The 288,358-nt window shown below is 46.0% G+C and overlaps 8 protein-coding genes and 3 long non-coding RNA genes across 18 annotated transcripts; 7 read left to right on the top strand and 4 right to left on the bottom strand.

Moving 5' to 3' along the window:
- The first annotated feature begins 13,912 nt into the window (after nucleotides 1–13,912).
- Nucleotides 13,913–20,677, top strand: si:ch73-390b10.2 (Golgi pH regulator). 2 transcript variants are annotated; one of them, XM_049001284.1, is made up of 14 exons: nucleotides 13,913–14,110; nucleotides 14,319–14,378; nucleotides 14,597–14,700; nucleotides 14,901–15,007; nucleotides 15,205–15,306; nucleotides 15,556–15,676; nucleotides 15,903–15,983; nucleotides 17,370–17,479; nucleotides 17,671–17,759; nucleotides 18,472–18,564; nucleotides 18,770–18,865; nucleotides 18,995–19,084; nucleotides 19,231–19,296; nucleotides 20,286–20,677. In XM_049001284.1, the coding sequence occupies exons 1-14, from the start codon at nucleotides 14,069–14,071 to the stop codon at nucleotides 20,490–20,492; spliced, it is 1,368 nt and encodes a 455-aa protein (XP_048857241.1). In that variant the 5' UTR covers nucleotides 13,913–14,068; the 3' UTR covers nucleotides 20,493–20,677. The 2 variants fall into 2 exon arrangements, with proteins under 2 accessions (XP_048857241.1, XP_048857250.1); XM_049001293.1 differs by lacking the exons at nucleotides 13,913–14,110; nucleotides 14,319–14,378; nucleotides 14,597–14,700 and having other exon boundaries at nucleotides 15,210–15,306.
- Nucleotides 20,678–21,252: 575 nt separating this feature from the next.
- Nucleotides 21,253–27,411, bottom strand: pdzk1 (PDZ domain containing 1). Its single transcript, XM_048971341.1, has 9 exons — nucleotides 27,280–27,411; nucleotides 25,373–25,589; nucleotides 24,973–25,213; nucleotides 24,479–24,615; nucleotides 24,011–24,206; nucleotides 23,369–23,565; nucleotides 22,784–22,996; nucleotides 22,038–22,427; nucleotides 21,253–21,915 (listed from the first exon to the last, which is right to left on the bottom strand). The coding sequence occupies exons 2-9, from the start codon at nucleotides 25,577–25,579 to the stop codon at nucleotides 21,862–21,864; spliced, it is 1,635 nt and encodes a 544-aa protein (XP_048827298.1). The 5' UTR covers nucleotides 25,580–25,589; nucleotides 27,280–27,411; the 3' UTR covers nucleotides 21,253–21,861.
- Nucleotides 27,412–29,631: 2,220 nt separating this feature from the next.
- On the top strand, nucleotides 29,632–40,972 carry LOC125749580 (uncharacterized). 2 transcript variants are annotated; one of them, XM_049027000.1, is made up of 9 exons: nucleotides 29,632–29,889; nucleotides 30,237–30,572; nucleotides 31,013–31,348; nucleotides 37,202–37,537; nucleotides 37,617–37,715; nucleotides 38,622–38,951; nucleotides 39,186–39,236; nucleotides 39,372–39,461; nucleotides 40,755–40,972. In XM_049027000.1, exons 1-9 carry the CDS (start codon nucleotides 29,703–29,705, stop codon nucleotides 40,877–40,879), a joined length of 1,890 nt encoding a protein of 629 aa, XP_048882957.1. In that variant the 5' UTR covers nucleotides 29,632–29,702; the 3' UTR covers nucleotides 40,880–40,972. The 2 variants fall into 2 exon arrangements, with proteins under 2 accessions (XP_048882957.1, XP_048882965.1); XM_049027008.1 differs by lacking the exon at nucleotides 40,755–40,972 and having other exon boundaries at nucleotides 39,186–39,232; nucleotides 39,372–39,491.
- Nucleotides 32,273–36,304, top strand: LOC125749602 (uncharacterized). Of its 2 annotated transcripts, XR_007399964.1 has the most exons (5): nucleotides 32,273–32,444; nucleotides 32,679–32,729; nucleotides 32,865–32,954; nucleotides 34,241–35,828; nucleotides 36,085–36,304. It is a non-coding gene; the product is annotated as an uncharacterized LOC125749602 (long non-coding RNA). The 2 variants fall into 2 exon arrangements; XR_007399958.1 differs by lacking the exon at nucleotides 36,085–36,304 and having other exon boundaries at nucleotides 34,241–36,035.
- A 1,374-nt stretch (nucleotides 40,973–42,346) lies between the features above and the next one.
- LOC125749592 (uncharacterized) lies at nucleotides 42,347–48,159 on the top strand. Its single transcript, XM_049027020.1, has 7 exons — nucleotides 42,347–42,937; nucleotides 43,418–43,750; nucleotides 44,307–44,642; nucleotides 44,722–44,820; nucleotides 45,738–46,067; nucleotides 46,509–46,598; nucleotides 46,859–48,159. Exons 1-7 carry the CDS (start codon nucleotides 42,877–42,879, stop codon nucleotides 46,969–46,971), a joined length of 1,362 nt encoding a protein of 453 aa, XP_048882977.1. The 5' UTR covers nucleotides 42,347–42,876; the 3' UTR covers nucleotides 46,972–48,159.
- A 3,589-nt stretch (nucleotides 48,160–51,748) lies between these two features.
- On the top strand, nucleotides 51,749–65,418 carry LOC125706013 (cholecystokinin receptor-like). Its single transcript, XM_048972435.1, has 5 exons — nucleotides 51,749–52,188; nucleotides 56,470–56,718; nucleotides 60,372–60,633; nucleotides 62,380–62,507; nucleotides 63,542–65,418. The coding sequence occupies exons 1-5, from the start codon at nucleotides 52,020–52,022 to the stop codon at nucleotides 64,072–64,074; spliced, it is 1,341 nt and encodes a 446-aa protein (XP_048828392.1). The 5' UTR covers nucleotides 51,749–52,019; the 3' UTR covers nucleotides 64,075–65,418.
- Nucleotides 65,419–109,275: 43,857 nt separating this feature from the next.
- On the bottom strand, nucleotides 109,276–161,002 carry LOC125704416 (NALCN channel auxiliary factor 1-like). The gene is made up of 3 exons (XM_048969940.1): nucleotides 159,546–161,002; nucleotides 113,645–113,816; nucleotides 109,276–110,014 (listed from the first exon to the last, which is right to left on the bottom strand). Exons 1-3 carry the CDS (start codon nucleotides 160,215–160,217, stop codon nucleotides 109,713–109,715), a joined length of 1,146 nt encoding a protein of 381 aa, XP_048825897.1. The 5' UTR covers nucleotides 160,218–161,002; the 3' UTR covers nucleotides 109,276–109,712.
- Nucleotides 135,403–136,238, bottom strand: LOC125704418 (uncharacterized). Its single transcript, XR_007381122.1, has 3 exons — nucleotides 136,199–136,238; nucleotides 136,023–136,066; nucleotides 135,403–135,670 (listed from the first exon to the last, which is right to left on the bottom strand). It is a non-coding gene; the product is annotated as an uncharacterized LOC125704418 (long non-coding RNA).
- A 19,695-nt stretch (nucleotides 161,003–180,697) lies between the features above and the next one.
- On the top strand, nucleotides 180,698–187,887 carry tnfsf13b (TNF superfamily member 13b). The gene is made up of 7 exons (XM_049019864.1): nucleotides 180,698–180,720; nucleotides 182,752–182,841; nucleotides 183,208–183,295; nucleotides 184,177–184,233; nucleotides 185,688–185,803; nucleotides 186,859–187,009; nucleotides 187,361–187,887. The coding sequence occupies exons 2-7, from the start codon at nucleotides 182,824–182,826 to the stop codon at nucleotides 187,471–187,473; spliced, it is 543 nt and encodes a 180-aa protein (XP_048875821.1). The 5' UTR covers nucleotides 180,698–180,720; nucleotides 182,752–182,823; the 3' UTR covers nucleotides 187,474–187,887.
- A 3,520-nt stretch (nucleotides 187,888–191,407) lies between these two features.
- Nucleotides 191,408–194,356, bottom strand: LOC125746179 (uncharacterized). Its single transcript, XR_007398873.1, has 2 exons — nucleotides 193,911–194,356; nucleotides 191,408–192,634 (listed from the first exon to the last, which is right to left on the bottom strand). It is a non-coding gene; the product is annotated as an uncharacterized LOC125746179 (long non-coding RNA).
- Nucleotides 194,357–199,041: 4,685 nt separating this feature from the next.
- On the top strand, nucleotides 199,042–282,969 carry myo16 (myosin XVI). Of its 5 annotated transcripts, XR_007398871.1 has the most exons (36): nucleotides 210,944–211,187; nucleotides 215,879–216,142; nucleotides 226,777–226,847; nucleotides 227,746–227,889; nucleotides 233,554–233,662; nucleotides 234,719–234,843; nucleotides 235,370–235,495; nucleotides 239,277–239,352; nucleotides 241,443–241,593; nucleotides 241,791–241,941; nucleotides 243,927–244,037; nucleotides 244,815–244,880; nucleotides 245,373–245,500; nucleotides 246,206–246,311; nucleotides 246,576–246,693; nucleotides 247,430–247,577; nucleotides 248,317–248,431; nucleotides 249,301–249,418; nucleotides 249,956–250,027; nucleotides 250,217–250,358; nucleotides 251,629–251,701; nucleotides 256,128–256,280; nucleotides 256,376–256,576; nucleotides 257,286–257,361; nucleotides 258,575–258,750; nucleotides 259,708–259,797; nucleotides 260,844–261,049; nucleotides 265,041–265,140; nucleotides 267,159–267,255; nucleotides 267,690–267,948; nucleotides 269,235–269,545; nucleotides 269,699–270,844; nucleotides 272,989–273,123; nucleotides 273,533–273,597; nucleotides 274,813–274,910; nucleotides 280,777–280,907. XR_007398871.1 is itself a non-coding variant. In XM_049019833.1 (35 exons), the coding sequence occupies exons 1-35, from the start codon at nucleotides 211,130–211,132 to the stop codon at nucleotides 280,966–280,968; spliced, it is 5,679 nt and encodes a 1,892-aa protein (XP_048875790.1). In that variant the 5' UTR covers nucleotides 210,944–211,129; the 3' UTR covers nucleotides 280,969–282,969. The 5 variants fall into 5 exon arrangements, 4 of the variants coding, with proteins under 4 accessions (XP_048875805.1, XP_048875800.1, XP_048875790.1 ...); XM_049019833.1 differs by lacking the exon at nucleotides 274,813–274,910 and having other exon boundaries at nucleotides 280,777–282,969; XM_049019848.1 differs by lacking the exons at nucleotides 210,944–211,187; nucleotides 274,813–274,910; nucleotides 280,777–280,907 and adding an exon at nucleotides 199,042–199,284 and having other exon boundaries at nucleotides 273,533–274,786.
- Nucleotides 282,970–288,358: the final 5,389 nt, after the last annotated feature.

Here is a 288,358-nt window from a genome sequence, read left to right as displayed (position 1 = left end):
GGATACATTCTGAGAAACGCATCGTTAGGTGATTTTGCCGTTTCGAGTAGCTTACACATTACAATGTACTTATACAAACCTAGATGTTATAGCCCACTACACACCTAGGCTACATGTTATATCCTGAATAACGATAAAAAGTACAGTAAAGTAACTACAATAAATATGCTACTTGTGTATATCATTATCAAGTATTAAGTACATTTGTTGTAAGTGTTATACTTTTACACAACTGGCAGCTCAGTGCGTTTGTTTTTAGCAGCATCACCACAAACGTGATGCACTGTGCTATGATATAATGACAGCTACATCGTCACAAGGCAATAGGATTTTTTCAGCTCCATTATAACCTTACGGGACCACCAGTTAACGACAGATCACATTATGCGGCACATGACTATATTTCCATATCCTTTCCAAAAAGTTTTTTGCAGCCCCATTTCTGATTTGCATGAAATTTGGAATTTGAATTAGACACACTTCCTAGACCTCAGAAATGTGTGTGTGTGTGTGTATATATATATATATATATATATATATATATATATATATATATATATATATATATATATATATATATATATATATATATATATAGTCAGGTCTTGCGGGTGCGGACGAGCAGGCTGGCAGGTTGAGTTTTTTTTTTTTCTAATTTCCTTTTGAGCTACAAGGCCTTTTTTACAACACGGGTAGCAAAAAATGATAATGCAGAGAGTTTTCCTGTGAGCTGTGTTTTTGTTTTATGCTTTTTTTCTTACCATTGCAGCCAATGACTCATTTATAATTTGATGGAAAGCTTCAGAAGATTACTTTTTCACTATATGGCCAAATCCAACATTTGCACAAATTTATTTTCATTTTTTCAAGGTCAAATTTTATCATGCCATTAACAATTTTTCCAGCAGTAAAGAGTTTGCAGTAAGGAGTCAATTTTTTATAACACAATACATATGTATGTACCATTTGCATATAAAACACTAACCTGTTACTTGGTCCAACTCATAAGATAAGCATATCAAAAGTGTATATAAGTCTTTTAGAAAAATATGCTGTTTTGAGTCTTAAAAAGGCATGTGGGGGAGAGGTACATTTTTTAACTTAAACGGGAAGTTTTTAACCTGCCTTCAAACTGGAAAAACAAAATGTTATTCAAGAGGGTGCAGGAGTTAAAGTGTTTTAGGGGGCTGTTCAGAGATTTTCTCATTTGTCTTGCAAGAAGTCGTCCAGGAGTACCATTGCTGTAAGTAGCTTAACAACAGAAAAGACAATAAAAAAGTGACGAATATATCAAAATCCAAAGCTTTTGTCTTACACACATGCAGGCGATAACTAGGGAAGCACAAAATATGGCATGAAAGTTAAAAAGGGAGGAAGAGGCAGCTTTACGTTCCTCAGCTGTCTCAGACTTTATCTGCTTTCAAACAAAACAATGTTTTTGTTATTCAAAGGTGTGTAGGATTTAGGCTCTGAATTTAAAAATAAACAAATAAATCCCTGAGACTACACACCTTTAATTTGCTTTGTTCATTAAAATAGCCTGAAGTGTACCTGAGGTGTTCCTAACGTGTAGTGTAAAGTGTTTAATGTACTTTGGCAGGCTATTCAGAGAATTTATCCTTTGTACTGAAAGGTGAAGTCTATCCAAACCATTCCTGCAAGTTCAGAGTCACATAACTCCTACACCCCTTTGAATAACAGATCTTTTATTTTTCGTTCGTTTGAAAGTGTCACGTGTGAATCTGAACGGACCAAACTATGTCAAGAGTCACCTGAACTGTCACACCTATGGAGATCGTCCTCCCCAGAGCATTGAACCATGTGCTTTGCTATTTCCCCTTTGGACTGATTTGCTTCATTGCCTTTCTGGCTTTGAACCTGCCTGTTTGTGATTACGATTGGAGCCTGCACCTTAAAAGTCAATTCACCCTGCTACTGGATCCTTACAGTGTGTTCATTACCGAAAAGCAAATAAAGATTATTTATTTCCCAGTTAAATTAAAATAAATACCCCCTCACATGAGTTTTTGAGGCTTAAAAATATCTTTTACTCCAAACCCTTCACTGTTTTTGTAACAAAACAAATTTGGTAAAAAAAAAAAATAAAAAAAAAGTACTGTTTTTGAACTTTCCAAAGAGTTATGGTTTATGTAAGGAATAATTGACGACGGGCCGTTGAATTATTAGAAAATAATGCACACCCGAGGTGGTAATGCACCTCGGGTGTGCATTATTTTCTAATAATTCAACGGTCTGGAGTCAATTATTCCGCTTATACTACGGTTGCCACACCTCAAGACATCGATCAGATGATATATTTCAAGGGATTCGTCCGGTTTTTCTACTTAAATCGCTATTGTGAGAAGGATTATTTCTTCCGCATCTCATCCAACGACTCTTTTGCTAGTTCCAAAACGTCATTTTAAAGCTGGCAATGGAGGCTTGAGCCGTTGATAGCAGACTAATGCAGTTAATGATGAAGTTATTAGAAAGAGAGCGAGAGAGACAGAAACACAGAGAAAGAGAAACAGAGAGAGAGAGAGCTTGTATGAATTAGGCTACCTCTGTGTGTCCCTCAACAGTGTTCTGAAGCACCGTCTCTAAACTGTAAGTCTGCTTTAAGATGCAGCGCTGTTATTACCTCGCTAGTGAGAAATGTCATGTGTAGCCTTTAAGATGGTACACTAGGCTAACTAATACTGCTGCAGCCCAGTTGTTGAAAGTTTCATATTCAACGTAAATATTAAAATTTACTTTCGGAAAATCGTCTGTCATGTTGTTGTTTTTGTTAGTCCTGTGTGCTGTATAGGTACTGTATGCTAATTTCCGTTATTACAGTTAACTATGCGAAGTGATATGGACCTGTAATGCGGTCAAGAGAGCTACCTGGAACTACGTTCGCCATGCGTTTATCTGAAAATAATTGCACACCTCAGAACGTTCATCAGCCAATCAGATTCAAGCATTCAACGGTCCCGTAGTATAAATATAGCATAATGCCATGTAGATGTGATACTAAAAAAGTAACATTTCTTAATAAAACACTTTTTATTACTACTCGCTGTGCAGAAAAGGCGTTCCCTCTCAGAGGGCAATTGGAATTTGTTTTTCTTCTGAACTCTGAAATGTATGCGGAATTCACGTGCCAAAATTCAATAATATCAATCAATAATAGAATGAGGCGAATTTAAATGGGGTCACCTTGGTGTGATGACACCTATCAGATACAAAGCACCCTATTCCATTTTCATGACAGGACAACACTAGACAGAAGAAGGACATTGTCGCAATAGTCGGAACAGAGAGACCGGGATCCAGGCATGCAAGCAGTCAAGCGCTTTATTTGGATAAACCAAACAGGCACCGAAAGGGACAGGCAAGAGGCAAGGTCGAAAGACAAGCAAGGAGGTTGTAAGCCGGGGAGTCAGTCCTACAGGGAAACACGAGACAAGATCACACGGGAGTTCGGGAACGAGATAAGCCGGAGCAGGCAGGGTTGATGGGTCAGGAGTGGGGACGGGTCTGGAACGGAAGAGAGACAGAGGTAAGGAGAGGACATGAGGCAAACAGGCAGGGTTAGGTTTCAGGGAGAGACGATCGACAAGAAAGTGCTCGGTAAGGCTTCTAAACATCAGCGCAATGGGTAAGTGTCTTCTGGCTGGTTTTATCCCTAGACTCATTACGCGTAACGAGCCGCAGCTGGTGGTGTCCGCCTGTGTGGACGTGACAGTACCCCCCCTCTGACGGCCGCCTCCTGGAGGCCGAGGGCGCTTGCGGCATCGACCCCGAGGGCGCGAAGCAGGACGGGAGGGGTTGGCCAGATGGAAAGACGCCTTGAGCTCCGGGTCGGTCACCGCGCTGGCGGGCATCCAGCTGCTGTCCTCCGCGGAGTCCCCCTCCCAGTGGACCAAATACTGAAGCTGACCATTCCGACGGCGGGAGTCCAGGAGGGAATGGGCTCTGGGGGCCGGACTGTCCTCTGGCATGTCCTCCGGGGAAGTCTGAGGGACGTCGGGCCGCAGGGGACTGAGCTTTACCGGTTTAAGCAGAGACATATGAACCGAGCGGTCAGCTTTTTGCATCCTGGTATACGCAGATTTCATGTTGATAACCATACCAACTGACCCACCCGATAAGTGGGTCCCGCCCGACGTCATCGATCTGCCTGGACTTTTCCCCTCTGTACTTGGGTTGTCGGTGCCCGCTGGACCTGCTGCCATGCTCGTCGGCCGTCCTGGAACCATCTTTCCACTCTAGGTACGGGTCCCTCCGGGGAGTCCCACAGAGTTTGGGCTGGTAGCCTAACACACACTGGAATGGTGAGATATGCATGACGGGACTCACCCGGGAGTTGATGGCGTATTCTGCCCATACCAAGTGGGTGGTCCACTTGGAAGGATTGGTTCTGCACGCGAGACGTAGAGCCTTAGCTACCTCCTGGTTTGTCCGCTCGGTGAGACCGTTAGACTGGGGATGGTACGCGGATGACAGACTGAGAGAGATGCCGAGCTTACAGCACATCTCCTTGAAGACCCGGGAGTTGAACTGGGGTCCCCGGTCACTGACGATGTCCTCGGGGATTCCGTAGTATTGGAAGCGCTGTTGGACGAGGATGTCAGCGACTTTGGAGGCTGAAGGCAATTTAGGGAGAGCAACGAGTCGGCACATCTTTGAGAATCTATCTACAATCATGAGTATAGTCGTTCGTCCGGCTGAACGTGGGAGGTCTGTAATGAAGTCCATGGCCAAGTGGGACCATGGACGGGCGGGGACTAGTAAGGGGTGCAGCAGGCCGGTGGGCGCCTGAGGTGGAGTCTTCATACAGGCGCATTCGGGGCAGGACTCCACGTACTCAGTTACCTGCTTCCTCCAGTTCAGCCACCAGTACCTACGTGACACTAGACGTAGTGTGGTGGTGATACCTGGATGTCCGGTTCCCCGTTGTGCGTGGACCCAATTCTGCAGGGCCCCACGATACTTCCTTGCAACAAACTGGAGCCCCGTCGGGCAACCTGGAGGAGGAGTCCTCACCTCATTCTCGTGTCGGATATCCTCCTCCAGGTCCCAGGAAATGGTAGATGCGAAGCAGGTAGGGCTGAGGATGGGTTCCGTTCGTTCAGCACTGACGGGGGAGTCAAACTGTCGGGAGAGCGCATCAGCTTTCATGTTCCGGTTACCCGGGAGGTAACAGACCTGGAATTCGAATCTGGAGAACCACTGGGCCCAGCGAACTTGCCGGGCGGAGAGGCGTTTGGCTGACTGAAGGTACTCTAGATTGCGGTGATCTGTGAACACCACGAACGGGTGACGGGCCCCCTCCAACCAGTGCCTCCATTCTTCTAACGCCAGACGGATGGCGAGCAGCTCCCTCTCACCTACAGGGTAATTATGTTCGGCGGCGGTCAGCTTCTTAGAATAATATGCACATGGGTGACGTCTTCCGGTTTGGGGATCTTTTTGAAGAAGCACCGCTCCTATCCTGGACTCGGAGGGATCCACCTATACCTCGAAGGGGAGGTCGGGTTGCGGCTGAGTGAGGACGGGAGCGGAGCAGAAGGCTTTCTTGAGCCTTCTGAAGATGGCTTCGGCCTCTGAGGTCCAGACCCAACGTGAGGCTGTACTTCGAGTCAAGGAGGTGAGAGGTGCCGCCACCTGGCTGAAATTACGGATAAACCGTCTATAAAAGTTAGCGAATCCAAGGAAGCGTTGCAGTTCCTTCAGGTTGCGAGGAGGGAGCCAGTTGCGAATCGCGGCTACCTTCTTCTCCTCCATGGCAACGGTTCCTTGTCCGATTAGGTAACCTAGGAATTGAATCTGGGTTTGGTGGAACTCACACTTCTCGAGCTTCGCATATAGGCGGTGCTCCCTTAATCTCTGCAGGACCTGTCGGACGTGCTGGCGGTGTGACTGCTCATCTGGTGAGTAGATCAGTATGTCGTCGATGTACACTACCACACTGCGATGAATGAGGTCCTTGAATACCTGATTCATGAAGGCCTGAAATATGGAGGGACTATTAGCCAGACCGTAAGGCATCACGAGATACTCGTACTGCCCTTTACTGGTGACGAACGATGTCTTCCATTCATCCCCCTCCTGGATACGGATAAGGTTGTAAGCACTGCGAAGGTCGAGTTTGGAGAAGAAGCGTGCCTCTCGCAGCTGCTCTAGGGAGGAGGGAATTAGTGGAAGGGGCTCTCTCCGTTTTACCGTGATGGCATTCAAGGCCCGGTAGTCGATGCAGGGACGCAGCCCTCCGTCCTTCTTCTTAATGAAGAAGAAACCCGCGGAGTAAGGAGATGTAGATGGTCAGATGATCCCCTGCTTCAGGCTTTCCTGGATATAGGTGTCCAGAGATTCCTGCTCCTGGAGCGAGATCGGGTACAGCCTCCCTTTAGGGGGCTTAGCCTCCTCCACGGTCTCGATCGCGCAGTCACACTCAAGGTGGGGCGGTAAGGCGAATGCTCTTGCCTTGCTAAAGACATCCCTGTAATCCTGGTATGCCTCCGGGAGCTGGCTGAGGTCCTCTGGTCTGGGGCTCTCGACATCGGAGGTCCTGCACGGAACAGACATACAAGTGGACAGGCATGCGTCGGACCACTTGGTGAGCTCGCCCGTTCTCCAATCGAGCCTTGGATTATGCTGGAGGAGCCAGGGGTACCCCAATATCATCGGGTCCTTCGCTTGGGGTAGGACATACATGGTTGTCTCCTCCACATGGAGGACGCCGACGTGCAGGGTGAAGGGGTGAGTGCAGTACCTGACGGTCCCCTCCCTCATCTGCTCTCCGGTTACTCCTAACACGGAGAGAGGTCATGTGAGCTTCTGCAAGGGCAACCCTAATTGGCAGCTCCGCTATCAACCAATGCTAGAACCGAGGTTCCTCGATCCTCGGTTTCAATGCTCACCGGAACGGTAAGTTGTCGGCGGGTGGAGAATACAGCCGGTGGATCACCTACCGAAAGCGTCTCCTCCATTAGGCGAGGGCGCACAGGACAGGTTCGGATCAGGTGTCCTGCCTCTCCACAGTAGAGGCATAGACCCCTCTGGGTCCGCCTCCGATGCTCTGCAGCAGTGAGGGGCATTCGTCCCAGCTGCATTGGTTCAGGTGTCTCTGGAGCGGAAGCCGGCGGGACGCGACGAGCCTCACTCTGGAGCCGGCGGTGATGGCGATCCCTCACCGTGTTGTCCAGCCGCACCGCCAGGTGGACGAACTCGTCGAAGGTCATAGCATCCCCTCGTGAAGCGAGCTCATCCTGTAGGTCTTGTTTAAGATCGCGGCGGAAGATCGTGAGGTAGGTGTCGTCCGTCCACTGGAGTCCCGCAACGATGGTGCGAAAGATTTCAGGGAGAAATCCGCCACGAAGCGGTTCCCATGCCGACAGTCCAGGAGGCGGTCTCCAGGACAGCGCCCGACAGCCGGATGGTCGAACACCTCGACCAGAGCGCGGTGGAAGTCCTGGGTTGACTCAATGACCGGGCTGTTGTTGGACCATAACGCCGTCGCCCACTCTCGAGTGCGGCCGGTGAGGACCGAGACGACGAACCGCACCTCCGCCGCCTGGGTGGTGAACATCTCTGGGTGTTCTTCGACATAGATGCCGCATTGCATTAAGAAGCCGCGGCATTGGTCGGGATTCCCATCGTAGCGTTTGGGAACCAGGATCGGAGCGGACGTCATCAGGCGAGATGGGGATGCCGGAAGCGGGGTTCGGGCCGCCTGTGCTGCCAGGAGTTGCTCGACAGCTGACAGGCAATCCTCTAAACCCTGATGGCTTGCTGGATCCATATTATGAAGGCGAAGTATTCTGTCACGATAGTTGGAACAGAGAGACCGGGATCCAGGCGTGCAAGCTGTCAAGCACTTTATTTGGATAAACCAAACAGAGGCACCGAAAGGGACAGGCAAGAAGCAAGGTCGAACTACAAGCAAGGAGGTCGTAAGCCAGGGAGTCAGTCCTACAGGGAAACACGAGACGAGATCACACGGGGGTTCGGGAACGAGACGAGCCGGAGCAGGCAGGGTTGACGGGTCAGGAGCGGGGACAGGTCTGGAACGGGAGAGAGAGGTAAGGAGAGGACACGAGGCAAACAGGCAGGGTTAGGTTTCAGGGAGAGACGATCGACAAGAAAGTGCTCGGTAAGGCTTCTAAACATAAGCGCAATACTTCACAATGGGTAAGTGTCTTCTGGCTGGTTTTATCCCTAGACTCATCACGCGTTACGAGCCGCAGACGGTGGTATCGGCCTGCGTGGGAGTAACAGACATACCCTCTATCCCGTTAACAGTATCTGTTGGCTTTACCTTTTTCCTGTGGCAGTGAAAAACATTTTCCTCCTAGCTTGATCTGAGTTCCGACACAAAACAACTAGTGGTGAGTCTCAACGTATATTCTGAAGGGGTAATTCGACCATTAGGATTAAAGCCGGCCCCCTCGGCCGATCGAATAATCATCATGAGGCAGAGAGTTGCAGCCTGTTGTCCATCACAATCCTAGTGGGGGCTCTTCTCCTCTCAGCGGTCTCCTAACCACATCCCTGCATGAACAGTGGGAGGGAATTTCCTCAGCAATTCAAGATCTCAATGACACACTGCTGAGCTGTAATTCTGATTCACGTTTTTTTCACAGTGCTGTCTACCAAACACTTGAAAGTTTCCATTTTCTCAGACTGGGGCAGCTCATCAAATTTTTTGTCTCGATTTCTGGAAGTTGTCTATAAGATTTAGGGGGTGGTGGGGCAAAACTTGGCACTCTGACCTCCTAAATTTCCTTCTTCAATCCCAAATCAAGAAATACAGTTGTAGATACAGCTTTGCCTGAGCTGGGACCACAGTGAGCAGAATTGAATCAGGCCCAAAAACTGCACAGATATACTGAAAGATCAAACAGAAAGAAAACAATAATGTCCAATGCACTATGTGCTGTGGACCCTAAAAATACCTTTTAAGTCGTTCACAGGTTTCTCAGCCAAGATTGTACCTTGGCGCAACACAGGATCCCACAAAATGACAGCAAGCTCTCTGCTGTCCCAAAAAATATATCGCAAGTACAGATTAAATTTACCACTTGAGAAAAGCACCACTTTAGCAGCGTGTCTATATGACGATTTATGAAAGCTCATGAAGCGTCATGAACAGTCCGAAAATTAAATTCCTGCAAATTAAAAATAACCTAAAAGGCAGCCACCAAGCATCTTTGGAAACCTGCACAGTCAGGCCAACACAGCGAACTTGTCCAGCTCGTTAGATTAACAAGATGGCTGTGCATTATTCTTTTAGCCATCCTGGTCACGGCATGTTCCCTCGATACCGTTGCTATCAACACTACAAACAGTGCAAACAGAACTGCAGGAACTTTGAGGTTTTCTGTGCACACAGCAGGATTGTTACATTTCATTTCCATTGTTTGGTTACTTGGAATAATCCCATGGTATAAGGATGTGGAAATTCGCGAGTTCAGAAGAATTCAAAATTTAAATGGAAATTCAAGCATCATTGCACATAGATTTTTTTTTTCACATGTGCACAATTTTATGATGTTATGACCAGAGATTGAGAGAATTGGTACAGAAACATGTATTCATGATATCAAAGTTAAAATCCACATTCATTTCATGTAATAGCAACACAAATGGGGACTTTTTTCACATTCAACCCGACCCCGGATTAAGCGGGAGATGATGGATGGATGGATGAACTGTTATTACAAGACATTACTACATATTTTAATCTTTAAGGCTCATTTTTGCTCCCTGTATGTCAATAAATATGTCCATTTCAAACAATGTAACCACCACTGACCACATACTGTACAAACATGCATCCATGCAATTATAGTTATTTAATATTTTGTACCAAATCGCACTCGATACTCAAAAGGTTCCGGAATTTAAAAAATTTCTTCTGTCTTGCATATTGTCTCACTTGAACGATTGCCTACACTGCCTGCACGACTGCCAGTGGTACTGCTCCAGTTTGTCCAAATGCATACTGACGAAGCAGTTATGTCAATCCGTGGTTAAAACCGTGCTGCTCCAAACCCCCTCCCTGATGCCATTAAATTCTGTGGAGGCAAATGTGAAATAAGATGAAGACCTTCAGCTGTTCTAGAGCAGGGGTGTCAAACTTCAGTCCTGGGGGGCCAGAGCCCTGCACATTTGTACAAACATTTCAGACATTTGTACAAACTATTATATGAAGATATGAGGATTTATAAAGAAAAAATTATCAAGAAAAAGCATGCAGGTACAGTTTGTCTCACGCAACATCATCTGGGCATATTTAGTTTTGAAAGAGGACATTGCATGTGGCGACATGTGAAGGGAGCGAGTATTTCGAGATCAAAATTATTATTTTTCCAGTGATAATTTGTGGCTTATCAGTCATTTTAGGCTGCAAAGGGCAATCCTGATGTAGTTAGGTACTGAATTGGCCTCGACTCTTAAACTACCTACATTACACCATCATGCTGGTCCTGTCCATCTCCAAGTACTGACAACACCTAGATTTTTGATGACATGATCATACCAACGTCAACTGGCTATCAGATGAGGGATATACCAGTCCACACTGAGTTCCAGCATTCCTCAAGTAGTGACTGGTATTCACAAACCGTCAAGGTGTGGTTGTACAGGCAAACATTAAAATGCAATGTGTAGCAATATCCATCTTTCCTAATGTGAGGCACTTTGCCATCACAGAAACCAGATTCTTCATCAGAAAGCAGAACCTTCTGTTGCATTCCCGCAGCAGGAATTCGGACTGATCTGCAGGTCCTCAGATGTACTTCCTGAACCTTTTTTTAGTCTCTGCTACTAGAGTAGGTTCCTTTCATGCGAACATGAACTAGTGCATGGAACTTATGGTGATAATCTTTGCTGATAAGTTTAACATAAACACCAATGCACACGTGCTATTTCGGACCTCCTCTGCTGGTCCCAGGAGGATGGGCTCCCCCTTTAAGTCTGGTTCCTCCCAAGATTTTTTCCTAATGGGGAATTTTTCTTTGCCACTGCCACCTCTGGCTTGCTGTCTGGGGGGCACTTCGAGATAGATGGCTTTTTGTTGAATAGATACACAGACAGAGACATGTGTATGCCAGGGTTTTTGTGTATATATACGTTTTCCTTTGACTAATACGTACATTCACTACTCACAGGAGACACCGCAGGGAGATCCAGCAGAAATTTTCAACGTGGTAACCAATATAATTTTCAACGGTAATAATACTAGCTATGTTTGTTTCATTCTAAGGCAAGAAGAATAATTATGATAAACCACATTTTAAAATCAAAAAACTGAAGATTTACAAACCTCTCCACTCAAGGGCACTGCGGTGCAGACGAGTGAACCATGCTAACTAAGGGCAGGTCCTACACCGTGGTTGGGTGACTGGCGGCCCGATCGTTGTGCATAATATAAAAAGTTTTACAAAGAAACGAAATAACATTTTGGAATAAATGCTAGCCGGTTACGCTGCCTGACCACTAGGAGGAGCTGGAAACAGTTACGGGAGAAATGTAAGACACCGGGATTTTGCCGAATATCCGGTTTTAACGATTTCAGAGTGGATAATAGATTCTTTCTGAAACCGACTGCTATTGCATAATTACTGATAGTCATGGGCGAAATTCCTCTTTTTGGGACACAGTTCATTTGATCCAAGTCACCTAAAGATTCGCTGATTTACAAAACATACGTTTAATAATTTTGCTGAATTGCTACCATGATACCACCCAAGGCTATGCCTAACCAAGAGATTTTAAAACGCGTATAATACAATGCACAACAGAAAACGGAAAGGAACGCTGAGACATGGAAATAATCAGCACTTAATGGTGTGACGTTCACGTACGAATCATTCGGGGGGGGAGGGGAGGAGTCCCCTACAAAAACCGCAAACTCTTGTTCACCTGCCTGCAAAGATTCGTTCTTTTTGTTCTTCTGCTTGTCTTGAGAAATACGGCGTGAATGTTGCGTCCCCCTTCAACTATGGCCAATGAGAGTCATGAGACATGTAAGGAAGTGCTGTAAGCGAGCAAATGATTGGCTGGAAACTAAACCTGAAACTAAACGTATACGCCTACTATGACCGATAGTCTGTAATTTAGTTATGGAAATTCCTAATGCCGTTAGTGAGCCGGATCATTTGGCTCTGCTCAGAAATAAGAACCGGTTTTGTTTGCACGTATATCATTTAAATTTAACGTTTATTTATACATTTATAATTTATTTTGAATTGGTTCAACTATGTAAGTTGCTAGCGGCGGCTTTTGAGAGATGCACCGAGAACGAGAGTGGAGGAGTGAACGAGTCAGTGAACTAGACTCAGATAAGCTACTGAAGTAGAGATAGCCGTACCTCGGTCGTGACTGAAGTACGCCATCTACTGGTGTGACATATAGACAACATGTGCAGTGACTTCCCGAATGCTGCAACAAAATTTTATAGATGGAACATTTTCACGATTTAAAATTATTATAACCAAGGTTTGTTAGCGTTTGGACTAGTTAGCTATGTGATGAGGTTTGCATTTTTAACAAACACGACTAACTAAGGTACAATGTTGAAAGACGAGAAGTTATTTTTCTTAGACGTCATACGACTTATTTTTCTTACATGATTTATTCGTGGTATTCTGGTACGTTGGTAAAGATATTGCCCCCCCCCCCCCCCCAGTCCAGACAAATCCAGTTTTTAGGGCCCTTGTTACTCCGGGGCCCTTGGAATCGTCCTAACTTACATCCCCCTCTACTACGGTGCCCCTTGTGGTTTTTAACTTACTCCTTAGCACTCTTTAGCCTAAATAATAGGCATTTTTTGACATATCGAAACACGAGTGTTTCAGATATATTTCATACAGGCAAAGTGCCAAAAAGAGTAATTTCACACATCCTTAATCGGCTCTGATGCATCAATTAATCAAGCACTAAAATAGTCGCACATACTTTAATAAAGATGGATTGAGTGGACAGAGCTCTGTTTACATATGTGATGTAATCCTGTTTACAGTGAACATACCTGTTTCGAGCAGGTATGAGTTTACGGACTGGTTGCTGTGACAACCAATTCAACAAGGGTTCAGAAGATTCAGGATGTTCTCAGATATTCAACAATTAAATCCGGATAACTTGCTAGTCCCCCCCTGCAGATAATTCATGTCAGGGAAGACACTTTGAACTAGGACAGGATTTATAAACTACCATATGGATTAAAGGGATCTGGATTTCACTTAAGCATTGAGTTCTTGCTGTATGCAGATTGGGGTTAATGTGAAACAGCCAGGGTTGCCAACATTCACACATCCGGTGTGGCACTCACGCTTTCAGATTGTCACGATCACGCTAGAAATCTTACGGAAAATCGATATTAATCCATTATAAACCTAAAATTAAGTATATCAAAAGCGTTCCAGTAGACTGCAAACCCTACAGACTATTTACGATGTAATAAAACTGTTACATAAGTATTTATGTGTGCCATGTAGTCAGATGACTAAAGTTGGCAACCTTGGAAACAGTTAGAAGATTCTTTCAATCAACGAAACAAACCAGTCAAAGCACAAGAACTGATCTGTTTTTGCCAGGCACGGGAGCTTTTCAGTTTTAAAGCAGTTTGTTAAACATGAAGTAGGTCAAAGTGTCTTCCTTGACATGGATTATCTGGTTACTCTAAAATAACTATGTAGACTACATTTTTAAATACCACGTCCGTGGTAAAAGAAAAAAAAACATTTTGATCATAATGTTCGCCACAGTTTGCAAGTGCTGATTAATACGGCACAGCCCCGCGTTCAGGCAGCAACCCTATAATCGCCATTTAAAATTTGTTAGAGGAGGATACGCAGACGGAAACGTCACAACGTGCGACGGAAGTTGTCTTTGTTTACAGAAGGGATTCGGAATGATGACGCAGTAGCGCTTCCGGTTTGCGGTGGAGTAAGCGTTGGTTCCGTGTAGCCCCGTGTGTCACCCGGTTGGTCAGCTTCATGTCAGAAACTTAGTTACCACGTTTATCAAGAACGGTGAACTCACCCCAACGTCGCCCTCAGTTTTTTTTTGGTTCAGTATGTCATTTCTCGTAGACTCTGTGATCATGGTCACCTCTCAGGTATCTGTCAGTGCGTGTTCATGGACATTACTATTTTTACTACTATTATTATTATTACTATTATTATCATTTACATTACCATTAGTTGTAGTAGTAGCAGCGGCAGTGACGACTCATGTTAATGTTCCCCTTTGAGCTTCGTTGTGGGTGTCTGGTCTGAAATGTGAGGGATGTCATGAGTCCAACATGCAGCATTTATACTCTGCAGGTGCTGTTCTTTGGCTTCGGGTGGCTTTTCTTCATGCGACAATTGTTCAAAGATTATGAGGTAAAGGAATTTTGTCCAGGAGTTTACAGTAATGTTTGAAAGTCTTCAGTATGTTCAACTGTAAATCTTTTTTTATATAAAAAAAGTTCAAATTATTTTAATTGATTTCATTCATTGATAAAATATCGATCGCTAAGTCATGGGATTGGGGAATGTTATTTCAGTCTTGGGAGATCCTGAACCTATGAGTACATCTTGACGGTGCTTTCATCCTGTAGGTACGACACTATATTGTGCAGGTCGTCTTCTCTGTGACCTTTGCGTTCTCCTGCACAATGTTTGAGCTTCTCATCTTTGAGATACTCGGCGCCTTAAGCAGCACGTGAGTGACTCCGTATGTGCTCCTTTTCATTTGACTTTCTCACAAATTGTTAATGTAGCGTTCCATCGAAGACTCAGACTTTGCTCCAAATTGAACTTCCTGCAGACCCAATACTTCTCATGTGTACCAAAAAGATTTAATGAATGAATCAAAATGCTATTTCATTTAATGCTGTGTAACTAATGATATTTGTTCTTCAGCTCTAGGTATTTTCACTGGAAGCTAAACTTGTACGTCATTTTGTTGGTATTAATCTTCGTGGTCCCATTTTACATTGGATACTTTGTGGTTAGCAACATACGGCTTCGTAAGTCTCTCTTTCTGCGCTACATATCCTGTTCGTTCACTTTTGAATAAATTGCTATAAATGTATAATGAATCGCTGTACTGTAAATGTAAACAGTGATTGTTTTGGGGATACTTCTTCTAACGATATGGGCAGTGCAGAAATGGAAATGGATACTGCTGCTTTCTGAACTGTTTTTTGGTGCCTCTTATCTCTAGTACAGAGGCAGAAGCTACTTTTCGCCTGCGTGGTCTGGTTCACTTTCATGTATTTCTTCTGGAAGCTGGGTGACCCCTTTCCCATCCTCAGTCCCAAACACGGTAACATTCCTGTCACATCGTGCCTCAAAATTATGCTTTTTTTTCCTGTTGTGGAATGTAGACGTTAACCTTTTAAAACCTCATAGGCTTAACCTACAGATAGTCACCTTCTTTTGTCAATGAGATTTCCTCTGTATGAATTACGTATTGGAATTCAAATTGAGAGTTTTGTAGCTCTTGTTGTTTTAGGGGGTTTAAACATTTTCTTATGCTTGTGAGGTTGAATGCAGGGCTTTTGTTCTCCTTCAGGGATTCTGTCCATTGAGCAGCTGATCAGCCGTGTGGGTGTAATCGGTGTGACCCTGATGGCATTACTGTCCGGCTTTGGCGCAGTGAACTGCCCTTACACCTACATGTCCTACTTCCTCCGGTGTGTTTTCATTGCTCATTCTGTCCCATTCACTATCCATTTGAGACCAGTATTAATGTTCTTGCAATTTTGCCATCATTCTTTTAGGGTTGTGTTGTCATACTCAACACCATGGTAACGGTGATACTGCTGCTTGAAGATGTTGATGAATTTTATTTGCTCATAGTTTATGCATGCATGGTGAATGCTCTCACTCACGGTGGAGAGACGTGTTCCTCTTGCATAGGAATGTGACCGACAGTGACATCCTGGCCCTGGAGAGGAGGCTACTGCAGACAATGGACATGATCGTCAGTAAGAAGAAGAGGTGAGCTCGTCTTCCTGCAGCCTTGCTTGAGTCAAAGTATACGTCAAAAGAGTCATGTTCGCACATGCATGCGGCATCAGCCAAATGAGCGGGGAAGTGACATCACGTGAACACAAGCTTCAGCCATTCTCTCCTGAGGATCACATAGCAAACATTTGCGAGGAGAATGGTTCATTTTGTGCTGCGGAGAGGTCAGCCTTGAGGAGCAAGCCAAGAAATTTATTTCTCAAAAGAGTGAAAATGGGAACATGGCCCCTTTAAGGAAAATAAGTGATGATCAGTGCTGAGCAGCAAATTGAAGACACACTTGTAACCCACAGAGATGCGGTAAAGTTTCCGTACACTCCCCTAACCCCTCCCCCTCACATGTGAGGCTAGTTGGTCTGTGCCGAAGTAGCTAATCCAGTTAACTAAGGCCTGAAACGTTTGGGGAACATTCAGAACTTCTCATTATGTCTGCAGTTATTCTGTTAATATGGCTGCCTGCTTTCTGCTTTTAATTGATCTGTCCGAATTCATAATCAGATCAGATCAAAGTTAAACTGTATGTTGTGCATCTGTGAAATGTTTGCGTACTGCTGTCAGCCAACACATGTAATACTTAAATGGAACAGCAGGTGGCATTGTATTCAAACTCCTGAAATTTTAATCAAATGATTAAAGGCCTTTTAAGTAAACCGTTTAAGTTTAACTCACCCCAGACATTCATAAGTATCCAGATTTCTTGGAAGCAGACCAGAATGCTAATATTACTAATTATAAAGGCTGGTTCATACTTCTCTACACGCATTCTAGCGGACGTGTCTGTTGGAACATAAATGACGCATTTGACGTCATTGTGCGCCTCAGCGGACAAAAGTCTGCTGGACTCCAAATGTGTCCGTGCAGTGCTGTGCGTGCAGTTCTGGCCACTGCACATGATCAATTCGGTTGCGTCCAATTTAAATAGCAGCTTTTGACAAGCATCGGGGTGGTTTGCAAACCCTTTAGACTATTTACAAGGCAGTAAAACTGTCAGATGCGTGTGTACGTGTGTTGAGACTTGAGACTTGTATCAAGTTGAAAATCTCATGCCAGCCAGCTGAGCAAATTTGGCAACCCTCCTGAGCTGGCTCATTGAATCTGTAAAACATTGAGAAAGGGACAGAAACCCCACTGATGTGCTGCGTGTGCAGGGAATGTCAGAATAATAATTTATATTATCATTAGGAAAATTCAACACGTTAAATTCAACATGTTGTGCACATGTGCAAAGTGCGCGGCTTGAACGGAGAAGTATGAACGTTACGCAGGGTGGATACGTGGGTGTTGTGCTTCTGTGGGGAAGTTAATATTGGTATTTCTAATAGATATGATAAGTGATGTGCAATGATTGTTGTGCTGTAGAATCGCTATGACCAGGAGGCAGATGTACCAGCGGGGAGAGGACCAGAGCAAGCAGACTGGCATCTGGGGAATGATCCGAAGTGTCACATCCCCTCCGCCCAACAGTGAGAGTATCCTTCCCATATATCAGGCTGTCCGCTCAGACCGTTTATGTCAGGAACCAGCATTCAAGGCCTGCAGCTGGTGGGTCCGTCTGTAAAGGGCTGCATAAATGGTCACGGAGACAGAGGAGACTGTGTACACCCCACAGAACTTTCTCTCCTCTGCTCGTGGTTATGGTGCCTCGACGGCTCTGCTTCAGATCTGTCGCTGATCCAGCAGGAAGTGGACGCCTTGGAGGAGCTCAGTCGGCAGCTTTTCCTGGAGACTGTGGATCTGCAGGCCACAAAGGTAGCCATGGATGGGGTGTGACAGACCGAACTAAAGAGGCTTGCCAAGTAAAATAAAAACAAGAATTTTAAACAGGTGATCAAACATGTGAGCTGGCATAACCTATGAGCTCTTAGACCTCAACAGGAACCTCATCTACACAGTTCTTAAGAGGAAACCCAACATGCCACTTTGCTGAACATCTACACGGTTATGTTATAGCAGTTATTATCATTTAATCCCTTGCTGTACTCTCTCGCCCAGAGAAATTACAGTTTAACTGCTCTCTCCCTTTATATTTAGCTAGATGGCCTTTCAGTCACCCTTGGTCCAAGAGCAGTATCTCAGTAGTACACTCACAAGTCCAGCTCCCACTTAGCATTTTCTGGATCATTTTATCAGCTGAGCCTCGAGATAAGAGCTTCTGTTAATTGTTAACAGATGTGATGTGTGGTGTCAGAACTGTACTTCTTGCATGTGGAATGATCCATGCAGGTTATTGAATTACTAACTATTTTTTAGTCTGGGAAAGATAAGTCGGGCGAGTTGTTATAAGCAGCCTTTACTCTGCCACGCCATTTTCAGGGATTAGCTATACATTGAGGATGAGTAAAGATTTATACACAGAATATTCCCTTCGAGTTGTACACTTATCTCCTTGATCTTTTGTGATCTTTGAACTTCGATTTCCTACCACTCAAGTAAAGGTGATGTCTGTCTCCTCTTAACCCAGGAAAGGATCGAATATTCCAAAACATTTCAAGGAAAGTACTTCAATGTCTTGGGATACTTTTTCTCCATTTACTGCGTATGGAAAATCTTTATGGTAAGAATTTCCCGTAGCACCCAACTCTGAAAGGATTAGTGTCCTACTCAGGGTGTCACCTGCTGGACTGTAAGATTTCGTGATCAGTGATGTATCTGTCATCTCCTCTTATTGTTATTTACTTTGCACTCCACAATTAGGGCACAAATGAATGGGCCCGCTGTCAGCGGAGATCCGTAATCTGCAGCACTGTTTGTCCCTCCAGGCCACCATCAACATCGTCTTTGATCGTGTAGGCAAGACTGATCCTGTGACACGGGGAATTGAGATCACGGTCAACTACCTGGGTATTCAGTTTGATGTGAGTTCACTGCTGGGGAGGGACAACACTTTCTTCTCTCAAATTGATATTTTATCAGGAGCGGGGATTTTAGTTTTCATTCTGACAAGGTCGTTATTAATTATTTGTTCCTACTGCTCCCTCTGTCAGGTCAAATTTTGGTCTCAGCACATATCCTTCATTCTTGTGGGCATCATCATCGTGACGTCGATCAGGGGCCTACTGATAACGCTTACCAAGGTGGGTGGAGCAAGCATTACAGACATTCATCTCTATCAAAATCTATCTTACTTGTGAGAAACAGCCTTCGTGTTGTGGCATGTTGTGCATAAACCCCTCTTTCCATTCATGGCCTGTGTTTTACGAAAATCCTCTTGCGTCCACAGTTTTTCTATGCCATTTCCAGCAGCAAGTCTTCCAATGTCATAGTCCTGGTTCTGGCTCAGATCATGGTGAGTTCTTGGGGAATGTGATCCGGATGTGAGCACGGTGACCCCAAAATCTCAAACAACACATTAAAAAAACAAACAAACAAAAAATTACGGAAACATATTTCGTCAATATTTTCTTGAGATCTTGTGTCTCTTTCTCTCTCTCTGCCCTACTTATGCAGTGCTGTCCCATCTATCTGTCTGTCTCTCTGCTCTGCTTATGCAGTGCTGTCCCGTCTATCTGTCTGTCTCTCTGCTCTGCTTATGCAGTGCTGTCCCGTCTATCTGTCTGTCTCTCTCTGCTCTGCTTATGCAGTGCTGTCCCGTCTATCTGTCTGTCTCTCTGCTCTGCTTATGCAGTGCTGTCCCGTCTATCTGTCTGTCTCTCTGCTCTGCTTATGCAGTGCTGTCCCGTCTATCTGTCTGTCTCTCTCTGCTCTGCTTATGCAGTGCTGTCCCGTCTATCTGTCTGTCTCTCTGCTCTGCTTATGCAGTGCTGTCCCGTCTATCTGTCTGTCTCTCTACTCTGCTTATGCAGTGCTGTCCCGTCTATCTGTCTGTCTCTCTCTGCTCTGCTTATGCAGTGCTGTCCCGTCTATCCGTCTGTCTCTCTCTGCTCTGCTTATGCAGTGCTGTCCCGTCTATCCGTCTGTCTCTCTCTGCTCTGCTTATGCAGTGCTGTCCCGTCTATCCGTCTGTCTCTCTCTGCTCTGCTTATGCAGTGCTATTCCCTGTCTCTCTCTGCCCAGCTCATGCAGTGCTGCCCCCTCTCTCTGCCTGCTTATGCAATGCTGTCCTCTGTCTATCTCTGCTTGCTCATGCAGTGGTCTCCCCTGTCTATCTTTGCCTACTTATGCAGTGCTGTCCCCTGTCTATCTCTGCCTGCTCATGCAGTGCTGTCCCCTGTCTTTCTCTCTCTGGCCCACTCATGCAGTGCTGTCACCTCTCTGTCTCTGTTTTTCTCTCTGCCCTGCTCACACCGTACTCTCCCTTGTCTCTCTCTCTGGCAGGGCATGTACTTTGTCTCCTCAGTCCTGCTGATGCGTATGAGCATGCCCCTGGAGTACCGCACCATAGTGACCGAGGTTCTGGGCGAGCTGCAGTTTAACTTCTACCACCGCTGGTTTGACGTCATCTTCCTCGTCAGCGCTCTTTCCAGCATCCTCTTCCTCTACCTGGCGCACAAACAGGCCCCAGAGAAGCACATGACCCTATGATCACATAGGAGAGACTCAAACCTTTTGTTCATTCACTGTCAGAGAGTGTGTGTGTGAGTGTGTGTGTGAATGTGAATGTGAGGGTGAGAGAGAGTGAAGCCTTTGTGAGGCATTTCTGATGCCGACATGTGAAAAGTTGCATGATGATGTAATTTTTTAAGTTAATAAAAAGTCAGTTGGACGAATTTCAATCTGTATGTATTGCAGTTCAGAAAGAAACGGGTGGAAGTAAAATCTCAATCTTGGCCAGCAATGTCACTATGAAGCACCTTTCCCCACATTTCCCACTGTGTTCTCCCATGCATAGCACAGAACTCTTTATTAATTTATATCTAACTGCCACTGCTAATAGTCCCTGCTCAGTCAGGGCTTTCTGCCTGGGAGGTCGCTCATTGCTCTAAGATGTAATTTGTGAAGTGTTACTATTTCACAAAAAGAACGAGCCCATAACCAGAAATATTTTGGGGGGGGGGGGGCAGCATCCCTGCTAAGACGATGAGGGGGATGGAACAAACGTCTTTGGGGGGGAGGTTCCGCTCTGTAATTCTACAACACGCCTGATGACAATGATTATTCTTCATCATCCTTAAAATCTTTAGTTCTGCCCTTTAGGTGTGAGTGCCATTGGACCAGGAGGCGGCTCTGAAAATTTGTATTGGGTCACAGACATGCTTTTCCAGAAAGACACTGTGAGTCAAGCTCACACCACTGGCCATGATGCTAACTTGTATTCCAAGGTCATGAAGAGCAGGTTTGCTGGTTTTTCCTGAGAAGGTTTTTAATTTCCTCGTGACATGATGAATGACAGATTATTCTCCAATATTTTTCAGCAATAAACAGGAAATGCAAAATGTGCAGAAACGCACATTATACACACGGTGACAAGCTGAATACTTAATTTATATTTAATTTCAAGTCATTTACTCATGAGAAAATTTATAACCAAACAATAGCAAGAAAGTACATAATTATTAACCCTTAAGATAAATGTAAATATATTTAGGACTGAAGCTAGCCTGCATCATACAGGGTAATAAGTTAGCTTGATTAAATCAAGACAAACCCCAACAGAAGAACAGTGTTTACAAGCAGAGGTGGAAATCTTGTCCTATAGTACAGTTTCCCCCAATACGGTCCTCACGGACCTGCAGACAGTCCATGTTTTTGCTCCCACCCAACTCCCAGTAAGCAGCAAAAATAGGACAGTCTGGAGGGAGCAAAAACTTGGACCGTCTGTGGGTCCCAGAGGCCCGGGTAGGGAGACACTGCTTTAGTACATTAAGCCCTCAGATACACAAAATGCTCATCAATCAGGGTGAGAGCAGGAGTGACACTAATAGACTGCAAGCGGCCAGTAGGACTAATCTTCTCAGAGTCTTTCATCTTCATCTGATGATGAAGAAGAAGAGGATGATGATGGTGTCTATAAAAAGAAATAAAAGCAAAAGGGAAGTAAACTTGATGATTTTCGCACACATGCCCAGGACGGAAGCCTATCTACTTGGGTTTCTCCTGGAGGAACGTCACCAGCCCCGAGGCTCTTACCCTGTCGCGGGTTTTCGGCTCGCCCGGTGGGGTAGCTTCTGCTGTAGCCTCCTCCTCCTTCTCCTCTGCCTTCTCCTTCTCATTCTTCTCTTCATCCCTCCTCTGTGGGTCCTGGGACTTGCTGGTATGAATCTGTGTGGCTGTGTCTGCAGGTTCAGGCTGAGGTGTGGGTGTCTGGCCCAGAAGCTGGGGGGTGATGGGAATCTTCTCCGCCTTGAAGTAGTCGTAGGCCTTCTTTTCGGCCACCAGCAGGGTAAGGCGGTCACCGCTGGCTCTAATCAAGGCCACAGCCTCCTCATGGGTGCTGTCTTCTACATTCACGCCATTGACCTCTACGACAATGTCATCGTTCTTCAGACCCGCCCGGTCGGCGACCCCACCCGTCACCACCTGGGAGACGTACAATCTGTCAAACTCACACGTGGTGACAGAAATGCAGGTCTTCGCTACTGATTTGATGACCAGACTGAGGTGGGTAGATTGTGAGAAATATGGTGATGTACATATTAGTGAGGTGAAGACCAAGCTTAGCTTGAGTAGCTTTACTGTACCTGGATATTAAATCAATGAAAATCCATCCATCCATCCATTCACCCATCCAACTGTTTTTCTTGATCAAAGTTCTAGCATTGAATTAAATGCCATTCTATGACTTCCCACAGCTGATTTGACTCTGACCAGAGATATTTCGAGTCCCAGGTGAGTTTGATTGTGTCTGATCACTAAAGTGTGACTCCTTGCTCTACCTCTTGAATGTATTGGCCTGGTACTCCTTGTATGCCATTAAGGTGGAAACCAAAGCCGCTGGAAGTCTTCTCCATTCGACAGAGCTTCGGCTTGAGCTGCTGTGCAGGAGGCGTGTCCTTGCCCAGAACTGGAGCCGGCTCCTCCGCACCGAGTGCAGTGATTGGCTCCACCCCCTTCATTTCTTTCCAATAAAGAAAAGGAGACACACCTCCCTGTGGAATGACTTAGTGTCAGTGACTAATCAAGGTCTGGTTGATCGTGATAACCCCCACCTCCCGAGACTGGAAAAGAAATCAACCAGTGGGCAAACCCCCCACCCCAGGTTGTGAGTGTAGGTCTAGAGTCCCTGGTAATGTTATTTTGGGGGTCATGGTCTGAAACGTTTGGGAACCGATATTCTGCACAACAGACAAATGGTTGGTTTTTTTTTTTTTTTGGGGGGGGGGGGGGGGGGTTAAATATTGCCAGAGCAGAAATGTGATTCGTTTCTGTTACAGAATGAGATTTAATGTTTGACTTGCTTGTTTCGCAAAAAATAGCTTCATTGGAGAAAACACCACTTCATTCTTGAAGGAGTTTCTCACCATTTTGTACATTTTATCTGTTTCCTCATCAACCACCAGCAGGGAGCATTTCAGTCCACACCCCTGGATTCGATCCACGACCTCGTCATGGTCCAAGTGGTTGACCTCCTCCCCACTGACCGCCACTAGACGGTCCATGTTTTTCAGCCCTGCCTTCTCAGCTGGACTCCCTTGTTCAATGTCATTAATGAAATGGCCTAGAAGACAGACGTTGAAATGTTTTACACAGGGGAGCAGACAGGGGCGTTTACAGGGGCGGAACCACAAGGCCACTGGCCCAAGCTAAAAGTTGATTGGCCCTAGAGGGCCCCCTTCCCTCCCACTCACCGATTGATCATTGGCTGGTGATAAGATTGACCCCTCTGTGTGAATTATGTTCCCTCTTAAGGCCCGCTTAAAAAACACCCCAGAATCTCCCCTGGCACCAGATGACTGGGGGTAAAATAGTCGATGTAATGATATTTGGGTAGGGTCTCAACTGTGGCAAAATTCAGCGGTTAAATTGAATTCTTTTGGCCTTCCTGTGTTCAAAAGCCACTTTTGTTATTTTTATGTTAAAGGTGAGGAATGGTGCCGGCATTCATGCTGCTCTGTATCCATGTTCTCCCTCTGTGTGGATGTTCTCCGTCTTTCCAAGCACACCTTTCGTTTTGGGGTCTTCCCTCAGGTAGAAACCATATCCGTCAGGACCCTTGGTCATGTCAGCGATGCGTGGCGCATGTGGGAGGTGCCTCGTGGTGGCGTCCTCAGCCCGCGGCTTGAGCTTTCTGTTCCTGTAGTATTTGTCTGACTGCTCGTCCACAAGCAAGAACATGATCCGATCACCTGCGGCCTTGATCTGGAGGAGAAGGGGTTGGGCAGAGAGAGTGGCTTGACCACAATCAACCGGCCTTAGCACTCATTGGGATCAGGTTTCATTATGGCTTAACGCTCAGTAAGACTCATATCATGAATGTATATGAAACAGCACCACTATCCAACCACCTTCCATATCCAGAATTTAACCCAAGATGAGTGCAAACACTACAACTAAATCCTTACATTCATCTCTATTTGTGTGTCATTTGTATTTATGCGTGATATTGACTTATAGATTAGTACTGCTTTAACCTTCTCCGCGATCTCCTCATGGGTGCAACCATCCACGTTTTCCCCGTTGACCTCTTGAAGGTGGTCGCTGACCTTGACCCCAGCCCTGTCCGCGACCCCAGAGGCAGTCACAGCCGTCATGTACACACCCTCCATGCCTGGAAGGGGACAGATAGTATAAATTGCAGGAGAAGTATAAGGAGGCAATTCAATAGCCAATAGAGAAGCTGTCGGTATTCTGTCAAAAAAAATACTCAGAGGTATCTTATTTAATCCATCTATCTGTTTTCAAGAGACAATACATGGACAGTTTGATTAATTTCATCCTTCAGTTTTAATGTTCTTGAAATGTGCAGTTAATTTAAGCTCATTTGGATGAATATGAATACAGAATAGATTTGCTTCTCCACTACAGTATAATTAATGTGCTTATCTTAGGTAAATAGCTATCTGAGATTAAACAGGCCATATTGGTTTGATGAATGTCACCAGTCAGAAGATAACTGCCATCTCACCTTTTGTGGACTTGATAGAAAATCCATATCCATTCTTGTCTTTAACCAGGAAACAGAGTTTGGGTTTTGGTGCTGAACCGGTCACGCCATTCATAACGGGCTCTGCCTGGGCCGTACTGGACTGAGAGCTGGGTTGAGGATCGGACAGGTCAACACCAGTCTCCTTGGCCTGCTTGTAGGAGGCTTCATCCAGAACATGAAAGGTGACGGACATCCTGCTGTTCTTCACCAGATCGACCACCTGGGCCACAAGATTCCGCAGCCGGTTCAGGTAGGGCATGTACTCAGGGCGACTCCTTTGGTTTCATTTGACTAATGTGACCAGAGTCTGTGCCACATTTCTGTTAGTTATTAGTTATTGTAACAGCTATTATCATTGTTGGGTAATCAAAGCAGCTACCTGGTGGTGTTCCAGCGTGTCCACGAAGGTCCCATTGACCCTCAGCAAGCGGTCCCCATCCTTCAGGCCCGAGAGCTCAGCCGGGCTGCCCATCTCCAGGTTGCGGATCAGGTGACCGTCCTCGCCCTGCTCCACCCGCAGGTAGAAGCCGAAACTCTGGCCCTCCCGCTTGTTCAGGCTGATGACCCTCACTTTCAAAGCTTCCATCTCTCTGCCGCTATAACGTCATGCAGCATTAATGCTTAGAGACTCACCCATTGCCGTCAGCCAAAGCACCCTCAATATGGCCACCACGGTAGTTTTGTTTTTGCTACAAAAAATCTGAGGCATGTAAAAATGTGGAGCTTTCTAAGTATGTTGTTTAAAGGGTTTTTGAAATGTAGAGTCTAACATCTCAGTCAACAAAAATTTAATTTCGTTTTTTGAATGTTGTCTTTCTCCGTCCCTAACATAGATGCCAATATCTATATCGCTGGGAGGGTGAACGAAAGCAGGTTAAATTCTTAACCATTTTCATAGCTGAACATGTCACTTAAGGGAACTACAACAGACTGTGAACTAACAACCCTGATCCTTCTCCATTATCCATCACCTGCGGCTCTTTGCAAAGCCTTATAAAGGCATTATGAAGGTCCCCTAGTGTAAAATGTTATAGCTGACTCAGCCTTGCCTGCCTAAAACACACATTTCAGTTACCCTCTCAGTGGCTGCATAAACGTCAACGATATGCGGTCATCCTGCTTTGCTGTCAAATGGGAAGGTTTCTGAAGCCAGCTGGTTCTCCTAGGCCAGCATGATTCAATTAGTCAATGATAATTTACAAAGTGTTCGCCCATCTGAAAGGCCACCGCAACACCATGCATGTCAACATGACTTCACCAGCTGACCACCTTGGCACAACGTCCATCAAAGCACACGTAGGCCATGCCGAGCTCAGCAGCATTTAATGCTACCACTGGTCACATCGTAATCTATCTCCAGCAAACCGGAGAAATGTTCTCGACCTTTGGTAAAGTACCAATGACTCCACCAGGAAAGGTGTGCGAGTTAGTGTTATCTTTATTATTTTATAGACACCTGTTTGATACTGATATTATGAGCAAATGTTTGTAAAACATCCGTTTTTGCATTACCTGATGAAATGGTCTGTTGAACAAACATAGAGTAATTGAAAACATGAAAACAGAAATATGAAAACTGCAGCTTTAAAGCCTGAATCATTTGCACGTTGTCTCCTTAGCTTTGACCTCAGCAGATTTTAGAAATATTATCTAGATGGAGAAACACCTTCACCGTTATCTTTAATGTAAGACAAAGTCTGAAATGGCCAGCATCAGGGTAACAGATGTGGCAGTCCCCTGAAGTAAGCTACCAGGAAAATGCTGATGTCTGACTCTGTAAACGTAATGTTAATTGTTAACTGCAATGGAGAACTGAGTTATGACAAGCCTGTCACTGCTTTCGTCTTTAAAAAAACACTATTAAGATTTGCATGTGCTCCAAGGAGGCTGAATCTACTTGTGTCTAGTAAGACATTCACCCAAAATTCAGTACACTGATGCCTTTTTAAAGTTCATTCAGATATTTTAAAATCCTGAGCATCTGCAGTTGTGATACATATACATATAAACAATAATCTGCATCGCACAGTATGAACAATGCTCATGGAACAAATTCGCTTGCCATTGATTGCTTGCTATTGAAGGGACTGAAAGGAATAGTCATTTGTTCACATCCTGTACCTCCCCTCAGATCTGCATGAACAGTTATTTTTGCTGTTGTCACCGCTGTGAAAAACAACCCAACAACAATGAGATAAAAGAAGAATGATATTGTCACATGTGATTGTTAGTGGTTTTAGGTATTTCTCTGCTAAAGTTACAGTAGAAGAGCAAGCACAGACTCACCTGCTGCCTCACGGTCACAGTCCGAAGAGGATCCACACCTGCCCGTCTCACCTGTTATCCGTCTCCCTGCAGGACTTTGACTGACCAAAGGTTGACGTGTAGGCTGAGTTATTTAACTGAGCTGCCGTGGGCATCATCTCAAGATATTGTGGAGAAGTTAATAGCTTAGCTAATCGGTGGAAGGACAGCAAAGGCTGCTGGGATATTATGAAGTTCATAAAAGTTCATAAAGTTAATTGACTTTGATAATGCAATGTAAAATATGTCATAATACCTCAGCATGGTGACAGAAAATTTTTTCAATATATCTCAGTGTAGAACATCAGTACCTTATTTCAACAGTATAAATAAACAAAAAACTTGTGCACAAACAAATGTCAATGATTTGTCTGAAGAGGCACAGTAATCAGAACTCTGTCATGTGCAGTACTGTGCAAGTCTTAGGCAGTGAAAGAGAATGTCGACAGCTATTTATCTGGGCATTAAGTGTATATTTGCTCAGAAAAAAAAAACAATTAAAGATTAGAACTGTGACCGGAGGCAGAATAACCAGGCGAGGATCCAGAAATGCGCACAGCAAGATGGTTTAATGCGATCGCTGAACGCGACACAATTAATGGATATTCCGTAAAGGATGGTCGTAAGCCGTTAGCTGGGGTCGAAAGCCGGAAGGTCAGTCCTACACGATCACACAGGACACGACCACACGGGGAAAGGGGAACTGGAGAAGCCGAGATCAGCAGGTAAGACGGGTCAGGTACGGGAGCGAGTCTGGGGAGAGGGAGAGGAAGAGGACAAGGTAAGGTAAGGCAAGCACAAGAGGAATACAGAACAGGTAAGGAATAGCGGGACCACGAGAGACAAGTAATTGCTCGGTAAAGCTCATTGGAATAGCACAATACTTCGCAGGGAGCTGTCTGTGTTCCCTGCTTATCTAGGAGTCTCGTTAATGAGACATACGGAACACCTGGGGAACCCTGCCTACTCGGGCGGAGCTGATGAGGAGTGGGCGGCGGGTTCCGCCTGAGAGGGCGTGACAAGAACATATGCAAATAAAGAGTAACACAACAAAAACTAACAAGAATTGCTTTGGTTCTCTAAAAGGTTACCTTGATGGATGACTAGATGAACGCCTCAGTTCCCAAACCTCTCGTCAGGGACACGCCAACCATTTCATATCTTTATTAAGATTTACCACCAGCTCAATGAATTAATTAACATAATGAGTTAAATAACTTCATGAGGTATTGATTAGCCAAACAACGTGAGGAATTTGTCGAATTAAAAAATGCATGGATAGTTCCTGCAAATATTGGGGTGAATTTAGGGGAACTTTTTAAGTAGCTTAGCTGGCACACTTTGCCAGACACCATCATGTAGATCATTTAAACATCGTTTGTCGGGCTGCCTTAGACTTTTGCTCGGCACTGTGGAGTCATTCTAGAGTCTGCACCCTGCAGCTGATGGTCATCGGGGCAGCTGAAGGAGGCTAGAGGTGTAAGCAGGGCTGGAAATTAAGCTCGGCCACTCGCCGGAGGTGAGTTACTGAGGCGAAGGGTTAGTACCAAAAAACTGAATAGTAGCCCGGAGGCTGGGGGGGAAATAACATGCCGGGCTATGGACTAACCCAGCTGGCCAGTAGCAAAAATTCTCCAATTCCATCTCTGGGGGTCAGTAACAGAAACAAGGGTGGGTAAGTAAAAACAACAGCAGAGCACTGACTCTGGGGGGAGAGATGGAGTGACAGGCACAGTCACTCACTCCTGTTCTTATGCTGATTTATAAGAACTAGAAGGTCACTCAGCCTCAAGCTGAGATGCACTAACACACAGATCTGCTGCTGCCCCCCTACACAAGCACTATTCTTAGCATCCATATGCTTATTTTTGTGATTTTAAATCATTCTGCAGGATCTGCAAGATTTTTCAAAAAGAAAAAAAAATCTGAATCAGGCTAATACCTTAAAACATCTTTTTAAGTTGTTGGGTCATACAGAACCTAAATGGTGAGAAAACATCACTGAACAACAGGAAGCTCAAATCAAACCGCAACATATAGGGGGGTGATGTTTGGGGGCTGGGTGTCGGTTTCCATTAGATACGAGCTCCTTCAGTCAGCCTCACTGTGGCTGGTAACATGTGTCCATTAGACTGACATTGTACTTCTGCTCTTTTGTTTTAGTGATTTAACCTCATTTCTTCATACTTACACACAACCATGCAGAAAAACTGCAAAAGTACAAATCATTGATAATGTGATGATAAAAAACTTGATGTTTATATGTTGGGGTCATAGTAAAAATTTTTTTTTGTGTATTTTAATAAATGAAAAATAAATTGCCAATTCAGCGGTAGTGTATGTGACAGTGCAGTGACAGTGACAGAGCGTAGGAGAGAGAGTACACTCCTTACAGTGTGTCAGGGATGTACCAACGCAAATACCACTGCAAATACTTCCCGTTTCGATTATATATAGCTAACGATCTACTGAAAGGTCTGAGATCTGAGAAGTGGATTCACAGAGACCCTGACCTTCAGAGAATAACCGTAGTCAAAATTATGATGCCAATAATTGCATTGTTAATTCTGGTCCTGACGAATCAACTTGAAGGTAAAACGGGTATATATGTTAAATGAGAAAAATTGTGTGGTATTATTTTACGATGATGATGAAGAAAAACAAAAAATTCTGAAGTATTTTAATGCATGTAATTATTAATAGTTTTCATTAAGCTGTCGGAACAAAATAATATAACGTGAAAGATAATTTCAGCGATATTAACAGCAAAAATCAATAGAGTGATCTGTCTATCTCAGAGAGGTAAGACAATATTTACTAGTTTAGATAAGGTAAGGATAGAAACTTCTTTTTGTTCTGTTTTAGCAAGTGTTTGTGTGACATGGACATTCTGAATAGATGGATAATTAAAAATTAATCAAACTAAAACCTTCTTTCAGGATCTGATGATTTTTGTGCTGAGCAGATTCGAGTACCACGGGACACCATAACATCAGCTGTGGAGAACTCACCAGTGACACTTCACTGTCCAGTGAAACACTGTGGATGGAGACCAGCAATTACATGGTGTAAACTCTGGAATGTTGCACACTGCATTCCTGTAAATGCAGCAGACAACATTAAAATACAATGGAAATACAGTGAAACTGAACCAAGTACCGGCACCTCAGACCTGATTTTCACACGTGTGTCCATGGGAGATGCTGGTCAGTACAGGTGTTGGATTTATGGAAATGTGACCACTGTCAGTCATTACATTAAAGTCTCTGTCACAGGTAAGACAGACTGTTCATACAAACTGCTCTTTTCCTGCATATTAAAATTAAGAAATCTCTGTTTAAAATAAGAATGTCTAACTGGATTGAGATGAGCCCGTTATCATTGTTTGTAACATGACATACTTTTATTGTGTGGTACTATTGTATGATAAAGGAACAATTCTAAAAGGATAACATAAAATTCTGAAGTATGTTAATGCATATAATTATTTATAGTTTTCATTAAGCTGTCAGAACAAAATAATAACATGCAAGATAATATCAGAGATATTAACAATGAAAAACAATACAGCATCTCAGAGGTAAGACAATATTTACCAGTTTATATAAGGTAAAGATAGAAGCTTCTTTTTGTTCTGTTTAGCAAGTGTTTGTGTGACATGGAGATTCTGAATAGATGGATAATTAAAACTAATCAAACTAAAACCTTCTTTCAGGATCTGATGATGTTTGTCCTGTAGAGATTCGAGTACCACGGAACACCGTAACATCAGCAGTGGAAAACTCACCAGTGACACTTCACTGTCCAGTGAAACACTGTGAACCGAGACCAGCAGTTACATGGTGTAAACTCTGGAATCCTACACACTGCATTACTGTAAATGCAACAGACAACATTAAAATACAATGGAATTACAATGAAACTGAGCCAAATACCGGCACCTCAGAACTGATTTTCACACGTGTGTCCATGGGAGATGCTGGTCTGTACAGGTGTGGGGTTTATGGAACTGTGACCATTGTCAGTCATCACATGAATGTCTCTGTCACAGGTAAGACAGATTGTTCATGCAAACTGCTCTTTTCCTGCATATTAAAATTAAGAAATCTCTGTTTAAAATAAGAATGTCTAACTGGATTGAGATGAGTCCCTTATCATTGTTTGTAACATAAGAAAAATATCCTAAAATAAAACAATTATAAAAACAATAATATGAATGATACTAATTGATTAAACACTGCTTAAACTTGATTAAATATTGTACAACATGTAACAAACATTCAAGCTATTTCTTGACAAGGAATATTTGCGGCATTTTGTGCCAAACACCTTAAACCAATATTTAGATTGAATATTTCATTCCATCAAGCTGTGCAAATGTAATGTGCTTTAGACAAGTGGCGAAGTGAGATATTTCTGACGTATTTCTGCGGTGTTCTGATCCTGCTCTGATTTTTCATGCTACTAACTTGTGCTGCCTGTGCACGAGCCACAGTGAGGACATTTACGTCCATGTAAACAGAGTAAATTACCGCGCTGTACACATGGCTATATGGTCTCTGGCCAGCAGAGGGACCAGCTGATTATTCAGTACTTTCTCCTTTCAGAAAATATTAACTTGGACTACAAGGTGAAAGGGATAGGTGTTTGCTGACATTAGTAATCAATTCCACTGTTTTTACGGCAGTTATTCCTACAATCGACAGCAGAGTTTCACGATCTGGTCCTCGGAGACCCCAGGGGACCAATCTGTACAGTGCATTTCTCGTTCTCCATGTGAGTGACATGGCTGATGAGGGAAACGTTCTCTTTGACAGGTGAAAAATGTAAATATACGTTTGTGTCTGAAGACTGCTGGTGGAGCCGGGCGGCCGACGCCCCGCTGACCATGTCCTGTCGAGCTGTGCTTGAGCAGCCGACCACAGTGACGTGGTGCAAACAGGAAGGTGGCCTCTGTACCCCCCTGGAGGACAAAGACAAGTACAGCCTCATCTGGTTACAGCCCAGCCCGGCCTGGGGGGTCTCGTACCTCACCGTGTACAACATCGGCGCGGCGGATTCAGGAGAGTATCACTGCCACGCGTCACCGGCCGGTGCCTGTGTCACGGGAGACGTTCTCAGCCGTCCGATTCGGCTGCTGGTGTCAGGTGGGTCCATCTCTCACACACGTCCTTCATCCCTGCCTTAAAAAATATTCATGTGGCTGCAGACAGGTTAGACAGTTAATGATCATACTGTTCATTATGTCCATGCACCTTCTCATAAGCAGCATGTATGCAGCACGCAGCAAAAACAGGAATTTGCTCAAAAGAAAGTACACATATCTCTCAGTTCCAATGAATATGAAACAGCTCATGGCGTCTTTCTGTTGTCACAAATAGGGGATGTGGTAAGAGAATGTGGACAGGATGTAACAGGTCCCCTTTCAGTGGGTATGCTCAGACCACGCCGACATGCCAGCTCTAATATGTGCATTAACATGGTACATACTTTAAACGTATTCATGTCAGTAACCCCAGCAATGACGCTGATATATTTTGCATGTGTGTGTCTGTGTATCTCTACAGGGATCCTGAACATTGTACAGACGATACAGATCACAGTCCTTCTGGGATCCTTCGTTGCTTTTAATGTTTACTGGAGACTGAAGGTGTCAGGTAAAAAAATAAATAAATAAACCATATAACCATCTATCTTTTACCTGCTTAAGCTGCCCTCACTCCACACTACACGACATTCAACATCGTCAGATCCCTGTCCTGTTCACGCTACACCATTGTCGTCTAGTAATCGGGAGTCTCTAAGTTGTTCTGGTTTACACACCGCATGACTGATCAAAGACAGGGGGTCACGCACCACAAGATCTTTCACCAGGAAGAATCGCAGACAAGTCTGTCTGGTCTCCAAAATGCATTTTGTCAGGAAAACACGCGTGTGAATGACGTCGGGAAATCACAATTCTATTGTCAACAAGCCATAAGCTGTTTAAACACTGCAATCAAATGACAGCCCATATGCTCGGCATTTACAAACGCCTGGCAAACTCCATCCATCCATCCATCCATTTTCCACACCGCTTATCCTACTGGGTCGCGGGGGATCCGGAGCCTATCCCAGAAGCAATGGGCACGAGGCAGGGAACAACCCAGGATGGGGGGCCAGCCCATCACAGGGCACACTCACACACCATTCACACACACATGCACATCTATGGTCAATTTAGCAACTCCAATTAGCCTCAGCATGTTTTTGGACAGTGGGGGGAAACCGGAGTACCTGGAGGAAACCCTATGACGACATGGGGAGAACATGCAAACTCCGCACACATGTGACCCAGGCGGAGACTCGAACCCGGGTCCCAGAGGTGTGAAGCAGCAGTGCTAACCACTGCACCACCCCTGGCAAATTCACCTGGCGTATATAGAACTTTCAGGAAACAGTATCTTTGCTTCAGGCCATTTTGCACCTTTAATCCACAATTTCTGATGCTCCAGACACTCGACTGAAGGCAATTTCTAAGGGCCCGGAAGTTTTTATACGTTCTTAACACCTTTTAAACACCTTTCTAAAGGACCCTAAAGGGATTTTATCTCACCCCGTGTCTTGTGCTCTCATTGGTTGTGGTTTCGCACCTGCAGGAACTGGAGTCGCCAACAAAGACTAGATATTTAGCGCCTCTTACCGGGCGCATTGGGTCGCATCCTGAACAGTGATGGAGAGCTGATTCGCCTCTTGTTTTGTCGGCGATCTATAAAAATTGTTGGCCAATGTAAAATTGGAGCTAAAAGTCCGAGTCAGGGGCAGAGCCCAGCTCATCCAGCAGAGGGCGACAGGCTGGGGCTCACTCTGCGTGGTCTAATCCCAGAGCAGTCTGGATCTCAAGCATTTCATGCGATTACTTTTCATTTTCTTTATTTCACCCCCTGTACCTTCTACCCCCAAGCGTACCCCGAAGGGAGGAGCTCCCCAGTCGCGCTGACAAAGGATGACACCTCCGGGGGGGGTCCCATGCAGGCTGAGACAGAGAACGACACTGAACTGGACTATGATGACTGTGCGACTGTGTGATACATACACGCGGTCATCGGAGCAGCACTGGCCTGGGATCAGCGTTTAAATGTCAACTTGCTACGATTAATTAAGATTTGGTTCCTCCTTGCTGTTTGCGTCCTGTTTCTTTTCTTTTTCATCGGTGCTGCTTTCTTTTGTCAAGGAGCATGACCTCCCCCTGCTGTCAATCATCTGCATTACCAGTTATTTACTGGGCTGTCAGACTGAAGCAGAATCCCAATAGTACAGCTTCTGAGATACTGTACTATCAGCCTTTTCTGGATGGGACCCCTTTTCCTTCTGAACTCTTTAATGAAATACATTGCTTTAACAAAACAAGAAATATTAACAGAGGTGTCTATACACTTTTATAAAATGCTACCTTTTTTGCGCACTTGCTTATGCAAATGTGAAATGGTATAAAACAAGCAAGGCTTGTGACAGTGAAATAAAATGAAGATCAGGCACGTAAGTCGATCCATCAGGGTACTGGACAGAAATCAGACCTAAAGTACAGTGTGTAACCAGCCCTGGTCATCATCTCAGGGTATTGTGGAGAAGCGAATGGCTTAGCTAGTTGGTGGAAAGAAAGGTGACAGCAAAGGCTTCTGGGATGTTGTTCATAATGGCCAATTAAAACACAAGAGATTTTGAAGGTGAAATGTAAAATTCTGGTATAAAACCCTTGGGGTGGGTGGGGGGGTGACAGAGGAATTTCCTTAAGTGGATATAGCTCAGCGTAGAACACCAGCACTTAATTTCAAAAACACAAACATAGTGCAATTAGAATCTAAAAGCAAACTAATATCCACCATCTGTAGGAAGAAACGGTAGTTTTAACTAACTCTGAGTCACCAGCTTAAAGGTGTTATAGCAGCTATAGGAGCTAAACCGTAACAGAAATCAAAGGCAAGACAGAGAAACAGCAGCAGCGCATTGACCCTGGTGGAGGAGGCACACAGGAGTGGGCCAGACAGACTCAGACGCTGATTTCTAAGAAAGAGGAAGTGACACAGCCTCAAACTGAGACACACAGACACACCGGTCTGCTGCTGCCGACGCACACATACATTATTCTTAATGTGCTTATTTTTGTGATTCTGTATTATTCTAAAGGAATTGCAAGGTATTGCAATAGGAAAAAAATCTGAATCAAGCTAAAAGCTTGAAATATCTTATTGAGCTATTAACTTTAAAGTCCAGACAGAACCTAAACGGAGAGAAAATATCACTGAACAATAAGGAGCTCAAACAAAACTACGAAATATGGAAGGGGTGGTGTCTGGGGGACTAGGTGTTGTTTCCATTAGAAACAGCGCTCCTTCAGTTAACCTCTTAGTGAGGACAAGAGATCCGAGAAGCAGATTCACAGAGACCCTGATCTTCAGAGAATAACCATAATTAAAATTATAATTCTATAATGGCAGTTATGACAGGAGTGATTGGACTGTTAAGTCTGGTGCTAATAAATCAGCTTGAAGGTGAGATATCTGCATGCAGAACTGTGCAAATGTCTTAGGCAGCAAAAGGAAATTAAGTTATTTAGCTGTGTGGTAAGTGTATATTTGTGCAAAAAAAACTATGCTTTATTGTTAATTCAACAAATCAACTTGAAGGTAAAATGTGTATATATGTTAAATAATAAATATTATGTTATACTATTTTATGGTAATGGGATAATTTTAAAAGAAAACCGTAAAAAATTTTAAGGATGTTAATGCATGTAATTATTTATAGTTTTCTTTAAGATGTTGGAACAATGTTTAATGAAATGTGCAAGATAATATCAGTGATATTAACAATGAAAAACAATAGAGCATCTCAGAGGTAAGACAATATTTACCAGTTTATATAAGGTAAAGATAGAAGCTTCTTTTTGTTCTGTTTAGCAAGTGTTTGTGTGACATGGAGATTCTGAATAGATGGATAATTAAAAATTAATCAAACTAAAACCTTCTTTCAGGATCTGATGATGTTTGTCCTGTAGAGATTCGAGTACCACGGAACACCGTAACATCAGCAGTGGAAAACTCATCAGTGACACTTCACTGTCCAGTGAAACACTGTGGATGGAAACCAGCAGTTACATGGTGTAAACTCTGGAATCCTGCACACTGCATTACTGTAAATGCAGCAGACAACATTAAAATACAATGGAAATACAGTGAAACTGAACCAAGTACCGGCACCTCAGACCTGATTTTCACACGTGTGTCCATGGGAGATGCTGGTCTGTACAAGTGTGCTGTTTATGGAGATGTGACCACTGTCAGTCATTACATTAATGTCTCTGTCACAGGTAAGACAGACTGTTCATGCAAACTGCTCTTTTCCTGCATATTAAAATTAAGAAATCTCTGTTTAAAATAAGAATGTCTAATTGTATTGAGATGAGTCCCTTATCATTGTTTGTAACATAAGAAAAATATCCTAAAATAAAACAATAATAAAAACAATATATTAATGATACTAATTGATTAAACACTGCTTAAACTTGATTAAATATTGTACAACATGTAACAAACATTCAAGCTATTTCTTGACAAGGAATATTTGCAGCATTTTGTGCCAAACACCTTAAACCAATATTTAGATTGAATATTTCATTCCATCAAGCTGTGCAAATGTAATGTGCTTTAGACAAGTGGCGAGGTGAGATATTTCTGACGTATTTCTGCAGTGTTCTGATCCTGCTCTGATTTTTCATGCTACTAACTTGTGCTGCCTGTGCACGAGCCACAGTGAGGACATTTACGTCCATGTAAACAGAGTAAATTACCACGCTGTACACATGGCTATATGGTCTCTGGCCAGCAGAGGGACCAGCTGATTATTCGACATATTCTTCTTGTAGAAAATGTTAACCAGTGTGCTGTGGAGATTCCGAAACAATGGGACACTGTGATATTGGCTGTGGACAAGTCCTCAGTGACACTGAACTGTCCAGTAAGGCACTGTGGAGGGACACCAACACTTACGTGGTGTAAAAGCAAAACCACGCCATACTGCATGACTGTCAAGGAGACGGACAACATCAAAATAGAATGGAAAAGAGACATTACAGATCCAGACATCAGCACCTCACGGCTGGTTTTCAAAGAAATATCCAAGGAAGATGCTGGTCTGTACAGGTGTGATGTTTTTGGAAGTGCGCCCCCTGTCAGCCATCACATTAACATCACTGTCACAGGTAAGACAGAAATTCTTTTCTGTTTCCTATACGTTTTAGATCATGTCAGAACATTAAAACGATGAACGCTGTTTTTCAGTGCTGCCTGCATACGGCCCACGGAGTGAACTTGTTGCTGTGCTGGACTCACAACTTCATACTCCAACCACACTGAAGCAGAATCAACTTCATTCATCAGGTACATTGAATTTATCTTGGTGTTTTTGGTCCTGCTCAGCAAGGAAACATGACGATAATTACTGTGTAGATATAGTACACAGCTCTGTGTACCATATCTATATTTTTACGATCTAACGCAAAACATAGAGCGCAAAGCGCGACTAATATTTAGGGGCGTGTCCAAATCCATTTCGCTTCGCTTTTGCAACATGCATGTTAATGTTATGCAACGTACAACGGGCCACAAAAAGTGCTGTGCATTTTCAGAAATACAAATGTTCTTTCAATTACAGTATGTTCTTAATTCTGATAATCAACTTATTTTTTTAATGATACGTATCAGTTTGTTTTTTTACTTATATGCAATTTTTTTTTCTTTTTTCATTAAACAGTTGGATTACGTGAAAGGACCAGATGTACTCTATAAGAAAACGTATATAGATATCACACGTAACTAATATTACAACATTAGTGCACCGCGAGAGCGTAACCTGTGTTTCTAACTACCGTCGTGCACCCAATAGGCATGACCCCACAGGGTGTTACAAAGTAAATGGGACAGGGCCACAAAATGATTTTCGGAATATGCATAAAAAATGGACCCCCCCCCCCCCGACCTCCCAGGTTAAGAGTAGCTGAATAGTCCTGAAATGGCACCATGTCCTGTGAGATCAGTGAGTCGATAAAGAAAGATATCACAGGGGAACCACTGCTCTAACAGACGACAACAACCGTCGGGGATCAATCATGTGACAGCAACTCAGGAGAGGACAGCTAATAATTATACTCAAACCCAAGGCCAATCTGCTGAAGCGCAAAGACGCCACAGTGCCCACAGGACACGGCTAATCATTACAGTGCTGTCCATGTGAGAGATTCCATATCAGACTGACTAAGCTGTTGAAGGAAACGTTCTCTTTGACAGGTGAAAAATGTAAATATACGTTTGTGTCTGAAGACTGCTGGTGGAGCCGGGCGGCCGACGCCCCGCTGACCATGTCCTGTCGAGCTGCGCTTGAGAAGCCGGCCACAGTGACGTGGTGCAAACAGGAAGGTGGCCTCTGTACCCCCCTGGAGGACAAAGACAAGTACAGCCTCATCTGGCTGCAGCCCAGCCCGGCCTGGGGGGTCTCGTACCTCACCGTGTACAACATCGGCGCGGCGGATTCAGGAGAGTATCACTGCCACGCGTCACCGGCCGGTGCCTGTGTCACGGGAGACGTTCTCAGCCGTCCGATTCGGCTGCTGGTGTCAGGTGGGTCCATCTCTCACACACGTCCTTCATCTCTGCCTTAAAAAATATTCATGTGGCTGCAGACAGGTTAGACAGTTAATGATCATACTGTTCATTATGTCCATGCACCTTCTCATAAGCAGCATGTATGCAGCACGCAGCAAAAACTGGAATTTGCTCAAAAGAAAGTACACATATCTGTCAGTTCCAATGAATATGAAACAGCTCATGGCGTCTTTCTGTTGTCACAAACAGGGGATGTGGTAAGAGAATGTGGACGGGATGTAACAGGTCCCCTTGCAGTGGGTATGCTCAGACCACGCCGACATGCCAGCTCTAATATGTGCATTAACATGGTACATACTTTAAACGTATTCATATCAGTAACCCCAGCAATGACGCTGATATATTTTGCATGTGTGAGTCTGTGTATCTCTACAGGGATCCTGAACATTGTACAGACGATACAGATCACAGTCCTTCTGGGATCTTTCGTTGCTTTTAATGTTTACTGGAGACTGAAGGTGTCAGGTAAAAAAATAAATAAATAAACCATATAACCATCTATCTTTTACCTGCTTAAGCTGCCCTCACTCCATACTACACGACATTCAACGTCGTCAGATCCCTGTCCTGTTCACGCTACACGATTGTCGTCTAGTAATCGGAAGTCTCTAAGTTGTTCTGGTTTACACATCGCATGACTGATCAAAGACAGGGGGTCACGCACCACAAGATCTTTCACCAGGAAGAATCGCAGACAAGTCCGTCTGGTTTCCAAAATGCATTTTGTCAGGAAAACACGCGTGTGAATGACGTCGGGAAATCACAATTCTATTGTCAACAAGCCATAAGCTGCTAAAACACTGTAATCAAATGACAGCCCATATGCTCGGCATTTACAAACGCCTTGCAAACTCCATCCATCCATCCATCCATTTTCCACACCGCTTATCCTATTGGGTCGCGGGGGGTCCGGAGCCTATCCCAGAAGCAATAGGCATGAGGCAGGGAACAACCCAAGATGGAGGGGCAGCCCATCGGAGGGTACACTCACACACCATTCACTCACACATGCACACCTATGGCCAATTCGGCAAGTCCAATTAGCCTCAGCATGTTTTTGGACTGTGGGGGGAAACCGGAGTACGCGGAGGAAACCTCATGACGACATGGGGAGAACATGCAAACTCCGCAGCCATGTAGCCCAGGCGGAGACTCGAACCCAGGTCCCAGAGGTGTGAGGCAGCAGTGCTAACCACTGCACCACCCCTGACTCATTCACCTGGCATATATAGAACTTTCAGGAAACAGTATCTTTGCTTAAGGCCATTTTGCACCTTTAATCTAATCCACAATTGCTGATGCTCCAGACACTCGACTCAAGGCAATTTCTAAGGGCCCGGAAGTTTGTGTACGTTCTTAACACCTTTTAAATACCTTTCTAAAGAACCCTAAAGGGATTTTATCTCACCCCGTGTCTTGTGCTCTCATTGGCTGTGGTTTCGCACCTGCAGGAATTGGAGTCGCCAACAAAGACTAGATATTTAGCGCGCCTCTTACCGGGCGCATTGGGTCGCATCCTGAACAGTGATGGAGAGCTGATTCGCCTCTTGTTTTGTCGGCGATCTATAAAAATTGTTGGCCAGTGTAAAATTGGAGCTAAAAGTCCGAGTCAGGGGCAGAGCCCAGCTCATCCAGCAGAGGGCGACAGGCTGGGGCTCACTCTGCGTGGTCTAATCCCAGAGCAGTCTGGATCTCAAGCATTTCATGCGATTACTATTTATTTTCTTTATTTCACCCCCTGTACCTTCTACCCCCAAGCGTACCCCGAAGGGAGGAGCTCCCCAGTCGCGCTGACAAAGGATGACACCTCCGGGGGGGGTCCCATGCAGGCTGAGACAGAGAACGACACTGAACTGGACTATGATGACTGTGCGACTGTGTGATACATACACGCGGTCATCGGAGCAGCACTGGCCTGGGATCAGCGTTTAAATGTCAACTTGCTACGATTAATTAAGATTTGGTTCCTCCTTGCTGTTTGCGTCCTGTTTCTTTTCTTTTTCATCGGTGCTGCTTTCTTTTGTCAAGGAGCATGACCTCCCCCTGCTGTCAATCATCTGCATTACCAGTTATTTACTGGGCTGTCAGACTGAAGCAGAATCCCAATAGTACAGCTTCTGAGATACTGTACTATCAGCCTTTTCTGGATGGGACCCCTTTTCCTTCTGAACTCTTTAATGAAATACATTGCTTTAACAAAACAAGAAATATTAACAGAGGTGTCTATACACTTTTATAAAATGCTACCTTTTTTGCGCACTTGCTTATGCAAATGTGAAATGGTATAAAACAAGCAAGGCTTGTGACAGTGAAACAAAATGAAGATCAGGCACGTAAGTCGATCCATTAGGGTACTGGACAGAAATCAGACCTAAAGTACAGTGTGTAACCAGCCCTGGTCACAATCTCAGGGTATTGTGGAGAAGCCAATGGCTTAGCTAGTTGGTGGAAAGAAAGGTGACAGCAAAGGCTTCTGGGATGTTGTTCATAATGGCCAATTAAAACACAAGAGATTTTGAAGGTGAAATGTAAAATTCTGGTATAAAACCTTTGGGGTGGGTGGGGGGTGACAGAGGAATTTCCTTAAGTGGATATAGCTCAGCGTAGAACACCAGCACTTAATTTCAAAAACACAAACATTTACATTTACATTTACATTTACAGGATTTGGCAGACGCTCTTAGCCAGAGCGACTTACATAAGTGCTTTGAGATTCTGCAATGAATTTCCGATGCTAGCTCACTAAGGACCCAAGCTATGAATACTATCTCTGAGAACTCCATTGAGTAGTGCAGAATTTTATTATTATTATTTTTTTTTTTTATATACACACACCAGAAAAAGAGTCGAGTAAGAATATAGAAGTTCTACGTCAGGTATTTCTGAAAAAGAAAAGTTTTGAGTCGTCGCTTGAAGACAGTCAAGGATTCAGCTGTTCGGACATCTGGGGGGAGTTCATTCCACCAATTAGGTGCCAGGACAGAGAAGAGCCGAGATGCGTGTCTTCCTTGTGCCTTGAGGGGAGGTGGGACCAGTCGAGCAGTGCTGGAGGATCGGAGAGATCGTGGTGCAGAGCGGGGTGTGATGAGGTCCTTTAGGTAGGATGGTGCCAGAGAATTTTTGGCTTTGTATGCGAGCATCAGTGTTTTGAATCTGATGCGTGCAGCTACAGGAAGCCAGTGGAGGTAGCGCAGCAAAGGAGTGGTGTGGGAGTCTCATATGCAGTCAACATAGTGCAATAAGATTCTAAAAGCAAACTAATATCCACCATCTGTAGGAAGAAACGGTAGTTTTAACTATCTCTGAGTCACCAGCTTAAAGGTATAGGAGCTAGCAGCTATAGGAGCTAAACCGTAACAGAAATCAAAGGCAAGACAGAGAAAGAGCAGCAGCGCATTGACCCTGGTGGAGGAGGCACACGGGAGTGGGCCAGACAGACTCAGAGGCTGATTTCTAAGAAAGAGGAAGTGACACAGCCTCAAACTGAGACACACAGACACACCGGTCTGCTGCTGCCGACGCACACATACATTATTCTTAATGTGCTTATTTTTGTGATTCTGTATTATTCTAAAGGAATTGCAAGGTATTGCAATAGGAAAAAAATCTGAATCAAGCTAAAAGCTTGAAATATCTTATTGAGCTATTAACTTTAAAGCCCAGACAGAACCTAAACGGAGAGAAAATATCACTGAACAATAAGGAGCTCAAACAAAACTACGAAATATGGAAGGGGTGGCGTCTGGGGGACTAGTTGTTGTTTCCATTAGAAACAGCGCTCCTTCAGTTAATCTCTTAGTGAGGACAAGAGATCCGAGAAGCAGATTCACAGAGACCCTGATCTTCAGAGAATAACCATAATTAAAATTATAATTCTATAATGGCAGTTATGACAGGAGTGATTGGACTGTTAAGTCTGGTGCTAATAAATCAACTTGAAGGTGAGATATCTGCATGCAAAACTGTGCAAATGTCTTAGGCAGCAAAAGGAAATTAAGTTATTTAGCTGTGTGGTAAGTGTATATTTGTGCAAAAAAACTATGCTTTATTGTTAATTCAACAAATCAAGTTGAAGGTAAAATGTGTATATATGTTAAATAACAAATATTATGTTATACTATTCTATGGTAATGGGACAATTTTAAAAGAAAACCGTAAAAAATTTTAAGGATGTTAATGCATGTAATTATTTATAGTTTTCTTTAAGATGTTGGAACAATGTTTAATGAAATGTGCAAGATAATATCAGAGATATTAACAATGAAAAACAATACAGCATCTCAGAGGTAAGACAATATTTACCAGTTTATATAAGGTAAAGATAGAAGCTTCTTTTTGTTCTGTTTAGCAAGTGTTTGTGTGACATGGAGATTCTGAATAGATGGATAATTAAAACTAATCAAACTAAAACCTTCTTTCAGGATCTGATGATGTTTGTCCTGTAGAGATTCGAGTAGCACGGAACACCGTAACATCAGCAGTGGAAAACTCATCACTGACACTTCACTGTCCAGTGAAACACTGTGGATGGAGACCAGCAGTTACATGGTGTAAACGGAATCCTGCACACTGCATTACTGTAAATGTAGCAGACAACATTAAAATACAATGGAAATACAGTGAAACTGAGCCAAATACCGGCACCTCAGACCTGATTTTCACACGTGTGTCCATGGGAGATGCTGGTCTGTACAGGTGTGGGGTTTATGGAACTGTGACCTCTGTCAGTCATTTGATTAATGTCTCTGTCACAGGTAAGACAGACTGTTCATGCAAACTGCTCTTTTCCTGCATATTAAAATTAAGAAATCTCTGTTTAAAATAAGAATGTCTAATTGTATTGAGATGAGTCCCTTATCATTGTTTGTAACATAAGAAAAATATCCTAAAATAAAACAATAATAAAAACAATAATATTAATGATACTAATTGATTAAACACTGCTTAAACTTGATTAAATATTGTACAACATGTAACAAACATTCAAGCTATTTCTTGACAAGGAATATTTGCAGCATTTTGTGCCAAACACCTTAAACCAGTATTTAGATTGAATATTTCATTCCATCAAGCTGTGCAAATGTAATGTGCTTTAGACAAGTGGCGAAGTGAGATATTTCTGACGTATTTCTGCGGTGTTCTGATCCTGCTCTGATTTTTCATGCTACTAACTTGTGCTGCCTGTGCACGAGCCACAGTGAGGACATTTACGTCCATGTAAACAGAGTAAATTACCACGCTGTACACATGGCTATATGGTCTCTGGCCAGCAGAGGGACCAGCTGATTATTCGACATATTCTTCTTTTAGAAAATGTTAACCAGTGTGCTGTGGAGATTCCGAAACAATGGGACACTGTGATATTGGCTGTGGACAAGTCCTCAGTGACACTGAACTGTCCAGTAAGGCACTGTGGAGGGACACCAACACTTACGTGGTGTAAAAGCAAAACCACGCCATACTGCATAACTGTCAAGGAGACGGACAACATCAAAATAGAATGGAAAAGAGACATTACAGATCCAGACATCAGCACCTCACGGCTGGTTTTCAAAGAAATATCCAAGGAAGATGCTGGTCTGTACAGGTGTGATGTTTTTGGAAGTGCGCCCCCTGTCAGCCATCACATTAACATCACTGTCACAGGTAAGACAGAAATTCTTCTCTGTTTTCTATACGTTTTAGATCATGTCAGAACATTAAAACGATGAATGCTATTTTTCAGTGCTGCCTGCATACGGCCCACGGAGTGAACTTGTCGCTGTGCTGGACTCACAGCTTCATACTCCAACCACACTGAAGCAGAATCAACTTCATTCATCAGGTACATTGAATTTATCTTGGTGTTTTTGGTCCTGCTCAGCAAGGAAACATGACGATAATTACTGTGTAGATATAGTTCACAGCACTGTGTACCATATCTATATTTTTACGATCTAACGCAAAACATAGAGCGCAAAGCGCGACTAATATTTAGTCGCGTGTCCAAATCCATTTCGCTTCGCTTTTGCAACATGCATGTTAATGTCATGCAACGTACAACGGGCCACAAAAAGTGCTGTGCATTTTCAGAAATACAAATGTTCTTTCAATTACAGTATGTTCTTAATTCTGATAATCAACTTATTTTTTTAATGATACGTATCAGTTTGTTTTTTTACTTATATGCAGTTTTTTTTTCTTTTTTCATTAAACAGTTGGATTACGTGAAAGGACCAGATGTACTCTATAAGAAAACGTATATAGATATCACACGTAACTAATATTACAACATTAGTGCACCGCGAGAGCGTAACCTGTGTTTCTAACTACCGTCGTGCACCCGGTAGTTAGGCATGACCCCACAGGGTGTTACAAAGTAAATGGGACAGGGCCACAAAATGATTTTCGGAATATGCATAAATAATGGACCCCCCCCCCCCCCCCCCCCGACCTCCTAGGTTAAGAGTAGCTGAATAGTCCTGAAATGGCACCATGTCCTGTGAGATCAGTGAGTCGATAAAGAAAGATATCACAGGGGAACCACTGCTCTAACAGATGACAACAACCGTCGGGGATCAATCATGTGACAGCAACTCAGGAGAGGACAGCTAATAATTATACTCAAACCCAAGGCCAATCTGCTGAAGCGCAAAGACGCCACAGTGCCCACAGGACACGGCTAATCATTACAGTGCTGTCCATGTGAGAGATTCCATATCAGACTGACTAAGCTGTTGAAGGAAACGTTCTCTTTGACAGGTGAAAAATGTAAATATACGTTTGTGTCTGAAGACTGCTGGTGGAGCCGGGCGGCCGACGCCCCGCTGACCATGTCCTGTCGAGCTGCGTTTGAGAAGCCGGCCACAGTGACGTGGTGCAAACAGGAAGGTGGCCTCTGTACCCCCCTGGAGGACAAAGACAAGTACGGCCTCATCTGGCTGCAGCCCAGCCCGGCCTGGGGGGTCTCGTACCTCACCGTGTACAACATCGGCGCGGCGGATTCAGGAGAGTATCACTGCCACGCGTCACCGGCCGGTGCCTGTGACACGGGAGACGTTCTCAGCCGTCCGATTCGGCTGCTGGTGTCAGGTGGGTCCATCTCTCACACACGTCCTTCATCTCTGCCTTAAAAAATATTCATGCGGCTGCAGACAGGTTAGACAGTTAATGATCATACTGTTCATTATGTCCATGCACCTTCTCATAAGCAGCATGTATGCAGCACGCAGCAAAAATAGGAATTTGCTCAAAAGAAAGTACACATATCTGTCAGTTCCAGTGAATATGAAACAGCTCATGGCGTCTTTCTGTTGTCACAAACAGGGGATGTGGTAAGAGAATGTGGACAGGATGTAACAGGTCCCCTTGCAGTGGGTATGCTCAGACCACGCCGACATGCCAGCTATAATATGTGCATTAACATACATGCATACATACATACACATGGTACATGTTTAAAATGTATTCATCTGTCAGTAACCCCTGCAATGACTCTGATAATTGCATGTGTGTGTCTGTGTTCCTTCAAAGGGATTTTCAACATTATAAAGATAGTAGAGATCACAGTTCTGCTGGGATCATTTGCTGCTTTTAATGTTTACTGGAGACTGAAGTTATCAGGTAACAAAAAAATTAAACAATATGACGATCCATCCATCTTCTAATTACTTATCGTAGTTAGGAGCCTGGTTGGGTGCGTAGCACATTCCAGCCAGCAGAGGACGCAAGACTGGGTCTTAGCCTGCATGGTGTAATCCCAGAGCAAGAAATATGCTTTCAGTACGTGGCTGGGTCTCAAGCAATTTGTGTGATTACCCTTAATCTTATGAATTTTCTACATTTCATCCCTTGTACCTTCTACCCCCAATCGTACCACGAAGGGAGGAGCTCCCCAGTCCCGCTGACAGAGGATGACACCTCCGGGGGGGGTCCCATCCAGGCTGAGACGGAGAACGACGCCGAACTGGACTATGAAGACTGTGCGACTGTGTGATACATACATGCGGTCATTGGAGCTGCACTGGCCTGGGATCAGATTCATTTCTGCTTGCTGTTTGTTTCCTGTTCTATTCTATACTCCTTGCTGGCCCCCTCTCCTGCCAAAAGCCTGTGCCAGAGACCCAACACAGCACACCACAGCTGCGGTCACAGAGACACAGCATGTAGTCCTGGTAAATGGCAGTGAATACCCCTTTGTATGCAGACAGTGTTCCCTTAGGAAATCTCTTACCTCATAAAATCGGACTTTGTCTAAAGGTTGATACTGCTGTGATTGGTCTGAACGAGGCCAGAGCAGATGGACGAGGACCGTCTGCGCTGTGAAGTGGAACTTCTCAAATTAGATCACACGACTGTTATTCTGTCCAGGACAGGCAGGATGGAATGACTGCTTTGATCCACTTCAGGGTTTACAGAATACTGTAAAACTGAAAGTCTCCTGTTCTTAGCTAAATACTTCAGTTCTTCTTTTGCTTTGGCTGGTCTGCTTCCTTGATTGAAAGACCCATCCAGCTGTTTCACCATAACACATTAGTGAAACCTGCATGATATCAAAATACTGCAAGAACTCAGTGCTTAAGTAAAATTCAAGTCCTTTTAATGGAAACAGCAATTTGCAAGGGTGTCACGGTGGTGCTGTGCTTAGCGCTGCTGCCTTCACAGCGTGAAGGTCTTGGGTTCATTCCTGGGACTTTTCTGTGTGTGGCGTTCATACACTCTCCCCATATTCATGAGGGTTTCTGCCAGGCTCTGCTTTCCTTCCACAGTCCAAAAGTGTGCAGGTTAGGTGAGTCTAAACTGGCCCTGTGTGTCCCTGACATGCACCGTCTGCCCTAGTGCCTAGTCTAACTGGCGAGTGGTTATATTGTAGATGGAACAGTAAGTTAGTCGGAGCATTGTTGTCAGTGTTAAATATGTCGGTGGATGGGAAATGTTTTCTTTTGTGGTTGAATTAAAGAAATGTTTTTGGTGGTTGCTTTGTAATTTGTTTTTTAGTAATAAAGTTCGGCTCGTTGTGTTGCGGGTTTTGTCAGCAGTTTTTACGTTTTATTATCATGAAGCATGATTTTCATAACAATGGAAACATTTGTACAACTATGCAATACCTTGACTTTCTCTAATGCCCTGTCCCTCAGTATGTAACTTTATAAATTACCTTGTAATAATAAAAACATAATTATTAGGGATGGGCCACATTTTTTCACTTCCGATACACAACTTTGAAAGCTTTTTCTTTGAATGTCTGGACAGTATGGAAAAAATATATATGCAGGAACCTTCACATCTCATATAGCTGCTCGCCATAACTACCACAACTACTCTTCCTCAACTCATTTTTTTTTACCTTTACTTTGTGAAACTCAATGCTGCCACCTGCTGGAAACACCTAGTCAATTGTCTTGCACATGCATAGTGGACATGCATGATTTCAGCCACTCATAACTGGCCAATACAAACCCACCATTGCTCCTGGTGAGTGATTCTTTGTCGGGAAACCACAGAAGGAGTCTCTACGCAACCTCTTGTGAGCTAAATATAAAGCCCTTGGCCACCCAGCTCAGGTATGCAGGTAATCACAATTACAAGGTAAAATGTCCTTTTATTAAAGACGCTGATTACCATTGATAAATCCACACTCTGTGAAACAAAACAAAATACTTGAATTTCTCATTAGAAACAAAGTGAATAGTAAGAAGTCTTCCAGGCATTTTGCAGAACCTGTTGCATGCCTGAAATCACAGGTCTGGGTGAATGAGATCAACGGAAGCTGATTGAGTTGGGTTAATGCCTTTATCTATTGCTTCTTTCAACCTTGATGCTTTAGTAAGGATCTTGTAATCTGTGTTTAATAATGTGACCAGTCTTAGATTGTCTAATATTCCTTTATCTTTATTAGCAGTCCCACATATTACTCCTTGTACTCCATGTAACTTCATGTATTGAAAAATCAAATCAGCGGTCTGCCATTTTGAACCAATATGGGATGCAATTTGTCTCGTCTTGCTGGACTGCACACTCAACCACCCCCCGCCCCCCCCAGCAAATTTTGTTATTGACAAAGGTGGGGGGTAGTCTCTCTCATTTCTTAAAATTAAAAGCGTCAACCCTAATGAAGATTAACTGTTTGATCGATAAAGATGCTTGTTTCCATCCAGGCAAACAAAGTGACATGAACCATGAATGAACCCTGAGATTCTGAAAATGCTGATTGATGTGAATTTATTCTTAGGTTAACAGGACAGAATGAGAGTGAGAATTATAGATGTGCTTTCGCACTATGATGATAAAGTCACTGCTTGTGTTGCAATGCAGATCAATATAGCAATAAAAGCAGTGCAGCCTATTTATTCACATAAAAGCAAGTTAATTAAAAACATTACTTGATGTGTAAATATGTGAATGGTAACTAAATGTCCGTTCTCAGTGGGCTAAACCAGGGTGCCTCTAATCAGCAGGTCGCCGGTTCAAACCCAGCCTCAGCATGTCTGCGGGTCCTTGAGCAACACCCTTGACCCCCAGCTCCCTAGGCGCCGCTATGGGTGGCTGCCTTTCACAGACAGCTTACTCTACAAAGAGCAAGTTGGGGGAGGCGTAAAGCCAAATTCCCCATGGGGATCAATAAAGTGGGACGGCATGGTGGTGCAGTGGTTAGCACTGTTACCTCACACCTCTGGGACCCAGGTTCGAGTCTCCGCCTGGGTTACATGTGTGTGGAGTTTGCATGTTCTCCCCATGTCGTCGTGGGGTTTTCTCCGGGTACTCCGGGTTCCACCCACATTCCAAAAACATGTTGAGGCTAATTGGAGTTAGGAATGTGGGAATGTGTGTGTGAGTGACTGGTGTGTGAATGTGCCCTGCAACGGGCTGGCCCCCCATCCTGGGTTGTTCCCTGCCTCGTGCCCATTGCTTCCGGGATAGGCTCTGGACCCCCCGTGACCCAGTAGGATAAGCGGTTTGGAAAATGGATGGATGGATGAAGCGTGATTAGATGATATAAAATGAAATTCACAGGGAAAGTAATTACATGTATTTCTTCACTGGTTGTAGTTCACAAAATTGTTGCACTCGTAATTTTGCAAATTTTTGCACATTTTCCACAAAGAAAGCAAACAGAACTCTGCAAGTTGCATCGCACATTTTGAGAAAAATGTTCTTGGCCACAACAATCTCAAAAAACAATCTACAAAATCCCATAGAGACGGCACATCCATCTCCGTCTACCTTGTTAGGTAAACGGTCTAGCCAGTAAGTCATTACAGTCACTGCTAATGGCTGCAGGAAGTTTGTAAGGAATTTGCTTTGGTTAGACATTTAACTTAAGGCAGGTCACTTTTGACCATAATATAACCCAGATCTACTATGGATCTACCTATCACCCTGCAGAGCATAGATTCAACCCTAATTTAACGTATCTAATATGGTGCAGGGTGCGAGTGTCATGATCTGCTCTGACCAGCCCTGTCCTATTCCTGTGAAGGCCAACGGGTGGCGCTGTTGGTTCTCCTGCACCCTCCTTCCCTACCTGGCCAGTAGTATTAGTTAGTCAGGTATATTAATGCCAACCCCATCCTGTGTTCCCCAGTCCGGTCATTATCCCCTGTGTGTGTGTGTGTCTCCTGTCCTGAACTTGCCTTTACCCCATATAAAGTGTCCCGCCGGGGAGGGGGTGAAGTGCTGGGTCACGTCTTGCTGTCCTCAGCCGCCGGCATAAAGGGTAGATCTTCAGGAACAAGAATGAGCAGCCCTGCTCTAGACAATTTTAGCTCCTCACACCCCAAACGGAAATACCAGGACATACCCAAAATGCCAAATACACCACAGTATGTGTTACCGTAATACCTCCCAAGCCTATCCAGCATCCCCCACCTCTCGGTTCTCCCTCCCTCCTAAAATCAATATGCCTAAGGCGGGATGTCTGCAAATCAATGCAACTGTAGCGGACTTGATATCGTGGCGGCTAGTGCTCCGTCGCACAGGGGAATCTGATATTTAATTAACTGAATATTGAAGCTAATTAGCATAAGGCCAACATCCCTCTTACCCCCTACAGCGGTCCTGAGGTAACTGATTAAACATAAATCATATAATTGGATTATATAATTTCACTTGACTACTATATAACTACAACAATTAGACTAAATCTTATGGTAAACCCAACTTAGTAAATCACGTTACTAACACACAATAGATTAAATGTCAAAATATATCAAGCAAGAATATTTTTTTTCTAAAAATTAACTAAAACTGTCATAGCTGAAAATCGACGAGCTAATTAACAAAAGGCCAGTGTCTCTCTCTCTCTCACCCACGGAAAAGGGAAACGAACGAAACTCCTTACTACTTGAATTAACGCCAAAACAATTAGGCTTAAGTAAAGTATAAATTAAATTAACATATTTTGCTTACAAAAAAAGAGTTTAACTTAAGGGAACACATTTCCCCCTACAGTGGTCCCGAGGGGGCAGGATGCCAGACCCTGCGTCCCCAAAATGAACGTTCCCACCACAAAACATCAGACGTGGCCATACATTGGTAAACATGTACACTCATCATCATGGGATTACAGACACCTCGAGCCATGCATATATCCTACATTATGTTCATATATCGCATTATGTGCGTTACTGTACATCGGCTATCGCACTTATTAATCCGACTCAGAACGGCCATGGGGTGGCGCTATATATCAGCTTCGCTGGGATTTCTTCCTTGGGTCTGTATTTAAACACACTGGAACACCCCTGCTTCTCCGATCCTCGCCCACCCATAAATAAAGCCGCCGTTTCACACACCTCCCGCAATCTGCACCTTTCTGTATAGGACGAGGGTAGGACAGCATTGCTGCTGCTGTCAGTTTACTGGTACATGCTCGGACAAACTGGGACTTCACACTGTTGCTCTTTTTATTATGGGAAATACATAAATTGCTTCACCTGCAAGTGAAACCTGTTTTACTATCATGAAAAGTAAGTTTTAGGCATTGCGGATCGGTTTGGAAGAAAAGCCAACCGGTGTCTTTATTAGCTTGTCCCGATAAAGGCGATGGATTTGCAGAAGTTGGGCGAAGCGTCCTCCGCATTGCTGGGATGCGTGGCGGCGCAGAGGAACTTAACGGGAAACGGCACGGAAAACGGGACCGCGGACGCTGTGGATGCCGCCACCTGTGGAAACGCGTCCGCTGTTGTAAGGCTGCAGCCCGGGAGACAAAGGGGTGAGCTCAAATGTTTCTGTGTAAGATGTCTTTCTAGATCTAACATACACGCTCGGTGTTTGGGGTTATCGCATAAGCTCAGCTCGTAAGATCACAATACTGGGTTTATTATAGTAGAGCATAATCAAGTAGCTCTGATTGAGATAACATCCATCACCCTGTGAGTGATTTTTAGGCTTCGCTGCCATGAACACTCCACTAAGGCAAGTTGCATTGCGCTTCCCACTTTCATTTGCGTTCCAGTCCCTTCCAGTTAATTGACCTGTATCGCACTGACAGTTGCACCCATTTCATCATGACGATTGAAAGAGATTCTAATGGGCCGCGTGAAAAATATCCTTCATTTGGACTCTGACGCCTAACAATTTGGTGAAAAAACACGTAATTAAATCGACATGATGAAGATAAGCTCTCCGGAGATCGATAGGGCAGTGACGTGTCCACAAAGTCGGGGGTATCAGTTCCCAAAGGAAGGTGACGTTAAATTTTAAAAGACGCGCATCCCAATCCTTTCCTAACATAGCGTTATGCTTTTTTCCCTCGAAATATCTCAGTGGCGACTTAATGAATATTTCTTCAAAAGGACTGCCGTTTTTCTAGCTACAAAAGAACTTAAGTCTATTGGTCGTTCCGACTTTAATAGCAATGAGCACTTATGGTGATGAATGTAATCAGATAAATGGGAGCATTTCAACAGCAGAGATTATTATCAAACAGCGACTGGCGAAGCTCGTCCTATTTTGTTTCTACATATTCATGCAGCACCATCCAGGTCTTGCGGGTTTAAATGTTCATGCAGTGGTGAAAGTTACTAGCTATTCTGTGGATATTTCTGTAAAAAAAAAAGCCAGACCAAAGGAAACGTAAACAATTTTTGCATTCAGGAGATGCTAAGCTTGAAGATGCTCACCCTCTAAAATGGAATTTTCGGGGAATAAATGCAGTCTACATCATTCCATATTTTACTCACAGAGAACGGAGACAATAAATATTTATGGAACGCTCCCGCAGAACATGTTATCACCACAAATAAGCAAAATATCTATAGAAACCTTTTAACTAAATACAAGAACAATTTTCTTTTTCTCTGTGTGTGTGTAGAGATCCTGCAGTTGGTATTCTCAGCCATTGTGTGTGTCTGTGAGCTGGGTCCCCGGCACTGCAAATCTCCCCTGGGGCGGACAGAGGTAAAATTTGTTGATTGCGGGGAGGATGCAGGTATGATCCATGACCGAGCTTCTGGAAGAGACCAGGCTTATTTGCTTTATGATAAACGCCTTTATTAGGATAATAATATTGAAATACAATATTAAAATATGGTGTACATGGATGCCGACCCTAGTTCTTTGTATTTCCACCCCACATCCACCTGTTTATCACCAGCTAGACCACCCTGGTCTTCTGGATCCCTTAGGTCATAGGTCAAGGGACCGTGTGCAAAGTGACAGACAGCAGTAAAGGAGAGTGGGTGTATACTGTGGGATAAGAGAATGACATCCAGTATTATGAACCACCTGTTTTCTGTGGGGCTGATTGGAGGGAGACACTCAAGCTGTGTCTAAGCAGAGTCATTTATCAGCTGAGGGTAATGATCGTCATCATGTGATTAGCATAGAAATTTACAGTCATACCTTCCTAATGGATAAACTTTGATTTATTTAGTCAGCAACGAAATCAAGATTGAGGATCTTCGGTTATTAAAATCCAAAGCCTTATTATTCATCCAGAGATTGAGCTTCAGCCTGGTTTTTGCGTCGTTTCTCATAACTATATACAAACACAAAACTATGTATGTTCCTTTCATCTATTCTCTAAAATAAAACTTAGAAAACACTACAGAATTGTGAAACCGTCTTGATTTGTGTGCACAGGCTTGTTTGATGCTTCCTTTGAGATGTGAGACATGAGCCCTAATTGGTCTGAAGGCAGCCGAACCAGCACCAATGACAATTTCTGTACTTTGAGAAATGCAAGGAACTTCCCTAATGAGGTCACGGTATGGATGCTGAATAAACGGATACATTTAAAAGAATTCTTCTGGGATTTCTTTCTCATTTAGGTCAGCAAGTTAGACTCTTGTCCCATCAATACTGGCCCCTTTAGTTGGTTGTGCCATTCTACCTCATTCGGGACTCTTCTTTCACCAGAGGCCTTGTGATCACTAAGCCGTGTAAAACATGCCTGCTGACGGTTCACTTCAAGAAAAGAGTGGATCTCAGTCCGGTTACAGTAAGCTATCAGTAAACAAGATACAGTGAATCACACAGCCTTTTACACCAGACCAGGATGGTAGCTTAGAGTTCAATAGCCCCTCACTTTATTTCCAAAATAAAATATTTTTTTCATCCTTGAGGTGTCACATTTCCGCTCAAGAACAAAGTAATTTCACACTATCTGCTGGAACAACACCCACCAGCAAGCCCGGTTTATTCTGTAATACCTGGAAGCACACAGTCGCTAAGCACAGGGGTGACCAAAGCGTTTCTGCATTCTTTGATTCCAGGATTGGCTGGTGCTTCCGTGCTACTCTCTTGACTAACATGTAGGCAGTGACTGAAGAATGGAGACAGCAGTTGTTTGCCAGTACAGAGAGAAATGAGAAGATTTCACGTAAAGGAATCAGGGTTAACGGCAGAAGACCTTTGATTACGGAGTGTAAACTTTTAAACTCCAATCACTGTAAAATAGCTGTAGTTTTGCTATGCAGAAGATCAACCTTGAGGTGTGAACAGCTACAAAAATGTGAAATAATTCTAGATCCAGTCCAAGTATACAACTGCACAGCTCATCAAGTTGTGATTAGTAATGCAGCTTCTAATTGGCCTTTTTTCATAGATATGGATTCATGAAGGGATGATTTTGTTACTCGATGAATCAATGAACAGGAATTTGATAAGACTTGCAATAGGGACTAAAGATTCAATTTCCAGCTTCACTTGGTTCCCACTCCAGGCAATTAGCCTTCTGAAATATGAGGCTTTGCCGGGCAGAAAATTCTCAAAGGACATTCAAAACAATTAGACAGAAAATCAGTGCACATTACATCCTAATCAAAAGCAAAATTGTTTTAATACATAGTCAGTCATATTTCATGTTTTCTATGATTATCAGGAATGCAGTTCTGATTGCCCACATTGTAATGAATCTATCCATTTTGCTAACAACCTGTGTGCTTTGCTTTGGTGTCAGATTTTGATGTATGTTGTTTTGAGGCTGAAAGTCAAAGCAGCACCTAATGTATTATATCAGTCCTGGATGACTAAACTTCATTGTTCATCCTGGTTTTTCACTCTATGAATCTTAAAGTAAACGATGTGAAATCATGCTGAGCATCCATTGACCACCAAGAGATGGATGCAGCACTGATCGATTGTAAGAATCCTTTGTCAGCAAGAACAACTCGATGCAGCACATTATTGACTCGCTTCTGAAGGAATGTGGATTGAATTAAACACTGAACTCATCAGCTCTCTCTTCCATTCGCGTTTCAAGCTCATTTGGAGGTTGAACGTTGTGTTTATTGCTTAAGCGGTTAACCCAGAAACATCCGAGTCATTTAGGGACCTTTAGTATGCAACGCTCTCATAGTCAAAGAGAATGTTATAATGTTACCGTCTAATATGAGCCTTTTTATTACTATGTATAGTGAAACTGGAATAGATATTGATGGAACATGTTTGCAGATGTACAACTGAGTTGTAGCGACAAAGTAGTAACCAGGAATTGAGAAACGTCCATTTTTTTCAGGTGGGGTTAATTCTGCTGTTGGATGTTGGATGATGGATGTTAATTATGCGTTAATATGAGTTAATATGAGGAATGTATAATGTAGCTCCCGTGCATGACCTTTATTTTGTTTAACATTTTCATGTGTGCAACGAACCCATGATTATTTTAGAGAAAGGTTTAAAATCCTTTGTGTTAAATCTGGCTGCCTGAAGTTCAGTCAAATTACTTTTCTTTGTAAGATCAAGAAAAATACCAAAAAGCAAATGAATTGATTTACTGAAATAATGTAATATTAAGACTCTGGTGGAACATATATTATGTGATATTAATTTAATAAATCAAAGAGCTGCTATTCTTTTTAGGTGAGCTGTGGTGGTCTCCTCCACCTGGCTTAGAGGCGATATTGAACCACAAAAGAGCATCATGAAAAAGAATTGTGATGCAGAGGATTTTTTCATTTAGGGTTAAAAGCGCGTAAACGCTCCTTCCTCTTCTCTGACCACCTCTCACTGTCCTGCCCCCGTGCCCCCACCCCCTTTCTCTCTCTGTCAGAGATGGACTCTGTGCGAATCCTGCTCTACACGCTCATCTTCCTCTTGGGCGTCTTCGGAAACCTCCTCATCATCATGGTGCTGATGATGAACAAGCACATGCGTACAGTGACCAACTCCTTCCTGCTGTCACTGGCCGTCAGTGATCTGATGATGGCCGTCTTCTGCATGCCCTTCACGCTCATCCCTAACCTGCTGGAGGACTTCATCTTTGGGGCGGCTATGTGCAAGATCGTCGCTTACCTTATGGGTAAGATGCCCCCTCTGACCAGTACTGCCGGAGGGTTTCACCGGTTAGCTGGTTTAGTCCCAGGCGTGGATGATGCTCTCTCTGCACCGTGAGATGATTTTATATGGCCCTTCACATGTTTTTTAATCATCATTTAAGCTAATCAATCGATTGAATGTTTTCTGCAGAAAATTAAAATCAATGTAACATCATTCTGCTAATCAGCAGTGGTAAAATTTGCCAGCATTAAGCAGAGTAAATTTCAGTACTACCCCCCCCCCCCCGCCCACCCCAGTTGATAAATTTTACCTTCATTACCTGTCACATAAATACCATTGTATTTTATCTCTATGGCTAAAACATTAATCTGGACTGGCCCGCTTAAGCTGAAGACCCCCTAGTGAGTGACCTCTGCCCTCTAAACCTTATGTCATCCTGGACTCAGAAATATCTCAATATATTGTGAGTATAATAAGCTATTCAAGATAACAGAACTCACACGTGTAGAGAATGAATCAGCTGGATTCCTGTATTAATGACTACCAAAACATTACCTCTCCTCAATCCCTGTTCTTTCTCCATTCCTGTTTTTCATACTACAACCTGAGTAACGCAGCAGTTAGGAAGTACAGGAGATGCCTGCAGATTCTTGGCGGTCACCCTTGGGTTTTTCGGCAACTTCCTTAGCATTTTACGGTTGTTGTTGGGAACAGGCTTCCAAGGAGAGGATCTATCACACCGAAGTATCCGAATTTGAATCAATAGTGTTTAGAAAAGTTTTGTAGCAGTTTCATGACTTGTAAGCTCTCAAAAGCTAATCTGGTATCTCTTTCAAACGAATTGTATTTGACGTTAGCAAATTGCTCCTGGGGAATGAACTATGGAGGGAACACCTGGTGTCTCATTCAGATTCCCTCTGTTTTCACCACACATTCAAGGATCAAGTATCATTCATTATCAGCTTCAGATATAAGATGTGTGAAGTCATGCACTGAGCTGTAATACTGCCCTTGTTGGTTGTAGTGCAAGTGAGACGTAATACATATAATATAAATTTAATATACTAAGGCATATAAACATAATATTGACGTGACATTTTAAGACCTAGACAAGACATTTTAAGACTGTGAAAATGAGATACAGGCCACCACCTGATTGGTAGGGGAAGATTGTGCAAATTGGTATTGAAGTCTGGCATGGAAGCAGACTTTGCAACAAATAAATAGATAAATAGAGTCTGAAGTAAATATGATGAAGCACAATCGTTCGTGTGCTGTTTAAACAGAAGAACTATTTATAGATATGTAAATCATACCACATCCTCGGAACAGAGAATGCAGGAATCCGCACAGTTCCAAAAGGCTCACAATTTTCTCCCAGAAATATGTTAAACAGTGTGAGATAATTTCAAGTAGAACTTAACAGAATTGACTTATAGTCCTGGAAATACATGGACTCTAATAATTTAAAAGGCTTTTCCTGAGAGAGAACCAACATCGCTCTCTTCAGTTTGATCCGAAGACCCTTTGATCAAAGTTTTACAAAAAATTATTCAGAAATGGATGACAAGCATAGTTTAGCGTGTTCAGTGAATGACTCAAACAGAAAAAAATACAATGTCAGGCTAGAAAGAAATGTTAAAACAGGCTGATGCATTCTGGGCATTTCAGAGCTTATCAGCTCCTTATAAAGACTCTCCCAGCTTCCTTGAATTTAAAAATTAAAGGGCAGCTGTGAGAAGACTGGAAGAAAGTCATTAAGGAAAGAAAAAAATGAACAGAATGGACTCAGAGTCAAGAGGAATGAATGATATGCAGAAGCACATCAACGTGATCAGAGGCCCCTGGGCTTTTTGAGCTGTCGACAGGTGGGGGGTGGGGGGAGTTGGTGACGATAAAAGTTGTCAATGCGGAGATGTGAGGGCTGTTGCAGGAAGCCCATACATTAAAGCCCCCCCCCAGCTACCGGGGAACGTTTCCAGAACTTCAGCTATCGTTATGTGAAGGTCTTCTCAGAGCTGGAGGGGATGTTTGTACTGCAACTTATTATGAACTATTTACGTTTTAAGAAAGATTCTGTCAATGTTTGCCTGGTAACATTATTACATGAATGTCCTTTTAACACAATGTTGAGAACTACAAACGCTGCTCACCCTTGAACCCATAACCTTTAAGGTGCCCGGTGACGGTGTCTTTTGGGGTGATGTTATTAGTCTAAGTTGCAGTAGTAGTGCGATAACGTTCTGGGAACATCAGAAAAACCGGACACTTTGAATGTTTCCATACCTTGATCATAACGTTCGCTAAACATTCGTAGAACGAAAAGTTGTTAGCTTGGCCTGTTCACACGTGCCATTTATCCATAGAGGGTCTGGCAGTCAGGTGATTCGTCACATTAATGGTTTGTTTTGGGTGAGGAGGGGGATTATGAGGCAAGGGTTCATTTCTATAGAGTGAGCTTTGAGCGGGGGGGGGGGGTCAGCGTCCTCGATGCTGTGGTGGGCGAATCAAACTGCATAACTCATGAAGACTGAAGATGACACATCCAAATTAAACTCTCTTACCAAGGTTAGTGTTTCAGCTAATTTGCTCAGTTTGTAGTATGAAATATATTTACTGATCGCTGTTCAAATGTATAATTGATTCTCCAGGCCCACAATAAACATTCCTAGCAACCGTGCAAGGGCAGGAGTAATTGGAAAAAATTATTTCCATTTGAAGGCTCAGAATGAGCCGCTCAGTTGTAAGAATGCAATTAGCAGAACAATAATAATGGACAAAAAAAGACAACAGCTGGTTCATGAATGACACACACCCTCTTCACGCTGCTCTTGTTGTTCTGTAAAAATTTTGGATTGCTGTAATTATGGTGAATTTGTTTAATATGCTGCAAGTCATTGGTGCAATTAGTGCTGAACATGCACTACATTGTAGAGGTGAGAGTCTGATGGTGTGATGAATGGTTGCTTCGAAGTTTGGTCAGATGCCAGGCATTCCTGAAACACACAAGCTGAGTTCATCCATCCATCCATTTTCCAAACCGCTTATCCTACTGGGTCGTGGGGGGTCCGGAGCCTATCCCGGAACAATGGGCACGAGGCAGGGAACAACCCAGGTTGGGGGGCCAGCCCATTGCAGGGCACACTCACACACCAGACACACGCACTCCTACAGGCAATTTAGCAACTCCAATTAGCCTCAGCATGTCTTTGAACTGTGGGTGGAAACCGGAGTACCCGGAGGAAAGCCCACAACGACATGGGGAGAACATGCAAACTCCACACACATGTAACCCAGGCGGAGACTCGAACCCAGGTCCCAGGGGTGTGAGGCAACAGTGCTAATCACTGCACCACCATGCCGCCCCCACAAGCTGAGTCAACACCACTAAATCACTTTAATTTTAATCAAACTCTGTGACGGGTACAGGTTTGTGAGATCCTTAGAGGTGCTGGTAAGGTCAACCATGATGGTGCCTTAGTAATAACAAGGTCACAGATGGACTTATTAACTATCTTCTTTGGGACAGATCAATCGGTGTTGGTTTACGAATGGCTGAACTTGGGACGGTTCTTCAGATATCCAGTCTGCTAATGTTTCAGCGAAGACGTATTATTGTACATTAGATTTTCTTGGGCCATTTCTCTCAGTTCTTACCACCTGCCACATTTGCAGGAATATCAGTGAGCATCTCTACATTCAGCCTAGTCGCCATAGCAATCGAAAGGTACAGCGCCATCTGCAACCCGCTCAAGTCTCGGGCGTGGCAGACCCGCTCGCACGCCTACCGGGTCATCGCGGCGACCTGGATCCTCTCCCTGGTCATCATGGCTCCGTACCCCATCTTCAGTGGCCTGGTGACCTTCAGCAAGTCCAACATGACCACAGCACACATGTGTCGTCTGAGTTGGCCGCGGAGCCAGGTGGAGCAGTCATGGTGAGTCTCCAGACCCACGTGATACAGGCGAACCAATGATGCTTCTTAGATTAGACTCACAGAACTTGTGTAGCCAATAAGAACACTGAGCTGATTTGGGAGACCACTCTAGGTTGTTTATGCACCATGGGGAAAAAAAGCTTATCTCCACTCATAAAAAACAGCATTTGACAAGTGTGTACACCTCATTAGTCACCTGGCAGAGCCCAGGGAGATGGGCACAGGGAGAAGAATGCCCCAGACGGGCTGGGGTGGGGGTGGTGATGTGGCTTCACATTTGTTTGGTGGTAATTGCAGTGTCCTGCAGGTTGCAAGGAAGTGGGTTGTGATTTACAGCCTGCCTTGAACAGACACACAGACAGGGCCCAGATTTACAAGGTCTGGAAGATGTTTCAGTGAGGTTTCAGATCTCTCTCCTTCTCAAAATCTGCCCGAACTCCAGATACTCCTTCCCCGTAGACTTTATGTATAGATTTCAGTTACACATACAGTACACCAATAATGGGAACTCAGATGATTCGTTCTACAAATATTCATGTGAAAATGATTAATACAAAATATAAAGTAAAAATACTTAAAACAAATTAACCTGCACTTTACCTTTGAAAAGAATCACGGATGGTGTGAGGGAAACGAAAGAGAGGAGAAGAGGAGGGTTATTCTGTAGGACGACTTTCACTATAACTAACAGAATCACTGCTATCTGCTGGTTCACTGGAATCTTTTTCTTTCTCTGCGACTTTAACAAGGAACCTGTCCAATGACAGCCGCTATTGCCTCCTTTTCGATTTCGCGGAAATGTGGGCATCGGTCTTTAAAAAGATTCATCGATCGCACTGTTACAACCTTATTCTACTAAATTTTCACTATACGAGTGAGGCACCCCGACTGGGATCGAGCATGGGAGACGATTACCCACAATCCCGCAGCGAGAGAGAGAGAGAGAGAAGAACCATCAGCTCAGTTGCGATTACGTGAGGCTAGGCAGAAAAAGCGTATACAAACCAAGTTACTTGCAATCCGAGGTTTAACTGTAGTTGGACAAAGTGATCATAGTTTGTAGAATGAGTGTGCAGGGACATAAAAGCTTGGAAAAAGTGTTCATACTGCAATTTTTCTCCTTTTCGTCAAATGTGAAGACATGGTGGCTTGCAAATTCCCTGGCCATTGATCAAAATCAGCTATTTCAATAGATAATGCAAAAAGACATTGTCTAACTCCGAGTATCTTGGTACAACTACTTCCTACGTATATATTTTACAGGTAGCTTTTATTCATTATTGGGTCTGTGATTTGTTGCTGAAACAGGCGATGCCTGTACCTCAGCCCTTTCACTATTGTGCTTTTAAACTGCATCCAGATAAATAATTAATACAATAATTGGACGAAAGGTATTTTAGCGAAACATTTTAGGGGCCATTAAAATTAACTGAAGCACCACGGCAATTCTTTATTCAGACAATCAGCAGTTATGTTGTGTTCTGTTGGTTTCACATTTACATAGCAGCCCAAGATCCACTTAGTCTGATATTCCACATTACAAGTACCATCACCACCTCAAGATGCGCTCAACAGAAATAAAACATCGTTGATGGATCGAACTGGCGTCTTGAAGCCTCAGATGACAGACTGTCACTTCATTCCTTTGATTGATTTTGGCAGAACTGACAGCCCTATTGAGAGCCTGGATTCTGTTGTCAGGCCTATGCGTCAAATGAACGCTGACACCCTGTGTCTTCATTTCAGGTACATCCTGCTCCTGTTCATCCTCTTCTTCATCCCTGGAGTGGTGATGATCGTTGCTTATGGACTCATATCCAGAGAACTCTATCGGGGCATACAGTCAGAGCTGGAGCAGAAGAAAGAGTCCACTGGTAGGCTTTGCCATGGGGTGAATCTCTGTTTGCGTACTTGTCTGTACGTGTGTTCTCGTGTACCCGTTTTATACCATCTTCCATTGTCGAAAAATAGATCCAATACCAAGAACACAAGTACAGAGGACGGTTAAATATCCTTGGATGTTGGTCTTGCTGCTCCCCAAATACCAATGATACATTGGTTGTATCCTCACCAAACGGGACTAATCTCATGATTTATTGCACCTCAAGTTCGTTCTTGGAAGGCAAGTTAGCCAGACTGATTTTGCCAAGACCACAAGTACAGTTTTTACGTTCTAAGTATTGAGATTCACCCACTAGTTCTTTAATGTGCCGAGGAAGAACCTTCATGAATAATCTATGTCAGTTTCCTCCTCATCTACCCTTGATCTCAGGATGGTATTCTCTGGGAACCCTCTGGACAGGATGATAGATCTTGATGATCGTTTTCAACCCTCTGCTTCAGTGATGAGCAACAACGTCAGAGTAAATGTGGCGCAATCACTGACATGCAGGAGTCATGTAATTTGGAGGTGAAGGTGGCGCATGTTGCCTGCAAAATTCTGGTTCTATTGAGGTATTAAGAGATGCTTTCTCTCTGTGAGCCTAGGTGGAGGGGGCGTGTCTGGCAGTGGTGGGAGGGCTCGTGCCGGATGTCCACAGCTCCTCCACGTGCCTTTATCCTTTTTCTATCAGCTACACCTGGTGGCTTTTGATTTATGATAAATGGCGGTCGAGGCGGAATGAGGTCTCTACAGAGGACCTCACGCACTAATAGGGTAGCAAGCTGGTGGGTTCTCTAAATTCCTCGGAAAAATTCAGTTTCCAAATAGCCGCCATTTGGTGAATAACTGGTGTGTTCCAGGAGTTTATTTTAGGGTACTCGTGCTTGCCGTCATTTTCTTACCGAGGCTTCTTGCTATCCAGCTTCTGTCGGATCAGGATGAGGACTTCCTTAGATCCGGAGAGCCCGGGTTCACAGGAGGTTAATGAGATCTCCATCCCTCCATCGCCGTCTTCTGTCCCCGCAGGCCAGAAGAACGGCCTGAACGTGGTGGTGTCGTCTGGCGGCGACGAGGGCGACGGCTGCTACCTGCAGGTGGCCAAGCGGTCCAGCACCATGGAGATGTCGGCGCTGGCCCCCGCAGCTGGCGGCCGGGTGGAGAGGCCCCGCAGCAACACCTCGGAGGCCCGGCTGACGGCGAAGAAGCGCGTGATCCGCATGCTCATCGTCATCGTGGCCATGTTCTTCGTGTGCTGGATGCCGCTATACTCGGTGAACACCTGGAAGGCGTTCGACCTATACTCGGCACACCACGCCCTCTCGGGGGCACCCATCTCCTTCATCCACCTCCTGTCCTACACGTCGGCCTGCGTCAACCCCGTCATCTACTGCTTCATGAACAAGCGCTTCCGCAAGGCCCTGCTGGCCACCTTCGCCACCTGCTGCCGCCCATGCCGTCGTAGGGGGCGGCCCGTCCCGCCCGACGATGACATCACCGCCATCGGCACCTCGCTCTCCAAATTCAGCTACACCACTGTCAGTACCGTGGGGCCACCCTGATGGCTAGATGCCTCACATGAAAGCGGGAGCCATAAACCTTATTATTTATTTATCTATCTATTTATTTATTTATTTATTTGCCCCCCCCACACACTCACACTTTCACTGACCAACAAACAGTTCACGATTACACTCCCATCTACTTGTGTCCCTATGGAATATGGTAGCTATAGCCTAGGAGAGCAAATTGCCATGGTGACTAACGAGCAGGGACACCCCTCTGTGTTCCGGGCAACGCTTTCATTGTTGACTTTGTTATCACGTGGTAGAAGGTATCAAGCAGGTGGCCGGGGTTCTACAGCAGGGCAGACGTGTGACCTACATCCGATGTTCGTATCACAAAGGAAAATTTGCTCGGTAGGTTTCATGAGCGAGCTACATAAATTCCCCCAGGGGGAAAAGTAAACACCGGCACAATCCCAGAGTGCTAGAGGTTTGTTTTGTGTGCATTGTAAGACGTAACACATACGGCAATGGGTGATGGCTCTGGGTCATACCACTGGGTTAAGTTTTGTGGTGTTCCAGAACCATCGCCCATTGCCATATGTGGTTTGTTCCATAGCTGTGGTTCTTACCTCGTGTTCGGTTATATTGGTCAGAGGGGAACTTTTATGTGATTGCACTATATATCCATCCATTAATCCATCCATTCTAATCGTTTATCTTGGTCAGGGTCAGCGGGAAGACCCCAGCTGGCCATGGGTGCTCTCTAAAACTCCATTATGAGATAAAACATTTAGACATCATTAGCACTGTTTTGGTTTTACAGCCAAAAATCATAAAATATGCCAAAATAATGCCCCCTTGAGTGTACATTAAGGCCTTGAATCTTACCTGTTCAAAAGAAGATATTAATTTAAGTAACTGCAATAATCAGAGAACTGTAACCAGGGAGTTTTATACCTGATTCAGATTTAAAACCTTGCAAGTAGATCTGCATAACACAGGGATTGGAGGAATCAACGGGACCTTTTATTTGGGTTAACGAGTTTCACAGTTTGGAGGGAAGACAGTAGACCTAAACGAAAGGGGAGCAGCCAGGGAACAGATGCTGTTGATTGGCGTAGAGAGAGATGATAGAGACAGGGCTTTGGAGATGAGGCCAGTTCTGCGAGAAGCGTCTGTCTGCGGATTGCGAGATGTAGGGGCGTCGCCTGTGGTAGGAAGTGTGTTTCATACTTCTATAAATCATGTCAATAATATAAGTTGAAACTCAGGATAGCTCAATGGCATAAACCTGCCTAGGTTAGTAATGAAGACTGGTTATTTATGTAACTTACTTATCAATCTGTCTAATCTAAATCATTTTTTCTGTTAAGTTTGATTCTATTAGATAAATTCTAATAGGTTAAAGCTAAATACATTTACCATTACATTTTCTCTCAGTTAATGTATTGATTGAGAGTGCAGACGATGTTAAACTTCCCTATGTGTAGTGTGACATTACTATGAAGTGGGCGTGCCTTGTAGCTTGACGTTGCTATGAAGTGGGCGTGCCTTGTAGCTTGACGTTGCTATGAAGTGTGCGTGCCTTGTAGCTTGATGTTGCTATGAAGTGGGCGTGCCTTGTAGCTTGATGTTGCTATGAAGTGTGCGTGCCTTGTAGCTTGATGTTGCTATGAAGTGTGCGTGCCTTGTAGCTTGATGTTGCTATGAAGTGTGCGTGCCTTGTAGCTTGATGTTGCTATGAAGTGTGCGTGCCTTGTAGCTTGATGTTGCTATGAAGTGTGTGTGCCTTGTAGCTTGATGTTGCTATGAAGTGGGCGTGCCTTGTAGCTTGATGTTGCTATAAAGTGGGCGTGCCTTGTAGCTTGATGTTGCTATGAAGTGTGCGTGCCTTGTAGCTTGATGTTGCTATGAAGTGGGCGTGCCTTGTAGCTTGATGTTGCTATGAAGTGGGCGTGCCTTGTTGTAGGCATTACTTGTGCTGGGCATTTCTTGTAGTCTTGCGGGCTGCAGCTGGAATTATTGGGGTTCTGCTGCCAGTTTTTTACAGTATTTGAAGAGTCGCCCATGTGTTACCACGTTTTACCTGATGTAATATGAGGCACAGAGCCTCCGTAGCTTCAGGCCTCATATTACTGGAGCTTCTAGTTTCGAAACATCAGTGTACAGTGGATTCAGATTTATTACATAAGACCCACAGAGGCTGAATAAATTATTGACAGATTTATGGCATATGGCGTTCACTGCAGGTGCCAGGATGGCTCAGTGGGTAGAGCAGCATTGGGGATTAGGGTTCCACCTCTGACAAGTGTCTGGAACTTGCAAGTTCTCTATATGCTGTGTGAGTTTTCTCACATAGTCCATGGATAATCTGCAGTGTATGTTGCTGCATGCATGTGCCCTGTAATGGCCTGGCATCCCATCCAGGGTGTCCCCCCTGCCTTGTCTCGTATCCTGCCTAGAACAGGCTCAAGGTCCCCCTGCAACCCTGACCAGAATATGCGATTTGAAGATGGATGGACAATCACAGCATTTTATCTGAAGGAAACAGCACATCGGAGCAGGCTTTTCATCAGGATGGTAGCCAAACTATTCTCTGAAATGTGCTAAAATTTTTTCTTAGCATCACTTACCAGAAAGTTCCATAACAGGCAGCCACATGCTCAGTGGTGCCCATGGACAGATGGTGAAGGATGCTACCGTGACGTTGCTCCTTATGTGTCACTTCTAGGAAACATCTGTTGTCCGTTTCATCTTTTAATTCATGGTATAATGTCAGAGTGACCGCAGTGCGTTTTAACTGTAAACTACATGCAGACTGGCAGCACATCGCGGCGTGTCAGACTTGTCCATATCAGCTGTGGCTTAACAGTCTCCGTTCATGAAGATTCTTCCTTACGCTTTGGGTGAGTTTATATAATGTACAAAGGCTGGATTCCTACATGCCTGCAGCCCGTTTCTCATGGTAATTTTGCTCCTCACTGCAGATTCAGAGGCCATGGTACAGCCTCCAAGGTCTCAGCAAAGACTAAATGTCGGCAATGAAGTCTGTGCTCCCAGTGAACTGGCTGCCTGTCAGGTCCAGCATATAAAACTGCATTTTCCTCTATAGAAATACATGTCGTGTCACCTGTCAGAGTACATTTCAAAGCAAGGTCTGATGGTGACACACATACACACAGTCACTGTGTGGTCTCAAAGTCTCATTTTGAAAGCCCAGTAATGCTGGTGAGATTTTATGTAAGGTAGTGGCAATATTCTATGCTATCAAACACACACACACACATACTTACATGTCTTTGTGGGGACTCTACATGCATTTCTATGGGCATGTCTAATCCCAACAATGACGACATCAACCCCTAACCAGCCCTTACCTTAACCACAAGTAAGCAAACTGAATAGAACATTGGCATTTTTAGTTTATCAGTTGTAGTCATAGATGCATTTATAAAATAATAAAATAATAATAAAATAGGTTTATCATTATAAAATTGAGTTTCCCTTATGGGGACCGGAAAAATGTCCTCACAGGGTCAAAATACAGTAAGAGGTTTTCATCACATTGTGGGCACATGTAATATATACATGCCCACCCACCCACGCACCCACACACATGTACACACACTGCAGTAGTTATCCTGTTACTTTAACGGTGCCCCTAAAGACCTCAGAATGTCTTATTCCTAGTGAAAGTAGCGGCCCGTTACTTTCAAGCTGCTTCATTAGCAATTTCCAAAAGTCTGTCAACCTCACCATGCTCTGCAGAACAGAACCTCTGTTTATGAACGGCAGGTCTTTGTTACATTGCTTCAAAATCAATGGTCGGTCTCATTAACCTCTAATGTTTGTTCTTGCGCTGGTGTTTGTTTTGGGGATTCAGGCAGTCACATATATTATTTATGCAGACTTAATGTTATTATATCTAAGAAGAAAGTAAATCAATGATCATTAAAGTAAAAAGATTACAGAAAGCTGTTTTACAGTCATTGCTCTCCTCCCAGTCCCCCATAAATGTTGTGACATGCATCGCTTTTAGCAACAGCAAAACAAGCACTGAATCTGGCAGAATTTGTGGAATTTGTCGATTCTGTCTGTGGATGTTTCTGTGGCAGTTAATGGTGATCATTTGCTAACTCACATGTATTTGTGTCCCCTGTGAGTGGAAACGTGACATGGACCGAACTGCGAGAGGAAGGTAACCGAGGACTTTGAGTTTGGTTTTGGCCTCCCAGCCACCATGTTCTTAACTCATTTACCTGACGCTATCTAAAGTGGTTTACAGTATCCAAACCCATGTCGGTAGCGAAATGCTGTATGTGTTGAGTTACAGCAAATGCCTGGGGATGAAACCGTTTGTTTTGGGGAAATCCCCTCTCTGTCAGTTTGGGGGGGGGGGGGGGGGGGTAAGACATGATTGCCCCTGTCACTTGTGCCTCCATATCTAATATTCTTCCATGTTTGTACCGCAGTCCTTTGTGAGATCTGTTATCTCTTCCCTGTGCCTTGTCGTTTATAGATCATTTGTGGTTTTGCGCTTTTGATGTTAGTTATTGTGTGTACTGTAATATTATACTTACTCTTATTACACCTCCTGGTTTGATGATATTTGTCAAGCTACCAGAAACAAGAGACGTGCTGTATTACCTGCCCTCCCCACCCCCGCTGAAAAATAATGGTTCGGGCTGGTTCAAAATACGTGTATGTGTCGTCTCATGCAATGTAAGCTGGGGGTGTCTCTTTGTATAATACCATTTGTATGTAACACTGAAGTTTACTGCCATGTGAAATCTTCTGTGTTTTCACAGTGCCTATATATGTGTGATAGACGGGGGGAGACGCAGGGGAGTGAAAATATAATACAGGCGTGCGGCTTGCCTGGTAGGATAATTTATGTGCACAGTGTCTCCGTTAGAAGAAAAGTGTATAATTTTGTCTTCTGTGATATGTGCTGTCGGAGGTTATTACCAAAAACATACCTGAACAGTGTAAACAACTGAAGGAGCCTATCGGTTATTCGCTACACTGCCTTGTCCGCCGTTGTAGGATCAGAATTTAATAAATATATCTGTCTCTTATGTAGCTTTTCGTTTTTTATCCCAAAATCAGAATGATCTTTCCTTTTTCCTAAAAATGGCAATGAAGCGTATCTTTAATGGTTCGGATTTGCATGCTCTTTGGCTTCCGTGAAGGACTGATGCCGCATTCAGCCTTGTGCTGCCTGGGATTGACTGGGATAGGGATAGAATCAGTGGTATAAGATGGATGGATGAATTTATGTGTTTTGGGTCAGAAAGTGTAGACAACAACAAGCCCAAAATATCATTCATCTTTGCTATGGAATATGTTCTGCTATAGTAATTGTATAATATTGAACCCTGAAGGATTCACAAAGTTTTTCTTTAATTTTATACATACAATACACTAAGTTGTACTCACAATTTAGATTAACGTGGCCAAAAAATAACAAACTGAGCCCACAAAATCCCTAAAATGTGCACATGGTGTGAGCTCAGTTTGCTCTCTCAGGCTCACAAATGGATTGAGTTTTGCTTGTGTTTTAGTCGTTCGTGCCGGCAAAGCCAGACGCTAGAGCCTTGGGACTAAGGTCAAGCCATCCACACATAGTTTTCAGGGTGCAAATACTATGGCATTACGGTAGCAAATATATCGGTTCAAGTCTTTGTGGTAAGCCGTAATACACAGATCTGCAATAACAATAAAACCACCTGCCTAATTTTGGTTAGCGGCAGATCCCTTGTGTCCTGTAAGCTGAGAGGGAGCCTCTATGGATCGTACTTGTTTATCCAGCACATCCCACAGATGCTTGATTGCATTGAAATCTCGGGAATTCTTGGACGATTTTTGCAATGAGGCAGTGTGCATTATTCTGCTGAAAGAGGCCACTACTATCGGGGAATACTGTTGCCGTGAAGGGGTGTCCCTCGTCTACATCAGTGCTTAGGTAATAACATCCACATGAATGCCAGGACCCAAGGTTTCCCAGCAGAACATCATCCAGAGCATCACACTGCCTCCGCCGGCTTGCCTCCTTCCTATAGTGCATCCTAGTGCAATCTCTTCCACAGGTAAATGAAGCACACACACATGGTATAACAGAAAACATGACTAATCAGACCAGGCCACCTTCTTCCATTGCTTCATGGTCCAGTTCTGATGCTCATGTGCCCCTTGTAGGTGCTTTCGGTGATGGACAGGGGTCAGCATGGGTCCTCTGACTGGTCTGTGGCTACCCAGCCCCATACACAGCAAGCTGGGATGTACTGTGTGCTCTGACACCATTCTATCATAACCAGCATTAACTTTTTCAGTGTATTACAGTATCTCTTCTGTGAAATCGGACCAGGCAGGCTAGTCTTCGCTCCCCAAGTGCATCAATGAGCCTTGGCCACCCATGACCCCATCGCTGGTTCACCGGTTGGCGTTCCTGAGCCACTTTCGGTAGGTACTGACCAGTGCATGAACACCCCATAAGACCTGCGATTTTGTAGATGCTCTGATACAGTCGTCTAGCCATCACAATTTGGCCCTTATCAACGTCACTCAGATCCTTACACATTTTTTCTGCTTCCAGAACATCAACTTCAAGAGCTGACTGCTCACTTGCCTTAATTTATCCTGGCACCGCTGACAGCTGCCATTGTAATGAGATAATCAATGTTATTCACTTCGCCTGTCAGTGGTTTTAATGTTATGGCTGATCAACGCATAACAAGATGTACGACAAGATCAGCAGGGAAGCCTTGGTTTAGTTTTTTTTTTTTTTAACTGCTTATATATTTATTTCTGTTGACTCAAAAGATTTATGTGATTCTAATTCCATATTAGCAATAGCAATAATTATAATGACTAATTACAATTAAATAAAAAATAATAATGACTCCAGTCCCAGTAATGAGGTTAGAGAATGCAGAGGCCACATTCAAGGTACTTTGTTATATTTAATTCCAGAACGAATTTGTTTTTCTTTTATTCTTTTTCTTTTTCAATTAATGCTCTGAGGTTTGGACATTTCCTCACTTCTCTCCCTGAAGTCTAGAGAAGAATTGACCTGCAAATGCCTCAGTTTCAGGTCACATACAATAGGATGAGAGCAAGTGGTTTAGCTACATCTATCCATCCATCCATTTTCCAAACCACTTATCCTACTGGGTCGCGGGGGGCCCTATCCCGGAAGCAATGGGCACGAGGCAGGGGACAACCCAGGATGGGGGGCCAGCCCATCACAGGGCACACTCACACACCATCCACTCACACATGCACACCTACGGGCGATTTAGCATGTCCAATTAGCCTCAGCATGTCTTTGGACTGTGGGGGGAAACTGGAGTACCCGGAGGAAACCCCACAACGACATGGGGAGAACATGCAAATCCACACAAATGTGACCCAGGCGGAGACTCGAACCCGGGTCCCCAAGGTGTCGGGCAACAGTGCTAACCACTGCACCACCATGCCGCCCCTGGTTTAGCTACATTTAGCTACATTTAATGGCACAACGAGCCAACAGACCAGCTGTATCAGAAAACTATCAATGTCATTCCATCCAACCGTCTTCCGGCTGCGAAGGACAGAGGACACACAGCAGGGACACCCTGTACTGTTATTGTCAATATCACTGAAATTCATGTTGATTTTCTGTTTTCTGCTGTACATATATAAGTAAACAAATAAATGTAAGTAAACGAAGAAATGACCCATGATCCATTTAAAAAGCCCAGGTATGTGAGGGACACAGAACAGCACAGGATGCTGTGAAAGGTACTTTCATCCTTTCTTTAAAAACTATAGACTTCACCATAAACAGTGGCAAAGTTTCCTGTCATTCAAAGACAGAGACACTTATCATTCTACACCAGCATTTCATCTCTCTTGACTGGGGTTACCAAGAAGGAGGGATATATCTTGGAACAAAATGTGTGTTTGTGTGATATTCACTTTACCGAGCTCGGAATTTGCAGTAAATAATTCATATTCAGTGAAAGAGTTGTGTCCTTTGGCTTTGCCGATAAACCTTCCCCAGAGGAGGCCTGATCTGCAAAGGCCGGTGTTGGTTCCATGCCCAGACATCAGAAGTACCACATATCTACCATGTGTTTGGTTGGCTTCCACATAATAATGCAGGAAAGGTGACTGTTCTAGGTTGCCGGAAGATCCACAGCCTTTTGCCCTGTGAATGACTAACTGCTGACATTTGGCACGTGGGTTATGGCTGACAGCGGGACTGGGGCTTCAGGTTGCTATTCCAGAACCTTCCTTGGTACTTCGATAATCCACCCTTTAGACATCCTCACCATCCTCTACATCTCCCAGATCAATGCCCCTCCCCCACCCCCCAAAATGGCTCCACAGCCTCTGTTTCCATCACTTACAGACATGCGGACGTGGTGCTCATTCTGATTGATGTGCAAACAGTGTGGTTCCTAGTTTTAGAGGATGTACCAGAAGGCAGAATGCGAATGACAGAAAGCGTGCAGGAAAACCAAGACTTTCAACTATCTGTGACAACAGTACAGTAATTCCAGTAATGTAATGCATTTAGAAAAATTCCCGTCAGGACTACTTTGCGTAAGGGACACGTAAAAGTAAAACATAAAGATATAACAATCTCTCAATTCACACTCGTTTAAATAACAGTCAACAGAAAAGGCTGAGGGATTCTGACTGATATTTGTCCTATAAATATGAATTCACTTTACATTAACCCTTTGAGACAAACCTGCTACTATTATTATTATTATTATTATCGTTATCAGGGGAGAAAGGGGGGCTGAATCTTTACTTGGGGGGGCTGATGGTAAACTATCCATGACTAAAGGCAATAGATGCACTTTTATTTGGGGAGAGGAGCTAAAAACCATTGACTGTGAAAGAGGGCTGGCGTAAGCCCCCCTAAAATAGACCTAACAATGCCCCTGATCATCATCATCATCATCATCAAAATCACCAATAATATCCAATACCAAACTAAGACGAATAAAACTGTGTTTATACACTGAATACAAAAAAAAGAACCCCCCCCCCCCAAACTTCCTGTTAGCGTGGGGTTATTGCGGTGATCCTGGGTAAAATCGCAGAAGACTCAGTTCATTAGCATGCTTTGCTAATTTGCCTGTGTCACTGCACACGCACTTTAATGAAATATCCACTCAGTGACTGAAAGTATTCATTTGCATGAAGGCTGCTTGAGATATTTTCAGGACTAAACCCAAACTGCAAATGGTCCAGAAGAGAAGAAAAAATTTTTTAGGTATTTTGTCCATTTAATTGCTGCGGGAGAGGAAAACAAGGTAATGGCAAAGATGTGAACCTCCAGGAGTCGATCGCTCTCTGATGAGGCAGTTTCCAGGCAACAGTCACACAGTCATCTACCTCAAAACCTTTGCATGCTGTTGCGATCCTCCTATCGAATAAGGAGTCAGTGTTAAAAAACAAATGGCTTAATTTATTTCAGAGTATCAGCTCAATGAATGTGAAGTCAATCTGTGAATACACTGTGGAGATTTCTGGGACAGGTCATGGAGGTGAAATATAGATCAGCCTTCAAAATGCAGAGCAATCAGGAGACCCTAAAGCAATGTTTCCCGTCCCAGTCCTCGGGGACCCCAGACAGTCCATATTTTAGGTTTCTCCCGGCTTCCAAAGTGCCCATGCCAGGTATTTGGAATTCTTGATTGGTTGGAAGCTGAAACTGAGAGGGAGCAAAAATGTGAACTGTCCGGAAGTCTCCAAGGACTGGAATGGGAAACAGATTCCCAAAGGAATGAGGAGGTTCTCTTGTGTCTAAAGGTCAATTGATCTATTTAAAAGATGTATTAATTATGATATGAACAAACGCGGTTGGATGCCTGACTAACGCACAGAAATATCGCTGAAAGGAGTTTGGCCGTGATAGCAAATAAAAACTAAGTCTATCAGCGTGCAGGATTAACAGACTCGAAAGGCAGAGGATTTACCTAACAAATGACTGACTGCTAATTAGACGCGAGCATCGCACAGGGAACAGGACCGGCTACAAAGTGGTGTGAGACAACGCGATTTTCACACCACGAGTGGGATCTATTTTGAAAAATGAGAAAAATTACAGACAACAAAGCGACAAACAGCAGGTCATCTTGAAAGAAATTTCTCAGAACAATGGGGTAGACGTTTGGTAAACATGCTGATGGAAATGAATGACCTGTCATGAAGTGCAGCTTTTGTGAATATAAAAATATTACAATGATAAATATTCATGTGAATGAACAAATAAAGCCTGAGTGGCTTAAACTACTTCAGTGACTCCTGGCAGAATAATCTGACAACTCAATGAATAAGAATATAAGGATAACTTTCCTCTTAATTGCCACTGTGTCTTGGTCGTTTATTTAAACGTGCTTTTATTATTTTTCTTCTCCTCGATGTAATTCAGCTTAAGCTGAGGGGGAAAAAAAACTGGCCAAACGATAAAGAAAAATGTGAGACAGTTTGCTGCTCTCGCCCACTCCTAATTAGGCTCTCAGTAGCTTGACAGAGACCAAGGTCCGTAACACAAACACTGGAGGTTCTAACTATCCGGTCCATCTCTAATTAGTCAGCCTGGGAGCTGGTCAGATACGAGTGTCCCTGCTAGGATCCGTTTGGTCAGAGGACAGCAACAGGTCACCATTCCTGGCTTCAGAGGCTGAGCTGGTAGCTCCGGCGAAGGCTTTTAATTGGTCCGAGAGGCATCACAGTGGACAGGGCCAGACACTGAACGTGACACTGGATGCACCCCGCAAACAGCTCATGGGCATGGGGGGAGGGGGGGGCGGCAATTACAATTAAGAGGGGGCCCACAGAAGGAAGCAACAGCTGTGTTTTCAGATTTATGGGTGTCTTTCATCAGGCATGGAACCACGTTTATTTATACAACCATAAATGAATATAGCAGTTTGGAGTGAGTCCCCCCCCTCCCCCCCCCCCCCCCCACCCCCACCCCTCCTCCCAGGCTCACACTTATAAATAAAGCACCAGTGCTCACATTTATGACAAAATGAGTCTTTGTTCCTTCTGGGAAAAGTGATCAGTTAGTCCGCCATATGTTTTCTTCGGTTTTTATATGCCGACTATGTGTTAGAATGGTAACACAGGGAAGGTGTGTGGTTCAGTGGGTTGTGTCTATAATCGGAAGGTTTGAATCCCATCCATGCACTAGTATTGGAATATTCACATGTCTGCTGGGTCTGTTATAAGGCCCTTAACCCCCCCCAGAACGTCCCAGGGATGCAGGATAAATGGCTGAACCTGAGCTCAAGCGTCAAATTTTACTGTAAACTGTATATATGTCTGTATATGTCTCAATAAAGAACGCATGAGTAGAACTGTGGAATGGTGCCTTGTGCTGTACCTGTGCTTGTGCAGATGGCAAATAAAGCATTGATTTAATTTCTATGGACAAATCAGAAAGGAAGCGGAGGTGAGGCGGGTCCAAATGGGTCACTGTAGTGAGGAATTACTGGATTGTTGTAGCGAGTAGACAGAACCGCAGAAGGGGATGTTCCTGTTGGAGCAGGCTGGGGTATCCCTGCTGTAGAGGAGCCGGATGGGCCGCTATAAACCTCCACGTGGACTTCTGTGAACGGGGAGGGCCGTGTGGAGATCATCATCAGCCTTCACGTTCACAGGTGGCTGGCGCACGTTGCTCTTCTTTCGGGAAATGCTCAATGATTGTCAGGGTCAGATCACCACACTAATCAAAATCCTGTTTATTTCCCCGTCCGAGTGACACCAAGAGCACACTTTACTCACTGCCATGTCATTCTCATTTATGCTTGATCAGAATATCGCATCAGAACTAATCAAGCTGCTCGCCTAGGTCTTCTGGGAAGGTGCTGAGGCAATGTGGTTTTTTAATGAGGTGCATTTCGGTTTCCTGTACAACCCCCATCTCACCAGGTTCTCTTCAGCATTATTAAGTACCTCATGATTTGTTGCATGGGTGCGGTTGGTCATCAAAGTCGATGCAGGTCAAGGAAGGTGCTTCTTTCAAGGGTACGACGGCAGGACCCTCAAGATAATTTTTGGTCGCTTGACAGCCACAGTGTCTGTGGCTTTAGGCTGCGTTTGTCATGTCAAAGAGGCAGTGAAGACAGTTACAGGTGTGGGGCTTCCTGTTTTCTCCAGATATCTTAGGGCTTCTTGGAGATTTGGGGGGCAGTGTGGGTCAGCGAGTTAGGACACTGGGCAGTATTGCGGTCTCTTTCCATTCTCTCGGCCAGCTTTCAGATGTAGCCACCTGGAATGCTTCTCCAACAGTCCTGAAGGATTTTACACAAGTTCTGGGCACATGCTGGCTACCGTATTCTTCCTCTTTGATGCAACTCATCCCAAACCAGCTGTTCAGGGTTTAGGTCAGGGGATTGCAGGTGCCAGGTCACCTGTCACAGCACTCCACCTCTCACTCGTCTTTGTTCCCAAGATAACACAGTACTTACATAACCTCGAGGTCTGCTTAGGGTCACTGTTTTGCTGAGAAACAAGTCATTTTCTGTAGGTGTGTCCAGACCTTTGACTGGCACTGTAAATATCTTTGATGTGACTTTGGTAAAACCAGACACACAGAAGGCTGCTCTGCCCCATGCTGAAGGCGTTCAGCTGTTACAGGAAGCCGTCGCCGACCACCTGAAACCTTTCTGATCTGTGGGTGGATGTGAGGATGAAGCAATGAGCAGTTTGTCTTCCAAGCTTCTTTTCTTCTTCCTTCTTGACAGTTTTTTTTCTCACGACCATTTTTACGGCTGAGCTGAAGGGAAAGAGAATCATTGACACCTGGATGGAGCATTTTGTCTTTGTTTCCCTTCTCTGAAGCTTCTGCAAAACAAAGAGTAAAACACCACATTCTGCAGATGTGGGTAATTAACGCTGTTGATGGGCTAATGAATCTGACATCCATAACGATTCCGCATGTTGACAATGTACAGTTGCTCCACTGAATAACATACAATGGATGCACAGACAATGGAGGGTGATTGGTGCTCGGTCTGCCTGCCTGCGTGTCGCTCTCCATTGTCCTGCCCTTTCTGGCGTGTTCTGAAACACACATGACACATTTCCTGCACCTCAGAAGTCACGTCTGAACATGTCTCATATACGCCTTATATGCCAATGCGGTCGTGGTCAATCTCTCCCCCCAAAACTATTCATATTTCTTTGTCTTTCTTGTTTTTGTCGTGTAAAAGTACTTAAAATTCGAACGTGTATCTGCGGTCTTGGTGTACTGTTTCCATTTAATTTGTCCTTGGCAGAGAATAACTCTCCTCTTATCTGTGTCAGTCAAAGTGACAACGAGAACATTAGTGTTGAAATGTCTATTTGCGAAGGCTTCATGATACCTGCGAGAAACACTCAATGACACACATCGTGACAGACGCCAGCGAGGGGGGAGAATTTGAAGCCGGTCCAGGACGCTAAGGTCCTCGTCCTGCATTAGCAGCACTATTTTATTTTATGGAGGCGGGGGTATGGAGGGGGGGGGCTGCTTAATGCAGTACCTTCTCTGCCAGCGGCACCACCTGTGTTGAGTAATCGAAGCAAGTCCTGCGGGCTAAATGTGACCCCGGGTGGACCTGTGAGTTTGCTGCGTTTCCTCCGTGCTTGGAGCTGAATGATAATGGCCATGCTAGGTCCCAGCGCGGCTCGGGCTGGAAAACAAGCCATGAATCTCCTGCTGGAGCCCGTCCAGATGGTGCGCTTGGGCCTTTGCTTGTTTGGATGCTGGAACTACACCCCATAATGCAGAGCAGTCCCTTGTCGAAGGATTAATTACATGTATGTCTGTCTGGTAGGGAGTAAAGGTCACGGCACCATGGAAATTACATTCCGTAAATTTTTTTTCAAAAAGCTATCAAAATGTCACCACTGGTGCCCGTAATCCTTTAATGAAAGAATAACAAAACATAGTGTGAGGGACAAAACACCCAGAGTGCTGTTCCTGAGACTACAAGTTTGATCACATGACAGCTTAGGATATATGTGTACATATATCACATGACACATAACACACGTCGCCTCCTGGATTCCAACCTGTCACCTGGTCAGTTGACAGACCCATTTCCTTTTGCTGCCTCCTGTAAGTTTAGGGTTGGAGTTAAGAGCTTGAGACTAAACTAAAAGTGCAGGTGGATTTTTCTGCTTGCTTTTGACCAGTTTTCACCAGGCAGCCAATAGCAGGAACAAGAAATCCTTACACACAAACGGCAGCCATGGGGATGCCCTTGTGTGGGAGATGTCTGCTGAATTATAACCCACATGGAGGCCATGTTACTTATTGAGGTATAAATCTGTTCTATCTTCATAAGGAAGTCCTCTAGGGCTAAGTAAGCTGTACATTACATTTATCTTTTAAATCAAGAGATATCTTTTACTTTTACAGCAAAATAGCATAATAGTCTTTGGAAGGAGGTATATTTGGTCAAATATGTTCACACAGGTCTCTGGTTGTCAGTGATCACATACATACGTCAGGTACAGATACAAGAGACAGTCAAGACGAGACCAAGACCAAGACCAAGACCAAGACCAGACCAAGACCAGACACGACAAGACGAGATAATGCAACTCTGTTGATAAATATTGTTCTAAATGAAACGATATATATTGTTATAAATTAAACTAAACCCAATGTGTCAACTGTGTGTCGGAACAGTGGGGACGTTAAATAACAAATCTCTGAAAGAGATCAGTTTGGGCCAGCTGCAACATTTCACTTGAATGCAAATGAAATTTTAATGAAGAAAGTGTATTATAGCTGATTATATTAACAATGTGCCACCACAGTAAGTAGAAACACTTAGTCTGGCATTTAAAAAGTGGGTTTGGGTTGCTGCCTGGCTGGGTGCGTGTTCGTTTCATTATGCGTCCGTGTGCATGTTCCTGACTTCCTTGTTAGAGGAAACACAGCCTGTGAGGGGGATCATTCCAGGCTAATAGCTTCCTCAGGATGGAATTAATACCAGGCAGGTGTCACCTACATCTGCCTCACTCCACATTTTAATTTATCGGTAACTTGGTCACTTCAGTACATGCAGAAGTTTATATATAAGGTTCACCTGCTGCAGAATTTACTTCCTGAATATGTTTGCATATTTTTTGCATCTATTTGGTAAAGAAGATGAAAATTGTGGTATGGTTTGGATGGGACGTCATGCAGGGACGGTCAGTGTGTATAAAACACAGTGAGCCACACTGGATAAAGGGTGATTCATTATGTCGTCCACTTCAAGCGCAGGGACATCAGACCAGTCCACTTCAAAGAGCCTCCTTAGGTCAGTGGAACATTAAAGCCAAAAGGCCAGTGTCTCTCACTTATCTGTCTGTCACAGTCCTGAAGCTACACTCCTCCTCTCATTTCTGATGTAGACCACCTCTTTGCTACCCCATTCTCTACTACAAAACAGATATGGGGTGAATTTCAATACTAAGAATGCAAAGACCGTACTTGTGGTCTTGGCAAGACCAGTCTCGCGAACTTGTTTTCCAAGAATGACCGTGCAAGATCATGAGGACAGAGAACACGCTGAGACAGATGTGTACTTGTAGTTCCACTATTCTCTGCTCCCAGCTGAATACTCTGGCCATAATTTTTCTTATTTAATAAATGACACATAATCAAAATGTCCAGTCTAAATAACCAATTATTCCTGGTGTGATTACTTGTGCTTTTTTCACAAGTAATCACACTTAAAATATTCATATGTATTTTAACGTACAAACACTATATGCAAGGTTTTAACCATCAGTCTCAGCAGTCTCACGAGGCAAAAAGTGAAAAACAGCAGGAAGATTCTATCTGGCAGGAACTACGGAAACGTCACTACAATTAAGGCAATAGTTGTAGTTCACACCTTCTTCCACCGCTATTGCAATAGCATGCAATGAATCATGGGATTGTTCTCATTTGGCAAGGATGCACCCGATGCATGATTGATATTTGGGACTGAACAAGACCCACATCTGGAAATGTGTACTGCCCTCTGTTCTTGTGATCTTTGCATTGGAACTGATCTTCAGAAACAGAAGATGTCGTCAAACATGTACACGAGTACACAAGTATGGTGAAATACGCATGTAGTGAGATTCAGCCATTATTTATTCAGCCATTCTGCTTACAGTCTGCATCAAGCTTACAGAATATACATTTTCTGGGGGCATTTTACAGCTCTGTATTGCCTAAAAAACTGAATGAAACCAGCAGAGTTTGTGCATCTTAACACCTCAGTCTTTTAACAAAGACTTATCCATAGGTCAACATTTTAAAAAGTCTGGGGCAGCACTTAAATTTATTGTAATGCAGAAAAGTTCAGCATGAAATCCTCACAGAATGAAGCGGCAACAGACAGCGGTATTCGTTGACCTTGTAGCGACATTCCAAGCTGCAGCGTGATATATGGCTGTTTGCGAAGATTGCTGAAATGGTTGTTTACTACCGATCCCCAAATGCTTTTAAAGGCAGTTTCTCTTTTTTCAGGATAAAAACACCGACAGCAAGTTTGAAGGACATATTTAATATTAATAAATGGAAATGACACCAGGCTGAAACAGAGCCGAGGGACGCTTTAGGCAGAATACACAAAGTTGGATTTAACAATAGCAGAAAATTTCGATCCTTTTTCCTGAGAAAAATCACATTTTGAGACACGTACAGTGAGCATTTCTAGCTGGGAATCGGCAAGTCACATCCAAACTGTTAACCTGGTGCAGTCCATTATGGTCCGGTTCTGACCTCTCTGATATCGCTGCGGTTCAGAGAAAACACAGTGGTGTCTTCATTCATTCTGTTTGTAAAGATTCTGTTTTCTGTCATGTTATGGAACTTCAAAGATCTGTCATGTCGCAGCCCCACCAGACTTCTTTGTGTTATATAAAATAACATAAACATATCTACTGATATGTAAACTGGTGCATTTTATGTTTATATATCTACAGTAGCAGTCACTTTCGTCCCCAGTTGAGAAAGGAGGGTCAGCCAATCCAATGGGGGAATTGGGGGTTAGGGGCTGTGCTCAAGGGCCCACCAGTGATATCCAGTGATACTTCACTGACCCAAATATTCAAACCCACAACCTTCCAATCCCAGGAACAACGTACTAACTGGCTGAGCCACAGACGTAGACTGGTAGAGTGCATAAACTAAAAAATGTTATTGCTGGTTTTAAATTTCTCCAGGGCTCACACTGCATATCTTCTGAATGTGTAGATCAGGCAGGGGTCTGTTAATTAGATCTACTATAAGTTCAGACATTCATGTCATAGTAGCATACAGGAGGTTCTGAAACACCTCACCGAATGATTAATGTACTTCATAATATGTGGCTTTACTTTGTATCTTTTTATTAATTCATTTTTGCAGCTATTATTATTGCATTCCTCTTGAAAGCGACAAAAAACCTTGTAATAGCTGCTACATGAAAGCCTAGGTCTTGGTTGGGCTTTCCCTACTCAAGCCCAGAGCAAGGTTTCAGGAGGACAAGGAAGAGAAGCCCAGCACTGTACCCAAAATCCACCATAGAGGGCCTCTATGCAGTCAGAGGGCTCCGAGTATCTAGCTACACCTCTGTGTCAGAGAGTAATGATTATTAGGCAAATGATAAAGTGCATTAGACACACTCAGACGATAATAATCACAGATGGCAAAGTGGCAACCCCCACAGTGCCCCTGATTGATGGGGATTTTCGGCATGCTGGGATTTATAGACGGGAAGCCTTGTCACCTTGAGCGGCGAAAAGCACTGGGGTAGACACAACACGGCAGGGTGTACGGGTGTTTCCAGACAGACGACACCGAGGGACCCGGGGGAACGGTGTGAGTCACGGACGAGGCATTTAGACAGGTTTAAATTCAGCAAAATCATTCACTGAGGTACTTGATCATTTTACGTATAATTTTTAAAGGTTGAGCTGCATGTTCAAAAGTACAACAGATTAGGCCCTTTGGGACTTTAGTCAACACTGTAGTACTGACTTGAAGCAGTATAAGTAAAATTTGTTTTAATTGAATCATTGTCAGTTAATAATAATTGGAGGTTAATGCTAATGTAAATAACCATGGGGGGTTGGAATTCAACGACCACCATAGAATGAGCAAGTTCTTTGATTCTTTGCATTCTTCATTTGCCTACTTGGCAGTTTTACATAATGATTTATCTCTCTGTTGTGATGCATTTGTCAGTTATATGCTTACATGCGTACACAAGATATGCTCTCTCTGGGCAAATGAGTCATAATAAAGGAAAACATTTTCATAAAGAAATAAGGAACATGAAATTCTTCCACTAAATAATTCAAACTGGTGTGTTGATCTGGTACAAACTGAATTTCAGATTCACATAATTTGTTGTAAGGATGACCGCTATTGGCCAGTGCTTGTAAATAATTGCTCACAGCTTGTTACAGGGCTTGTAGCGTTTCCACATTAATTAGAAGATCCCAACAAACTAAAGCAGACACAAAAAGTGAAAACACCAAAAAAAAGCCTTCGAATTTTCTTTATGTGCAGTCAGGAGAGGAGCAACTCTGACTCATTCAAACTGCTGTTAAATAAGAGGAGGGATAAGGTCACCTGCCAGCCATGCGTTTTCAGGAGCGATGGGTCAGAGGTCAACTCAGGACCACATGGTCACCGTGTTTATATCACGTGCCGTCCCACTGGTTAAGAAACCAGTGAAACTACTTCAGTCCATGGGAGCATCTCAAGGCTGGATTAGTTATGGCTGAATTGTCCTCTCAAAGTAAGACTCCTGTCCCGACTTTTTTTCTCATCAGTCCAGGGGCCTGTGAAATGGACTGTACCCTTCCTCGGAAAGTGAGCCATGAATACCCACAATGTCCTGTGTTGCCCAAGTAAACTCGAAAATAATCAAAGCTATGCAACAGTTTGGTGATGGATAAATATCTTATTTGATGTTACAACAGCAGCAACCCTGTAATGAAAAAGAATTCAGAGCTATTTTTCTTACAGCATAATCTCCAGAGAAGACATTTAGAACATAAACACGTAGCAGACTTGCTTTGCACTGTATTGTTTAGTTCTTGTGGTTTTTTACAGTCCGGAAGCTATGGAGCAGCCTGGGGAGATGATAGAGATGAATGGTCAGGACAATGTGTGAAAATGACTGTTGTCGCTGCTTGGATAGTGGTTGGATAATATGGAGGCAGGACTCATGCAGTGATAGGTGGCCTCGCGCTCAGAGCTATGGGGACCGTGTGACCGAATGCTCTAATCAGCTCTGTGTTCTTCCAGCAGGAGGGCCTATCACAGTAGCCGTGGAGCCTGCCCAGCCAGTCAGCTTTAAGGCATCCGAAGGCAGTCAGATGAGGGTGCATAGGATAGAGATGACAGGCAGCCCAACCTGACACTTTGGAAAATTGGAGGTTGTTTAAAACTAAGGGGACCACGATTACTGCTCCCCCCAGGCCTCCAAAGTACCTCTCAGGCCAGGTGTTGAAATTTGACTCAGATAATAAGTGTCTTCTTCTTCATAAGATGTCCGGAAGTGTACATAGAGCACTGAGCTCCAGAAGAAAAGAGCAAATATGAACAGAAGGCATGGTCATTATAAAAGCCACCATTAGCATCCACAGGAGCACTTTGACCGTCCTGTCACTGTCCAGGCCACCCAAACCTTCAGTAACCGCTCCAGAGGGAAGTGATTTGCAGTTTGCAGTTTCTGGTGTGCGATTTGGAGTATGTGGTTTGCAGTCTGTGGTGTGTAGTGTGTGATTTGCAGTTTGTGGTGTGTAGCGTGTGATTTGCAGCTTGCAGTGTGTAGTGTGTGATTTGCAGTTTGTGGTGTGTGATTTGTGGTTTGTGGTGTGTGATTTGTGGTTTGTGGTGTTTGATTTTCAATATGTGGAATGCAGTTTGTGGTCTGTTATTTGTAGTATGTGGTTTGCAGTCTGTGGTGTGTAGTGTGTGATTTGCAGTTTGTGGTGTGTAGCGTGTGATTTGCAGCTTGCAGTGTGTAGTGTGTGATTTGCAGTTTGTGGTGTGTGATTTGTGGTTTGTGGTGTGTGATTTGTGGTTTGTGGTGTTTGATTTTCAATATGTGGAATGCAGTTTGTGGTCTGTTATTTGTAGTATGTGGTTTGCAGTTTGTGGTATGTAGTGTGTGATTTGCAGCTTGCAGTGTGTAGTGTGTGAGTTGCAGTTTGTGGTGTGTGATTTGCTGTTTGTGGTCTGTGAGGGTTGATTTTCAATATGTGGTCTGTGGAGTGTTATTTCCAGTCTGTGGTCTGCAGTTTGTGGTGTGTAGTGTGTGATTTGGAGTATGTGGTTTGCAGTTTGTGGTGTGTAGTGTGTGATTTGCAGCTTGCAGTGTGTAGTGTGTGATTTGCTGTTTGTGGTGTGTGATTTGTGGTTTGTGGTGTTTGATTTTCAATATGTGGAATGCAGTTTGTGGTCTGTTATTTGTAGTCTGTGGTCTGCAGTTTGTGGTGTATGATTTGCAATCTGTGGTCTGATTTTCAGTCTGTGGTCTGCAGTTTGTGGTCCGTGGTTTATTATTTGCAGTGATGGTCTGCAGTTTGTGGTGTGTAGTGTGTGATTTTCAGGCTGCGGTCTGCTATCACTGCCTGGGCACAGATGGGTTAATTGTGTCCCCTTTTCTTCCAAGTGCCAGTTAGTAACATGAAAGGACACCAAACTGTTAACCAGATATTTTTCCTTCAATAATAATCAGGTTTCATTTATAAGCACAGAAGCACCAGATAAGCAAGAAATTGACAATGATATGCAGTAATATTACAACTTAATGATAAAAATCTCTGTGACTCCAGGAGATTATTAAAGAGTAAGACTGTCCCTACTCTTCCCCCGTGCTTCTCCATCAATGCTGATCCATAACTATGTGGTCTGAGCCACGACTGAGTGTTTGAGCGACAGAGAGACCGGCTGACGGGCAGATGAAGGGGCCAGAAGTGAAGGAGTTAATGAGAAAGCCCTTGATTAGCGGCACTCAAAGCAGGACTGAGTGGCAGACAAGCTCAACAGGCAGCAATCAGGAATGTCGACTGCCGTTCCTATACATCTCTGTCCTGCCATGTGCCCAGTGCTCTCTGTGTTTCTACCCAGCATGCATTTACTGTAGGCAAAACTTCCACGTCATGTCATTGACGGGTCTATAGGTGCATTTTAAATATAAAATCGACACTCCGATATTTTGGAGCTTTGTTTCAACATATTAGAGTTCAATGCTTTTAAAATGTTTCTGCCTCCTCCTTTTTTCATTTTCCTTTGTTTCTGCAGAAGTCTATCTTGTCACTTTTCCTCGTGGATTCCTGGCATTTCTGGAACACGAAGCCGCCGTAATGTAGCTCCGCGTTTAGTGCTACCCTCTGAGAGAGCAGAGCCAAATTTATATTCCTCTTACAGTCTCACGCTTCCAGAGCGTGACAGACTGAAGGGTCATTCAACACAAAATGAGATATTTTGCCAGGGTAGTGCCACCACATCATTAAATGAACTGGTGAAACCCTCCCAGCAATGTGGGAGCATGAATCCTGTTGTCCTTATAGAATGATTTTCCTTCATAAGAATTCATACTGTAATTGTACAGATCAACCACTAGTCCAATCCAGATCAATGGTATACTCAACTACACGCATGAACATTAAGAGAAATCGGTAAAGATCTGTCTGTCCCACTCATGGAAGGTGTCTTAGATATGTGAAGGAGACTCCTTGGAGGAGAAAGTGGACTACAGTACTAGCTAGAACTTTCCCACCTTTTATTACTACCGTAATCTCAGAAATACTTCCCTCAAACTGTGTGTAATTCTACATATTTTTCATCACAGATTCAGCTCTTTGACTTGGAACTTACTGCTGCAGCACCTGATCACAGTGACACACGTAGAAAAATGCACAGTAGAATCCATAGTAGGGATGCAAGGTAAGCGTTCGGCGTTTGTCAGGCAGAAAGATGCATGCTGCAAGGGCAGGAACATCATGAAAAAGTTTTTAATCTGAAACTGTGAAGCCCAGGACAGTCTATATGAATCCTGTAAGAAAGTCAGCATGGTATAACTCACAGAAATAGTCTTTGATTGACTGCAGAGCTGTGGATGGCATGTAAACGGGGTGAAACATGTCATGGCCCTGTTAAAATCTGAGGGTCTCATGAGTGTATTGCTTTTTGAAGTCAGATCTCAGATCTCGTACACTGAGATCTCAGAAGAGCCACAGCTGTTATATCCTCGAACAAGGTACTCTGCAGAAATTGCGTCCGTGACATCACAACTGAGTGCAGGGAATTTACGGTATGGAAGGTTGGGCAGAAGAGCGAGATTTACAGAGGAATATTGCAAAAGAGCATCTGCAAAGCAGAAAAGGTTCTTGGGTGAGAAAAGAACTAAAAATATAATTCCTCCTTAGAGAGATGTGATGTTTTCTTTGATTCAGTCACCCTGGATAATTACTTCGGGTTACTCTCTTTGCCCTACAACCCATTTTCATGTACTGGCAGCTGTAAACAAGTCATTGAACCATATTCTGGGTTCCATATTCTGAAGCACAGTGCAACGCAGGGAGAACATACAAATCCCACAAATTCCCAACCCTGGAAGTGTGAGACGACACTGGAACAAGAGAGAAATGCTTGGGGTCGGAGGTCAGGACCGCCAGCACAGATGCCTCACCTGCTGAGCTACGTGCCACCGGCCATTTCAGGAGGCACAGGAAATCAAGGTCACAAAAAGGATTCATTCTGGCTTCCATGAAACAACATGATTCGATGTTCTCCCCAGGACTGTTTGGTGTTCCATTATCCAGTGACATCACGGTTGAGCGGTTCCTGGAGGAGCCTGACCGTGGGAACTGGCTCTGATCTGAGGAGAAACTCTGTTCTGAAACATAGGGACATAGGTACCCTGCCTTTCAGAGAGACGGGTGAGATTTATGACGCAGACACTGAAGCAGGCCCTGAAGAATATTACGCACAAGCTGGCCGGCGGGCAGACTGATCCAGGCCTCTGTTTGTTTTGTCCATGTAGATGTGCACTTGATTACACCTGGTAGGATCGGTCGGGGAAATCTGAGACTAATGGCAAATTGTTTACTCTTCTCCATCCCTCCCGCCTACTATTCACTCAAGGAACAAAAATACGTTGAAATGGCCTGACCTGAAAGTCCGCCGATACCTGTGAGTCATTCTGGAAATATAAGAAAACAAAAGGCAGGATTAATATCATACATGTGTCATAAGTCAGGCACACTGTAAAAATAGAGGTTGGACCCTGTATTTCAGGGCTGTTTCAATCACGGTCCTCTAGGATGGAGCCCTGCTGATTTTCCAACCTTCCTTTACCTGTGAGCCAGGTGTGAAGCCTCTGGCCAATCAGAATCAGTCATTATTAAACTAACTACCTGGGAGAACTGAAAACAAGGACTGGATTTGGAATCGAGGTTCATATTTGAAGAGTCCTGTTATACTGGGTGTGAGCTGTACTGTAGCAGACTTCAAAGATCCAGAGGTTTTTCTGAAGCCTACAGATAAGAGGGCTCACCTGATATAGAGATGATAAGTGGCAATGCTGGCGATCGCTGTATCTGATGATGAGCTTTAACTGCATTTATTCACTTTGGTTTCTGTTTGGACTCAGCTGATTCTTCCTCTAAATCACACTGTCAACTCAGCCCTTTGAAAGAGTCATTGCAGTACGTCTACATTATCAAATTCGTATTTAAGTATTTTATCATTTGGAAGAAACCCAGGGCACATAGTTGTGATATATTTCTCAACTAAGAATTAGCTGCTGTGATTTTTGATGGAAACATAACAATGCCCCAAGCACAATGTCACAAATGGACTGAATCACTGAGGAATGTCATTGTTAATTACAGCACTCTTCTGAAAGCATCAATCTTCACACTTCTGTTCCTTTGAGAAGCGTACCCAGGAATTACAATGTAGTTTACTACAAAAGATTGTCTTACTCTGCAGGGATTGTTACTAGTCTGAAGTAATTTCACCACAGAAGACAGTACAGGTCACCATATTCCATTCTGAAGAGCATTTTAAGCAGGCTGTGAAGCTGAACTGCTGAACTGCCTCAAAACTCTGGAGTAGAAAATAAAACCATCATGTGGATTCAATTTAGCGTGAACAGAGGGTGTGTGGTTTTAGTAATTCCACAGCAGTGTTAATGTCCTCACATGTGGGGGGGGGGGGGGGGGGGGGTTGATCTCACATGGGGCGGGGGCTGGGGGGTGGAATGATTAAAATGCGTTTTCAATCTCAAATAACCTTAAGCCCTGTAATTTACAGCCTTGTTGTAGATGAAACTGAGCACCCACAGGTAATTCCCAGGAGATTTAGAAGCCCCCCCCCCCCCCCATTACAAGTAACCCAGAGGTGCACGTCAATGCCAAACACGGCATCTATTTCTGAAGACGTTCAACGCGAACCCGCCGGCGGACCTTGAGGCATGGGGCGTGGGTGGTACTCCGCAGTCTGCAACGTAGTAACCTCCTGCTCCTGTCTGGAAGCTGTAAGGAGAACCGACAGCCTTGGCCTGATCCTTATCAGATTTTAATCCTCTCACAGATGCCCCCTGTTCAGCCCCCTGTCCCTTTCATCTCGCTTTGAACACAGGGTGTTCCCCAGGATGGTCTGTGATAAAGATCAGCTTTACCACCAGCTACACTAATACCTGTTACACTCCCATCAGCCTCATTATGTGTAAATTATCTTTGATATATTATTTTGTTGTTAATTTTGTGTCAATGAAAGAGTTAGGGAACTGGACAGTGACCACTAACCTGGAGTCTGTAATGGATTCCTTACAATTGCCTGCAAAACTAACTGTTTCCTTCTGTGTAGGCTGATATAATGCTGTATGAAACAAATGCATCAATTTAAAATTCCTGTGTAATAAGATAATGGTCCATTGATGTGAACATTTCCATCAACGCACAGTCAGTGTGGTGTAGATCTCCACCTTGTGAAGCAGCGATTGTAAATATTCAATTTGGACTGTTCATTTTTCTAAACACATACGGTAAAAAGATTTGCAAGCACACAGACACGTGTGATTATCTTACAAAAGCAGGCAGAAAGGTAAAAAGATAAAAGAGTAAAATACAATCGCAGTCTGCGTCGTCCTTTACCTCAACTGCAACAAGCCACCTGTACCCAGAAGTATCCATCTGTACGAAGCTGCCGATCTCGATACTGTGAATTAATTTTAATTTAGCAGGTTTGGTTCTATTAATATTCTCAGTAATGGCTTCCTGACCCCTAAGCATGGTCTGTGAGGTGAACGTGCCATTAATAATTTTAGAAATCTCTCAGGATTTAAGTGCAGGTGAATCATACAAAACTAAAAAAGAGGGATTTCCATAAAGGGAAGGCAGACAGTATTTCATTAGTCTTGCTCTTCCTTTCATGGTCACTGTTTGTTGTTATGCCACATTTAAGATAAAACTGTTTATTTGACCTTTCGGACTTTCGTACGGTCATTAGGATGAAAACTTCCGGAACATTCTGTGGCAGACTGAGACGCATCAGATATGTCCCTCCATTATATCAGGGTTGCATGACATTAGAAGGTCATTAGTAGCACATTTAAAGAAGCAGTAAGAAGATATTGCTAGATGAGTGTGTGACGTGAAGGAACAGAAACAAAGGAGATACAGGAATCTTCCACTGGTGACTGAGTGTTTTTCCCCTCCTGAAATATCCATTTCCTTCAGCTGTGATTGTTTTTATCTGAATAAGCGAAAAATAAGTGAATAAGCACCATTGTCTTAGGCTGTTTCAGTAAATCCATCACAATAACACGACAGATTACTATGCCAACTAACTAAGCTTTTCATTGCTGTTGTACTTATAAGCTTTTCATTATTGTGGAGCATACAGTATGAGACAGGTGATAAGAGTGATCCCTCCACCAACAAGAGGTAACATTTACATTAGATACATGTCAGGGTATTACAGAAGGTCAGGAATGAATCAACTAGCTGGATTGCGTCCTTGTACTGGATGACATTGCAGTAGGGACATGCTGGCAGCTGGCAGCTTCATAAATTGCCATGATTTACAGTTTACATTTCTAATTTACTTTCAAATTATTACCAGAATTTTATTTTGGCTGGTAAGTTTTTTTGAAACGATTCAGGCACTTTTATCGACGGCTATAGACATAGAGTCCACTCTGGGAAAGCAAGCCGTCATGCGGTTCACTAACTGTTGTCTCATACTGCAATTCTGCCTCCTTCCTGAAGGTTAAGATAGGCAGAAGTGAACCTTTCAGTTTAAGAATGAATAGAGTGATTCATCCTTAACTAACGTGACCACTCTGTGCTCAGACGGCAGGTAGCAGACCATTAAACTCAAATGAATTAGCACCAGAGATGCTGACTCACACCACAAAGAAATGGGAGGTGATGGATTTGGACTTTTTCGATGGTTTAAAACACCATCTTCCAGTTTGACTGTTCCAGAAAGTATGTCATGAACGTGACACCAAGGAAGATCTTGATTTGTTGTATGACTGTGTTGTAGTGAGCAGGAAGCAGTAGCTCTTTCAAAAGCTCCACCCGCTGTCCAATCAACAGTCCTGAAAACCATGTGATCACATGATATGTTTCAACCCCTCCCACTTCAATATGCATCACACGTATTTCTCTCTGCATCTGAGGCTTCAAGTTCATGCTTCAAACCTTCCAGCAAATCATTAATCAACGGACTCGAATTCCATCCTGCAGGACCAGAATACGTTAAAATTACCGTGTAGACTCAAGGTCCCCCGTGACCCTCACCACGATAAGCAGGTTAGATGGATGTTCAATCTACCACAGAAAAGCCCTCTTCCATGTCTTTTTAAATTTTTTTTATTAAAGTTAAGGAAGGACCCATCGTTCACATCAGCGCGTGGCTGTCCAGGTGTGAGTTTGTACATGCGTATGTGTGTGTCTGTTGTAAAGTAAAACATAGCAAAATAATTGGCTGTATATTATGGGCCTTCATCCACGACAGGCCGAGTCAGCGAGGGCAGTGAGGGTGACTCCTCTCACCATCTGCTTCTGCAAGGGCCACGCAAAACCCCCTGAAAAGCAAATACTATGGACAGATTTAACCTGCAAACGGTGCTGAACACCGTCCTCCGGTCTGATGCAAGCATGACTCACAGTGAGGAGTGGGAGACAGGATCTGAGTTGCCATGACAGTGTGGAGACAGATGTAGCTGAACCCCGGCCTCCGGTTTGAGGCGTGCCAAGGGGAGGTTCCTTCATGTTCCTCACCACCTGGAGATGGAGATCTAGGAAAGACATGGTCAAAACAGAACATGATTCAATGTGAAAAAGACATTTTTAATTATAAAATCATCGATCATTACTGGCTACTCATCTATGTAAGATCTTGGTTAAGGCCATACATAAGTACCATACACAGAGGTGGAAAGTTCAGCTCCAGAAAGTTCAAATCTAGACCAAGGATTCAACTGGTATGCATTACACTTTGTACTTTCTGAAGCTGAACTTTCCATCTCCGACCATGCAAACTATTGCATTTATCACATACTGTACATTGCATTAACACCCCACTGTTGTGTATGTTGTGAATCAGTTTTTTCTTCTTCTGTCTGTTTATGCCCTAATTGTTAATTGTTTGCTGTCATGGTGTCTCCAACAGCAGGATGCTGTGCCATCAAAAATTTCCACGGGCCTTGGCTGTATCGCAGTAAAGGCTCTGATTCTGCTACCTCGAGTGTGTTATGTGACCGGCATCAGTCTCTCTGTATATCAGTATCATCTCTCTGCGTAAGATTACAGAAATTCTGCGACTGTATCTGTGGTCTACAAGCCTACAGTCCATGGTGCACACATCTAACATTCATCCCATTGTGTCTCTAGTCAGACATGGGCACAGAGGCCGCTCATCAGCTCTTAACTATGTGTGGTGTGTGTACATGATGTGTGTGTGTGTGTGTTATACAGAGAGAGAGAGAGATCATGTGTCCCTATTTACTGTTTTATTTACCTCACACGTACTACCCTAATTGATTTCTGCAGCTCGGCCCACATTTTACATATTTGTGGCTCGGCCCCCAAGACAAAGCTGAAGTAATTAGCTACTAACAGACTTACTCGAGATCTTGGTCAATGTGTCTAAAAATGTCCAGCAACATCCGCAATGAAGGCTGGCGAGGCATAGGGTGGTTGTATGGGGCGTGGGGGGGCATATTTATGAGCCAGAAATTCCCCAGGCAACAGCTGGGATGAAAAGCCAATTCGCCTCCTGTGTTTGGGAATTGCCATGTTGTTTTTATTTTAATTGCTATATATGAATGTCTGTTTCTGTCTTTTCAAGCTGAACAAGGGTATCAGCCCTGACTTCAGTTGTTAAATTGTTTATATGGCCTGATTCTGGTGGGGGGTAGCGACACCTGAACACCGACCCGCACCACAGAGTGAGATTAGTCCTCACATATGGCGGCAGGTGGGGGGGGGGGCGGGGGAGGTAGATCCAAGCTTCGTGATAGAGGCGGGGCATATGGGTCTGTCTGCTCTTCGCCCTTAAAGTGGGCAAACTGTCATGTCGCTGAGGAAATGAGACAAATTAATCTGTCGCTTCGCCTCTGTGCGGCACGGCTGGGCTCGCTGATTAATGTGTTGATATTCTTCCTGCGTCTAATCACTCTGATATCGCCTTGTTGCCATAGCTGCCCCAGGAAAAAGTTCAGAGGTCATGGGGCTCAATGACCTGCACCTGCATCCGTACACTAGTGACAGGAAACACTTTAACTAGCAGCAAGAACAACACATGGCACAAATCTTGCATTTTTTTTTTATTCAACCCGAGTCACTGCAGTTGGGCGTGTTACTTACACAGCGATCCGTCTTTCAGCTCCACTGCAGTCTCTCATATCAGGTTACCATAGCATCACAAGGCGGACCAACATGCACGCTAGTAGAGAGACTGAACACTTCTTGCTGTTTAATGTGTATTTGCTCTCCTGCAGGAATAGCTGCCACATTTACTATGATCATGATAATCAGTCAAACGTGCTTGTCAATAGTGTTTACAATGAGGACTTGCTGTTGCTGTGAACGGTTTTGGGAACTGGAGCTCTGGGCTGAGGGAGACATTTTTGGCCAGTCAACGTGTTCCCCTCACTCAGGCCTAAATATAAGAAGATACCCCTTCTGAATGGCACTCCAGAGGCTGCAGAGAAGGAGCACCACCAGCCCTCCCCGCGTGACCCTGTTAAACCAGTACTGCTGTAATTCCCTGACAAATTTAAGCACAGAAGATCTCATTCTTTTCATAGAAGATGGGGTGTCACCTTATAAAGACATAGATAACACCGGCGCTGTGAAGGAGATCGGAAAACTGGTGAACTGTGATGACATCAGTCAAGTCTGTGGATGATACTCAATAGTCCAAAGTGGGCACATTGTCAATAAGGTGAAATTACAATCAGCTGTTAGTGACCTGAGTAATTAACATAATCAATGATTACGATGAGTTCCTAAACTGCTATTGTCAATGTGATTTCATTTTTATGTGGTTTCTAGTATAATTGTCATGCCCAGCTCGTCTGCTCCTCGTGTGTGCCACGCCCCCCTGATTACCCACGTGTTCTTTCCCGATTGTACCCAGCTGTGTCTAGTTACTTTGATCAGTCCTGTGTATTTCAGTCCGTGTCTTACCTGAGTCCTTTGTCTGTCATTGATGTTCGTATACGTGAGATGTTTCCTAGTCCCCGTTTGACCATTAAATCCCCGTATACCCCGTATTCCGCCGGTCTGCCTGCTTCTTGCCCGCCTTGCCCGCACGATCGCCGCAAGGTTCCATACTGATCGTGACAATAATTGTATAATTTCGAAATATTTTATCAAAATCAAAAGTTATTTAAGATGTTTAATATAACACTTTTCACGTGAAATACAGTACCTGTCTGGATGGACCAACTTAAAATCATTTGTTTTTCAACAAGGTGACGACCCGAAGCAGACATCGAGGTCATGTAAGTACAATGTTATCTTGTGAACAAAGACAGAGATGGGGTGCTGTGACAGATCACCTGGTTCCCACACCTCCCCCCCGACCTAAACCAGATGCTGGAGAAGCATTCCAGGCGGCAACATCTGGAAGCTGGTTGAAAGAATGCCAAGAGTCTGCAATGCTGTCATCAAAGGGGCTGTTTTGAAGGGTCTAAAATCTGAGAAAATTTTGAGATGTTAGACGCTACTCTTTGTCATTGCAATATTTCATAAGTATTACTTCAATGCCTTGAGGCATTTTGTTATAATGTAACATAGATAAAATAGAGAGAAATGCGTTAAAAGCTGGTGTATCCAGACTTTTGACTGGTACTGTATATAACTATCAGTGTACATTTCCTTAGGATTGAACTGTACGCACATACATGTAGACACATTTAATGGTCCTGGGCTGTGACCAATATTAACAACATTTGAAAAAGTCAACTGGAGAACTACTTCTGACCAATATTAAATGTATCACTTTGTGGTTTAGTATTAATTCTCAGTATAATAAGATTTAAAAACAATAGTTTATATATATATATATATATATATATATATATATATATATATATATATATATATATATATATATATATATATATATATAAATCACCTTACACTGGGATTATAGTGTAGATAAAATTCATGATGCTAAAATGAGATATAAGATGGGAAGATGTTATTTTTTGATCTACCTGAAAACTCATCTATTGTCTGCTGAAGGCTGGATGAGGATCTGTAGCAGTGGGTGTGTTTATGTTTCCCAATGGAAAAATTAAGACCAGAATATCGACTGTTTGGCTGTTTGTTTCTATCTTCCCACACAGGGCAGCTCAGGACACCAACTATCTGTTGTTGGGCTTCTGCAAACATCGTGTTCAGGGATGTTGCTACACAACACCTGGAAGGAGCTGGGCTAGCACAGCAAAGGGGGGGGGGGGTCATTCATGATCCGCCGTGGGACAGATCCAGAACCGTGCATCACTGTGTGATACCCAACACAGGTGAGGAGTACAGAGACACCGACCATGACTGGACCACCCACTATGAACAAAAGGACCAGAACTATGAATAGATGCTGTACGGAACCCAGAATAAATGGCAGTTCAGGACCATGGACAGCAGCACTGACTTCAAAGGGTCACTGTTCACGGCTTTTCAGCACCTCACGCCGCACTACGCATTACTCATGTATTTTGCGGTCAACCTATAATTAATTTATTACATCTTATTCTTTGCTTGAAACTGTCAGCCCCAGAAATAGGCAAAAGTTGTGGGTCTTCTGAGTGAGGCATTGTAAGGCATAACTAAACAGGAATAGTTTAAATCAGGCTGGACTCCCTCCGGGGGCCGGTTCAGCACCATCGGTCAGCAGGGGCTGCTGTTCTCGCCGGAGAAGCATTTCTTCATCTTGATGAAAGACTTGTCTTTCCTGTGGTGCCGTCTCTTTTTTGTGGTGGCCCTGGACGGTTAGGAGACAAGGGTGCAGGGAAAATTCCCCCTGAGGGGTAATACTTTCCATGGGGAAAGGGGTGGAATATCCACAAAGGGTTAGTCTGGTGACAGCAGTCCTCTCAGACCAATCAAGCTGCATTAAACACCACTAGATTGACTTTTCTTTTTCTCCTGATATTCCTCCCTTTAAGTCTTTCTAGGGAAGACTGACCTGACCCCTGGTTGGGTAAATTATCTGCCTTCAGCCATGTTTCGTTGGGCTGTGTGGCACTCATTGCCCCAGGCTGACCATGTACTAGAATAACAGATGACTTAGAAGATACTGCAAAGGATGCCAAACATTGACATGTCTTTGTCGGTTCAAAGGTAACATGGTGTATAAGGACAACATTAAATGTCAACGGGATGATGCTTCGGCAACTGGCCAACCAAGAGTCTGAGCTACATTATGCGATTTTGGGGTCAAGGCAGGTGTGTAGCCTGCATATGAATCTTAACTTGTGATGCCTCTCATTGGCTGAAGTCCCCAACCCATCGGAGAGGGTGAAACGCCAGGGTATGAATGGCAGTTGGGCAACTTCATCTCAAGACCAGCGTAAACGAGAGATTCAGCAAGAAATAGAGAGGATGTGTATGGCGTTTTGTGTTACCCTAAAGCAACACACCGGGCTGAGTACATCCTGTGCTGATGATACAGTACATTTAATATTCACTGTAGGGCTAACGAACAGACCCAACAGGAAGTGAGGTCAGTGAGGTCATGGAAGCATTAGGCAGGCAGTGGCAGTTCATAACAGAGGGTGTAAGTCCCTTCTTCGGACACTGAAGGTGGTCTGCATCTCGTTATATCTGAAGATTTACACCAGGTTATGAGGCTTTCCTGCACTCTAATGGAATGTGAGGACCGATGAGGCTGCTGTGTTACTGAGCTCTTAATGAGATAAGAAGGAGAGCTTAAGACTTGCAGGGTAATGCAATCACAGAGCATAGCGAGGCTTGCGCCTTACCCTAATAGATTCTGCAGGCATGAGCTGCGAACTGCGATCCATGCGGCGCGTGCAGAGATGACTCACACAGGGTAGCACGGTGCCCTGGATGTCTCCCTGAAGTTTGAACAGAACCACGTCATGCAGTTGCATCCTCACAGGATTCCACAGGAGGGAAGCTAAGGATATTTCAGCTGTTGAGGTAGGAGATCCCAGTGGTGTTGTCACTGTTTCTGTTTTCAACCTTCTTATCAGCTTCCAGTGTTGGGATTTTTAAGCAAAAGCTTCAAGACATAATTTGTGGGGAGCTGTGTTTGACCTCCACTCTCAGGGAGGTGGGAAGGAATGTGGGGAGGCAGCTACCTGACCCAGTCGATATAAATACAAGTAATGCCTTATTCTATTTTAAGGCTTGTTACCAGGAAAATACGTTTTTCACAAAGTTCCATTTCACAGCAGAAACATTCGTTCGGGATTCTGCAGCTTCCTGGACTTATGCTGCCATTGAGGAGCACGGTGCAGATTCAGGCACGGAAAGCAGCTCACGTTTTCCATGCCCCCCCCCCCCCCCCCCCCCACACTCGCCATCCACCATCCCCCCCACCCCTCCAACCCTGCCTGTACCAAAGCTGTGGCTTATTTGAGCACACAGTGGGATTTCCCACTGGGTCCCGCTGACCTTTGAATATGCAGAGCCCAGTCTGGGGTGATCAGAGCACATTCACTGAAGTGAGAAACAGCAAATACTGCAGCCTGAGATGGAATGGCTGAGGCGGGGGCGGGAGAAGCGGGAATGGGGGAAGGGGGGGGGGGGGTCTCATGAATTATTTAAATGCCTCGCCAGCTTTCACTAAGCTCCTCTGATGTTTAGAACTGCCCAAACTCTGCCTCTGGACCAGAGAGCAACTCTTCAATATGTAATGGGCGTATGGGTTACGGGGAGTATACAGTATAAAAATACAGTGCAATATTTTTGTTAATGTTTTCAACTTCACTAGGTTGTTTTCTTGTCTCAAGCGAGTGACATGACTCTCCCTTCACCTGACTCCCAGAAACTTCCGCACCATCTGCTGTCCAAATGAGTGTTCCTCAGAGGCCAGGAAAAGGTCTGGGAGGGGGAAACCAGGCCCCCAGCCGAGCTGGACTGCATATCCTGGTCGCTGAAGGAAAACCACTAAATCCATTTCCCATCATGCATCCATCCATTTTCTGTAATCGATTATCCTGCTCGGGAAAGCAGCCAATCCCAGCAGGGAATGAAGGCAGGGAACAGCCCAGGATGGGGCACCAACCCATTGCAGGGCACACACACACACACACATATTTATGGGGGGGGGGACCAGAGTACCTGGGAGAAACCCCAAGATGACATGGGGAGAACATGCAAACTCCACACACATGGAGTAATGGCAGGACTTGAACGCTGGTCTGAGAGGTGAGATAACAGTGTTAATCACTGCACCACCACTCCACCCCTGCCTCTCTCATCAGCAACATTTATTCACTGTATTTCCACAATTTTTTTTTATTCTGTTAGCACTGACTCAGCAAAATCTGTATATATATGTATTCATCATGAAACACTTGGCAGGGATTTCCCTGAATCCAGACGATTCACAGATTAGTATTTGTGTCTGGTGGAAATGAAGGGAATAGTTAACAGGCAAAGCTCCGCACTTTCAGAGCCCCCTCATCAGCATGAAGTGCAGGGCTGGTGAGCGATTCCTATGGGGGCTGAATGAGGAACGATATGCATTTTATCACATCTGACACCAGCAGCCTGTGGCCCTGGGGACTGCCCACCTCCTCGTGTCTGCATACCTTTGCTCTCTTACTCCCATCTCACCCCAGAGGGGATTCACATCCTGCATGGGAGCTGCATTCCAGTAATAAATGTATCAAATTTTGCATTCTTCGTTTTTGGGCATTTTTACATTAGTTTTTATTTTTTACGTTGCAGGGATCATTTTTCAGGTCCCCACAAAGATCTGTGAATGCAATCAGAAATGCAAAAATGCAAGAAGTCTCGTATTTTCTTTGGTTACTTATGGTTAAAGTTGGGTGGGACTGGGTGGGGGTTAAGCTCATTAGCTTGGGGTTAGAGTTTTCCCCATAGAAATGAATGGAAAGTCCCCACAAAGATATAATTACTAACCTGTGTGTGTGTGTGTGTGTCTGTGTATGCGTGTGTGCGTGACTTTGCCCTACAATGCACTGGAACCTCATCCTGAGCTATTCCCCGCCATGCGGCCTTTGTTTCCAGGATAGGCTCCAGATCCCAATATGGAAGATGAATGTATGAATGCATGAATAACTGCATGATTCAAATCATTCAACTCGTGCCGTGAAATTTAATGAAAAACTCACTCTGAATCAAACTAAATCAAACTGAACAGGTGCCTGTCACAATGATATAGCGGGATTTCTGATTGATGATGGATGAACTCCCATTCACACTGAATTCCTAATAACTGTCTGTAATAGGAAACTCCAGGAGATAATGCTTAATACATCGCAGGGTTACCTGGCTTAATTTGCTTGTATAATCATCATACTGTATTAAGCCTATTAACGGCTTATCACACTGCAAAGGGGTGCAGGCTGTGATATGAAACAGCAGGCATTGTGTTACAGGTCAATCACCACAGTGGCTCCATGCTGAAAGACTGGCCTCCCTCTGCTAGGGCAAAAATGTGGTGTTTTCGTAGAGCAGCTCTTAATTCATACATCTAAACCTTTAGTATTTACCACCTCACCTGCATTCCTCGGTGCCCTTAAACGAGCCCTCAGTCGAAACGATCGTAGACCAGCACCTCGGCAGTATGAAAGCAATGATTCTACAATAAAATAAAATTTAATTTTGCGCTCTCCATCTGACGCATTGCCAGGCTGGTAATGAAATGTGCGGGCGATATTTCAAACTGACATCTTTTAACGGAACGGGCGATGCCACAGCGTACTAATCGAATTTGCAATTATGACATCCGATAATGAACATTGTAGCAGGCGAAAGAGCACGCACTAGTTCCGATTCTTTCACGCGGGCTTGTGAGTAATGTTCAGAAGAGAGCGGGATCGTTTGAATAGAGACGTGACGGCAGAAAATAGCCCCCTGGCACCTGCAGAAAGCAAGGAAATTAGAACAGAATGTCAAAAACTCAGGCAGCACTGCTGTGGAAAACCCCAGTGTACAGCTATCCATGCCTGAGGTGTGAAATATACTAAATCTCTTTGTACCATTGCTTCCTCTCTGGTTTACACAAAAGCTGCAGTTTGGTTCAGTGGTAACTGTAAGCCAGCCAGAATTCGGCAGGATGGAAACAGCAACCAGTGTGAACTTGGTGTGTGACAGTCAGCGCTAGTTTGGCAGTCTTCAGCAACAAGGAGTCGAAGATCAGTTTCTGAAGGATCTTGTCATGAAGGTGATGTACTTCACACCTAACAAGCATGACTGGGAGCTATTTTATTGTGCTATGAATTCAAAATACAGCAAGTTTTCCCTTAATAAAGGACAGGAGATAATGTTGTGTCCAATGCCCAGGATACGGCAGCCACCAAATACCCCAAAAACTCGAACAAATCCGGAGTTATGTAACGGAAGGCAGCTTCAATATATTCCTTTGACTGTTTTATTTAAACATTCCAGTCAGGCTCTGAGAACCACTTAAGAACTGGGAACCGTTTCAGCACGAGGGTATGAAAAGAAGAGAGGAGAGAGAGAGCGAGATTGGAAGAGAGATTCACAGATTGCCAGATTACCGCCTGGTATCCCAAACATGCTCAAATTACAGGACTATTTAACCTTGATTATCACGGACAAACGCATGCTTTGTTTCTCACTCAGCACTAGATATGAGGCCGGAATATTCATATGTCTCCTTTCCTTTTTAGTCATCTCACAGAGACTCTGACTAACAAGCCACAACAGATGGGATGAAACACTTCCAACAAAAGCAAACACCTTCATTTCACAAGCCGACGGGAACTTCATCGGTTTTCGGCTCGATTTTCAGTTCCTTGGATATGCCTCCTCATGCTTATACCATCACCACTCAGGCCCATAAATGAGTAGATGGGGCAGAAGGTAATGCACTAACTATTAAAACAATTTCAGCTTGAAATCCCCGAAGATAAACAACAGATGGGCTCTTCAGTGGAACTTCAATTGCTTCAGTAGACATCCAACCTTAAGGTTGGTGAAACTCTTGACAGTGACCCTCTATAAGCCGGTTACATTGGAATTGAATTATGCAGCATCTGGTGACAAGATCCAGGTGATTCTGAGATGTTTTAAGATCATTATCAAGAGAACTGAATTTGCAGAAGACTCTCACCTGTGTTCTTTACCTTTGTATAAGTTTGAGGAAGTCGGTGTTGTGTCATTAAAAGTACTCTTAGCATCCTGTGTGTTGAACGTACAGCTGTAATCTCCTTCTGTGTTCTGTGAAGCAGGAGGGCTTTGCATTCACGAAGGATTTATGTTCATAAATAGTGTCAGTTTTCTGTCCAGGAGGAAGGTGTTGAATGATGAAAGTGGGGAACGGAACCAAGCGATGTCGTCTTCACACTCGCACCTGTCCTCCTCCCAACCTCTCCCTGCTCATGTGAAGCTTAACCGAGTGTGTGCTGCTCACGTGAGGTTTCAGTTGCCGAACACTGCAACACATTCATGAGAGCAGACCCGCCGAAGGAGAGCCGGGACCGGACAGGTGTATTGGCGGGAAAACACCGTCGTCGTTTATGCATTCAGCCTGATGCGTTCAAAAAGGAGGTCAGTTCAAAGTGAGATCTTCTGTTAGCTGCATATTATGTCGGGCCGCTGCTGGAAAAAGTGTCATGCAGGCCTTATACACAAAGATTTCAGCTTTAAACTGAACTTTTAACAGTTGGAATTTTCATTTCCCAAAAGGGAACTCCTATATAAACATACCTCAGTGAAATATCCCGCTTACGTCATCTGAAATGGATCCCGGGCGAGTCGCGTTGGAGAAAAGCCTCTCTGCCTCAGGATAGTCTTATGTGTCTGTCCTGAATAACGGGAATAAACGGGAATATTATCTCCTCCTGGTAGTTTCTGCAACAGCAGACAGGCTATGATACCTGTGGGACCCGTGAGCTCTGAAACCCCACAGAAAACAACCACAGGTCTTTTGACAAAATACTTCAGTCTATGTTACAGGCAGACACACTAGCCACATGTGGACTAAAATTGTTACGCAAGAAAATAAAAGATAATCCGATTTGCTAGAAGAACAGGGATTGTGAGCTTAAGCGTCGAAATACGTGTTCTGCTGGACAACGATCCATTGCTTTGTTGGAAAAGTGTTTAAAACCTGGCCTTAAGCTTCAGTACAAACTCACTTAAGTACAAACTCACGAAGGCATCCCTAGGCACGCACATACAGCACAAAGCAAGGCGTGCAGTGCCCTCTACTGGTGATGTGTGGAACTGCTTTACGATAATAGGAAGAACAGTGGCGAAGCCTACTCCTACTAGTTTAGATTTTGATACAAATATTTTTCACTAGAGTTGGGCGAAATTACTATACTTTTCTGGGCCACAGATAGTTTGATTCAGTTTACCTAAAAGATCTGTCCTGATTTGTTCATCAACCCGCTTAGCTGCACTTCCTATATGCATAGAATATTATCTGAAACATCTGCGTTCCGATATGTCGCATGTGCTATGTTGTACGCTAAATACCTTCAATAAAAATAATATTTGTTACTGCATTACAGTACAAGCCTCTCAACATTAAGAAATAAAATAAATAAAATTCTATTGCAGCATTCGGGAAGTCACTGCACATGTAGCCTACATATCACACCAGAAGATGGTGTATTTCCGACGTACGACTCTCTCTTCTTCAGTAGCTTATCTGAGTCTCTAGTTCTCCGTGAATTTCTTCCACTACTTAAACGCTGCTTACTTTTGGTTTTACCATCAACCCGTTACATACAATAATACAATATGTAACAATAATAAACATACAATAAGTAACCGCAGCCACAACTGTTGGGACCCCCCAGGACAGCGCGACTAGCCCAGCACACCCCTCTGCCTCGTCACCCAATCAGGAGGAGGTATTTCCCCGGCCAGAGGAACTAGCTGAGCTGGATGGGTATTCAGGGAAACTTTTCAGGATTCGCTTACTTTATCACTGTTGACTGAAGCCATGTTAGAGATGGTCTGCCTAAGATATAAACGTAAAATAACAAAAGAAGATCATTTGTCATGGTCCAGTTAATCTGTTACACATACAGTGCAAATGGACATAAATCATCCAAAAGCGTTTTTATATAAACATCTGATGCAAAAAATCTGTTATACATATATTTAATCTCCATGTGGGTATAAATATGTACGGCTCTGGAAAAAATTAAAGGACTCCATATGTATATGTTTTTTTTTTTTTTTAATCTGCATTTTAAAATCCTGGCTTAATCCTGGTGGTAGAAGGTTACACTGCGAGACAGGCTGCTTCCAGACTCAAAGTTTCTAAGACAGCAGTAGACAAGAACGAGGTGAAGCTGGAGACTCTGAGAATAACCAGAAACCAGCCAGGTAGAGGGAGGAAGTGACTTTCTAATGCCAGAGATGACCGTCAACTTATCCAGCCGTGCCTCATGAGCTGGAGGATGACATGGAGTGACCTTCGAAAAGGAACGGGAAATATTAAATGGGGTGAAGTGCACTGCTAGACCAGTTAATACTGCGAGGACTCTTAGAAGCCCTTAAAGACCCCTTAAAGCAAGGAAGCAGCCATTCATCAACGAGAGGCTGGGAAGAGCCTGGCTGGAGTTTGCAAACAACCTGTATACTTTACAAAGACGCGTTCCCGTCCACGGAGACATCAGTGAAACTAAAAATGTTGCTGTGGTCTTTTTTTTTCCAGAGCTCTATGTATGTACACACACACACACACACACACAAACCTAATAATCTAGGACGGCCCAGTCATCGAGAAACCCATTTACGCAATTGGATGCTGGTCCCAAAGTCAGCATTCGGCTGCTTTTCTGCCCTCAGGTTCAAGGCAACCAACAGGCGGGAGCAAATCAGATCCGCTGTGACACAACAGGCGTCCTGACTCAGCCGAGTCAGGCAGCACACGTCCATATCTCTCTCTGACATTCCTACAGGTACACAATTTCAGCACACTGCTGCTTTGCTATCCTGCAGACTGGCTGCTGGTAACCATCCGACTTTCACGGAATCAGGCGAATTTTTAACATGCTTGAGTACGAGATAGAAAATTGATTCGAAAAGAGCCGAATGCCAGATAAGGAGCGTGTGGTAAATCTGAAGAAGCACAGTGCTTTCTGGTGACTTGCTCACAGTATTTGTATCAAATTGTCATGACTTGACAATGATTTTAGGAAGGCAGAGATCAGCTGTAACTGAAAAAAAACCCTTGACTGGAGCAAAGGAGGCTCTTGGCCAACAGCTCAACAGTAACAGGACCCTGCCACAGGATTCAAACTTTCAGTTTTGGGTATAAGTCCTAAGCTGTAGACTGGACTTCCGCGGAGGTCTTGGTGGGGAAGTTCTTCTGTGGGCTACCATGCTGGAGGTGATGGCTCACTGGGAGCAGAGAGGAATCACTGGCAGTGTGCATCGGGCTACATTGTGTCTTACTGGGTCTGGCTGTGACACAGCAGCACACACACACACACACACACACACCCAGTGGAGGAGAAAATTTACAAACCTCACTCAGTCCATTTTTTTGTTGTTTTTGAGATGAGGCCACCAATAATCTGCAGTTCAGATTCCTCGTTGTATGTTGCGGTACTGGGATCCTCAGCAAAAAGTGGAGGTTGACAGTGACGCGGAATGATTTCTGCGTACTCTACTCACCTATGATTGGATGTTAATACCGAGCATCCTCACAGAACCCACCAGTCAGTCTTAATACCAGCTCCTTTTGCCCCAGTGAGTGAAAGTTCCCCATTGTTAAGGTTCTGAATGCGCCTCACGCAAAATTTGTGGAGGGGAACCCATTGAAACGTCTTTGTGCGTCACTGGAAGTAATACCAGTGCTTCCAAATGAATGCTGATCTTTCCTTTATGGGTTATATCACTTGAGCAAATTGTGGCTTTTTATTAATTTTGAGTGAGTCACTTGAGTCAGATTTCTGGGAGAAGCTTGCAGGAATTACATAGTACAGCCTGGATCTGAAATATACCTTTAGTATGATACAATGTCTCATTTTCCTCCCATTAAGCTATACCAGCCTGATCTGATTAATTGTAAATAAATCCGCCATTCAAACACTGACAGCCATTGTAGATATTTGGTCAGGGATGTAAAAATAGGTCTGTCCATCAAATACCTTTTAATCTCTTTCTTTCATAAATAGATGTACTTAGGAGTGACTAGGGCCAGCTGTTGAATGCGACCATTCAAGTCAAAGACGTGAATCTTGCACATTTGCAAAAACTCCATCGCATTTCCAGTTCAAAGGTGCCATTTCTCCAACCGATCCCATCAGTTTTCCTTCATCATCTTCTTCAGTTTTTTTTAATGAGAAAAAAGTCCATTGAGCAACTGAGTCTATCTAACACCTACCTCCGGTCTCCTCTATTTGTGTTTGTGTCTGTTTTAATAACAAACGTACACTCAGATGAAACATTCTTCCAAAGCTATATATAAAAAAAGTCCTAACACCGTCCACTAGGTGGCACTTGGTGAGCATATAATGAACGATGATTAATTTGCGCGTGCCTTCAACTACTGACGATGGAGAGACATTGGTTCGCTTAAGTTAAACCGGCACTAATTACAGTGGCAATAGTGACAACTCTAGTAACATTGTAACATTGACCCAGTAATGGATTCAGTTCTGTAAACATCATCTCTTTGCAGTAGCCTTTTAGCTGAGTTTAAAAGACATGCTTGGTGGGACTTTGTGGCATGACGTCTGCCCCCTGGGTTCCTGTCAGACGATGTGAATGCGTGACAATCCTGAAGCTCTTCTGGAAGATGCCACAATCGAGGTGTCAGAGGTCATATCCTCTGCCACTCTGCTGACATGATTCAACAGTCGCTCTCCTCAAGTGGACATTTTGTCAGGTCTGAGTGGCACATGTGTACCCTGGTCCCCATCACCCTTGTAGAGATCTCATTGTAAAAAGGCCACATCCAAGGGCTGCAGTACCCTGGTCTCATCACATGGTGGCAGTATGAAATAACACAACTGCAAAGTCTCATGAAACTGAATTTAGAAGACCGGATTCATAACTGCGCAGTGCTTTAATTTAACTGGATGTACCTTTCTAATCAGTTTTTGATAATCAGGATTAAAAGTTTCAGATGGAATTATTTGACTTTAATGGTTTAGTAGTTGTATTTATGTCAAATTTTAGTATTAGTATTGGCTCTCTGTGTGTATCAGTACTTCACATAAAAATATGGTCCTGGAGAACATGAGCTTACTGTGGTGTGGTTCCCTCTAGTGGCCAAACTGCCAGTGAACTGGAACCCTTCAGTTTCCTGTCTGTGACTCATTATTTGCAGTGTTAAGCCCAAGGCAGTAATTGCCTTAAGAAACATCCTCCCCAGAAGCAACTTCTAGATATTCAACGACTTCAATAAAATTCTCTGTTTAATGTGAAGAGTCTATGCTACCAGTGTCATTCTCTATCCCAGCCCATTAAACCCAATCTTTCATGCGTCTGGAAGGGGGAGGGGCTTCTTTGAATGGTCTTTATACTTCAGGTATATGTCAAAGCTACATACAGTCAGATATGTATCGCAGTCTCCTTTACATCCTGCGTATTTTCAGGGCACGTTTCCCATTTTCACAGAAATGAATACACCAGACAGTGCGATTATTATTTAACATCCTTGCATTTATTTCCATTAGAACATATTTTAACTGTAGACGTGATCCTTATACTCTGAAAAGATCATGATCTGTGATTGTTTATAAATTATTTAATCAAAGTTTGTAAAAAAATTAAAGATAGTTACTGAACTAAATCTTCTATCATATTACAATATACTGGTAGTATAATAATAATAACAATAATAATAATATCTTTATATGTCTTACTGGTTTTAATCACTGGATTCTCGCATAAACATCTTAACCTTTATTCAAAGGATAAAAACGTGAGGAGGCTGGTGGGGGCCAGGTGACGCGGGCGTCCACGGGTTCGACACATGAGCGGCTAAGGGGGGGGGGGGGGGGGGGGAGAGATGTAGAGGACAAAGCTGACGGAATGACAACCATGGGAGACAGGAGATACTGCATAGATCCACAGGATTCGTAAAGGAATCATAAAAACAAATAGACAAGTCCGTCGATCTAGAAACCGCTAAACCACCGGAAATGCTAAGGGTGCCGATTGGCTGTCGGTCGCCACTGCGTTTACACCGGCTTTCGGGTGAGGAGGGAGAGCAGAAAAACAAACAAACATGGGTTTTTGGTAGTCCTTTGCATTAAGTAGGCATCTCTTTAGTTAAATTCACAACTATAAGTCTATACTAGCACAAGATATCGCTAGGAGTCGCAGACTATAAGAAAACGTCCCGCGTGAGCGTGACTTAGCAGAAGCCGTGTTTCCAGCAGAGCCACGGGACGGTCTGCACCGGAAGGAGCCCGGCGGGTAGTTTGGACTGCGAAGGCCCTCGTAACGGCCCGCGTAACACCTGCTTATTGAGGGCGGGGGTGCTGCGTGATGGACACGATGACGCACAGTGCGTACACACTGCCGACAGCAGATGACACAGCGCGGAACGCGGGTGACCCATGCAGCATATTCAACACCCCCCTCCCCCCCCATGACTGTGGCACCCCCCTGAGGACAGTGGTGGTCGCCTGAGGCAGAAGATGTGTGTCTGGGATGAAATGTGGCAAAACTCTCCCTTAAAAATTGCCTTCCCTTACTCCCTTAAGGCAGCAAACACTCTCTTTTCTCACCGACATGGATGCCCCCTTTCCCATGTATGCTGGGGAGGTTTGTTTAGAGTGGGGTGGGGGCTCATTCGCCATTTGCCTTCTCCGTGCTCCCATCGATTTTGCTGGCCGCTCTAAAGCCGACCGTCCGTTTCAAAAAACGGCTCATCTACGGGGCGCCACGTAAAGATGCTCTAATGACCTGACGCAGGTCCCCGTCCTGGGTGATGAGGTCGCCTGCCCGAACGCGCGGGGTCCAGGAGGCTGCTGTGACTCCTCCCATTTAGTGGGGCCTTGCTTCCCTGCTCCTCATTGTGCTTTGAGTACAGATCACAGGAAATGGAGAAGAACAGGGAGAAGCAGGAGAATGCAGAGAATCTTGACCCATGCAGATTCTTCAAATGTATCATTATATCAGGCATTAAAAGAAAGCTTAGAAGTATATAATATTATTAAATAATAATAATAATAATAATAATAATAATAATAATAATAATAATGACTTTTTCCCCATAGGGGGCAGTATCCCCATGACCTTCTCATGACGTGGGACACCCTGCAGGTGGAACGGTTGCAAACTGAGCTTTCCAAATCTGATTTAGTCGATCGAAGGAATGATTAGATGCTATACCGGTGACAGATGCTAACCTCAAGTGGTCGCCGTTGGGCAGAGGTAGATAAAATAAATGTCAGGGAATGGAGTGAGCTGATTGGCCGACCAGATGGGACTGAGGCTGACATCAGAGATAATGGTGATCGCAATCGTATTGCTTCAGAGACGCTCGTTCGAAACAATCCGTCAGTCTCTCTTCCGCTATAAGGCTTAGAAAATCTGGGTTTACACTGGAATGAACCTCAGTTTGGGTCTTCTGGCTTTATTGCCTGTTGGAAGCCGGTGTGTTTGAACTGCCAGACCTCACCCTGACTGAAGGGGGCGCCCTCCATGGCTTCATGGCTGTGACATTCCCAGGGCTATATATATATTTAACTGTAACTGTGCACATCCTGCGAATCACACACACTGTGGAGCCATGATTGTGTTCGAACTCCACGGCTAAATTCCCCTCTTTCGCTTCCCCAATGACGGCACGTCCGTGGAAAAGGAAGGAGAACATCACGTTAAAAACAGCCCTTAAAGTGCCTTCCCCCCTTTGCCCTCGCCCCAGCCCACCCCGCGGTAGGCCGCACCCTCCTCCTCTTTATGGAACATAATCTCCGCCCCCTGGACGTTGCTTTCCCTCCGCCTGCAGCCGTGAGTCACGCACTGCTTCTCGGTACCAGCAGGGGGCGTCTTGAGCCAAGCGCGTGCCAGCGTGTGAGTGTGTGTAAACATCGAAGAAGCCCTTTACTTAATGCGAGACACAGTCAAAGAAATGGGGTAAGGAAACGCAAAGGGAGTAAGGCCCTCGTACTGCAGTGTAGCATCCACATCGCATGGGTGAAGGCGGCCCTTACAGAAACGCGATGCGATTTTCCTCTGACTCTACGTGGCGGTCGGTCATGATAGGAATACTGGAGGCGGTAAACTGAGTTAAGACTATATTAAAATACCTTGCACATGCAAAAACGGTAGAAATACTAGCTGTTTAAAAGTAGATGAATACTGGGTTCTGTTTGGCTGTATCTGTGTGGCTTGCTGGGCGGGGGCGGGGGCAGATTAACACACGACCTCTCCCTCCACCGGCGCCTCCCACTCAGGCAGAAACGGGGCGTCAGCTGGCCCCGCGTAAGCTAGCTGGGCTGGTTTGCTGGTGAAACAGGAAGTGATGTCAGTGCCAAGGCGAATGTCTGCTGCTGCGTGCGGGGCCGTGGGCGGGAACAGGGCCGGGCGTCCTGCGCGTGTGATTCCTGCATGCTGATGCCGTGAGCAACGCCCGCACCCCCCCCCCCCGTCTCTGAGCAACACTTTCCAGGTTTTCAGGATGTTCGTGAATAGCTGGGCGGATGATACCAACTGACAGGAAAGGAGCAACGGATGGATCGAGTCTCCGGCGATTAGACATGTCTGCCTGGCCTTCCTGCTTTCAGGCCCAGTAATGAAAAGCTGAGGAGACAAAATGAATAAACTCCTGTAGCAATCTAGTGCGAATGAAACCCAGCCAGTAAATCATGACATATAAAAGAGTGTGCAAGCAGTCTGGTTTCTACGTTTGTTTAGGCCTTATTTTGTCCTCCATTTTTCTGTCGTCTCCGGTTTGCTGTTCCGGGTTCTTGTCGCCGATCCCTCTCCCACACCCCCAGCACTTTCAGGAACGGGGAGCCTGACCCACGTGGTTCCTGGCACCTGGCACACCCAGCAGTGGGGGCAATCCAAAGTCATTCCTCATTGGCGGAACTCTCCTCCACAGGGGTGATACCCCCAAGCCCGAGCCCGGTGGAGTTCTGTGCTGTGGTCACCGTGACAACGGTGTGTAAGAGAACCAGAACCAGGAGGCAGAGCCTGAGCCTCCCGCCGTACAGTCTGGATGCCCCATTCGTGGAGGTGGACGCCCGGTTCTGGCAGGAGGGGTGAGTCCTTTTGATTGTCCTGCCTGCTCGTCCCGTTCCATCCGGTGTGATGTCCCACCGCACGTCACAGCACTCGGTCTCTGCTCCGGACGTGGGGGTTTCTAGCAGCCCTGGAATTTAACAGCAGCCTTTTAGAGGCAGGTAAATCACGGAGGCACAAACAGTGAGAGTGGTTCTTTTTGACACAGTTCCCCTAGGGCTGATACATTTGTCCTGATTCACCCCCTATCCACATATCCACAGACCCCAAATAAACCTGCACCCCTCCCCCACAATTCCTTCATGTACCCCCTAGAGGGCCTCACAGTTTGAATACCTACAAGAGTCCATGTCACGAACTGGAATTGTGACAGTAAGGGTGAAGAGTTTGGGAATTGACGGGGATTCATTCATTTATGCTCTAATCACATCATTAGTGTCAGCGGCTTCAGCTTCGGGAAGCTGAAGCCGCTCTCCGGTCATTCACTATTAATGAATATTACCGGCAAGGGATTACTCATCAAACTGTGAGTTTTACAGCCACCAGGTGGCAGTATAACAAAGTCCCTGCACCTCGAGGGCCTGTTTTGAATCTGAGCAGCATCATTTCAGTATGACATTCAGCAAAACATACCACTGTAATGAATGCTGGGGGGCAGCGTTTTAGCAGTGCATAGACACCAGGGATGGGCTTTATGTAGCTGGGCGATTAACTCCACCTGTACACATAAAACTAGATAAGGGATTGTCTGTTTATATATAGCTAGGAGCTAATAGATATAAAACTGTAAGGAGGTTTTCCTGCACATATACCAAGAGGGGCGTGGGTTTACCTGTACATATAGAGCTGGAGGCGGGGCTTTGCCTATTCATATACAGCTGGAGGCAGACTTTACCTGTACTTATAGAAATGGAGGCGAGGCTTTACCTATTCATATATAGCTGGAGGCAGAGCTTTACCTGTACTTATAGAACTGGAGGCGGGGCTTTACCTATTCATATATAGCTGGAGGTGGAGCTTTACCTGTACTTATAGAACTGGAGGCGGGGCTTTACCTATTCATATACAGCTGGAGGCAGACTTTACCTGTACTTATAGAACTGGAGGCAGGGCTTTACCTATTCATATACAGCTGGAGGCGGAGCTTTACCTGTACTTATAGAACTGGAGGCGGGGCTTTACCTATTCAATTACAGCTGGAGGCGGAGCTTTACCTGTACTTATAGAACTGGAGGCGGGGCTTTACCTATTCATATACAGCTGGAGGCAGGCTTTACCTGAACATATAGAACTGGAGGCGGGGCTTTACCTATTCATATACAGCTGGAGGCGGGGCTTTACCTGTACATATAAAAACTGGAGGCGGGACTTTACCTGTACATATAAAAACTGGAGGCGGGGCTTTACCTGTACATATAAAACTGGAGGCGGGGCTTTACCTATTCATGTACAGCTGGAGGCAGGCTTAACCTGTACATATAAAACTGGAGGCGGGGCTTTACCTGTATATATAAAACTGGAGGCGGGGCTTTACCTATTCATATACAGCTGGAGGCAGGCTTTACCTGAACATATAGAACTGGAGGCGGGACTTTACCTATTCATATACAGCTGGAGGCAGGCTTTACCTATTCATATACAGCTGGAGGCGGGGCTTTACCTGTACATATAAAAACTGGAGGCGGGACTTTACCTGTACATATTAAAACTGGAGGCGGGGCTTTACCTGTACATATAAAACTGGAGGCGGGGCTTTACCTATTCATATACAGCTGGAGGCGGGACTTTACCTGTACATATAAAAACTGGAGGCGGGGCTTTACCTGTACATATAAAACTGGAGGCGGGGCTTTACCTGTACATATAAAACTGGAGGCGGGGCTTTACCTATTCATATACAGCTGGAGGCTGGGCTTTACCTGTACATATAAAACTGGAGGCGGGGCTTTACCTATTCATATACAGCTGGAGGCAGGCTTTACCTGTACATATAGAGCTGGAGGCGGGGCTTTGCCTATTCATATACAGCTGGAGGCGGGGCTTTACCTGTACATATAAAAACTGGAGGCGGGACTTTACCTATTCATATACAGCTAGAGGCGGGGCTTTACCTATTCATATACAGCTGGAGGCGGGGCTTTACCTGTACATATAAAACTGGAGGCGGGGCTTTACCTGTACATATAAAACTGGAGGCGGGGCTTTACCTATTCATATACAGCTGGAGGCAGGCTTTTCCTGTACATATAAAACTGGAGGCGGGGCTTTACCTATTCATATACAGCTGGAGGCGGGACTTTACCTGTACATATAAAAACTGGAGGCGGGGCTTTACCTGTACATATAAAACTGGAGGCGGGGCTTTACCTGTACATATAAAACTGGAGGCGGGGCTTTACCTATTCATATACAGCTGGAGGCAGGCTTTACCTGTACATATAAAACTGGAGGCGGGGCTTTACCTATTCATATACAGCTGGAGGCTGGGCTTTACCTGTACATATAAAACTGGAGGCGGGGCTTTACCTGTTCATATAGAGCTCGGGGCAAGGATTTACCTGTACATATACAGCTGGAGGTGGGGCTTTACCTGTACATATAAAATGGGTGGGGATTTACCTATACATATATAATTGGGGGCAGGGCATTACCTGTACCTATAAAACTGGAGGCGGGGCTTTACCTGTATATATAGAGCTGGAGGCGGGGCTTTAGCTGTACATACATAATTGTAGTGGTGGAATAAGTACTCAAATTTCACAGTAAAGTAGAAGTACAGACACCACCAAGTCATCCAGTACGATTCTACTCCAAAAAAGCCAGTTTTGAAAGTACTCAAATAAAAAAGTAAGCCTACTACACATTCATATCTGTTGATATTACAAAAAACAATCCTTTTAAATTCACTGAAGACACGTTTGAATATAGCATTGAAAGCTACAGTGCATCACGATAAGAAAAACTGTCACTTATTTTCATTTTATTCAGAAAGAGTGGTGAGCTTGCTGGCACATATTGGCAGAATGACATATTTATTCTGTGGAAAACAAAATATTAATCTACGGGCCAGATTTAAGAACTTAGAACCATTTCAGGGGATGGTACTTCTAGGCCTCTTACAAGTTTAGAATGCCTCAACCTCCACTGCGGAAAATACCTGATCGTCCAATGCAATCTTCACCATTACTTCAGCAGTAGCTCTAGGGCTGCTAACTTGGAGATGCTGCTAAAATGTTGATAAAGCCAAAATATCGGCCGGCAATTTCGGTATGTTCACTGACATATCGCGCATCTCTACATATTGTTTGTTCACGTACAATATAAAGACAATATGCGATGCAAAATAAAAATGAAAAGAAATCTATTGTTATAGGTCTCGATTTTGAAAGGAAATCCCACTATCTCAGTTTCATGTTTTTCCTAGAATTGTGCAGCCCTACATCCTGGGTGCAATAGTATATGTTGTAATTATAGGTGAGTAATGATGGTTGTGTACAATGTAAAAAGTCATTATTGGGCTCCTAAATGTAGCAAAGTGAAAGTTGCAACAATTTAAAATACTCAAGCAAAACACTTTAGGACAGTAACAAAGTTTCTATACTTTACACCTTACTATAAAGGCAGAGCTTTAACTGTATGTATGCAAAGGGGGCGGGGCATTATCTGTGCACATATGAAGAGGGCAGTGCTTTACCAGTACATAAACAGAAATGGAGGTGGGGTTTTAACTGCACATATGGGGGGGGGGGGGGGGCTTTACCTGTACATATAAAACTGGGGCTCCCTCCATGAATGAGATCGTCATTGTCTGGCAATATGAACGGGCACCTCTTCTGCACCTCCAAACAGTATTGCTTGCATGGGAGCTTGTTGCTGCAATGCATCTGCGTCGTGTGGAAGTACTGGGAACACAGCCAGGGTTTGTAGGCAGTCTGCAAGAGACAAGACAGAGTGGGTGAAAAGCGGCATGCTATCGCCCTCGATCCGCACGCCCTCTTCCAGTTATCAGCACAGAAATATACAGAGTGGCGAATGTTTAACAGGGATATGAACCAATCAATCTAGACAAATTAAAACCACCAACAGGCTGTTCGTGCCACAGGGTCACGTGATGCAGTCTTTGCTGTTTGGTGCAATATTCCGGAGACATTCCCTGCAATAGATAAATGGTTCACAAAGTGGATAGAAGATGGCTGGCTGGCTGGCTGGATGGATGGATGGATGAGAATGTTTAATGTGTGATCCACCTCTAGTGGACACTGTGATTCAACGCAGACTGTTCCTCTAAGTTAACAAGTAGAGCATTGTCCCAACAACACAAAGGCCTTGAGTTTGAATTTGACAGACCACACATAACCCTCCCCTCTACTCCCCTAGTCTCTTTCAATAAATGCAGCAGAAAAATGAATTCTATACTGCAGCAAGTGCTCCCTACAAGGTGTGCAGATGATGTCATTCACACTCTCATGTGATGTCATATGTTTTATGATGTCATATGTCATATGTCGAGTTTTATGAAGGAGCGTAAGACATGTTTCATGTTTACTTACATTAACTAGGCCAGGAGGGTAAAACTGGGGCATTCTAAGCACACTGTACTCTTAGTCAAAGGCTTGCTGGTTCAGTTCCCTGGTGTAACACTGCAGTTGTACCTCTGGGCTGCCAAACTGCTTAGGTAACACTGTAACTCAGCGTTTAGATGGAGCTGTGCACAGTGTGGGCCGCCTTTGATGCGTCGTCTAATAATAATGTAACGGACGTTCCCCGTTTTTACGTCCCGAGCCACAACTAGCTGGCTCTGCAACATTAATTAGCTTATTCTCTTCCCGTGACTTCCATTTCATAGCGCTGATACAATTATACGTCTAATGAATAATTTGTCAGTCTGAGACGGCCGCCTCGAGTCAGCCTCTTGTGTGACTGCAAAGCACACCGCCATCGATCATGTCAATTTCCTCCGGAACTTGAAATATTTATGCGACATTAGCCAAAGTGGGTTCTGTGTCTGAGCCCTGCTGTCCCGCACGACGTTCTCCCGGTCAGCCTACTTACATTCCCTGTCCCTGGCTTTTGTAAATGCAGGACCGTACGGTGAATCCATAAAGAGGTCCACTCACAGGAAGTCACAGGACCAAAGTCAGGAAATAGGCCAAAGTACTGTGCTGAAAACCACCACATCCACTAGATCGCTGTTTACATCTCTGAATGTAAAAATTAAAGCAGCAATGCTTTATATAAGCCCTCCTTTCTACAGAGAAAGCCTGAAAGCATCCATTCCCATGTGGTAAGGGGTTTCAAACAGATCCTTTGTCTGTACGGACCTGTGTCCTGAGTTCTGCTCCCAGGTTGAGTCACTTCATGCAATCATAACAGAAACGAACGCAGTCACGTGTTACCTGGAACGAATCACGCTTACGGATGGACAGACACGGCACAGTCCGGCTGAAAGAGCAGATTTCACCGTTTCGGCGGACGTCAGAGCCCTGTAAAGTCAGGCATGCGTTACCGTGGCAGCCAATCGTGAGATAACGTTTCCGAAAAACCCCTCGCTCATTTACGCGTCACCAGCCAGGCCCCATGGCACACGCCTGCTATGTTACCGTGGTATTTATGCTTGGCGTCCGCCCAGCAGAGTTCTGGACGCATTCCGGTAAACAACACAGACGATCCTTTTGTCTTTGCAGGTAGGTTTTTCAAAGCAAAGAAGCAGCCCTACAAAAGCAGGAGCTGTCAGTCTGTGAATGTCAAGACTTTCAAACCGTGACCCTGTCGAGCAAAACTGCCATGAAGCAGCATTATTTGTCTTATGTGTATCTGATGAATGTATCTGTTGCGGGATATGAGGAGAATGTCATGTGGACATCTTGAAGGCCACACAAGATAAATGTCAAAAGTCAGGCTCGCCCACAGGATCAGAACAGCAGCTCTCTGCATGCAGTTTCAATTCAATCAGTTCAGTTATGTTAATTTCCTGTTTTAATTGTTATTCCTCTTTGTCTTCTCAAATGACAGAAATCTGGTCTTCTAACCTGAATAAAAATGGGAATGTTTCTGGAAAATCTCATTCTTCATTGGAGCGGTGAACAGATGCGTTGAAGTAGCAGTCTACTACTCCACCTGGTCGTCTTCGCCTTTAAAGTGAACTTGAACAATCATCTAAAACGTATATCTCTGACGTTTTTTACCAAGTATGCTGTGTTGGTGATTCAGCTGAAGGACCCGTATATATGCTGGAGAAAGCGGACATATCTGAGATTAATGAGGGGGTGTTTTCACATGGATATCAGCAGTGCTTTACACCTCGGCGCACGACGTGTGGATTTAACAGCGTAACATCCCTGCGCCCTCCCACCAATCATCACACGGCGGTGGCGTCCCCCTGCCCTCCCACCAATCATCACACGGCCGTGGCGTCCCCCTGCCCTCCCACCAATCATCACACGGCGGTGGCGTCCCCCTGCCCTCCCACCAATCATCACACGACGGTGGCGTCCCCCTGCCCTCCCACCAATCATCACACGACGGTGGCGTCCCCCTGCCCTCCCACCAATCATCACACGACGGTGGCGTCCCCCTGCCCTCCCACCAATCATCACACGACGGTGGCGTCCCCCTGCCCTCCCACCAATCATCACACGACGGTGGCGTCCCCCTGCCCTCCCACCAATCATCACACGGCGGTGGCGTCCCCCTGCCCTCCCACCAATCATCACACGGCGGTGGCGTCCCCCTGCCCTCCCACCAATCATCACACAACGGTGGCGTCCCCCTGCCCTCCCACCAATCATCACACGGCGGTGCCGTCCCCGGGCCCTCCCACCAATCATCACACGGCGGTGCCGTCCCTGGGCCCTCCCACCAATCATCACACGGCGGTGCCGTCCCTGGGCCCTCCCACCAATCATCACACGGCGGTGCCGTCCCTGGGCCCTCCCACCAATCATCACACGGCGGTGCCGTCCCTGGGCCCTCCCACCAATCATCACACGGCGGTGCCGTCCCTGGGCCCTCCCACCAATCATCACACGGCGGTGCCGTCCCTGCGCCCTCCCACCAATCATCACATGATCTCCTCATCTGCAGTTGCCGCGCGAAGACTGTATTTTTAATGATGTTGCCACTTTCATGGGAGACATGGGCATGTTCTAGCCAGGGGCATAAGCGGTACTGGAGTTTAGATCTCCCCCGTGTCCGCAGCCATCTCCAATCAAGTCCTCTTATCACCATTTTCCAGCAGACAAGCATAACTACATTTGCCTCAGCGATATCAATGCTAATGATGTCAGTCCAAATGCTCCCTAAACAGCAAACAGCCCATTCCATCTGGGGGGGGGGAGATTGGGTCTCAATTTATCCCTTACGGAAAAGGTCTGCGCAACATGCTGATCTTACAGCAAGCATGACTCTGCAGACCCTGCAGAAAGGCTGTTCACTTACATATAAACATCAACATATCAACAAGTGTTTCAAGCATCTGCAGACATCCGGGGGTTCAGCCCCGAGACCAGGGTGGGGCTGCCACGGGGAAATTTAGTGAGTGGTGGGGGCTCAGTGATGTATGTTTCTAACATCAAACTATATCAAATGATACATTTACAGTCTTTTTAATAGACTAAACATGCTTGGGTCTGTCTGATCCGTTCAAAATGCATTAGCTGCCAATCCAATGTGTTTTATGAAAAAAAACACACTGTACATATAGTGATTAAAATATGGCTAAAAAAGTTTTGCTATGACTATATAAGGCCTTTCCCCATACATAAGACATTAAACAGATCATACACTCGACACAGGTGTAGGGAGTAATTGGGCCATTATCGTTATGGGCAAATAGGTCACACCCATTGCAGGAATGTGGCTGGTCCCCGCGACGGGTTCGTATTCGTCCAGGGTCCCTGTGGAATCGCGCTGATCTCCACCCTCAGGGAGTAAGAGGAGGGCCTGCAGCTGACGTGAAATCTGGGCCTGCTCTCCGTTATTTATGAAGAGTATTTAAAGATGCCCTCTCTGTTTCCTGTACGTTAGCCACAGCTCGATGCGCCCTCTTTACCGAATGCAGCAGAAAACCGCAGAGCCAGAAGATACTCGGGTTCGAGTTATAATCGAGCGGTCATACCGGCAAACGGGCAAACTCTTAACGAGCTGTGTTGGTATTAGCAGGAGAACTATTAGAAGGCGTATGCCCAGAAAATTAAATACAAACACTTTTTAAAGCATTGGGTAAAATTATACATTATATAACAGTCAGTGCTTACTTGGGCAAGCATGGATGCACTGATGGTTTATTTATTGCATATATTAAAATATATTTATTGCTTTGTATATTTATACATATTTGAATTCTGTATAGCTACACAATGTTAGTTGTTAATGCACATCTCTATAGAACAACTTCAAATAGTCTGTTCATCTGTGAGAGGGAGAAATGACCTTCATCTGAAAGGGTAATATGAAGTGTGAGCCCGACTGCATGCAGCGAGACAGACCACCAGCCTGCCAAACCAGCACAACACAAGCAGTGGCACAAAAGCATTACTGCTGGACACGTTCATGCATGCTGTGTATAAAAGTGGCCACACGGGGCAGCGTCCATAACTTGTTCCTAAGCCCTCTGCGTGTTACTGTGTATAGTAAGCAGGATGTAGTCATTGGTACCGCAGGATATGGACATGAAGGCGTTGTTCTTTTGATGTCTTTGTTTATTTTTGTGAATACACGCCCTTTTGTATTTCCATGCAAAACCCTAATTACACTAATAGCACCGTAATTGAGGGTATACCTCCCTTTCCAGTGTCGCAGTCTTTAATGGCTCCGTGCACCTTGGTCGACCCTCACTTTGATGTTCAAGCTCAGCCTTCTCCATAGCCGCCTACCACTGTTCAACGCATGAACCCAGGAGCTCAAACGCTCTGCAATTACAGTCAGAAATCATCTCTATTCTGGAACCCGCTACCGATCCCACACCATAGTCCACAGTTCATAGAGACACGGCATGAGAAGGACATACAATCTCTCCCGTGAAGACTGCTGTTCTTCTCTGAGAGACCATCTAGATCAGGGGTGGACAGTCTTATCTACAAAGGGCCGGCTGCTGAAACCCAGGTGTGAAGATGTGCCAATCAGTCCTCTAATTAGTGATGTAATGAGGGAGTTGCAGCAAAAACCCACATACACACTGATCCCTACTGGATAAGACTGGATAAGACTGCTGATCTAGATCCATGCATTTTCAAGCATCAGATTAAATTAAAACATACCTGAAAGCAGTAATGAACAGCTCTTCATGTTTAGGATGTCTAATATGAAAGGCATGTTTCCATCCACACATCTTTCATAAAATATAAAACGATTTCAACAAATGTATTTTAAGACTCTGAATACGACATTATGTGTAGTAGAAGGTGCTGAAATGAAAGTCGAGTTGACTAGAAGACAGCCAACATCAGGTGTAATGTATTGAATCCCACAGTTGTTGTGGCATTTTGCTCATGTCATAAATTGTTTGTGGCTGCAGGAGGGTTGGTGAGTCAGGCATCATCTACCAAACACCTTACTGCCCTTCTCGGAGAGAAATCTGCAGCCCACGGGTCACCAGCTGGTGAGTAATGTGACAGGGACCGCATTGGGCACCTTCCCCTTGCTCTGTGGATGCTCTGCCCTCAGCCTCTCTATGAGCTCTGATTGGCCAAAAAAATAAATGTTTTTGGAGACAAAACCCGTTAAAACGGAGTCCGTCACACATCAACATTTTATGCTTAACGTAGTCTGTCTACTTGAATTGTGTTCATTTATTCATTAATATTAATGAATTATAATGAAGTTTAAAGAGGTTTTTATGTAGCACACATACAACTGTTTATCGATCACCCACTGGTGGATCGCCATCAACAGGTCGATCTTCAGGACATTTATAGTCAATCGTGATACCATCACGCCCACCCTTGTCAGAAAAATACTACTGAGGTGGACCTGTATCAAATAGAGGGGAGTCCCCCTCTAGTGTGACTTCATAGTTCCTCAGATTAAGCTCTCAAGCGCTTAAATAAATAAAAAAACGTTGAAGACCACTGTTATAAGGATTTGTGACTGACTGGCTTGAAGCGGATCTGTGCAAATATTGAGCTCAGCTGTGTTTGCTTATAAATGTACTTATAAAGGCAAGTTCACCTGCAGTCCCACCGTCTGTGTAAAAGCCGACTGATCTGATTCAATAAAAGAATCATGTTTGGGGATTACGGTAAGTCTGTGGGCTTTCAACACAATGCTGCGATGCCTGGGCAGTCTTAGTGATGGGGGGTGGGTCGCCCCGTGTGGCGCAGAGGTCCGAGGAGGCGGACCATGCCAAGGTGGACATGGCTGATGGTGTGGCAGCCTGCATCTCCGGCGCGGTGAAAGTGGCTGCAGCAGTCTGCCGGTCTACAGCGCAGACGGGTCACGCATGATCGATATCTCCCTGGCAATGCATCCAGTAATGGATGGTAATCTCATGTCGTGGCGTTTCCCCCCTTTTGCGATTCCTCAAATTGATTGGTCTCTTGGTTTCCATCCGCAGTGTCCGTCAACAGAGGACTGAGACGGGAGAAAATCTGATTATAGACAAACTCTGACTTTGAAAAGAATCACAGGTTTAATTCTGCTCGTTTCTGGTCCTGGACTGCGAGGATGCATTAAGTGCTTGGGGGGGGGGGGGGTCAACCTACTGACCCCGATGTCCTGAGTGATGGTTCTCCACCTGCTACAGGGAATGGGTGACATGTCACCCTGGGGGAAGACATCCACCACAGCAAAGAGATATTTGTATATTTCAGCTACAAATTATCAACATGGTGTTTTTGTTGGGTTGAGGATAGTGATTAAAGGGGCTAATACAATAATGAGTGTGTGTGTGGGGGGGATCATTACAATTTATTATTTAAATGTGTCTGTAAATATAGTTCTAATAAGGGATATAGACTATCACCTGGGATGTGACCCCACAACCCCCAGGTCGGCACAAACCGGACAGACCTGCGACCGTGTCAGTCAAGCCAACCTCATTAAGTACTACATCTGCCCATAATGAGACACTATTAGCCGGAAATTTTACACAGAGAATTTAAACCTCATTAAAGCAATCCTGCCAGCTATTAGCAGGAGAAGGGGGACAGATCGTGGCCTGTACATCAATACCACTGTTTAGCATGTGGCTTTATTACATTTTCTGGTTAACTTCAGCTACTGCTAAATGCAAACTTATACAACAAGCCTTTAATGCATGTTTGTGGAAGATCAGAACCCTGATTAATAAAATATGACTAAGAGTAATATTCAGAGGATCAGGGCTGGGTTGTGTTGGCTGATGTCGCTGTGATGGAGGCAGACACCTTATGACTGCACAATGCTTCCTTTTAGCCTGAATGGTGCTACCAGGTAAAACGGAGTCTTTCTGTTGCTCTGCTATGAATATTATGCAAATGAGGGTCGCAGCTGTGCCTCGGGTTGGCTGTCGATCCTGGGTACAGATTGTTCTCTTTCCTAAGGTCACACTTGTCGCCAGTGCCTGGATCTGCCGGGAACTCACTAGAGGGGCCATGACTGTGAGGGTGGATTTTCTGTACGTTACAAGGAACGTGGACCTAGGCCACAAATGTGATGACAAAATACACGTAAGACACCCGTGACAGATACAATAGCAGCGATTAACACGCGACACCGAGTCATTTCCTGGATACGTAGCTCCAGGATGCTGACGGATGGCACAGGTGGAGAATATGACCAGGAAATGCCTTTCGGAAAATGTCGGAGAGCTCAGCACAGCCGGATGTATAATCAAGAGAATCTGCTTAATAGCAGCTGACTTGATTCAAGGGCCCAAATCCGTTAGAAGGACAAAATTAGTGTCACAGTTGCCCTGCGTAGGAATGAAATTCGATTTACAATCACTTACAGTGAGAGCCATTCACAAGGACAAAACTATAATTAAATAGTTTATCTGTTTGGGTATGAATCATACACTGCTGTCAAAGAACAAGAGACTGTATTGCATTTTGAAAAGAATCAGCTATAGTAAACCATTGTTATCATTGTCACCTGGGTGTAGCAGAAACAGCTGGACACAAAACACACAAAAAGTATAATGTAGAATTGCAGAAAATGGGGTGTGTTTCATTTAGATGTAATTAAAATAACATCACTGTGTATTAAACCTCACTATTAAAAAAAAAACACTCAGACAGGCCTAGAGAGCTGAACTGGTATAGCAGAACCAGAAGGAAACCCATCCATCCATCCATCCATCCATCCATTTTCCAAACCGCTTATCCTACTGGGTCGTGGGGGGTCCGGAGCCTATCCCGGAAGCAATGGGCATGAGGCAGGGAACAACCCAGGATGGGGGGCCAGCCCATCGCAGGGCACACTCACACACCATTCACTCACACATGCACTCCTACGGGCAATTTAGTAACTCCAATTAGGGGAAACCGGAGTACCCGGAGGAAACCCCACGACGACATGGGGAGAACATGCAAACTCCACACACATGTGACCCAGGCGGAGACTTGAACCCAGATCCCAGAGGTGCGAGGCAACAGTGCTAACCACTGCGCCACCATGCCGCCCCCCAGAAGGAAACCAATTAGAGAAAGTACAGGACGGAATTAGTTCTTTTTATAGAAGAGTTTACCTCAGAAAGTCACCACCTACTGCAACCCGACGAAGCGTGAAGGACAAATTGCCAACTTCATCGATAACAAACAGCTTTTTATATGTAGCTAACATATCTCATTCACTCCGGCGACAGTATCCTCAAACGCCATTTTTTTGCTTCCTGTCATGACAAAAGAATACAGAGTATATGAACAGAAAGGACTTCAGCAACCTTGGCAAAAAAGGAAAAATGGGATCTTAACGCTGGACTGGAGACCCAATACAGCACCAAAGTGACCTATGTTTTAACCTCTATGACTACTTCAGCAGCTCACAAAAAATAAGTCTTGAATCTATTTGTTCTCCCTGGACTGAATGGAGTTCATCGAGAAGTGCCAATGATTGCAGACTCCCTGTTGAGTCTGGTAAGCGTCACTGGAAGCTGAGTGTCGGGAGCATCTGAGGTAAAACATTTCTGACCAGCTCTGTGCTTCAGCCTTCTGCCTCATGTGACACAAGACAAAGAAAGCCGTTTTCCTCTGAACCTGTGACAATGTGGTGTTTCTGCCAAGTCTTTGAGTTTAAGGAAAAAACGATAGGCTGCCAAGATTAATTATCAGATAAACTACTGCCTGCAAAGGGGTATTAATAACAGTTCCTTCAGCACTTCATCACCTTCTGGTGATACGTCTCTGGTCCTTACTGGTACTAGGGCCATCCCACCCCAGACAGCAGCTCCTCTAGGTGGTACTCAGCTTCTCCTGGTCCTGCCAGCTTGCTAGTGTCTTTCGTATGTGGTGTACTGGAGTATTTAAGGCGGTGAGTGAAGAATGAGGTAATTACAACGCTCTCAGATGAGGACGGGTCAATTCTCCTGCCTGACACTGCAGCACTGTATGGGATTTATCCCAGAGGCGTGGTCCTCATGCTGATGGACAGTGCCGCCGCCGCCCGCTGGTCCCACCTCCTGCCACCATGACTGATTGTCCTGCAGATGAGCGACTGTTAATTAAGCGTGTGTCTGGTGTCCCAGCAGGGCCCTGCCTCAGATGGCACACGGCTGTTCGATCTTCTCCACTGAGCTTGACAGGATTTGACACAAATGAGTATCCCATTGCCTGATGGGCACTCGCTTGGTCCCCTTATAACCCTGCAGACCATGACTGGGAGATATCCCAAAACCTTTATTACCATCAAAACCAGCAGCAGGCAGTCATTCAAGTGGAAAACTGTTAATCTGCCCAGCCACATGGGGGAAACCCATTCCACCGCCATTTCACACCATTGCAGGTGGACAGCACTATGAGGAAAAGCTACTAGATCCTGCCAGAACTAAGGCATGTCCACAAACTAAGAGTATGATAATATTTAGGCCACACATGCTCCTTTGTTCAATGTTCAGTCTGAAATTTCCTTTTATGTTCAAATAGAGTGATAAAATCTCTGTGATAAAGCCTTGGTCATTTCTCTATTCTCAGACTGATTCCTCATCTATCTTCTGCCTCAACTTCAATTATCTACAGTCTACCCAGTCTTCTGATTATCACAGTGGCCCCTGACATCTTCTGCCCTGTCTTTCATTCCAAAGCTTCTTGGTTGTATTCTGCCTGTGAGACCACCTCATTTGGCCAGAATGGTGTGTCTCTTGTAGCTAAGATCGGGTGCTACTGTGGAGAACTCCTGACCGCATATAGGGCTGGGTAGCTTAGTGGTACCGACCAAAATGCTCCAATCCTATCGAGGATTGAAAAATTAATTTTCTTTTGGTGCCAAATTCCGATACCCAAACATTAAATCTCAGGGTCTGTGAGCTAATAAGCATGCAGCATACTTGTGTAAAGATCTAAAGTTGCTGGTAATTGGCAGTCTACCGTAACACTAAATAAATGCGTAGTGTGTAAAATGCCTAATAAATCAAAAGTGTGGCTCCACAGGGTTCTGGGCTGCAACCATTTAGTCACATTTTGTGACCTTGTTTGGAGACAATGCAACTTGCAAATATGGCCGTCATTTATGCCCAAATATGCCCCCCCCATATAGCGGCCGAACGCACCATCGTATATCACATGAAACACTAGGAGAGAGTGAGAGTTGCTATATATGTGCATGCATGTGTGTGTGAGCAAGATCATCGGAACTCCGATTCAGCTCCTCAGAGGCGATACTGGGGAGGCGCTTGCAGTGATAAACTTGCTGATTGTTTTATCACACGCACCGGCGCTAACATGGAAGTTACGTGAAAGTGCAGCAAAAAGACAGAGTAGATGGAATTATTTTTGTACCTCAATAAAACTACCTTTTGCCTGCATCTCCAGCCAAGGCCAGCTTTTATTGGCGGTATAACGTTGCATCGTGTTTTATTCTGTGAAAGATCGATCTGCTGGCCAGATGTATTTATGAATTATAAACATGTCAAGGGTCGTATAACTAAAATCAGGGTCTGAAGTCTCAGCCACTGACCGTGAGATGCACACATTTCAACCAGTTCACACACTCACATGCTACACCTTGCATTTCTCTCACTGTGAAGGAAGGGGTGACGACCACCGAGGTGTTCCAACATATATGTGTCCAGAGGACCTACTTTGTCAAGAGTGTTAAGAGGCACCCATTGCCGCGGCCATAACTGCGGTTACAAGACTAAGTCAAGGACACCAAGCCAATTTGGTGAACTTCTGCTGTGTGCTTCCAACAGCTACAGCACAAACAGCGAAGCCAAACCCTAAGGAGAATCAAAAGTAATGATGCATTTCATGCCCGCCCTCCAGTCTACAGTGGGAAGGGCACAGCTGTATATATCCTCCAGGAAGCCGGCAGAATACCACAGGGCCAGATTGCAGACCACATTCCCTGCTCGTGGGAAGGGCTTGGGGGGGCGGTTACAAGCTGAGCAATGATGGTTCTTCATGCTGCTCTCACGCGATCATTCCACGCTGAGCCAGGTTATAAAACATCCTTTTTAACTGCTGTTGTGCTCGCTTCCGCCACCGAGTTTGCTTGAGTGTTGACTTTCCAGATCTGCATGGATGCCACACTCCTGACCTTCAGCCGGCCCGTCACCTGTGCGGGTGACGCGGTTAAGTCAAGAAACCCTGCCTCTCTCTGGGCAGCAGGTCGGTGCATATTTCAAAGAAGACTACTCTGCCTAACAAATGGATAACCTCAGCTGGCAGGATCGGACGTCGGTCACTCATCGGGAAGCCCCGTCACCCAAATCTTTTTGTCCTCCACCTTCCCTCTACGACTGTTACTACTCTTTGATGCAGAATTCTGCCAAAACGTTCGAGGGAACAAAAGGCACGGCACTACTTGTCCTCCCTCCTCCGTTTGCCTGCAGAGGCTCAGCTCGTTCCCCTCGTCCCAGCCCACATCATTTGTTTGCCCGACCCTTGACAGCTCACACAGGGTGAGCTGACCTGCAGCTGAATGTGGCGGCTGCACGCAGTTCCACTCTCACAACCTTGCCAGCACAAAGTGTGTCCCAGAGAGCTGCCTCCTGCCTTAAGCTCCTCCCTGGAGAGTCTCATTTTGCACTCCACGTCCTTCTGGTATTATACTGAACTGACCACAAATAATTGGCCACCGTTCAGACACTACATGTTATGTAAGTGGTATAGCTAGCAGGCTACTGGGGTCTTGTGCTGCATGTGGACTGCTGATTTTTACGGGTTTTCTGGTTGTCTTTAATTGCAAAGACTTAAAGCTCAACTGCTCTTTGTTATCCAGTGAGGCGTTTCACGCATCCTGGACCATCCGTTCACATGTGCTGGTCACTGCTTGTTCCACACTCATGGTAAATTTTAAGATCAACTTTACATTTTTGTATTTAGTGAACTTTAACTAACGTTTTACATTCAGTTTCTTCCAGGCCAACTGAACAAACATTGAAACATTAGTGGTTCATCATGATGTTCAGAATTGTGCAACTTTTCTCACCGGGAGTTCTCTTGTGAGACCATGTCTGAAAGAGTATTTTCTTCTTTCAATGTACGAAAATTTAAGCATGTGGAAAGAACAGGCAAGAATATTCCAAGTGTGTACGCTCACACTATCCCCCTAAACTACACACCACTGGCTGGCCAGAAGTGTTTTACAACTAAATACTTTTACAAGAGTGAGACCCTACTTCAGGCCTGGCCTGGATTATAAGTAAATTGCCATTTTATTTTTTCAGAAATAATGTAAGCAGATATACTCTGAACAAGGCCACAAGATCAATTTATACAAGGTTTACGGAAACAAAGTCTATTTTTCCTCATATATATAGCGCTATTCTAGCTATTGCGACTTGCCAAGAAATTGATTTTTTTAATCCATTTGAGTCGAGTTCAGTTTACATAAATCCTGCAATTTTAATGACACTTTCAACTCTCGAGGCTAATGCTTTAAAACTGTGGTTTAAGGCTTTCTGTAAACTGTAACATTTAAATATTTAATAGATAGAAATAACTCAGTTGTCTGCTTAGAAATAAGGAAATGGCTTTGTGAATCTGAAACGAGCTTGATCTGGCACAAAAGAGATGGAGTTGTATCTCCTGAGGATCCAAAACACACGATATGCTGTGTGATTTCTGCACAGCAACAGGCCACAGTGACACGCGAGTGTGCCGTGCTGTCACTGAAGACCGGAGCACACTGCATTGCCCAGCTGCTGCCACGGCGACGGACAGGTGTGCATGCAGAACTCTGGCAGCTTGGTCAACAGAGAGAGCCGGATCTCCTGAGCCTTACCTCTCCGCAGAGCGACCCACCTCCGCATCATCGGCCACCTCCGTTTATCACTCTACTAATGCTGCTGTGAAACATACACCTCTCACCGGCGCCCTGTGCACTCCGGGGGGAAGTGGTGGCCATCGTCTGACACCAACAGCGCATGTCCAACCAGAGCAGTAAGAGCAGTAATAGCGGCAGGTCAAATGACCAATAGGATGAAGCTTCACTGCAGCCTTCACTCATTCAACACTGGATTTGGCTGAAGCTAAATTCCGTTTGAATCCCTTTAGTCAAGTAATTCTGTTTGTTGCTTGCAAACGGAGACATGGAACATAGTCTACAGGACTAGTTAATCTGCAGCAGTTGGGGGGGGGGGGGGGGGTTCTTTACTGAAAATAATGTCCTGGCCACACAGCAGGTAAACAACAAAAGGTAAAGTGACATTCCAGTTGAAACACGACATACCAGTTTATTTATAATGTGAGGAACAGGTGAAACATTACCCAGTCATCTAAACTTCCATTGGCAAGACTCAGATAGGGAATACAATGCACTCCACACTGGACAGAGAAATTAGACCAGAGGACCAAATCAGAAGCTGAAACTCAAACGGAAACCTGACAGATTAGGAACAAGACAAACAGCTGAGCTCAGAAACCGGTATTATACGCTTTCAAGTTGTTGACTGGCCACTCTTCTTCACGGAGGACATCCCCAACGTACTGAACATGGGCACCTCATTGGGGAACCTACCAGGATGTAGTTTTGATATACTAACATCAACTAGGTACCCAGAAATTGACAGGTGCCTTAACTAACTCAAAAGGCATGACCATGTACTCATATATTCGTATGCTGGATGCACACCTTAACAAAACATTCCAAAATAAAGAAAATGTAAATCTACAAACCCCTGTGACCCTCCTTCGTGTAGGTCGGAAGATGGTTAGATGGATGGACATTACAAATTTTAACACCAAAACAAAGCATTTCACCTTTCAATTTATGACAAGAAATGGTATTTGTGTAATGCCCTGGATTCATGATAAGCTACCTCTGGCAAAGTCCGGCTTACCGTCTTCACCCTGCCTGTCCCGCTCGCCAGACACCCCATCACTCATTTGCATGTTAATGGAAGACCATGACGGATGACTTCCTATTTCCACACCACCACACACCACCTGCATCAGGGACCCTCACTTGTACCAGAAAAAAAATTCTTGGGAGTCCTGAAAATCACCCCCCCCCCCCCCCCCCCCCCCCAGGCAGATCTTTGGCGAGGCATTAAAAGCCTTTGAAAAAGCCTTTTTTTGTTTGACACATTGCATTTTAACTTTGCGGACCTGTACAACATAATGGGATTTGACTGAATCATAAACAGGATGATCTGTCGAACCAGGGCCTGCTGTGGGACTGTACTATTCAGATGGAGCAGCACTGAATGAACGTATCAGCTGTAGCGAAAATCTTAGATTAAGCCGTAAGATGAGATAAATCTCAGATTAAATTTCCAGCCCTCGACTGACAGCTGCTTCTTCTTTTCTCGACGGCTCTTGTGGCTAAGGGAGCGATCGATGAGACTCGCATGAGGGATAACCTTGGGCACCTTGAACAGGAGCTTTCTGTTCCTGCCTCAACTCTCTGTCTGAAACCTCAGGAAGCAACTTCCCCCCAGAGGGACCTGAGAGTCTTGGTCTGAAATTCAGCCTTTCAATTAGTGTAAGGGAGGCTTGCGGCGAAGCCTTGGGGGTTAGTCTCTCACGGCCACATTAAAAGGTTCCCTGCACTTCCAAAGATGTGCAGATACCCCTTGGCTAATAGCTCAAGCCATGACAGTAATGTTCTTAGAATGTGAGCCAACAAGGAACTACCTTCACCCTCTTTTTCTCTGTGGTACGAATTTCCCTGCTACAGTCTGCATGTGTCGTCATGCGATTTCTTCCAGGTACTCGAGTTTCCCCCCACAGTCCAAAAACATGCTGAGGTTAATTGCAGTAACCAAACTGTCCATAGGTGTGCATGTGTGGCTGACTGCTGTGTCAGTGTGTCCTGTTATTGGTTGGTGCTCCATCCTAGCTTGTTCCCTGCCCTGCTCCCATAGTCTCTGGGATAGGCTCAGAACCCTATGTGACCCTGAATAGGATAAACAGTTACAGAAAATGGATGGATGGATATTTTACTAACTGTCAGGTTTGTTTTTGTTACCACCCACATTTCCACAGTCATGGTTCCTTTCTGGAACTGTCTATGGATCTGTGGGATCTTATGGATCAAGTGCTATGCCGAATTGCATGGGGTGTCTAGGACTGTCTTCATGCCACGCAAGTGTCCGCTACATATTAGGGAAGTTCCCTGAAACTCTGCTTTTGTTACCAGAGGATCTGCTTGTCAGTAGAACATCCTCATCTCAATATTCTGTAAGAAGCATTTTGGGCTGCATGCTTTTCTGGTGATTGGCTGACTTGCCCCAAACACCCCCCACCCCCTCCCAAGGCCAAGATCGATGTGAAATCACTACACAACAGGTTCATGTGGGGAAGAAGCCCATTACCTCCTTACACCTTACATACTTCAAAGTGCCAGGTATTAACAAGGTGCTGAAGACCCAGTGGGGTTGATGGAGGGGGCCTCCATTTGCCCGAGTCTTTTCGCCTGGAGCACTCTGCTGGAGGGGCTGAAGTGATTCTGGTGATTATGATGATTACAGTGATTATGGTGATTGTGGATACACCCCCTCCACCCCCACGTGTCCTCTCTGCAGTAGGGGGTCAAGCTTTTTCACATCATCTTTCCAAAACCATATGCTGTCTGTCACATTCCCTAAGCCACCGTCTGCCTACTGCATGGCTAAAGCCAAACATTTGTCCCCCCCTGAGCATCAAATCCTTAATGTGAGGGAAAATATTAAGGGCCGCAAAGGTCAGAAGTAATAAAGCCTCACCTGGGCAGTAGCTAACGCCCAAATTCTCTGCGAATCACTCCAGAAGCATTTTAAAATATCTTATTTTACCATCTGCCCGTTTTTATGTCATCCGGGCACATGACAAACTCATTTATTGGCTCGATCCCTTGTGATGTCACATCTGTTTGTATGTCCAAGTATAGCATGGTTCCAGGAAGATGGCCAGTCGTAGATCTTTTAATCTTCCCCACCTGGATGTAGAATTAAGTAGCAATCACCTGCTTACCCCTGTTACTGAGGAACTTGTAGACCATAAAAAAACCTGGTACTAAACCCAACATCAAACAGCAGACTGTAAGTAAAACAGGTTTGCTCCACCGCATAAAACGAGAATTACATTGCGCACACAGCAGGCAGTCTAAATGGTCTTCTGTTTTCTTCTGATGAAAGAAATTAGAATATGAAAGACATGATACACAAATCAGAGGAGCCACAATGACACGATGGAGATGGAGCATGATGATGGAAGATCACAGGCCATCCATTGCTGCTGAATCATTTTCGACGTTTGTAACATTCAAAACAAAAAAGGAAAAAAAACGTACGAAAGGAAGACACTTTGAGGAAGAAATATCTTGTTTTATTCATTTCTGTTTGATCAGATACAAGCAGGTTCTATGTTGTAATGTCTTGTCTGACGTTACTTGTTACTTCTGGAAACCGCCTGTCTGTCACCTGCCGTGCAAATAGTAACAAAACTAACATCAATCATCTCCCAACATCACAAACAACCACACATTCTACTCTTTCAGAACTGTTTCTATAGAACGCTAATTGAACATCATGGGCAGTCAGTAAAAGGGCAACTCAATGAGCCAGAGTAACTACAGAGGTCCTTGCAAACTATGAACAGGAATCTGTCGTGTGTGTGTGTGGCTGTGAGGCAGAAGGGTGTCTGGAGGTGTGTGACGGCCTGCTATAGCTCCTGTCCCCGTTGGGTCTGTGAAGCCCAACATGACACCTCGAGTATACTGGGAAGTGACGAAAATAGTTTTCCGCTCCGAATGTAGGTGTGTGGGCATCCATTAGCGTAAGGATGACGTCAAAGCAGAGCTCTGACGAACATGCTGCTCCGTCAAAAAGATTTATTGACAACACGAATCTAAGGATGAGGAAAAAAAATGGAAGGGTGAGGCTTAACACAGTCACACTTCTTTCTGACACTCTTGGAAAAAAAAAGAAAACAGATTTTCAGACTAAAGCGGTCAGCATACCAAGGGGAGAGACCTGGTGTTAGTAACTATCAGCTTCAGACGAGTGAAACACTTGAGCCAAAGAGAATGCAGTTGATCTGAGAAGTCTGCACACAAGGTGACGAACCGACATCCCTGTATCTCAAGTCTAAGCCGAGCAAATCTCTGAGCTGCGTGTTTACACTCGTTGTCCTGCCAACTGCTTCACCGTGCCGAGGGAGAAAGCATGCGGGGTTGTGCGCAACTGTTCCAGCTGCCACACGTGCAAGAGAGGCTTCTGGGGATTTGCGTAGGTGCCTAAACGCACAGCTGGCAAGCTCTGCAGGATGGAGGCCTGTCCAGGGAGGTGCAATTAACCAGCTGGGTCCTAAGAGTGTTGAAGCATCACATCATACAACCAGGAGATGGGGTTAGCGGAATCAGACCAAGATGGAGAACGGCATTATAGCACATTTACCTCTCCCACAGTGCCTTCCAGACATCTCCATCTGTTAATTACTTTGCTTTCCATCCACCCGTCCATCCATCCATCCATCTGTCAAAAGTCCTAACTCAATAAAAGTATAAGGCAGGTACAAGCTGCGACACCCGTCCACTGAGGGATGCGTGCAAATTGAACTCCGATGCTGATCACAACGACGACAAGGCAGCAGCTTTCACTGGCTGCATGTGATTCCCACACCTTTCGGTGTGACATCTGAAAGCGACTGAGACCGTTGTTTGTGCCGAGGCAGACATGACGGAGATCTGGCTCATGGGGGTCGGTGGAGGGGGGTGTTGAAGGCAGCTGCTCAGTAACACAAACAGCGCAAAAGAGGAAATGAGAATGGCTGCCGCTCATGGGAGGTAGGGGATGGGGGTGTGGAGTCTGCTCACACGTAGAACACGTTGCTGAGGGTGAGGTGAACCTATAATGCCAAAGGGCCTTGAACTATAGCGATTTGACTAGGAGGGGGGGGCAGTGTTCTGCAGTGACTGTCTGAGGGGCAGGTGTTTGATCTCGGGGGTGGGGGTTCCTCACAGTGATTTATGCATGATCGACGGTCATCGTCACACAATCTCAGAGAGGGGGCAAAAAGGGGCAGATGCTTGGGCAGCTCCCCCACCCTCCACCCCCAGGCATGTGCGTGGTGGGGGAGTAACCTTGGAAAAAGGTGGACAAAAAACTGTAACCTGAGAGAGATACACGACAGCATAGCAAGAGGTGTCGACATTTAGAATACATACAGCTGCAAAGGTGAATCAAACACGTGGGACTCACATGCCAGTCTCACGCGAAGCTCCGAGGCAGAGCCCGTGACTGTAATTTGATCTGCAATCAGCCGGTAGCTGATCTACACTTCTGTCACGATCGAAGGTGCAGACGGGTCACGTCCATCTGTTTGCGCTCGTGCACCAAACCTTGGCAGATGCCCCCACTTCCTGTCGCTAAATGTGTCACGTCAATTCTGGAGCTATGAAGGTGCTTCTCCAGAAAAGGAAGAACGTGGAGGGGATGGCAGTTACCAGAGGAACTGTGTCTTCCCAAAGTCTCCCTGTTCTGCTGTGCTCAATACAGTTTAGTAATAGTGATTTTCCTCTTTCTTCAGATATGTGCGGTATGCAGCATGGGCAAGGGAGCAGCTTCAGAAAACGGTTCCACACCTCAAACCTTCAGGCATTAAAACACAATATTTTGGCTTGATTACAAAGGGAGCGAAAAAGCTCTTAGCGACAGCGAAGAGTTTAAAACAACAGCTGGTGAAGCAAAAACCCATAAAAAGTGTCTCATTCCAACAGAACACACCACATTTCCCATAAAGAAAAACCCAGAGCACAGAATATGCTATGCTAACAAAAAGACAACATTTCCCACATTTCTAATTCAGGACAATTAGACGTTGTGCATATTGTTCTAAGACTTCGCTTTTGTCTCAGGAAGCACTTGCCACAGCAATAGCATGTGAATAAAACCCTCTCTTAGCTCTCTTGTGATCATCTCTAGAACGAATGATGTAGAAGACCACTATTTAACACAGTGACTCACTCTGCCTCATGGTCCGGTGCGTTATGTTACATACATGTGCCTGGGCTGAGCTTCAGTTATGGTGATGCCCTGGTAGCTGTGCTTTGCCATGACCTCAGAAGCTCTAGTCCCTGCCAGATTAATGCAACAAGCGTTTAGGGCCAGGGAGTAATGCATGGGCGTAGTTTCCCATGTCCTTGGTGTGCAGGGCCCGTCCCACTGTAATTATCCTAAAGCCGGGATGACGAAATCAGAAACGGAGCTGCTCTCCATCACGATCCTCTTCTCTATGATTCTCTGCTGGCAGATTAATCACCGGAGATGGCCTCGCCACTGCCCAGCAGCTGCTAATGGCCTGTGACGACCTGAGGTTTGCCATGGGCTTAACTCCAAAGCTGTCAACTTCTGAAGGGCCCTGCCCATCAGACCATGACAAGCCGCTACCCAACCTCATCTCCCACATTTAAGGGGCCGTCAGCCTCCACTCTGATGGGTCTTGAAGGTAAAAGACGTTAGCAGCACGCTGGTTTCCAGGATCACCTGAACGCCGCTCACCCAGTTTCCTTGTTCGATGACCGCCTTCCGGTGTCCGGTTTCCCGCTTTTCATCGAAAGAGTTTCTCCAGAATCTTCATATGCATCAAACCACAGTGAAATACACAGTTGTACATGGTGCCAACCTCCCAATGTTACGTGTCAGAGATACGGAGGTCTAATCATGTCTACAAGGCTTACATATGACAGGAAATGAGCAGTACCCCCGCCCATCCATGGACATCTCCATTGCAATCTCAGCTCTGACCTGACGAATAATCAAAGTAACCTTCTCTTGATCAGCCTTGCGAAGTGAGATTAGCTAAGCTGAATAAACATATGTTCCGCCTTCACATCTTTTGTGCTGATGTACAAAAATGTGAAAAGGTTTTCCTTTCCTAGGTGCCGCACTTTAAGTATGATCACATGGTCAAGCAAAGCCAGTGGGGAGACAGTGGGATGGAGGTCACATGGTTGAACACGGCCAATGTAGAGACAGTAGTACAGAGGTATCGATGTGTTCTAACTGAAGCAGTTCATCTTCTGTCACCGCTGACCTGCTTGGCAGCAGATGGCATCTAGTCAGCATGGGCCATAGCACCTGTGTCCGGATCACCTCTCTCCAAATGTGGCGGGTTGCTGCTTCGTGCCCAAAATGTCACGGCGCTGTGATAAATGCATCAGGAGAGGATGTAGTGCAGGGAGCAGAGTGATATTGCAGCTGGAGGGGCGTCTATCTGGCTATCATCTGCAGCGGAAGACCAGTCAGACTTTGCAGCACCTTGACGGAGGTCACTTTCCTCCTGGCGCATTGCGGCCCGAACGAGCTACGCAGGAAGACAGTTGCGTGTTTGGAGGCGCTCGTAAATGCGACGTGGAGATGGGGGTCCCGCATGCCCCAAAGTGCACTGTCTGCACTGTTCATGTCTCGCATTCGGCAGGCTGAGTGTCTCTGGAGCCCGCGAGCACACTGGGGATTCCAAGACGTCTGTGAAGGCTGCTCTTCACACTGCATTTCGGTCCGTGCTGCGAGGCACTGCTACTGCACACTGCCCCCTCCCACCACCCTCTCATCCGCCCCCCCCGCACAGATCCCCTCATTCCTGCACCACAGTACGAAAATGATCCTTATTCTCGCTCCAAATCTTCACAGCCAAATACCTACACACTTTTTCTGGCATTCGTATGTCTAAGGTAAAATGCTGGCAGTATTTTGTATGGTCATGATGTAAAACACCCATAAAACCTTCAGAATTCCTGGGTACCTGGAGCATGCAGAGGGCCAGCTAAGGTGTTCTTCACTCTGTCGCTCAGGATTGTCACTTGATAAAACAAGGATACACTGTCTTGGGTCTTTCTGCATTGTGACCCTCCTGTCTCTCCCCCTCTTCCTTTCCCTTTCTGGGTTCCGACCCTCCTGTCTTTCCCCCTCTTCCTTTCCCTTTCTGGGTTCTGACCCTCCTGTCTTTCCCCCTCTTCCTTTACCTTTCTGGGTTCTGACCCTCCTGTATTTCCCCCTCTTCCTTTACCTTTCTGGGTTCTGACCCTCCTGTCTCTCTTTCCCCCTCTTCCTTTATCTTTCTGGGTTCCGACCCTCCTGTATTTCCCCCTCTTCCTTTACCTTTCTGGGTTCTGACCCTCCTGTATTTCCCCCTCTTCCTTTACCTTTCTGGGTTCTGACCCTCCTGTATTTCCCCCTCTTCATTTACCTTTCTGGGTTCCGACCCTCCTGTATTTCCCCCTCTTCCTTTCCCTTTCTGGGTTCCGACCCTTCTGTATTTCCCCCTCTTCCTTTACCTTTCTGGGTTTCGACACTCCTGTATTTCCCCCTCTTCCTTTACCTTTCTGGGTTCTGACCCTCCTGTCTTTCCCCCTCTTCCTTTACCTTTCTGGGTTCTGACCCTCCTGTCTTTCCCCCTCTTCCTTTACCTTTCTGGGTTCTTACCCTCCTATATTTCCCCCTCTTCCTTTACCTTTCTGGGTTCTGACCCTCCTGTATTTCCCCCTCTTCCTTTACCTTTCTGGGTTCTGACCCTCCTATATTTCCCCCTCTTCCTTTACCTTTCTGGGTTCTGACCCTCCTATATTTCCCCCTCTTCCTTTACCTTTCTGGGTTTCGACCCTCCTGTATTTCCCCCTCTTCCTTTACCTTTCTGGGTTCTGACCCTCCTGTCCTTCCCCCTCTTCCTTTACCTTTCTGGGTTCTGACCCTCCTGTCTTTCCCCCTCTTCCTTTCCCTTTCTGGGTTTCGACCCTCCTGCATTTCCCCCTCTTCCTTTACCTTTCTGGGTTTCGACCCTCCTGTATTTCCCCCTCTTCCTTTACCTTTCTGGGTTCTGACCCTCCTGTCTTTCCCCATCTTCCTTTACCTTTCTGGGTTCTGACCCTCCTGTCTTTCCCCCTCTTCCTTTCCCTTTTTGAGTTATGACCCTCTTGTCTTTCCCGTTTACGCACGACGCCTTTCAGCACATCGGCCTTTATCGCTCCGTGATCAGTGGTCCTGGATTTGTTCATTACTGAGCCGTATCTACCCATTGCCAGTCCTAGGTACCTTGTCTCCATTAACAAATTAGAGGAGAAAACCCCTGTGGCTCAAATTGGAACCAGTAAGGGTCAAAAAGCCCTTTTTACTGCAGTCAGTGATGTCACACCCAGAAAATCTTGATGATATCAGTAAATGTAGCTTTTGGGTATGGAGGAAACCTCAACCAATCCCAGACCACATTGTTCATTATTTAAATAAACTCTTATTAAATATTTCATGTCATCATTCTCTATATTGCCATGCATACATAAGTCACAGAATAAAACATTATTTTAAGATTTGAGGACTTAGTAAACCAGTAAAGTTGGAATTTGGTGGAGATTTATTTATAAAGCTTCATTGCCTTGGATTCATTGGCATCGTCTGCAAAATGGTTTCTGAGAAAATGACAAGATTGACAGTCTGACTTTCATATGACCATGAACCAGAAAGGCTGATCTCTTTCAGATAATAACGCAACTGCATTCTGCCAAAGACGGTTTCCCCAAAGGCCCACAGGCCGTTTGAAACCAACTTTTTTTGCTGGTTCTGCATATGTTTGCACACTGTAAAAGTGTTTATTTATGTTTATTTTCCTGTTATGTATAGCGTAGCGGAGATTGGCAACTTTTCAGTCACAGCACCGAACAGGAGATCCAAAAAGATGACATCATTGTCCAAGCCCACGGTGACATTTCTAGAGAAAAAAACACTGATGCCAACTGTTGGCTTATGTCCTCCCACTCAGAAAGTCACCCACACTGTGCTCAAAAACACAAAGCCCTGTGCTAGTCTTGGAATCAGAACTCATATGAAGACCTTAGGTTCTACAGGCATCTATTTCATGGGCTTCAACCCCATTTCTGCACTAGGGTGAGTATGCTCCTTGGCTTGATTGATTCAATTACGGATTTGCTTTTTAGAACCAATGTTTCCACAATAGCCCCCCAGCCTCAACAAATTGAGACCTGATCTTGATTTACTACATCTTGCCATCTTCTCCATTGGCTACATTCATGCAGCTGCCGTGTCTCTCCCATCCCATCTCTGGAAGTGGGTCAGGGGTGAAGGGTCACAGGGCACAATGGTGTGGCAGGCCAGAGTTCGCCTTCAGGGCAGATCCAGTGGAAAAGCATATCCAGACAGACCAATAAGGCCGCTCCACAGGTTCAGTGCTGGAGCAGAGAGGGGGCGTGCAACTGGGTCTTACAGCTACATTCTGACAAATGATCCTAGATCAGTTCCGCTCTGCTGCAGAACCTCGTAGAAAATTTCTGGGCAATGAAATGTCAGTATGGGTAGGTGCCATCTGCCTCGGGGGAGGGTTAGTGGATCAGAAATTGTGCTTCAAGACACTGCCGCTACCCCTAAGCAAAGTGCTCAACAAACACAAAGTCATTTTAATCAGAATCACTGTTCTGCATCTCATCTGAGTGCCTATGACGAAATATTATGCACGTGACATAATACAGGAAAATCACAAGCCATTCAGGAGCTGAACGCAGCGTGTGTGTGAATAAATCAGTCGCATTTAATACTTTGCATTTTTACAAGGAAATCATTTGTTAGTGATTTCTCCAGAAGGAACTAAAATCCCCCGTTCCTTTGAACGAAGGCAATTGAGTCGTACTACTGGAATAAAGTGTGTAGAGAATTCACAAATAATATATATGTGTATGGGAATATATGTCAGGTTTTATATAGGTAACATGAGCACATGTGGGTTTAAAATGCATGTGGCAATGACATGTCTGCTAGGGAGTAGACAGGGTCTAGGGGTTCTGCTCTAGGAGACTGTGTGACAGTGATGTGTGACCCCAATCCCCCCCCCCAAAGCCCCCATCCTGAGTTAAAGATGCATTAGCCTTGTGAGTTCACAAGCATGCAAGTCTGCCACCGTCCTTAGGCATCCAAACACGTTTCTACAACACAGATTATTACTCTGGAAGGCAACCAAAGGTCTGTAAATGCAGAAAACAGTAAGACTGCAAATGAGGCACTGTGTCCTCGGGGCCACTTCAGAGTCACTGCTGTTTTTAACTCGTTTACAAAGATGATCTCTCAGCATATAAAAAACTCTGTAGCATATGGTATCTTAGCTCAGTACCCACTCTCCCCCATTCCATAGTGGAATTCTGGACCCAGATTGAGATTCAGACCAGCTGAAGGCTGCAGCCAAAGTTTAACATCGTTAGCACATTTTAATAACAAGCCAGGTTTGGTACGTGAGATGATCGGCCGGATTGCTCTGGACCAGCATGGCGTCGGATGGCAAGCAGAGTCACCTCCGCAGAATGGTCAGATTTACCATGTAAAGTTGAATTATCCCGCAAAACTCACTGCAGTTGCACATCAACTTGGCAGGAGAGAATGGGGACAGCACAAAGGGGAGCTGAGTTTGGGGAAGGCTGATACGGCGTGAGCTGTCCAGAGGCTCTGAGGCAAACAGGAGACTGAGCTTTACCTTCTCTAAAACGGCTGCAGTGAATAAAGGAGCTGCCCCCCACCACCAGGTTAATGCTCATCCATTACAATGACACCATAATTAATTAATTAGGGGCGATGTGGTTCCAGAACAGCCTCGCCCTAGGCTTGAACGTATTCTTCTACTTTAAAAGTTTCTACGTTTCCACAAAAGCCTCAGAACTTGAACATGAAAATGTCTCCATTCAGCCAACAACTGGACCAGAGCTGTCACAGAAATCTCTTTTTCTTGTCTCGTTTTTGCTTCGTAGCTGTCATCTGACCAGAGGAGACGCACGCGAGAAGCCTCTGACAGGCGTGCGGCAGCAGGAGAGTGATGCTGGTCTCCGGGGAGGAAGCAGCACTTATTCGAACCTGTCTCCTTCTACCAGCCCTGTACAGTGTAAGTGCTTTTTTTTTCCCATAATTCATTTCCTGGGTCATGAGAAGCTCCTTCCACTAAAGTTGCCCATTCCTAAAAAGAGTGCCTGTCCTCAGATACTGTATGATCCCCCCACAGACACAGGAAGCGGCGTAGAGGTGGTCAAGCAAGACAGCTGGACCAGCCGCCTCGACACAATCTGACGACACCGGACTCAACGTAAAGGGGGCAGCTCAACCTTTCACTTGGCCGTAGGCAAGTCACGTGCCAAGACTTCCTCAGAAAGGGTTATTTGGAAGACGCTGTAGGACTCAAGGATAGAGATGCATGATATATTGGTTAACATGTCGGTATTGGCTGATGTTTGTGAAAAATTATGACATTGGTATCAGTCCAACGTGTCAGTCTTGGTCAATATCGCTGGCCAATATTGAGGCTCCGGTCAATATTCAAAGTTAGCAGGAAATCTACTAAATTAATGGCGATGATCGTAGTGTATGTTCAGCTGCTTTCCATAGAGGGGGATGACAGATTTTGTAGGATCATCATGCATGTAGAACCTCTCTACAGTCTCTCATGCCAGCGTTACTTCGCAGCCTGCATTGTATCATCTGGTCTCTACACACATTCACCAGATCTTATGAAGTTGCAGCACCAAGCATATTTGTGTAGCTTTGAGGTTAGCTGGTTATCGCTATTGGTAATATTAGACAAAAATACATCCGTGCGTTTCCCTGAGGATGATCCGGCTCGCAGGATCCTCGTTGAGCGACTGAACCAGGCCAAGGGGACGCCCATGTAACACCTGGCTGCGGCAGATGGATGGTCATTCCCGGACTGGACCGTGCGTCTGCCTGGGGGGGGGGTTGCCAGCCAGGATCCCGAGGTGTTTCGTCATGTGGTGGGTGCAGTGGCGCACTGCATCAGTGCATGCTCCCCAACCTGGCCTGACCTGATCGATATAGGTGCCCTACTAGTGTATAAACAGTAGTTAAAGATAGATGAATAGATGAGTGGATGATGGACGGATGGAAGGATAGACGAATGAATAGATGGCCAATGGATGGATGACCGAATCACAGAGTTTTTAACGAGTGTCTTACCACTTGGGATCTTATATTCATCTTATGACCTTCCAGTTAGGAAGCCAAAGCATTGCAGGTCACAAGGTCACGAAGGGAACGTACATCCTAGTGCACGTGACCCCACGAGAGGCGGCACACAGGACTGGGTCCTGGCTGGAGGCTCATTTCTAAATTTAAACGCTGAGATCGCTGCACAGAAACAAAAGGACTTCATCACCCGACAGCCATATTATCACCTCACGTTGTATTTTTAACTCCCCCCAAAACAACTTTTAAAACTTTGAGGAAAAAAAAGAAAAGGAACTTAATTGCAGCATCATAGAAACGGAAGAGGAATGAGGTCTCAGCTGCAGCCTCGCTCGGCTGGGGAGGCTTCTGGACCAACATACACGTTTTAATTGGACAATTATTGGTGCACCCTAATGAGATAGGTGCCCTTACATGTGATTTACACCCCTGATCTCTCCTGTGTCCGGAGGAGAAGATCCTCATGGGACCACGCTCTCCTGCCTGCTTCTTCGCCGGCTCCTTCGCTCTGTCAGCTCATCGGAGGGCCAGAAGGAACCGGCACGTCTGCTTTGAGGTGCCCATGCATCTGTCACTGCTTTCTTTATTTACTGAAGGCCCAGTTATTCTCCTTTAGGAGGCTTATGATGTCATTTCCTTTGTGACCACATTCTAATTTCCTGCCAACTTCCTAGAGAGCTCTGCTTACACAGAGGTGATACCAGAATAAGCTGGACGCTCAGCCAGCACATTTCTTCAGGGCTTCATGGGATTGCCTGGTCTTCAAAGCTAAGCGAAGCTCAAAAGTAAAACAGTGGAAACTCCCACTGCAGAACCAGCAGCCGTCAGGTTTCCCACCTCCTGCTATCCTAGGCAGTGCTGTGGATTTTAGGGGGTGGGGGCTCAGGAACACGCAGCTCGTGCTCTGCCCCCTCCTGAGAGAAAGGGAGAAATGATCAGACAGAATATCATATGGTATCACATGACAGGATGTCAGCGACGTGACCTGCATTGACTGAGTGGCGAACAGCTTTACCACAGCGGCAGTGATGCTCTCTGCATATAATGGCCACATGAGGTCAGAGCCAATGGGATCTCTGTCCTCGTGTGTTTCGGGAGCCTAAAACATCAATGTAAGCTGCAAATCAGTCAAAGACAGACTGTGCTGTATGGATGTTTTGAAGAGGTGAACGATCGCTCAGCTTTGCACAATTCATTAGTTAGCACATAAAATCCATGTATAAATGATTCAATTTCACAACCGGAAACCCCTTGCACCCCTGAATCAATGTGTCTGTATCCCCTTGTGGCCCTGAATCTCTGGCCCTGAATCCCCACCTCAGCCCCATTCCCAAGCCCCCGGCCCCCCCAGCGTCTCGCTGCAATCCCCCTCCTCCCACACCAGATGCCTGCAGCGCAACGCTGCAGTTTCCGCATAGGAGCCGATAAACGATGACTCTGCCAGCTGTAATAATAATTAAGACCCGCAGCTAGAGTTTGCGGTCCCAGAAAAGCAGACACGAGTTAATTAGTCAATAAAATATTAAAAGCCTATCCCCAGCCCCCGTTCCTTTTCCGCGTCGGCGTGATGTGGCGTAGCGCGCTCACGAGGCCCTGCTTCCCATAATTCCTCCACCTGAAAGCAGACCATTATCTGCCCATTTCACAGACATCATATCCCGGTGCCGTTCTGTGCCGGTGCTGTTTTCTGCCGTGAATTATGGCTCCCCCCACTCTCAGGAACCACCAGCAGCCATCTGCCCCCCCCGCCCCGGGCCACCACGCCAATATTATGAATGAGCCTGTTTTAGCAGCTGAACCTGAGTCTGCCTCCTCGGCCAGTCAAATGTGCTCCGTGCCTCAAGGACGACTGTCTGCGAGGCTGGGGAGAGCGCAGACCCCCCCACCGCACCCCCCGGCAGATACAGGCCTACTTCCACTCGTGCCGTACAACAGCCAAGTGGTAACATTTCAGCTGATGGCTGCCACCCAGCAGGAACACTGTGGAACCAAGCGGTTCTGGTGGATCCGGGATCCCCGGATGATCCTATGGGAGCCGACGTGCAACTCGCGGGATGGATCGCTCCTGTCAGCCAATCGGTGGTCCGCAGCAGTTCCACTTCCTGGTCTACGATGCCATTGAAGATGTCTATTTTTAAAGCAAGCCGTGCAACTGGGTTACTCAGCTGAAAGCGCACGTGTGAAGCCGCTCCAGAGGAAGTGTGCAGGACAGCAAGGGGGCCGGCTGCGAGGGATCAGCTCTAGCCTCATTCTGCACTGTTGTTTTGCCCAACAAACTGCACACCAGCCACCTTCAGGTCATTATTTCTCCTAACAAGCAAGAAGTACAAAAGAACTCAAGGGACCCCTGATAGCACTCTGATGTCACTGGCAGACACCCCTGACGACACTACGATATCACTAATAGGGAGCCCTGACTGCACTGTGATGTTACTAATAAAGACCCAAGGCAGTGCTTTAATGTTGACAATCAAGACCCCTGACAGCATCGTGATATTACTAATAAAAGACCTCTAACAGGGTTGTGATGTCACTGAAAAAAGGCCAACAGGAGATGGGCCACAGCTACTGAAAACCCCAGGGAAAGCAGGGAGTTGAGGAAGGCCCCTGAGGTGGTTAATTACCACTTCCCATCGCAGTACTTTTCACACCAAATAGTTCCCAGGGTTTGTGCAGCCTCACACGTCTCTGCCACCCCTCCCGCCCTCGCGGAGCAGCCGACACAGCAGCAGGAGCAGTGTGTTCCATCAGCACATCCACAGAGGTGTTGGAGTCTTCAGGAGAGAGGAGCCGTTGGCAGTACAGAGTTTAACAGCCTAGTCATCCTGTTAGTCAGGCGGAGGCCGCATGGTTAGATCGTCAGCGTAAGAGCAGCGTGGCGGTCGCCGTGTCCGCTGGCAGCCGGCCGGGCCACAGCCGGACCCTGGAGAAGAAGGTCAGCGTCCCTGCCAACGTGTGATGGCCATGCGGGCCCCTTGGGCCCGGTCCAGACCACCTTCCTTCCCTGGCCAGGTGGCAGCAGTGCGCGTAGGCAGACCACCACTATGAGTCACGAAGTGTTTGGTCTGCAAGAGGTCACAGCTCAAGGATGGCTATTAGAAAGGAATTAAAATCTCAGAAGATCAGGAGACCGTCAGCTAAAACGATCAACATAATATTATTGTTACAAAGAGTGAAGATCAGAAATCCAGATTTAGTTAGTCTGATTCAATCAATCGAGGTTTGCCGGTTATAGAGCACAGCTATAGTAATCGCAGGAGGAATTGAAAATCAGGGACAGACACTAGTAACTAATAAAAAGCCTGACAAAGAGTCCAGAATACAGAGTGAGACCGAGGGAATGGCAGTATTCTGAAATCATGTCATGAAGGAAGTAGGGCTGGCTCTGGAGGAGCCTGGGGGGGCTGGCCAGGTGGGCCACATGATCACAGGGCTGAACGTAGAGCGCGGAGTGTTCCGGCAAGGCGGCTGGAGAGGCCATCAGACTTTCATCACCTCAGAAAGAGCAGGCTTCAAAGCCAGAGCTCAGCTCCACTCCAAAACCAAGTACTCCAAAGGTGGGCTGAATCCATTTCACCCTGAGGGGGGGGGGGAGGGAGTTCCCCTCTAGTCTTTATTCTTGGAGGGCATTAGCCACTGCAGAGGGAATTGGCCCAAAATCAGCAAGCCTCCACGTCCTGAGAGGTCAGGCAGAAGTTCAACCTGAGCTCACAGCTGAGGGATTTCATGTACAAGTCCGGCTGGCTCCCCCGCTTCTCCGCTCGGTCGCTCTTTCCTGTACCTGCACCTCGATCACGCTCAGTGGATCCGCGTGTCACTATTAAAAATAGCCGGAGCATTAAATACTTCTTGCGGCAGAGATTTGCACCGAAATCTCCAGAGAGTGTGGATCAGCCCCCATTAATGTGACTGTGGCTGTCTGCGGGGTGAGATTCTTGTTGCTAACGGTACTTAAAGATGTGTAATGGGCGAAGGGGACTGGGGAAGGTAACAAGGCAGGAAGTGCCTGAGTGCCTTCACCCAGGACAGGAAGTGCCTGAGTGCCTTCACCAAGCACAGGAAGTGCCTGAGTGCCTTCACCCAGGACAGGAAGTGCCTGAGTGCCTTCACCAAGCACAGGAAGTGCCTGAGTGCCTTCACCCAGGACAGGAAGTGCCTGAGTGCCTTCACCCAGGACAGGAAGTGCCTGAGTGCCTTCACCCAGGACAGGAAGTGCCTGGCTCACACGCACCCTTTCCTGCTCTCATGCTACCTTGCGTCATTCTCCTTCACATTTTCTCAGGAACTCTCACATATTTCAAACAGATTATGTTTTGGTTTGGGAGCAATTATTTATAATATTCTTATTTTGTCATGCAAAGAGGTCTTATGGCGGCCTTAATGGGACAGTGGTGGCCTAATGGTTATGGAAGTATGCTGGGGATTGGGAGGTTGCTGGTTTGAATCCCCAACCAACAAGGCACCACCCCCATGCAGTGGTCCCTGGGAACTAAATAATAGCTGTCCAGTGCTATGTCACATATGAGTTACACAGAGGATACATTTTGTTGTGCTGTGGTGTGTCAACAATGACAGCTAATCACTTTCACTTTAACTGAGAATTTGCTCCCCGAACCATTCAAACAGCTTGAGTTTAACAAGCAAGTCACGCTGTGGAAAACTTCCTCACCAGGTCTAGCTATGAGTCAACAGAGTGCCTCTCACGCGACTTTTAAATTGGACGCCAATCACAACTGACGCGCACAGCGACTCCTGGTGGCCAAAGATGGCCCCGTTCCTCAGGCACATCCCAGTTTGATCAAAACTAGGATCTTCTGCTGAAGATGTGGTGAAGCCAATACGTCCAACACATCGGCCTGTCAGGACCGTCGGAAGCCCGACGGTGCAGTTTCATACTGCTGACCATCTCGCCCGCACACATTGTGACTGACAGCAAATCAGGCCCTTGCTGGTACCAGCAGAGGTGTGAGCTCTCCACCCAGTCTGCCTGTTCCGCTGTCACAGCTCAGCGGTTATGGGACACAGAGAGTGACACACTTGTTTACTGCAGAATCAAGCGCAGGCAGGCCAGTCTTGGCTAAAACTCCACATTACACCTCCCCTGCCTGTAATTACCCCTGAAACCCCAGTGTGAGCCTGTAAATTATCACAGCGTTTGTCAGCCAAACACTTTTTATCCAAAGTGACTCACACGGTTTACAATTGCAGGTTTCTGGATTCCGCCTGTCCTCCAAGTGGCACCTTTTAAATGAGCGGTGTCAGGATTCTTGGTCACATGACCAGCGGTCCAGCCCGAGGTCAGTCAGCCATACTGCTAACAGCTAATGAGCTCTTTATACCTGTGTTTTATTATTGCCGATTTTCCTGTCGTGCCGCGCGAGTGTTTCATGCCACTGTTTCATCCTGATGTAGAAACAACAGAAGAATCATCTCCTTGCATTATGTTTCTCCACCCGGAGCAAAGCTAAACACAACGCTTTTAAAAAGAATCTGTTTCGTTCGGCTTTCACTCGAGCCCATGGACAGGAAGCCCATATAAAGGCGTCCCGTGTTTGTTTATAAGACAGAAAAGATGTAATGCCTTAGGAAACACCCGCTGACTAATCACTGGCGCAGTCGCCGCTGCTCGCATTTCAGGCTTATTACACGTTAGATGCAGTTATACGTGGGACAGATGAGAGAGCAGCCGTGCATCACCAGTCTCCTTTATCTCACTGGCTCTTCAACTTCCTGTGAGTTTCCACTGCACAGTGGCAGCTCCTCGCCATGCAGGGTAAACTAGGACATTACCCCTGCAGTTAACAGCACTCGGGCAGAGCGGGATGGGCTGGGCTCAGCATCCACCAGATCGTGGAGGCAACCACTAAGCACGACGGGTATCGGAGAAGAGCCGATGGAAGGATGGCGAGTGGCTTTCAGAGTCAAGGAGGGTCGGGGGCCTTCAAATGGCATCCATCATACCTGATGGTATGAACGGACGGCAGATAAACTACCATCATTACTACTGATGTCATTTATTAGTGACCATTATTATGGTAATATGTATTCCTATGTGGGGAATGCACATGTAGAAGTTGAAATCTTGACAAATAGTCTTGGCTAAGCTGTAAATAAATATTTAAATAAATAAATACATAAATACATAAAATTGTGTGTGCATGTCTGGGTTACGTTCTCTCTAGTAGAATGTTAGGAGATTTCGACGCTAAGCAAGCATCATATATACTGCATACGATCCTACATAGTATATTGGACCTATCATGTACTTGTACGGCCTAAAAATCAAGATACTTAACACTAATAGAGTATTGTATTACTGTATACTGCACTGTAGTAAAACTGATAAGTGATTCTTGTGCACATCACCCCAAAAGTGAGAGAGTGCACATTAAAAGAACAATTAAAAAGGCAAATACATAAATGTGTAACACAGATGTTTGTTATCCATCGTACCTGATGTTATCGCTATCAAGTATCGCTATCAAGTATTTGCTTTGTTATCGCTGTCAAGTATTATTGGTAACATAGGTTAGATTACCATTGTACATTATACCGAAGGTTAGTGAAATTCCTTTGTTTGCACCAGCTACTAGATCTATGCACTAGATCTGCCATGTCCCACTCCGATCTGGATTTTTAAACATGTGGGACCTCAGGCATATATGCGATGAGATGAACGATGAAGGACATTACACGTGAAAGGATCCCCCCCCCAACACCTTCCTCCCATGATCACAGGCCGCATCACACTCGCTGATAATGCAGTCGTCATGGTGACATGTCCCCCACCCCCCAGCTCCCTGTGTTAATGCCCTCCATTAATGCTCATGGCCGGTGTCGAATCTCTGTGCCACTGCTTGGTGTCAAATCTCTGTGCTTATGCTCATTCCCTGTACTAAATCTCTGTGTCGATGCGCTGTGTCACTACCTTTGTCCTGTGTTGAAACTGTTAAATCACTGTGTTGACACTGTATCTCTGCCTGTGCCCTGTGCTGAATATGTGTTAAATCTCTGCCGATGCTCATGGGTGGAATCTGTGTTGATGCTTATGCCCTGTGTTGAATCTCTGTGTCACTGCTCTGTGTCACCTCCCCCGTGCTGATGGTTAAAATCTCACCATGTGCCAGTGATCCATCTTAATGAGAAGATCTCACAAGCCCCAGGCCAGGACGCAGCTTCACCGCATTAACACCTGAAGCGCTGGCACACCGGTCCCCGTCGCGCAGTCGGTGACGGGCTGGGGCTGAGCCCACAGCCGCCAGCCGCACAGGGCATTCGTGCAGCACTTGGGCGCCCCCTGTGCGGACCGCCACCACGAGGCACGCTGTCATCACAGTGCTGTTGACATCTGGAGAGTTGTTCTGCATTTTGTGATTGTGATTTAATCTGCTTTTGTATGGCTGTGGCCGCTGCTCTCCGCTGCTGCCTGCTGACACAGATTTTAGTATGATTTTGGAGACAGTCTGCTGCGTTTCTGCCAAAGGCTGATTTAAAAATAATTTCAGATTTGCACTTTGTTCATACACTATTTCTGATGCTGCAGATACTTCCTGCATGTCAACGCAAATGTTTCTTCTGTGTCATGGATTCTTATGTGGTATGTACTGACATCTTATTAGTGCCCTTTGTATTAATATATATTATTGTGGCTTTTTGCAGTTCCAACACACAAACTCACCATCGTTCCTCTGAATCTGTTTCGACATTTGTGAAACATGACCTTCATGAGAAGAGAGGAAGAAAAAGGGGATGACAAAAGAGATGAAGAGCGGGAGGGAGGAAGGATGAGGGAGGCAGACAGAGGAAGACGAGGGTGGCGGAGAGAGGAAGTTAAGGGAGGTATAGCGTAGAAAAACAGAGAAGGGGATGAGGGAGGGAGAGGAGAGGATGTGGGAAGGAGAGAAGAAGGGAGAAAGGAGGATGTGGGAAGGAGAGAGGGAAGGAGAGCGGAGGATGAGGGAAGGAGAGAGGGAGCCAAAGAGAAGAATTAGAGAAAAAGAGAAGGAGGGAAAGGAGAGTATGAGGGAAGGAGAGAGAGGAGGATGAGGGAAGGAGAGAGGGTGGAAGAGAGAAGGATGTGGAAGTAGGAAGGGAGGGAGGAGGATAAGAAAGGGAGAGGGGGACAGGATTACAGATAGGAGGGACTTTAAGTCTGCCGCACTCGAAGCCTCTGGGAAGGTCTCTGTACTGGCAGTTCCATCCTTCCTGTGCATCTCCTCTGCCGCCCAACTTGGCCACGCTGCTACCTGCTGCATTTCACACAAATGTGGGCAGTCAGGACGAGCTCCTGTGCCTAGAATATGCAAACTAGACCGTATACAGAACCACACAGCTCTTCAGCGTGCCTCTAACATGGTGAGGAAGAGCTTAGTGCATTGTGATGTCTCAGGTTACCTCTCCATTCTGAAAAAGCAGCTTCCTTTCTATTCATCAAGATCCCTAGAGAAGGCCAGGCTGAGGGGGCCCACAGGGGCCCGCAGGGGCCCACAGGGGCCCGCAGAGTCACATGAGCGGCACCCCACAAAAACAAGAGTGACAGTCGCCAAGTGCAACATACGCAGCCTCATAACTCACATACATTCATACGTTGGTTAAAATGGCCATTGCTGTTCTGAATTCCTGACCGCCATCCTGCTTAAAGATCCGACCTGCTCTGAAAATGTCAAAAAGAAAAATTCACAACACATAGCAGCCTATGTGAAGCCTGAACAGTATGTAATTTTTCATACTGTCACACCATCCAGACGTGATACCACGGTATACGGTATTTTGACAGCATTTCAAAAGCAATTGTATTTTTCACGGTACTTTGAAATCTTGTGTGCCCCATGACATATCCACACCCCCCCCCTCCCCCAGCTCGGCTAATTTGGTCACCAAGATTTCAAAATACCGTGGCGTAGCCAAAATACTGCATTATATCTCATTACCGTAATATCACCCGAGCCGACGTGAGGCACACGTGCTCTGTGTGCGTGTATGAGCATGAAGTTTACAAGCACAATAACAGCAGATAACAATCTCCTTCATTAGGGCTCTGTGTCCTATCTGCTCCCCTCCATGCCCCCCCCCCCCAGCCCCACCAGCACCATTAGCCGCCTGTCAAGCGGAAGCTGGGTACATAGCAGGCCGGCTAAGTGCCCAGTCGCGGAGACGTTTCGGAGACGGGTGAAGATCTTAATTGGAGGTTCATGGAAATATGAATGCTGAAATAGCGAAGCTGAATGCGCTGCATTCTTTCTTCAGTGTAAACAGGAGTATGTGTAACAGACTTTGCCCTGTTTGGCGTTTATTTGTTTATATTAACTCCGGCAGTGCGGCAGATCCCCCTGACAAACATGAATGCTGAAGTGACGTTCCTGAACCTCTGGGGATCGCTGACCGATTATCGCCTGACGACGACTCCTGAATTTCCTGTTTCCAGCATCAGGGCAGCCGAAATATCCTGGAAACAACAGCAAGAGACAGACGAAAGGCATAAAAGATCTGTTGATGACTGATCTGGATGGAGCCTTCCCACAATGCACCTGTGTGCTCATTGGGACAAACAGCCCCTGGAGTCTGAGGTGATCCAATTCCTTCCTGTATCTTGCCAGCCTGAAACTGTAAAGTTACGTTTCCTGATATTCCCCAGTCTCTGGATACCGGTTCCGAGTCCAGCTTTGGTTTTTCACTTGGTCCCTGAAGTATGTTCACAGATTTTCCTGCTCCCTTGTTCAGGAAAACAGTGGTTCTGGTTCTGGTGTTTGCCGCTGTCAGGTAGCCCTATCCTCCAAGCCCCTCATCTTCCTTGCCATGTGGCTCTGCCCTCTCGGTCATTTTTTAATGCTGCCGTACGGAATACAGAAATGAGCACGATATCTGGGTCATGTTTTTACCCAAACAGCTACACAGAGCATGTGATCTTGCATTTAAGGGAGAGGCTGGTATCGGAGGGGTGGTAGAAGATGAATGAAATCGGCGCGGGCGGCCTGGAGCATTGTCATTAGCGGAGGGAGGCGGAGCATTGACATGTCACATGACTCCCATTCTCTGGAGGCTGTCTGAGCAGGAGCTAAACTGCCCTACATACAAAGGGACCAGTAAAGAAAGGAGAGTTCCTGCATTGGGGGGGAGGGCATCTGGATACTTGCTGTTACAGTATAACTCCTGCCGTATAACTCAACAGGAAGCTCGGTGTCAGATTGGATCAGAATCATAAAACGGCGATGGTGTGTGTGTGTGTGTGTGTCTGTGTGTGTGTGTGTGTCTGTGTGTGTGTGTGTTGTCAGCTTTAGCTGCCCCCTCCAAAAGCAGCTTAGGGCTCTGGATACAGGAGCAGTGAATAAAACACACTGCCTGATGTAGTGTGGATGACAGGCGTGACGGCATTTCTAGTCAGGCATCCATCAGAGGCACCCGTGACCGCACTCCCCGAGGACCCAGCTCACTGCAGGCTCTTTTCAGACCCTGGAGGCCCCTGCTTCTCTTCACCCCCCCCCCCCCCCTCCCCACTCCCCTGCCACGTTCCTGTTTGGGTACTGGGTTACCTCTCCTCTTTCAGCCCTGCTCCTGCATCTTCTCACTAAAGCACGAGGACTCATGTGTGAAGCTGGTAAAGTGAGCAAAAATGCACAAGGAACCATTTACGAAGCTGGTAAAGTGAGCTAACACACTGGAGGACCCACATGTGAAACTGGTAAGACGAGGAGGATGAAGATGTGAAGCTGGTAAAGTGTGCTCACATGTACAAGGACTGTCTATAGGTGATTGGCTGTCCGCTCACATGTACAAGGACTGTCTATAGGTGATTGGCTGTCCGCTCACATGTACAAGGACTGTCTATAGGTGATTGGCTGTCCACTCACATGTACAAGGACTGTCTATAGGTGATTGGCTGTCCGCTCACATGTACAAGGACTGTCTATAGGTGATTGGCTGTCCGCTCACATGTATAAGGACTGTCAATAGGTGATTGGCTGTCCGCTCACATGTACAAGGACTGTCTATAGGTGATTGGCTGTCCGCTCACATGTACAAGGACTGTCTATAGGTCATTGGCTGTCCGCTCACATGTACAAGGACTGTCTATAGGTGATTGGCTGTCCGCTCACATGTACAAGGACTGTCTATAGGTCATTGGCTGTCCGCTCACATGTACAAGGACTGTCTATAGGTCATTGGCTGTCCGCTCACATGTACAAGGACTGTCTATAGGTCATTGGCTGTCCGCTCACATGTACAAGGACTGTCTATAGGTGATTGGCTGTCCGCTCACATGTACAAGGACTGTCTATAGGTGATTGGCTGTCCGCTCACATGTACAAGGACTGTCTATAGGTGATTGGCTGTCCACTCACATGTACAAGGACTGTCTATAGGTGATTGGCTGTCCGCTCACATGTACAAGGACTGTCTATAGGTGATTGGCTTTCCACTCACATGTACAAGGACTGTCTATAGGTGATTGGCTTTCCACTCACATGTACAAGGACTGTCTATAGGTGATTGGCTGTCCGCTCACATGTACAAGGACTGTCTATAGGTGATTGGCTGTCCACTCACATGTACAAGGGCTGTCTATAGGTGATTGGCTTTCCACTCACATGTACAAGGACTGTCTATAGGTGATTGGCTGTCCGCTCACATGTACAAGGACTGTCTATAGGTGATTGGCTGTCCGCTCACATGTACAAGGACTGTCTATAGGTGATTGGCTGTCCCTGGCGTCTCACTTGCTCGCCACACGGCATCTGAAGCAGCCAGAGCCCCGGAGGCTTATGGGAGACAGAGCGAGTCTCTGCCTCCCTGCCAGTCCACGACTAAAGAGCATGGCTGTGGCATCCTGTGCACAGCAGGTGGGTAATTCAGGTCCAGAGAATAAAAGTGCAGACCAAGAGTTTTTTTCAACCAACCAGTTGAGTATAAAGAGTCGCAGTCACAGAGTACTCAACTGGTTGGTTGAAACAAAATCCCGGTCTGGACTTGTACTCTCTGGACCTGAATTACAAAGCTCTGATCACGTGCGTGGGATTTGTCAATCCAAAACATCAAGAAAGCGCAGGCGACCCCTGTGACGCTCCAGATTTGAGAAAGACACAGCCCCATGTCTGTCTGAGGCTGGAATGATCTACGGAGATCATGTGACTCACAAAACAAGACGGTCCTCCTGTGGAGACACTCTTCTGCCATTGGACAAGCGCGTCATTCTACTTGCAGGAATTGGTTAACAGTGTATTTTTATATAAATCACACATTTATGTCCCATTTCTTTCTTTTTATAAAGTGTCTCAGTGGAGGATTTGTGCTGTTCTCTCGATTCACTGGGATTCACTCACTCTTGCCAAACACGCGAAGTGGAAACATTTAGGACAGCAGGGGGTCGCCGAGGGAAGCCCCCGGCGTATTACAGGGGTCAGGAGGTGGCCGGCCGAGGGTATCAGATCTGCAGCGAGCCTGTGGCCTGGGTTTTAATCCTTAGTGTTGACTCTGCACAGTACAAAGCAGTGGATCAGCGGCCTACCACAACGTCAGCTCTGTGACGGGGCGGCGCAGCCTCTCAGAATTAAAGAAACAGCCTCTGTGATTATTTTACACCCACGGATGGAGGGTCAGAGGAAGGGGGCTGGACGCAAAAGATGGGGGGACAGAGAGAGAGAGAGAGCTTATCATTCACACTGCCGTCGCCATGACAATATCAACCAGGAGACACATCTGGTCACCAATGATGCAGAATCCCCCCACCCATCACACACACACACACACACACACATGCATCTGAGAGGCTCCCAGCAGTAGCCTGCAGCCATGCTGACTGACGCAGAGCGCTAAATGATCCATTTACTCTGAGATACTCCAGACTTTCCCTGGGGAGGGGGGTGCAGGTGCAGCCTCTCCCCAGCCCACGACCTCCACCCGACCTGGACTAGAAGCTGACACACCGTCAACATGGATCCATCAACATGCTGGGTGACACAGCCCCCCCCCCCACGCTCACACGGGGCTCGCAGACGTCCCAGCTGGGACGGGACGTCAGCACAGACATCATGCTCAATGGACCCGTTATGAAACCAGCCATAATTAGGATCTCCATAACAACGCAGGCAGACACGCTCCACAGCATAAGTTTATGCAAACCTCCCCCACCACAGACACCACCCCCAAACACAGACATTCACACTGAGACTCTGGCTGTGCTCTGGCTGACCCTCAGTTCCTGGCTTGCCATCCTCCAAGGTTCCGTACCTTGTATATCTCCATGTGCGAATGTGTCCCCGCATGAGGATATGTGTCCCTATGTGAGGTCCCATTCAGGCTGTTTGAGGCCTGATCTCCAGGCTGTGTGACACCTGATCTTCAGGCTGTGTGAGGCCTGATCTCCAGGCTGTGTGACACCTGATCTCCAGGCTGTGTGAGACCTGATCTCCAGGCTGTGTGACATCTGATCTCCAGGCTGTGTGAGGCCTGATCCAGGCTGTGTGAGACCTGATCTCCAGGTTGTGTGAGACCTGATCTCCAGGCTGTGTGAGACCTGATCTCCTGGCTGTGTGAGGCCTGATCCAGGCTGTGTGACACCTGATCTCCAGGCTGTGTGACACCTGATCTCCAGGCTGTGTGAGGCCTGATCCAGGCTGTGTGACACCTGAACTCCAGGCTGTGTGAGACCTGATCTCCAGGCTGTGTGAGGCCTGATCTCCAGGCTGTGTGAGGCCTGATCCAGGCTGTGTGAGACCTGATCTCCAGGCTGTGTGAGACCTGATCCAGGCTGTGTGACACCTGATCTCCAGGCTGTGTGAGACCTGATCTCCCGGGTATGTGACACCTGATCTCCAGGCTGTGTGAGGCCTGATCCAGGCTGTGTGACACCTGATCTCCAGGCTGTGTGAGACCTGATCTCCAGGCTGTGTGAGGCCTGATCTCCAGGCTGTGTGAGACCTGATCTCCAGGCTGTGTGACACCTGATCTCTAGGATGTGTGAGACCTGATCTCCAGGCTGTGTGAGGCCTGATCTCCAGGCTGTGTGAGACCTGATCTCCAGGCTGTGTGAGGCCTGATCCAGGCTGTGTGACACCTGATCTCTAGGATGTGTGAGACCTGATCTCCAGGCTGTGTGAGGCCTGATCCAGGCTGTGTGAGACCTGATCTCCAGGCTGTGTGAGGCCTGATCTCCAGGCTGTGTGAGGCCTGATCTCCAGGCTGTGTGAGACCTGATCTCCAGGCTGTGTGAGACCTGATCTCCAGGCTGTGTGAGGCCTGATCTCCAGGCTGTGTGAGGCCTGATCTCCAGGCTGTGTGAGGCCTGATCTCCAGGCTGTGTGAGGCCTGATCCAGGCTGTGTGAGACCTGATCTCCAGGCTGTGTGAGACCTGATCTCCATGCTGTGTGAGACCTGATCTCCAGGCTGTGTGAGGTCCAAACCAGGCTTTCTGGTCATAATACATATTAATAAATTACCTGGAAGGATTTTCCTGGACAATGGAGAGAAGCTCATCTCCTTCCTCATGTGAAATCAAACAAAGGTAATACTATCAGTGGAAATTCAGTAAATCCTACATCGAAAAGTAGGATACAGGGTGTCCCCCTCCCTGCAGTTTGCACTCTGTCCACATACCTCGAAGATATGGATACTCTGGGGCACTAATTACTGTGATCCCGAGTAGCCTGTCTTTAGCAGGACTCCCTCTGTTGTGTATTTCTGCAGAGCTTTGAATACTGACCTGGCTGCTGGTGACCCAGGGAGGCTTTTCTCAGGCTTGTACTGGAAGCCTACAAAGCCACACCTCCCTGGATAAGCAGGGAACGGGTGAGTCAGACCTGGGAGTCAGCTGGGTGAGGCCATCCCTCCTTCTCCCTCCACAAATCTGCCGCTGGCTAATGGACGACTTCCATGGCTCGGGTCCCTGATATTCCGATTGTCGTGGAAACGGCGGAGATGAACGCGCTGTTTCCGAAGCAGGGAAACGTGTAGGCATAGGTCATACGTGCCAATCCTAGCTGGATTCATGAAATCGTTCCTTAAAAAAGAATATGCCTGAGTCACATCTTTTATGAAAAATGCAAGATTTTACTGTAGTAGTCTTGTCAACACATGTGCGTGAACAACATTTATCACGATTTTGGGTCTCACATATTGACCCACAGCTTTTGTGGACTTCATGTCGTTCTGTGACGGTGCCTAATCCCTCCAGAACACAGCAGGACTGACTGCACCCAGATAGGGATGGGGAGGGGCCACCGGCTTCATGTATATTCATGAGCATCTTCATCCCGCCCCTCAGTCTCTGCCAATGGGAGGGCAACCTCCTAGAAAGGCAAGGTCAGCCAGACCAAGCTCCCAGCCCTTACGTAAAGTGCCTGTTCAGCGCTGGGCTGGGCTTCTGGGTAAACAAATGAAATGAAGATGACAAGACCAGTGGCCATATTGACAAACCTCTAATCTCACTTGCAGACGTGCGGAAACTGAAAGACAAGGTAGCGTTTCCACACCCAGATCAGGCCTGAGCGCGTTTCTGGTCCCGCGCGACACGCCTCTCCGGATCCTTCCTTCCACTTCATCTCCACCCCTTTGCACCACACGGGCTGTTTATACTAAACCCCAAAGTTCCATTCCACCTTCTCTGCCTGACATCTCTTGGTTCTATAAAAATAAGAATATTTGTAAAGATGCAAGATATATTGGTTAACATATCAGTATCAGCTGACATTTGTTAAAAATCAAGATAACAGTATCGGTCGGATGTGTGATATTGCCAACCATTATTTAGACTTTATCCATGCACAAAGTTAGCAGTATCAGAGCTAAAGACACAGCTACTGCAATCGTTGAGATGGTTGCATTAGACAGTCATTGTCCATAGTTGAGGAGGAGGGATTTCATCAGCTCATTCACCATTTAAAGGTACGGCTGCAACTTTCAATCTGAGGAATTAAGGCATAGCTCCTCTCGGGACCCCAACGATAAAAATTTGGCAAGTAGGAGATGGGGGGATCGATCATGCGGTCCGAAAGTGCAGGACAAATCGTGTCCCATGTCCCGTTATTTCACAATACAGGATGATCCTCTGAAATGTGGGATGGCTGGTAACTCTGCTTCTACGACATCTCAAAGCGCTGGCTGGAAACGTGCTTTTAATTCATTATTAAATGAGCCCAGAAGATCGATCGCGAGTCTCCCACAGAATAAAAAAACCATGTCAATCATTCCGCTAATCAGCACCAGCAAGGTTCATCGGTATTGGTGATATTATACAAAAATATATCGAAAATTGGTACCAGTCAAAATTTCCATATCAGTGCGCCACTTCCATGTCCGCTTCCCTGCCCGACGTCTTCCGCTTCTATATAAGTAGGGATATCTGTAATCAATACACCTGATTGGACGGAAATCGACAGGCACGGAGGAACACTCCAGTGAGGGAACGGCTCCCACCGCAAAAAAGAGACCAGATCAATAGGCAACTGAACAAAACTGGGTTCAAAGAGGTCATTATGCACCTAGTTATAAACTGAGGCGTATGGATTCAGTGTCGTACAGAAGATGCGGCGTCGGTGTCTGTGATGATCGCTGGTCAGTAGGCAGAGCACCACATAATCCGTATTGATTCACAAGGCATTACACTAAAAAATAATGGTGACTTGGCCATTGAGAGGGGAGTCAGAGCCCGCTGTCAGTGCTGAACGCGGGGTCTCTACGGGTCTGACTGCCTCGCTCTCAGGCAGGACCTCTGGTCCCGCTGATGTCCCACTCAGGGACTCTCGCACCTACATTACTGTGCCTTGTCTTGAGGGGATGATCATTACACCCACCCCAACCAGAGAAATACTCACCCCCCCCCCCCTCCCCCCCGGCACTGGTCACTTTCTCTTATTATTATACATTTATTTATTGTTCGTTCCACTCCGTAAACACACATAAACTCCTGTGTCCACTCCCCTGTTTTTGTACTGTTTTGTGTCTTACACTTTAAGTATTGTGAACCCCCCCCCCCCCCCCCCCCGTCCATCAGTGCTGTTGTATATTTCACAGTGGTCCTGGGGGGAGGGGGTGCTATTTCATGCCACTACATATGTTAAAATGGAGGGTACAAGGATAAAGCTGCCTGCACCTTGACCATCAGTGTGTGTGTGGTGGTGGGGGGGGGAGAGACCCCTTGCAGATTTGCCGACAGGTTCCAACGTGCCCCGCTTTTCACGCCGGGCTCCGCATCCGTCAGGCTCCGGCACGCTGAAGCGTGTTAAAGCGCTTCAAGTGTCATAATTACAACCGCAAACAGACACGCTCCCGTGCGCACTAGCCGAGGGCTTCTGAAGTCTTGGCTGCCGGAGACGCCTGCAGCTCGGAGCTGACACAAGATTTACAGCCCCCACTGTACACCCTGATTACAACCCCCCCACCCACCCACCCACCCATTACCACTGTGACATGCGCGATTGGCAGGTTGAACAGCCTGCGTTCCATCAAGTTTCTCACTGTGAAGGGATGCATTTTATTACGCTACCTAACGCACGGGCCTCATCCTGTGTTGACAAAAGCAGCTATTCGGCCACAATGAGAATGGGTGGCAAACTCGTGCTCACCTGACGTGCACATGCATCAGCGCAGCATGCGATACAGCAGGTTTCTTGGGCAGCATGGTGGGAGGGATGCAACAATGGAGAGCAGAGATAAACATCTCCATCACACCCAGTACAACTCCCCTCAAGCCTTGGTCCTTATAAAAGCTAAATGTGACAGCCAAGCCACCCCTCTCATCAATCCCACAATCTCACTCATATCTTGCTCTACCTAGACCAGTGGTTCTTAAACTCGGCTCTCGGGATCCACTGCCCTGCTTGTTTTCCAGCTATCCCTACAGAGCAGTGGGTGCCAAGGACCGAGTTTGAGAATCACTGACCTAGCAGGTCGGGCACCGTACCTACAGGTCCTTTCACCCCGAGCATGTTCAGGTGTGTTCAGGGGCCTCAAACGCGAAGCTGGGGGTCTCACAGAGAACACCCAATATGGGAAACGTTCACTACAATGAAACCGCATGGACCTTCACATTCAGCTTGAAGGTGATGGGGACTATCCAGGCTTTGTGATTGGACCACGTAGAAGGCTTCGTGCCGATTGGCTGATTCTTGTATAACATCCTGTAATATCCATCTGCACTAAAATAAGAAAAAACACATTCAATTTTCACCGCACCGCTGCGACGCCTTGACACCGCGTGACGGCAATGCGACATCACATGTAACCCAATACCCCCGACCAGCTGCTCGCTGTTGATGTTGCGATTTCATGCCGATCGGTGTCTTTCTCAAGCGCAGGACACTGGGCACTCTGTAATTAAGGACAGACTGTATGCCAGATTGATACAGGGCCCACTGCTGAGACACACACAACAGGTGACGTGGGAACACTGTCAAGACAGAGCTGAGCTCGCACAAGCCTACCGCAAACACAAGATGAAACCGCAACAAACAAACATCATACAGGGGCCCTGTTTACAGTTTACTGCACAAGTGTGCATTGACCTTTACGCCATTCTTAGCTGCTGCAAGTCTCCCAGTTCCGCTGCACCAATGGATATGCATTAAACAGCTGAAGCAACTGTGCTTTCTGTCCGTAAAGGAGAGTTTCAGAAGGCTGCAGCCATCATGCAACACTCAGGCAGGTGAGAGAATATGCAATACAGCAATTTGCACATTGCAACAGGACAGCCAATGATGTCACTAAGTCCTACAAACATGGACAAGCTCATGAACAGGAAAGCATGGACATCACTGAGACTTGATCATGTGCGTCTGAGTTCAGCTGCATAGGAACCTGAACATACATGCATCAGGGTGACCGACAAACTTAGAACCACATTCAACCACCTCAGAATGTCCCACACACAGGCCAACCCCACGTAAAAATTCTGAACAGCTAAATTTCTCCTTTGGGCAAATTCCGCCACCAGCTTTGCCTACTAATGTGTTTTCTACGGCCCAGACAAACACCCAAGGGAAGTCTCCGAAGCCTTCTGATGTATCCGAACACACAACCCGCCGAAACTACAAAGAGGGCACCTTCTGTTTACCCCCGGTTTACCTGCGCTTATCCTAATGAGAATCGGTTACCATGGTGACCGAGGGATGCGAGCCCACCTCACAAACCCTGAAAGATGCACCGTTTGGGTCCTACCTTGCATTCCTCCATGCATGTCCTCACTGAGTATACATCCGTTTCATATCTCTGAACCAGGAGTTCAAACTCTTCGTACTTCTCCTGAGCGTGCTGGTCATGTCGCTGGTAAGCCTGTACGCACCGGCTGCATCTTAATAGATCGCCTCCCATTACTGCGTCCAGGCTGCAGTTCAGATCGTCCGGACTTGAAAACCCGTAAAGCAAATCCAAAAGAGAATAGGAATTACAAAAAGAAAGGTAGAAATCGCTTAGGTTGAATTCAGCCTCGGAGAGCGCCCTGCACACGGGCTCGGCGTCATCGAAAGTGAAGCAGTTTTTGGAGAAACTGTCTGGGTGACAAGTTTCGAGGCGCCACCAGCGCTTGGCCGAGTCACCCAAAAAGGGAGCCTTTTCGTGCCTGCGGTGGCGGCTGCGCGGCGGCCGGTCTGCGGGGGACTGATCGCCCATGTCCGTGAGCGGCGCCTGCTCCGGGGTCCGACTCCGGGTCGCCTCGGCGCACAGCCACAAGTGATCAGAGAGCAGGACGGTCAAAAACAGCAGCGATGCGAGCGACAGGCGCCATTTCTGCGCTCTCTCCGAATCCGCGAATGGCTTCTCGTCCTCCCGGGGTGCGATCCAGATATTTAAGCCGTCATCTTGCTGCCGACACATGCAAGCACCCCTGGTCATATTTTGGGAAAGCGCAGCGCTGGCCGTCTCCGCCGTGGGGGGTCCTTCTCCCCAATATGCATTGACTTGACGATGGTCCTGCGCCGTTTTCCTATTAAACCCTGGGGTGGACGCGGTCCCGGCTTCACTCTGCGTCGAGCCGCTCTTCCCATCCAATTAGTGCACTGAGGGAGATTAAGCCATGTGCTGACATAGCGCCGCTCGCCATGGCTCTCCGGAGGAGAAGCGAGTCCCCCGCAGCAGCATGCCGCCCTGCCCCGCTCTCTCCCGGGCTGCAATGTCCCCCCTCTCCTCGCCGACACGCTCCTTATAAAAAGCCGGGGGTCTTCGCGGTTTCAGCCGGCGCACTGCCTCTTCCGTGTCTGGGCACAATGCCTTGGCTGTGCTCTCCCAGCAGCCACAGTCATCTTTGGTCCTGCGTTAAGTTGCCGCCATCTTCGTGTTGAAACACTTTTTTGGGTCATTTGCGTCATCCCCGGCGCGGAGAGCCGCTCCATCCTGGCGCAACGCAAACATATCGATGGGCGCAGATAGACCGGCTGCCGCCCGCACGCTGCGAGAGACAACGGCGTAAAAACGGGCAGTGGCAAGCGTGTCGGGTGGGCTCGGCGGAAAGCTCGGTGCTTTTGTCGGTGGAACCCAGTAGTTTTGGTGAGTTTATGCCGAGAAGAGAGCGCAGAACAATTCCTCTTTCTGAGTGCGAATGTTCAGTTTCAAATGTGGCTGTATATTGAAAGGACATCGAGTAACATCCAATCTAAAATCAATTCTGTTTAACGTGTTTTCAGATAAAACAATGATGAGATAAAATTATGGTAAAATTACCCCGAAACGTTGCATTTGTCGTTATAACGTTATAAATTGGCACAAGAAGAATGTGGAAACGCGGAGCCATAATTCGAGCTGGCAAATGTTAATTTCCGTAAAACCATAAAATTGCATGAATAATCATTTTTTTAAAAAACCGTCCGGCTCTGTCCACCGCGTCTTTCCAGCCTCCGCTTTATTTGTATGCATAGGGACACCCGGCCGGACTGCGCTGAGACCGGAGCCGCGGCTCCAATGACACCGAGGGCTGCGCGGTTTGTGCCGTTCTTTGCGCCGCAGCACGTTTTCGGGATGCGCCGAAACGTGAGCCCAGCGGCTTGCATATCCCCCCTAACCTTGCTGGGGGACATTTGTCCTCCCTTACTCCCTTCCTGTCCTTTAATCCCGGTTTTTAGGGAGGGGGGGGGAGCAGCACATTACGTTGTTTGTATTTCCGCGGTGTTTACTCATCAAGGTTTCATTCTTTTTAAAAGAATGACTAGGGAGATAAAATACTACAATTACTACTATATATATCATGATATATAAGAATAATTATTCTCACAAATGTTATGGAGACTTGGGTATATTTTCTACTGGTAACAGAGGTGATCCGATGACATGTATTCGGGAAAGGTGGGAATGCCTCCATGTTTTAGATATGTCATCTGCCTCAGGGAAATATGACTTTATAAAGACGTGTTATGAAGGGAGAAATATAGTCAAAGAAAAATGTACACACATTGCTTTAATCTGTCGAACCTCTAATGGTGAAGAAATTAGTTCTAAATAACTTCAATAAAATGTTATTAACATCAATCAAAAAGTGGGACAAGTTTAAACACGTGTTAAACGTGTTTCTGACATATCACGAGTCTGAAATCGCACGTAATTTACGTTCCCATTGATTTAACATCATTTTGTAATTAAAGTGGCTGACACAAATACATTTGGGTGTAAATTAATTTTGGGCAGCGTCAAATCGAGAGGTCACTGTCTAAATTAAGTTTCATTTTTTTAATGGAAATAGAAATCAGTGGTATTAGCCTGGAACTTTGTCGAGACAGTTTTGTCACCAGGGGCTCAGTAAATGGGGTGTTCCAGACCCGCCAAAAGGCTTACAGCATGCAGCAGAAAATATTTTTTACAGCGTGGGGACCCAGGGTGAGCTTTGGTCATGTGACCCAGCCTTGTAACCCCGCCCCCTGCCTGTCACTCTACGTGTTCCCGTATTTCAGTGGCATAAACGGGTCATGTCTTGATAGAAATAGGAATATGAATAATGCAAGCAGCAGTGAGACAATTCTGTGTACAGGTATCACTGCCATTTAAGAAAATGGACAAGAGACCCTAGGGTCTTTGATCATGTACCCAGACTTGGTACACAGCTATACTCTTGGTAATACTTTAGGGCACTGGAAATGCAGCCTTAGCTGCAAAATAGTGAACTTTTAAACAGGCTTTAAAAAAAGACAGACAGAAAGAAAATAAAAACAACGTAGGGCTTGTTAAACTACTTCCTTGGCGTTTGCTCTCTCACCATCTTCTATCCAAGAGTCAGAAGATCCTTTGGCCAGGATGTGACCTGGTATACTTTAATTAGAGTAACGTGATCGGGAGGCAGATTACTTTAGCTGCAGCTCCAGCTCTGCGCCCTGTCTGGCTCTTGGCGAGACCATCTCGGTGTCTGCGGATGTGCCTGCTGTCACCTGGGTTTCGCTTGTGTTCTGGGTCCAGCAGTCAGGACAGAAAAGAGCAGGATTTAAAGCAGAAGGGGCCACAGGTGATGTCTTAATAGTGGAGTTACAGGTACGGTTTAAATTCTGCATAACAGTGTCACAGCAAACCTTGTGTCTGGTGGAACCTAATTATAACACCCCCCCCCCCCCCCAAGAATTCCCCAGAGATGACTAATGGACCCCACAGACCCCAGTCGGTCTTGTGAAATGCCCGGCGGTGAGCTGTGCACACGTTTCCACGGTGACCCTGTAAAAATGCCATAAATGGTGCTAAGCTGACAGCCAATCATGGCACACGGTTTTTCCTGGTGGCCACACCCCACTTCTTGTCACGCCGGTCTGAGAAGGGGCTGTTTTGGCCGCTGTGCACCTGGACAGGTGTCCTCTGGAGGCGTGGCCCTGCTCCCCCCTCCCCACCCATCCCAGCCATATGGACCCTGTTGTTGCCCGTGCTCCTGCCCAGCCCCTCCCTCCCATGACACCTGAGAGGTGGCTAATCAACAGCATATGGGATCTCTTTGGCCACAAGAGGCTTTTAATTACCAGCCTGGTGTGTCTCTGCCTGCTGGGAGAACAGGACAGCTGACCCATGGCTGCTTACTCACACGACGGCAGGCTCAGTTACTGTTGATATTGACTCACCCTGTCGTATAATCGGCGTTTTTGTCAGTCTTCTCCAGACAGCCTGCACCCATTGTACACATGATCAGACCTGACTTTCTACCCTGCGTGGGAAACACAGCGAGCTTGTTTCCATCAGGCGTTTGCACTGTGGCCCAGTGGGCAGTTTCTTGGCTGCGTTTGCATGTTCTCCCCGTCTCCTACCAAAGTTCTACTCCCCGCAGACATGTGCAGTTAAATACTGTGGTTACATTGTGGTCATCTCAGGCTGCGTCCCAGCCTTGCGCTCTGTGTGGATGGATGGATGGATGGATGGATGGATGGATGGATGGATGGATGGGTAGTTTGTGAGTTCTTGTGCAAAGTCATATCCAATCACTGTGTGGTGACACGGCCAGACTCCCCAGTATGGAGCATGCACAGAGCAGGAAGGCAGAACCTGTTTACGTCGGCCAGGTCGAACTGCGCAAAACTTACCAGCCTTCATTAGCACGCAGTACTGAGAATATGCTATGATCATATATCACAGTACAGACTCATCGGGAGCCTGTTTAATTAACATGTATCATTTGACACAGAAACATTAGTAATAAGATTGAAGTTATTTGCGTTGGGTTCATCTGGTAATTGAATACGTCAGTACAGCCTGCGCTGCCCTTCCGTGATCCACTGTACTGCCCTACAAAGGCAAAACGCAGCAACTACGCTGACACAGAAACAGCACAAGGGCTTGAAAGTTTGTCAGCTGTCCACACGAATGAGTAGTCCTTAGGTAAATGGTCGTAAGTGTACATCATCGTAAGTGTACATTATCGTAAGTGTACATCATCGTAAGTGAGCAGCGTTGAGCTAAGATATTTTTCACAAGATAAAACAGTCCCTAAGAGACTAAATTTCCATCATAACTTTATTTACATAAAATACACAGTTACAGCACTTTGCCTTTGTACTTAAGTATACCACCCTTTCATGAATACACGTGTTTAAATCTGGTTTACAGGTCTACAGGAATAGGGATTATTTTGCAAGTACAGGATGGACTCATTCTGCGTTCTGGAGTACATTCTGCCCTCTATGCACAGCAGGCTGGCTTGTTCTGTCAGTGCTAAAGGCATATGAAACATCCCCCCACTGGAAGAAGGGTTAAAATGACTCACAGCCATCCAGATGAGGTAGGCGAGGTCTAACAGTCACAGGGAGAAGGTCCCAGAGACATCTTGACATGCACCAACATGGACGTTACTATGAAACAATTTTCATGACTAAGTTCTGTGGCTTACTGTTGCTAAGGTACTGTTTTCAATCGCCAGGAATTGTGTATGTCAGTTAAAGGTTGTACTGGTCCAGTATGCAGGCTGTCAGCTGAGCAAATAGTGAACTTTGTAGCCATGGGATGGATGTACTTACATCTTAAGACCAATAGCTCAAGCCTGTCAGGCTCTGTCAGGTGCTGCCAGCCGAGCAGCCCTATACAGGGCTTGATAAAGTCTAGCACAGGGGTCTCCAACTCCGGTCCTGGAGAGCTACTGTCCAGTAGGTTTTATATCCTACCCGGCTTCTGAGAAGTCACACCTGTTCCTGGTTTTTACCTGAGAACAGGTGGCTCATCAGATGACAGATAGGATAGAAAACCTACTGGACAGTGGCTCTCCAGGACCGGAGTTGGAGACCCCTGGTCTAGCGAATTTCAGCAGCATGGCAGTAACAGCTGGCCGAGAGCCTACTTGAGGAAAGGGTTTAGCACTGAGGTTACCCATTTAGCATAAAAGTGTACGTTTATGAAAGTGTACAGCAGTAAAAGCCTTTGTTCATGAAAGCATGTGTATGTGAGCCCAGGAGGTGTTCGCCAGAATTGAATCTGGGCCGATCAAAGGGTAATAATAGGTTTAAACGGGGGCAGTAAGTGGAGTCAGCAGGCCTGTGCTTGGCTGCCATTCTATGGATGAATTGAATTTGTGTTTTTGATGGTCCTGGCTGACATGTTGCTCTAGATTCCCAGCTCCAGTCAAGGAGGGTGTTCTTCCTCTCCTGTCCTCAGCCTCTGCAGACAGACGTCATTACAGAAAAGAGCATAACAAGTGTGTGTGTGGGGGGGGGCATCTACATATTACATTGTGGGCACCAAATGTCCCAACAATGTGATAAAGAAGGGGATGGGAAAAATATTTTTATAAAATATGTTACTGCAATTAGAAAAGTGAAAAAGCCGAAAGTCTCAGTATTTGTTTGGTTACTTATGGCTAGGGTTAGGGCTGGGTGGGGGTTAAGGGAATGTGGGTTTACCCAATAGAAATGAATGGATCTGTGTGTGGGCGGGGGGGTATATTTGCATTACACTTACAGAAATTTATTTAGCAGTTCACTTGTCCAGTGAGGTACAGGGCAGATTATACCTCGCCCATAAGCAGCTGTGAAGGGGCTAACAGGTATTAATGCAGCCAGGCTGAGCTTGACAGGTAACAAAGGCGGGATAGTTGCGTACGTAACCTAATATGGCTTATTATTTTCTGTGTTATTTTTAATGAATATTCCTTAAATGCTCACATCCCACATCAAGATCAGGAATTGGAAGATGCACGGATGGATGGAGAGATCGGTGGATAAATGGATGGATGCATGAATGGATGGATAGATGTGTGGATGGATGGATTTTCCTTAAATTGTTTCCTGTGGATCAAGGGGCAGATGAATACTGGGAGAATTTATGGAATCATAGCTTTGTTTCATCGTTCAACCTTGGTGTGAAAGTTATCACAAATGGTCGCGGGTTTGATTCCCAAAAGATGGGCGTTCCGGCTTGGCACATGTGGGATGAGCCTTTGCCTGGTTCTCCCTCTTCCGCTTCCCGTTCCCAGTCAGCGACGCCTTCGCTGGCCACGTACACACGCAAAGCCTGGCCACCTGGAGAAGCCTCCATGTAAACAGCAGAAGGACGGAACTCCATGAGCTCCAGGCCTTCATCCTGTCAGTCCCAGCTGAGCCTCCTCCCCACAGAGAGGCCTGGATATCGGCCCAGACCCCTCAGCAGAGCCCCCTGCTTCAGAGAAGGCGTAGGAAAATAGCGCTGTGCGGCAAAGCGTCACAGCCAGGTGCTGATGTTTAGTCCGCTGAAGATGAGGAAAGGGAGAGAAAACAGAGAAGGTGCAGAGGATGATGGGAAAAGTAGAGTGTCTTTGAAGCCAGGTGTGGTCCTTTGATGAATCAATGGTCCCTTACTTGGCGGATTCAGTACAGGTAGTACAACGCATTACTCACCTAAAATGTTTGTAAGATAATGAAGACCACATTTGCCAAGTTACAGCAGACCCTGTCTGTTTCAGAACTGGGACCCCTGTTAACACTTTAGTGCAATGCTCAAGCAGCTCATCAAAATAGGGTAGAATCGCGTAGTGTTCCAGGTGCCTGCTGTGAAGCGAGACCAGCCGGCCTGCACGCCATTTCCTGTTCCACTTCACCTGGATGGCTCCCCTGGCCCCCATCTCTGTAGCTGGCTGGCTGAGGGAAGGCTTTTGCTTGTCCAGATGGTTCTCAGGACACTGCAGCCACACAAATGTGATCCCTACAATAAATAGTCTGCCAGGCACACTGGGACCCGCTAGCTGGAATGTTCACCTCGCACAGGCTGCAAAACGCTAGACTTCAGCGATTAACGGTGAATCGTTGATCTCGCATTAAACCAATGTGTTCATGGCACGTGATAAACAGAAAGAGCAGATTGTATGAAAGGAGAAGGTGAGGACATACCACGTGACTATTTGTCACCGAGAGTTTCAACTGCACCAAAGGGAGATTCAGGTAAAACTTCAGACAAAGAGGGGTTCAGCACCACGGATAGCGACCTGGTTGTGATGGAAAGCACCGAGCCACCCAGTTATAATAAATTTTTAATTCGTTAAAATACCAATTTCTGATATCAGAAGGTCAGTTAACTGATTACCAGGAATTCAGTAACTAATAATTAAAATTGATTTACAACTAGGTACAAATGAATTCCTGAGTTTTAAATTTAATTCCTGGTATCAACCATTGTCGTTTGACTAATCAAAATGGAATTTCTGATATCAATACCATGCATTTTCTGAAAGTCAAATTTCTGATCTCAAATACAATGTATGACAGGTTACAGCTGAATTTATGATACTGAGAATTTTCATTCTAACTAGTTAGAACTGAATTTGTAATATCCTCTAGAAGTTGACACGGCTTGCCACTCGCACACGTGGCTACACCCTCCAACACGCCAGCAGCTTTGAGGAGACCTCGGGTTAGAGCCCAAGTCCAACTCAGGATGGAGAGGCAGAGCGTCACAGAGGGCGACGCTGCTAAAATGGAAGCGGATTTTCAAATAACGAAGTCGACTCGCACTTGTGAAGACATTTATAGAGCAGGTTGCAAATTGGCAGTTTGGAGTAATGTCTGTATACACTTCTGTGGTGTATTTTTGAATGTGATATCCTCACCAGAGCGAAAGGGAACGTGCTCCTACCCCTCATTTAATGATTTTAAGGCCTCTCACTGCCTTCTCACTGCCTCTTCTCACATTGAAAACGTTTATTTAGCACAAGGTAGTAATAGGAATGAAATATTGTCACCTTCTGCATGCTGGGCACACCAGCTCTGAACGACATATAACAATCGCGGTTTTTTTTGTTTATTTTCTTTCCTTACAGCTTCCACAAAGGGCTTTTTAACTTAGAGTGAAGTTTTTTTTTTTCATTTTTTTATCTGTCGACAGCATGACCTCATCTGTTTGCTAAACAAATTTCTACTCTGGCATTCGGACAGACATTCTGTAAATACACAGTCCCGAAGAGAGTAAAGTTTGGGAAAAGGTTAGGAGTGATGAATGGCCTCTGCGTCTGCGATCCAGCATTAGCTGGGCAGATAAATGGGTTTTTGGGGTGAGGCTGAATTCGCGGGCAGTGACACGCTGCAGCGGGCAGTTGCGTGGACCAGCCAGCGACGTGTGAATAAATGAGCCTGACCGAATGCTGCCGAGATGTCGCAGTTAGGGCAGGCTCTATAGGGGCATACCTAGATGGGGGCCTGTCGCCGCACTGCTACAATCACACATGAAATATTTTTCTTCCTGTCAAATGCAGACCCTCCCCAGCCTTATAACAACACATCTCACTGAACCGTGTGATTTATAAAGGCAGGGATTCAGCTCATACGCTACTGCGATTGACAGCAGTCGTCAGAAAGACGGTCGCACTGTGAATAGCAGCTTTTCGCCGAGCCCAGGTCAGCATGCAGGGGATGAACTACCTTCTGTCTGCAGATTAATGCAAACACAGGTGCATCTGAAGCAACTTCATTCAGAAGCCAAAACACCCCATTAATATTCTGTGGTAAACTACATCAGAACATACAGACTACCACTGATGGGTCCAGCTCTTATTTTACAGGATGGAACTGGCTTAATGTAATGCTTCATCAATGTTTTATGTAATGTGGAGACGGAGGAGAAGCATCCACCTTCGGAGGAAGCTCCAACGGATCGAGGGTCTTATTAGGTTTTCATGGTTTACCGAGGCCCACCTCCCATTGGCTGAGGATGGCCCAGCGCCACATGTTGGCACAGCTGTGGCAGGATGCTGGAAGGGCGCGAGGGCAGATGGAGCGTTTAACGGGGGAGTGGCTGGTAAGTAATGTAATCTGGCTCAAAGTGTGAGCAGAGCTGCCACCCAGAGCGGGCAGACACTTTCATTACTGCTACCTCATATTCACCCCGGTGATGCATCAAGTGGCTGCCCCCCCCCCCAAGATAAATTGTTCCTCAGGAAGAAGGGGGTTGATGGCAGCAGGGTGCCAGTCGATTCGTGGGGAGGACATTGTCTGCTCACCTAACGTCACCCTGCCAATGGACAGTGGGATGCTCACACGTGCGAGTCTTACCCCGCGGGCAGACAGAAAAGCAAAGCAATCAATTAAGAGTGCAGTTTCCTGGATTTGAGTGAACTGAGAGGATAGCATACATCTCCAACCTGGTCTGAGGCAGAAACACCGGAGACCAACCTCTGAACATGCATACATCACTAAAACACTGATATGACAAATGTGGATAACCGAAGAGTCCAAATATGCCCTCATCAGTATCTTGAGTTAAGGTCTAAGCATTGTATGCCTCTTGAATGACCCCTGCCTTCATTTCTCATTTTGCAATTCTGGATTTTCTCCCTTGCATCTAACTTTTCACTTTCCTGATTTTGGAATAGTTTCCTCCGGGTACTCCGGTTTCCCCCCACAGTCCAAAAACATGCTGAGGCTAATTGGAGTTGCTAAATTGCCCATAGGTGTGCATGCGTGAGTGAATGGTGTGTGAGTGTGCCCTGCGATGGGCTGGCCCCCCATCCTGGGTTGTTCCCTGCCTCGTGCCCATTGCTTCTGGGATAGGCTCCGGACCCCCCGCGACCCAGTAGGATAAGCGGTTTGGAAAATGGATGGATGGATGATTTTGGAATAGCAATCCAGATTTTGGAACTAAAATCCACGACTAGATTTTAACTTGCGAGCTTCTCGTCTTCATGACGATACCTTTGTTTTCTTGCTGTCAGACAGCTGTAATCATATTATAAACACTAACATTTTTACCTAGCATTTGCTCCCGCACTGTCATCTCACTCCTCCTGAGTCGGGGGTTTGCATGTCCTCCATGTCCTGTGGGTATCTTCTGGTTCTCCAGCTCCTCCCACAATCCAAAGATTTTCATCTGGGTGAATCGGTGTCTCTAAATTGCTTGCAGCATGTGAACATAGCACATCTGAATCCTAGTTGTCTGCCAGTGAGATAAAGTCTCTAATCTCACCCTGAAATGTTTGCTATCCTTGTATTTTATATGTCATTACTATTTTATTTCTCATTTGCCTTCTGTCCTGGTGCATAAAACCTCTTTAAATAGTTTTGGGTTTTCAGATTCACGAGTCAGCGCCACCCTCTACGCCGCGGCCGCTGGTTCTTCCCTCCCTGTCGATCGTTCCTGTGTTTCCTCCTCTCTTCTGAAAGCACAGCTGTACTCCCTGTGTACTCTCACGTGCAGTGAGGACTGTGTGACATCACTGCCGGCATCTGGAAACACATTCGGCCCACAGCCAGTGCAGCACATGCAGCAGAGGTGGTACGCTCAACATCATTCTGTAGGGGGCGCTACCGAGGTTTCAGGTTCCAGCTGTGTCACGTAGCCAAGGCGATATCTGACACGGAACCAGGCGAAAAGCTCACTTTTCATCTAGCAGGTGTCTCCTGAAAGACATTCGGATTGGGAAATGCACGGCCTAACTGCATGACAATCCAGGTGCGCGACTCTTGGGCTCATCTGGGTCTTGGCAGGTGCTTTGTGAGTTTGTTTGAACATTGTTTTAGGGTTTATCTTTAAGCCTGAAGCCAAACCATAACAGAGAAAACCTACTTGCGGTCTATTTAATTTATATTAAATGATACACTCCCATCTGAACACTCTCACTTTTATATTACACTCAGCACAAAATATGCATGCATGCAAACTACAGTCTTTAAATCAGAGACACCGTGGGTCTTGAACCATTAAGTAGAATTATTATAGGGGCTGCAGGTTAAATTACTTCAGCTGGTAATATATGACTAACCTGCTAATATACAGCCATCTCTACCTGTCTGTATTTACTAACCTAATAACGTACAGTCATGTTAACCTCTCTGCCATCACCAACCCAGTAATAAATGGCTCTCTCTCCACCCACTATCTACTACCAGTCTGATAATATACAGCCATCTATAGCTCTTCACTGTCATCAACCCAATACTACATGACCATCTTTCCCTCTCTGTCTGCCACCAGGTGATGGTAAATTATGGTAAATTGGAAAGAGCTGCACCCAGAATAATTGGGCAGCTGAGCCTAACTGTGTTAGCCTGTGTTTAGATGTGTAACTGTGCTGAATCCAAACCTCACTGGCCATTCTAATGTTAGGCCGTTCCAGCAGCTAGAGAATAATGGATGTTTTCTATATCTGACCACAAATAGCCACGATGGAATAAGACTCCTTTTAGACCTGACAGCAGCCCTCACAGTGATGAGAAGAAGATGGATGATCTCCCACTTTCACCCAATAAAATACAAAAATCACTTGCCCTCATGCCCATTCCCTTGGATGGCTTACCAACAAAGTTCTACAGAACCTTCTGAAATCTCCTTTCACCACTCCTAACATGAACACAGCTCTAGTTAAGACAAAGACAGCTCCATATTAGGTAGGCTTCATGGAAAGTGTACGTCCACAGGACAACACGCATGTGCTTTTTACCCCGACATTCTTATTAACAGCCTTGGAACGTCTAGAATCTGCTGAGGATTTCATCAAATGGATTAGCACCATTGACACATTGAGCCCAAGGTCACTGTAAAAACCCTTAAAATTCCATCCAAACCATTTATACTGACCCATAAGACAGAGCAAGACGAGGATTTCAAGGCTCTGCTGAGGGTTCTGTGATCAGCTGAATGCCCAATCAGACAGAGGCTGCCCACCCTCCAGAACATTTACATCAAACAGTGTAGGTCCAAGGGCAGCCCAACAATGGCCTTTTCTCTGTGCTGAGGTCGTGCAAACACAACCTCTGCCTGAAGGCCAGCACAGAAAGGCTGAGGAAGAGCTTCTTTCCACAGATGAATTGGATCCATAATAGGGTTGGTATCTAGGACTTAAGCGTGACCAGCATTCCAAGAGCCTACTTAACTATACATGTACAGCCTACATATGTAATTACTGACTTATTTATTACTTGGAGTCTCTGCACATCACCTGTCACTTTACTGCAATTTTCACATTACGTGTGGATGCGTATGATTACTGTTTAGTGTTTGTTTAATGGTTAATGTTTTGTCTCTCTGTACTTATTTTACATTTCACAGTATTGCAGCTCAGCAACTAAGCATTTCACTGAACATTTCGTCAAATGAAACACTGAAACTCAGAACAATAATTCATAATTGTTATTCTTTGGAATACATTTTAGTTGTGTAGCCTTGTGAGAATGAAGTGATACATAACAAGCATTGCAATGACCAAGTGAAGTGTTCAACACTGGAAATTTTTCGCAAATTTAACACTTCAAAATAGCTCCCTTTTGTGACATTGCAGACTCTTAGCAATCTTTCAATCGGCTTCCACATGTAGCCACCTGGAATGCTCCTCCAACAGTCCTGAAGGAGCTTTCCACAAGTTCTCAGTACAATTTAGCTACCTTTTTCTTAGTCTTTCATCCAACTCATCACAAACCAGCTGAATAAGGTTTAGGGATGGTGGGGGGGGCAGGTCATCTGTCACAGCACTCCACCTCTTTCCCTGTTCACAAGATAGCACAGTGCTTACATGACCTTGAGGTCTGCTTAGGGTTGTCATCTTTTTTAAAAGAAAATGAATTTCAGTAGGTGCGTCCAGACCTTTGACTGACGCTATATATATTATACTTACTGTAAGTCATCCTTGTACTAATTTTGTATCAACAGTGGAAATAGCTCTGGATATAAAGAAAAAGTTACAGAACTAAAAGGATTACCATTGATTATTTTAGTGGTCAACTGGACCTACCCTTTAAATGGCCAACCACCTCCATTAAATACCTTAACATACAATTTCTGTATGACATAGAACATCTCTTTAGACTTAATCACTTAAGCCTACCAGTTCTTCATCACAAAAGACCGCAGTCTCTAGAGAAACCCCCTGATCTCACTAATAAGTGTCAACAGTCATAATGTCACCTTACTGATTATCTGTGATTCTCTCGACCCCCAAAAGAGATTTGTATATATCCGTAGACAGAGAAAGAACTTTTACTGGAAACGCATACCCTCACAAATTAACTTACAAGTCATCTAAGAACCAAGAAAAAACAAGGAGACGATTCATTGCCGAATTTGTGAATATACTGTATTTTGCATTCTGGTTATTTTCAGTCTGAGTGTATCTCAGATCGGCTACACAGAGATACCAATTATTCTCATCTTTGAATTACTCCCAGAATGATTTTTCATTAGTGACAAGGTCAGAGCCGTAGAATATTATAAAACACCATGTAATTCTTCAGCGAACATAAAACAAACCCCTAGACATTATCCACTATCTGGACAAACCCAGGTATAAAAATTCACGGAACACCCATCATTTTCAGGTCCTGGCACCAAGAAAGAATTACACCCCTTATACATGATAGCTTCATTCAGCCATTTTACATGCCCCGAGAGGAATTTTCTCTTCCCGCTAAGCAGTACTTACAACTCAAGACTTCTGGTGCATTTGCCCATAAAAATAAATTTGAATTGACCATCCCATCACGGTACCTAGTCTTACAGAAAACAGCACAACATTCATCCATTTTCCAAACCACTTATCCTACTGGGTCGCGGGGGAGGTCCAGAGTCTATCCCGGAAGCAATGGGCACGAGGCAGGGAACAACCCAGGATGGGGGGCCAGCTCATCGCAGGGCACACTCACACACCATTCACTCACACATGCACTCCTACGGGCAGTTTAGCAAGTCTCAGCATGTTTTTGGACTGTGGGAGAAAACCACATTCAATGCAAACTTCGCAGCAATGTAACCCAGGTGGAAATTTTAACCCGGGTCCCAGAGGTGTGAGGCAAGTGCTAACCACTGCACCACCATGCCGCCCCACAGCGCAACCTAAAATCTCCAAAATTTACAATAAACTTCTTACATTTTATTCAGCCATCCAACTTCCCACAAGTTCATGGTGCAGGGGTGTGCATGAATAACCAAGAATTGGAATGATCCTCTATTTTCATCACAAAAAATCTAAATATCTATATTGTTATCTTTAGCTGTGTGATGCATGATTCATACACCGACATGAAATGTTGATCTTGTTGGCCATAGTTCAAAGACACAGAAATAACACCCACAGGAACTTTTATGACATCCCATTCTAAATCCATATGGAGTTGGCATAACAGCTGCCACTCTTCTGGGGAGGCTGTCCACTAGATTTTGGAGTTTGTCTGTGGGAATTTTTGCCCATTCATCCAGAAGAGCATTTGTGAGGTCAGGCACTGATGTTGGACGTGAAGGCCTGGCTCGCAATCTCTGTTCTAATTCATCCCAAAGGTGTTCGATGGGGTTGAGGTCAGGGCTCTGTACGGGCCAGTCAAGTTCTTCCACACCAGACTCACCCAACCATGTCTTTATGGACCTTGTTTTGTGCACTGGGACACAACCATGCAGCTGCTCGGCCATGGTAGCCCATTCTATGAAGTTCCTGCCACACAGTTTTTATGCTGGAGTTAATGTCAGAGGAAGTTTGGAACTCTGCAGTTACCGAGTCAATGGAGCGTTGGCGTTCTGTTGCACCTAAACATTTTCACTTTGCAATAATACCACTTACATTTGGTCGTGGAATATCTAGCAGGGATGAAATTTAACCAACTGACTTATTGGAAAGGTGACACCCTATGACGCTTCAATTCTCGGAGCTCTTCAGAACGACACATTCTTTCACAATGTTTGTAAACCTGACTGCACAGCTAGGTGCTTGACTTTATACACCTGTAGTGATGGTCTGAATGAAACACCTGAATTCGGCGATTAAGAGGTGTGTCCCAATAGTTTTGTCCATATAGTGTATGTATAACCCTTAAACACGGCGCACTGAGACATGAACATACTGTAAGACGTTAGAGAGAAACACACAGCAAATGGGCAAAGAAACTGAATGAAGGGAAATGCAGATTTTGGTTTCACTGTTATGATTCCAGTGCTGTGAGGGGGAAAGTTAGTCCTTTTAGGAGATCCAGTCTTAGACTGGGAGGGGCCAATTTGTTCACCAGTTAAGCTGCCTAGGCTGAAATAAAAAGCTGCTTTAATAGAGTGACCAGTAACACATGTCAGGGAGGACACTTTGAGCTCGGACAGGATTTAACTACTATTTCAGTTAGAAGGACCTGGATTGCACTTAAGCACCAAGTTCTTGCTGCGTGCTGATTGGTCTCCTATAATCACCCGTGTGTCGCTGATGTTAATTTGAACATTACCCTGGAACTCTGCCTCTTGGGTGACATGCACAGCCTTGGCCTTCCTGCTCCCATGGCCTCCAAGGTTCTGGAACCCCTACAACCCGGAATAGGACAGAAAACGGGTGGATGTCTTTCTTATTTCTACACTACTTATATTATACATATTATATATATATAACTTATATTAAAGGAAAGATGATGTGTTAGTTGAGAAGATGTTTGTTTAAATTGTACATAATGATCTCATAATATATAATACAGCTGGGGTTGGGGGACAAGGAGGACAATATCAAATAAAAAATAGACACAACCTTGTTTAAAAATAACATTTATTAGAAATTCAGTAGAAGTGTACTAGGCCACAGCTCACAACACAAGCAGAGCAGCTAACAACGTCTGCCTTACTGCTCCTGCTATGATGTGTTTCATTCCTGTAGCAAGAGTGAATTAACGAGGGATTTTCCAGTTCCTTCCTTTTATCTCCTGCCAAGGACACCCCCCCCCCCCCACCTGGTGTCACCCCACGCCATTTCCTTACTTTAAGGGACTGACAGATACTGATTGGTGCAGGAGCTGAAAGGCATGCTCATTTGCAAGGCAAATGTACCCTTTATTTGAGCATGTGTGCGACTCTGCACAGGGGGAGGGTCCTAGACATCTGCAACTCCTGCCAAATCTCAGCCAATTCACCGCAATCAGCCAGCGACACCCCACCCGCCCACAGGTCCTGTGTCCACTCCTTGTCTGCATAATAATTGCATAATGATGGACAGAAAAAGATACGCATGAAAAATGATACCTCTATCACCTGTATCTTTTTGATTTACGTATTTACGGATAGACCCACAGGTCATGGATGACGGATGTCATGGTACTGATACTAAAGATTTCTCTGTGAGTGTGCTTGACAAGAGTGTGAGGGTGACGCAGCGGAAGCCACCGGGTTGCCGGATCAGTGCGTCAGACACAGTTTTGGCCGTACTGTACTGAGCCATCATCACCTTCTCCTGCTGAGAATTCATGGGGGTTCAGTACAGTATGCCTCTCTCTCTCTCTCTCTCTCTCTCTCTTATGCACCCAAAGGAATCGCTACTCTTGCACAAACAGGCTCCAATGCACACACAAAGGACTGGGTTACTATTTACACCCAAGTCAGTCAGGTTTTAAGGGTCTGTCTTATTAACATTGAAGAGTAACATATTGATCTTTGAAAACTCAAAACAAAACTTTCAAGTAAACATATTGTTATCTGAACCCCAAATGTATAAAAAGCTCAGATTCCCTTTTAAATAATTTACTAGTAGCAGCATCTTACGAATAATATATATACACTGAACAAAAATATAAACGCAACACTTTTGTTTTTGCTCCCATTTTTCATGAGATGGACTTAAAGATCTACAATTCATTCCAGATACACAATATTACCATTTCTCTCAAACATTTCTCACAAATCAGTCTAAATGTGTGATAGTGAGCACTTCTGCTTTGCTGAGATAATCCATCCCACCTCACAGGTGTGCCACATCAAGATGCTGATCTGACATCATGGGTAGTGCACAGGTGTACCTTATACTGCCCACAATAAAAGGCCACCCTGGAATGTGCAGTTTTGTCTCACAGCAAAATGCCACAGATGCCACAAGCATTGAGGGAGCGTGCAATTGGCATGCGGACAGCAGGAATGTCAACTAGATCTGTTGCTCGTGCATTGAATGTTCATTTCTCAACCATAAGCCGTCTCCAAAGGCGTTTCAGAGAATATGGCAGTACATCCAACCGGCCTCACAACCGCAGACCACGTGTAACCACACCAGCCCAGGACCTCCACATCCAGCAGGTTCACCTCCAAGATCGTCTGAGACCAGCCACTCAGACAGATAATGCACGGCCCCATGTTGCAAGGATCTGTACACAGTTCTTGGAAGCTGAAAATGTCCCAGTTCTTGCATGGCCAGCATACTCACCGGACATGTCACCCGTTGAGCATGTTTGGGATGTGCTTGACCGGCGTATACGACAGCGTGTACCAGTTCCCACTAATATCCAACAACTTCGCACAGCCATTGAAGAGGAGTGGACCAACATTCCACAATTGACAATCTGATAAACTCTATGCGAAGAAGATGTGTTGCATTGCATGAGGCAAATGGTGGTCACACCAGATACTGACCGGTTCTGAGTCCCCAGACCCCCAATAAAGCAAAAAACTGCACATTCCAGGGTGGCCTTTTATTGTGGGCAGTATAAGGTACACCTGTGCACTACCCATGATGTCAGATCAGCATCTTGATGTGGCACACCTGTGAGGTGGGATGGATTATCTCAGCAAAGCAGAAGTGCTCACTATCACACATTTAGACTGATTTGTGAGAAATGTTTGAGAGAAATGGTAATATTGTGTATCTGGAATGAATTGTAGATCTTTAAGTCCATCTCATGAAAAATGGGAGCAGAAACAAGAGTGTTGCGTTTATATTTTTGTTCAGTATATATATATATATATATATATATATATATATATATATATATATATATAATGTGTGTGTGTGTGTGGGTACTCCTCTGCGCTGAAACGGCACAGTCACTGTGCGCGGTCACATGTGTAACACCTGCCCTGACACAGCTCACCGGCCGACCTCTGCGCTGAAACGGCACAGTCACTGTGCGCGGTCACATGTGTGACACCTGCCCTGACGCAGCTCACCGGCCGACCTCTGCGCTGAAACGGCGCAGTCACTGTGCGCGGTCACATGTGTGACACCTGCCCTGACGCAGTTCACCGGCCTTCCTCTGCGCTGAAACGGCGCAGTCACTGTGCGCGGTCACATGTGTGACACCTGCCCTGACGCAGCTCACCGGCCGACCTCTGCACTGAAACGGCGCAGTCACTGTGCGCGGTCACATGTGTGACACCTGCCCTGACACAGCTCACCGGCCTTCCTCTGCGCTGAAACGGCACAGTCACTGTGCGCGGTCACATGTGTGACACCTGCCCTGACACAGCTCACCGGCCGACCTCTGCGCTGAAACGGCACAGTCTCTGTGCAGTCACACATGTAGCCTGCCTCCCCAGTAGCTCTGCTGCACAGTGAAGGGCCCTCTCTCTTTGTCTGAATCCCATTTCTCTCTTGCCTTTCCCCATTCCTGTGTATACTATCACTTTCAGCGTATGACTCCACCTGGATCTCTTGGGGTAGCCACCTCTCTGACACAAGGCTCCTCCTCCTTCCCCGTCACAGTTTCTCCCAGTAAGGACAGCTACTCTGATCCTCTCATCCCCCTCACCCCAAGTCCGCCACCCCAGGGAACCCCGATCCCTGGAGATGTGCCACAATGATTACATTTAGGGTTCTCTGTCACTGGTTGTATTTCATGCTAATGTTTTAATTTAGTTTGTGGCTCTTTCCTCCGACTATAATGCTACTATTTCACTTCCTAAGCAAAGTACCATGCCACTGGTTAATTGTAATCCATGGTATCCATGTCTTCCCACAAGTCTGTGCTGCCCCTTGCTTTGTTTCGGACATTAAATCAGGTTTGATTTATTGATTCATTTGTTAATCCAATTAGCCTTCCTGTCTAGAGAAAAGAGAGTGCATGTGACACCATGTGACTCTAAATGTATTGAATCCGACCTCAGTGCCTTTGCGCGTAACGTGGCGTGAGAGAATCAACAGAATGGATGAAACGTTAGTGTGATGGGAGCCACGTGTCATCATCCACATGTTTGTCTCACAGCTGGTGTGTGATTCAGATCCGTAATATATGCACTTGAGCTTATACGACAATAAATGGCTCAGCATTCCAGCCACGAGCATAGAACAGCAGCTGAAAGTTTAGTGTAAGGCAGTGTTTCCCAGCCCAATCCTCAGGCACCCACAGCCAGTCCATGTTTTTGATCCATCCCAGCTCCTTGCTGGACAGTCCACATTTTCCCTTCCAGCTTACTACCAGGAGCAAAAATGTGGACTGTCTGCCTGTCCCCGAGGACTGGATTGGGGAACACTGGTGTAAGGTGATGTCAAACAATGTGAATTCTGCGCTGGGGGAGCCCCACATCAACCAGACATTTATCAACCTGAGATAAGTGATAGTGATGTCTGAGTGCCAGCTCGGCTAGCTTATAGTCATTGAGCGCCCCCTAGAGGTTGTCATCGGAAGGAAGCTGCAGAGCCTTATATTTTGAAACATATACTCACTTGCGTGGCCATAAAGGCTACCAGCTACAAGAAAGTCAGGAATCTTTCATCTCGTTTTAGAGATTTCTCAGAGCAATTTGGTTTGGCTGCATTTATTTGTGATGAATATATATTTACTGGTTCACACACACACACACAAGTGACAGGAGATTTCTCTGTAATATCCACAAGCAGGCAGAATGATCTGACCGGATTATTGCAGTATAACAGGAGTGACGCCAGTAAATAAAACCAGTTCTAATCACCAGTCTATATTTGGTATAAAGTTCCTCTCGAATGCAATCCCTTCCGTCAGCTGCTAGTGTTGTAAATGTTTCAGAGATTTCAGCACTACATGTTACTGTTCGCCTTAAAGATAAAAACTGGGGGGAGGCAGGACTAGATGCCCGCATATTTGAAGGTTAAATGCTATTACCCTATTCCTCATAGGTCGTCCCCTAATTTACTAGACTTACAATGAGGGTTAGAAACTAAGTGACCGCCTCCTGCATTTCGAAGCACAGCCCTCTTAATACGATGGAGCGAAGATGCAGACGGACTAGCAGAAATCATTTAAAATGCGAGTACACACACTTCGACGTTTATTCGAGGACAGAATATTTTCTAGAGCGGTTTCTTCTCAAGTGAGAAAAGACATACATATTTCTACGATTCTTAAGCCTAAGAAACATTTATTCCTTTAAAACGGCACAGAAGCTGGGTTTATTTTTGGTGTCGAGCATCTTAATTTTTAAAGGATAAAATCTTATTTTAAAAGCCGTTTTTCTTTTCCGTGTTTCTTGTGTATGTTTACAACTATGTGGAATATAGCACAAAATTTATATCTATTTGAATGACAGATATGCATATATGCTTGTTCCATGTCAATTTATAAATGGGACCATAAAATACTGTTTAGATTTAACACTCAACACACTCCGCTGCGAAATGACACACTAGCTGTATCCGAATTCAGGAGCTGCATCCTTCTAAGGCTGGATTCGAAGTCCCATACGTCACAGCGGCGCGACAAGACTGTCCCAATTCGATGGCTCCTTCAAAGGCACCTTAGAAATGCGTAATTCTTTTGCCGAAATCCCAAGATTCATTGCGCGAACCTTCGAAGGATTTAGCCTACAAAAGGTATGCGGAGGCTATACAGACCGCGTCCCTCGAAGAACGCAGCCGCTGAATTCAGACAAATATTTACGTAAGCTGATGTCACCAAATATTACGTAGCTTATTTCCGGTGAACGCGGAAATACGTAAATTAATGGTTACACGCTTTATGTTCCGTTGTGCGACACTGCCAAAGCGCATCTGTCGCCTAGTTTGCTGTGTTCCATACTAACAAAATAGGATAACATTTTTAAACTATGTAAAAATAGCAGTTGCTTATGTTTGAACACCAATGATTTATTACCATGACGTATTGCTTAAGATAATTACAATTTCTTATGCTTGGTTTTAACACTTTTGACACCTTTGGTTTAACGAGCGGGAAGCAGTACTGTTATGTTCCATTACGTGTGGTCGTTTCATTCTACGTGCTGGTATTGGGTCGCGTTAACCGTTAGAACCCGACAAACGCAAAATGCGTCGATTGTCGCACCCATTAATCTTGGGCCCTTTACTTTAAATAGGTATAACGCATATAAATCGCATATTGTTGGAAGCGAAAGAATTTACTCGATCCGGTCGACCAAGTTGCAACGTTGTGCACTAAACTATTCCAGAGTAATCCTGTGCGCAATGAGGCATATATTTTAAACATTTTCCGCCAAAACGCACCCATGATAATCCATCAAACATCGATATTCACATTAGACGGTAAACAAAACGCAAAATCGCTTCCGCAATGATCCACGTACTACCCTTCTGGGGAAAATATATATATTTCATAATATATGTATTATCCTATAAAAAAAGTCGAGCTCCGTCAAAACAGAGGAAATAGAATACACCCATTGTGTAATTGGAACACCTCCTACATGTAAACACAATGACGTGCTGCAGCGTTGGTTTGTTTGATGCCAGCTAACAGTTTCATTTATAGATTTCACCAATCCGCATATGTAGGCGGAAAAACGATAGCCAGGAAAACTCAGCATTAGACTCTAAAACTGTCTGTTATGTTTGTGTTTTTGCAGTGGATCTTGGTTTCAATTTTTTTCAGATGTTATAAAGTTAATAAATGTCTGTCACATAACTTCAACAAGTAACCAAAAAGATGAATAAACAAAAATATTAATTTCCTCCTGGCACTAACCATATATTCCTTCACAATACTAAGCCATTGAAAGGTCCCCAATGAAACCCCTGTATTCCCACATCATAGACACTCTAATCTCAACATTTATAAGATTTTAGTTGTAGTGCCTGCAAATTTTCATGTTAGATGAGACTAAAAATTGAGAAACTTCAATAGGCGCAAGTAGTTCTTTCTTCTCATACAAAAGGATGATATCAAGACTGTCAGCATTTACACATCAAATTATGACCGATGGAAAATGTCAAAATGGATAGAGTTGAAAGGACTAATGGAGCAAAACCTGTGCGAGTCACAGCTCAAATTAATGGTAGCACTCGGGACACTGAACACTGACATTTACAATGATGCTGGAGGATGACTACCAATAAAAATGTACTGTAACATTAATGAGTATTTCAGGCCAACGTGAAGAGTGCATATTGACATAGAACAAACAGTGACCATCCCCAGGAGGAGCAGAGGGATGATGAGATCGAAGAGAGTGTTTTAGCTTAAAAGTGAATGCCCTGTATTTATAGCAACTCCCTGATCTTTCGCACATTTGCAATCTCTCTGATCTCGGGCTGAGGTACGATATAGAGATCATTCAGTCCAAATTAAAAAATTAGATGATCAATGCGCATACGCAATTTGCTGAACAGTCAGACAGGAAGTGCAACTCTGCACGCTATATATGCAGAATCGAGAGAAGTTTTCTCTTCCTCGCGGCTAGTCATCTCAACAGCAGCACGCAGGCTGGAAAGCGACCCGCCATGCTTACAAATCCTGGTTACGATGTGGCACCAGGGGGCCCAGAGTCGCGGCAAGGGGGCATCTCCCGGACAGCTTTGGCCATGGGTCTGGTAGCCTTTGCATCTTTCTTTCTGGCTGCCATCTCACTCTACTACATCTTGGCCCTGAAGGCTGAGGTAACTGTTCTGCGCTCCCATCTGTCCTGGGAAAAAAACAACCACCAGCAGACAGGCAACACCGAGATGTTATGGAATGATATGGTAGGTCACCACTTCATGCGGTTCTCCTCCACCACAGATTCAACTCCGGCTTCGTCATCTTTTATTTTGCTTGAATTTCTACGACTGTGGAGAGACTTTAGGGAGGATGACTGTGCGTTGCAGTTTTTGTTGCTGTTTGCTGAAAATAAACACCTCAAAGCCAAACCTAAAACCATTTATCTCACTGGCAGGGTAGCGATACTTTTGTGCCCAAATAACTCCTCAGTTCTCTTCTCTAGTTTGTTTGACATGACTTAGGGTTAAACTGAAAACCGACGAATTTTCCATATTATATCCTGACACCTGAACGTGCTTCTTTGCCTCTTGTACAGTTTGGAAATAAACTTCTTCAACTGTGGTCCACAGCACTTTCCCAGTCCACATGAAGCAAGGCCCACTATGGAAATCCCAAAAACAATGGAACGGGGCACAAGAATAGTCTTGGAGAAACCAGGTAAATGTGTGGCTGTCCAAGGATTGGCCGACCATCGCTGTCTAGGAATGTCTAAGGAATGAGGCTTGTTGTCTACAGGCAATGTTGTGTGTTAAAAGGTAATATTTGCAATTAAAATGCCAGTACAAGAGCAAACAGTCAAAGTTTCCACCTGACTTGAAACTTGGTTGCTCATTTTTTTTTTGTAGATGTAAGAATATTTTTGTAGTGTGAATATTGTGGGTGTCTGGCTATCTAGTGTGAAATGTGTCTGTGCCATGCCTGCGTTTCCTGTTTGAGGTTGTCTTGCTGATAGAATATCGGTCTGCATTAGTAACAGGCTTATAGTGTCGTTGGAAATTATATAGTCAACAGAGGAGCTTGTGGGAGGAAATGGGAGAACTGTGATGGCAGGAACTACCTGGTATGAATGATTGTCAAGAAAAGTTCCACGCAGAGATCATGCAGAGCTGGATGGATTCGAACCTGCAGGCCCTGAGTGGTCAGTGCTGACAAACCACCCCCAAACAACATATCAGAAAGAATTTGCTCAGTTTCATATTGTACAAATGGAAAGTTGTGTCATTTTCTCAGTTTGAGTAATGTGAGAGGTTCCTAATTTGACTGTGCAGCAAGCGTGCTGCTAGAGATTTTTGATCCCATGAAAGCTCATCATGTTGCGCCTCACTGCAGACCAATGAAATTATATTCCAAATTTTTTGGGCCCCTGGAATCATTCCAACTTCCCCCCCTTCACGATGCCCCCATTGTGCAGTACCAGCCAACAGGGAAATTCTGAGAATGGAGAGTGAGGTTTGTGTGGAATCGTTTCTGCAGATACCATGATAGGAGTCATGATATTAATTTATTCTGTTCTGAACGGAGTCCTTTTCCCTCCCCAGTGTTTCAACCCTGCTTGCAGATGATAGCAGATAGCCAGAGAAGCGGCACTCTGAAAGGTAACCACCTGACTGGAAAGACTAGGGGAGATACATCACTCACCATCTTTCCAATAATTAGTGTGATATAGTGTAGAATAGCTAAGTGTAGATGATTCAAGAGACAAATAAAGCTCTAAGCGGCAATCTCGTGTTAACACAAACCTCGGTGCATTGTGGGAACGCATAGCAAAGTGACCTTTAATGAGAAGCATGAATATGCAGTACTGTGAAAAAGTATTAGGCAGTTATTAGTATTAGGCTTTTTTATCTGGTTAGTAATTGTATATTTACTTAAAAAACACAATGTAACACACGTCTGCGTTGCCACCTTCCTCTCTCTCCTTCTTATACTCCCATAGACATTTCTGCCGGAGCTTACATATTACTCACCTACAATGTTCGCCTTCCTGCCTGCGATGTCTCTCCTGAATGGTCTGCTGCTGTATCGCTGTTCATCCTGCCATCAGAAGCAGCAGCAACACCTGCCTGCCCCCCCTCCCCCGCTTTGAGACTCAAATCTTAAAATTTGGCCAATGTGAATTGGGACTTTGCCATCTTGCTCATCTGACTTCCTCTGCTGCTCCTCCCCTGGAGGAGGGCCCCCCCCCCTTTCTTTGAGTCTGGCTCTTCCTAAGGTTTCTTCCTTCGAGGGAGTTTTTCCTTGCCACTGTCGCCTCTGGCTTGCTCACTGGGGGCTTTGGGCACAGATAATGTGAAGCATTTTGAGGCCATGTAATGTGAAAATGCTCTACACAAATAAAATTGAATTGAATTGAATGAGAGAACAATACGTTTCACATTGTCCACAGCACAAAATTTGCACTGTTGGCACCATTGAAATGGACGTTCGGCTTTGGCACAATTGACCATAGATTTGGCTATAGTAGTCCGATCATGAATATTGACTCTTTGATGAACAGTTTTGTTGGAATCAGGAGTCGATGTGCACATTTAATTCTCCGGTGAGTTAGGCAGCTGTGGTTTTATGTTTTTTTGGATACAGTCTCGCTTAGTCTCGGACATCCCTGTCAGACGGCTTCCTCTTGCATCCACAGTTACTCCTGTTGGATGTGGTCCATCCTTCGTGGTACTAGGCTGACATTACCCTGGATACTGTGGTTCTCGATACACCACAAGAACTCGCTGTCCTGGTCACAGATGCACCGACAATTTGTCCTCTTTCGAACTCTGCTATGTCTCTCATTATGTTGTGTGGCTTGCAATTCAGCCTTCACACTCTGATCTTACTGATGGAATGTGCAACCAGTGAAGACTGGCCACCGGGCTGCCTTATTATAGGCGTGAAACCTCAACCACTATGTTGGCCGGTGTTTTGGTCTCATTGTCTAACTCCTGTATATGTATACACACACACACACACACACATATACAGTAGGGTTGTCTGCTTTAGAGATAAGGTGTGTTTTCTCTGTACTGTGGGAGGGCGTTCATGGTCTGCCCACACATTTCAGACGACACGTACACTGCTATTCCATGGCTAGTTGGCCTGAAGAGGGGCGACGCCTTGAAAGAGGACAAAAACACCATCCTGGTAACAGAGAGGGGGCTCTACTTTGTCTACGGCCAGGTAGGCACTTGTTCATTGTTTCCGCACACATGCCAACCCCCTACAGAGCTACATTTAGCTCAAACCAACAGTGCAGATCTAACTGTGAAAAAGAAGTGCATTTATATTCATATTCACAGTCTCAATAGGGACTCGTCACAATAGGGTACAGGGAGTCATTCTGTCATATGCACCAGCAGGTAACTGTAAGTTCCCTTCAATCTGCACCTCAGTTCTGCTAACTACTCCTGGCTTGAATTTAGCTTAACACTTCAGTGCTGTGGCTCTCCCACTTCACCTCTAGGGCGGGGCTGATATTCCTTTGACCCACCTGTATTATACAGTGTAAAATCTATGGGCCAGACCCACAAAGTGCAAAGATCAGTAAAAGATATGGAGGTACATAGACAATAGAAGCCCCTATTCAATAACCTAGCAAAAGGGATATTTTATTGTAGATTACTTGTTCTACTTACCTACATGTATTATAATGATTAAAGACACTGAGCTGTGGCCTATTGCTGCTTCCTTTTTGCCTTTGGAAGTCACAAACACCCACATTTCTGCTGGAAAAATCCGGATCTATAAATAAATCAATCTGTAACTTGTTTTGATAAAAAGCACTGGCTAGACAATTAAATAATAACCAGCTCAGTAAGTTCAGGTCTCTCTGTGGTCTCTGGGCTTGTGACATCAGTTACACACGTCAACCCAGCAGGACCAAAATGTCAACAGCACAGAAAGATAGTTATTCAGGTTGGAGCCGCACTCAGTTTTATCAAAACTAGACGTTAAACATCAATGTGAAGAAGATAGGATGCTTGGATCTTAACCACGGCATCGATTTCCTCCATCTCTACAAAAAGATATTAGTGAACGCAATTTCAGTGGCGTCCAGTAATCTTTTAGCTTTTTTCCGTCATGTCCTTAAAAATCTGTTGACACACCCTTAATTTCATTACTTGAATGTAATTATTTTTATGACTTTTTATTATGTCATTATAATTATGCAGTTGCCTTGTATTATTTTTTTATTATGTAAGCTGGAGATAGATGAAGCGTTATTCTTCTGCCAGGTTTATTACATGGATAAGACCTTTGCGATGGGCCATGTCATCAACCACATAAAACAAGAAAACGTTGGAAACCAGCCACAGATAATCCCTTTATTCCGCTGCATCCAGAACATGAACCAAGACTATCCGTACAACACCTGTTACACAGCAGGTATGTTCCCACCAGCCAGGTCACCCTTCCACTATTATGGAAACCACTTCTCCCAGTATGACTAATAAAACACACTGCCACCAAGCCACCTATTTCATAATCCATTGTAACCGTGGGTCTTTTATTTTAACATTTTCATTTAAGTTATTTCACCATTATTTTCCCCCCAAAGTTTCATACTTTTTTGAGACACCTGGGTCACACAGTCCCTTGGAGCATTTGGAGGTAAAGGGTTTTGCTCAGTGGCAGCCAACTCATCTCCTGGTGTCCTGGTTGACCATGTTTGGGCAACACTGGGTTTAGGGAGCAAGCGAGGCACCATAATTTACTCCTCTGGTTGTGTCTCTCCAGGGGTAGTGATGCTGGAGGCTGGGGACCGGGTGGAGCTGTTGATCCCTCGCCAGACTGCAAACATCTCTCTCTCTGGAGAAGACACCTTCTTTGGAATCATGGGGCTTCTGTGACATGGGTTATTTTTGTAGCGATGGAGGATGCCGTGGTTATGAATTGAGCAGCCCATGTTCTTGATAACACTGAGTGGATACAACCTGAATCATTATTTTTCATCTTCCGGAGCCTGTTTCATCTATAAGATAGATGGCTGGTCATCTTCTACATCTTATGAATTGGACAGTGTGACTTGGCACTTAACCATCTCTCCTATTTGACTCTCCCTGCCGGCCTCTGGAGGATGGGCTCCCCCTTTGAGTCTGGTCCCTCCCAAGGTTTCTTCCTTCTTGGGAGTTTTTCATTGCCACTGTCGCCTATGGCTTACTCACTGGGGGCTTTGGGTGGGGATGCTGTAAAGCGCTTTGAGACGATGTAATGTCGTGAAACTGCGCTATACAAAAATAAATTTGTTGTTTGTTGTTGTTGTATTTTTGTGTATTGGCGGCATCTTGGTCCCGCCGGGTTGGCTGGTAACTGATGTCACAAGGCCGGACACCACAGAGAGACCTGAGATCAAGCATAAATGCTCTGCTTTCTACTCTGCCTGCTGAATTTAACTAATGTTGGTCCTCAACTGCTGTCCCTCGGTTTCTTCTTATGGTGACACTGTATTATAGGAGAACCACTGTAAATGAAAGCCACCTTCGAAAGCCAAATTCTGTTTATGTTATACTGTAGCTGCAGGTGGATAGTTTGTTACATTTGCATGCATCTTGTCAACCTTTCCTTCTGTTTAGAACTTGACAGTTACATTCATTTGTGGGTATTTGTACCGAAGTTAGGGTATCTGATGTATTTATTCAAGTAGACGATTATAAATCGATCATTTTACCTATTTATACATATTAATGTTTTACCAGCTCTATTCGTGTTAATTTCTTCTACACCACTAGATGGAACTGTGGTGCGGTCAGTTAAAAGAGGATGTGGCAGAATCTAATGTCAGAAAGAGTGACCTACAGTGCGTTAGCTAGCAGTGGACAGGGAGAGGCTAATAGTATTTAAAATGGTGATCTGCATTATTGACAAAACTGCTCTGTCTATGCTGAATCCTCTAGACATGTCCTGAAATGAATAATGTATGTGTCTTACATTTTCCAGCTATGTTCATTTAGAGCTATGCGCAGAAATGAACAAAATGAGGATAGAAACCAGACAGGCTGTACTTACCATGTTTTTTTTCCTGCCTGAACCCATTTCCCCCAAAATTATTTTATTTGGGTTATGTATTTAAAACAACGAAATCCTGTTGTAAGACAAAGAATGGCTAATTGCTAATGAATATTAATGGTAACACATAAAAAGAAAATGTACCCTAGATACTCTTAATGAGGGAGAAATGAGCCTTTGAAATTTATGGTGATAACTGTAGTCGTTCTGCTACTGCCTACTTGGATCCAGTGGTTTAACAGTGACTGTTGGGAAGGCAGTGGCAACCACTGCACAGTATTCTTACCCACAGTGGGTTTCACAGCTTCAATTCTCTGCAATTTGAGCGGAAAGCTGCCTCTAGGGGGCGCTTTTGCCCAAGCCCTGTGAATGAGATGAAACACTTGATCTGAACACTGAAACAAGGTGAGACAGAGGTGAATGACTGCAGCTGCCAAGCCAGTCATCTACCAAAATGTCACTTTCATTGTTGTAACTGTCACTTCACTGTGTGTTCGCCATGTCTGTGGGAACAACCTGAGAATATCTGTCTGTAAAGATGCTGGGAGGTTTTAATGTACAGGGCGGGGTGGTTTATGCTGAATGTCGTGGTACTTGCAATTTTGAGATGCAGTCTGTCCAAAGGCCTTGTTAATTTCCACATAAATGAAATAATAACGATAAAAAAATCTAAACGACAAAGCAAAGTCAACTACAAATCAATCGACTGATTAATATTATATTTTATATATTATAAATAGGGTTCATAAGAATAATGATTGTTAACGGCTTGTGAAGCTGTATAATTTTGCCATTGTTTTTGACAAATTCACTGGAAACAAAGCACAGGTCGGGATCTAAGTAAGTTAGAACTAAAAATGTGAGCTATAACTTCATTTCCCTGATGGGGAGAGTGCTGTGGGTTGGTCAGCATTTCACAAGACCACGGTGTACTAAAGTACCTTGATAAATGTATTTCTTAAGACCTTGTATTAAGACCTAAAAGCAAACATACACCTGATGGACCCACATGACCCATATAACCAGTCCTCGCTTAGCAACCAAGTCCTGTTTCGTGAAAACCACGGTAACCTAGGCCTAACTGTGACTGTACTTCTGACTACTTCAGACTTCCATACTCAGATTCTTTTTCCGTTCATTTTAAACAACATTTTATACATTCTGCTTCAAAGATCTGTCTCACTGTGCTGTCACTCAGGCGTACAAAATTTGGTCGTAAATGTACGCATTTGTCGGAACATTATATATATTTTTTTTTTATTACCGTGATATTTGCGAATGGTCGCTAACCGAGGAGTGGCTGTGTGCAGTGACAGCACTGGAAGCAGTGATCCTGACCACGTCTACGGTAATGAGAGACTCTGGCATATTACTCCACTCTAGGGCTGAGAGCGTGACCCCCCTCAGTTACGGGATTTGCAGAGAGCGGCTAATTGTGCAGCTCACCACGCGGTTCTGCAAGTTGCACCCAGCTATCGTGTTCCTGTCTCCGGGGCCTCAGCGGGATCCTTAGCTCACGTTTCAAAGTTCAGCGGTACTGAGTCCAGGACAGCAGGACCCAGTAGGGAGTTTTATACATTAGCAGATATGGCACTGTTGGCATGTTGTATGTTGTATGGCACTATCCCACCATCACCCCCATCGGCTCTCGAGGCTTCTGTCCCGGTTTACAGAGCAACAGGGATCTGTTAGCTCCTCCAATTAGTAAGGTATAAAAAAAGCACATGTTCACAGTGGTGATTATACATACACACATAATAATATATGTGCAATATGACAGAATATTTATAAAGTAGAAAATGGCCTTTTGTGGGAAAACCATTCTGTCCTCCATCTTGTTTCCATACAGATGGGAACAAGATTGGTATCACTGGCCTACGGACATGTGAGTATTCTACCAAGGCCACGCTTGAACCAGCAACCTTGTGATCACAGACACAGAGGCGTAGTCCTCTGCACGGCTCCCCTCTTTAAGAGATACACAAATGTCAGAAATGGTTTTGACAATTTGATGGCGGTCGAACGCATCGTGGTCTCACACAATTTTCATCAATGTATAAAAGGGTCATAAACTAATATGGCCCCTATATTGTAGCCTAATTCATTTTGTGACCCAGCTCATATGTGATATGTAGCCATGTCCTGATCCGTACTGTTTGTAAGCACACTGTTTAATAAGAGATACCAAAACAGAAACAGATGGATCCAGTGGTTCTCTAATTAAGGGCTGAACTGTAGCAGAGCTGCATGTGAGACTAATTATCTTGTTTTAAAATGGCAAATGAATTCCTTGCCTTCTATTGTGAAACACAATAGAGTTATACTGATGCAGTTAAAAGACAATGTTGATGCTATTCAGGTCTGGCATGAGGCACCGCGAGCTGTGCTCTGGCCACTCTGAGCGACATCTTCCACCTATAGTAACTGTACTTGCTGCGTGGGAGGAACCTCATGTTTCTGGATGGCCACCGGGATGTCGTCAGAGGAAACAGACAGGCGTGAAACCCGGGTGTGAAGCACACCGGGGGGTGGAGGGACCTGAAGTGGTGATACACGTGTAGGGGGGGGGGGGGGGGGGTAGGAAATGATGCCCAGGAGCACGGCAAGAGAGCATCAAAACCAGGAAACAACCAGCTCTGAATTCCACGGTTCTACAGCTTGACACCAGAATGAAAGAGGGATCAGCAAGACTGGGCCTCAGGATGTGCAAGCAGCTAGTTTATATAAGCAGCAGACTTTGTTAACTGGTAGCACTGCCAGATCTGGGCAGAGTGGAAATCTCTTGAGTTTGAGATTTTAATTTTATCTGTCCTCCATGGTCAGAATGCTTCTGTGCATCATCTTTGCTGCCTTTACTTTTAATTATATTCTTAACAGGAATTAATGAACACAGCAGATATATGTATAAATGCAGAGGAAATAAACTGTAGTTCTCAGCAGCAGAGCTCTCACCCATTATCCTCACACTGTCATAACATGCTATGCATGCACCCGCACATGTCAAATGCTGTCTGCATGCTGTATGCTATCATCACATGCTACACCCATCCGTCCCCATATGCTATCATCCCATGCTACACCCACATGCTGTCTGTACATGCTATCGTCACATACTGTACTATCATCAGATGCTACACCCACATGTTATCGTCCCATGCTACACCCACATGCTATGGTCACATGCTATACCCACATGTTCTCCGCACCTGCTACCCTCCCATGTGCACCACACATACAGTACTATTATCATGTGCAAATTCCACATGCTAACCTCACATGCAGTCCTCACACACTATCTCACATTATGCTGATCTGCTATATCCATATGCTGTCCTCACACGCAACCCCCATATGCTACACCCTCATACTATACCTACATGCTATACCCACCCTACTTGCTGCACCCACATGCTATACCTGCATACTATCTTCACCTACTAACCTCACACACTTTTCTGTTGTGCTACTACGGCTGCAGTCCACCATCTGTGTGAGGTGGCCCCCAGCCTTCATGAGGGCAGCGGTCCTCGATGAAAGCACTATGATTGTGTGGTCCCCCGCCCCACAAGGCTCTCAACTGGCATCCGGCCACCCTCAGGCGCGTCCTCATTTTTATGTTAGATCGCTAATACCTCTGCATGTCTTTTGGCCTGGCTGGAGTTCACTTGCTGTTACCATGGTTAAGGCAAAGGAAACATCATGTTCTTCTAGCACATCTCCAAACATGCGCTAAAAAGGTTACTGTGAAATGCTGGGAGGTGCTGCCCGTCAGCTCTCCAGCCTGCTCGGTAAAGTGCACACAGGAAGTTCCTCTTCAGGTTTCCATTCTGCTCATGACTCTCGCTCATCCTCACAGCTTGTCAGAGTGCAAAGCCGCTTTCTGGCTGCAGTCCAGTGTGCTTCAGATCGTTATCTGCCATTTTGCTTTCTTTTTGGTCATCCTTTTGTTCTGCTGCATGATGCTGTGTTACAAAGCTATCGATTCAGGAATCTGAAATTAAAAATCTGTATATGAAAGTGAAGGTTGGGGCATTAGATAGACAATAAGGGTTCAGATCAGTGTTTCCCAATCCGGCCCTCAGGGACCCATATGTAGTCCACGTTTTTGCTCAAAAATGTGGACAAGCTGGCAGCGAGCTGGGAGGGAGCAAAAACGTGGACCGTCTCTGGGTCCCCAAGGAGCGGGTTGGGAAACGCTGGGTTAGATGCATAAGCAGAAAGAGTAATGGCATGCACTGCTGTTGTAGAGACTGGCTGTCAGCCCAGTTGCTGTTGTACATCACAAACAGCTTTTATTATACAGATATCCCATCTACTGCTTTGCCCCCCCCCCCCTTTGAAAATGAACTTACTGCTGTTTTGGATAAAAATCAGTTTCTGTATGACTGAAAAGCACAAATGGAATTTTAGCCTATCATTCGCGTGTTTCCTCACTCCCCGTGGGAACAGAGTTTGACCGTTTCCATATTCCACTACTCAAACATAACTCCAACATTTTACAGGTTGCCAATTCTGTTGGACTTCCATTTTCCGGTACCCCGGTTTCATATGTGGGCTCTGAGCCCAGTCACGGCGGGCAGCCCAAGCAGGGTGAACACTAGCCGTGCACCATGAAGTCCATGTGTGAGAGAAACGGATTGGGTTAGAATTTGTGGGGACATGAACTCTGAAACGGCTTTGAGGGGTGAACAGACTGAGCCTTCATCTACATGTTCTCATGCCTGCCGCCTCGGAAGGGTCTACAGCAGCGTGCTGTTCAGTGCTCTAAAAAATACCCTTGTGCTCTGCCATGGCAACCACGGAAGCTGATGTCATTCCCTTGTTTAGTTCTAGATTGTCGAGTGAGGCAGATTAACAGGCAGTGTGAACAGTGATTTACTTGTTACACGGAAACTGATTGGTTAGTGATTCCCAATAGACACAAATAACGATGGATTTATGAATTTATTAAAATGAGTCATTATAATATTCATTTTCATTATAATTTTAATCTTCATCTTTGTGTTTAATGTTCTCCTGTTTCCTTGGTTGCACCTGACACGTAAATGTCTAAAACATATGCTTAAATATGACGGTTAATAGGTAATTCAAAATGCATTTGTTATGTTACATCAGAAGATACAAATTCCTGTGGTATACAATTAAGCAAATGAGATAACAGTGAGCAGATTTGTAAAAAGCAATACATTTAATTTGAGGTTTGGGGATGCAAAATATTTGTCTCAAAGCATGGATTTTTGCTCCCGTATTACACAGCATGCACCACAGAAAGTTGCTGCACCTGACTCAGTTTTGCAGTCCCTTCCTTCGATCCATCTTCGTGTCTTGTCTCTGCCACATCTCTGGTAATTTCTCTCCCTCATCCATATTCCCTCATGCTGGTGCAGAAGCTGATTAATGGTGGCGGCTAAAGGTGAACCTGAGCTGGATTGCAGCCAGGCATCCTCCATTCCCGCTCTCCCCCATGTAAGCCCGCCATGGCCGGCTGGGAGCCATTCCTAGGAATGTGGGCCAGATAGTTGCAGGCAGATTGCAGCGGTGTTGTTCCGCTGCTTTACACGGGGTCACATGACCTGCTTGACGGTCCCGGGGGCGTCGGCTTCTGGAGGAGCAGCTTGCTGTCCCCGTGGAGCTTCAGCGCTGGGTTTCAGGGTCAGATAAATGATCAAGAGGTAACAAGTTCAAGTTCCAGCTAGAACTGGAACTCCCTATTCAATTAAAGGCAGCGTTAACATTTCTGTATTAACAGGTTTCAACTTGCATGTGGTTAGAGGAACAGGGTGGCACGGTGGTGCCATGGTTGGCACTGTCCTCTCACCCTTCTGGCACCCGGGTTTGAGTCTGTGTCAGAATTCCATGTGTGTGGAGTTTGCATGTTCTCCCCATGTCGTCGTGGGGTTTCCTCCGGGTACTCCGGTTTCCCTCCACAGTCCAAAAACATACTGAAGCTGATTGGAGTTACCAAATTGCCCATAGGTGTGCATGTGTGAGTGAATGGTGTGTGAGTGTGCCCTGTGATGGGCTGGCCCCCCATCCTGGGCTGTCCCCTGCCTTGCTCCGATAGGCTCCGGACCCCCGCAACCTTGAATGGATGTGTTCACAGGAGTTCATGCCTGTAATGGAATCGAGTCAAAGAATAATCAGTCACTGTGCAAAAATAAGGGAGCGTTTCTATGTAGTTCATGTGAGCTACCAGCTGCCCCTTATCTTCAATTACATTGAAGGTGTATATCTGCACATAGGGGTCGCTTCTCCCATGTACTTAAATCAATAAAAGCACTTAGCTGCTGGGTTTAAGTGCACTTTAGGCTAGATACGCACTTTGGGTGGAAACACAGCAAAACACGGGCGATCGCATGTAAATGACACTTAACTTCATTTCACTATATTAAGTCACACACCTCTGCATGGCCAAACGCAACTGTGTGGCTTTTAAGAAGTTGAACATGTAACATACAAACAAAAATTCTACAATATACATTTGTAAATAAATATTACAATCCAAAATGCATGTGAATAATGCATATAATTATATAAAAAGTTCATAACAATAGTATAGCAAAAAATATACAACTATTTTACAATTAGGCAGGATTCAGGTGATCTGCCTTGTCAACATGCCTAGCGGGAGAATCAATTAAGCTAAATGACTGGTCAAATATATAAATAATTCTTTCAATTAAAACAAACAAAAAAAATCAGTTCAAAGGATGTAGCGTGTCTTCATAATCCTAAGCCGACAGACAGAGGCATCCTCATCTTGATATACATCAGGGGTGTGGAACCTGATCCATGGAGAGCCGGTGCGGGTTTTTGGGATGACCTCTCAATCAGCCAATAATAAAGCAGCGATTCTCAACTCCAGTCCTGGGGACCCACTGTTATTGGCTGATTGAGAGGCCGTCTTAAAAAGCCACGCCCACACCGGCCCTCCGTGGAACAGGTTCCCCACCCCTGATGTACTTCAACTGACCGCCTGCATTGCATGTTCTTAGGTGGATCAAAGAAACGCTCCTTTTTGAATTCCAGTTTGTCCAATATTTTTATACACATCATGCACTTCATACATGCTACGTCAGGGGTCCCCATTGGAATTACTCAACCGGAGCACTTGCCTAATTGGTAACTGTTCTACGCTGAATGGGGTAGATGTGTGGGTGTTTAGCAGCAGTGACTAGCAATTGGCTTGGAATAATCACAACCTACACTGTACTGAATAAACTTGTTTGGACTGTGCAGTTGATTCCTTTATTATTTTATCAGCAATGCATTGAGATATTTCAGTCCATGCTACTAATGCTAGTTAGTAATGCTTACACTTACACCATTTCTCTTGCTTTGGCATATTTGCTTGAATATGAAATTTCTTCTAAATAAGAGGGAAAAAAGCCAGAGTATATGGATTTATTCTGAAACACAAAACTTTGTGTACCTGCAATGTTGTCTCAAAAGGTACCAGTTTAAGTTTGTCTGATTTGACCTACCTGTGAAACAGTCTTTTACCTGCTAAATCTCTTGTACATCAGTGTTTCCCAAACTTTTGCCACAGCGCACTTTCTGCAAGGCAACCGGTGTGCCTGTCCAAGCTTTTCCACGATACACTTCCCGAGTATCTGGTCCTGCTAATTAGGAGTCTGTTCAACGTCTGGAAGGTTGCTGGTTCAAATCCCACAGCTGGCAGAGATATCACTATTGGGCCTGTGATGAGGTCTTTAACCCCAAAAACTGCCCCTCGGGAGCAAGATAAATGGATGACCCTGTTCCCTGACCCCAAATGTCACTGGAGAGCAAGATATGTGGAAACTAAAATTTCATGTATACTTGTGTTTGCAAATGCTGCATAAAAGCATGATTTTATTTCTGAAACATAATAATATATCAGATGCCTATGAAAACAAACGATAGACCGTTTCTCTGAAAATAATTGCTGCAAACCGGGTGTTTTTGTATTGATTTGTTTCAAATGTTCACTTGCAATCTGCAGCAGAATGATTGCAGCTGGCTCTCAATTATTCATGTGTTTTTGTACCACTGTGTTGATGTTTGACTTCCAGGCCTCACAAGGAGAGAGTCATTCTCAGGAAAGTGGAGCCACATTTACCGGGACTTTCATGCCAAGTTGGAGACGCAATTCTCTGGATGATGCTGGCTTCTCAAAGGCCTGTTGAGGGAATGTCGTTACATTTGGATGTGGCCCCTGTTTGCCACATTCAGAGATTAGTCAGACCTTGATATTATGATCTAGTGCTTTTGAATGAATGAATGAATGAATGAATATGGGAATGAACATCTTTGTCATGGCATAAGTACAACAAGATTAAATTAGGAACTTCCATACTCGGTTATAGAAGTATAAAAATATAACAAAAAAAGATAAAATTACAATAAAGTAGTATTTTTTAGAAAGTAGCACCAGAACTATTACTGTATTGAAAAATAGCTGTTAAATAAAGTATAAACAATATGTACAGTTTAAGTACACATATACTCAGTAATTGACAGTATATATTTTTTATGTATGCGTGTGTGTGTGTGTGTGTGTGGGGGGAGGGGGGGGGTATGTATATATTATTTTGGGGGCACCAACTGTCCCCACATTATAATAAAAACCTGTTATTTTGACGTTGTTGGGACCATTTTTTCGGTCTCTACAAGGGGAAGTTAAATTTAATAAAAATACGCAATAAAAAAAATGAAAATGCCAAAAGTCTTGTATTTTGTTTGGTTACTTATGGATAAGGTTAGGCCTGGATAGGGGTTAGGTCGCCATGTTGGGAATAGTTTTTCCCCATAGAAGTGAATGAAGTCCCCACAAAGATATAATTTCAAACTTGTGTGTGTGTGTGTGTGTGTGTGTGTGTGTGTGTGTGTGTGTGTACACCTGGCTAGTTTTGCACTTGTAGTCTTCCTTTTACTTGTTACCAAGTCTACCTATTTCCCCCCTGTCTTAACAGGGTGTTTTTACCCACAGAACTGCTGCCAACTGGATGTTTTTTTTTTTGGTTTATTGCACCATTTTATGTAAACTCCAGACACTGTAGTGTGGGAAGCTTCCAGGAGGGCGACTGTCTCTGAGATGTTGGAATCAACCACGTCTGGCACCAACAGTCACGCCGCATTAAAAATGGCTAAGATCACCCTTCCTAGCTGCTGTAATACTGTACCCAGCCCATACAGTAAGTGAACCTCTTCCCGGTCTGGATGAGCAGGCTACTTGCGCTAAGAAGCCTGCCTACCTAATACTCCAGCCCGAGCGCAGACACGCAGTCTCACATTCCTCTTTTAGCACCGCAGATAAAGCCGGCGTTTGGGTTCCTCGGTAAATTTAGGTCACGATGCCGCCGGTCACGCCGACGATCCTGCACGCTGATGGTGCAGTAGGAATGTAAAGAGGATCTCCGCTGGAACAGCCCACGGCGCCGCTGTGGATATGCGCGCTCTGTAGACATTCCCTAGTCCAAGTTCTCCCTGCTGCTCAACAGTCTCCCATACAGACTCTGAATTCAGTTCTCCTTGCTTTACACGACGTGCGGTCACCGGCACCCCCTGTTTGTTGTAGCTCGTACAAGATCGCGCCTCCCCCCGGGGGACCCCCGGCCCCGTTACTTCCGCACGATTCCCCCTTAATACTATGCCCTTCTGTTTTCCCACCGGGAACATTCTGGTGGTCCCAGAGGGCCTGGCTTTGTCTGCGGCGGCTCTGTGTAAGCATGGAGCCCCCCCCCCCTTTGGGGTCAGCCGCTCTGCCTTTGTCATGCTGATGAGGTCTGGCCATGCTGATGCGAGCCGGACGGGACCATCTTCAGAATGAGAGAGGGAGGACATTTTTTCTGTGCGTGTTGCCGATGCCTGAACACTTATGCTCTCTGGTACGTCAGTATCTACCCTTCACATGCTATCAGCCTTCCCCCAGCATTATGATGTGCCATTATCCACCTCTGTTTGAGCGTGAGGACGACTCCACCCAGAATTTTTTAAATACTGAGGTCAAGAGTCGTAGTCCTTCCTAGGGGAGGGCATGATCCCCCGAGACTACAGAGTAACTTATGAATTTTTATGCAGCAATAATCGTTTTGAGAAATGATTCCAGTGACTAAAGATGTAACTCCACTCATGTCTGTCACTGAAACTCATGTTGTTATGGCTCAGGCAACTTCATTTATTCTTGCTCTTTAATCTGTACTTGAAGTCTGTGTTTTGCCTTTTGTATTAAGGACATGTAGAGTGAGATTTTCATTGCGTTGCGGAACTGACTGTTTACTGCGCATATGACAAATAAACTCTTGAATCTTGACTCTGCCTCTCTGAACAGTGGCCTTGCCGGTCTCATCAGTTCCTAGGCTTTCTGCTAAACAGCTGTAATTAGAGACCGGAGTCTTCTTGCTTTGCTGACTCCTCCCTCCTCCCATTTGCTCCACCTCACTCTCTCTCTCTCCCCCTCTCTATCTTGCTTTGCTCCTCCCTCTCTTAGGCAGTAGGGCTGGCCTTGGAGGGTCTGCCTATGGGAGCGGATGAGGACTGCTGTCTGTGCAGGGGGGCGTCTCAGCACGGTGGTGAGCTAGTGGGCCTCTCTTCGCTGGAGGTGGGTCCCTGTGGCCGATGATAGGCATCTCGTAAGGAAGAAGGTCCACCTGGATGGGTGGCATCACAGCCAGGTATGTGCCGTTTTACAGCTGGGCCGCAGCTCGGGCTGCGTATGGGTCGGCGTCCCGGAGAAGCCTTTATTTGTTTTTATTTGTCTATTTGTAGAAATATTTTTGTCAATGGGAGAATCGGGCACTCCAGGGTTATGATGTGTAATTTTTAAGTGACAGGTGGTGTGACATTTTGAAATGATTCATCCTGAGCATGTTCACTGTTTATGAAAACACAGGGCAGGCTTGGTGATTGCGGCCCATTCATACGGAAGTAGATTTCTGCTGTTTTCCCCATTTATGTTAAAAATGTCTGTCATAAGCCAAAACTGGACGTGCCATTTGGCACAGCTTGTGTGCATGAATTTCAAACCCCCTGGTACCACCCGGTTCTGCCTTAGAACCCCCCCGGATGGCTCGGCCTAGATGTGGGGGGCACTGTTTGGGCAGATGGAGCCTTTTGAATCTCGCCATCGATGCTATTGGAAAACCCCCGATCTGCTAGGTCAGCCTGGTTTTAGGGGGATCCTCGCCGTAGCCCCAGCCCCCCCTTGAACACCCCCCCCCCCCAGAATGTTTGCTGGAGTCTGTATTACCCAGCTAATCCACACCCATCTGCCGGCTTGCCTTTTGGATGGCAGAGCTGGCAGAGGGACCACATTGACGAGGAGTTTCTCCTAGCAGATCCTTCAGAGATGCCTATTCCCACCTCTGCCCAGTGCTCCCAGCTCCCCCAGCAGCCGGCCACAATAATCCAGTGTTAATCATTTGAACACACTGTGCTGGGCTGCATTAGACTGGCTCGCTCTCTCCTTACAGCCAAGTTCAAATTGAAAGAATAGGGAGCCGTCACGAAGTGAATGGGATTGCAGGTATATGTCTGGGTTGACACAAACACAAGTGTTGGTAACACCTTCTTGTTGGATGTTGGCTTGTTTGTGCACCACTAGCGTGTGCGCAGACACGCAGCCGTCAGGACTGTCGTGATGACCGACAGCTCCCAGGCCGGTGCTCGAAACAGTCCGACTCCCGAATCCCCCAACAGGATCCGAGATGGATGGGGCTGTCAGGGTAGCAGAGAGTGCTGGTAGGGAGCCGCTTCCCCATCTGTGAGCAATCAGGAGAAGGGAAGAGCGAGGATTGAGCAGAAGCAGCCCCCCCCCCCCCCCCCCAGATAATAGAGCCTGAGAAGCTACTGATGTCCCGGAACCTTCTGGCTATAGCTACTGGATCGCGGGTAGCGCCGCCCCAGGACATACAGTAGCCAGGATGTCTGCGCGTGCAGCACACCAGCTCTCCTTTGTGTCGTTCGCATGGGGTGACGTAGGCAGTGGTGGCTCCGCTAATCCGCGAACCGTCAAATAGCGATGCTAACATTTCCATTAGCTGTGCCCACCACTGGTTGCTGTTGCCCAGAACGTGGCCCTGTGGCCTCACACCTGCAGGACTGGCTTTGTGTACATAGCATTGCATGTTAAGCCTCTGCGTGTGTGGGCAACACAACAGTCCAAAGACCTGCTATTTAACTTATTTAGTTTCCCTGGGTATGTTTAGTGCCCTGTGATGAACTTATATCCCTTCTGTGACCTTTAGGAAGCAGCGTTTCATATAAGTTAAGTGTCTTAAACTCACTATAGTTTTGGGAGCTGTACTTCCTGTTTGGCTGCCACTCTGTCTACAGAAATAGATCCCTTTCGCCACAAGCTCAGGTGGCCCCCCGCATCCCGCAACCAGAAGTCACATGACGGAACTGGGTCGCAGGATGAACCAGAAAGGGACATGCGAGATACACTATTATTGACTTTTCCTCCAAGTCACTTGCAAGTTGAATCCCAGCTCCACACATTTCAGCATGCAACACCTACAGCACTGTGCAAAGGTCTGAGGCAGTTGATGAGAATGACTGAAAGATGGGGCTGGTGTGAATGTGATGTCTGTCAGCCATTTCCAAACCTCTCCTAAAATCGCCCCAGTGTTTGCCGCAACCACCCAATACACCCACGTATTTTTTGACTGTGCTGCTAACTCACCTTGTACCAGTGTTCAGTATTTCATTCATGTTTTTTAACTCAATTAATGAATGAATTGCTTGACTGATTAATTAATTAAGTGCATTAGTAGTGAAATTTAATGAATACATGGATTGACTGAGGTGTCCCTGAAGGTAGCTTTTGGAGCTGAATCGGTCTTGTTCTAAAATCCAGCAAGATATCTGTGCCGTTTTGGAGAATGGTTACAAATTCTTGTTAATGTTTATTGTGTCACTGTTAATTTCCAAGCGTTCTAATGTTAAATGGTGTTTTTCTTGTGAGCAAATGTACTGTACATGTATTACTCTGATGAATAGCCTTAAACATTTCCTTTGACTGCCTAAGACTGTTGCCCAGTGTTGTATGTCTGATAAGGTGACGGCTTATGGCTGTTTGGTTTGACCTACCTGACAAACAAGTACATCTGTCGCTTCATGGCTATGAGACCAAAATGAAAATAAAAGCTTGTAACTGTGAAAGTCTGGAGACCTTGTGTGTGGGAGAACCGTGGAGAAACGTGTGCCAGTCCTGGAGAGATTCCCCTTCGTCTGCTTGTGTCATGTGATACACAGCTTCTTGTACTATAATTGGACGCGGTGTCGCCGAGGGTAATGGGGTCAGGGTCTGTGTCTGGACCAGTCAGGTCTTCCAGTTTCGGGGGCACCGGCATCCCTGGTGGGGGGTTCAGGTCATGTGGATCTTGTTTGGAGTCATGGAACCGACATGAGGAGCTGAGTCTGTGGCCTCGGAGGTCATGGGTACAGCGATAGAACTTAACACAAAATGCATGTGATACAATTAATTTAGTTCATTTTACACCACTGATCCAACCAGAGGTCCATGGATAACTTTTAGTTATATTGCAAGTCCTTAGGACTAGGAGCAAAGATAGGAAGTCTGGGAAACCAGCAGAAACATGTTTGGAAGGCTTGGGGATTTGGGCATTCTGCATCGCAACCCAGAGACAGCTGAGGAACGTGGAGCTGGAGTACATTGCTGGAGGAAGCGTTGCACGTTGGGATTGGCCAGGTGCTGAAGGAGAGCAGCACATAGATGCCACTGCATTCCAGGCATGGCTGAGTGACTCATGGGTCCAGGCCTCTTCGGAAGCTCCCATTTGTGAATGGGATCTTCACATCTCACTTTGCTTCCTCGCTCCTTAAAGTGGTAGATACACTCCTTGACTTCGTTAGAGGTCTCGTGAGGATGTCACAACATGTACCTATTCAGAAATATTTTTAACAGCCTATTTGTTTAGCTGGACCAAAGCAGAATAACGTTTGCTGGGTTTGACCCTTGCAAATAGTTTCATGTACTATCCATTGCTTTCTCCAGTGCTTACTGTCTACTTAATCAGCTTCACAAATAATACAGTCCCGTGTGGTCCTCACCCATGCTTAAGATCTGCTTGTGAGGGCAAGATCAAGGGCAGCAAGAGCCTTTCAGCAGGAAGCTCTCCTGCGGTGTTCTCCAGGGACGTTCTCGTGATCTGTCAACAGCAGAAACCCATTAATCTGTATGGCGTGTTTTTTTTTCCCCAGAGTTCTGTGCTTCAGAAGGACCCTCAAAGTTAAAGATGGGCTTTGAAGCTGATTTTCCAAACTGCCTGAGAGGTGCTCAGGCCTCTAACCAGAGAATCCTCTGCTCACTCGGTCCACTGCGCTTCTTTTTTAGACCACATGATGGCCCCGTTTTGTAGGAACAGCCTGTGGTCCACATCTGGCTTCAGCAGTTTTATTAATTTATCTGGCCCTTTATCCAAAGCAACTTGCTAGAGGAAAGGGCTATAATTTGTGTGTGTTCCCTGGGATTTGAACCCATAACCTTTGCATGTTGAGCTACAGGGGCCACTCAAGCCTTTGTTTGGACTTTACTGCTCATGCCACTCATATGTCTACCTCTGTGGTGTTCCGTGCTACGACAACAGCTTTCAAAGGGCTTCTTAAAGCAGAACTCTCTGCACCTGACAGACATAAACACGGGGGTAGGTGTAAACATAGATTTATGTGTGAAAACAATCAAAGCCCATCAGCACTGAAATATTCCGGAAAAAAACACAAAAAAGACCCTGTGAAATATATCTGCATGTCTGTCCACTTCAGAGGTGAGTCACGATCCAGACCAACAAAGCAATCAGTGACCAGAACCAGAGCCCCTGTATTTTATTTAGCCGAATTTAAAGGCGACATCCCATAATACTTCCCTTAGATGTTGAGGTACCATAGAAACCAGATGGCCTCTTTTAATGATGATGAAGATGCGCAGACAGTATAATTATAATTACAGTAAAGATGACCCTAGGGGAGGCTGGCCAGGTTCTGTGTGGATGGCTGCTGAATGTTAACGCAGTGGTGTGTGCGTGCAGGTGCTGCACAGTGGGCCTCCCAGTACACAGTGTGATTCCTGCAGGCCACAGTGTGCAGAAAATGTGTGTAAAAGCAGTTCTCCTTCAGTGGAGGGTAGGCTGATGATACCTCACCAAGGTCAATTTGGGTGTTATCACCGGCTGCATTCTGATGCAGTGACGGGGCCAGTGGCATTAAGGATTCATTACAGGGCCGGGGCGAGGGGCGGTGCTTTCCAGGAGACGCTTTGTGTGGCTGTCCAGTGATGGTTGGGTGGTCCACCCCTTTGTCATTGTCAGGGGCGTTGCCACGGCTGCATCTGTTCCTTAGGCACGTTCTTCTCTCTCTCTCTCTCTCTCTCTCTCTCTCTCTCTCTCTCTCTCTTATCATCTCTGGCTCTTGAGTGATGTTGAACCTGTCTGTCTGTACTGCCCTGGAAACTGGCAGGCGCTGGGGCCTTCCATGAGTCTAGCCTTCTGGGGGCGGGATGGCCTTTGGTGGGAGTGATGAACGCGAAAGCGAGAGGCTGACACATAACCCACCAACCGACTCACACCCCCCAAACCCCAAACACCCTCCCCCCCCCCCCCCCCCCCCCGCCACCACGCAGCAGGGTTGTCGTGGCAACAGGAAGCAAATGAATGAATCGCATCATGGAGCAAGGGAGGGTGCGCAAGTGTGAAATCGATTCGCCGGCGTGCAGGGGCACGTTGCTGGGACGATCCTGTCCACGGGTCTCCGTAGAATAGGATTTTCCGGTAGGGTTCTGCTGGTTTTCATCCGCTGTGTTCCACTGTCGCGTTGGAGTTCACGTGAGTGGTGCATGTGTACGTTGTTGCTGGCAAAACGGGAAACGCGGGCTTGTGGGCAGACTGGGGGGAGGGGGGGGGCGGGGGTGTGGGTCTGGGGCGAGGGTGGGGCCGGGTCGCCATGCAGTTGCTGGTCTAATTTTGTCGTGCAATGCGAAAGATGCGAGAGTGAAAAATCTGGGCCGGGTTTGTTTTATGAATGAAGGCATATATGAAAGGTATCCAATCGATCTGACCCCTTCGTGATGGCTCCCCAGTCTGTGATATTAAGGCAGACAAGGTCCAACATGCCGCGTCATCCCAATAGCGTGGTGCCGGGAAGAGTGGGTGCAGCCCCCGAGAGATGCTGTGCACGGCGGCTGCATCACGCTGCGTCCAGGGGCAGCTTGGGAACCATCCCTTCCCTCCTATTTACTGCCTTGCGTCACTGAAAAATACAACTATATTTTAAAGGCTATTGAACCCTCTGCGAAATGTAAATTTACCGAACGGCTAAAACACAATGCAGAGCAACCGCGTCGCTGATTAGCTGAATGGTTTTCCGCACGGCCCGTGGTGTCGATCGGGGCAACGGGCACGTTAGAGTATGGGCCTCTGGGATGCCACACCTCCTCGCTTTTCTCTAGGTCAACAGGCTGGGTCAACAGTTACAACCCTGAAGTTCATATCCCTCTACGGCTAGGGCCACCTGGTCCACTGGAAACATATGTTTGTAGGGGAGACACATGAAATAAAGCCAATGGATACAATGGGTCATTATCATTTCCTCGATTAAATATTAATGGACATAATTATGCTGAGGGCTCTTCTGTGCCGTTTCATTCTGGCCATGCCGTCTGCATTGTTCAGAATGATAAAGCATGATAAAAATATGGGATTGATATACAGCACTTGGATTGAATTGAAAGTATAACACCAATTCTCAATGACATGGCTTCGCCGGTTGCTAATTAAAGTGTTGTTATAGAATATCAAGAAAGTCCATCCCTATCCTCTGACCTGCTGGTTTAAAAGCTCAGCACGGAATGGTCTGACTACATGTTTCGATTGTAAAAATGTTTATACGAATACAAATATGTAAAGTGAAATTACTGAATTGGACGTCTTAATGTATGGGGCAGCTTTTGCATTAGCCGGCGTCTGTTTAAATGGGTGAACCCCCCCTTTACACGTTTACATTTTTGGCGATCATGGGTCTGTTTAATTCCCTGTCTCTTCACTCACTCAATTCTCCGTAGCGTTTCACAAGCCGGGCACAGCAATGCTAGGGGTTGCCTGGTGACCAGATGGGTTTGTTTACACTACAAAGCGGTGGGAGGGGGGGGGGGGTAAGGGGGGGGGGGGTGCCCAGCGGCTGGTCTGGAAGCCGGGCCGGATAACTGGACTTTCCCAGCCCCGAGACTGTAATCCACCTCTGAGCAGAGCTGTGGTCACAGCCGAATTTCTGTTGCCGTCTCTCACGGGAAACCTTAAGTTTGCGATTGCTCTTCCAGACTGGCAGAGGCTCCTCACTCTGCTCTTTTGTTTGACTGATCATGTGGTTTTTAATGTAGCTCTGGACAATTAGCAGAACCAACAGTTAAGCCCTTGACATCATGTTGGCATTGGTCAGCCTTTATTCATTTGATTTCACAATCCAACTCAGCTGGCTAATGGTGTTTTTACAGTCTTTTTCTCTCTCTCCTTCTCTCTCTGTCTCTCTCTCTCTCTCTTTCTCGTTCTCTCTCCCTCCCTCCCTCTCTCTCTGTCTCTGTCCTGGGTGAACTCTTTACTCCCATACTGGGACAGCTGAGCTGGGGTAGGAGAAGTCGCAGAATCCTAGGACTTGATCACAGGCAGCTGTCAAACATGGCTCATAACATAAGCATCGTCGGGACATGCGAGGGATTCTAGGTTGACTAGTCATGGTTTTCTCGCAGGTCAGAACACAGGGAAGCCAAGGTAAGCCCAGACCTTTTTGATCTTGGGGTTACACCTTGTGTGGGCGTCTCTATTACCTATTAATGGGGGGTCTCTCAGCTTTAAAGGACAGGTTCACTGCCGCCGAATGATCCTCTTCTAATCGACAATGGTTACTCCATCTAATTTTGGACCCCCAACCCCCCACCGCGCCCCCCCCCCCCCACTCGCCGGCAATAGCAGCTAATGAGCTAAATTAGTGCGAAATCCTTCAACTCCTGCTGCAGAACAGCATCCCCTCGTGGGATGGTGCAGATGGCCGCTCTGCCGCCGATCCACCAGAGGATGAGAACAGAGTGACGGCTGTTGGGTATTAAGGCACAAAAAAGGCTCTTTTTCTTCCGCGGCGGGCACTTTTCGCAGAGCTGTACTCATACAATGCCAGCGCAATGTCCTGTGTCTGTGAGCTCGATGCCAGGACCTCCCTGCTTCATATCTATGGCTCCCACTTCACGCATCACATGTCTGTCTCCATTATGGGCCATTTCTCACGTGTAAAATATTTTTATACTTGAGGGTTTTAGGTTTCATTGTAGCCTCCTGCAGTGTCAAGCAGGGAAGCAGATATTACAGTGGACATGTTTAGGAAAAGACGTCAGATTTAAGAATCCTGGCACGTTTCCTGTAAGCATGTCCCCGAACTGTGGTGTTTTGATTGCAGGTGTCTGCGCCAGCAGGAATATTTCCAAAGCCGTTGATCTCCAATACTACGCTCTCCTTAATTAAACTTCCGCGATACCATAGTGCCACCAAATGCACTGCGGTACTTATGCTGCATTTCTGTGGGTATTTTTTTTTGAAGCGTTGTTGAGGAGAAGAAGTGATGCGTCTTTCATCTTTCAGTAGCAGGTAGTCAGCTGACCCTGGGCTGAAGGTGACCACTTCACAGCGCCATGCTTGTGGGATTCGAGATGACGCACCTTCTATGAGTCGTCACTTAGTCAAATACTGCAAGGTGTTTTGTTTAAGGCAACTGACCTTCATGCATTATTGTGCTCGTAATGATGTTGTTATTAACTGCGACGGTTCCTTTATTTGCGGAAGGCAACGGTCAACCTGGAAAATCACTTTAGTATAGTCATCCTGAGTGAGGGTGTGGGGTTTTAGCATGAATTAGCAAAGCATCGCGCCCTTAAGTTAGCGTCAGTCCTCCAGAAGGGGTTTGGTTTTGCTTCCAGTGGAACGGTTCCGATTGTTATTGCTTATTTGAGTTCTTTGAGGAGGGAAATGTAGGTTAAGCCCTCTAATGCAGTTCTTCTGCTTTGTGGGGGCATGGAGCTTTGATTCTGAAACGGACTCCTGTGTTTTCCTGCCACAAACGCACGTGAAATGTGTCAAAACCCTTCAGGCTGTGTGGGGTACCAAGGCAGAGCTGGGAAAAATTATAAGCAAAGCCTTGACCTTGTGCTCCCTAATTACAGACTAACTGCTCACAGCCTCTGTGGTGTTAATTATTTTTTTTTTTACTAAAAATCCATTAACATTAAATGAGCAGGGGATGAGCGAGCCGTTTTCCAGGAGGATGTGGGAAAGAGGAAGTCATTGCATGCTGCTGATTTCTTCCTGCAATGGGCAGAAGTAATACGACCAAATGACTTAGTAAATGATGGAAAAAAAAGCTAAGGTGTAGGTAGGGATGCAGTTGTGGATTATGGGCCCCATGAAAGTTTGTCATGTTGGACACTTGCTTAGTACAGCACAGAAGAGGAGCAATGAATGCTGGGTGAGACATGTATAAAGACAATTCATTGTATTAACATCGCTAAGCTAGAGCTTAATTATTCCGCAGCAATTGCATCTTATGGTTCACGGTTCTGTGACTTTGCCTGTCTTCTTTGCTTGGGGGGGTCCAATAAAATGCCAGAAACTAGGGCTACTCTTGCTGGGCAGAAAGGTCAGTTGTCTGGCTGGATCATCGCTGCATTTGATCTCGATGGTGCACCGAGCAAAATGGAGGCTACCCCTCTGCACAGTGACATTTTACTTTCTAATGTGCCATTCTAAATGGAGATTTTGTCTGGAAAACACCTGTCAGGGCGGCCCAGCCGGCCCCCTGATTCAGCTGGAAAGAACTCAAAAGGTCAGTGGTGTGAGACTGTAGCTTCAGTTTCTTGAAGCAGATTGGCTTCACCTCTATGCTCACATACTGTATCTCCGGATAAGAGAACAGCTGCATTATGGGATTTTGGACAAAAATGCTTTTTGTTACTTTGTGTTACTTTTGCACTCAATATTTATTTCAATGTAGAAAGACTTACTTACCTGTGTGTGCTCACTATGACAACAGCATGAGACTTCACAGTTAAAGCGACAGCATCATGTTTCATGTAGGAAACCATTGCTGTTGCTATGGTTACTGTGGACCCAATTGCAATTAAAGAAGGATGAACATTGATGATAAATCATTGATCTTTGTACAGGCACATTGGAATTCTTCTCTTTGCCTTCCCCACCAAGCTCTCCGTAGCCTGGGGGTGACAGCGCAGGGTCTCCCTATAGGCAGCGCCCCAGGAGCTGGGGGTTAAGGGTCTTGCTCAAGGGCCGACAGACATGTGACTGTTCTTCTTGATGCTGGGACTCGAACCACTGATCTTCTGATCACAGGCACAGATATTTAGCTCATTGAGTCACTCCCCAGCCCCCAGGGAAAATTATTTATTGTCCAGGAGAATTGCAGACCATATATAATCACAGTGCAATACTTTCCCGAGACAAACTAACCAATTAGTGCATTGTGTAATTCAGAAGGTAAAAATATGTAAACAAGAACTCAAAAAAAGTGCATGATTTAGGGCAGGTGTAATAGTACAGTGATGAGTCGCAAAGAGTGTCTCCTGAGAGATGTGGAGAGCATAACCACTGACCAGACGAGTGGTACGGAGAAGCATCTGAGGTCTTGAGCGTCTTGGTGAGATGAGCCCATGGCAGAAGGTGCTCCTCAGCTGTAGCAAGCAGGTGTCAAGAAGCCAGACTTCATTTTGCAGAATTCAGTCCTACTGACCTAACTTTCCTCAAAACTTCATGTTGTCCAGAACAACATGGCCCTGGCATCATAGGGCATTAAAAGGGCATGGATACCCTGGCAGATCCAGGGGGGGCAGCAGCTTATGGGGGCCCCAACCCTCAAAGTCTACCAAAAGGGATCCCCCCCCCCCAACAGGTGAAATCTACCAAGACAGGGGGGCCGAGGTGACATTTCATCCCGGAATCTCTAGCTATTCATGGCCATGACAGACTGGTAAGAGATGTAAAAGAAGCAGGTTGCTGCATACGACGATTAGCTTTAGTCTGTGAATCTGCTGACTCCCTCTGTGTTCTCGTTTCATGTCTGGTGTTGGCTGTTTGCTACCACCTTCTCGACACTTGTATTAAAGTGCAGGGGTGGTGACAGCAGATGGCAAGGCGAGGAGAGGAGCACAGTCACAGCGGAAAGCCTCACTCTTTAACTCTAATGCTACATGGGAATTTCGGCTGCCGGGCCTGAGCTCAGACCTTATGGGTGGGTGACTTCCCGTCCCTTTCCGGGACTGACACATGGACGTCCTTCAGGTAGTAAGGTGACTGGCTGGCTGACAGGGCCCCGCTCTCCCCGTGTGGCGATTGGCCGCTGCTAGCTCAGCGGTTTGACCTTTTTTCTCAGGGTCCTGGCTGGAGGTGTGGAGAAGGACAGCTTTACTACGTCTGTCCCTCTCTACCCGCGGTGTGGGCATCTGCTCACCGGACATCCAGCACTAACTCCTTCGCCTAACGCCTAATGCTCCATTTCCCAAAATGCTGAGCTGCAGGGATCATGCTGCCCACTGCATTTCCTGGGCAATTCATCCCATTCTGGCTGAGGATTGCTTAGAGTTTACAGGTATGACCTGAATACAGATTAGGGGATTTTTTTTCCAGCAGCATCTTGCTGTACCCCCCCCACCCCCCACCCGCCGTCAGGTGTGTGACGTACATCGGAGAAGGGGCACCGCGGGGGGGTTGGGGGGGGGGGGGGAATGGTAAAAAGCCGCTGCAGTGAAGCCGTACTCTGCATGTGTTTCACTGCCGGTGAAAAGCCAACAAGACCGCATTGGTTCTTCATCTGTGGATGGTCCTCACAGGTGGTCTTGAACACTCCTCTTGATAAAACCCTGCGCGCACAGGCATGTGTATGTGAGCGCGTCCATACCCAGATGTCTTGGCACAGCCGTGGCAGTAATGCCCATGCTACTGGCTAAATCTTTGCAGATCAGCTGAGGGATGCTGCCGAAACGATGCCCTGTTATCAAGGCTAGCCGCACTGCAGTAGCTCACCTCTGTCTCTCTTCCTCTCCCTCTCTCCATCTCTTGCTCCCTCTCTGTCTCCCTCCCCCATTCTTTCTCTCTCTCTTGCTCCTTCTCTCACAGTCTCTCTCTCTCTCTCTCTTTCTCTCTCTCTCTGTCTTTGCCGGTGTGGCAGAAGGGAAGCACCAATTAAATCCCCCGCTCTGCAGGCTTGCCAGCGGAGAGGCGGGCTGAGGATGTAGGATGGTGGGTGTGGCCAGCGCCCGCCAATCAGCGTGGCCGTGGCGGCACGTGCGCCGGTCATGGTCGGAGACGCGGGCGTGACGGCCGTCTGCTTTGGGGGCTGGCGGAGTAGAGGGCTACGAGGGCTGGGGGGCTCCGGGCTGCCGGTGAGCCTCTGTGAATAATGCGAGCGCGGGCAAACCGCTGAGCCGCCAAGCCACGCTGCTGACTGTCGCCACGCATGGCCAGGCTGGAACCCGCGGCTGCAAAAATGTCCCAATACCATTTTATCAAATGCTGTGAGTAGCGACCGGAGAGCTTCAGCATGCTTACCTGTGCGGCATTAGTATGCATGTGGGTGTGTGCCTTTTTTGGAAAACCGCCGCCGTATTTCCTTGTGCTGCATGCTGCTGTCTCTTACTCCTTTTATCTGCAGATATCCGGGATTATCGTAGCAGCAGTGTCTATACCAAAGTGTGTCAGATTTAGCATGTCGGCGGATGGTCCTGGGGTACGGGCACGCTTGTGTGTGAGTGTGTGAGCGCCAGCGTGCATCAGCTCGCCGCAGAGCGGTGAGAAGTTGGGTCCCCAGGGCACTGCAGGTCCAAAGCGTGAGCGGAGGGGCTGGGGGACCTCGATAGCGGGGGGGGGGGGGGGGGGATATGGAGCCGGCTCCAAATCGCGATCATGGCTGACAGGAAGAGGAGAAAAGTCAGGGAGCAGGCGAGCACTGTCCGTGGCATTTTAAATGTTTGGGGATTAATTAATTTTTTTCCATTTCTGTCATAAAAAAGGGATACAATTTGAACTCTGGGGATAGCACATAGACACACCTACCTCAGTGTAGTGGGAACATGCGGACATGTGGAAGGCTGAGACCTGGGAGGGTGGTGGGGGCTGCAGTGAAAGTGGGACCTGTGTGGAATATGGAGGATGCACCTGGCCAGACTGACATGACCAGCAGGGACGACCTATAGCCTGACAGCGAGTAAGGTCAGAGGTCAAGTCTCTAAAGTGTAGTATCAGTCTGGGTATGAACAGCTTTACGTTGGACTGTGAAGGAAAATGTATCTGCAAATGTATTTTGCGATTGGTCTCAGAGCCTTTGCCTTAAACGGACGTGGCGTTACGTTCTGCCAGTGTCAGTAATCAGCCATGGCAAATGCAGGGGATAGGAGCCCACCCCATCCGCTTGCATGTAGATCAGCTGAACACAGAAATAATTTGATGACGACTAAAATCCGACAGCTGATCTACAGGACCGAAGGACAAAGACATCTCTCTTTTCTGCCTTCCTCTCTCTCTCTTTGTTTTTTGATCTCTCTGGAGCTGTGGGTACAGCACAGAAGCAGAGTCAGTGAGGGTTTGGGTACTGTAATGTGCGTAATGTGGGCGGGGCCTATGCCAGAAGGGCGTGGCAGAGATGAGGGCTGTGTGAGCTGCGGAGCTCGTGTCCGGCACGTTGGCAGGAGTTGCCGCATGGGTGACCGCACACACACACACATGGGGTGTGAACCCACAACTTTTGCCTCTGGAACCGCACCAGCGTCTGAGCACATGATGGAGTTCTATTGCCCAGATGATGCTGTGAGTCATGTCATTACACTTTGGAGCCACTGAGATACCGAGTGTCTATGGGGACAGACGGGCTGCTGTTTTTCTAAACTGGTGTCATGGTTCTCTCAGTCACACCTAGCGGAGCAGTACAGTACAGCTTCATTTCGGGTGGCGCTTCTGAGCCTTGGAGACCCTCTGGAATGGCTCGGGTTTGTGGGGAGCTAGTTTTTGCATCTGAGCACTGCAGCCTACTGGCAATTTTAATTTTGTCAGCTCTCTCAGAGGCTGACCTCAACAGTGGTAGGAATGAGGGTAGAGAAGGGTCATTTGGTTAATCATCTTTCAAAGAGTAGAGTGTGTGTGTGTGTGTGTGTGTGTGTGTGTGTGAGCGGGTATACCTTACCTTATGGGGACACAATGATGAATACCCAGTATTTCCTGGTCCTTATACGGGAAAACTCAATTTAATAAAAATCTGTGACTGCAATGAAACACTAACAATGACAAGACTCTTGTATTTTGCTTGGTCACTTATGGTTAAGGTTAGGGCTGGGTGGGAGTCAAGGTCGTCATAGTTAGCATCTGCGTGTGTGCGTGTGATTGGTCACTGTGAGATTTAAGTTATTCCTAGCCACGTTGCTACAGGTCAGTTCTTTGTGCCATGCACTCTTGAACAATGGATTCTGATGAGCTACTGTACAACAGGCCAAAATCCACCTGTGATGTGATGGCCCAGTGAACAAAAACCCTATCAAAGCAGGATCTGATTAATGTGGACAAGAGCTGGCAAATTTGCCTCTGACAGATTGATCCCCCTCCCCCGGTTCCTTTGAAGATGGCCATAGGGATGGCGGCACGGAATGTTGACTCTGTCAGGACAGTGAATCGAGAGCAGATAACACGATTGCTATGTTTTGGGTCCCTGTCACAAGGTCATAGAGAATGAGGAGGACCATATACCAAGTGTCCATTGTGGTCTGTTATTTGAGCGAGAATCCTGTGTACTCTGTATTGGGGTATTAACCAGTGCCACTGCAGGCAGGAGCATTTCACTGTTGGTCTGTTGGGGTATCTGGAGCTGTAGGAGGTTTGGCAGCCTTCCTGCATATGTCAGTTGCAGGTCACATGACTAGACTCCTGAAAAAAGAGACCTGTCACATGACTTAAATCTGGAACACACTAGGCTTTTGGCCATCGAAAGCTGTTAAGCAGTTGATGAGAGTCGATGACTGGCTGTTGCGTCGGTCGTGTCCGGCACGGTTGAACATGGTTGGTTCCCATTGGTGCTGTTTTGGCTGATCGAGTTGAATCATCATCGAAGCTAGTTGGTGAAACTGAGCTCTCAGATTGGGCTGTATGTCAACTGTTATCTCTAGTCATGCCAGGATATTCAGGCGCAAATTTTCACAATTGACGGGAGCCGACCATTCATTAGTCTTAGCTGGTTATTTGCTGTCAGTTTTCTGTGTAGCCAGCTTGCAATGGGACCCTACAGAATCATAAACTGAGTCCTCACAGATCGATTCCCATTTTCCAGGGTAGATCTGGGGACCCAGCAGCATTCATGACCGCTCAAGAATGGACCCTTACCACCATGCTATAGGCCTCAAAAGGGATGGGTCCCTTGGGTTTTGCCATTGAGTTTGAGACTGCTACCGTATGTCCCATTCAGTCAGTGAAGGTACTGCGAGGTTCCTAGTACATGGGTCACACTCTAAGTCCTTTCTATGTTAGCCTATGAGGTCTTGGTCTATTGCCTGAGGAGAGCTGCTCTGTGCCAGCCATCCCAATCCTGGCACTTGTGCTCCCTGAAAGCTGGCATCTCTCCCATCCCAGACTCAAGTCCAGATTTCAGCACAGGGTGAGACCCGAGGGGCCTCGCGACCTGCAAAAGTCACATCAATGAGAAAGGGGGAGTAGATACCGCTTCAACAGGAAGCTGGCCGATCCATGGCCACCCTGCTCCTCCACTCAAAGGTAGAGGGTGCAGATGAAGGTGTCACATAATCATATTTAGTGGTTGAACATCATGGTGTGATGAAAGGATTGTAAGTAAAGGTTTTGGGAGCCTCTGTTCTTGGCAACGGTGACATGCCGGTGTGTTGAGACATGCTGATAATTTCCTCTGTATTCTGAACTTCTGAAATGTCCGAAGATGACAGGTTCAAATAGAATTAATATGTGGCTCTCGGTCATGGAAATGTATTCAACATGTGTTTGAAGACCAGGAGGGGGACAAATTGCCTCAATTTTCTTGTCGGCTTGGAAGAGAGCCACACCGAAAGGCCGACTGGGAAATAGATGGGACTTCAAAGCTTGTCATCGTTGGTTAAAGTTCTAGGAAATTTCCAGAAGGATAACCCAGTTCTTAAAATACTGTAATTTTATGTAAAACTAAGGATTTACCCAAGTGCCAGCCATTTCACTGTCGGCCAATACATTAGTTGCTTTTTTTTTGCAAAAGGGTAATGGAGAAACATATCAAGGTCAGTTAATTTTTTTTCAGCTTCTTAATGGACGCCATATTTGCGTGGGTTTTGTGTGACTACAAGGGGGCTTTATTTTGATAATGGTTTGGTTCGCGCTCAGCCAGTCACTTCTGAAACAAGTTTCTTTGCAAAAATGTTGAGTAGCTGCTAATTCGATTTTGCATAATCATTTTCGAATGACGTTAGTGTTTTTTTTCTTTTTTAAATCCATTGAGAAATTCAGTTATTGATTGCAATTTCATTCTAGATCTGTGTGATACTGCAGAAGCATTTAACTAATGGGTTTTCACATTTCTTGGTGAGCTGTATATCACCGTCTTCATTAAAACATAATCTTGCCCGGTAAATAAGCAGAGCTGTATAGAAATATGATGTTTATGCATCAATGTTATAGTGGCCACCAGAATTATTGTAATTATAATTTAGATATCTCTGCTGTAGTGCAGATCATACCGTAATATTCTGAGCCGCATCATTCAGCAGGGTACCTGTTAGCTGTGAGTCTCCATAATGACTACAAATGACTGTGTGACTATATTTGTTTCTAGTACCAATTTTAGAGACCCCTTTGAGTTATTCATGCGTTTGCTTTCGAATGAGGTGCACTTCATCCAGGCTTTAACTGGCTTGCTGATGGAAGTGAGGTATCATCACAGTGTTGGAGCAGCAGTCCTCAGGACCTGATCCTGAGGTTCTCATGATGCCCTCATGCAGACTCTCTGCATTTTATGCAAAGTGGTCTCTATTTGTCGCTCTTTTCACTGTCAAAATGCTATTATTGGTAGCTCTTCCTTGTTAGGTCCCCTAGACATACTTTTGTAATATTTTTACCCTACTTAAAATGTATCCGATACATCCAAGGTTGACCCAGTGCTATCTGTACTCTTTCTCTCTCTCGTTCTCTCATACAAACAGATTTTCTCTCTCTTCTTTTCCCTGGGCAGGCTGCTTTCAGCTATGTAACGTCTTTCGCTCACGTGCCATGGAGATTGACCAGTGCCTGCTGGAGTCACTGCCTCTCGGCCAGCGCCTTCGTCTGGTTCGCCGCATGCGCTGTGACCAGGTCCGTGCCTACTGTGAGCGCGAGAGGGCCCTGCAGAGGCAGGCGAGGCCTCGGGCCCGACCCCCAACCAGGAGGAGGCCCAAGGTGTGCTTTGGGCCCTCCGACATAATCCAGGATGCCATCGTGCGCCATGACGACAAGGAAGGTGAGCCAACTGGGCAAGGGTCTTCACCAAACTGGTTTCCTTGGTGCTTTTGAAATCTTCAGGTCATGATATTGAACCAGATGATTCTATTATTGGGTTTGTATCTCGCAACAACATGTAGAGGGTCCTTTTGAAGATTCTTTTTCCTTGTCTGAAATGATCTCCAAATTCAAAGGCCTATTATGTCACACAATAGGGGCTAGCAAGTCTTAATAGATGGGCAGATTTTCACCTCACCTTAATGGATCTATTGAAAGTAAAGCAACAGCCGATTTCTTAAAATCGTAGAACTGTGTCTGTCTGCCTCACAGCTTTGACCTACTTTTGTGCAACTTTACAACAGGGGTGTGTGTACGGGCTTAGGCGACGTCACTCTCCATCTGGAAGTGATTGTGCATTCTTCACGCCGTATGCAGTATCAGTAGAGGATGAAGTAACCATAGACTGAGTCACCTACCCTCCCGCCCCTCGGCAGGGGACCTTCGAGCTGCTGAGGGGGGTTTCCTCACTGGGACATAAATGAAACGTCCTCCAGCGTTAACAGGAGCAGGTCCACTGCTTGGGGCTGTGGCCATTTTTCTTCCACCTGCATTTCACCAGGAGGCGTCCTCACGTGCTCCTTATTCCATCAGCATCCCACTGAGCTCATTCCTGGGAAGCAGCTGGCGAAACGGCTAAGGGACCAGGCGTAAAAATTTGCCGTGGAGATGAAGGTGTTGCTAATTTGACCCTTCGTTGCTTCATGTGTAGCCGGATACACAGATATTAAATTTAACGCTATGTACCAGGCTTAGTATGAGCTAATAAATACTGTGCTGTGAACTGGGAGGAGAAAGGGATCAGCGGGAAAATTAATTTACAGAGTCACAATTGGTATTGGCTCATCCTTCACCCTGATTGTGCTGGAGTCAGGAAGTGGCACTGTGAGCGAGGAGCGCGCGTGAGAAAATCGGATGTATCAGCGGAGGGATGTGTACTGTAGCGGAAGAGCTCACCCACGGCGCGAACCATTCCGTCAAAGTCAGCTCTCTCACGTGGCGGCTCTGTTGAGCGAACAAAACTATTTTCTGAAATCTCTGAAGAGATGAAGGTGAAAGGCCGTTCGCTGGACTCAATACATCTCTGGAATCCTACCTAATGTATGTTGGCCGATGCTGGTCCTTGCTGCATCAACCGAGAGACTGGTGCCAGTTATCTGCAGACGGCTTGAGCCAGTTCTCATTAATACCAGAACAGGTGACACCCCCACCCCCCCAATACCCAACCCCAACCACATCCCCAGCTGTCCATCTGCATAGCTGTCAGCTGCCCCAGCAGCCGTGAGGGTCTGTCGTGCTGCTCGTTCGCCCCTCCCCAGTCACCCTGACGACTCACTAAATGGTCTCCCGACTCAGCTGGTGTGATCATGGATCTCCTGGTAGATTCTCGGCCCAGCTGGAATCTAATCAGAACTTGCGACCACCTGGCTATCGTTGAGTGCTAACCACATCAGCACTGGTGGCCTTAGAGGAAGGAAGCAGAACAGAAGTGTGACCCAGCTGTCCTCTGCCCTGTCCAGTGTGGCTTGAAGCCTCGGGAAGGAAAACCGGTATGGAATTTGCCCCCCCCCTCCCCAAATCATAGTTGGGACTTATTCATTTCACAATTTTTGTCATCTATCAAAGCTTGCAATCATGATTACAAGTATTGATTGTAATTAAAATTTCAATTAATATTTAAACTCATAAATGTAAAATGTAAGATATACATTATTCTAAATATACAGACAGTAGAATAATTTATAAAGTCTTAATACTGGCGGGAGTAACCTCATTAAATCATATTATTAGCTCTTTTTAAGTGGTGAAAATTTTATCGGTTCAAAACTAACTCAACATGGATCGGATGATAAGGATTGTTGTCTGTATTTTCCCAGTATTCTTACATCCTTTTATTCATTCTGCTGTAATGTGGCGTGTGTCAGCACTGCGACCCAGGGCACAGTGCTGTCATCTCACACTTCTAGGACCTTTTGTGTCCCCGGCCTTGCGTGGGTGGAGTCCCGCTGTCCCAGCGTTCGTCCTCTGTGCCGGTCTGTTGGGTGACTTTGGTCTGCCCGTTGTGTTAGGCTGTCCCTTTATGTGTATGAACACATGCCATGTGAGCATTCAGTGTCCTCTAGGGCTTCACCTAACCCATCGGGTTCATATTAGCAGTTATGTATATGTAGGTGTTGTCGCTGTAGTTCTTGCAGACAGATGATAGGTCTGTATGTATTAGCTGAGTTCTGGTGTCACCTCCTGAAGTGGGAGCTAATATTCTGGATGCTCTTCTCAACATAATGGAAGCCGAATGCCAGGAACTAGCCTGGACCCATGCCTGAAATATCCCCAGAGGGTTAGGAGCTTGTCGGGAATTTTACCAGCCACAGAGTGTTTAATCCCTTTAAAAGACAGAGGAAGTAATAAGTATTCCACACCATAGGAGATGGATAGTAAACTGGACAGAGAGCAGGGAATCATGGGGGATTTTTCGGTGATGGCTTGTCTTTCCTCAACACCCTACATTATTTTAATCAAGATATTCCGCATAATTCACAATGTGCCTTTTAAGGAGTCTTTCATTTATACTCTGCTTTAGAATTGGTCTGAGAGCGAGTGCGGGTTTTTGTGCTAATTATAATCTGCGCTGTAGTGGAAGACTGCGGGATGAGAAAGCTGTCAGGTCACCCCAGGGGATGACAACCACGTCTTGTCAAAGCAGTATTGTTACCAGTCATCATGAGGCAGATTATCAGAGCAAATTTCTACTGAAGAAAATGGATTTATTTATTTTTTTGGCCATGTGGACGTCTATTTTTAATTTTGCATGTTCTTTCTGTGAAGTTTCCCAGTGCAGAGAAAGATGAATTCCATTTCTCTCTTTTTCACCAGCACCTTCGATGTGAGTATGATAACACCTGCCACCCTATTGATTTTTAGCAGCGTTGTGCTTCTTCTCAGCCTTGATGTTATATATATCCCTTGCCTACAGGCTGTGTTTGGCACATGTGGAATCTGACAAACCTCACCGCTTTCAAGGCACTTGTGCGGAGCTCACATTGATTTGGTGCTGGAAAACAAACCAGCCCCACTCATTCTGATGCCCTCTGGTTATTGGAGATCTCTGTCTCTGCTAACAAAGTGCCAAACTCCCACTCTATCTTTGCCCTAGCAGAAACATACCTGCACCAGCTGATCATCCACCGTATCACTTCTGAATGCCGAAACTCCTCATTCTGAAGGTTACTTGAAGGGTGGTGGTAATGACGGTAATACTGCCATATGCCTGGGTATATTCAGCTTCAGGCCACAATTACCATTGCACTCAAGATCCTGCTGAGTTCCCATAATGCTCTCCTCTAACCTGCGCACAACCTTTCGCAGCACCACCATGCTGATCGCTGGAACAAGTTCAACGGCTCCCTTTATAGAAATTTAAACTTATTTCAAAATAGTAAGCAAACAACAATGTGACTCACGGGTGCGTGTATTAATAGCTATACCCCAAAGTGCGCGCTGTGTGACCCTGCAGGACAAGGTCATAATCGCTGTGGTAGCAGAGGGGACGCAAGGATGCTGCAAGTCCAACGTAGGACACTGTGGCGTCAGAGAGGCGACGCCAGGCCAGAGCTCCATCCATCCCAGGGAGGAGATCTCTGAGCCGTGGTTTTCGACAGACACCAAAGGGATTAGAGCGGCTAGCCAAGGTGGATATACAGGCCTGAAGAGAAGGAGGTTGTGACTCTATTTCCATTAATATTTTAAAAGTTATGTTAATAAATTCGATGGGTCTGATTCAGCCTCCTTGTTGCAAATTGTGAACAACCCTGTTCAGTCGTATGCATTGGCAATTACTTTTTATTGAGTTTAAACTGTGGCTCGGTAAATACTATAGTAAATTATGCTATTATTATGAAGGAGAAGCATTTATGTTAGTGTGTTTGAGATGTAAGGGAAGTAGTTTGTTCTAAGTGATCGAACATCATTTGTGTGAATTCGACCTATTAGTTTCCATTTACATGTTGGTAAGTTAGGCATGGTTATTTAGAGCAGTGGTTTTCAGTTCTGGAAATGTGGGCTCCAGTATGTGAAGGATTATGTGTCAACCAAGCTCTTTGCTTGTTTGGGCTGGTTACTATTACTCGGGACTAGCATGGTGCCCCAAGCTGTGCTTGAGCTTGTACTTGGATTCTGCAAACAAGATGTTCTGCCCATCACTCGAGTCTCAAGGTGCTGGACAGCCAACAGGATTTAATCACGATATGCTCTTCAAACAGGGTGTGAGAAGCTCAAGTAATAGAGCAGGCAGTACAAAGATAAGGTCAAGAAGCCAGGGATCAGGAACCAAGGAATGTTCAAAGAGGCAATGAAACAGGCATTTGACCAAACTAAGGCTTCAGACTTGACACTAGTAACAGACAAGGCTGAGAACCAAGCTCTGCGTCCAGGCTGTTTATGTAACAGCACTTCCAGGTCAGAAAGGTCAAGGGGCATCCATGGCTATGCAAATCTGCTTCTCCCTACAGGACTGGAGGAAACATTACAGCTACAAATGAATTAATCTTAACATTGCATATGTTATTGTAAGTTAAGCTGCAAGTCTCATGGGTTGTGCGTTTTTAAAACACAACTTCAAGCATTAATGAACTTGATCTTCCACATCCACAACAAAGACCACAAACTCAGAAATTAATAAAAATCTGGAGACAAAAAAAAAAAAAGTATAAACTCGTAGATGAAACAGAAGAAAATGGCAACATAACAAGTCAAAGCCAAGTCAAGCACAGCACCTTGTGCTTGAAGATGAGCCCAAGACCTATTCGAAGCTCGCTGCTCAGTCTGAGTGACACATGGGGCTCGTACCTCCCATTCAGAGAGACGTCACACAGACCTCATTCACTCTTATAATCAAGTGCAATCCTAGACAAGGAAGAAGGAAGAGTATGGGCTTCTACACAAATGTTCTTCGTGGGTTTGTGCCCCATGAACGAACCATACATTACAGTAAGACAATATGAAGGGAGTCATAGACAAATTGGCCATAACCATGGAGTATTGCGTGGACACTATAATGGTCCACTTTTTTGAGTGGAATATGCCCCATCAGCCCCAAATGCATAGTGCCAGTGTATAAGGAACATTAAGTAAAAGGCAAAATGGAGGTTGGGGAATCCTTTTGAAGTGCAGTTTTATCCATTGTATTGATTTAGCCAGACGTGACATCAGGGGAAAGACAGTGAACACAGCAAGCACTTCTCATAATTCACCGCTGCAATTTGTGCAGGCTTTTGTAGACCTACAATTTCATCGGACATGTGGATGCCATTTTCCTGTCCTTCGGCTTCTTGTTCAAAAGCCTAAAGATTGCTTTGATTTAAAGTCTCCAAAGGATGGCCCGTCTTGGGATTCGTCCTTGCTGGCCCATCCAGTTTGTAGAAGTACATCTGAACGCCGTACTGTAGAGTAGAGACTACAGCAATAAGCGCTCTAGGTTTGCTGCCTAAAAACTCAATACCTGTCCTTCAGTTCACAAATATTTTGATGTATAATCTACAGAGGCATTATTTTTATGTGCCTTTATTTTTACGGAGTTTGATTTCGTTGCTGCTGCGTTTGTGTAATGTTACTTACAATGCAACTTGATTGTAAGTGCATTTATTTACATGGCTGTTTTAGTCAAGGTTGAATATGTTATTCAGTAGTAGAAGAGCCTGCGATAGGTTAGCAGCCCATCCTGGGTTGTTCCCTACCTTTCATCCATAGCCTCTGAGATCCTGTAACCCTGAATAGGACAAGCAGTTACAGAAAATTAATGGATGGATGGATGGAGCTTTTCCAGGTATGATCTGCACCTTGTAGCCATAGTATTAAAATACAAACTTCAGACTGGAAAAACAAAGGAAGGGACACATCAGTTTTCCATGAATAACATACAAACTTCTTAGAGCAGCTAAAAACATTTCATTACAGTGTTGTTGACTGAGCCTAAGCAAATATATCTTCTGCTTAAGATTCTGAAGAAGTCAGTCCTATGTTTCATATTATTACTATAACCATTGGGGTATTTTCTATTTCTGCAGTCTGTGTCTCCCAAGAATTAAATTTAATTTAGATATTTGAATAGAATAAATGCGTAAATGATGTGGATTTGGAACTGCCTCTACATTAATTTCATGGTTTTATTCAGGACAGACTGCGCACTAATATTTATGGCCAGCGTGTTTTTGAGATGGCTGACTTGTCAGGCATGGGTGCAGCCCCTGCTAGCTCTTAGCTGGCCCTTAGCTCTGGCTAGCTCTTAGCCCCTGATCGCCCTTAGCTGGCCCTTAGCTCTGGCTAGCTCTTAGCCCCTGATCACCCTTAGCTGGCCTTTAGCTCCGGCTAGCTCTTAGCCCCTGATCGCCCTTAGCTGGCCCTTAGCTCTGGCTAGCTCTTAGCCCCTGATTGCCCTTAGCTGGCCCTCAGCTCTGGCTAGCTCTTAGCCCCTGATCACCCTTCTCTGGTCCTTAGCTCTGGCTAGCTCTTAGCCCCTAATCGCCCTTATCTGGCCCTTAGCTCTGGCTAGCTCTTAGCCTCTGATCGCCCTTAGCTGGCCTTTGGCCTTAGTTAGTCCACAGCCCCTGATAGCCCTTAGCTGGCCCTTGGCCTCGGATAGCCTTCTGCCCTTGGTAGCCCTAAGCCAGTTTTGGCTAGCTCTTGTTAGCTCAGACGATACAACCTGGTTTTCCCATATTGCTGCATAGTAACAGGTATGTACCTGTGGGGCCTTCATTTGGCGATATAGCGTCTTGCTGTATAGCCGCAAAGTCCCAGTGGACTCATGCAGGAAGCAGTTGACACCTGATGTCTTTGGAGAGGGAGAAGGAAGAATGCCTGAGAAACAGACAGAGTGATACATGAATAGAGCAGATCAGGTCTGCTTCCTCTTCCTTGCTGTCTGAAGCACAACAGAAGCTCATCAGATCTGTCATCAGTCACCCTCGATTCTGCTAAATGACGGTCCTACCAGACTGAAGGATGCTGTCACCTTGGGAACTTGCGTCCTCAACTGGTGGCTGAGAAATGGGTGTGATAGAATCCCTGGCTGGATCGCACTCTGTGTTATGCTGGCATCTCCATGACCAGTCTGCCTGGATGCACTGCTCTCCCACAGCATCCCGTCACCACGGCAACACCATATATGTGGCTTCAAAGGTTGCTTTGCCGTCTCTTTGATACGACGGCCAACAGAATCAAAAATGCCCCCCCCCCCAAACTTGCATTAAGAATGCTTCATCTGCACCATGTGTGATGGCTAACATGTCAAAATGTCTGGATGGTCGCGATCTGCTAGCCTCGAGTCGCGGGGAGGCCGAGGGACATCTGTCATTGTCTGTGGAGTCATAACACAGACCAATGTGTGGTCTCCTCAGCCAGAGTGATGACTGTGGGGGCCTGTGCCAGCCGTTTGCTCACAACAAAACAGCTAGTGGCTCCTGGACCAGCAGACATTCATAAACCTTTCAGAAGCCAATGTGCTGACTAAAGTGCTCTTCAATAAATAATAATAATAATAATTATTATTATTATTAATTATAATAATTATAATATAGCATATAAAACACATAAAAAACTTCTTTTTAATTAAATTTAAGCTCTGTGGGTTAGGGTGTGGATCCTGCAGCAAGTCAGATGAAACACTTTTCCCTGGACGAGTGACAGATTTGAGATCAGGCTCTTTCAGGCTTCATGCCTCCTGCAGCTACAGACAGTCGGCAGATGTATTTTTTTTTTTTTTTTTTAGATATTCAGTATTACAGGGTAGGGTAATTACATTAAGACTTGATAAGAAACAGGTCCCCAAAACAGGAAATAGACATTCAGTCATAACTGTCACACAAATAACTGGATTAAAAGGGGCTCATTTTCCCTCAGCCCGTGTGGACAGAAATGACGAATGAGCCTCGCTGGATAACACTGAGCTTTCCATCATCCTCTCTTCATCAAATGCATTAATATCCTGGGTCTGGGTATTTTTTATCGGCAAGTCTGTGCCCTGAGATAAACAAATAACAGCCATGCTCAATTTCATGTTGGAAATCCGTTGACAATCTTGGCACTAATTACACCCCTCCTCCCCCCACATCTATCACGGTTGGCAGTACTCAATGGCGGTTGGTACAGATCTGCTCCAAGCCCCGCCCCCAAGTCAGCATGGGTGCCAGTCTGCCCGTGCTCCTCTTCCACGATGGACCACCTCCCTGGAGGCCTCACTGGAGCACAGATGGAGCGACTTCGTTCTCCATCTTTTCTCCATTCACTCCTCCTTCCCCGTCTCTTGATCTCATTGTTCGAGTTCTCGGAGAGAGCATGGCGCTGCATTTTCGCTCTGTTTGTTCTGGTGTAAACTGTTGAGATATCGTGCAGCTTTACGTCCATGTGACAGAACAGAGTCAGGGTGGCGGGTGGGGGGGTTTCAGAGCGTCCATCTGCTTCAGTCGTGCTGTCCCTGGCGGCTTCACTGGGAAGCCAATGAGGGCCAGGCGGAGATTTTAAGTTTCATTAAATTCACAGAAGTTAACTTGTGGCTGCAGTGCGGGTGTAATGCCACAGGAGCTGCCGTGCCAGACCCAGTCCATCCTCAATTAGCCCTGTTCAGGGTTACTTTGTTATGCGATGTGACACATAATATAGCACCTTGTAATTACACCAATAAGCCTTCTGTCCTGCATACTTGACCATCCCTTCCTGCCGTCTTTTCTCCATCTCTGTCTCTTCTCTTCCTTTCTGACTGTGAGCTACCATGTCCTGTAATTCTCTCAGAAAATGGCAATTCACTGCCATTTTTTTTCCCCTAAAGGGGAGCGAATGCGATGACAGTGAAACAACAATGACTTCATTGATTAGACGGTATTAAGGAGGGGACGCCCTGCCTGCTTCTCAGAGTCACACGTTCTGGTGAACAGCGATTCAGAGCCCCGACAGATAATGAAAAAATTCACAGAGACCCTTGAAGGATTCTCTTTGTTTTCTCTCTCCTTTTTTTTTTCTTTCAAAACTGAATTATTGACAGTTTAAACAAAAGCTCCCATATTCGACTGTGCAGCAAGTAAAGCTGATCTTCTGAATATGTTTAATCTTGCAGCCTGTTCCAGTGACTGAATAGTGCAGGTAATTATAATTATGGCAGGAAGTAGATATTTGGGTGGTTGAATAGCGGCCGTGTTTTTCTGGAAATAGCCGGGAAGTCAAAAGACGTCCCACCATTTACATCCCAGTGTGTAGTCACACTTAACAGAAACGTTTTCTAGAAGAGAATCCCAGCGGCGCATTCCAAATCCAGCTCCTGTGTTTAACTCTGCCGATCTTCAGCCCCTGGGAGTGGTGTTAGGTGTTAATTCTGTCGCCTGGTCACACGATAAAATCGGCACTTTACAAATCTCTGCACCTTGTCGCTTAATAGAAAACACTTCTTTTAATTAGTGTAGTGATGTCATGCAATGAAGATTGTGATTGGTTACAGAAGTGAAATGCAAACCACTCCCCTGTGGACCCAGAGACGTGTCCAAATCAGAACAGGCTAAGAGTGCCGACTACCTCATTTTGTTGCGCATTTGCAGAAAGACAACAGTCAACTTTGACTTTGTCAATTCTTTGCCAAGCTAAAGCAAACAGTGTATTTGGGTGTATGTGTTAGGTATTACTTTGACATCGCAGACCATCATCGCTGCACCTACACACAAATCCCATGAGCCTGTGCTGTATCGTGGAGAAATACGGAAGCCTAACTAGGACACACTAGGACGCGCCTTGTGTTTAGCATGCTATTGGGAGCCTGAGATGCGATCGGCTCAGCTTTCAAAGTGATGGTTCCTGCATCACCATGCCACCACATATTGTACTCCTTTCCCAGTCGGGCTCCTCAAGGTCACACGTTGGTGGACAGACGTTGCCATCATGACCCGCCGTGACCCTGGGGTCTTGGTCGCTATGCTATGCATCTCCTTTTGTTTCTTTGTCCTCGCCATTTTACGAACAGTTCTGAGCTAACATTTACCTTCCCAGAGAGGACAGACTTCATAATGGCTCTGGATAACATACGTTTCTAATCAGCTTGTTAATGATTTGACTCAATGGCTCTTGACTATAGTGCGACAAAACCAATAAAGCAGCCGTGAGCGACACACAGCTGACCTGAGATGTAATTCCTCTTCACGGCATGTAAAACCCCTGCCCTTTATAAAAGTGTCAGCACATTTTAATGATGAATTCATTTTGCTGAGACCCGATGCATTAAGTATCATGTGTTTGGCATCTCTAGCTTACTTCCGCCTTGCTGCCATGGTGTCATGTGACCCGCCGTGCGTGAAGATTGCCGTCTGCTTGGTGGGGAACTGTGTGTCAGAACAGTGCTGCCTAGCCGGACTCCAGCAGAGTCTGACATGAGTAACAAAAGAAGAAAAAGCGAGAAAGGGATCTGTGTGACAGGGAAGAGAATATTATGCTGCCGTGTGTGCAAATGGGGATGCGGGCCTGTAACTTAGCCAGATCTTAAGGCGTGTCCTGTGGGGAGCGTGAGAGGAAAGATCCATGCAGGTGAGAGCAGAGCTCACAGAGTCTCCTTTCATGTTTCAGTCCTGCAGCTGCTGAAGGAGGGGGCTAACCCCACCCTGCCCATCCCCTCCGGAGGTTCCCTGCTGCACCTGGTAAGACGTTTACAGTGACGCCGTTTGATGTGCAGTAGCCATGAAAAGTGGACACATCTACTGAAATTCATTTGTTCTACAACAAGATGGCGACCCTAAGCACACTGTGAGGTTATGTGAGTATTCTATTATCTGGTAAACAAGGAAAGTACACGTAGCACCATGACATGACCTGGCCCCCACAATCGCCCGACCTCCACCCTATAGAGCTCCGTCAGGACTGCTGGAGAAGCATTTCAGGCAGCAGCATCTTAAAGCTGGCTGACAGGATGCCGAGAGTCTGCAGTGCTGTTATTGAGGCAAAAGGAGGCTATTTTGAAGAGCCTAAAATCTGGGAAAATTTTTGAGATGTTCAGTTGGTCATTGTAACATTTGATATGTATTAATTCATTGCCCCGAGGCCTTTTACTATAAGGTGACTAACAGCTAAAATAGAGACAAATTGATAAAAAAATCTAAGCAAACTTTTGACTGGTGCTGCATGTGTTCATCAATATGAAACTTACCCTGCGACCCTCGGTTATGCAGCTTATCTATTGCGCCACCTACTGCCAATAAAGGCGCACAGCAGTGCTGCCTGCATCATTACCCATCTCACCTGTATGTAGGGTGTGCTTCCTTAAATACTGCAGCCTTCTAAGGCTTTCCACCCCCATTTTTAACCAGATCAGCTTTGTGCAAGAAAGAAACGGATTTATGTATTTAAACACACGTGGCATATGGGCTGAAGCTCTGCGTGTCATTCGCAAAATGATGGGTCTCCTACCATTGCGTCTGCATGCAGCGTCTTTATCTCAAACCCTTGAGAAGCTGCAGGCTGCTGCGGGAGCCGTGCTGATGGATAAATGCAGGTGGCTACACATTCATTAATCCTCCCCCCCCCCGCTACTCTCCGCAGTGTGCTCGCCATGACAACGCGTTTGCTGCAGAGCTGCTGGTGGAGCGGGGCCTGAACGTGAACTGGCAGGACGAGGATCTGTGGACAGCGCTGCACGTGGCCTGCACCTGCGACAGCGCGGACGTGCTTCTCCTGCTGCTCCTGGTGAGGCCTGCTCCTTCTCCGTTCCTCACCTCCTCATATCTTCCAGGGCCGGCCCGGTGCCATCAGATTTGTCCTCTTGATGACCTCCCCGTGTATCACGGGACCGCTGATGATGGTTTTATTCTTTGCGTCTCGCTGGTCCCTTTTGAAGCGTGTATCTCTTTCACGACTCGACTACAAAGCCTGCTCTCTCTGTGCACTGCGGGCCCAGCGCTGTTTGAAGGACAGACCTGGAGGAGGTGCCGTTGCGTAGCTTTGCAGCCCCTCGTGAGTGCCGGCTCTGTTCCCCGCCTCTCCCCCAACCCCCAGGTCTCCTGTGGTGCGGATTGGCTGCCGGCATTGTTAGTGTGCGCTGGTGTGTGTTGGTGTTATGTACACACCCCCGCTGCTGGGGAAAGGCAGCCTGTCATTCACACGATGGGTCCTGACCTTGCTGGGTGAAGATCCCAGCAGGTTATCAGATCTGGGCCATGTCACTCTGTCTCCCGTCAAAGGTTCGATGACAGTCGCCTTCCTGATTATGCACAAATGAGCCTCTCCTCACCTTGTAACCATGTGGCAACGGTACCTCTGCTACAGTTAATAGGGGCTGCCTGTAACCGGAATGCACCCGGACAGGTGGCTCGGTGCCAGTATGACATCACCTGGAAAATGTTTGGGGGGTGAGGAGGGGCGAAAGCTCGTCTCCCCATGTCCCTGGGTTCATTTCTAATGCAAAAATGCTCGGAATCTGGGTGAACAGTGGGGGTGTCCTTCGATGTTTCATGAGCCCTTTTTAATGTCTAAGGCAACTGGATCTACAGACTGAGGCTTGCCTGAGATTTGCGCAGCACATTTAAATGATCGATTCATGGATGGATGGATAGATAATAATAATGGCACTTTTACTGCAGCTCGGAGAGCTAAGCCTCTGTGTCTGTACTCAGAAGGTCGCCAGTTCGAGCCTGACTTTGACAGAATAGTCACATATCCGTGGGCACTGGAGCAAGGCCCCAAACTCCCAGCTCCATGGGCACTGCCCCAGGCTGCCAAGCTCACTCTTACCTACCTGTGTGTAATGGAGAGCAAGATGGGGCAGATTGATAAAGATTAGCTGTATTTTATTGCTCCCACATGGGAAATTCAGGTGTACATTCCGTTTTATGGCCCTGACTTTTACGACTCCACATGCACTTACATTGTGTCGGCCAGCAGACTGAAAGTGAACTTCCAGGCGTGACCTCATTGGCATGATTACGAAGATCTGGATTCGGTGCCGCTGATGGCCGGGTGGTGTTCCAGTTGGTCCCCATCCTGGTCCGAAAAGTGTCCTTTCTGCTGAGGTATGCAGCAGCGTTGTGCTGTACCCTGCGATTCTCCGCTATACAGCGTGAGAATTGGATTCTGCTCCATTATAGCATGACAATAATATGAAAAAATGATGAAATTCAGTTTGATTCCTCCAAAATGCAGATTATAGCATGAACATTGTGTCTATGCTATTGAAGGTGCTAATTAAGACAGATTCGTTTGCGTTGCTGAGTAGCCATGCCATTAATTGTGCTGCGGCAGTAATTGTTATGCGGTGCAGACTGGCAAACACTGGGAAGGGCAACTCATTTGTCAAGGACGGGCCTTACTATCAGAGCCCTTCATGGAAATGCACACCTCTCTCACGGATAGGGTTTATGGGGGGTGTGGGGGGGTTTGGGGATTCTCTGGGGCTTAGAGTCACTGGCCCATCGTCGCTAATACCCTTATCAGCAAAATTCACCGCATGAGTAGCGACGAGTCCTGATCTTTGCTTCCCCTGGCCACACGGTTTCACCTCTTGTCAGCTGAGAGCAGGGCATTGTGGGAATCATGTTGTATGAGCGCACTGAACCATGAAGGCTCCGGCTATCCGCTGCAGAGGGCCGGCATGCATGCTGGCAGGCCATCTGAACGGTTAAACACTCTAATTGTGGCAAGTCACCCGTGTAGGTGTGTCACTGAGGTCCAAAGCACTTTATGACCGTTGCTCTCATTCTTAACAATACAAAAATAACCAAACAACAATAACATCTTGGTTATTAACAAAGAGAGTTGAAACAGCAAAATGTAGGATGTTGGTAACAGTGATGCTTGTAGCACATTGCATGGTTATATTAAGCGATGACCAGTGGTAGTGGATTTCTGGCACCACAGACGTCTGTGTAGATCCATTGCACTGTGGTAGGGCGGGGATTGCCACAAGGTCAGAGGTCAGCGGTCTGCTCAGCTGCCTAGGTGGATCTCCTCTTAATATGCCAGAATTTGATGGCCGCCATCCAACTGATGATTAGCTATGAGAACAAGTAGAAGTTCATCTCTGGGTTTGTCAATCACCCTGTAAATGTGGTTGCGTCATTAGGTCACAAGATCATATGCTGATCCTCCAGGGTCAGATTTAGGGCGTACTCACACTTGGCCTGGTCGTCTCATACCACGATCACGATTGTCCTGTGCTATTGCACAGCAGAGTGGAATTCGTGATTAATGTCCTTATTGTGTGCATATCTGGGGTCATTTCGGGTACGATGACACATATAGATTTATCAAGTATGCAACAAAGCAATTTTTTTATTTATGCAGCACATACAGTAAGCAGTCCCACATTTTACAGAATTTCTGGGTTTTTTCAGACTAGTGCAACACAGGATACCGGTACTTAAAAAGTACCGCATTTTGAAAGCTGTTCATTATTGCATTTCTTTAGTACCAGTACTAATTACACTATTACAGACAATGCTAACGTAATATATTGCTGACGGTAACCATCAAATCAGAACCATGTACTCAGTATGTCTCGACCACTGCCAAAACTCAATTATACCCTATGTGAGAATTGCATGCATCATGCTATATAGAATACTAAAATGTCACCTAGTTAAATATGATCTCACTAGCTTCAAGTCAGTGATTTATGTAGGGAATCTTATAACACAGCAAGATCTTACAACACAGCAAACAGGTTACGTTAACATCATCAAACTAATATCTGTACTTATAGGTTATTATGCTATGTTGTGTTATAAGTAGTTAGATAATCAAGTGTAATGTGCTGTGTGGGAAGTTTTTTTATGTTTATTGAACAGATGAATGGAAGAACAGCTGTAACCTTTGTGGTGTAATTTTTTTTCTTCTTATTTTCATTTGTCACCCCCCTCCCCCCCCCCCCCCCCCGCGCCATTTAACAGATCGTATCCATACTGATCTCCCCTCCCCCCATGCCCCAAATACTCGCCTTATACACATTGCTCTGCCCCCCTTGCGTGCATTTTTAATAATGATATGGCGGAAGTGAAGAATAATCGTGGTGGGTATATCCTTTACGAACATATTATCGTTTTCCGTGTAGCTAAATAAATCCGAGTAATCATGATGTGGTGCTTGGCAATATTACGGTGTCTGCTGAAAAAAAAAATTAAATGCATTTGAGATAAATGTCTCTTGAATATGAATGACATAAGTGTGTAATTTACTATGAACAAAATTTCCACATTGGCGTCCTTGCGGTACCGGTATCGTGATGCTTGATATCGGTGGTATCGGTATAGTATCGGTATGGCGGTCATAATTTTGGTATCGGGACAACAATTCTGTAGGCCAAAGTGATCATTAGCATGTTTGTGAAATGGTTGTCACTGACCAATCTGCACTCGTAATTGCTTTCGCAGTACAGTTTTGTGAGCGATGGGGGTGTTCCACTCAGCAAGATTTCTCAGCCTGGTTAACTTACTTAAGCCAGAGATTATGATTGCTCAGTAGGAATGGTCCTCACCTCACCGAACCTCGTATCGGACACACATGACTTCTAGCTTAAGTTAACCTTGCTAACTTAGAAATCCTGACTCGTAGAATACCCCCCCACACAGCCTGCCAGATCAGTGTCACCAAATACAGCTGATGGTGCCCAGCCCTAACCCTTACCACTAAAATGCACACAAAACTGCCCAAAATATTTGATCAATAGTTCAGCTTAAAGCAGGAATGGGTTGCTGGATACCTAGTCTGAACACATTTTCGTGCTAAGTTGAGGCACGCATGTCTCAAAAATTAGATGCGTTTACCCTGCTCCACAGAGACAGTGTTAATTGCAGTGCAGTAAGGTTAAGGATTAACTCCATTGTAATGACGATATAATCCGTACACGTCTTGTCTCTTTGCACATTCAAGGTGAGCATAAGCACATACACACAAAGCGTTTGGATTTAAATTAAAGATTCAAGATAATTATATACATGCACAATGATTAATTAATGATTGTTATAATTATTACATTTGACTCCATACAGATTGGTGTGTGTGCTTGAGGTGGTACCTTTAAATGCAGAAGAGACTGTTGGTTCTTTGTTGCTCAAAAAAGCACGCGACATGGGGGTGCGCTAACATCACCAGCCGGACTCTGAAGTGAGCATGGCTTTCTAGTGATGTCCTGATGACTGATTGGATGGATATTACGCATGCTTAAATTTTGGCCTATACAACGTATGAAAATCGCTAAACTGACCCCAAACCAACACAGATATTCTTCAATCGCCCGAAGCAAATTTGCCTCCCAAAATCAAATTCAACAGCCCTATTGGGTGGAAACCAACCCAGGCTGGAACACTGTATGTTATCCTTGCCTGAGTCCGCCTAACTGTGCTCTGGTCCACCTCATTAATGAGGCCAGGGCATTGATAAGCACTCTCTGCCCGGGCATGATAGCAAAATGACTTTGGTGACTTTGATGGTTAAATGTGTGTCTGTCTCTGAAGTGCTTAGGGTGCCTCTCCCGGGCAAGTGCAAGTCTATCACATATTCTCTCATCAGATGGTAACATCTACCTGTAGAAGACTTAACATGCATATCTGATAAGGCTACCTCTTGCGTCCAATAGCGAGGAGCTGGTCAGGAATGGCTAGTTAACCATGTGATCTGTAAGGGGAGTTCATTCTCCTATTTTACCCTGGACTCCAAAGCTCCGCAGAACAGGCCTGTAAATCTCACATGTTCTACGAGCTCATTAGAATTCATTTAGCAGTATATATTCAGTAAGGGACCCTTAGTTAAATCACACACTCCTTATCTTGGTAGGTACAGCTCCAATCATTACGGCATGTTGTAACTTTTTTTGTTTTTGTACCTAGAAAGTCAGCAGATTTAAAAGGGAGCTGGAGTGAGTAATGGAAGTGCGGGGGGGGGGGGCTGCTTCTGCGGTGCGGTGGGGGGGGGGGGGGGGGGCATGAGGCATGGAGACAGAAGGGAGATGGAGGCACGGGGAGAAACAGCTGCTTTATCAAACGGAAATCTGTTAGCGCTGTCAGGCAGAACCACACTCTGCTGTTTGTTCATTAATATCGCAAAACTATGAATTAATACATATTTATAAGTCTCTGCAACCAGGATAAGTGGATGAAAGATGGATGGATGGGTATTTACATGTGTTTTACACCCGTGTAACTACAGTATATAAAATGAATGAAAGTCACTGATGTGATTAGAACAACGCTAGCATGTTTTGCAAGTCATATCCCAAAATGACTTGCATTCTGGGTGGATTCATTGTTCACAGTTGTGTTTTTATGAAGACGATGCACCTTGATCGAATGAAAAACATTCAACACAGTGTGTTGACCACCTCTTGTTTTTTTTTTTGTTTAATTTGTGTTCGTTTTGAAGGCAGGAGCGAACGTCTTGCTGCAGGATGTGAACGGGAATATTCCACTGGATTACGCCCCGGAAGGAAGCGAGGCAAGCCACATCCTCATGCAGCACCTGGAAGAACACGGTAAAAATCCCCCCAGTCTGCTCATTTGTTATCCGACCTCCCAGGGCAGAAGGCCAGGGATGAGTGTCACTTATGTGCCACGTTCAGTGACAAGATGACAACAGTCCCATGAAGACGGGCACCCTCCGTGATCTCTTAAATAATTCAAATTGTTTACGATATTTCTTTGAGAGAGACCCTCCCCTGCCTGAAACCAGCATTTCATCAGCCGCAATTCAGACATCACAGCTGATGGCTGTGAAAGCGCCATCCAGGACACCCTTCTGTTTCGTAACGATGATGGTAAAGCAACTAACCAGATGGTGAATTGCAGAGTGGAGCTGTAAGCTTGCTGGAACATTCACTCGGTTTTGGGAGGGAAGGGAAGAGCCTTGTGGTCTCCTTTGAGTTTTGATCCACCCAGGGATGTCCAAGGAGCAGAGATATCCCACGAGCGATAACGTCAGGATTGGTTTACATGTTAGTATGGTAAACATCAAAACAAGGAGGGAGTGGTCTTCCTAATTGGTGATGCCGCTCAGAGGCCACCAAAGCACGGCATTATGAGAACGTGCTCTTCAGGAGCTATCTAACTCTGACACGCCGCTGTTCGTCCAGCTGACACCCAAGTCAATATTTTTAAAATGTTCTTCTCGTTGATCATACAAGAATACCAGTGATTTTCGGAATATCAGGCTGGCAGGCTAACTTCATTCCTTCATAATTGTGGTTTGTTCTTTTAAAAGGGTTGATGCAATGCTTACCCTAGAAGACCACTAACACCGGAAGGTGCAAAGGAGTGATGTAGTCCCTATTTTTCCATCCATGTAAACTGGGAGAAGGCTGTTGACATTGTCTTTCATTTAGGTTGTCATAGTAACACGTTAATCTGCAGAAAGCAGGAGACATGGCCTCTCGCTTCAGTCTTAATGGCCAGATGCCTGTTCCTTGATGTGAGTGGAAATAATTGAGATGTTGCAGGAGAGCGGAGATTCATGTGCGTACAGTGGGAGTAGCGCATTTGTGTGAATGCCAAGCTCGGACAGACTGTGACCACAGACTCTGGGCCCCCCGCAGGTCTGGATGCCAGCACCGTGCGGCACGTGAAGATGCAGGCGGCGAGCGCGATGCTGTTAGACGTGCGGCAGCTCGTGGCCACAGGGGGCAGCGTCAACCAGTGCAATGACGAGGGCGTCACCCTGGTGAGCTTTCCGCCTTCCGCTCCAGCATGTTTACAGTGGACAGGTGCTTTTCTTTAAAGGGCCAGCGAATGGTAACTGAATAAAGATTTCAGGATATTATTATGAAGCAAATAAGCAAGGGCACTGAGGACTGATGAATTCTAATCCGATTGGTCAGCCAGATAAACATTATCCTCGACGTAAAGGCAGCCGAATCCTCACACTCTGCCAAACTTGTGTGACTGAATAGCTTATTGACTTCTCTTGGACTCAAATAACAGTGGTAATGTCTTACATAGGGCACCTCCTTTGGGATGGGTGTGTTTCTACATTCTTGTTTCGGTTGAGTTCAGAGTTTCGTGCAGACCCCCATAAATCAAAACATCGTCATGTTTCTCAGTCACACCCATCATCTTGCTAAAGGAAGATAGCCCCATGACATTTTGTGTGCATTTATTTAAATATTTTTGTTTGTATTGCTGCCCCCTGCTGGTGGGCCTGAGGTTTGCACAGTCCTCCAGCTCACGAGTGTGTCTCCTGACCTCAGCTACACATCGCTTGTGCCAGTGGCTTCAATGAGGTCGTTTCCCTGCTGCTGGTGAACGGGGCAGAACCGCATGTGGCCGACAACAGCTTCTGGACCCCTCTGCACCTGGCAGCCAAATACGGACAGGTATACAGCCATAAAGACCTACGCTCGGCTCTGTGAGCTCATACACACCTTCAGTGACCTACGTCACCTGTGAAGATCTTATTTATGGAGTTACTTTGTGTCCAATTCCTGTGTTCTACTCTGTACAGCATCTCCCATTCTTGTATTGCTCTGGGGCCACAAATTAGCAGCCCTGTCTCAGTTATTCAGATTTTTGAGTGCCTCCCTATTCAGCAGAGTTCAGGTCCAGAAAGTGCAAATCCAGACCAATATTTTTGTTCCAACCAACCTGCTGAGAATTAAGTGCGAGTCACAGTCACAGAGGACTCAACTGGTTGGTTGGAACAAAATCATGGTCTGGATTTGTAGTTTCTGGATAAGAAATGTCCATCTCTGCTGTTCAGTGCTTAAACTGTTATGCCAAGCAGGGGAACCAGGAGGAACTGGGGTACCTCCCAATATTTAATTTGTCTTAATTCGTCCTTCCCTAATAAGTACAACATTGCATTGGATTTTAATCCCCCCCCCCGCCCCACGTCCCCATTATCAAACTCTCTCCTATATCCTTGACACCAAATTACTTTTCAGAGGGTTTATGAATACTGCAATTAAAATATCCTTGAATGATCAGGTAGGTGCCTACTCTTCTGATAAAGTGTCTTAAAGGGTCGGGACCCTCTCCCTGTTCCTCTGCCCATTGTGTACATTTATCAAGGTAACTTGTATTAGATATATTATGCAGCTGCTTAAAGAGTGAGATTGATTTCATTGGGTGGAATCACGTACCGTGAAATTCTGCTGACACGGTCGAATGTGTGACTACGTCCCTGAGTGGTGCAGCCAGTGCTGACTAAGAGGGATTTGATCACGTTTAAGATCATTTCTCTTTCATTATTTCCGTTCCCCGGGGTACTGTCCTTTGCCGCGGTGTGTTTAAGATTGAAGCGCGCTCCTAACGTGCCTCACACTGTTAGCGCAGCAGAATTCTGCAGTCGTGGACGAAAGTGTGGTCTGGGGTTCTGCGGCAGCTCCGGGGACTCGAACCCACAGCCCTTTCTCGGAAATCCAAGTCTTTACACACTCGCCCGCGTGTGTACCATCTGTGCCCTGTGCTCAAGTGTGCTGAAGAGTTATGCACGGATGCTGCAGGTGTCCTGCGACCTTGAATGTCTGCTGTGCGGTCGACAGGAAGCGCTTTAATCAGATCACAAGTCAGGGATGGGTCCTTCTTCACGGGCAAAGTTCGCAGATTACTTTTCAGTCATACGGCCGTGTAGTCTTGGCGCTCTGCCAAAGCCGAGGATTATTAAGCTGTGCAGTTATAGGCTAATTTATTTATTTAAGGCTAAGATGGGGAAGACATCTGGGAGCATAGCAATAATTCAGCTGTCAATTGGTGAGCTGCAGCAGATTTTCACTGTGGAGACCGTGGCTTTCAATATGTATCACGCCAGCAAGCGAAGCTGGTACTGGGGTTATCCGATTATGCATTCTGTATACTGGGTCTCCCAGCACTGCCTGCTTTCTCTGCTTTGCTGTGTGTCTCTACCCTTGGGCTGACCGCCGGGGTCCTTCCCAGAATCCTCAGCTCTGCCTCTATTGCATGTCTGTGCCCTTGGGCTGACCGCCATGTTCATTCCCAGAATCCTCGGCTCTCCCAGTAATGTGTTCAAAATGCCTACTTGCCCACTTTAAAGTGCACTATGTGGGGAGTCAGCCATTTTGTATACTGTAAACTGTAAATTTCATCCACTATCGTGCACACTGTAATGTAGTGCACACTGTAATGTAGTGCACACTGTAATGTAGTGCACACTGTAATGTAGTGTACAGAAGCTGTACCCTGCATCATGCACTGTAGCCTGTCGCATGAGTTTCGAAACCATATTTGACAAACCTTCTCAGTCTAAACTGCAACCGTTACCGTTGTTAAGTAGCTCACTCATGAAATACTTTGCACGTGAGCTGCAACACCGGTGCTGGGGCAAACATTGCTTTAAAAACAAATGATTATTTTAATGTATTGGACTGTTTTACATGGGTAACATTAATTCTCAATACAGTATATTGAAGATATAGTATAAAACACCGTAGTTACAGCTGTACTCCCAATGATGCTTGGGGAGGTAGATACGGTACCGTTAAGTATGTTTTTAAATAAAGCTAAATGTGCACAGATTTGTGCTGTGAAGCATTTATTTTTGTTTAATTTTTATTTCAGCGTTGTGAAGACATATATCAGTTACAAGGTGTACTTAATCATAATTAGCAATGTTGGTGTCTATGTTTTTAGTACAATAATGAACGAGTAGAAACATTAACCCAAAATATACAATAAGGAAAGAAGTGGGTTTATAGTTTAACTGTAGAAGGGATGTTTTGGCATTTATGCAACAGAGATAAAACATATTAATATCCAGTGCATAATTATGTAGCCATATGGACCCACTTAGTGTCCAAAATGTATCAAACGCTGTCTGCCCTTATCCCCTAGTGAGTGTTTTATGTAGGGAACACTATGTAGTGAGTGAGTGAGTGAACAAGTGGACATTTCGAACACGACCTGTATCCGTGCCCTTTTACTGACCACCGGGTTCTTTCCCAGAATCCTCAGCTCTTCCTGTGCTGCACGCCTGTGCCCTTGGATTGACTCCTGCGTTAATCCTCAGTATCCTCGGCCCTCATTGCCCCGTGGCTGTGGCTTGAGGGTCTTGACCTCCAGAGTGTGAGTCAGCTGGACTCTCCTATGCAACCCCCCCCCCCCCCCCAGCACCCCACCCCACCTCTTGCAGTCCAATGTAGGTCAGCAGGTGTTCAGCCTTAGTTACCACCACCCCCCCCCATCTCCCTAAAGGATTTGTGGATATAGTGTGGAGCTGGTGGAAATGCTCAGAATAGCAGCATTTGTGGCCGGGGGCCAGAAGGCAGCCCCCCAGCCCCAAACTGGCAAAGCCTGGATTGACAATGTGAAACCAGAGACTGCTGCTGCTTTCTCAGAACCAAGGCCAAACCTCACAGTCCACCATGGGACGGGTTCATGGCCCGAGTCGGGGGAGTGGGGGGTGGGTCTGGCTCTCGACCCGCTTATAGCTGAGACTGAAGGACAGCTGGGTTTTGGGCATACAGGTGATGGAGGTTGATCGTGTGCCTTAACGGACTCCGTGTCATGGGACAGCCTTCAGCATAATTCCCTCTGTTCGTGGCGATGGCTATTTTAAGACCTGCTGCATGTTAGCTGCACATGCAAATGATTCATGCATAAATGGAAATGTGGTTTTAAGAACTTTAGCCCCCTTACCGTGCTTCACGTCTGGCACCTTCCTACCACTTCTGAACACGTAAGCCCGATTCCGCGAAGTGTTACAGGCCTCAGGGACAGACACACATGCGATGTGGCGACTCTAAGATCAAGCGTAGCCTGTTGCAGTGCCACTCCGAGCTCTGAATCTTCTTCGCCTCGTCAGGCAGGAAGGAGCGTCTACCGGACGCGCATCACACACCGATCGTCTGTAGGGATGGAGTCTCATTTTGGAGAAAATCCTATAAATGAAAACAAAGAAAACCTGGGCCAAATACAGGGGAGGAGCCAGCGCTGGTCAAGGCTGAAACCTGATTGGCTCCCGGAGCTCCACCTCCTTTGTCACTCACAGATTAGAAGCACATCATTGGCTAATGATAAGGTTGGCCCCCTCTGTATGAATCATGGCTCTTCTTATGCCCCCCACATTTAAAAAAATCCTTTAATCACCTCTACAGGAGAGATTATGAGGGAGGGGAGTGACAGCTGCATTTTCTCCTCCAGATCGGCGCTGTGAGGCAGCTGCTAACACACCATGCGGACCCCACCCTCCTCAACGGCGATGAAGCCAAGCCTTCAGGTGAGGAGGCTCATCTGTTACCTTCTCCCCCCCAGGAGAAACTAGCTTTGATTGGAGCGCTCTCACACACATCACCGGCGCCTACCACCTCCAAACCCTGCCGTTGCTCTAAATGGTCACCTGGGGGTGGTGTTGAGCAGTTGCCACATGCTAAGAAAATGATACAGGTATATATTTATTTTAGTATAAAGTACTGGGATTAAATTGATATAGGAATATGTATGAAGACTTTTTTTTATTATACTTTATTTTATTATATTTTTTTATTAATTTACTGATAAATGAGTTGATAGAAAATGAATTATAGAGCAGTAATGGCATTAAACTATTAAAGAAGCTGCCTCTTTGTAATGATCCCCATAATTATTATTAAAGTTATTAGTTGAACCAAAATATACTACAGGTATAGTATTTTTTTTAGCACAGAGTAAGCATAGAGTAACTGCCCTATGCTAAAGTAACTTTCTGTGGTAATGTCTGCCGGGGGGGGGGTCCTCACATTTTCAGATTTTGCTTTTTAATATGCAGATGTTATGGATTTGCACGTTAAAATGTGCTTACAGCACGCCTTCCTGTGCGGTCACCTCGATAACGGCATGTGCAGGTCCACGCTCTCTGCCTCCCTCAATCGATAACTCATTCGGGCTGCGGAATTGGCTCAAAGGTGTCTGCAGTAGTGTGAAGAGTATTAATGAACCTCCAGACTATCTCTTAAGGGGGGGGGGCGGGGGGGGGCACAATCCTTGTTAGCAGGATAGGCATGGAGGTTTGGTACCGCTGCCGTGCCACAGACACCTTGCTTATACCGCAAGAAAACTGTAGGTTCATAGAATATCCTTACTGACACTGAACATGTACAACGAATCTGTGTTCGTAGCACTTGTTCCAGACTTTGCCATGTTGATAAAGGGATCACAAAAGGTGCTTTTCCACTGGCATACAGGAACCGTGCCGCACCCAAGCCTTACTGTGAACAGGGACTAGTTACGGTGCGGTTCCAGCTGGCTGCGGTTTTCCACTGCAGAAGGGTCGGAAGGTGCTACTGGCTTTGGAGAGCAACAGTGACGCTTATTTACTGTTCATACAGCGTTCTTCATGATATGCATTTTTGTTGCACGTTTTTTGTTGTTTTTTCTGTGTGCTAATTTGCGCTAGCGCCTATGTGAGAATCACTGCGTTGTGTTAGCATCAAATGCTAGCAGAATTAGCACGCGCTTGTGCAAATTCGAATTACGGATCCATTCCGTTCAGCTGTTGTATAATCCTGTTTTATGTTCGAGGTTGGAAATTTTAGAGTTAATAAGTAATAATTTATAGAATATGCCTTTTTTTCCTTTAGATAATCCATGATTAGCAACACAAATCATCTGAATCTCTGTGCTTCTCAACCAATATGATGGCAGCCAGCTCAGTCTGGTCATGCTTTCGGCCTTGCTACCAAGCACGGCCCTTAGTCTCCATTTTACATTGTAGGTAGCATCAGTGCCGGTTGAAGCCCTACTTGGTTGCCTGTGTCTCCCAGTACATTGACTGGCACTAGATCCCACAGCATAACTAACACAACACATGTTCTTTTGCTTCTGTCATACTGATTCCAGAGCTGGAATATCAGAGCCTGTTCAAACCGCAGCCTCATATTCGGCATTCAGTTTCACTTTATGCCCAGTAGGGGGTGTTGTGTGCATAACTCAGAGGGCATCGACAGCAGCAGATGCTGTATTCAAAATCGTATATGTCTGCTATAATGTTTCTCGGTACTCCTGGACTTTGCCAACTAACTAGTCATACATCACTGTCAGCACCGGACTGGCTTGGCCGCTGTTGTTTTTATTAATTCCATCTGAATGAGGTAGCTCTGTGTCTCACTACAGTGTGCTGGTGGTGTGTCCACCCCTCCCCTCCTCCTTGGCAGCTTCCAGGTGGCACGCAGACGACGCGCCGCACGACCTGCTAGCTGTCCGTTAGCGACAGCTGTCCCGCTGTGGCGCTAGCCCAGCTCAAAAAGACATGCATATATTTACCATCTGAGAACAATAGCGGTAGTGGGAGCGTACAGGCGCAAGCTGAGGTGTCCCTGTCCTGGTTTGCAGATGTGGCAGCCTCCGACCACATCGCAGACATGCTCCTCAGGGCTGAGGCATGCTGGGAAGCGCGGCTGAGGGACCCTTCAGCGCCTCCTCTGGTGGCGGAGGAGGATGACAAGGAGGCAGTCCAGGACGTATTCACAGCCATCAGGAAACTGTACGGTTTGTTATTACGTGCAAAGGATGGCTGCATGTCAGTAATACATAACTGTCTGCTGTGGTTCTGCTCTTTGTCATTTTATAGTTTGATCACCATTCATTTGATGTCTAGCTGAATGAATTTTGCTGTCAGTCGTCCCTTTTTTGCGTGTTGATTGTTCCAAACTCGGTGACTTGTCGTCGATCCCGCATTAGGAATCCCTTGGCCCTCCCCATCTCTAAGCGAGACAGTCTCTTCGAGAAGGACGTCATGTTCCGGGATGTGCCGGGGGCTATGACCCCGCAGCCGGCCCAGGAGAACGGACTTGATGGCCACCTTCCCTCGGGTGCAGGGAAACTCGAGCAGGTGAGTTTGGCTTCTCTACAACCCGAGCAACAGTGAAATGCCAAACATGGACAGTGTATCTAGGCAACATCTAGCAGATGCTTTATCCAAAATGATGCTCATACTAGAAAACAGGGTCAGCCAATCCCTGGAGCCCAATGATGAAATGTCATTAGAAACCCTGAGTTTTAAACTTGCGACCTTTTGATTACCGCATAGCATACTAACCTACTGAGCCATACACTGCCCCAAGGTGGCCATAGCAATGTATAGCCTGATCACTGTCAATGGACCGAATCAAGCTAAATGGAGTATAAATAAAAGACCACATTTTATTTCTGAAAGCCGATAGGACGTAGGAGGCAGCCAATTAACATTCAAAGTAGCTAAATATCAGGACTCGTCAGGAGGTGTGACAATTCTGGCCAACACATCTTGAGCGACATCTTATTAACAAGCCTGTGATGTGAGTGAAGGCTGCTGCCAGGCTAGTTATGCAATTTTTGAAGAGAATCAGATTCCAAGGGTGTGCAGTGACATCATTAGCGCAGACCGACCTGAAGCGTGAGCAAAGAAGCAACGTGTGTGTGTGTGTGTCTGTGTGTGTGTGTGTGTGTGTGTGTGTGTGTGTGTGTGTGTGTGTGTGTGTGTGTGTGAATGCCTTATGTTCCTAACTCGGACAGCCACACACTTTCCAGTTGCTGGAACTGGCAGCAGTGTTGTGTTCGAGTCCACCTTAGTTGAGTCCAACTCAAGACCGTATCTGTAACAAATCAAGTCTGAGTCCATACTGAGTCCATTTCCAAAGATGGGTAGCCGAGTCCAGAATTTAGAATTCAAAATCCATAAACTGATGACTACAAATACCTCAAATTTCACATTTATCTTAAATAATCGATAAATATTAAAATAATAATACATATAATGCTTTGAAAAATTAGATACGACCCAAGACTAAACGGTCCCTGTTCATCAGCTGGTCTCGGTCTCCCCTAAAACCGTTAAATGTCACCAGGATAACTGAACGCCAACTACCTGTATCCCTCTGAAAACCAACATCTGTGACACATGGGAATGTGAATGTCAGACCTTGGCTACCGTTAGATTACCATGTAAACAAATATTGGCCGGTCTCTTACTTATCGCATCTCGACAAACTCTCGAGTCTCCTATCATTATCCTAGGTACCTGTCTATATGCTTCCTCTAAAACTGGAAGTCGTGCAGGTCACCTCCGGCATGGATGTAACTAGAAGACATGATAAGGAGCTTGAGTGGATGACGGCAATATGTTAGGAAGAAACTGAAGCTATCAAGCCGGACACAGGCTGTAGACATTGTCATGTACACGCTGAAAACACATCATACTTTCGTACATTAAGAAGACAGTTGAGGGAGTTTTGACAGTAAAACATCTTCGGTTATCAACGTGTCTGGGGTTTTTTTCCCTAAAAAGCAACATTTTGCCGACATGGATGGAGCTGCGAGTTGCCTTTCAGCACCTCCTCCACTTGGATGGGCTCGCAATGATTTTACAAGTCAGGAGTGTTTGAGTCTGGGTCAAGGGGTATTTCTCAATATCAAGAACTGAAAAACCATAATTGTGCTCTTGCAAAGACCAGTCTTGCTAGCTTTCATCCAAAAAATCTAACTTGGGGCACAATGAATCATGGGATTGACCTTGTTTGGTGAGGATGCAACTGATGTGTCCTTGATATTTGGGGCGGAGCAAGAACTACATTCGGGGACTTTTGCTGTTCTCAGTACTTCTGTTTTTAGTATTGGGTTTGGTCTTTGCCAATGGAAGATGGCATGAAGTGGGTATGCGGGAACACAAATAGTACGTATATTAAGAAATACCCAAGATTGAGTTGAAATTTACTGGAGTGTGTGACAAGACCGAAGCCTCGAGACTGGACATGGGGCTTGATGCTTCGGTTTCGCCCGAATGGCAGAACCAGGCAGGTCCGCGTCGTGCTCACATGTCTCTGCTGCTCCTGCGTTCAGGTGAAGCTGGTTCCTCCAGCACCCAGCGATGATCTGGCCTCTCTCAGTGACCTCACAGACAGCAGCCTGCTCTACGAGATGCAGAAGCGGTTCGGCAACGACCAGATCTACGTGAGTGTTTGGCTGGGGTGCAGGAACCAGGATGGATGGAAGAGGGGGTGCCCCCAAATATTTTAATTTGGCTTCATTGCCCCCCCCCCCCCCCCCCAAAAAAAAAAATAGCCCTTTAAGTTATTCAGTTGTGTCTCCCCCCAATATCAGACTATCTCTCCTATGCTATTGGTATCCCCCCCCCTGCCCCCATCCAGTGTGTCTGACTGTGAATGCATGTAATAATCAATGGGAGTCAGACCCTGGCTGTATGATCGGTCCATCTCGACTCCCCCCAGTGTGATTTTACAGATACTGAGACTGTGGGGCTCTTATTGTTCGCACTGTCATCAATATGTAATGTGCTCTGGATGAGAATAACAGCTGAGTTCGTAGATGCAGTTTGTCCATTGAAAATCCCATCAAGGCTTATTCATGCTGGGGCCCAGAATACAGCCTAATAATGCTGTGGGCCATTTCCCATAATTCTGCAGCACTCCTGGAGGGCCGAGGGCCGTGTGGACAGGCGTATCACTGCTGTGTTTCAGACCCGTGTTTGCGTACCAGAAACAGACCTGCTGTCTGACCTGTGCCGCAATTCAGCAACAGCTTTTTAATAGAACCTTTTTAATGAGGCAGCATGCACTTCCACGCATGACCACTTGAGGGCTCCACCTTTGAGAGGTTTGGCCAGAAAAAGGAAAAGAGAACATTAGAATAAGCTCTAACACCACCGAATGACTGTTTCCCTCCTATTGACTTTGGCTGCCTCTTTGTACTTTTCGTTTCCTCTTTCAGACGTATATTGGACATATTCTTCTGCTTATTAACCCCAACAAGGATCTTCCCATCTATTCCCCATTGGTGAGTGTAATATCTTAAAAAATATTTTTAATTTTTCAAAAGAAAAAACACCCGCTGAGCTACTGAAAGGTACCGGAAGTTGCCGTAAATGCTTAGACCAGGATGTATGAATAATTCAGGCCTTGCTTGTGAAGTATAGAGTAAATCATATCCATTAAGTAGAGACAAAGTGGGGGGGGTGGAGGGGTCTTCACTGTCAGTAAGGAGGTTGTGGTATCTGCTGTTTGGTCACACTGCCGGCCGCCCTTGGGCCCTCCACCCAAGGTTGGGTAAAGGTGGTTTACAGTGGAGGTACAGTAAGCGCTTCCCTCAGGCTGCGCAGGACCCACAATCCACTATGGTGGATCTTCCCGGCTCAGCGCTGCCCCTGCAGACCAATGACCCAATGACGAAGCCTCTCACCTTGTACTTTTACTACAATAACCCGATATAACAAGCTTTCTGTCTCTCATCTCTCTCTCTTTCCTACACGCCCCCCCCCCTCCGATCTAGGTGAGCCAACTGTACCTGAGTTCCAGCGGCCGTCTCTGCTCGTCGCTGCCCCCCCACATCTTCTCTTCGGCCGAGAGGGCCTATCACATGATGCTGCAAGAGAATCAGCAGCAGTGCTTCATCCTCAGGTGGGCACTCCCATCACCCGCCACAGGGGGGCGCCACATTCGCCAAAGATCTTTAACCTTCTGTCATCTTCGCAGCCATCCGTTTATGGAAACGCGGTTTGTGCGGAGTATTCCGCAGTGGGAGATTCGCAGCGGGACTCCCTTTGTCTCCGACTGCTAATCCCACCAGTGTAAAGTGGAAAAGCCCATTCTCTAGGTGCCTGGATCCACCCGCTCCTCCATATTCAGCAGACACTCAAGAAGTTCCGGCAGCTTAATTGCAGGCTGTTCTCAGTGTGCTTAGCGCTAATCCCCAGCGTTCACCGCAGGGCCTGAAAAGCACGCCTGTCAGCATCTTCACTTCCCACTAACCTGCCATCTAGCGTCGTGCTTATTGATGAACCGAAATTAAGCTGATGTCAGGTCCCAGCTTTCCAAACAAATCCCGACCTTGAGAGACTGTAAGTGCCGTGTGGAGAACAAATGACCCCCAAACGCGAGCTGAGACGCTAACCCCCACCCCCCACCCCCCCGCATCCTCCTCATTTCAGTGGACTCACACACTCAGGTCCTTTTTACACTTCAGGCAACTCTGTGCAAGAAGCAGGAATCTTCTAAGGAAGACGTCGCTGGTGGTGGTGGTGGTGGTGGGGGGCGTGTGCATGTAATGTGCGACATCAGAGACCCTCCAAGTCCCTTACTGTCAGCCAATCCATCTGTCCACAGTGGGGAGAGCGGCTCAGGGAAGACTGAGGCCTGCAAGCATATCGTGAGGCACCTGGTGGTTCGCTCTGCCGCCAAAGGCTTTTCCCTGGAGCCCAGGATGAAGCATGTAAGTCTGGCCGTTGCTGTGGTAGGTGGCCCCTGTAGGTGCCCCAGCCTGAAGCTCTGTCTCCTCATAAACAAAGACGTACAATGACAGAGGCGGCTTAAATGCTCATTTGCGGTGATACGCAGTGATTTACATAGACAGGGAAGGACACTGCGATGCATCATGCGTTTTCTGTATATTACTGTCCTCTGGTGGTAAAACGCTGTCACTGCAATAGAGCGATCCTCCTTGTGGCAGTATTTTTATGATTCATTTTTGTTTCAGGTGAACTGCATCCTGGAAGCTTTCGGTCATGCAAAAACGCGAATGAATTGCAACTCAAGTCGGTTTATGAAGTTTCTTTCCTTGCAATACTGTGAGAAGAAGAAGAGTTTAATTAGAGGTAATTTCTTAATCGAAATGTATTGTTTAAACATTTAAATAATATTTTGAGAAATAAAAGAATACTTTGAAAATAGTTAAACTTGGGGACGGCATGGTGGTGCAGTGGTTAGCACTGTTGCCTCACACCTCTGGGACCCGGTTTCCCCCCAGAGTCCAGAAACATGATGAGGCTAATTGGAGTTGCTAAATTGCCCGTAGGAGTGCATGTGTGAGTGAATGGTGTGTGAGTGTGCCCTGCGATGGGCTGCCCCCCCATCCTGGGTTGTTCCCTGCCTCGTGCCCATTGCTTCCGGGATAGGCTCCGGACCCCCCGCGACCCAGTAGGATAAGCGGTTTGGAAAATGGATGGATGGATGGATGGATGAATGGATATGTAAACTTCGCCACCAATGCGTCGTCATATTCTTAGCATTACCACTAGATGGTGCCACAACCTCACTAAGATAAACCGTGTTGAAATACTTCGCTATCGATTTTGAGGTACAATATACTAAATCGAATATGGGTTATAGTCCGACTGCAGTGGACTTAAGTGTAACGTTATTGCGGATATATAAAAAAGCAAGATAGCGCTCAAAAAGCGAGACAATGTTGAATTGTGTTATTGTGTTAATCTTCTATACGGAGATTTTATATACTGTTATGTGTGTGTATTTAATCTGTTTTGTGTGTGTGTGTGTGTGTGTGTGTGTGTGTGTGTGTGTGTGTGTGTGTGTGTGTGTGTGTGTGTTAAGCTCGAGTTTACACATACGCCCTGGAGAAGTCGCGCCTTGTCTCCTCTAAGCCTCAACAACAGAACTTCTGCATCTTCTACTTAATGGCTGAAGGCATGTCAGCAGAAGAGAAGAGCACCTTACATCTCAGCAACATCCTGACACACAGGTGAGTAACTGGTAGGAGCAGGTCTCCTACGTCTGCCTGCCGTCAGAGACACGCTTCCGTCAGCTGGACACCGGCTCGCCTAGGCAGGGAATGTGTGGTCCGGGAAGATCTTGGCCAACCGCACACAGCCTGCGTTTTGTTTGTGTGGCAGACAGAATAGCTCCTTCTTTCGAGAGTTATCTTGTTCCCCTCCATTCTGGAGTGTGAATGGAAAACCTGCGGGAGTCTTTTCATCTGCTTTCAGGTCGACTTCGCCTCAGTCGTGTCTTGGCAAAGCGTGGCCAGGAGTTTATCTCGTCCTTCTGTGGGGAGATCTCCGGAAGCCTAATGTGCGGCTTTCCTTTTCAGTCCCTGAGGCCTTCTTGGGGCTGGAGATTGTGCTCAGCGGGGAGGCTTCAGTGATGAGACTCAAAGTCTGAGTCTCTGGCCACTGAATCAAACTGAGGAAACAGAAATGACCCTAATCGACTTTTGTTAGAAGATTTTTCAGAGTGAGAGGTCGGGGTTTACCGTCGCTCACGGGCCGAAACACACCCAGTAACAGGATCATTCTGTTTGTTACAGGATCATCCCAGATGTTACAGGAATGTCCAGTATTAAAAAAACTCCTCGAACCCTTACATGCAACCCTTATTTCTCCAGAGTGAAAGAGGTAGCCTCAGGCTGCAGAGTGAGACGTCAGGTGGTGTGAAGCAGTTGTTGACAAACAGACGTGAGTTTGCCATGCGTCCCTCTGCAGGTACCTGAGGCAGGGAGGCTCGGTGGAGAGGTCGGCGGTACCAGCCAGCGTGCAGGGCAGGGAAAAGCTGAGGATCCTGAAGCAGGCCCTGAGGGCGCTGGGCTTCCATGCCGCGGTATGGAGGAGAGAGCCACCATTACACCGCAGCTGTAAACACACACCCGGCTAGCACACGCTCCGGCCCAGAGACGCACTCCTGCATGTCCCGAGATGGTGTGGACTGGCCTCGTTCCTCTACTTCCTCGGGCAGATGCCCAGTGAGCCTGTCACTCACCAGCCAGAACCGCCTCACAATGTCTGTGCTGTTCTGCAGGGTGGTTACACATAGACTGCCAGAGGTCTTTGTAAACCTCCCAGTGATACACTTTCCAAGTTTGCCAAATCAGCATTAAATCACGAACACACGCCGTGGACTTATCGTTTACTCTTTCATGCAGTACAGGTGCTCCTCAAGCTTAGTTACATCGCAATGAACCAATTGTAAGTTGAAAATAAATGATAAATGATATATAAAAATATGATATGTCACACAGAAAATTATATGATACGTTGTTAAACACTGTCTGAGATGTTTACACTCATAATCACTACTGAGACCGTAAGCGTGACTCTGTAGATGCCACCATCAGCGGATGAGTAGAAAGTATTGTACAGCATATCGCTATGCGGCAAACAGATTGTAATTCAACGTTTGATGACTACTGTACTGAATGTGCATCACTATTGCACCGTCACAAGTTAGACTATCAAACCATCATAAAGCGAGGATTTCTAAGCATACCTAAAAATACATTTAAGGGGCCTTTTATATCGTTGTTTATAAGGTTTCAGTGAGTTGCTTCAGTTTGTTAGCCCTGCTTTTAGCATCGGTAAGTGCTTGTGTTGTTGTTGTTCGCTGCCGTGACCAACAGGGGGCAGACTCACACAGCTCCTGGTGTGACGATGGCCCCTGATTCCCTGCATGGCCTGTCCCTCCCTGTCCAGGAGGTGGAGAACTTGTTTGTGATCCTGGCCGCCATCCTTCACCTGGGAGACCTGTGCTTCACTGGCCTGACGGACAGCGAGGCGTCGATCGTGGCTGATTTGCAGCTGCTGGAAACAGGTCAGAGGGGGCGGCGTGGTGCCTCTCGCTGCAGCCTCGGGGGAGGGGCCCCCTCCACTATGGCGGGGAGAAGCACGTCACATGTTATTTACGTTGTGTCTCTGGCTCCAACATCTTTCCATCCTGCACGAGCTGCACGGCAGGCAGACACGTGATCGGCCTCAATCTGCATTTTTTTGTGTCTCTCTTCCTTTTATTTTTTTTTTGAGTGGCTTGGCTAAGCTCTCACGCCGCTCCTCTCCGCGCTGGCAGAGGCGGAATATGAATCTGTCCTGTTATGTAATGACGCAGGCATTTTCCAGCCAGCCTGTAAACAAGCGACGTCACGCTCGGCCGCCCCGCTCAGAGAGCGAGGGCGTTGTCAGGGTTACGTGATGCAATCAGTGATGAGAGTCGCTGGAACGAACTGACTGTAATTTCTTCCACCAAGCTCCACTGTTTTAGTACCATTTACTACATGACAAACAAAGTAGTAAAGAAGAATTCTGCTCACGTGCAGCACTGGGAGCCAGCTGTTTCACTGTCTGTTTTCTGCAGTGTCAGGTATGCTGCAGGTCTGTCCAGAGGATTTAGGCTCCGCCCTTACATCAGACGTGCAGTTTTTCAAAGGTGAGCCCCCCCACCTCTCCCCATGAACCATGAAAATGCATCTTGTGCGTGAGAGCACTTCCTGCTTCTGCTCCTGCTATGAACCCTTTTCACGTCTTACGAGTATGATCTGGCTTTCGACCGTCCATTTATCAGGCTGACCAGGAGCACATGCATGCTTCGCTCCCTCACTCTAACCGTTTCCACCAGGTGATGTCATCACACGGCAACGGACAGTGGAGATGGCGAATCACAACAGAGATCTCCTCGCCAAGTCCCTATATAGCCGTCTCTTTGGCTACCTGGTCAACAATATCAACTGCTACCTGAATGGCCAGGAGGAAAGCTCAGGGTAAGTTCGAGTAGCTCCCGTGCCTGAATTGGAAAGAGACAGAATGGATGTGACTTCAGCGAGCTTGAGCTACCAGTCATATACTGGCTGAGTGTCTCGCTGAGCACCGTGTGGAGTCGGCGTACTCCTGACTGGTGGGCTGACCTGTGCAGAATATGCTCCGGAACATTCCACTTCCCATACGACACACTCCACCGTCTCCATGGTGCACTTCCAGAACCTGCCTGTCCTTCGGTGACCCATGTACCTGGGACAGACGGAACGGGTGAAGGAGCGCATGCTGATATCAGCACACAGGCGCCACTGTTGCGGTCACATGGCCCTCAGTGCAATGTTCAGCAGACACGACCATATCAACAAAGAGAGCCAGTCAGTAAGCGCTTGTGAAAAACACTCACGGGGGAAAGAAACACGGAACCCAGGTGGAACATGACGCACGTTCTCACGCAAACGGACACATGGTTCTGTTTATTGCATTACAGCCCACTTCCAAATGGCTGGCCAGCTAGCTTGCATTCATGCGTCTAAAGCCCCTGGCAATCTTCTGGAACTTTCTAATATATTAACAAATTTAGCCAACGGTGCCCCGAGCCATATTATCTCAGCACAAAGAACAGTTAATATTCTCCTGGATTACGTGGTGTGAACTAACTGAGCTCAGTTGAGGGTGACATGAATATTGCGCAGGCAATCTCCAGACACCTACAGCTGACCGTGAGGTGGATATGAAGAGAACAACTCTCTTTAAGAGCTGAATTATTAAACAGTCGCTTCGGCTGGAAAAGAGGGAGCCTGGGACCTAAGCTTACTGTCTGTTTCTGTGTTCCAGTTAATGTCACAGGCATTGCCAGATTTTTATTATATTTTTTTTAAGTTCTGGTAACTGAACTGCAGCACAGAAAAATGCCATGAAAACAAACAGAGGGAAAAAATAACTCGCATCTCATATTTTATTTCAGAGAATTTTTTTTTGTGTAATTTTAGGCTGGTCAGTATGGTGACTGAATCCCCTCAAACCCTGAATGTGCTGAATGCTGTGACTGAATTTTGTAAATCACGATATTAGACAAAAGTCTGGTTTGCTTAACAGTGCAACAAGTTTTATTAAAAACACAGAGGATTTGATGACTGACATTGATTTAAATGATAGTTATCCCTCAAATAATATTAATGCACATATTTCTGTAGATTATTGATATATAAATATTGTAGACAGCGAGCATCTTAAGGACTCATATCATAAACTGTGCTCCTCATCTTTCTTCTGAAGGCATGCAGCATTGGAGATTGGGGTCCTGGACATCTTCGGATTCGAGGAATCGCGTGATAACGGCTTTGAACAGGTACAGCTAAGCTTCCTTCAAGCTTTATTATCTATGGTGATTCCGGAGACATGCTTCCGGAGAGCTGTGTGCATCTCTGGGAACTAGATTTCCATAGTCCGGGAGGTTCACACGATGCACGCCAACATTGAGCCTTTACCTCTGTTGCTTGTCGCATATCTGGCTGATGTCTGCACAATATGGCCGGAAATTGCTAGCAATGTTGGCTACAGTCAGTCCAGCATCTTCTGAGAGGACTGCCAGTTATGGACTGCTGCTATCAGAAGACAATACCATCTGGCCCACAAACGTCTGCTTCTCCTTCGGAAAGGTCCCTTGTCCAGCTAAATACATGCCTGTTTTTTTTTCTGGAGGTCTTCAAAGGATCATGGTACTGTACCATTTCGGTGAGCAGAATTCAGTCGCACTGCGTTCGAACCAGCAGCCACAATATCATAGTGATGTCAGGATCGGAGAATCATTCATTACAGATCATTCAGTCATTCCTGGAAGGATCACCACATCATCCAGAAACAGCTTTTAAATAGAGGTCACTGGTTTCCAGAAATCCAGCACTGTGTCCTGTTACAATTTTTTTTAAAGAGCTGTCTATTTTAATTACACCTCACCACCACATAAACACATGCGCCCCATAACTGTTGAAGATGTTTAACCGTCGCCCGTCAGAGCAAAGCATGCATTTGTGTTTCTAAGAAGACGTCAACCCCCTAGCCTTTTGCGACGAAGCATGTAATTGTGTTTTAAGAGGAATTCCCTGCCTCCGAGGGAAGCTTGATGTGGCTTTAACAGCCGTTTATATCCAGCTGGGAATGAAGACATTATCTTTGCGGTTAGCCTCAGCACAGGGACGACAATGACTGGGGCACTGATTTCTTCCACAGCTGAGCTCTGCAACCTCACGAAATTCCATCAAGAGAACTCCAAAGGAACATTAGGAACCCTCCATGTTCTGACATCTGTGGGATGAAGTGCAGACCTCCTGCTATTGCTGGATGGCGGCATTTTGTTAGTCCTGCTGTAGTTGGGCCTAAGAGTGGATCTAGTAGTTGTTGCTATGATACAGAATTTCCCAGGTGTTGATTATCAAGGTATTTTCGTGAAGCCTCCACACGTGGATTCTGGGCCGGGTTACTCTTACCTCAGTTGACTTGCAGGCAAGACACAATGGAAAGTCCTTAAGCCATACTGCCTTTGCCTCTGAATGGCTTCATTGTTAGTCATCCCGTAACCAACCCCCCCCACACACACACACACACACACACTCAGCAGAACAGCAGAGCAAAGAGCCAAATTACCAGAAGCTCACAGTGGAGGAGGAGTGCAAGGCTTCCATGGGGCGGCTGAGCAGGTGTTTCTGCTAGGACGCCATCTTTTCATCACGTAAAAGGGGCCCTACTGGCACCCTTCTCTACTGCTACTGCTGACTGGCCCCAAAACGCGTAAAAATGACTGGATAAGTGACGCGGTTCTTCTGAGACAGGTTCCCTGGGAGGTTCCACTTCACTGTTCTTTATCTGTTCCATCCATTTTTTCTGTTTCTCCCCAACATCAGGAGGGGAGTCTATTTTCTCTGGCTTTTGTAAATGTGGGAGCCGCGCTAATCCTCCAGCACGAACCCCCCCCCCCCCCCCCCACCCCTCACTGGGGGTCTAACCATGCTCTAGAGTGAAAATATCACGTGAACCATGACGCCTCCTGTCTTTGGAGGTAGTCATAGGCAGAGTTCAGCCATTGCCTTTAAAAAGGCCAGTAAGAATTCAGATGCCCCTCACTTTACGATAGTCTGACTTGACAGGTTATTTTAGACAGTATTTCCACTACACAATAGTGCGATAGTGATGCATGTTCAGTAGTCAACTTTGAATTTCGATCTGCTCCCGCGCTTGTGATATGCTATTTGGTACTTCCTTCTGATTCCGGAAGATCACAGCTTCCACTCAGAATCAATCACGATAATAAATATCTCGTAGAAACAGTGTTTTGTGACGTATCGGACGCTGTTTTTTTCCTGTGATTTATCATATCGTACCATTTATCGTATTCGTATTTGACTTTTGATATTTTCAACTTACGATGGCTTCATCAGAACAAAACACCACCGTAAGCGGCGGAACATCGGCACATAAAGTTGGAAAAATGAACTGAAATGTAGCAGTGGTTGAGTATCTTCCGATGGTGTGTGTGAAGTGAATAAAAAGTGCCGTGACATAATGGGTGTTTCTCAATACCAAGAACGCGAAGATCGTAATTATGGTCTTGGTACAACCGCTATTGCTAATTTTCCTCCCAAGAATGAATTTGGGGCCCAATGAATCATGGGACTGGTTTAGTTTGGCCAGTATGCAACCGATGTATCCCTGTTATTTGAGGCAGGGCAAGAATGAGATTTTTACCATCGTTTGTACTTCTGTTCTTAGTATTGAAACTGATCTTTGGCAATGGATGATGACGTAACACGGGAACATGAGAACACAAGTATGGTCAAGTACACATATTGAGAAACACCGCATGCAAAGCCAGTCATGGCTGTTCCCCCCTGGGTCTGCTCTCCCCTTGAGAATCGTGGGTCTGCTCCCCCCTGAGGATTGTGGGTCTGCTCTCCCCTTGAGAATCGTGGGTCTGCTCCACCCTGAGGATTGTGGGTCTGCTCTCCCCTTGAGAATCGTGGGTCTGCTCCCCCCTGAGGATTGTGGGTCTGCTCTCCCCTTGAGAATCGTGGGTCTGCTCCCCCCTGAGGATTGTGGGTCTGCTCTCCCCTTGAGAATCGTGGGTCTGCTCCCCCCTGAGGATTGTGGGTCTGCTCTCCCCTTGAGAATCGTGGGTCTGCTTCCCCCTGAGGATTGTGGGTCTGCTCTCCCCTTGAGAATCGTGGGTCTGCTCCCCCCTGAGGACTGTGGGTCTGCTCTCCCCTTGAGAATCGTGGGTCTGCTCCCCCCTGAGGACTGTTGGTCTGTTCTCCCTTTGAGGGCACCGGGTCTGGTCTTACTCTGAGTATTGCAGGTCTATTCTTCTTCTTAGGATTGCTGGCCTACTCTCTTCTTGAGGATTATGGTTATTATATACTTTGCCTCTAGGGTTTGCTGCCCTGCTCTCACTCAAGAGCAGAATATGATGGCAGGTTCCATTTTCCACCCTTGACTATTAGGAACATCCAAGAGTCAATCAGCGCGTCTCCTTGTGCGTAATTGACCCAAACAGGGAAAATGAGATTCCTTATGCATTCTATAACATTATTGTCTATTTCAGATTAGCCCGTTGTGAATTACAGCACGCTAATCACATCAGCAATCTCATTAAAACACGAGGTGAGATCGTAAGGGCACGAACGAAGCAATTTAAAAGTCATCACTGAAAATTGCTGGGTGAGCCTTTCATATTTGCACTCATCTTACGCAGGCGCTCTAATAGCTGAAGCAGCTCGTGTGGATCTGCGTCTGTCGACGAGAGAGCCAGATCATGCAGCATTTTGCGGAGAACTGGTGCTCTATCTGGGTCCTTAAGCTGGAGCACTTGTATGCCTTGTATGATGGAGATGACATACTAGGACATGAAGTGTTTACACCCCCTAAAGATTCATCTCATTCGTTTCTGAGTCTCATCTACAGTCACCACAGGAGAAGAAGGAGCATCATTTATTGTGTGTAACGTTGTGTCCCATTCGGATTCATTTTCCAGATATTTTTAAGAATTTGTGATCCGCATGGAGAATTTTTAAATAAACGGCAGTTGCGGCAGGCATGAGTTAAGGTGACTCCGCAGCTATGTGTGCTCACCCCTATGGGGGGGGGGGGTGGAGGGGGGGGCTAATGTCGAGGACGTGCTGTTTTTCAAAATGAGTTTTTTAAACAAATAAGGGAGGAGGGCCGTGTTTCCCTTCCAGTCCCTGACACTATGTTCTTAATTAAAGAGCAATTACAGCCCCCTCCCACACACACTCTCTGTCTGTGTCTCCCCCACAGCCCTGGAGGGTAACGCAATTGGGGGGAGGTGCCGAAATAATGTTATTGATGTCCCATGGCAGTGATGCAGGGTCACATCCCTACTACAGCCACTAATAGAGGCTCCGTGGCTGCTCCCGCTGATGCAGAGGATTCTGGGTAATCGTGACCCTGGGGTTGCAATCCACCAGGCAACCAGGGACACAAAGATCTATGTTACCAAAGCCTAATTGCACAGGATATATATTTTATTGAAATTCACTTGTATCTTTTATACTTAGGTTATTTAAGTCAGTCGTATGTGTATTTATATTTCAGAGTGGCAGTTTGGAGGCTGTATTTCATCTTTCATCCATCTATTCTAAAGGTTTTAGTGCAGAGGAACAGCTGTGCTTTTATACCCTGGTCCTCACCTTAATAGTCCTAGGAGAAAAGTCAAATGTTCTTCCTGATTCCTTTGAATGCATATGCGTATACCCTTCATGCAGCTCTGCATCAACATGACCAATGAGAAGATCCACCGGTACGTCATGGATTTGCTGTTCCATCAAGAGCAGGCAGAATGTCTACAGGAGGGCGTCGCCATGGAAGCATTATCCTGCCCAGGCAACAACCCCAGTGTTCTGGATTTCTTCTTCCAGGTGCCCAGCTGTAATTGCCTAAAAAGAATGTTTAGAAGCATATAGTGTTTTTCTGTGGTTCCAGCAACAAGTATGATGCACGTCTCCTTTCCCAGAAGCCCCAGGGCCTGCTTGCAGTTCTTGACGAGGAGAACCAGGCACTGCGTCCATCTGACCAGAACCTCTACAAGACGCTACAGAGCCAGCTGCTTACGGCTAATGCCAACGGCATCTTCTACTGTGCCAAGGATGGAAATGGCAACCCCCCGCCCAAGGACCAGGGGCCATCCTTCACGGTCTCCCACTATGCAGGCAAGGTGAGGAGCTGTAAGACATGGAGGAGGTCTAAACATAGAGGAGCTGTAAGACATGGAGAAGGTCTAAACATAGAGGAGCTGTAAGACATGGAGAGGGTCTAAGCATGGAGGAGCTGATACCACCTGCATGCCAGTGATGAGACATGCCACTGATGCCCCCCACACACGTTCACCCACCCCCAACCCATTTAAATCATATTTAAAAAAAAAAATTAGACAGAGCCTGATGTGATCAAGGAGGGGAAGAACCATCTTAGCCATTCAGATCCACTTCATGATCACCCCAACACCGCCCACCCCCAGCGAGGGAGGCCTCCCGTTCACCAGTCCTATCTTTTTCAGGCTGATGCCTTCCATAGACAGTGTGTGTCTATCTGCCATGTGTTTCGTCTCCCATACGCTTTATGAGAAGTGTGGTGTTCTGGGACGCGCGTCTACCTTGTTTGGTCCACCAAGAGCCTCAAGCCCGACTGAGGACGGCCGCTGACCCGTCGTTTGTCTGCTTCCCCTTAATCGTAACAGACTGTAAAGCGAAACTGGCAGCCTGCAGTTGTTTTGGGGAATTCTGAAAATGGCTGTGGAGGCCCCATTGTGTCTCTCGTTCTCTGTTGAGGGTCGTACGCCTCCCCGGCCGTGATCGCAGACCAAACGGACAACTGGCGGACAGGTGCGAGGGGCGTGACTCGTTTATGCTTTATCTGGTTGACAGGTGACCTATGACCTCACCGGATCGCTGAAGAAAAATAAGGACACCCTGCCCCAGAACATCCTCTTCGTAATGAAATGTAAGCCAGAGCTACCCTCAGCCCTCATGTTTGGGTTTTTGCTGGAACCGAACATTCTCCAGAAATTTAGGATGTAATTTAGTACAGGCTGTCCCCAACTTAAGACTGGGTTCTGTTCCGACAAACAGTTTGTACGTCAAAATGTTCCTACATCAGAATGGGAGGATAATCGCACTGACATTTAGGTGGGGGACACTGGGATGGTCACCCTGCCATACATATAGTAGTTTCTCACAGCAGCTATTGTACAGTTAGTGTAGTGGTTGGGCTTTCGGCCTACTGAAATTTACTTTCGCGTACATTTTGCTTTTTTTATTTTTAATTTTTTTGCTAATTTAATTAAAGACAGTTTTGACTGGCTAGAGAGAGTACCCCATTGATCTTCTCATGCTTGATGTTATGCTCAGTTTGAGTCGAGATGAACACGGTCTAACCATCACATTAATAACACTCCTTGTTGATTTGGTGTGAATCTCTCAGGGATCAGGGAGTTTAGGTACTTGTTTAAATGCAAAAGGTTTATATGCAAAGAAACTTACATAAATCTTCAGAAATGACGTAACACAACAGTACTGTGCTGTGGTCTTCACGTGATCCTCTGCTGCTCTGGTGAGCTTAGGGGTGATTGGTAGAGTATTGAAAGTGCAGGTCTGTTCATTCCCAGATCTTAGCCCAGGGTTGTTCCGGAGCATTAACTTAGCAGTGAGGGAACGTTGTAGATTTGGGCCAGATTCGTGACTCATTGTGTCGAAGCTCCAGGAAAGTGTCAGAGAGTCCAGGACACCAACTCCCCAGCCCAGATCAATCTACACTCCATCCACACCCCCCAAATACACAATGCTTCTTTTTACCAGGTGAATGGTCACATTAGGAGGTGTTTAAACACTTCGCCCAACCACTTCTGGGGGGACAATCACTCCCAGTGCTGGGTTTAATGAGCACTGGGGCCTGCGTTTGTTTTCGTTCTGCCAGCCAATTCATCGGCATCCACACTAGTGCCCCCTATTTGTGCATCAATTACCGGTCTGTAGAGAGGCTGCTTTCAGGTCCTGTGATTCAGGCAGGCCTCCAGTCCTCAATGAAGCCATTGTGAGCCGGGCCTGGCGCCGCCCACTATCTGGACCGATTGTTTATCCCTGTAAATGCATCCCTCTTCCTCCTACCTCCTCCCCCCCCCCCCCCCCCCCCCCACTAAATCCCTGTCCCCACACAGCCAGCGAGAACGTGGTCATCCATCAAGCATTCCAGAGCAAAGTCACGCAGACAGGGTCGCTGGTACCGCCACAGCAGCGTCTGAAGGCGCTGGGACCCAAATCTGCCCTGCTGCTCCAAAGGGCGGCGCAGCCCTGCCCAGCCGGGGAACCAAAGAAGTGCCCGGAAGTCAGTAAGGTGCTGTGTCTTGCAGTAGGAGTTTCAGAGACTGGGGATGCAACGGAGGCTTGTTTAGCAGCTGGGTCAAATGGTTACAGCCCCATCACGTTCGCTACCATTTCATATCATGAAATGTTTGCGACACAGTGGGAGGTCGTTTGACATAACAGGATACTGTGTCAGGTCGCTGCGTGAACAATACAGGATTCCATCTCCGAGCTCGATCTGGCTACTGATGAATTTCATGGCCAAACATTCGGCTTATCTTATCTATAGCTATCAACCTTATCTGTCAGATACCCTGAAATACCCCCAGCTGGAGAGCACGTTTGCAGCCCGGTCTCACCCGGCACGTGGAGGCCTTTGTGGGCGTGTGCACAGACAGCCCCTAGGTGTAGCCAGCCTGACGCTTACAGAGTTACGGGCCATCGCCATTTCCTCATCTGGAGCGTTTGGTCTTCCCGTGAAGCCAGTGCGGAGTTCCAGTGAATCCCTTCATCACTGTACTGGTATTTTTCTGTACACATTGTATTTATTCCAGCAGGCCTTGCACTACAGCACTTTTTTATTCATTTATGAACAACACGTCCCCTTTGTTATGCTGCACTGGGCGCCTGTGGTTAGCACTGGTCTAGAGACCAGGGTTCAGGTTTTGGACTTGGCGCCCTGTCCTGGGTTATTCCCCACCTTGCACCCATTGTTTCCGAGATTGGCTCCGGACCCCCGCAACCCTGCGTAGGACAATAGAAAATGAAAGGATAGATGGATGGACATCCACATTGTATATTTCAATTAGCTTGCATGTGACCATTGTCTTGTCTTTACTATGTATATATTCACTGTATATATGTGAACCACTGACATCTGGAGGTAAAATCCCGCTATGTGTGAACATACTTGGCCAAATAAACTTGATTCTGATCCTGACTGGGATGTGAAGCCCATTACTGACGCTTCTCTCTTTTCTCTTTGCAGCTTTTAAAGAAAAAAGGAGGGGGGGCCTCGTTCTCCTTCCTGCAGCGGTCTGAGAGGGGCGGGCCAGTCACCGTGGCGGCCGAGCTCAGGGTGAGAGCTTGTCTGATGGGTGGGGGGGCTGTCCTCCCAGACACGTGATGACTGAGGCTAGTAGACAAGTGACTGATGTCAAGTGTTTTTGTTCGTGCTGTTTCTGTTTCAGGTCACGTGAAGAGGCCTTTATTGTCATACCTACTATATACAGGGATACAGTCGCACCAAATAACGTCCCCCCCCCCCCCAGGACTACAGTGCCACATACACTAACGGGGGAGGGTTTTCACAATACTTTGCTCTCATTAACGGGTTAATTTTCAACCAGGGTTATAAACGCAACTTTGACACATGCAATTCTGTGTTCTCGGGGCAGCAGTGAGATGGAGGGTCTCACGTGATGCGTGATCTTCCTGCGGGGATTTTGTTTCATGGGACATGGGCCCATACTCTGCCTACTCTGTGTGAGCGCGTCCACTGACCACCAGGAGCCAGATCAAGCAGGCCTGTCTGTGGGAAGGTTCCTGAAAGTCCATAATTACAAGACCCACTTGTATAGTTCTTCGGCTATAAATATCCTCAGGATACATATATACAGTAAATAAGCACAAACAGCAATGAATAAACTCAACCACAGGATGTATTTCTTTAAGGAGTTAACGAGCTTCTTGACTTTCTTGATGTGACTAATTATCATTGACTATTTTCCTTTAAAGATTATTGACGTTTGATGTTGGTTTTCCTAATATAACTCAGCTTCGCAGTCAGTACTGTAAGAACAGCAGTATTGACTAAATGTCTACAATCAATTACACGTCTATCACTATAGACCCAGTGACTGTGTCCCAGTGGTTTCTCAGATTGGGATGGTGACATCATCAGAATATGACAGTGACGTCATCACTGCATTCATAAGTGCTCCATCTGTGTGTCTGTGTTTCTATGCCTTCCTGGATGTCCTGCAGCAACTCTATTTAACTCACGTTTCTTTATATATCTAGTGCGGCAGCTGGTGTTTTATATACTGTCACTGAGAACAGTGTGCTCGGAAGCACGTGTTTCACCATAGTTTGTTTGCTTGCTTTGTTTTTTATTTGCCTCAGAACTCACTCTCTGAGATCATCAGCAAACTGCAGGGATCCACGCCTCATTTTATTCAGTGTGTCAGACCCAACGGCACCAGGCAGCCCAACTCCTTCGACAGCCACCATGTATCTACGCAGCTGCAGTACGTCGGAGTTCTGGACATGGTCCGGACCATCCACTACGGATACCCGGTCCGGTTGCCCTTCGCTAGCTTCCTGACTCGGTGAGCTCCACCTACTACATAGAAAAATGAATCCTCAGCGTTGATCCACACATAAGTACAGTGAGAACAACAGCTGCCAGTCCTGCTAAAGCACACATGGAGTGAGAGCCTTTTGCAGGCTGACTGCATATCAAACTGAACTGCAGTTTATTCTGCTCCTGCATGAGTTGCCAGCTTCTGCTGTCATGGAGGCAGTGCTGAGACTGTCAGCAATTACATGGTCTTCTGTTTGTCTGGTCGGTTGCTATGACCTAAAATGTGGGAACCGACCCAAGACATACCTCAGCGTCTTTGAGGGACCCTCTTCTGGGTGATGTGTCGCTGGGGCGGGTTAGGATACTATCCCATTGACCGGAAGGATGCTGGCTTGAATCCCTGGGTTGACAGAGTGATTCTGCCATTGTGTTCTAGAGTAAGGCCCTTATCCTGAATTGAAGAGCAAATTTCCAGACCATGCTCAGTCCATTGTTGTTTTGGAGGTGAGGCGTCCTATGACCTAAAGCCAGGCTTCCTCTTCATATGTTACAGTATCAGGAAGCAAAACTCACTCATGTAATCTAACAAAAAGCCTTTACAAACTCACTAAGTCCACAGCAATTTTCTCGAAATCGTATCCCATGGACTGAGTGAGTTTTATAAATTTGTTCTTCAGCTGCTCCGGGGACTGGTTGACCCCGCTCTCGCAATTGTGCGTTGCTTTGGATCAAGGCATCTGCTAAATAAATAAATGAATGTAAATGGAACTCACCCCCCCCCCCCCATGGCTCTCCCCCCATTTCTGGAAGAGAGCAGAGGACTCCAAATGTTCCAGAGAAAGTATGGCTGCCTTCTTCTGAATACCCATCGATTCCCATCTGGTGGATCTGAGTTCACCAGGCTGGGTCTTCACACCTCTCCATTCTCCTCATACCTCATCTCCCTCCCAGCAGTAATTAATCTGATAGATGGTGGCTCTTTTGTTAACAATCTAGACCGGTATTTCTCAATCTGGTCCTCGGGGACCCGCAGACAGGTTCACGTTTTTGGTTGCGTGGGTTGGAACAAAAACATGGACCTTCTATGGGTCCCTGGGGACCATGTTGGGAAAGAGCGATGTAGACAGATTATGAAGACAGTCGACAATGAGGCCACGATGTGAAAAGTAAACTTCGCTCATCTCCCCAGCGTGGCGCAAATTCCGCCATGCTAACGTCCCACTAAGCCTCGCGATGGGCCCAGACTTCAGGCTCTCCATTCAGCTCCGGCTCGCTGACGTGAATCATCACCTCTTCTGCAAATCGCCGAAACACCGGCCGTGCCACATACACCTGTATGCTTTAACCGCCTTTCATGGTCACCATATATATTCTGGAGACATCTGTAGTTGAGTTGGGGGCGTGATGGCTGGTCCTGGGATTGATTGAGTGCTGGCTTGGTCACGGAGGCAGACACCCTGGGGGCGGTGACTGAAGATGCTCTCGTAAATTCCTTGCTTTGGGAAATGGGCGGGAGATGAAATCGGAAACAGCTGTCTCTTGCTGATGGAAGCACAGACCCCTCCTCGCCACTTTGTGATGTGGTATGTCAAGTCATTCCTTCATCAACTACTCCCTATATATACGGACATCTTCCACCTCCAGTCTCCTGCCTTGAAATGACACGCAGCAGACAGGATGTTTAAAACGGAGGGATTTATTAGGGAACCAAATGGCTTAGATGGCTGGATATGGGACTGAAAGGCCTGACGGGTCACGTAACTCGTAATGTTTTTGCTCCTGTGGTTCGCTCTGGCCCGGATTTACTCCTGTGTTTACTTTAGCGTGAATAACCTCGTTGTGAAACAAAGCCTTTTTTTTCCTGGGGGTGGTGTAACGCGAAAGAGAGAGTCCCAGAGGTGCCGTTTGGGGAAGCCGGCGTGAGTCATGCACAGGGGTCGCGTGCAGAGTCGCGTGGGGGTGTGTGTGGTCTGCTTTGCATGCGGGCAGGAGGTCGGCCCTTAAATGGAGTGGCTGTACACCTGTGGTTTAAAGAAAAAGGCACCCTTATAATTTTTATTGTAACAAAACAATGACTCCATTCTTTCATATGTTAGGACAGAATCATTTACTTTTGTTCACATCTCTGTTTTTTTTTTATTGTCTATATGCCATATTTTTTTATTTATATGTTGATCTGACCATTCTGCAGAAGGATCTTATTGTTGTTACAAAGAAAATAACATCACGGTGGGTTCACGCACCTACGAAGCATTCATTAGGACATGCTAATTAAAGCAAAGGAAGACAATATTTTAAGCTCAATTTCTACACGACTGTGCATTTGTAATTATGTAATTGCAGTTTAATTACCCACACCACGTATTCTGTCCCGAGCTGTAAGGAGCCGGCTTTGCGTGATGTTCTGCGCTAATCTCAGTGCTATGCCACTACGTAGCGTCACGGAAACGGGACAGCCGATGGTTATTAACGATAAGCACGCAGACGGCTCTACCCTCAGCTTGGCCCTTTTCTCGCCCCCCCCACTGCCATCAGGGCCGCCTGCCTGCCCCCGCTTCATTAAGACCAAGTGCCCCGATCCTCATGGGTCTTCACATATTCACGCTCAGTGCAAGTTTTATCTGGTTTTATAAGCAGCTGGGGGCTACGTGGCGATGTAGTCACGTTTCATTACCATAGTGAGGAGAGAGAAGCCCTCTTTATGAGCATTAAAAGCACAAAGCTCTCTCCTGGCTGATGCTGGCTTTCCGCTACTGCTGTCCAACTGCCCTAAGATGGAATCGTGTGACAGAGGGTCCAAAAAATTCACTAAAATCAGAAAATCCATTAATATTGTTGGGAGAGCAGTTCTCCTAATCACTGCCCTTCACTAGTGTGCGGCATCCCCATAGAAATCATTTAGTATTCTGTACAATATGATATATCGTCACTATCCAATGAAAAGTATGCATCGCCAGTTTTCCGTCTTTACAACGCCGTCAGTGAGTGGTTTAATGTTTTAAATGGACTTATGTGGATTGTTGTCAGTGAGGCAAATATGTCAGTGTCTACAAGATACAAACTAATCTCGTGTTATATTGTGAATTAATGATGACGTTAGGTAGCTAACAATCTAGTTGTTAAAATTAGCGATTTGACGTAATCCATACAAACGACCATCATGAATAGAAATGTTAATTTGTGCAAACATAAAAGCTAGTTAAATGACTTCATAAAACACCTTTTCGTTCGTCATTGACATGTCAGACATTATCAGTAGGCAGAGAATAATGAGTGTACTCCATCTATAGTAAAAAGTCACAAGAAGTAGGCTTACATGGTTTTCATTGGACGTCGATCATATATTTTCTTTGAATGGTGCTAAGGGTTCCAATGAAAAGAGACTGAAAATGCATCACATCATATGCAGACATGCATATTTGAAATATGCATTGATTTTTCCAGAGGACATTTCACAGGCTCGTCAGCATGCAAAGCTTTGTATGAAGAGTGTATATGAATGAATGAATGAATGAATGAATGAATAAATGCCTTTATTGTCACTATAAATATGTATATGCAAGCGCTAAGGAAGGGCAGCTCTTCCCGTAGCCTCCTCCCCGCTCTGGATTATGCCAACAGGCACGTGTCTGAGCTTAATGACCTTAGGTGACACCCAGAGGAGCAGCTGATTACAGGCTCCCTTAACTCTCTGACCTTTGAGTTCCAAATCGTATGAGTCTTGGGTTCGGTGTCAGAGCCTTGTTGTGTCAGCAGTACAGATAACAAGGTATCCTCTGCTCCTTTGCTTACAATCTCCAGAGTCCTGGAACTCACTGCTCGTGCCATTTATACGCTCCCCGTTCGTTTGGCCCCTGGCGAGCAGATGTTTGAATCTGAAGTGCTCACCTGGGAGCAAACGACAAAACATACACCTTCACAAATGTTCTCATTTTTTATTCTCACTGTAGCGCGCCTGCCTGCCTCCATGACGCTCTTTAATCAATGACCTGCTTCCTGTTTCCCTATCCTGACAGATACAAGGATCTGGCAGATGCTATCCTGGGAGACAGGGAGCTGTCCATGGAGGACAAATGCCGCCACATTCTGCAGCACTGCAAGCTGCAGGGATGGCAGGCGAGTGACCCTTCACCTTTTCTCTTAAGGCTCTTTGAGGCTATTTCAGTTGGATCTTAATCTGCAGGTAATGCAGCATACCACAGGATGTAAGATGTCTGCTACTTAAACTGAGGACTTAACAGGGCAGCAGAAGAAAGCTTATGTGTATCTCCCTCCCCTCCAAAGCTTATAGATATTCAGAGGTGGGTGGTTCGGGTCCATAGAGTAAAAGTCCATACCGGGATTTTGTTTCAACCAACCAGTTGAGTACCCTGTGACTGTTATTCTTTATACTCAACTGGTTGGTTGAAACAAAATCCCGGTATGGACTTTTACTCTCTGGACCTGAATTAGCCACCTCTGAAGATATTAAGAGTGGTCCTTCGTATCTGAAACTCAAGGACCATGCCGGAGGGTCAGCTGAATGCTGGATTGGTGCAGGGTTGCATGGTTCACTCTGGCAATTTGATCTCTCCGCGAATTTGGTGATTTCAGCTCGTGAGCTGGATTCCATCCTGAGATTTTTTTTATCCTCCTGCACCTGACCAATAAGCCCTCCGGCCTCGTGAAAAGATTATTTGGGGGAGTAGACCTTCTGTTTCTCATAGTCATAGAAGTGTCCACTTGTCCAGTGCCTGTACCTTTAAGAGCTGGGGTCACATGCACACCCCTCTGCATAGTTATGTCTGGAAGACACACATGGAGCTTGGCTTGCCTGCCGCTCTCGCCATGCATGGCAGCAGTGTTGTTATTGCCAGGAAGCTGGACAGAACCTGATACGGGATGCAGGTCTTGCTGGTGCGTCTGTGTTTGGCACAGGAAGTACTGCTCTGCATCTCTTATTGCTAATGATATGCTTGGACAGAACCAACTAGGACAATTGGGGGAGTAGCCTTGATTAAAATGTTAAAGAGCTGCAATCCCCCGATGAGAAAAGGCACATTTGCGGGGGTGTCCTCTCGCTGTCAGGCGTAGTCTTCTTGCGGGTTGCCACTTGGTGATAACAGCACTCTCGGTGTTATCTTACCAAACAGGAAGGCTTGTTGTGTCGTAGGGAGTGGAGTCACAGTAGCCTACTGGGGTGGTTTCTCTGACAGGAATCCCCCTCCCACCATGACCCCTGGGCTGTTTGGCCAGCGCCAGTCGGTCCTTGCTTTGTTTCCGTGCTGAACGGAGCTGCGAGAGGCCATCCCAGTTTATCACTCTTTTGATGCTGAAAATAAAAAATAAGCAGAAGCTGACACCTGCAGTCGTGTGTCGCGCAGCTCCTTTAACACACAGAAGCTGACAGTCGCAGTCGTGCATCGCGCAGCTCCTTTAACAGAAGCGCCTTTCGGTGCTGAAAGCATGCTTTACCGGTCTTACTGACACCCCCAAGCTCCTGCCATAGTTGCATGTGTATCAGACTCCAAATCAGTGACCCCCCCCACTCGCCCACCTGCCTGATGCCTGAACACATAGCAGCTGCTTCACTAATAAGGAGAACTTCCAAGCCATATGTCTCACCTCCAGCAGGGAAGCTAGCAGTGGAAGGGAAAGCAGTTTCGAACATCAGAGCCCCGCTGTGAGGATAACTTTTCCTCAACTCTAGACCCTTAATCCCCCGCTGGGTCAACAGCCACTCCCCCTCTGTCAAAGCACTGCCCCCTCACCCAACCTCTCCAAAAGGATTATTGAGAATTGAAAGGTCCTGTAGCATAATTCGGGCTTTAGCTTTCAACTAATCTGCTGCCAGTATGACGGAGTGAATAAGATAATCCAGATTAAGGTGGAAAGCGAAGGGAACGAGGAGAGAGGCTACAGAAATGCAAGCCTTTGCCGAGAAAGATTTATTTGGATTATAGATAATAACAATATTACCCAATTTCGGTAAAACATAATAAATTGGTCTTTTTGGCTTGAACACTTTGGAGACAGTAGATTGATTCCAAGGTCAATAGGGCTTTTGTGCCCCATAACCACGGCATTAATGCATGTTCACATGTTGCCGTCGTCCTTCTCACTTAAACTGCTCTCTCCCTGCATGACTCCTCCAGATGGGTCACACCAAAGTGTTCCTGAGGTACTGGCAGGCTGACCATCTCAACGACCGCTGCCATCAGCTCAACAGAAAGGTCATCATCTGTCAGAAAGGTGCGGTCACCTTCGAAATGATTATTTTATGCAAGGTCACTAATGGGAAGCTTCTGGCCGTTTTGGGGAAACCCATTCAACACCAGTGGTACATCACTGGAGAAAGTAGATGTGTTGCAATATTAATTTGCATATTTGTATTTAGGAGTGAGTATGTGTCCATGTGTTATGGGGTCTCTGTGTTTATAGATGCACAATACACAATGTTAGTCAGTACAAAGGCATTTAGACAATAATAGGCAATAATAATAAATAACAGGCAGCAATAAATAGTGACTATTCAAAGAATGTCAGGGAAACATGAAGTGCATAGTATGTCAGATTGGGTTGCACAGCGGAAGAACTGTTCTGTGAAAGTGCCTAAGAATGACATTGTAGGGTCTAATGGCTGAAGGCAGGAATGACTTTATACATGCGATGTGTGTTTGCTGCAGTGGTGCGGGGCTGGTTGGGCAGGAGACATCTTCGACTCATGGTTCGAGCCCGGCAGCAGCAGCGGGAGCATCAGATAGGCGAGGTGGAGAACTTTCTGCAGGGTGTTGAGGACCTGGGCCTACAAGCCTATCACAGCCTGGTCATCCAGAACGCCTCTGATATTGCCCGTCACAATGACCATCGGCGCGGACACCTTAGCTCCGCCCACTTGCCCGAGAGGCCGGAGCCACTGGGGAGGGAGGAGGAGCCACCCAAGAGGTGAGCGGACCCAGAGTGAGGGGGCGGCTGGAGTGGTGGAGCCCATAGTGTGTGTTTGTATAGGGGAGGGGCTCTCAAATAAATGGTCACTGAGGGCATCTGCCTCAGCCTGGACCCTAGGACACAATATCATGTTTGCAGGTTTCACTGCCTGGTGCTGCAATCAGCCAGTAAAAGAGTTGTGCATTAACACAGTATACAGCTAACATTACATGCCACATGGAAAATAAAGTCTTCCCACGGCAGGACTGCGGTGTGTTTGTACATCATTAATGGCAATGCAGCTCATTCTCTCAATAATTGACCGGATGTCCTGTTTTGGGAGGGTTAGGACATTTGGTTAGACATGTTTATCTGATTGCAGCACCTTTCACAGTCAGGGAAACACTCATGGCCCAAGGGCAGCTCCTGGACTGTCATTCTCCTGTCCGCTGCCCTCAGGATGCTTTTTCTGCCATGTCAGTGTCTCCTGGTGAAAGCATCACTCTGTACCTCCTTGGGGTGTTTTCTCTGCTTACCCCCCACCTCACAAAGCCACATGTGTGTCCCGAGCCCATCGGCGTGCCGCTTGGCGCAGTCCTGTGTCCGTCCCTATTTCTCAGTGTTTACACACAAAGCCCATGTTTGGCCCTGCCAAAGAGACAGCTCCTCACTATCCCGCATCGAGGATTAAACTAGGAGGCGCGTCATCTGCATGCTGCAGATAATGCATGTCGTCCTTTTATTGTTTGGTCTATTTAAAACATGCTAATTAGTGGTAGCGCCGCTCCGGACGGGACAGCTGTGAGCTGGTCGGCTTTTGGGAACATAATTGCACACTGGGGTGAAAAGACGAATTACCCACGGAGTTTAACCCTATCCTGTCCCCCGTCTAGGTGGGACATCTGTTAGCTCTGCTCATTCTGCCCCCAGGATAGGAAGGCCCTGATTGGGGTATAGGAGAGGGATGTCAATCACAGCGCAGCAGTAATAAGCATGTCATTGGTCTGTCAGGGTCTGAGGGGCATGATTGGATGTTAGATCAGTTTTCTTCAGCTGCTGAAGATCTTTGCTTTGACCCCACCCCCATAACAACAGATGGTGGTACTAGATAAAGAGAATGAGATTAAATCTCGGGGAGATCCAAGGAATGACTTTGATTAAACAATTAATATTTTAAGTAAGATGTTTGCGTCATTCACGATTTGGTTCAAAGTCATTTGCTAAATGTTACCTGTGGAGTTGAGACACGAGCACATTGATAGTTTCTGTTTCGAAAGATGCACGTGCACGTTTCATTTGAGCAGGGCCCCGGAAAAGGCGGGGAAGGTCACAGATGGCAGCGTCTGTGTGGTGGACCGTCCTCTCAAGCATTTCCGCTCCAGCTCCATGTCCTCCCCCCTGACCACGGACTTGGTACTTTCCACCGGCCTGTTGGTCAAACACCCCTCCCAGCTGCTAGCCGGCACTGAAGAAGGAGGGGTCGGGGGCTGTCTGTCGTCGCCACGGAAACAGCCTCCCCCCAAGCCGAAAAGGGATCCCAACACACGCCTGAGTGCCTCCTACGAAGCCGTCAGCGCCTGTCTCTCCATGGCAGCGAAGGACGCCGAAGCTGATGGTCAGTTCCTGCTGGAGGTCTCCACTGACCTCTAAGCTTCTGTTTACCTGCTTACTTGTTCAAGAGCTTCTGCTCTGGTGTCACCATTTCCCCCAGGACCTGCAGTCTGAGTAAGTCTGACATTTTCTGCTGTGTTCCTCTGTCTCTCTGTAGCTCTGTCAAAGCCACGGCCACATAGTGACGACTACAGCACCATGAAGAAGATCCCACCCCCAAAACCCAAGCGGAGCCCTTACACCAAGCTCACAGGCTCCTACGAGGAGATCTCTGCCACCCGGCCCATGGAGGTCAAGCTGTCCTGCCGTGGGGGACACTGCCTCGGGCCCATCCAGCGAGTGGCGTCTGCCGACGGGCCCCGCGGCAGCGTCCTCAGCCTCTACCGTTCCCAGGAGGATGACGTCTACATGGAGATGGTGGGCCACCCCGGCAACACAAGCCTGGTTGAGGTGGAGAGCCCCGAGCAGGGTGAGGCAGTCTATGAGGAGATGAAGTACTTCCTGCCCGAGGAAGGGGCGCCTCAGTCGGACGCTCTGCTAGTTAAGCTTGAAGGATCCAACCCTCCCCATCCTCTTGAGGGTAAAAGGCTGATGCCAGCAGAGCTCTGCATCTCCCCTGGCCCGGGGGGTTGCCCACCTGGCAAGGATGGCCCCTGCGACATCCCCCCTCCCTTCCCTAACCTGCTGCCCCATCGCCCCCCCTTGTTGGTTTTTCCACCATCTCCGGTCACCTGTTCACCTGCCTCGGACGAGTCGCCCCTGACGCCACTGGAGGTGAAGAAACTTCCGGTGATGGAGCCAGGCCTAGGTTACGGGGGCCAGGGCGAAGCAGGCGGGCCCCTCTCCCCCCAGTACCCCCGGCAGAGAGCTGATTCGACCCCCAGCCTATCAGTCTTTGTGCCTGACAAGTCTACGCCTCCGCTGACGCCACCCCCACCCCCGCCACCTCCTTTCATGCCATCATATAGGACCCCCTCCCACTTCCCCTTCCCCCCCGAGACAGTCGGGCCACACCTGACCCGTGCTGCATCCGTGGCAACCACTGACTACTTCCGGGTCTCCCACAAAAGTGTACACGCCTCAGCCGAAGCCCCCCCCGGCTCCGGGAAACCTCCCCACTCCCCGGTGAAGACGGGCTGGCCAGAGCCACGACGGGCCCACTCCTGCTCATCCTCTCCGCTGCTGTTCAACCCCGTGGGCGTGAGACCCCTAAGCAGCCCGCTGGATGAGCTCACCACACTCTTCAGCTCAGGCCGCAGTCTGCTGCGCAAGTCTGCCGCGGGCAAGAAGATCCGCGAGCTGGGTCAGTGAAACTCCACTACACACACACACACGCGCCCTTAGGCCCTGTACCACACCTCTCCCTGAACACTACAACAGGGGCCATTTTTAAGACTTTTTTTTTTTTTTTTTTATGTGGCAAGCATTAGACAGCTTATAATTCATACAGAGGGATCAATATCATCATTAACCAATGGTTTGTTTTGAATCAGTGAGTGACAGGGGAAGGGGCACTCCATAGGCCAATCAGTTCTCAGCTAGGTCCAGTGCCCCTGTGACCCCGCCCCTGCACACACCCCCTGAACCACGCGGTCCAGAACATTCCGTCACCTGCTGCACAAGACTACCTTTGTAGTTTTTATTTGCGTTCAAGAAAGCATGTTTCGCTTCTGTGTTATTCTGAAATTGGGCGGTGCCATACACCTCATGTACAGTGCCATACACCACATGTACAGTGCCATACACCTCATGTACAGTGCCATACACCTCATGTACAGTGCCATACACCACATGTGCAGTGTGTTTTCACTGTCAGTCAGCGCTGTCAAAAGAGCTCCAGCAGGGACAAGTCCTGTCATTGTCCTTTCACTCGCATGTTTCGGCCTCGTGCCCCATAAAGAGACCAGAGACTCGTCACTGCCGAGTGGCAAATGCAAACATTCGCAGTAAATCTCAGTGTCGTTAAAACCATCGTAACAGCTGCGTCTGCCTGACTCCGCATTGTGAAACTTCTGAAAACCGTAGGGCTTCTGTCATGTTTAAATATAAACTTCAAAGTTTGGCCACTTTCACAGCCTTGGTTTGACTAAAGATAGCATCAGATCTTCAGTATGAGCGAAACCCAGTCATTTCAACAATCAAATGGGTTTGACCCAGAACGCAGCTTGTGATTCTGTTGCTTTATTTATTTGTTTTTTGTGGTTGGTCTGCTTTCGGTGTAGGTGCTGCATCATAGCAGAACACTGGGAAATCCAACATGGAATGCTCTCTCTCTCTTGGGCTGTTATCTCGTTGGTCCTCTTCTTTACCTGGGGAATCTGTGTGCGCTACTCCTTCTCATCAATATCCTTGTGTTGCTTATGTTCAGGGAATTGTTTGTTAATTTCTTGAATGGTGACTTAGTCATGTGACTCAATGTGGTACCACGCCCCAGTCATTCATTCCAGTGTTGTTTGACTGTGTAGGTGGGTATCTTTGTGGCCCCAACATAGTGATCCACGCTTCATTTTCAGATGCCTTCTGGCTATGTTTTAACAACATAACTTTTGGGCAGTGTAACGGGGGTGGGTTTTAGGTGGTTGTTTGTGAGACTGTAAGTCAGTTGCACTTTTAGTGTACTGTGCAGGGTCAGTCTGAAATGCCGATGTCTCCCATTCCACACCGAGGACACCCCTCACACTGCTGGGGGTTATTCTATCTGTCAGCTCTTCATTCTCGCTCTGTTTGAAAGCTTAGAGGATGCTACCACCGCCGGATCAATAATAGATGAGTGGGAGACGGAGGATGAGATGCTGGCGGCTCGGAGCGCGCCCTGATTCTCCAGCTACGGCACCGAGGTCGCCCCTCCCCGCTGTTTATAAATGGAGCATTTGATCTCTGACTTCCGAAGGGCATTGGTAGCAACAGGAAATAGCCGTGCAACTTCCTTTTAACCTCAGTCTCTAGAGAGCTCAGGCATTGTCATCTGCTTCAGGGCTGCTTGGGCAGTGATTATGGGGGCACACATAATTAGGGCTGAATTACCACATTTGCGCCACATTTTCGCTTATTGATATCTTTTCCAATTGAAGCTAACAGGACTCAGAGACCCCTCACAGTGGCTGGTCGCTGTCCTTGTGTTTTCTGAGTAGAAGTGATTGCCCTGATCTGTGACTATGGTACTCTTTGTCCATGCTGGCATATTCGTCTATCAAGCCTAGGACAAAAGAGTAGTAAATGACCAGGGCAAAAATGACAGTATGTAGCCCAGTGTGTCTGGATGCTGCATTAGTCATCAGAAGGTTGCTGGTTCAAATCCCAGAGGTTGGCAAAGTCATTGTACTATTGGGTCCTCAAGCAATGCCCTTAACTCTTAATTGTTACAGGGATTGCATTCACAAAAAAAGAAAGTGTATTGCTTTGGATAAAAGTACACAACATTAAAGCCAATGTTTTGGTGTTCTTTAGGTTTCAACATCAACCAGCCGGACCAAGACAGAGATGATGTGGACACAACCCCACCCTCCCCACAGCTCCAGGACAAGAATGCAAACAATCACGTTGCCCCCATTCCCATCGAGAACGGCAACCGGCTGTCTAGCGGTATGAGCTCTGGGGATTCTCCACATCGCCAAACTCACGCAGGTCTCATATTCAGTGGCCCATTTTGTCTTCAGCCCTGCCTTGCTGTGCCGAGATGAAGTGTGGGCAGATTAAGTGATTGTGTGTGTGCGTGTAAAATTACCATTAACCTTCACTGCCATGTCCTTGGTCCTCTTTCAAGACTGACAGCCAGCAGCCAAGAGGCATGTTCACAGATCTTAAATTTGCAAGAATGTTTCTATGGCAATCACGGGCATGCTTTATAGCACTTCAAAAGGAAAAAGGAGGGGGAGGGGCAGCTAGGCAAGAGGGAAATTTTAGACAGGAAGAGAGAGGAGAGGAACCCTGTGACCCCGGACCACGACCTTAGAGAGGGAAGATAACCTGCATGTCTGTGTGGTCTGTGTAGGGTCCCTGGAGGAGTCACACAGCAAGGCAAACCTGCACAGGCACAGAGACAGCCATCACAGCCAGGTGAGGACCCCATCCTGCCTCTTGGAGACGCTTCTGAAACCTGCTACCCATACTGAACCTTTTTTTTTACCACACTGCTTAGTGGCTCTCATTCTGCAGTACATTATGCCCCCTACATTTTGCAGCAACAGGAACTGCTTCAAAATGCTTCTTGCCTTAATTTTATGGCCACCACACATTCCGGAAAAGCCAACAGCAGTGTGAGATCTCACTGGGTTCCGTACTGTCCTCCTAATCCGGAAGAAACAATATTACATTTAGCAGGCTGGTACAGGCCAGGCAGTTACATTTCCTCAATAGTGATATCAGCTTTTTTTCCCCAGGTCTGGCTGATAAGTCCGTAATCTCATTACTTTAATGGATGAGGAAGCGCTTATCAGTTTAACTAACCTCCATCATGTTAGATTAACTAACCTCCGTCATGTTAGATTAACTAACCCCCGTCATGTTAGATTGACTAAACCACATGAGGGATGAATGAACCTGCATGGAAAGGTGTCTCAGTTCCATCCCAGAATTGTGGCTCCAATTAATAAAAAAAAAATCCTTCTCTCTGTAGAAGCAGTGTTTTATAGATCACTGTAATGCTCCTATTGGTTCCTCCATTACCCATGATTCCTTTGTCGCCGCCCACTTCCATACCGATCTAGTTACAGTGTAGCTCCTACCCAGTTTCCACTTCACCGCCACTTGAGACGATGGCGTATGGACCAAAGGAGCACTTCGACAATAGGGACGCGGGGATAGAGACGCCGAATCTATCCTGTCTGACGGTACCGCGACTGTATAGCTCACTTCCCCTGTGCTTTAAAGGGAAGGTTTCATTCATTATTAAGTTTCCCCATGAATCTTTCAGTAGGATGGATGCCTGCGGCATGGTGGTGCTGCACTGCAACCAGTCTGCTTATAGTCACCGCCAGGCTGCTCCTCTGCTGCTGTCACTCATCGTGTCCCCAATCGTGTCCCCAGCAAGCCCACATATATAAGGAAACGGGGACAGACAGTGCATGCTGCAGTGGCTCATGCAGCCTCACTGCCCTTGCAGATTTCCCAAAGGCTGTACAGTTATATAACCATAATATACTGAACTGTCATTGCTGGGTATAACTGTGTGTTCCTGTGCTGTCTGCCGCGACCTACAGCTGGTTTCCATGTCTTTCTGTGTCGAGTTCCAACTAAGGATAGATGCCTTGTCTTCCTGTCTTGTGCTTCCAGAGGGGTCACCTCAACTTCTCTCCCTTTGGCGCGGGAGCAGCTCTCTAAGAAGTGGGGGGGGGGATCAGGTGTGACCCCCCCCCAGGTTTGGGGAGGGGGTGAGTCTGGTATATCATTTATCTCTGCAGCAATCCATGTGCACGTCGACTTGGTTCCATCCTTACGGGAAACTGCAGTTTGATGTTTGGGCCTGTGTGCGACGTTCCGTCCACGTGAGGCAGAGACAGCTCAAGGGAAACCCCCTTAAGCCAGTGACAAATGCGGGATTTTCCTCATCGCCAAAAAACAAGCCCATGGATGCGATGCAGGATCCCACGGAGGGGGCGGCTAATTGATTTCTGCCTGAGCTGAGATAACCGTATTCATCGTTGGTCGATTTCGCATTTTCTGGATTGAAAATAAAGGATCCTATTATAACAGAACATGCATATAGCCAGTGATAAACAGCTAATATCCATGCAGAAGTATAAAAGGCAAGTTGTTAAGCAAAATCTAATAGCTCATATCACACATGTCATTAATATACTATTACTATACAAGTAAGCTTAAACTGCATTTGAAATACAGCGAAAATGGCATTGATCTATATTCCTGAATGAATATAAGGCCATCATTACTTTCCTCATTTAAATGCTTTTATTCTGGTTCCATTTAATCAGGTTCCATTTTGGTACAAAGTTGCTGAAGGACAGGCCCCCCCCCCAATAGCGGAGATTAAACCCGTTACCCTTTCTATAATGGATCAGGCACAGTGCAGTTCTCAGTAGAGAGAGCTTAAACGGTGTGCAAAGTTTAGCCTCATAGATGGCTACATGCTCAGGATTACTCCTTCAGTAAATAATTTGGACTATGGGGAAGTACGTATTGAAGATCACTGAAAAAAGTCGTTCGGCTAAATTGTGTTTTGACTTCTCATGCTGATGACGGCGTCGCATTCCGGAACCCTGTCATGTCCTCAAACTAAACTTCAGCTGCAGTTTTATTGTTATTTCATTCCTATTCTTCTCATCTGTTGGATTCAACCCATCCTTCCATTACTGTACATGCTTATCGCTTGCCTAGATTACTTTTTTAAAGCATGTTTCAATATCAAATGGTTAGTCTCTTTGCTAGTTTTGATGACGTTTTCTCATTTTGATGACGTTTTCAAGTTTTCCACTGTCTGTGTCGTGTGTGTGTGTGTGTATGTGTGTGCGTGACTGAGCGGTCCCCATAAAGATATGTTTACCTGACACGTGCATGTGTGTGTATTAGGTTTATATTACTTTGTGAAGACCAAATGTCCCCCACAGTGTAATAAACCCTGTTTTTTTTTTACGTTGTGGGGACCATTTTTTGGGTCCCCACAACGATCTGTGACTGCAATCAAAAAAGTAAACATGCCAGAAATCTCGTATTTTGTTTGGTTACTTATAATCAAGGTTAGGACAGGGTAGGGGTTAGGGTTGGGATTAGAGTTTTCCCCATAGAAATGAACGGAGAGTCCCCACAAATATATAATTACAAACCTGTCTGTCTGTCTGTGTGTGTGTGTGTGTGTGTGTGCGTGCATTAGTGAACAACGAGGCTTCATATCCAGATGCCATTTCCTCTGACTGTGTTACAGTATGTACTGTATAGCGTGCTGTTGTGCCTGGTACCTCCAGCTGAGGCAAGGGATTCCCAGTGCATGTGGTAAATCTCAAGACACATCATGCCCATGTAGACTCTGTGATACACATGCTTAATGAGCTCACCTCCTTGACCGTGATGCAGGGGAGTCTGCATGAGGATCTTGCTATGGGACAAGATGGTCAGCATAATCGTACCTAAAGGTCCCAGGACAAACAGCAGTGTGTATCCACACCTTCTCATGTATGTCAAGTGTGTGTACACACACACACACACACACACACAGTCAATATTTTATCAGCTGTTCAGGACTGAGAAAACTGTCAGGTATTAGTTTGGTGCTGGTTTATTGATTTAGAGGTAACTGTTCTTAAAGTCACTGTGACTCACTGCTTGCACACACCTAGGAATAGGGGTCCGATTCCCAGTTCTGGAATAGGCTCCAGCCCCACTGAAATCCCAGCGGTTGGAAGATGGATGGATGTTCATCAGAAGTGATTTATTTTGTCATTTAAAAATATTCAAGCTTCTCTTCCTTCCTGTCAGCCATGATTGCAAAGCAGTAGCCTTAGGATGTTTAATCTGTGTCAGTCAAACGGCGCAGCAGGTCTCTGCTGCTGTTTGAGAACATTAGAAGTATGCTTGGAACATTAGAAGTATGCTTGGAACATTAGAAGTATGCTTGGAACATTAGAAGTATGCTTGGAATATTAGAAGTATGCTTGGAACCTATTTGAAGCAACAACTCGGCCTAACCAGAACGAGAAACAATGTGTTCTAAGAAACTGCAGGGTTCTGCAGTGACTAACTGCATAAGATCACCACTGAAATTAAATCAAATGGACATTTTCCTCCCAGTTTCATTTCCAAGAGCCATGTTTGCCTAAATCATTCTCCTCCTCATGGTACTTACATAATAAATGTTATCTGAAAATATGTTTTAATTGATGCTTTTTAACAATCAAGTAACCGAGTTTAATCGAGTAATGGTGACAGCTCGAGAGTCAGTTTCGTTAAGGTGAAATAAAGGAGACTGTTAAATTCCTAATGCAAAAATCGAATGATGATGATAGATTCCAGCACTTCCCTTCTGACTAGTACAGTAGGTGAACCACACTGGACTGGCTAGATTGTCGAACTTCTATAGGGCTCATTCTTTTGTGTATAATTCTTATCCTTCCAGGAACAAATGAACTGCGGAGTCTGAAATTTGAATGGCGGTACCACCTGATCTAGAAAATAAGGGGCCTGCGATTATCTCATGGCTCAGAGAGCTGTTGGTGGTGCTCATAACCGTAGAATCAGTGTCTCCCACCTTCATAATGGACACAAGTTGTGGTAAATGGCGCGTAGCTGATCCTGATGACTGAAATCAGGCACTCGTTAGTGTTTCTCCTATCAGATCTTGAGTTTGAGTGTTTTTTTATAAGCAGGCTTTGTTCATCCTATTTTCCCCCAACAGATCGAAACAAACACTGTGCTAGGCTAATGCTATGTCTAGGTGGCAGGGCCCAATATGACAAAAACAATCACTAGATATATAGTTATGTTCAGCGGATGTCATTTGGTTTACATGGGTCCACCATAATGATGACAGCACCCTTTGATACCGGAGACAAGAATCTGATCGGTTCCCACAGCTGGTGGCTTGAGTCTTAATTTAACTTCCTGATTGTCTTTCCTGGGAAAGTGTGCAGCTTCAGTCCCCAGTCAGTTCTGCCTCAGTTAGGTGTGTGTGTGTGTTTTTAGATTACTGGGGTGGATATATTGCCTGTCTATGTTCATCTGGGTCCCCAGTAATCAAGTGTGTCAGTCATAAATGGGAACCACATGGTTACAGTGGGCTAACATCACTCTCTGCCTGACCTTTAAGTGCAGCTACAGGCTGTGACAGAGCAGAAGGGTCCCTCGAGAAGGACGATCCGCTTGTCTTGTTTTATTAACTCATCCGCAGTTTCATCCTATTCGTGGGCATCTGCTTTACAAACAGGGTGACAGTCATGCGATCCTTTTCACAGGCGAAAAACAGATTATTCTTTAATGCTTTCTGGCCTGTGTACCTGATACCGGCGGACTGTGCTGGAACACAGGTCATATCAATCAAGCTGAAGCCTTGGCGCGGTTAGACACGACAGCTGGAGATGAGTCTCATTTGAATTGCACATCGAGCCAAATAAATGTACATATCGTATAGGCTTGGCCAGAGCTCAATTAATTATAAAGCACAGATGCGTTCGCTATGTAATGCAACCTGGATGGAATCATCTGGAACCGTCGCTGCATGTGATTCTGTCCAGAAGCCTGAAACACCTTAGGTGAGACTGTTATTAAGTTGCCCACTTGTGGCTCAGCAGGTTTGGATGCTATGACTGTTAAAAGAATGTTGTTGTTTTAAACCCCCAGGTCAGACTGTCTGACTCTGCTTTCTCCTATAAAAAAAGGAAATGTCTGTCCCCTTTTGCTGAATATAGCAACGTGGTTGATTTTTGTTGATCATTTTTCTTGACATATTCATATTTTTCCAGCACTGACCTTTTGTGTCTGACATTCAAGGGCGTAGGAACCGTGGGGGACAGGAGAGGATATGTAAGCCCTTGTGGGGCTTAATTTGGCTTTAATTTGGCTTCTTTCATCCTTCCCAATAAATAGATCATTGTATTCAAATTATTAAGTTACCATCCTGATATCAAACGGCCTCCTAGGCTGTTGCACGCAGAAATATGGACAAACTGCATTTTCTTCATCACATGTAGAGATTTTTAGAGACCACTAACACCGGCAGAGACTTGTGTTGCATTTCTCCTGTTCCCCATATGTAGCTGTAGCTGCGCTAATACTCTGCCAACATGCCAGTGATTTTAGTCTCTAGTTTGGTTCATTCGTTTGTGTCTTGTTGTCATACTCCATATTTCCTGGGTCCCCTACATACATCATCAATACTAGCCGCCCGCCCCCACCGCCCACCCCCACCACTACTACAAGATTAATCAGAGCAGAGCTCCGTTTTAATCGATTCCGTGGCTGATGGCAAGCGAGGTCTGACGGACAGCTGGTCATCTCTCAGTGTTCCTTTACAGACGAGCGATCAGACTGAGCATGTGCGCCAGATCAGGACAGGTTGAACATGCCAACACATACAGGCCTGCGCTTTACGGGCGAATGGGCCGAAAAAACACAACCTGAAATGGTGCCTCTGGCACCGACAGGAAGGAGCTGCCCCATGTGTGTTTGATGGATTGTCAGATCGTATCACGCACATCGCAACGCTAGACTGCCAAGCTCGTTAGCGGGTGGCGGTTCATGGAATGGTGATCCTCCCAGGCTGGAGTAGGGGAGAGGACCGAGCGACATGGAGAAAGATGGGGGCGGGGGGCAAAGAGCCAACTGAGGGGTCACGAATGGCAGCTTGTGATGGGGAAGGATAAAAGTAAGAATATAACACAAAAGAGATGCAGCAGAGGGGAAAATATATAACACACATGTACGTGTGCAGGCATGGAGAGCATGAAACACTGAAAGACACAATGTCACTGGTCATCAGTTTGACACTGTCCGTATGTATCGGTCTGTGTCTGACATCATATATCGTCTGCGTCTGTCAGTCTGTGTTGGTCTGTATCTGTAAGTATATATCAGTCTTTCAGTGTCTGTCAGTCTGTGTCTGTTAGTCAGTGTCAGACAGTGTTTATCAGTATGTTTTGGTCTGTATCTGTCAGGGTATATCGTCTGTGTCTGTCAGTGTGTGTCCGTCTGTGTCTATCAGTCTGTGTTGATCTATGTCTGTCAGTCTGCTTCAATCTGTGTCTGTCAGTGTATATCGTCTGCATCTGTCAGTCTGTGACTGTCAGTGTCTGTCGGTCAGTGTCTGTCAGTGTGTTCTGGTCTGTGTCTGTCTGGCTTTGTCGGTGTGTATCGGTCTGTGTCTTTCAGTCTTTGTGTACTGAACTGCATTCATGTGGCTCCATTGATTTGTTATGCGTTTCCTGGCTTAATTGATGTCATGAATAAAACATGAAGGGATGCATGGAGGAGTTATTAAAATGATTTAATTAGACCTGTCCGTCCCTCCCCCCGTTAGCAATACAGATTACTTCCGGGGAGGTTGGGAGTAAATTAGAGACAGCAGAGCAGGTTAGTGGAGCTATGTACAGAGGAAAGTGCAAGACTATGCAGAAGTGAAATCCTACCTGTTTTAGTGGCGGATTTAGATTATTAGAGAAATAGGACAGGAGCACAATCAAACAGCCGACACGTGTGAAGTACAAAAGGAAAAGGTCAGGGAGATGCACAGGAGTGCAGTGCCTTGCCCTCTGCCTGACCCCTGACCCCTGACCTCTGACCCTCTGCTCCTAGGTGATCCAGAAGCTGCAGATGTTGCGGGACGAGCACGCCGCCCTGCAGGAGCTGCTGGCATGGCGCCGGAAGCTGTGTGAGGAGCGTCGCTTCCTCCGCGGGGCGGGGTCACTGTCCGACCTCGCCGCGACCTCGGCCACGCCCCCACCTCGCGTCAGCGCCCCCTCTCCGGTGAAGAAAGCTTTTCCATAGCCATCCTGTCGGATTCTGGCACTGTGCTCTTCGCATTTCATCCCTTCCCTGTCCTCCCAGCAGAAATCGACTTCTCGGGGGTAGTGGGACAGGTCCAGTGCAGCAGGACGCATCCCTATTGCCCCTAGAGGCAGATGGTTGATTTCTCTGGGGCAACAGCGATATATGGTGGGTAGACTGGGGAATTCCAGTCCTGCAGACACTCTCGTTTCCCTGTGACTCACTGGGGGGGCGCCATCCGGCAAAACCCGAACCCCACTGGTGCTGGTCGCTCTCGCGTGACAAATCGGGGACTAACGTCTCCGCGGTTTACATTCAGACCACTGTGCTGACCTCGGCGCGCTGGCTTGTCGTTGACTTTTCAGGTGAAACGATCCTCCTCGTTTTTCCAGGTGCTTTCTCTAATCCTGAAGCGTGAGTCGGGTATTCAGGGAAATCCACAGACACAGATCCGTTACGCACTAGTGACCGCATTTCAGCGTCAGCCAAATCTTAGTGACCAGCTTTAATGAGTTTGTTAGCATCAGGCAGACTAGTCACCAGACCGGTGTCCATGGTAATCTGTACTGACGCATCATACCTTACCCGTATCTGAAGTGAGGACAACCTGCCCCCACCCCCGATTCTTTCATGCCCTAAGCAAGCCAATTATCATCCTTCACAAGTGTCCAACAGTAACTGGATGTTAGGGACATCCCACGCAAACAGAACACGGAGACTTGAAGAGAAAATGGCACAAATACACACACACACACACACACACACACAAGGCTGCTGCTCTCAGTTTCACACTCACTCTGCGCTTCTGCAGATGTGAGATGAGCAAATGTACAAATCAAACCCTGTGGCCAAATCAAAATTCTGTCCATGAGGGTGAGAAGGGCTGAAAGCCTGCAGCTCACACAAATAAAGAAGGGGCCATGTTTATGTGGGTGCCATGGCTACCTAGTGAATGGCGATTAATATGGGATGGCATACTGGGTGTTGACCGTAGAGGTTTGGGTGAAATAGCACTGAACTGAACAGTATGAAAACACAGCCAGCACCCTGACACCGAGTGCAGGGCCTTGGTGCGGTGGTCTCTTGCTAACGATGGGAATTCCTTTAAATGGTTTTCCTCGATCCGATTTTAGTGCTAGACTCAAGGTTTCACTACGGCTATCGGTGGATAGAGAGAAGTGGAGATATGGAAACGAACAGTGCAGCCGCGCAATGCTTTTACGAAGCACCTCGCTCACCTGCGATGTAAGACAAGTGCGATCCCCATGTTTGCTTACTAATGCAGAGCGGACTGCAGATACAAACACAGATTCTGCTGTGTGTAACTGGACTGCTGGCCCAGGGTAATGGAAGGACGGTCGGTTGACATCCCGTACACTGAACTAGGATCAGCCCGGTTTGATTATGAAGATTAAGACTCGGGAAGGATAATGTGACATCGTCGGGTAAAGGCAGAGGACACAGCACAAGTTCAAGGCCGCCCCTCCTGTGGTATTGTGGCTTTTTAAATATATTTATCATTTCGCTGAAAACCGAAAAAAAAAAAATAGATGACCTTGCTAAAATATAGCTTTCTCTCTGCAGCTTTTTAAATGCATGAGCTTCAATGACGAGCTTTCCCAGACCCTTGTAAGATCATCCACGTTGAGTTTTTCATAAGTGTAACGAACACCGCTGCCCCCTGTTGGAGAAGCTGTGCCATGGGCCGGACTGGCCCCAGGAATAGTATTCATGGTGCCCTCCCCTCTCTCAAGCTGATGTCTCCTGGGCAACGTATTTATTTTCGCCATGGCGGTGATGGTGGGTGCGTCTTCACCGTGGTGACCCCGTGCTCGTCACTGCACAGTGTGTTTGGTTCATCTTTTTACTATTTTGTAAATCTGACCTTTAAATTCCATATAATATAACTGTGTTTGTGAGAGAAGGAATGTCTCATTATGTACCTCGTTCCCAGAATTTTATAGAGACCTGTACAGCAATAAAGCACAACTCTGTCACAAAGCCTGTGCCGTTTGTGTGTGTACGTCTCTGTCGACTGGAATCAGAATACTGAGAGTGCCGTAGCACTCCTCTGCAGCACCTCTCACTCACACCGCTGATCCTGGACCAGCGAGTGGAGCATGTGGTAGAGAAGGTTGCCCCTGACACCTGCTCAGGGCATTGAAGCCTGTGGCCTCTGATAAAATACTAAATACTGTGATGTAATGGTGTTCTTTTCCTGGAGGCCTCGCAGTGTGTAGTCTCACTTAGTGAATTTAGTCTAGTAAACTATCAAACATTCGTAGGAAAAGACCGTATCCCACCTGGCCAGGAATAAAATAAAGTCCATCTGGGATGCTTTAGTGACGTGCAGCTGTATACCCACACAAACTCATATCTGCAGCTGAAGAGCAAGAAGTATCGTCTTCCTTTTCGCCCTGAGGACCTGCCTCACTGCCTGTGTGTTCGCCGGATTTTTTTTTTATGGGAAAACTCTATTCTATAAATGTCCGTGACTGCAATGAAAAAACTAAAAATGCAAAAGCTCTTGTATTTTGCTTGGTTACTTATGGTTACGGTTAGGGCTGGGTGGGAGTTAAAGTTGACATAGTTAGCGTTAGCATTTTCCCCATAGAAATGAATGAGCGGTCCCCACAAATGATTACACGACTGTGTGTGTGTGTGTGTGTGGGTAAGACTACACAGCTGGCTGTATTGCTGATGGTCTTTTCTGTCTCCTCAGCTTTATCAGGGCAGGTCAGGGGTTGCCACTCTGCAGCTGTAAACATCTTGCTGCTCCGTTTAAAAGGCGCTTACATAACGGCTGTGTTGAGAGTACACAGTGCCCCTGCCCCGGGTGCAGCTGTCCTTTGCGATTCGCCCACATGCTCCACACAGAACACGTAGCATCCTGTGCATGTGACCTTTGACCTCAGCTGCACTGGCTTGACGTGATTTGGGGAGGGGGTGGGGTTGTGTGTTGGCTCTGGCTGTAAAGCACAGGATGGGGGGGGGGGGGGGCTCCAGCCCCCTCTGTTTTTTAAATCTATTTGCTTTTAAACATTTTGGGATGAGTTTTAAAATTGGATATTATTTCATTACAAATCTATTAAAAGATAATCTTCATATAGATCTCCGAAGACAGCAGGTTTCCATGGAAACCTTTCCCAGATTCCCAGGCCTGTTCTAATGGGGAAAATACTGTGTCATTCTTCCAAATTAATGGAAGTATATAGATTTTTGATAACTATGGACAGGGCAGGTACTAACCAGATAATAGCAGGTGTGTGTGTGAGAATAGCAGAGTGGTCATGTGACATGTCACAAACACAGATGATCTCCGTCTAGGAGAAATGGGATGATTCAGATAGGTCCCCATGATGGGTGTAGACTTATGGAAACAGGTCTGTCGAATGTTTTCAAACCCAGAGAGTTCCAGTGTGATTAAGGCTGATTTCCAGATGTCACATGGCAATGGGACTTGACGTCCACATATGAGTTAGACATGTGCACACCGGCCGTATGCAGGGTACAAACCCTGTAATTCTCAGTATACACACAACAAACAAGAATGTAGATCCAATATAAGGACTACAGGGAGGTGCTTCACTTAGTTCTCTATTCCATAAACTCTTACGTAACACAACATTCAGGACACCTGGTAGCAAAAAAACACATAAACCAAAAATACATTCTAAAGAACACAAATAAATAAAAAAAACTAGGTATGAATTTACAGCTGTCTGTTCTTTTTGCATTATCACTTCTACACACTCCATATGGGCATTTTTTTGCATATTTCCAGATTTTAAGTAAGTAGAGAGCTACCTGTGTAACATTACTCAGTATTATTCAACAGTAATACTACTCAGTATTTATTCATTCATTCATTTTTCATACCCACCTGTCCTATACAGGGTCGCGGTGACCTGGAATCTATTCCTGGAAAAAGCAGGTGCAAAGCAGGGAATAACCCAGGACAGGGCGCCAACCCATCGCAGGTATATTACTGAGTACTGTATATGAAAATTTGTATTTAACAAGCAATATATGTAAAGGTATCTGAGCGTGCTTCAGGGACCAGAGATTGAAAGCACACAGCTGGTCATTGATACAGTTAATCTCATTCCCTGGAAGTGTCTGAAAGCCGCGTCCAGGACCCGGCAGAGAGGGGGTATTTCATGCAAACGAACGTCAAAAGGCCAGCGTTTGCCTGCCATCGCGTGCCATGCTTTGCATATGCAAATCGGCTGATTATGTCCCTATCAGTCAGAGTGCCAGGAGTCCAGGCTGAACAGCACTTCCCGGGGTCCTACACCGTGGGTGTTTTATCATGTCTGTGCAGGCACACTCCAGCTAACTATAGGAAGAGATTACCTTTCCAAGGGGCTTCCCCCACCTTTCTGAACATGCTTTTGGACCTTCTAACACATCTAGTGTGACTCCTCAGCACTGTCCTCTTCTGACAGATGGACAGTCAGCTCCTTTACCCCCAATGCCACAGTGTGAAATTTGTTTACCAATATGAATTCGGAGAATTGGTCCGGATTCAGGAGTCCCTGATTTAGAAACATCTGTGACCACTCTCTGGGGACCAACACTGCTCACACATTGAGCAACAGAGCCCAGCTGGACCCAAAGTGGGCAGCAGTGGAAAGCCAGGGTCTCCAAACAGTCCTAACAACAGCATGACCAGCCCCGGAGTGTCGCCTACTTATAAAAGAATCAATATTCATTGATGCACCCATATTTTCATAGTTTTCTATAGAAACTAATTACACACCTAATTGCACCTCATTGTAGAAGACACATCACCAGAAAGAGCTTGCGGTTTGGTCAGTAACAGCCGTCGTAGTGCAAGGCACAGAAAATTAGTCATGAGTTACAGTTACTAGTCACTTCATTCAAAAGTATTTAAATTATTTACCAAGTACTGCATTTAAAAGTAATTATCATATTGCCAGTATTTTAAATAATAAACGTATAACTTTTATTCAAATTATTTGGTTTATTGTTTGTTTTAAACAGTAAACAGGGTACATGGAACAAATCTACCCTATGCTATGTAAATATACATAGCATAACCCTTTTTACATTACTTTTTACATTACTCGTTACCGGGAAAAGTAGCGGAATTATAGTAATGTGTTACTTTGTTACTTTGTAACATGTTACTAGCAACACTGGCAATAGCTGCGCCAGTGTCTCTATGTAGATATCGGGAAGGGCAGTTCTGCCCATCGCAAATCTTTACTATACATCGTCTCCTTGGCAGTGTAACCAAGACAGTCTTATTCAGAGGAACTGTGTTGAACAAGGCGCAGCAATTGAGGGCGTCCGTGAGTCCATGCACTGCGGGAAGGCAAGAGAGCTCCTGAATCATTCATGCATTTCGCACTGGTGTTCTCCACAGACTTCTTGTTGGACTCACTTACATTGCGACAATGTGCTGGCATTACTTTTTTGGAAGATATTTCAGTTGTATGACACGCCTCCAGCGGGGGCCATTGAGGGATGGGGTCCTCAGAGAAGATGCAGTGAGATTTGTAAGATGGTGGTGGGGGGAGGGTGCCGGGGGGACGTTCACAGGGGAAATCAAGGGAAACACAGAGACAGCAGCGGCTGTGTCTGTCCAGGTCCCTCCAAATGAGATCATTAAATCACCCTGTTATCCTAGTTGTGTAACGTGAGATAACTTATTTATAGAGGATCCGGGTGAGGGTGTTGTACATAGTCAGGGGTTCGTGTTAATGATGACGTTCTGCACAGAGGTGCCTGCATCTGCAGCACCGTGAACGAGAGGGACCTTCTCAGGGATAAGGTTTGCCACAGGTTTGGGAAAAGAGGAGCAGTCTAGAGGAGATGAGTCAAAAGTTCTTCCTCCATCTCAGTCATCCGTCCTGCAGGTAATGGGGAAAGCGTTGGGCAGAGAGGATTAACACAGACCCACAGGCCTGCTATAGTAGGCTCCCTTTATTCAGGATACAAGCTAACCATTCATCTGAGAAGCCCTTCTGAAGTTTACCCAGAGGGGCCTTTTCCTCAATATCTCTAATGCTTGTGGTTGATGGAGAAGAGACTGGGTCTTGGGGGTTGGCTTTTCTTGTGTTTACGGAGTCCCTCAGGATGTTTTGATATGTGTGTATTTTTGAGGAGATATGTGCACATTAAGTGTGTTTATTCTGCGGTTTTCACTGATCCAGCCTGCAGCCACAGTCCTCCAAATAGCCCATAAGCATCCCACAATGCCCCTGTGTCAGGGCTTTGGGCCGCATGGCATCCTTCTGGTGAGCAGATGCTTCTCCATGGCCAGGGCTCAGTCATCTGCCACATGTTGGGTTCCAGAACCACTGAGAAATGTTTCACTATGGATACCACAGCACTTCGGAGCTTTTTCCAATACGGAGCAGGGATGGGAGGATGGGGTCATATGAGACCCCAGCACTTCAGAGCTTTGTCCAATACGGAGCAGGGATGGGAGTATGGGGTCATATGAGACCCCAGCACTTCAGAGCTTTGTCCAATACGGACCAGGGATGGGAGTATGGGGTCATATGAGACCCCAGCACTTCAGAGCTTTGTCCAATACGGAGCAGGGATGGGAGTATGGGGTCATATGAGACCCCAGCACTTCAGAGCTTTGTCCAATACGGACCAGGGATGGGAGTATGGGGTCATATGAGACCCCAGCACTTCAGAGCTTTGTCCAATACGGAGCAGGGATGGGAGTATGGGGTCATATGAGACCCCAGCACTTCAGAGCTTTGTCCAATACGGACCAGGGATGGGAGGATGGGGTCATATGAGACCCCAGCACTTCAGAGCTTTGTCCAATACGGACCAGGGATGGGAGTATGGGGTCATATGAGACCCCAGCACTTCAGAGCTTTGTCCAATACGGACCAGGGATGGGAGGATGGGGTCATTGGACAGTGAGACTTGGCGGGACAGCATGTGAAGTGTGCCTCCATGTATCAAGTCATTCTTAAAGGAGTAGCTTTATCTTCCCCACATCAGAAATGGTCTCGAAGGAGCATCGGCTGAATGAGTCACTAAGCCTCTATGGACTTATTTTGGGCTTTAGTCGGCGCTGCTGTTAAGTAAACTGGTGTTTTGAGCAGGTAATCTGAAGATGCAGCAGGACATCACCTAATCTCAGAAGCTGCTTCTTTGTGTCACTGTCATACTACATCTAGAGCAGCCAATAGAAACATCAGGCTGTCCTGAACACATACTGACACATTGCTGTTATTTGTGAGGTTTTGCCCCGACGTCACACTAGGGCTGTTGCAATTCTGTATCCATGAAATCTAACACCAGCGAGTTAAACACATCAGTTATAGGAAATAACTTACTAGCAGAGCCCACAATGTAGGATACACCCACCCAGCAATGTTTTACCTGAAACGCG

The sequence above is a fragment of the Brienomyrus brachyistius genome, chromosome 1, assembly GCF_023856365.1.
Source record: "Brienomyrus brachyistius isolate T26 chromosome 1, BBRACH_0.4, whole genome shotgun sequence".
Classification (NCBI taxonomy): Eukaryota; Metazoa; Chordata; class Actinopteri; order Osteoglossiformes; family Mormyridae; genus Brienomyrus; species Brienomyrus brachyistius.
Note: the sequence above shows the minus strand (reverse complement) of the source record. Positions and strands in the feature narration are given on the sequence as shown.

Excerpts from the sequence above, each read along its gene's own strand:
- si:ch73-390b10.2 (XM_049001284.1), top strand. The coding sequence starts at position 14,069 with ATGTCATTTCTCGTAGACTCTGTGATCATGGTCACCTCTCAG. Across the intron at positions 18,565-18,769 it reads GCGTATGGAAAATCTTTATG|GCCACCATCAACATCGTCTT; the intron begins GTAAGAATTTCC and ends TTGTCCCTCCAG. Across the intron at positions 19,297-20,285 it reads TGGTTCTGGCTCAGATCATG|GGCATGTACTTTGTCTCCTC; the intron begins GTGAGTTCTTGG and ends TCTCTCTGGCAG.
- pdzk1 (XM_048971341.1), bottom strand. The coding sequence starts at position 25,579 with ATGGAAGCTTTGAAAGTGAGGGTCATCAGCCTGAACAAGCGGGAGGGC. Across the intron at positions 24,207-24,478 it reads ATGAGGAGATCGCGGAGAAG|ATCAAGGCCGCAGGTGATCG; the intron begins GTTAAAGCAGTA and ends CTTCTCCTCCAG. Across the intron at positions 22,997-23,368 it reads CAGATAAAATGTACAAAATG|GGAGGTGTGTCTCCTTTTCT; the intron begins GTGAGAAACTCC and ends GTCATTCCACAG.
- LOC125749580 (XM_049027000.1), top strand. The coding sequence starts at position 29,703 with ATGTACCAACGCAAATACCACTGCAAATACTTCCCGTTTCGATTATAT. Across the intron at positions 30,573-31,012 it reads CATTAAAGTCTCTGTCACAG|GATCTGATGATGTTTGTCCT; the intron begins GTAAGACAGACT and ends ACCTTCTTTCAG. Across the intron at positions 39,462-40,754 it reads CTGGAGACTGAAGGTGTCAG|CGTACCCCGAAGGGAGGAGC; the intron begins GTAAAAAAATAA and ends TCTACCCCCAAG.
- LOC125749592 (XM_049027020.1), top strand. The coding sequence starts at position 42,877 with ATGGCAGTTATGACAGGAGTGATTGGACTGTTAAGTCTGGTGCTAATA. Across the intron at positions 43,751-44,306 it reads GATTAATGTCTCTGTCACAG|AAAATGTTAACCAGTGTGCT; the intron begins GTAAGACAGACT and ends TTCTTCTTTTAG. Across the intron at positions 46,068-46,508 it reads GATTCGGCTGCTGGTGTCAG|GGATTTTCAACATTATAAAG; the intron begins GTGGGTCCATCT and ends GTTCCTTCAAAG.
- LOC125706013 (XM_048972435.1), top strand. The coding sequence starts at position 52,020 with ATGGATTTGCAGAAGTTGGGCGAAGCGTCCTCCGCATTGCTGGGATGC. Across the intron at positions 52,189-56,469 it reads GCAGCCCGGGAGACAAAGGG|AGATGGACTCTGTGCGAATC; the intron begins GTGAGCTCAAAT and ends TCTCTCTGTCAG. Across the intron at positions 60,634-62,379 it reads AGCCAGGTGGAGCAGTCATG|GTACATCCTGCTCCTGTTCA; the intron begins GTGAGTCTCCAG and ends TCTTCATTTCAG.
- LOC125704416 (XM_048969940.1), bottom strand. The coding sequence starts at position 160,217 with ATGACCAGGGGTGCTTGCATGTGTCGGCAGCAAGATGACGGCTTAAAT. Across the intron at positions 113,817-159,545 it reads CATGCATGGAGGAATGCAAG|ACTGCCTACAAACCCTGGCT; the intron begins GTAGGACCCAAA and ends TGTCTCTTGCAG. Across the intron at positions 110,015-113,644 it reads CCCCAGTTTTATATGTACAG|GGCTGCTAGAAACCCCCACG; the intron begins GTAAAGCCCCCC and ends GTTAAATTCCAG.
- tnfsf13b (XM_049019864.1), top strand. Across the intron at positions 183,296-184,176 it reads AATAGTCTTGGAGAAACCAG|TGTTTCAACCCTGCTTGCAG; the intron begins GTAAATGTGTGG and ends TTCCCTCCCCAG. Across the intron at positions 187,010-187,360 it reads CAACACCTGTTACACAGCAG|GGGTAGTGATGCTGGAGGCT; the intron begins GTATGTTCCCAC and ends GTGTCTCTCCAG.
- myo16 (XM_049019826.1), top strand. The coding sequence starts at position 211,130 with ATGGCCAGGCTGGAACCCGCGGCTGCAAAAATGTCCCAATACCATTTT. Across the intron at positions 241,594-241,790 it reads TTCACAGCCATCAGGAAACT|GAATCCCTTGGCCCTCCCCA; the intron begins GTACGGTTTGTT and ends ATCCCGCATTAG. Across the intron at positions 256,281-256,375 it reads TTCTGGATTTCTTCTTCCAG|AAGCCCCAGGGCCTGCTTGC; the intron begins GTGCCCAGCTGT and ends CTCCTTTCCCAG.